The sequence below is a fragment of the Scyliorhinus canicula genome, chromosome 6, assembly GCF_902713615.1.
Source record: "Scyliorhinus canicula chromosome 6, sScyCan1.1, whole genome shotgun sequence".
Classification (NCBI taxonomy): Eukaryota; Metazoa; Chordata; class Chondrichthyes; order Carcharhiniformes; family Scyliorhinidae; genus Scyliorhinus; species Scyliorhinus canicula.
The window spans coordinates 107,294,702-107,583,059 of record NC_052151.1 but is presented as its reverse complement, the minus strand read 5'-3'; the positions used below and the strand labels follow the sequence as shown (position 1 = coordinate 107,583,059).

The window sequence follows — 288,358 nt, the reverse complement described above, 5'->3', positions numbered from 1 at the left end:
CGGCTGCTCGGCTGCAGGCTGCTCGGTGGCAGGCTGCTCGGTGGCAGGCTGCTCGGCTGCTCGGCGGCAGGCTGCTCGGTGGCAGGCTGCTCGGTGGCAGGCTGCTCGGCTGCTCGGCGGCAGGCTGCTCGGTGGCAGGCTGATCGACTGCTCGGCGGCAGGCTGCTCGGTGGCAGGCTGCTCGGTGGCAGGCTGCTCGGTGGCAGGCTGATCGACTGCTCGGTGGCTGGCTGCTCGGTGGCAGGCTGTTCGGTGGCAGGCTGCTCGGCTGCTCGGCTGCATGCTGCTCGGTGGCAGGCTGCTCGGTGGCAGGCTGATCGACTGCTCGGCGGCAGGCTGCTCGGCTGCTCGGCGGCAGGCTGCTCGGCTGCAGGCTGCTCGGCGGCCGGCTGCAGGCTGCTCGGCGGCAGGCTGCTCGGCGGCAGGTTGCTCGGCGGCAGGCTGCTCGGCGGCCGGCTGCAGGCTGCTCGGCGGTAGGCTGCTCGGCGGCCGGCTGCAGGCTGCTCGCGGCACGCTGCTCGGCGGCACGCTGCTCGGCGGCAGGTTGCTCGGCGGCAGGCTGCTCGCGGCAGGCTGCTCGGCGGCAGGCTGCTCGGCGGCAGGTGCTCGCGGCAGGCTGCTCGGCGACAGGCTGCTCGGCGGCAGGTTGCTCGGCGGCAGGTTGCTCGGCGACAGGTTGCTCGGCGGCAGGCTGCTCGGCGGCAGGTTGCTCGGCGGCACGCTGCTCGGTGGCAGGCTGCTCGGCGGCAGGCTGCTCGGCGGCAGGTTGCTCGGCGGCAGGCTGCTCGGCGGCAGGTTGCTCGGCGGCCGGCTGCTCGGCGGCAGGTTGCTCGGCGGCAGGCTGCTCGGCGGCAGGCTGCTCGGCGGCAGGCTGCTCGGCGGCAGGTTGCTCGGCGGCCGGCTGCTCGGCGGCAGGCTGATCGGCGGCAGGCTGCTCGGCGGCAGGCTGCTCGGCGGCAGGCTGCTCGGCGGCAGGCTGATCGGCGGCAGGCTGCTCGGCGGCAGGTTGCTCGGTGACAGGCTGCTCGGCTGCAGGCTGATCGGCGGCAGGCTGCTCGGTGGCAGGCTGCTCGGCTGCTCGGTGGCAGGCTGCTCGGCTGCTGGCTGCTCGGTGGCAGGCTGCTCGGCTGCTCGGTGACAGGCTGCTCGGCTGCAGGCTGATCGGCGGCAGGCTGCTCGGTGGCAGGCTGCTCGGCTGCTCGGTGGCAGACTGCTCGGCGGCAGGCTGCTCGGTGGCAGGCTGCTCGGCGGCACGCTGCTCGGCGGCAGGTTGCTCAGCGGCAGGCTGCTCGGCGGCAGGCTGCTCGGCGGCAGGCTGCTCGGCGGCAGGCTGCTCGGCGGCAGGTTGCTCGGAGGCAGGCGGTCACTGTAATGACAGAATGGCTCAGAAACCCATTCACAAATGAAGTAAAAGATGCCAAAGACTGCTGCTCGGCTGCAGGCTGCTCGGCGGCCGGCTGCAGGCTGCTCGGCGGCAGGCTGCTCGGCGGCAGGCTGCTCGGCGGCAGGTTGCTCGGCGGCCGGCTGCTCGGCGGCAGGCTGATTGGCGGCAGGCTGCTCGGCGGCAGGTTGCTCGGCTGCAGGCTGATCGGCGGCAGGCTGCTCGGTGGCAGGCTGCTCGGCTGCTCGGTGGCAGGCTGCTCGGCGGCAGGCTGCTCGGCGGCAGGCTGCTCGGTGGCAGGCTGCTCGGCGGCAGGCTGCTCGGTGGCAGGCTGCTCGGTGGCAGGCTGCTCGGCTGCTCGGCTGCAGGCTGCTCGGCGGCAGGCTGCTCGGTGGCAGGCTGCTCGGCTGCTCGGCTGCAGGCTGCTCGGTGGCAGGCTGCTCGGTGCCAGGCTGCTCGGCTGCTCGGCGGCAGGCTGCTCGGTGGCAGGCTGCTCGGTGGCAGGCTGCTCGGCTGCTCGGCGGCAGGCTGCTCGGTGGCAGGCTGATCGACTGCTCGGCGGCAGGCTGCTCGGTGGCAGGCTGCTCGGTGGCAGGCTGCTCGGTGGCAGGCTGATCGACTGCTCGGTGGCTGGCTGCTCGGTGGCAGGCTGCTCGGTGGCAGGCTGCTCGGCTGCTCGGCTGCATGCTGCTCGGTGGCAGGCTGCTCGGTGGCAGGCTGATCGACTGCTCGGCGGCAGGCTGCTCGGCTGCTCGGCGGCAGGCTGCTCGGCTGCAGGCTGCTCGGCGGCCGGCTGCAGGCTGCTCGGCGGCCGGCTGCAGGCTGCTCGGCGGCAGGCTGCTCGGCGGCAGGTTGCTCGGCGGCAGGCTGCTCGGCGGCCGGCTGCAGGCTGCTCGGCGGTAGGCTGCTCGGCGGCCGGCTGCAGGCTGCTCGGCGGCACGCTGCTCGGCGGCACGCTGCTCGGCGGCAGGTTGCTCGGCGGCAGGCTGCTCGGCGGCAGGCTGCTCGGCGGCAGGCTGCTCGGCGGCAGGTTGCTCGGCGGCAGGCTGCTCGGCGGCAGGCTGCTCGGCGGCAGGTTGCTCGGCGACAGGTTGCTCGGCGGCAGGCTGCTCGGCGGCAGGCTGCTCGGCGGCAGGCTGCTCGGCGACAGGCTGCTCGGCGGCAGGTTGCTCGGCGGCAGGCTGCTCGGCGGCAGGTTGCTCGGCGGCCGGCTGCTCGGCGGCAGGTTGCTCGGCGGCAGGCTGCTCGGCGGCAGGCTGCTCGGCGGCAGGCTGCTCGGCGGCAGGTTGCTCGGCGGCCGGCTGCTCGGCGGCAGGCTGATTGGCGGCAGGCTGCTCGGCGGCAGGTTGCTCGGCGGCCGGCTGCTCGGCGGCAGGCTGATCGGCGGCAGGCTGCTCGGCGGCAGGTTGCTCGGTGACAGGCTGCTCGGCTGCAGGCTGATCGGCGGCAGGCTGCTCGGTGGCAGGCTGCTCGGCTGCTCGGTGGCAGACTGCTCGGCGGCAGGCTGCTCGGTGGCAGGCTGCTCGGTGGCAGGCTGCTCGGCTGCTCGGCTGCAGGCTGCTCGGTGGCAGGCTGCTCGGTGGCAGGCTGCTCGGCTGCTCGGCGGCAGGCTGATCGGCGGCAGGCTGCTCGGTGGCAGGCTGCTCGACTGCTTGGTGGCAGACTGCTCGGCGGCAGGCTGCTCGGTGGCAGGCTGCTCGGTGGCAGGCTGCTCGGCTGCTCGGCTGCAGGCTGCTCGGTGGCAGGCTGCTCGGTGGCAGGCTGCTCGGCTGCTCGGCGGCAGGCTGCTCGGTGGCTGGCTGCTCGGTGGCAGGCTGCTCGGTGGCAGGCTGCTCGGCTGCAGGCTGCTCGGTGGCAGGCTGCTCGGTGGCAGGCTGCTCGGCTGCTCGGCGGCAGGCTGCTCGGTGGCTGGCTGCTCGGTGGCTGGCTGCTCGGTGGCAGGCTGCTCGGCTGCTCGGCTGCATGCTGCTCGGTGGCAGGCTGCTCGGTGGCAGGCTGATCGACTGCTCGGCGGCAGGCTGCTCGGCTGCTCGGCGGCAGGCTGCTCGGCTGCCGGCTGCAGGCTGCTCGGCTGCAGGCTGCTCGGCGGCAGGTTGCTCGGCGGCAGGCTGCTCGGCGGCCGGCTGCAGGCTGCTCGGCGGCAGGTTGCTCAGAGGCAGGCTGCTCGGCGGCAGGTTGCTCGGCGGCACGCTGCTCGGCGGCAGGTTGCTCAGCGGCAGGCTGCTCGGCGGCAGGCTGCTCGGCGGCAGGCTGCTCGGCGGCAGGCTGCTCGGCGGCAGGTTGCTCGGAGGCAGGCGGTCACTGTAATGACAGAATGGCTCAGAAATCCATTCACAAATGAAGTAAAAGATGCCAAAGACTGCTGCTCGGCTGCAGGCTGCTCGGCGGCCGGCTGCAGGCTGCTCGGCGGCAGGCTGCTCGGCGGCAGGCTGCTCGGCGGCAGGTTGCTCGGCGGCCGGCTGCTCGGCGGCAGGCTGATTGGCGGCAGGCTGCTCGGCGGCAGGTTGCTCGGTGACAGGCTGCTCGGCTGCAGGCTGATCGGCGGCAGGCTGCTCGGTGGCAGGCTGCTCGGCTGCTCGGTGGCAGGCTGCTCGGCGGCAGGCTGCTCGGCGGCAGGCTGCTCGGTGGCAGGCTGCTCGGCGGCAGGCTGCTCGGTGGCAGGCTGCTCGGTGGCAGGCTGCTCGGCTGCTCGGCTGCAGGCTGCTCGGTGGCAGGCTGCTCGGTGGCAGGCTGCTCGGCTGCTCGGCTGCAGGCTGCTCGGTGGCAGGCTGCTCGGTGGCAGGCTGCTCGGCTGCTCGGCGGCAGGCTGCTCGGTGGCAGGCTGCTCGGTGGCAGGCTGCTCGGCTGCTCGGCTGCATGCTGCTCGGTGGCAGGCTGCTCGGTGGCAGGCTGATCGACTGCTCGGCGGCAGGCTGCTCGGCTGCTCGGCGGCAGGCTGCTCGGCTGCAGGCTGCTCGGCGGCCGGCTGCAGGCTGCTCGCCTGCAGGCTGCTCGGCGGCAGGTTGCTCGGCGGCAGGCTGCTCGGCGGCCGGCTGCAGGCTGCTCGGCGGCAGGTTGCTCAGAGGCAGGCTGCTCGGCGGAACGCTGCTCGGCGGCACGCTGCTCGGCGGCAGGCTGCTCGGCGGCAGGTTGCTCGCCGGCCGGCTGCTCGGCGGCAGGCTGCTCAGCGGCAGGCTGCTCGGCGGCAGGCTGCTCGGCGGCAGGCTGCTCGGCGGCAGGTTGCTCGGAGGCAGGCGGTCACTGTAATGACAGAATGGCTCAGAAACCCATTCACAAATGAAGTAAAAGATGCCAAAGACTGTTCCATAATAGTTGATTCAACACCAGATGTGACTCATGTGGACCAATTAACATTAATTTTAAGATATGTGTCCAGTAATGGTGAAGCTCTAGGGTGATTTATTTGTTTTGTCTACCTGCAACCTCATACTTTTGAGTGTCTGGAAACAACGATTTTGGATATCATTGCAAATTTAGGGTTGGACTTCAAACATTGTCGTAGACAGGGCTTCGATAATGCCAAGTATACGGCAGGAAAATATTCTGGTCTACATGTAAGACTGAACAGTGCAAGCCCCTGTGTATGATTCATCTCATGTTCCGCTCACTCCCGCAATTTAATCTGCAATGCAGCAGCTGAATCCTGTGAGGAACCTATACAGTTTTTTGACTTTTGTTCAAACGTGTCTGCCTTTTTTTCGATTCCCACACATCGGGATGGAATATGTTGAAATCACACTTGGAGCAGTCAAACGGTAAACAATTGACGGTCAAAACAATTTCTGACAGTCGGTGGTCCGCTCGTGCAGGTGCTGTTTTGGCTTTGAAAATCAACTTTGTTGACATAAACAAAACCTTATCAGACATAGCCATGTCAAATTCAGAAAAAAACACATGTGAAAGCTGAAGCAAAATCCTTAGCTGAGAAGTTTCAAAAGTATAATATTGCTGTTTCTACCGTTTTGTGGAACTGTTGACTTCAAGGGACAAATGCTGCCAACAAATCGCTGCAAAATGTTAATACAACTTTATTGAATGCTGCACAATTATTAGCCAGTTAAAAGGTTCTGTCATGGAAGTTCGAAATGTCTATAGCTCAGTGAAGATCAGAGGAACTAACATTAGCAAATAATATAGGTCCCATTGTTGATGAGAAGTGTACAAGACGCAGGTATTTTTTCGATTAAATTAGACAATGAAATCACTAAAACGGAAATAGAAGATCAATGTTGAGACTGTGCATGTTATTTGGGACACAGTAATGGTGCAATTGCAGAGCAGAAGTGAATCTCTGTACAAAACTGTTGATCTATATGTTGATTTTCAACTGTAGGTTTGGATGAGAATGCTAAAAGCTACTGCAGTAAGAAATTAAGTGAATTCTGTCAGGAGGACATAGACACAAATCTTTTTGATTAAGTGAAACAATTCATTCAGTTCATCTATAATGATGAGCTCTGTGCTTCGAGATCACCCACTGATTAGCACAGACTTGTACGTGATGGTTTGCTGACAACCTTAGCAAATGTAGAAACCATTACGAAAATATTTTTAACAATACCTTTCACAAATGCTTCCAGTGAATGTTCTTCTTCTGTATCAAAAGAAGATTTAAATTATTTGAGAAGTATGATGAGACAGGAATATTTCACAAGTTCAGCAATATTGACGAGCAAAAGTGCACCTTTACATGATTTGACCTACAATTATGCAATTGATGTTTTTGTGAAGAATAAGTATCGAAAAATGGACCATTGCTAGTCTGATATTGTGGCTGCAGCTGGTCACATGCTGATAGTTGTAACCTGTCAAGACTGGCCAACAGAAATTATCTACAGGACAACGAATGGAACCCTGCAGACAGAACCACTGGTATTTCACTTGGACTGGACACTCCACCCACATGAATTTACAGCAGTAACGGCCGGGATTCTCCAATCCTGCAGCCAAGTTCTGACGCTGGCGTGAAAAGTAGCGCAAGCCACTCTAGTGTCAACGGGCCTCACCTGGCAGCTATCCACCCCTTCCCAGGGGGCTAGCACAGCGCCGGAGTGGTCTCTGCAGCTCCGGCTCCCAAAAGCCGGCGTGCCACGGCCGGCGCATACGCACTACGGCCAGCACGTGTTCGCACATGCGCGTGGGTTCCCGTCTCTGCGCCGGTCCCCGGACAATATGGCAGAGCCTACAGGGGCCCGGCACGGAGGAACATAGGCCCCCACGGAACGATCCTGCCCACTGATCGATAGGCTCCGATCATAGGCCAGGCCATGGTTGAGGCCCCCCCCGGGGTCGGATCCCCCCGCCCCCATCCACCAGGATATCCCCCGCAGACAGAGGTGCAGCCGGGTGGGACCATACGTAATCCTCGCTGGCAGGACTCGGCCGAACACGGCCCGGAGAGTCACCGGTGGGTGCTTGCAATGGCCCCCCGAATGGCGCGCCGGCGATCCTGCGGCTGCCTGAAAATCGGCGCCGGAGAATCGGCAAGCCGGCACCAGGGCGGCGTGGCACGATTCTCACCTCCCCCCGCCCCCGGGGATTCTCCGACCCAGCACAGAATGCAGCGCGACCCCAGTCCTGGCCTGGCCTATGATCGGAGCCTATCGATCAGTGGGCAGGATCGTTCCGTGTGGGGTCAGAGAATCCCGGCCAATCTCTTTGATTTTGTGAGAGGAAGTAAGGAAGTTAACTTTTGAAGCTGTGGGACTCTGAAATATACTAAATGGCCTGTGCTGCAGTGATGCAATCGGCTGATTTTTCTATCTTGTTGCTCATTGTTTGCTCGCTTCAAGATACACACAGCAACGTTGGCCGTCTTTCCCGTCATTCTGTCTTGGATTTCAATGCAGCGATTATTCATATAGGCATGTTTTTACAAGTTGAAAAGAACTAAAACAATGATAAATTTGAGTATTTTTGTGGCTTGTGTCTCTGCATTCTGCAGGGCGAGGGAGGGTAGGAGCACAACAACATGAGGGGAGGAGTGTGACATCATTGTGGTAGAGGAGCATGATATTATTGGGGGCCCCAGAAATGAAAGTCAGCATGGGACGCCACGAAGAGTAAATCCACCACTGAGTCAGGTTCCACTGCCTACCGTGGTGAGATTTGAACCCATGTCCCCGGGGCAAAGTCCAGACCTCTGGCTTACTAGTTCAATGACACTGCCACTATGCCACTATCTCCTCCTGTTTCAGTTGCTTGTTTTGGGCTCTTAACTTATTTAACAGCCTCCTATGTGGCACCTTGTCAAAGGCCTTCTGGAAATCTAAATTAGATCACGTCCACAGGTTCTCCTGTGTCTAACTTCCTTGCTACCTCCTCAAAGAATTCAAACATATTTGTCAGACCCTCCCTGCCTCCAATGATTCCTGAAATATCATCACCAATGCCTCCACAATTTCCTCCGCTATCACTTTAGAATCCTGGGGTGTAGTCATAGAACATAGAACATAGAACGATACAGTGCAGTACAGGCCCTTCGGCCCTCGATGTTGCACCGACATGGAAAAAAACTAAAGGCCATCTAACCTACACTATGCCCTTATCGTCCATATGCTTATCCAATAAACTTTTAAATGCCCTCAATGTTGGCGAGTTCACTACTGTTGCAGGTAGGGCATTCCACGGCCTCACCACTCTTTGCGTAAAAAACCCACCTCTGACCTCTGTCCTATATCTATTACCCCTCAATTTAAGGCTATGTCCCCTCGTGCTAGCCACCTCCATCCGCGGGAGAAGGCTCTCGCTGTCCACCCTATCTAACCCTCTGATCATTTTGTATGCCTCTATTAAGTCACCTCTTAACCTTCTTCTCTCTAACGAAAACAACCTCAAGTCCATCAGCCTTTCCTCATAAGATTTTCCCTCCATACCAGGCAACATCCTGGTAAATCTCCTCTGCACCCGTTCCAAGGCTTCCACGTCCTTCCTATAATGAGGCGACCAGAACTGTACGCAATACTCCAAATGCGGCCGTACTAGAGTTTTGTACAACTGCAACATGACCTCATGGCTCCGGAACTCAATCCCTCTACCAATAAAGGCCAACACACCATAGGCCTTCTTCACAACCCTATCAACCTGGGTGGCAACTTTCAGGGATCTATGTACATGGACACCGAGATCCCTCTGCTCATCCACACTACCAAGAATTTTACCATTAGCCAAATATTCCGCATTCCTGTTATTCTTTCCAAAGTGAATCACCTCACACTTCTCCACATTAAACTCCATTTGCCACCTCTCAGCCCAGCTCTGCAGCTTATCTATGTCACTCTGTAACCTACAACATCCTTCCGCACTGTCTACAACTCCACCGACTTTAGTGTCGTCTGCAAATTTACTCACCCATCCTTCTGCGCCCTCCTCTAGGTCATTTATAAAAATGACAAACAGCAACGGCCCCAGAACAGATCCTTGTGGTACGCCACTCGTAACTGAACTCCATTCTGAACATTTCCCATCAACTACCACTCTCTGTCTTCTTTCAACTAGCCAATTTCTGATCCACATCTCTAAATCACCCTCAATCCCCAGCCTCCGTATTTTCTGCAATAGCCGACCGTGGGGAACCTTATCAAACGCTTTACTGAAATCCATATACACCACATCAACTGCTCTACCCTCGTCTACCTGTACAGTCACCTTCTCAAAGAACTCGATAAGGTTTGTGAGGCATGACCTACCCTTCACAAAACCATGCTGACTATCCCTAATCATATTATTCCTATCTAGATGATTATAAATCGTATCTTTTATAATCCTCTCCAAGACCTTACCCACCACAGACGTTAGGCTCACCGGCCTATAGTTACCGGGGTTATCTCTACTCCCCTTCTTGAACAAAGGGACCACATTTGCTATCCTCCAGTCCTCTGGCACTATTCCTGTAGCCAATGATGACCTAAAAATCAAAGCCAAAGGCTCAGCAATCTCTTCCCTGGCTTCCCAGAGAATCCTAGGATAAATCCCATCCGGCCCCGGGGACTTATCTATTTTCACCTTGTCCAGAATTGCCAACACTTCTTCCCTACGCACCTCAATGCCATCTATTCTAATAGCCTGGGTCTCAGCATTCTCCTCCACAATATTATCTTTTTCTTGAGTGAATACTGACGAAAAGTATTCATTTAGTATCTCGCTTATCTCCTCAGCCTCCACACACAACTTCCCACCACTGTCCTTGACTGGCCCTACTCTTACCCTAGTCATTCTTTTATTCCTGACATACTTATAGAAAGCTTTTGGGTTTTCCTTGATCCTACCTGCCAAAGACTTCTCATGTCCCCTCCTTGCTCGTCTCAGCTCTCTCTTTAGGTCCTTCCTCGCTTCCTTGTAACTATCAGACGCCCCAACTGAAACTTCATGCCTCATCTTCACATAGGCCTCCTTCTTCCTCTTAACAAGAGATTCCACTTCTTTGGTAAACCACGGTTCCCTCGCTCGACCCCTTCCTCCCTGCCTGACTGGTACGTACTTATCAAGAACATGCAATAGCTGTTCCTTGAACAAGCTCCACATATCCAGTGTGCCCAACCCTTGCAGCCTACTTCTCCAACCAACACATCCTAAGTCATGTCTAATGGCATCATAATTGCCCTTCCCCCAGCTATAACTCTTGCCCTGCGGGGTCTACTTATCCCTTTCCATCACTAACGTAAAGGTCACCGAATTGTGGTCACTGTTTCCAAAGTGCTCACCTACCTTCAGATCTAACACCTGGCCTGGTTCATTACCCAAAACCAAATCCAATGTGGCCTCGCCTCTTGTTGGCCTGTCAACATATTGTGTCAGGAAACCCTCCTGCACACATTGTACAAAGAACGACCCATCTAATGTACTCGAACTATATCTTTTCCAGTCAATATTTGGAAAGTTAAAGTCTCCCATAACAACTACCCTGTTACTTTCGCTCTTTTCCAGAATCATCTTCGCCATCCTTTCCTCTACATCCCTAGAACTATTAGGTGGCCTATAGAAAACTCCCAACAGGGTGACCTCTCCTTTCCTGTTTCTAACCTCAGCCCATACTACCTCAGAAGAAGAGTCCCCATCTAGCATCCTTTCCGCCACCGTAATACTGTCCTTGACTAGCAGCGCCACACCTCCCCCTCTTTTGCCCCCTTCTCTGAGCTTACTAAAACACCTAAACCCCGGAACCTGCAACAACCATTCCTGTCCCTGCTCTATCCATGTCTCTGAAATGGCCACAACATCGAAGTCCCAGGTACCAACCCATGCTGCCAGTTCCCCAACGTTATTTCGTATACTCCTGGCATTGAAGTAGACACACTTCAAACCACCTACCTGAACACTGGCACCCTCTTGCGAAGTCAAATCTGTGCTCCTGACCTCTATACTCTCAATCTCCCGTACCCCAAAACTACAATCCAGGTTCCCATGCCCCTGCTGAATTAGTTTAAAACCCCCCCAAAGAGCACTAACAAATCTCCCCCCCAGGATATTGGTGCCCCTCAGGTTCAGATGTAGACCATCCTGTCTATAGAGGTCCCACCTTCCCCAGAAAGAGCCCCAGTTATCCAGAAATCTGAATCCCTCCCGCCTGCACCATCCCTGTAGCCACGTGTTTAATTGCTCTCTCTCCCTATTCCTCATCTCACTATCACGTGGCACGGGCAACAACCCAGAGATAACAACTCTGTTTGTTCTCGCTCTGAGCTTCCATCCTAGCTCCCTAAAGGCCTGCCTGACATCCTTGTCCCCTTTCCTACCTATGTCGTTAGTGCCAATGTGGACTACGACTTGGGGCTGCTCCCCCTCCCCCTTAATAAGTCCATCGGGTCCACGTGATTTATCCACCTTCAGATCTTTCAGTTTCCCCAGAACCTTCTCCTTAGTGATGGTCAGACTGCATACAACGATGTGGAGCAGCAAAGCTGTTCATGGAGCAGGTCGTCATCATCCTCCATCCCATTGTCCAGACGGGTGATACTGCAAACACAGTGCCCCCATCCAGTAGTGTGGCAGGTAGGAAGCACGGAGGAGGTGCAAGAGCCAGGAGGAGGGGGGTGTGCTGGGAGGGAGGGTGCACAGTAGGGGGGTGACTGAATGGGTGGATATGTGTGGGGGTGGGTCGGGACGGGCCAGTCGAGCCTCCGGTGGCCGAGTCCCCTAGTCGGTGGCTGCCGGGCCCCATGCCCTATCCATCCTGGCCCTCCTCCGTATCCTCCTCGTCGGCCAAGACCTGCCGGTCTTCCTCCTCTTCCACTACGTCGCCACTATGCTGCATATTGGCGGCACTGTAGAACAATGGTTTGCACTGTTGCTTCACAGCTTCCCAAGTTCGATTCCCGGCTTGGGTCACTGTCAGTGCGGTGTCTGCACATTCTCCCTGTGTCTGCGTGGGTTCCCTCCGGATGCTCCGGTTTCCTCCCACAAGTCCCGAAAGACGCGCTGTTACGTAATTTGGACATTCTGAATTCTCTCTCCGTGTACCCAAACAGGCGACTAGGGGCTTTTCACAGTAACTTCATTGCAGTGTTAATGTAAGCCTACTTGTGACAATAAGGAGAATTATCATTATAATGTTGTGGAGGAAGCAGCAGGCTAACACAATGTTGGAGACCCTTCTAGCGCTATACTGGATATCCCCACAAGAGCAGTCCAGGCAGGGGGCAGGGGTGAACATATTAGTGATCTGTAGTGATCAGCATATCTGTATGTACATAAGGGGTTAATGTATAGTCATAACTGCTGAGTGATCACTAGATGGCAGCACTAACAAGGGGTACAAAGACAGACTCAATCTGAGTTCCCGGCTCTTTGTGTGTACTGCGACTAGTGATCTGGGGTGAAATTCTCCGACCCCCAGCAGGGTCGGAGAATCGCCTGGGGGCGCCTAAAATCCCACCCCCGCCGTGGCAGAGATTCTCCACCACCCGGGAAGTGGCGGAGGCAGGAATCTCGCCACTCCGATCGGAGATGCCCCTGCGGTGATTCTCCGGCCCGGATGGGCCGAAGTCCCGCCGCTGGGAGGTCTCTCCCGCCGTCGAGGTTTAAACCACCTCTGGAACGGCGGGCTCAGCGGTGCGAGCAGGCCCCCGGGGTACTGGGGGGGGCGATCGAACCCCGGGGGGTGCCCCCACGGTGGCCTGGCCCGCGATCGGGACCCCCCCGCTCAGACTGCGGGCCAGTGCCCTGGGTGCACTATGTCAGCGTCAACTGGCCGCTGACGTCACTGCCGGCGCATGCGTGATATGGGGGTTCTCTTCCGCCTCCGCCATGGTGGAGGCCGTGGCGGACGCGGAAGAGAACCCCCATATCACGCATGCGCCGGCAGTGACGTCAGCGGCCAGTTGACGCTGACGTCACTGCCGGCGCATGCGCGGACCGGCGAAAGCCTTTCGGCCAGCCCCGCTGCCGGGGGCGCCGGTTCTTTGCGCAGGTCTTCTGGTGGCAACCGCTCTGGCGCGGGGCTGGCCCCCAAAGGTCAGGGCGCGACCCCTGAGTGGTTGGCGCCACTCCCCTACTCCGGGACCCTCCGTCACGCCGGGTAGGGGAGAATGCCACCCCAGAGGTGTAGAGAGTTAGCTCAGAGTGCAAGTGTAGTTAATCATAGTTTATTCAATTTTGTTTATTTAATAGCTAGTAAAAGTATTGGAGTAAACAAACTCACAAGTTAATTGTTACTCAATAAATTATTTGATTTATGGAGGACTACGAGCGTTAATCAACATTGAGTTTAAGAGCATCTTGGTATGAAGCAAATGAGTGACATATATTACAGTAAGTAATATAACAGGGGGCACTGTTGTGGGGTAGTTCAGGCACGTGGGCCGGCCAAAAGTGGGGGACTATTTTGCGGGCCGCATCCGCGAGCGGCATCCGCCATGAAACATGCTGCAGCCACTGCAGGCTGCCGCTGTGCGCATGTGCAGCCACGGTCCCGGCAATTCTCCAGGCCGTATCGGCAGCTAGTGTGGGGTGCTCTACGCTTCCTCCCCGTTAGCCCCCCAGCAAAACAAGGAATCGGTGGCCGTTTTACGCCTGTTTTCCTTCAGCCGGCGTGGGGACATAGTCTCCAAATCGGAGAATCCAGCCCAAGGATACTGGTCCAAAATGTCTTATCCGTATTATAGCCTCCGTGAATTGTATTCTCACTTACTTTCCTTTTGTTTGAAGAATGCAAATTAAACCAGATCAAATAGCAACTGGCTGAGAAACAGCTGTGGGCTAAACATATTTTTTATTTGCGGTAACAGTCAAGTAAACATTTGTATCATCAACATTATGGGTTTTAACTTATTGCAAATCCACTGTAAAATGAACAGCTACCACAAGGCAAAAAAAACATTTCAAGCCAGATTGTTTTCTAAAAGTCAATTAAATCCTTGAAACAGGATATTTCTTTTCCACAGAATCTGCTTTCCAAAATTGGACTTACGTAAGAGAATTTACAGTTCCATTTCTTATTTATCTTGAAACCGCAAGACTTATTTTTATATACAGCTGAAAGACTGCATTTTACTGAAGACTTTCTGTGGTATTCAAACGAGGATGTGGCTGAAGGTTTCAGAATATTTGCCGTTTTACCCAATTAAAGGTTTTCTATTATCATGATACTAATTTTAGTTTTGTGTTTCAGCCCATGGTTTTCACTTTGGTGTTCAGAACCCTCGAAAGGACTGAGCACCAATAACAACTTGCATTTATATCACACCTTTAACTTGGATAGTGCCCAAGATGCTTCAAAGGAACATAATAAGAAAACAAATTCACACTGGGCCAAAGACAAACTAAAAAGAGGTGTGCTTTCAGGGGTATCTTTGAAGAAGGAAAGTGAGGCAGAGATGTTATGGGAGGGAATTGCCATTTCTGCTCCTAATTCATATTTTTGTATTCATGTCCGTATAATTCCAGAACTTAGTGTGTAGGCAAATGGCTAATTCAACCAGCTTGACTTCCGGTGGGGGCTGTAAGTTGCACAACAAGTGGCTCCCATCTGGGAACTCTTTCTTGGATATTTTTGGTCCGATGAACGGGCAACAAACCCGGAAAACAACACACATATCTGACCCCCATCAATAACCCAATCGATGCACCAGGCAGGACGCAAAGGGATCAATAGTCAGAACAAAACCACAGCATCAGAGCCACTGGAACTGTAGGCAACACAAAACCAAAAATGGAGGACCTTGCAGACCCGCAACTCTAATCACAAGCCCACATTTTAGCATTTCATAGCACAGCACAAATTCATCCAGTATTGTACAAGAAAAATATGGGTTGTAAAGAAATAGAAAAACATATTGCTTGTTCAACATGCAAATCCCAATGAAAGGTTGCATTCGCTTTATGAGTGGATGCTGAATGAGCTATTAGTAATTTAAACATAGCTTAAAGATGTTGCTGCACGCATAGGCAAGCAAGATCTGGCTATAAATAAACTATCAAATTCAAACAATAATTACCACAAACATTGGGTGCGATCTACTAGCCATGTTGCACCCGAAATGCAGCGTGGACAGGTGCAATGTGGCTGGTAAATGGTGGGAGACCCCGCTTCCGTGATCCATCCAGCTCACTACTCCTCGCAAAATCTTATGCGATCTCTTAGGACGTCACGATCTGAAGCCAGCCTGTTGTGGGCAGGGTCATTTTTTGGAAAATCTGCATATTAGAGCAAGACAGCTAGTCTCACTCGAATATGCAGTTCCCTGAGGTAACCAAGGCTTTGGTATTCATCCCTTTCACCTTGGAGACCTCTGCACTCTTGGGGTCTCCCAAAGGATCAGGGGCCCCCAGGTGTTTTCCCTCTGAGCACGGTGACACCCAGAAACTGTTAGTGCCACCCAGACACCCTGGCACTGCCACCTGGGTGCCAACCTGGCACTGTTCGGAGGGGGGCCAGGGGCCGAGTCGAGAGCTTGGGAAGCCATTTAAAAATGATGTCCCGATCTCACTACACTGAGAAGTTCCATCGGGCGGCACTGCTCTGTGCAGAAAACAGGGGCTGAGTGCGCCCTGGGTGTGCGTTTCCTGCTGAGGCCCCTTATCTAACCAGCTGGATGTTAAATAGCGGGATCTTTTTCAGTTTCATGGAAAACACACGGCTAAACATACGCACTATAAAACATAGTTCCCATTTGGTTAGATCAGGTCTATTTTCACAGTGACAAGCAGCATGGTTTAATTTCACAAAATATAATTGTACAAATACTCCCTTAATTTAATCAAGTAAAGATTAAAATGTACGGTGGCACAGTGGTTAGCACTGCAACAGCACTGAGGGCCCGGGTTCAATTCCAACCCCGAGTCACTGTCCGTGTGTGATTTGCACGTTTTCCCTGTGTTTGCGTGGGTCTCACCCCCACAACACAAAAGATGTGCAGGCTAGGTGGATTGGCCACGCTAAATTGCCCCTTAATTGGAAAACAATTTAATGGATACTCTAAATTTATTTTGAAAAAGGTACCAACGCTGCAAAGGTAAGTGTAGCCCCCAGGGGAAGGACATGCCTGGGCAGTGCCAACCTGGCAGTGCCAGGGACGTGCCCTCTGGCAAGCTCCATTGGAAGGATGGGGTTCCCTTTGTCTGTGTGTGTGTGGGGGGAGGGATGGTAATGGCTGACCAGGTGCTTTTAAGGTTTTTGGGGATCTGCTTATCCATGGGGGCAGGGGACGGGGAAGTATATTTTTCAACGCTGATTGGGGCACCCTTCAAATAGGGCGTCTTGATCTCTGCTGTGGAACCACCTTCTTCCAGTAACAGTCAGATTGGATTTGTCCTGCTTTTTGTAGATGGGACATACATGAGCAATTGCCAGTTTTTGCAGCTGTGCTGGAACAGCCTGGTGAGGGATGGGGCTAATTCTGGAGCACATGTCTTCAGAGGTTTTGGTTGTGGGCTCACTCAGCTCTGTCTAGGGTACACAGTTTCCATTGTTTGGCACGCAAATAGCTCTGCTTTATAAATTCACCAGGTTGCCACCTCACTTTTAGGTATGCCTGGTGCTGTACATGACGTGCTCCTCTGCACTCATCATTAAACCGGAGTTGATACCATGGCTTGATGGTAATCATAGAGTGAAGGAAAATGCTGAGCCAAGAAGTTACAGACGGTGGTTGAATACAATTCTGCTATTGGCTGATGGCCCACTGTGCCTCATGCATGCCCAATTTTGTGTTGGTTGATTGGTTCAAAGTCAATCCCATTTAGCACAGTGAAAGTGTCAGACAACAGGATGAACTGTGTCCTCAGTGTGAAGATGAGACCACTCTTTCCAATACTGTCATGTGACAGATAAATTGGTGAAGGCAAATTTCCTTCTTGTTGGTTCCTTCACCACCTGCTGCAGGCCCAGCTTGGCAATTATGTTATTCAGGAATCGCCAGCTTGGTCAGTCATGGTGCAACCCAACCAGCCTTGGCGATGGGTTTTAAAGTCCTTCGAGAAAACTTTGTGTACCCTAGTGGGACAATTCAATGTGGGCAAAACCCAAAAGATGTTCTGCAAGCTGTTAGGATCTTGTGCTGTGAAATGCAGGTCCGTTGTCTGACCAACATCTCTCAAATTACTTTTGCAGCACTGGCTGTCAATTTGATTACTTCAGTGCTGGTGTTTGGGAGATGTGGTTCAACACAGCTAGGTAGGTACACTGGCCATTTCTTCAGGAACTCCCTGCTTCAAAGGAAGATCAGTGAGAATCCTGGAAATGTCAAAATTAAAGAGGAGACTGGGGAGCCTCAATTTCAATTCTACGTCATAGAGCCCTCCCCAGAATCAGATAAATTTGATATAGAATCATAGAATCCCTACAGTGCAGAAGGAGGCCATTTGGCCCATCGAATCTGCACCCTACCTAGGCCCACACCCCACCCTATCCCCGTAACCCAGTGACCCAACCTAACCTTTTTGGACACTAAGAGGCAATTTATCATGGCCAATCCACCTAACCTGCTCATCTTTGGATTGTGGGAGGAAACTGGAGCACCCGGAGGAAACTGCCGCAGACACGGGGAGAATGTGCAAACTCCTCATATCCAGTTGCCAAGGCTGGAATTGAACCAGGATCCCTGGGCTATGAGGCAGCAGTGCTAACTCACCGTGCTGAGTGATGCTGCCTTAATTGTCAAGCACTTTTTAAACTGTTTCTCGCTACTTGCTCTCCAGGTATCTTTGCAGCATCCTTGAGCACGGGTGAGGTCCCGGAGGACTGGAGAATTGCTAATGTTGTCCCTTTGTTTAAGAAGGGTAGCAGGGATAATCCAGGGAATTATAGACCTGTGAGCTTGACGTCAGTGGTAGGCAAACTGTTGGAGAAGATACTGAGGGATAGGATCTATTCACATCTGGAAGAAAATAGACTTATCAGTGATAGGCAGCATGGTTTTGTGCAGGGAAGGTCATGTCTTACAAACCTAATAGAATTCTTTGAGGAAGTGACAAAGTTAATTGATGAGGGAAGGGCTGTAGATGTCGTATACATGGACTTTAGTAAGGCGTTTGATAAGGTTTCCCATGGCAGGTTGATGGAAAAAGTGAAGTCGTATGGGGTTCAGGGTGTACTAGCTAGATGGATAAAGAACTGGCTGGGCAACAGGAGACAGAGAGTAGTGGTGGAAGGGAGTATCTCAAAATGGAGAAGGGTGACTAGTGGTGTTCCACAGGGATCTGTGCTCGGACCATTGATGTTTGTGATCTACATAAATGACCTGGAGGAAGGTATAGGTGGTCTGATTAGCAAGTTTGCAGATGATACTAAGATTGGTGGAGTTGCAGATAGCGAGGAGGACTGTCAGAGAATACAACAAAATATAGATAGATTGGAGAGTTGGGCAGAGAAATGGCAGATGGAGTTCAATCCAGGCAAATGCGAGGTGATGCATTTTGGAAGATCAAATTCAAGAGCGGACTATATGATCAATGGAAGGGTCTTGGGGAAAATTGATGTGCAGAGAGATCTGGGAGTTCAGGTCCATTGTACCCTGAAGGTGGCAACGCAGGTTGATAGAGTGGTCAAGAAGGCATACAGCATGCTTGCCTTCATCGGACGGAGTATTGAGTACAAGAGTTGGCAGGTCATGTTACAGTCGTATAGGACTTTGGTTCGGCCACATTTGGAATACTGCGTGCAGTTCTGGTCGCCACATTACCAGAAGGATGTGGATGCCTTGGAGAGGGTGTAGAGGAGGTTCACCAGGATGTTGCCTGGTATGGAGGGTGCTAGCTATGAAGAAAGGTTGAGTAGATTAGGATTGTTTTCGTTGGAAAGACGGAGGTTGAGGGGGGACCTGATTGAGGTCTACAAAATGATGAGAGGTATGGACAGGGTGGATAGAAACAAGCTTTTTCCAAGAGTGGGGGTGTCAGTTACAAGGGGTCACGATTTCAAGGTGAGAGGGGGAAAGTTTAAGGGAGATGTGCGAGGAAAGTGTTTTACGCAGAGGGTGGTGGGTGCCTGGAACACTTTACCAGCGGAGGTGGTAGAGGCGGGCACGATAGCATCATTTAAGAGGCATCTAGACAGGTATATGAATGGGCGGGAACAGAGGGAAGTAGACCTTGGAAAATAGGAGACAGGTTTAGATAAAGGATCTGGATCGGCGCAGGCTGGGAGGGCCGAAGGGCCTGTTCCTGTGCTGTAATTTTCCTTGTTCTTTGTTCTTATGCCTGGAAATCACATTTTGGTTCTTTTGATTCTGTCAAAGTTGTTGACTGGTCGCGCTTGATCCTGCTACTCTGCTGGTATATCTGTGCACTTGTCTAATCAAATGATACCATCGTTAACAATTTATAACTTCTGGAAAACTGGAGATATTTGCCAGTAATCAGCTTGTCTGTGTAAAGATGGTGGGCTCGATTCTCCATCCTTTTCCCAATGGCACGGAGAATTGGGTGAAAAAAAAATCGGGATTGGCGCGATCCTCCAACGCCCCCGCTGGCGGCAGGATTGAGATTCATGACCATGCACCAGCGGGAGGATGTAACTGATGTAGCCGCGCACAAGGGCAACCTGACTAAAGGAACCCCATCAGGGACATCCTGACCAGAGGTGATCAGAGGGACCCACCCCCTGCACAGACCCCCTCCCCAGAAAAGAGACGCCTCTCTTGAAGTTAGACAGCAGTGAAACAAATCACAGCTAACAAAAAAACAATGAAAAGTACAGCCCAGGAACAGGCCCTCCAAGCCCGTGCCGACCATGCTGCCCGACTAAACTAAAATCTTCTACACTTCCTGGGTCCGTATCTCTCTATTACCATCCTATTTATGTATTTGTCAAGATTCCCCTTAAATGTCACTATCGTCCCTGCTTCCACCACCTCCTCCGGCATCGAGTTCCAGGCACCCACTATTCTCTGTGTAAAAAAACTTGCCTCGTACATCTACTCTAAATCTTGCCTCTCGCACCTTAAACCTATGCCCCCTAGTAATTGACCCCTCTACCCTGGGGAAAAGCCTCTGACTATCCACTCTGTCTATGCCCCTCATAATTTTGTAGACCTCTTATCAGGTCTCCCCTCAACCTCCGTCGTTCCAGTGAGAACAAACCGAGTTTATTCAACCGCTCCTCATAGCTAATGCCCTACATACCAGGCAGCATCCTGGTAACTCTCTTCTGTACCCTCTCTAAAGCCTCCACATCCTTCTGGTAGTGTGGTGTCCAGAATTGAACACAATACTCCAAGTGTGGCCTAACTAAGGTTCTATATAGCTGCAACATGACTTGCCAATTCTTATACTCAATGCCCTGGCCAATGAAGGCAAGCATGCCGTATGCCTTCTTGACTACCTTCTCCACCTGTGTTGCCCCTTTCAGTGACCTGTGGACCTGTACACCTCGATCTCTCTGACTTTCAATACTCTTAAGGGTTCTACAATTCACTGTATATTCGGTAGACCTTCATTAGACCTTCCAAAATGCGTTACCTCACATTTCTCCGGATTAAACTCCATCTGCCATCTCACCGCCCAAGTCTCCAGACAATCTAAATCCTACTGTATCCTCTGACAGTCCTCATCGCTATCCACAATTCCACCAACCTTTGTGTCGTCTGCAAACGTACTAATCAGACCAGTTACATTTTCCTCCAAATCATTTATACACACTACAAACAGCAAAGGTCCCAGCACTGATCCCTACAGAACACCACTAGTCACAGCCCTCCAATTAGAAAAGCACCCTTCCATTCCTACTCTCTGCCTTCCATGACCTAGCCAGTTCTGAATCCACCTTGCCAGCTCACCCCTGATCCCGTGTGACTTCACCTTTTGTACCAATTTTCTGTAACAATTACCTGGAGGCTCCTCGCATCCATTTTTCAAAGAACAGCTCTGACCTGTATTTCAACCTCTCAGATCCATTAACTGCAAGCCATTAATTCGAGTTGTGGACTGTGATTGACAGCTTCCACAAACCAGCTGCAGTTTTGTTTTATTCATCCCTTCATGGATGAGTAACTCTAAGTGGTGAAAACCCAATGTTTACAAACATGAACCACATCAGAGAGGTAAGTGCACTCCAATCACTCAAGCACATGATTGCAATACACTTACCGCTCTTTGATGGTATTATGGAGGTCCGGGAACTAGTTAGTGAGTTCCTGGGAGGGGTGGATCGGGTCACCGCCGTACTTCAGGGTAGAGGGGGTCACCAAAGCAAAGCAGTGCGGAAGGGGGTCTGTTTTCCTGTGGGGGCTGAGGAATGGCTGTCTGCGGAACTTCATTATCAGCCTGAACATTCAAAATGGCGGCCCAATAACTGGATTCTATCTGGAATCCCTCGTATTCCTCGCCAGGCATAAATTTTCAAGGGATACGGAATTGCCTCCCGATTTGCATTCGCGAGGGCAAAATAAATCAGTTGCAATAAATTACTTTGGAAGTATGACACATGATCGCATAACTGATCTTAATATTTCTCCAAGATGAGACTACAGTACCCTGATAAGGATCCAATGCTGCTGCGGTTATACATACACATTATCTGGCATCTTATTTGGCTTAACCCTCCAAAGAATTGTAACACAGATTGACAAGCTCCTAACCTTTTTGTTCATTTAAATGTCACACCAGTTGCTGTAAGGCAGGCCTGGCATTTGTGAGCAACTATTGTAGCCTTGAGAAAATACCTGAAATCTACCTGAATTAGTTAGCTTTCACCAAATATACACTGATAGCTTCAAGCCCATTTCGAGGTTGAGTACATTAACCGGGTGGCATTTGAACGTGACATCGAAAGTCCTACTCTTTGCATTAATTCTTAAAATGGACCCTTGTTCCGTCTGTAACCAGTCACTGTTTGTCGATGTACCATTTGTCAATGTACTCTGTTGATTATTCTTTTTGTTTACTATGTATGTACTGTGTACGTTTCCTCGGCAGCAAAAAGATGCTTTTCACTATACTTCGGTACATGTGACAATAAATCAAATCAAATCAAAAATCAAAATCAAATCAAAATCAAGTCCACTTTTGGCTGTTCTGGTTGATATTAAACATTCCATAAACGAGCAGGGGACTGCTTTGCCATCTGGTCCAGCATTCCCCATTCAACTAACATGAAAGAAGAATTAGGCCTGTCATTTCTCTCGATGCTTTTCATAAAATGGCAGCCTCATTTTTCTACACAATTCAATTTATGTGAAGTGCTTTCAGAATATTTTTGAGAGTTGTAATAACAATAAGTTGTAACTGTATAGCAACCTCAAAATACTATTGTCCTGAGGTATGTCATAAGAGCATTCTGAAATGAAACTCGATGCTGAGCTACGTAGAGAGAATCACAGAATAATAGAATCCCTACAGTGCAGAAGGGGGCCTGTCGGCCCATCGAGACTTCACCGACCCTCAGAGAGCACCTTACCGCGGCCCAATTCCCCGCAACCCCAACTAACCTTGGGACACGAAGGGCAGTTTAGCATGGTCAATCCACCTAATCGGCACATTTTTGGACTGAGGAGGAAACCCGAGCACCTGGAGGAAACCCATGCAGACACAGGAGGACGTATAAACTCCACACAGTCACCCAAGGTCAGAATCGAACCCAAGTCCTTGGCGTTGTGAGGTCACAGTGCTAACCACTGTCCCACCCCCAGAGATATTAGGGTAGATGATGCAAAGCTTGGGGTCAAAGAGGTAGATTTTTAAAAGAGTCCAAAATGAGAAAAGAGGGACAGAGAGGTGTAGGGAACGTTTATGAGAATTTGGGACCCAGGCAACTGAAGGAAGGGTCACTAATGATGCAGCAATTTTAATTGAGTGTGTTCAAGTGGCCAGAATCAGAGAACACAGATATGAACAAGGGGATTACAGAGATAGGGACAAGTGAGGTTATGGAAGGATTTGACAAGAAGGAGGAGAATTTTTAAATAGCTTAACTGGAAGCCACGGGGCGATGTGTCACCATGGCTTGATGAAAGTTAAGACAATGGCGACAGAATTTTGGATGATCTCAAATTTACAAAAGCTCAAACATGGGGGGCAGATCTGAAGTGCATTAGAATAGTGAATATGGAAAGGAAAAGATGAGAGTTTCAACAGCACGTAAGATGAGGCAGGAAGGTTTAGTGATGGTACAAATATGTGATAAGAAGCTCATTTCAGGATCACATATAACACCACGGTTGAAAACAGTCTGAATCCACCTCACACAGTTGCCAGGATGAAGATTGGATTTGGTAGCTAGGGAATGGAGTTTGTGGAAAGGACTGAAGGCTATGGGGAAGAATTTAATGAGTGGGACAGAGGTCTAGGCTGCCAGTTGGAGGACTGATGGGAACTCCGCGTTGCTTCTCTCCGAGAGACCTGAACAGCGACAGGCCTCCCACTCAATTAAGGTCCCAGTAAGGCCAAAATCCCGCCTCCAAGAACTGCCAGCCAATCAGAGGCCTGTGGCTTTCCTGTAAAAGCAGCACCACTGCCAGTATTGCAATAAGGTCTGCAGGAGGGATCTTCCACAGATCCCTAGATAGTGATAGTGTAGGTGGAAGGGGGTCATGGGGAGTTGACAAGAAGGGTATGGGATGGCTTTCTGCAGGTCCCATCTTTGCTGGTACCAAAGAGAAAATGCTGGAAAATCTGAGCAGGTCTGGCAGTCTGGAAGGAGAGAAAAGAGCTAATGTTTCGAGCTAATGTTTTGTCAAAACTTTGACAAAGGGTCATCTGGATTTGAAACATCAGCTCTTTTCTCTCCTTACAGATGCTGCCAGACCTGCTGAGATTTTCCAGCATTTTCTATTTGGTTTCAGATTCCACGATCTGCAGTAATTTGCTTTCATCCCCATTTCCTGATGCTGGATCGATAGAACGGACACAGAATGCTCATGAATAAGAGAGACACTTGGTAGACTGCCGGCAAAACGTCAGAGCTTGCTGGGCGACCTCCTGTTTGCCATTGGTTGAATACCAGCAGCAATGAAAATACTTAACGGTCTCAATGGCCTTCAGACAGGAAGGCCCCCTGCAGGCTTTCCTGCCCCAGACTTAGTAGGAGACAGGAGGGGGGTGGGATTCCAGCGGGGTCTGCACCATATAGCATCCTGTACAATCAAATAACTCCTCCCCACTTTGTGCTTGGCGGGATGGATGGCGGTGGAACTGGATTATGCCCAATGCTTTTGGTCTTCCCAATATATAGATGAATGAAATTTCTGATCATCTAGTACTGATGTCAGGCAAATTGTCTGATGATTTTGAGACAATGTCGGGATTTAGAGGAGCTGGACGTTATCAGAATAGGTGTGGAAATTGACATGTTTTTGTATGGTGTCACCGTAGGGCAACTTATCAATGCAAATACTGGGCACAATCCTTGTACTTATCAAATTTCTTTCCTGAGCATCAATATCCCAAACTTCATTCACACATGATACAAAATTTCCCATAAATGGCAAAATAAGTTGTGTATTCATGGTGTTGAAGAGGGATACACATTTTCTAGGAAACTGAGAGATCTCTCCTGCTCTTCCTTCAATAGTGCGGGGGGATGTTTTACACACATCGCGTCTAAAATATACCGCAGCACTCCAACTGAAATGTCAGTCTGGATTATACGTTCCAGTCTATGGAGCATGGCCTCAAGTCTACAATCCTGTGAATCTAAGGCAGAAACACAACCGCTGACAAAGGCTGACTCAACTGGGATAAATGTTTGAATAATATTTGCTTTGTATTATTTACAAAACTGTCTGTAATTGTGCTTCTGCGTCCCTCTGTGTTTCATGCAGTAACCCAGGTGGCGCTAGAATCTCTCCTATTAATGAACCATAATGATAATTGGACCGTTCTGATCACACTGATCTTCTCTGATCCCTTGTAGAATGCCATTAAATCACACATTATAATGAGGCTGTCGAATGTACAGCCTACAGGAGACAGTGCAGACAGGTGCTTGAGGCAGGTCTAACTTGCCTAACTGAGGCCCTGAAAGAAGGCTCAAATAAATGTGACTGCACCATGGAAGCCTTGTTAAGCTCTCAAACAACATGCATCAACAGAAATAAAAACAAAATGCTGGAAATACTGAGCAGGTCTGGCAGCATCTGTGGAAAGAGAAACAGACATAACATTTTGAGTCAAATATGACTCTTCTTCAAACGCCTTCTCTCAACTAAACATTAACTCTGCTTCTCTCACCACAGATGCTGCCAGGCCCGAGTACTTCCAGCACTTTGTTTCTATTTGTGATTACCAATGTTTGCAGTATTTTGCTTTTATTTTACATACATAATGGGTTTGATTTCCTCAAGCAGAATCAGAATCCCTTTAACTGTCCGTCCTTCAAACAAAATTGAAGGACATATGGCCAGGACGACATCCAAGAATCAAAAATGTGAAGTAGTTTCAAAGTCTACATTGAAGCAGTTCACAACCATATATAAACCTTCCATTCACTTTGGACATCTTCTGATTAAGCAATCAAACTTTGAATTTGACTATTAGAGGGTTGAAAAGTACGGCTACATTTCCAGCCATTGATCTGACTTCTCAGTATCAAGTAACCCAACAGCAGTTCATTGGCCAAATTAAAATCGTATGTCATCAATCTGCCCTGGCATAATGAAAAAGTGGGGCATGGGCCTGGGTGGGGTGTAGACTCGATGGGCCAAATGTCCTCCTTCTGCACTGCAGGAATTCCATGATTCTATGAAAAGCAACTTTTTAAAAAAATGGCAGTCAAAAATATTCTACGACTTGCATAAACAATTCACAAGAGCAATACAAAAGCTGAGAAGATACACCTAGCAGGGAGGCTGAAAAGCTGGATCTTTCTTTCTGGAAAAGAGAAGACTGATGGGTAACTTGAGAGAGGTTTTATAATGAAAGGGTAAAGAATGTAAAGAAAACGTTTTACTTGTACAAGAATCCAAAACCAGACGTCATAAATATAAAAAAGGCATTAACAAATTTAACAGGGAATTCAGGAGAAAGTTTACCCAGAGAGTGCTTAGAGTAGCTCAATTTCACAAGTAGTAGTTGAGGTAAGTAGCATAGATGCATTTAAAAGAAAGCAAAATAAATAAATGACAAAGAAAGGAACAGAAGGGTATGGCAGTAGGGTTAGATAAAGTACGTCAGGAAGAGGCTCATGTGGAGCATGAACACCAGTGTAGACCAATTGGGCCACGTGGGCCTGTTCCTGCTGAACACTCAGTGCAGCAGGCAAGCACAGTGGTTAGCACTGCTACCTCACAGCTCCACGATCCGAGTTCGATACCGAACTTGGATGACAGTCTGTGTGGAATATGCACTTTCTCCCTGTGTCTGCATGGGTTTCCTCCGGGTGCTCCGGTTTCCTCCACTGTCCAAAGATGTGCAGGTTAGGCAGATTGGCCATGGTAAATTGCCCCTTAGGGTGGGGTTCCAGGAATAGGGCAGGGTAATTTGGGCCTGGGTAGAGTGATCTTTCAAAGCCTCAGTGCAGACTCAATGAGCTAAATGGCCTCCTTCTGCAATGTGGTAATTCTATTCTATGTAATATAAATGACAAACTGACTGCAAATAATTTGCAGAGCTCTTTTAAGTCTTCCATCTTCTGATTTCCTGAAAGGAAAGAGTAGCTAAGTCCCACACTTCCAGGCTTCCGCCAATGCTGCTTTGTAATTTATCACCAGTTGGTGCGGACAAGGAGCTGAGGCAACTTTCCTATTGATTTTCCTACCCTTTCATTGCTGACCTGCACCCATTTTGTCCCCACATCTACAATCATAGGAATTTGATCAATTACAGAAAATGTAAACCACACTCGTGGCTACTGCCCACGAAAACTGGCCACATCCCCAGACTTAATAATCACCATTGTAAGTTTTTTGTTTGCAGGAGGCTCTTAAAGTGAAACTGTTCATGTGATTTAAGCATAAAGATAATAATACGCATGCTTTACAATCTTTTAAATGTGTATCTTTTAATTTTCCAAGAAACTGGCTACGGTACAGCAATGTAACTGGTAAAGTCTCCTACGATTCCACACACTGCCCGATTGCACTGGTTCAAAGAAGATTTTAGTTTGTGATTGCAAATGAATTTGAGCAGAACAGGAAAATACTTATTAAACAAAGTGGAATTTGCAGCTGGATCACCAATTGTGCTCAAAGCAAAAACTCTTGGGCCCAGGAGTTTTACTGAATTACTTTTGGAGTGAAAGAAGCTCACATCAATTAGATAATGATCATGGGTGGGATTTTACATGCAACTGGCCCCTTAACACGAGTCGGAGGCAGCCCGCTGCCATTGGCTGGCAGCAGGAACTTCTGGTCCCACTGTTGTAAATGAGGTTTTCTGTCGAATGCTCCCCTCATTGCCGGGATATTCGCGGAAGGGGTGCGCCATCGGCGGGACCGGAAGATCCTGCCAGTATGAACGGGCAGAAACTTCCAGCCCCCATTAAAGATTGCACTTCCATACATGAAAAGAACACCTTAATATTTAAGTCTATAAGGAAAATAAAAATTTATTTGAAGAGATAATTAAGTTACAAATACAGCGCAAATCACAGGCTGGAATTTTCCGGTTCCTCCACCTGTGGGACCCTCTGGTCCCGCCGATGGGGACCACCCCCATGGCGGGTTCCTCAGCCATGGAGGGTTTGGACCGGAAGATCCTGCCTCGGGCCAATGGCAGGCTGGCTCCAATGCCAGAAAGCAGGTTGTGGGGAGGCCAGGAAATCCCGCCCATACATTCTAAAGGAAATCACAACTTTAAAAAATGAAGTCAAAAATGATCAATAATGGAAAAGTAAAATGTTTGCAACTTTTAAAGTTGAAAACATTGTAACACATACCTGCTACACGTTTACATGATCTTAGGCCAAGGCCAAGTCCAAGTCCAAGAAGTAAAATTAACAGTGATATAAGCAGCACCTATGCAGAAAGAATTAGAAGTCATAAGATTGCACATTTCCATATGCAGTCCTTAAACTGTTACAATACTTTAATATCGAACCTTTTGTTCACTGTAAGGATCATGACTCAATTACAGGGATAAGCTTCCCCATCTGAACTGCAATAGGATGCAAATGTGTCACTTCGTATAATGTGCGGGAAATTCCTCCCCAACTAGTTTACTGCCAAATAACTGACAATGAATATTTGCTTAACTTGGTGTTTTGGAGATAAAAGACCAGCAGAATTACACATATATTTTCATACTTCAAGGAGGATATACAGATTCCACTACTTGAAATGGCTGCAAGATCAATTATCTACCTGGGCAGTGGAATCGGAATGAGCAGAGACAGTAAGGAGTCAGGAGCACCTTAAATACATTGCGGAGATCAGAGTGCAGCCTTACCTACCTGGGAGTGGATGTGGAGCGGTGCAGAGACAGTCTTGAGTCAGGAATGTACTACTTCAGCTGCTGACAAAACTGAGTGAAAAAAACAACTGTGACAAGACAGGAAACTGGTAGGTTGATTGGCCAGTAGATGTAGAGACGATGGGTGGAATTCTCCATCCCGCCACACCCATTTGGGTGCGGCACGCCTACGCCAGCAGTGGGATCCTCCGTCCCAGCAGCCGGCCAAAGGGGTTTCCCATTGTAGGCAGCACGGTAGCACAGTGGTTAGCGCAGTTGCTTCACAGCTCCAGGGTCCCAGGTTCGATTCCCGGTTTGGGTCACTGTCTGTGCAGAGTCTGCACGTTCTCCCAGTGTCTGCGTGGGTTTCCTCCAGGTGCTCCGGTTTCCTCCCACAGTCCAGAGATGTGCAGGTTAGGTGCATTGGCAATGGCAAATTGCCCTTAGTGTCCAAAACGTTTAAGTGGGGTTACTGGGTTGCGGGGATAGGTGGAGGCATGGGGCTCTCTTTCCAAGTGCTGGTGCAGACTCGATGGGCCGAGTGTCCTCCTTCTGCACTATAAATTCTATGATTCTATACCCCTGTGCCATCAGGAAATCCATGGGCGTGAGTGTATTGCTGGCAAAACAGATGATCCCGCTGACGGAGAATCCAACCCGATCTGTTAATAGCTAGCTTAGGGCGCAGGGTTGCGGTAGATCTACTGAAACTTTAAAATACAATCAATAAAAAAATAAAATAATTAAAATAAATAAGGTGACACAGTGTGAATGTCACTCAGCTTGTAATCCAGAAGACCAGGCGAATGTCCTGGGTTCAAATCCCACCGCAGCAGGCGGAATCTGAATTCCGTTAATAAATCTGGAGTGAAAACTCAAATCAGTAATGATGACCATGAAACTATTGTCAATTGTTGTAAAACAAAAGCTGGTTAGAGTCAGAGAGTCATAGAGATTTACAGCATGAAAACAGACCCTTCAGCCCAACTTGTCCATGCCGCCCAGTTTTTGCCACTAAGCTAGTCCCAATTGCCCGGATTTGGTCCATAACCCTTATCTTTCCCATATAACTGTCTATAGAGTTCAGTACAGGTTCACTAATGCCCTTTAGGGAAGGAAATCTGTCATCCTTATCTGCTCGGGTCAGCATGTGACTCCAGACCCACAGCAATGTGGCTGACACTGAAATGCCCTCTGAAATAACCACGCAAGCCACTCAGTTCGCCAGCAGTCAGGGATGGATAACAAATGCTGACCTTGCCAGAGACACCCACATCCCATAAAAGCATAAAACATACCTGTGCAATCAAGAAACATACAACTTTTAGCTGTAAGTGATATAGGCATAGAAATTTGTAGTAGGAGCTATTATAAGTTAAATAAGAAAGTAATTAAAGTAGCATTGCAGAACATGTGTTATTTGTGGAGTGTTTGAGCTTTTGGACATTATAAAGTGGTCGAGGACAAAAGAATCTGCAGCTAGAGTAATTCTGGATCAGGATTATTGATCCAGAAGAGGAATCGCAAACACTGCGCAACATACAGGAGGGAGAGAAATGCTTGAACGCTTTGTCCCAGAAGGCTGTCACAGAATAGGGTCATCTGTTTAGGAAGCTGTTCCAGCAGCGGGAGCAAAAAAGAATGTAGTGGTAGTAGGGGATAATATAGGGAAGGGATTGACACTGTTCTCAACAGCAAAGAGCAAGAGTCCAGACAGCTGTGCTGACTGCACGTGCCAGGGTTCAGGACATCTGCTCAGGACTGGCGAGGAACGTACAGCAGAAGGGGGAGGATCCAGCAGTCCTGGTCCATTAAAGAATCAATGACATTGGCAGAATAGGGAAAGAGATTCTGCATAATCAATGAAAGGAGCTAGGCAACAAATTAAGAAGCAAAACTTCAACGGTAATAATCTCTGCATTATTACCTTTGCCACATAGAACATACAGTGCAGAAGGAGGCTATTCGGCCCATCAAGTCTGCACCGACCTACTTAAGCCCTCATTTCCCCCCTATCCCCATAACCCCACCTAACCTTTTTTTTGGTCACTAAGGGCAATTTAGCATGGCCAATTCACTTAACCTGCACGTGTTTGAACTGTGGGAGGAAACCAGAGCACCCAGAGGAAACCCACGCAGACACGGGGAGAACGTGCAGACTCCGCACAGACAGTGACCCAGTGGGGAATCGAACCTAGGACCCTGGCGCTGTGAAGCCACAGTGCTATCCACTTATGCTACCATGCTGCCCTTACATATCACAAATAGGATTAGAGAAATGAATGCAGGCTCAAGGACTGGTGTGGGAGAAGTGGGCTCCGGCGCGTGGGGCACATGGACGAATACTAGCTTGGACGCACTATTCTCTCTCTCAAACTGAATGTAAAATTGAATCATATTATGGTCACTGTTTCCTAACGGGTACCTTCACTATAAGGTCATTAATTAATCCTATCTGGTTGCTCAATACCAGGTCAAAGTGGGAGCTGAACCATTGGGGCTGTCTGTATCTGAACCATGCTGGGCCCAGTGTACTTGTGAGTTGCATAACTGGTGAAGTAGAATGGGTTTTAAACTAAATGGTGCAGGCAAGGGATGAAATGTGAGAAGATGTGATGATAAGAATAATCTTTATTGTCACAAGTAGGCTTACATTTACACTGCAATGAAGTTACTGTGAAAAGCCCCTCGTTGCCACATTCCGGCGCCTGTTTGGGTACAGAGGGAGAATTCAGAATGTCCAAATTACCCAACAGCATGTCTTTCGGGACTTGTGGGAGGAAACCGCAGCGCCCGGAGGACACCTATGCAGACACGGGGAGAACGTGCAGACTCCACACAGACAATGACCCAAACTGGGAATCGAACCGGAGACCCTGGCACTGTGAAACAACAGTGCTATCCATTGTGCTACCATGCCTGGCACGATACATCAAAATCACAGACAAGGGGCTGGATTCTCCCCTACCCGGCGTGACGGAGGGTGCCGGCGTAGGGGAGTGGCGCCAACCACTCAGGGGTCGCGCCTCCCCAAAGGTGGGGAATTCTCCCCACCTTTGGGGGCCAGCCCCGCGCCGGAGCAGTTTGCACCAGAAGACTGGCGCAAACACCCGGCGCAGTCGGAAGCGGGGCTGGCCGAAAGGCTTTCGGCGGTCGGCGCATGCGCCGGCAGTGACGTCAGCGGCAGCTGGCCGCTGACGTCACTGCCGGCGCATGCGCGATGCGGGGTTCTCCTCCGCGTCCGCCATGGCAGAGGCCGTGGAGGCGCGGAGGGAGAAAGAGTGCCCCCACGGCACTGCCCCGCGGAGTGAGCGGGGGGCCCCGATCGCGGGCCAGGCCTCCGTGGGGGCACCCCCCCGGGTCCGATCGCCCCCCCGCCCCCCCCAGGACCCCGGGGGCCTGCTCGCGCCGCTGAGCCCGCCGTTCCAGAGGTGGTTTAAACCTCGGCGGCGGGAGAAGGCCTCCCAGCGGCGGGACTTCGGCCCATCCGGGCCGGAGATTTGAGGTAAGTTTTAAAAAAATGAAATCCCGCCGGCGCCAGCTGTTTTCACAGGCTGCCGGCGGGATTTGCACAACGCCGGTTTATGACCGGCGGGAGAATTCAAAAACCTGCGGGAGCGGAAATAACGCCGCTTCCCGCCTATTCTCCGACCCTGCGTGGGGTCGGAGAATTTCGCCCAAGGTAAGAGAGGAAGGTATTAATATGGGAAATGATAAACAAATCGTGAAAGGAAGAGACAGAGAACAAAGAATATAATTCTAAGAGTAAATCAGTGGAATCATAGAATCACAGAATCCCTACAGTGCAGAAGCAGGCCATTCGGTCCATCGAGTCTGCACCGTAGATAGGGCTGGAGGTGACAAAAATAATCAAAGGGCAAAACCTTGGGCTTTGTATCTGAATGCATGAAGCATATGAAACAAAACCATTGCATTAATAATGCAAATAGGGTTAAATAAATACAATTGAATAGCCATTAGAGAGATATGGCTGCAGAATGATATAGGTAGGATCTGAATATTGAAGGTTATGTGACATTTAGAAAGGCTAGGAAGAAATAATGAAAGCTTGTCAGAACAGTACAACGATTATCATGGGGGATTTAAATCTACATATAGACTGGGATAACAAGATCGGCAAAGGCAGCCTAGATGAGGAATTCATACAAAGTTTTCATAGATCAGACATGGTGGAGCCAAATGGGAACCGGCCTGTACTTGACCTGGTGTTGAGAAACCAGATAGGATTAATTAATGACCTTATAGTGATGGTACCCGCTAGGAAGCAGTGATCATAATATGATTGAATTTTACATTCAGTTTGAGAGAGAGAATAGTGCGTCCAAGCTAATATTTTCAACTGAAGTACGAGCAATTATGAGGGCATGAAAGCAGAACAAGCGGAGGCAAACTGACAATATAGGTTCAGGGATAGGTAAATAGAGTTGCAGTGGCAGATATTTAACAGAATATTTCAGAAAACACGGAATAGATACATTCCAAAACAAAATAAAAAATACAGTGGGTAGACCCACCAACTGTGGTTAACCAAAAATGTTAATTGTTGTATCAAACTTAAAGAAACGGCACATAGGTGGATGGCAGGTCAGAAAATTGGACAGAATATTTTTAAAAAGCAAAGAGTCACTAAAAGATTGATCAAAATTGAGAATGAGAGATAGCTAGCTGGAAATATAACGGCAAATAGCAATGGTCTGTATAGATATACTTTTTCAAGTTAACAGAGTGGGTGTTGCTCACTTAATTAATAATGGAATGGAAAATAGAGATGGAAGATTAATTGAACAGGTATTTTGCATCAGTTTTTACCAAGGAGGATACAATTAACATACCAGAATTAGCTGTAATCAAGAATTGGAATGTATTGTATTATGTGCCTGCATGTCATTGTAATAAAAAGGTGCTCAGCAGAGCAAGGGTTAACTTGGGACTGGAGGACAAAGAACAAAGAACAATACAGCACAGGAACAGGCCTTTGGCCCTCCAGGCCTGTACTAGTCCTGATACCACCCTTGGTCAAAACCCTCAGCACTTCCTTGTGCTGTATCCCTCTATACCCATCCTATACATATATTTGTCGAGATGCCTTTTGAACGCCGTTAATGTATCTGCTTTCACAACCTCCTGTGGCAACATGTTCCAGGCACTCACCACCCTCTGTGTAAGAAAATCTGCCTTACACGCCTCCTCTAAACTTTGCCCCACGGACCTTAAACCTATGCCCCCTGGTGACTGACCCCTCCACAATGGGAAAGAGTGCCTGCCCATCCACTCTATCCATGCCCCTCATAATCTTGTAGACCTCTATCAGGTCACCCCTCAACCTCCATCGTTCTAATGAAAACAGTCCGAGTCTCTTCAGCCTCTCCGCATAGCTAAAAGCCTCCAGACCAGACAACATCCTAGTAAACCTCCTCTGCACCCTCTCCAAAGCCTCCACATTCTTCTGGTAGTGTGGAGACCAGAATTGTGCGCAATATTCCAAGTGCAACCTCACCAAGGTTCTATACAACTACAGCATGACTTGCCAGTTTTTATATTTGATGCCCCGTCCAATGAAAGCAACCATTCTGTATGCTTTCTTGACTACCTTGTCCACTTGTGTTGCCACTTTCAAAGATCTGTGGAACTGCACGCTCAGATCTCTCTGACAATGAAGAATAGAATTGCCCGCAGTATGATGCATACAGTCATGTGGTAATAGACTCTAAACACTCCCAGAAGCACCCAGCAAGGAGAACCAACACTTGGCATGCCAAACCTGGGATCTGTAAATAGTTGAAGATTAACAATAATGTAACATAGTGCTCAGTGGTGACACAATAATACAACAGAGTTGGTTGGAAATGGTGGTTGCTTCCAAAAGTATCAGCGTATGCATTAGGGCACATCATGGTGATCAGCAGTGATATGAATGGTGGCATTTTAAATGAAAAACCTAGAGCAGAATCCCAAGGTATGAAAGACTGAAAGCAGTTGAAGCCTAACTGGAGAAACATGCCTCTAAGAAGAAAAATTAAAGAAAATTTTGAAGAAGCTTTGCTGCACACGTGGAAGTTGAGGAATCCACACAGTGAGTGGAATTCCATTGCAAGACCCCTCAGTGATGTAGAGTAAAACAAAACTGGCCAGATAACAAAAACAGATGAGAAAAACCACGCAGAGTGCAAAAACATGGTTGGATCAGAAAGACGTGCGAGCAAAACTACTAAAAATACTCCTGCAGAGAGTAGGAGAACCCGGTCAGCTCGCAAGAGAGTGGGCAAAAATACAGAAACTCATGTACATTTACATTACAAAATAGGTGGCAACCCCATTGGCTCAGCAGATGGCAGAAGTGGTGGCAAAGCTGCACTGAAGTTGAAACAAGTTAAATAACAAAAGATGGGCAGAGCAGAGGACTGCAGGGGAGGGGGTGGTGAGGAAAGAAATCCTGTGCACAGGACGAAAGAAGGGAAAAAGCCCGGGAGAGAAAACCCTTTTCAGTTGGGTTGCTGTTTTTTTTGTCCACTGGAGAAAATTGCTGCAGTTAACAGCTCGCATCATCTCTTTCAAACAGTGTGTGACCGTCAAAATTCCCAAAGCATGGGGCCTTCAATAAAAGAGACCTGCAGAGTCGAAGGAAGAAGAATCACCTGGAAATTGGTACTGAAGCTCGGAGGACTGAGCTGCTGCAGTTTTAATGATTTTAACAAAAAAAGAACAATTGGACTGCTAGTGCGCCAAGTCTCCCAGAGTGCAAGACATTCAGCAAAGGCAGATAACCTACAGAGCACAGCAGAAGAAATTGCTACAGTAATTGTTTCCAAGTTTTTTTTTTAAAAGAGCTATGGTTGTGGGGATCCTGAAACAAATACATGGGAAAATCAGAGAGCAAAAAACAGACTGGCGAGTAAAAAAAAAGGTTACTGCACAAATGAGCTTAAAAGGGCAATGAGATTTAAGGCAGCAACAAGAAAGTAATACGGCCATGGACAACTAATTAGATGAGCCAGACGCAGTTTGGCTAAGGAAAGAATGAACTAAACCAGACAATAATTTACCGGAGACTTAAAGTATTAAATAGGAAGTCAGAAGTACAAGTTGATCAGTTTTTATGCCTGTTTGGTTCATTTGCTGATGAAGTACTCCACCGCCAACATATAAAGTTAAAGGTAAAGTCGCCACAGTTCCAGATGGCCATAGGTTGTTTTCCCCTTTGAGGGGGAGAGCCGACTGGTGACGATTTAACCTGAGGATCACCAAACTTCAGGCAACGGACAAGGTTGAGAAGGCTCATGAATCAGCTCAGCTGGTACATGAATTGAACCTGAGCTTTTGGCCTCGCTCTGCATCACAAACCAGCAGTTTAGCCCACTGAGCTAAACCGGCCAACATATAGATCAATACTCCCCAACATTTGGTGAGATACCAAAAGGATTTGGCAGCTATTTTAAACTCCAAATTGCAGACAGAACAAATCAGATAGCAAGTAGATGTAATGCATTTTGATTTTGTAAAGGTATTTAATAAAGTGCCAATGCACAAGAGCCATGGTATTAGAGTGACATATTAACTGAGATAGAGGACAGAGAGTGGGGATAACTGGGATATTTTCAGGCTGGTAAGCAGTAATTAGTGAAGTACCACAGGGATCGGGGCTGGGACCTCAACTATTTACAATCTACATTAATTACTTGGATGAAGGGACCGATTATTGTAGCCATATTTGTTGACAATACAGATAAGTAAGAAAGCAAGTTGGCAGGAGAACAGAAATAGATGGGTTAAGTGAATGGGCAAAGGTTTGGCAGATGGAGTCAAATGTGGGAAATACGTGATTCTCAACTTTGACAAGAATAGAAAAATCAAAATATTATTTAAAGAAAGAGAGACTGCAAAATGTGTTTCTGCAGAAGTACATGAGAGCCCTTGAACATAAATCACAAAAGTCAGCATGCAGGAACACAAAGCAACTTGGAAGGCAAATTAAAATTTGACCTTTGGTGCTTGGGGGATGGATAATAAAAATAAGGAAGTCTTGCATTTATCCATTTTATAAACCTGGTTTACTTCATATCATTTTGGCTTCCCCTTCCTATACCTCTTGGCCTCTTGTCTTTCTTTCCACCTTCATATGTTCCTTAAAACTTACTATTTTTAAACAAGCTCTTGGTCATCTACCCCAATCTCTGCTTTTGGAGCTTGGTGTCAGATTTAGCTTCCTAATGCTGTGAAATACCTTGAGGCATTTTATTATGTTACCCATTCCTAATTACCCTTGAGAAAGTGTAAGTGAGCTGCCTTCTTGAACCACTGCAGTCCATGTGATGTGGGTACACGCACAGAGCTGTTATAATAATAATCTTTATTATTGTCACAAGTAGGCTGACATTAACACTGTGATTCAGTTACTGTGAAAATCCCCTATTCACCACACTTCGGCGCCTGTTTGAGTACACTTGAGGGAGAATTCAGAATGACCAATTCACCTAACAAGCATGTCTTACGGGGCTTGTGGGAGGAAACCGGAGACCCCGGAGGAAACCCACACAGACACGGGGAGAACGTGCAGACTCTGCACAGGACAGTGACCCAGGCTGGGAATCGAACCTGGGTCCCTGGCACTGTAAGGCAGCAGTACTAACCACTATGCTATTCAAGTCCATCAGGTTTATTTGAAATCACAAGCTTTTGGAGCGCTGCTTCTTCATCAGGTGAAGTGGAGGCAGGTTCACAATCACGGCATATATTTTGCAGAAGAATGGTTGGTCTTTACAGGACAAACAGTATGAGTGGAGTTTTTCATGGAATTTACAGTGCAGAAGGAGGCCATTCGGCCCATCGAGTCTGCACCGGCTCTTGGAAAGAGCACCCTACCCAAGGTCAACACCTCCACCCTATCCCCATAACCCAGTAACCACACCCAACACTAAGGGCAATTTTGGACACTGAGGGCAATTTAGCATGGCCAATCCACCTAACCTGCACATCTTTGGACTATGGGAGGAAACCGGAGCACCCGGAGGAAACCCACGCACACACTGGGAGGATGTGCAGACTCGGCACAGACTGTGACCCAAGCCGGAATCAAACCTGGGGCCCTGGAGCTGTGAAGCAATTGTGCTATCCACAATGCTACCGTGCTGCCCCAAAAATCTAGAATTGCAAATGCTTCACCAGAGAAAACAAAATCAAGCCCTATCAGATCTCCCATTGTCTAATGATAAATTACGACAATCATTCTCCTGAAGGGATGTCAGACAGGTGTTTGGGCTGCAGAACTCAGCAGAAGATGAGACATGTGCACTGAATGTGTGCCAACTACTTCATACTTTCAATCTACCAGTTGTAAGACATCCTGAATGCTGATCACTTGCTGGGGATTGGTGCCACAGGCACATATGCTCCTAAACTGCTCATGTACCCATTGAGATTACCTATGCATTAGCATTAGCTATGAGGAGCGGTTGAATAAACTCGGTTTGTTCTCACTGGAACGACGGAGGTTGAGGGGCGACCTGATAGAGGTCTACAAAATTATGAGGGGCATAGACAGAGTGGATAGTTAGAGGCTTTTCCCCAGGGTAGAGGGGTCAATTACTAGGGGGCATAGGTTTAAGGTGCGAGGGGCAAGGTTTAGAGGAGATGTACGAAGTAAGTTTTTTTTTTACACAGAGGGTGGGTGCCTGGAACTCGCTGGCGGAGGAGGTGGTGGAAGCAGGGACGATAGTGACATTTAAGGTGCATCTTGACAAATACATGAATAGGATGGGAATAGAGGGATATGGACCCAAGAAGTGTAGAAGATTTTAGTTTAGACGGGCAGCATGGTCGGCACGGGCTTGGAGGGCCGAAGGGCCTGTTCCTGTGCTGTACTTTTCTTTGTTCTTTGAGATGATATTCAATTTCTGTCTGTCTGCAGGATGAAAATGTCCACAATAAGAGGGAGCGAGCCAAGATGGAGGTGGCAATCTGGACATTCTGGTCCTCACCTGTTTTGAGGAGCAAGCCACCAAGCTACCTGGGAAGAGTAGGAGCATGCTGGAGGTGAGATTGGACTCCTCCAGGATGCCAGTGGGTATAAATTCAGTCTGCAGTTGTCAGATGCATCCACAGAATAATTAAGGAACTGGCTTAGGCATTTACTAAATCTTTTGTTTCTCTGTCTCTGGTACCAGCAAGAATAGGGAAGGCCACCAGACACAGCCCCATCTCCAACCCCACCACTTGAGGAAGATGCCTCAGAGGATGCACCGTCAATATTCCTGCACCCTCCACCAACACAGATACACTAACTTTAGTGGATGCACATGTAAGAGTAGGCTAGAAGTCACAACCTGAAGAGCATATCACTGACAATGGTTCACAGCTGGAGGGGAAACTGATAGCTGAGGTCACAGACATTTGAAAGACTGCCAGAGACCAGACCCTTGCTCAGATTCAAGCAGTTGATTAGCCTCTGGACTTGGCTCTAGGAGACCTGATGAAGATGCAGACAGGCAGGGCAATATCAAGCAGAAATGCAAGAGGCCATGTAAAGTCTTGAGTGATGGCTGGAGGAGTCATAGAATCATTGTAGAATTTACAGTGCAGAAGGAGGACATTTGGCCCATCAAGTTTGCACCGGCCCTTGGAAAGAGAAGCCCACTTAAGCCCATGCCTCCACCCTAACCCCGTAACCCCATCTAACCTTTTTGGACACTAAGGGGCAATTTAGCATGGCCAATCCATCTAAATGTGGGTGAATACCAGTTTGGATCATGCCCAAACATCTGGCGGAAATCATCCCACCAAACCTGCTCAAAATGACAGTCATTTTTGGGGAAATTGCAACCTAATGTTTGTAAACATATTCCTTTAACCTGAATTTCTGAATGGGTCAATTGTCACTCTATTTTTTATTTCCACCAAGAGTTTTCCTATACTTTCCATAAGACCTTGCAGATTTCTGCACTTCTCCAGGAACCAAACCCAGGTGTAGAACATTACAACGCAGTACAGGCCCTTCGGCCCTCGATGTTGCGCCAACCTGTGAAACCAATCTAAAGCCCATCTACCCTTATCATCCATATATTTATCCAATGACCATTTGAATGCCCTTAGTGTTGGTGAGTCCACTACTGTTGCAGACAGGGCATTCCACGCCCTTACTACTCTCTGAGTAAAGAAACTACCTCTGACATCTGTCCTATATCTATCTCCCCTCAATTTAAAGCTATGTCCCCTCGTGCTGGCCATCACCGTTCGAGGAAAGAGGCTCTCAATGTCAACCCGATCTAATCATCTTGTATGCCTCTATTAAGTCACCTCTTAACCTTCTTCTCTCTAATGAAAACAGCCTCAAGTCCCTCAGCCTTTCCTCATAAGATCTTCCCTCCATACCAGGCAACATCCTGGTAGGTCTCTTGTGCACCCTTTCCAATGCTGCTACAGCTCTCAGAAATTAATTTTATTCTCCTCAGCATTCCTGCTATTCTCCGTACTAGAAGATTTCTTGGGGCTCTTCCACTAAGATTTGGCCAGGCGACCCACCAATTCTCTTTCAATTCTCCTGATTGTTCATATCCCATCTCACGCATGGCTTCACTGCCTTTTGCTTAGTTGTCTACAGCTCCAGTCAGCTTTCTCTCTTTCCCATTTCCAAGCTGTTCCGGTTCCATATGTAAATTGCCTGTCTCTGTGAGAAAACATAGATAAACCACAATCAAAAAATAAATCTCCCTGCAATCTATCACCATGACAAACTGGCACACCTAGGATGTCCAAGATAGAGATGCAAACTAATCATGCACAATTTTCAAACCCGCTCTTTACTTATCAGTTGCTCTCCAACATCTCTTTGATCTGGGGAATCACATGAATAATTAATATACTTAATAGGGACAGCTGCAATCTTACTGGCTTCATTCCGAAACTAAAAGACCACCTGTGGTCTATTGTTTCACATTGATAACTCTCTTAATCTCTTTAAGTAAACATGGACTATCCTTTGACTGGTCATTATCTTACGGGTGTTCCTCAGTTTCTCAAACTTAGGGCATTCCCCATCCCCATTTACCTTACATTTAAAAAGTCAATTCCCAAACTAACACAATTATACTCCTAAAACATATGAATCATGATATTAGAAATGTATGCAACATTTTGGATGTATCACCTCCTCCTCAGTCCTCCCTGTGAGGATGCAGCAATACTCCCTGCCTAAACCAGGAACTTACCACACCTCCAAAAACACTCTCAGACGCTTTACAACATTAGAGGTTCTTCAAAATCACATTGCTTGCAGGTTGGGTGACTGGCCCTTTAAATAACACTTGTGCTAAGTTCATCACACAGCTGAACACTTGATCTGTAGAGAGTGACATACAAATTTATGATATGGACCTGCAGAGTTCAAATGTGGAAAATAAGCAGGTCAGTTGGTTGAGCCCACCCCTGGTACCATGATGTGTTATGTACTCTGTGATAACACAGGCTGCAACTCGATGCAGCTTTGACCAAAAGATACTCCAGACTTTGAAGTAAGTTCAATGAGATTTATTGAACCATTAGCACAATTCTCTATGAGTTCGACTCTCCTGCTAATCTTGCTATAGTAACTCAGTCTAACTAACCAGTCTGCTCTAAGCCACGTGGTGGGTGTGATGCTTCTGATCTGCCCCTGTCCTACTCTCTAAGTGTCGCCTGTGGAAAGAGACAGAGCACGTGTGCCCTGTCCTTTTATATGGGTTGTGTAATGCCCCCTTGTGGTAGTGTCACCTCTGGGTGTTTTGACTGCTCATTGGTCGTGTCCTATTCTATGTGTTCATTAGCTGTATGTCTGCATGTCATGACGTCTCTTGTGCTCCCTCTAGTGTTTAGTTAGTTGTAGTGTATTTACATTAACCCCTTGTGTATTTACAGTGATGCATATCACCACATGACCTTATGATAAGGACAACAGCACAAGCACTTGTCATAAAGATGTGTGCTGCACGGACCAGTCTGGAAGTGACTGAAAATGTTGCATGCTCCCCAGGGAAGCAATCAGCTTCCATTACACCATCTCCAGCGATGCTACAAATCTGAATTTCTTGCTCTTTATCCCTGCAAGAGGAAAGGTGCATGAGGACAGGGAAGAGGGAAACACTGCAGAGAAAGAAGTTTAGGGATGCAACAGCAACTTGTATTTATGTAGCACCTTTAATATAGTAAAATATACCAATGGCTTTACAGGAGCATTGTCAGGCAAAACGTGACATCATGAGACCATAACACATAGGAGCAGAATTAGGCCATTCGTTACATCGTGTCTGCTCTACCATTCAATCATGGCTGATATTTTTCTCATTCCCATTCTCCTGCCTTCTCCACATAACCCCTGACCCTCTTATTTATCAAGAACCTATCTATCTCTGTCTTAAAGACAATCCGTGATTTGGCCTCCACAGCCTTCTCCACAGATTCACTACCCTCTGGCTGAACAAATTTGTCCTCATCTCAGTCTTAAAGGATTATCCCTTCAGTCTGAAGCTGTGGCCTCGGGTTCTAGTTTTTCCTACTAGTGGAAACATCCTCTCCACGTCCACTCTATCCAGGCCTCTGAGTATTCTGTAAATTCCAATAAGAACTCCCCTCATTCTTCCAAACTCCAATGAGTACAAGGGCCGCTCCTCATATGGCAAGCTCTTCATTCTAGGGATCATTCTTGTGACCCTCCTCCGGACCCTTTCCAAGGCCAGCACATCCTCCCTATATAGGGGGCCCAAAACTGCTTACAATACTCCAAATGCGGTCTGACCAGAGACTTAAACAGCCTCAAATGTACATCCCTGGTTTTGTATTCTAGCCCTCTTGACATGAATGCTAACATTGCATTTGCCTTCCTAACTGCCGACTGAACATGCACGTTAACCTTAAGAAAATCTTGAACTAGGACTCCCAAGTCAAGCCACAGGATGAGGTATTTGGGCAATGACCAAAAGGTTGATCAAAGTGGTAAGTTTTAAGGAGGAGATGAAGAAAGATTTGGGATGGCAATTCCAGAGCTTCAGGAAACAGCCATGTTTTTAGGTGCATGACAATTTAGAGCAAAATCTGCAGCTGTCACTTGCTGACTTACCTTCTATCCAATCAGGATTTGAAGGAAATTATGTCAGTTGGGTATTCTGAATACTCACGGCACAAATATATTTATGACTGTTCAAATTTGGCATCAATCTGTCCTGTTTTGTGCAGCAAACATGGCATGAGAGTGGTGAGGTCAAAGGCCTCATTCACCAGGATTGAAATTTAACAACCCATTGTACCAAAATTAATTCAAAGTAAACTAACAATCGCTCTTCTTTGTGTTAATTCTAGTTGTGGATTTCATTTTCACATAATGGGTGGGATTCCGCTCACCCCCATGGCATGTTTTGCGGTGGCGGAAGGCAGCATGCCACTGGCTGACAGTGGGATCAGTGGGTCCCAGCTCTATCAATGGGATTTCCTGAGTTCGCACCCTCTACCGCCAGGGAACCCAGGGTGGGAGATTGTCATTAGCGGGACCGGAAGCTCCCACCAGCAGGAATGGCTAGAACATAAAGCTGCAGCGTTTTATCTTGTAGAAACTATTCTCAGATTACAGACTGGCGGCAGTTTATAGGAACACCTGACAAAGACTTAAGCACAACATCTAGGCAGATACTCTCAATGCAGAATTGAGAGAATCAAATTGTATATCCTACTCCCTTTTGAAAAAGTTACTATTGTCATGACAAAGGATCATAGACTCGAATCATTGAACTTTTAAGTAAGCTCCGAATCATGAACTTTTAAGTAAGCTATGTCTTTTTTTTGAAAAAGGACAAAAAATAAAAAAATGTCTGAGACTGCAAAGTAACAGCTTGCTGGAAAATCACTTCTGGATTACACCTGACCAACTAGTCCAGAGAGAACAGAATGTCACACCATTTCAGACAGAAACATGTCAAAGGAAGAGATGCAATGTAAAAACTGAACTATAGGGTGGGAATTCTCTAGCCATATTCGCCCATAGACCGGAGAATCCCACTTGAGGTCAATGGATTTTTCCATTGTCGGCGTCTCGCCCGTGGCATTCTTGCAGCGGGCGGAGTGGAAGAATCCAGACCATAATCTGAGGAAATAATAGAGGCTGATTGCCATCTCAGCAGAAATCATCTCCTGTGAGTTATATCCAAGACTGTGGACGTGGTCTGAGTTGAAAGAAAGCAATTCTGGAGAAAATAAACATTTGTGTTTTTCCCCTTCCAGTTAAAACCAACTGCAGCCCCAGTCTCTGTCTGCTCGTCTAGTGTTCTAATTCTACTGTGCTAGTGTGCTGTGAAGGTCAGAGCTGTACAACATCCATTAGGCATCCCTATGCTTGTAGGTAAAAAAGTCTCTCTCTTGCGGGAAGCAAGTCACAAGTCAGCAAAGTCACAGTCGAAAAGGAAGCACAACAACACTTTTCAGATAAACTGCAGAATCAAAAATCTCCAACCCAACAGCTTAAAGTGCCAAAGTTAGCGCCACCGGAATCACCCAACTTACCCCCCCCCCCCAGCATTTCACCATCAAGCCAAAGACCAATCAATATATCTTTTTAACTTTACTTTTGGACTCACTTCTCATTTCAAATCTGTGTACATGCGTACATGTGTACATGCAATGTGTTGCATTTTTTTCTGTGTTCTTAGTCACCAATAAACTCACTCTTTAACTCAAGAAAGCGTGGTTGAATTGGCTCCTTTTAAAACATAAATAAATACATTTAGACTGGGAAAATGTATCAATGACAGAAGCGATGATTTTAAATTAACTTTGTTGTGACCAAATAAAGTTGGATAAAGAAGGTTCATCCCTTCTCATTCGGGAGCATAACCATTTTGGGTATCTTGTCCAGAATCATAACAAATTGAGAGACATCGGGCAGAAACCAGTTGAAAGACAATGAATCTGCAAATATATAAAAAGGAAGAAATGAAAATGAAAAAATGAAAATCACTTATTGTCACAAGTAGGCTTCAATTAAGTTACTGTGAAAAGCCCCTAGTCGCCACAGTCCGGAACCTGTTTGGGGAGGCTGGTACGGGAATTGAACTGTGCTGCTGGCCTGCCTTGGTCTGCTTTAAAAACCAGCGATTTAGCCCAGTGTGCTAAACGAGAGAGAGAGGTCAAAGTAAACATAGGCCTCTTAGGAAATTAATCCGGGGACAAGTTATGGGGAACAAGGAAATGGCAGAGGAGTTAAACATATTTTGCATCAGTCTTTACCGTAGAGGATACTTCGTACATCACATAAACTCTAAAAAAATATGAGGGAGGAATTAAATACCATCACCATCATTGGAGAAGTAGCATTAGACAAAGATCACTGGAGAAGTAGTATTAAGTTAAAGGCAGATAAGCCCCCTGACATTGATGCTTGCATCCTAAGTTCCTAAAAGTAACGACAGAAATAGTGTACGCATTGGTTGAAATTTTCCAAAAATCCTTGGATTCCACAGAAGTACTGGAGGTTTGGAAAACTGCCAATGTGACACCCCCATTCAAAAAGGGAGGGAGGCAGAAAGCGGCTAACTATTGACTGATTCGTCGAACATAAAATTCTGGAAAAATCTAATCATAATCTAATCAAGCAGAGTCAGTATGGCTTCATGAAAGGGAAATCGTGTCTGATTCATTCATTAGGGTTTTTCGAGAAAGTCTCAACCTGAGTGGATAGAGGGGAACTAGTAAGTGTATTGTATTTGGACTTCCAGAAGGTGTTTGACATGGTGCTCACAAAAGATTAAGGTATAAGAAAAGAGACCATGGCATTGGAGGTAGGATGTTGGCATAGGTAGAGAATTGGCTAATGGATAGGAAACAGCAAGTAGGGATACGGGGTTCATTTTCAGTTTGGCGACCTGTAATCAGTGGGGTTCCACAGAGATCAGTGCTGGGACCACAACTATTTAAAATATATATGAATGACTTGGAGGAAGGAAGAAAATGTATTGTAGCCAAATTTGCAGACAACACAAAGTGTTTGAAAAGGGATATTGATAGGTTAAGTGGGCAAAAGGTTGGCAAATGGAGTATAATGTAGGGAAATATGAAGTTGTTCATATTGGAAGGGAGGACAAGAGAACAGAGTATTATTTAAATAGAGAAAAACTGCAAAACGCTGCAACACAAAGGGACTTGGGGGTACTTGTGCACGAAACACAGAAAGCTAGCACACAGTTGCAACAGGTAATCAGGAAGGCTAATGGAATGTTGGCTCTCATTGCAAGGGGGTTGGAGTATAAGAGTAGGGACATCTTGCTGTAACAGTACAAGATACTGGTGAGACTGCATCTGGAATACTGTGAGCAGTTTTGGTCCCCTTATTTAAGGAAGATATTATTTCATCGAAGGCGGTTCAGAGTAGGATCATTGGGATGATCCCTGGTATGGAGAGGTGATCTCATTGAAACATGTAGGATTCTTAAGGTTCTTGACACGATAAATGCTAAGAGAATGTTTCCCCTCATGGGAGAGTCTAGGACCAGAGGACATAGTCTCAGAGTAAAGGGTTGTGAGTCGTTAGAACGCCTTACCATAGAGCTGTGGGGGCAGCCCTTGTGCATATTTAAGGTTGAATTGGATAGGTTCTTGATTAGTAAGGGAATCAAGGGTTACAGGGAAAGAGCAGGAAAGTGGACATGAGGAATGTCAGATCAGCCATGATCCTACTGAATGATGGCACAGGTTTGAGGGGCTGAACGACCTACTCCTGTTCCTATTCCCTCTGGTCTTATGGTCTCAACCAACGCCTTTCAAGCAGTACATTCCATCGTAACAACTTGTATGAAAAAATTCTCGTCAACTTTCCTTGCTTCTTTGCCAATTAACTCAAATCTATGTCCCTTGAATATTCCCCTTCTGGCAATGGTTTCTCATTATTTATTCTGATCAAAACAGTTAATCATTTTGAACACATCTACTAAATCTGTCCTTAACCTTCTCTGGCCCAAGTAAAACAGTCTCAGCTCCACTATCCTCTGAAACCAAATGTTCCTCCACAGTACAATTATTTTTTTAATAAAAAGGTGAAAGAATTCACAATGTCGCGAGTTATTTCAAGTCACAAGCTTCTGACTGAATTTGCTGATATGGTTAGAATCAATAAGGTGTGCTTCTGATGCATGACAATGATTCCACAAAAATGTTATTGATTTAAGAACTAAGTAAAACCATTGGAAGAAAGATAGACTTGCATTCATATAGCATTCCTATAATCTCAGGACATCCCAAAACATTATAGCCAAAGATAGCCAACAACATAGTCACTGTCCTATGTGGGAAACCGCAGCCAATTTTCACACAGCAAACACGCACAAATGGTTATGTAATAAACATCAAATAATCTGTTTTAATGATAATGATTTAGGGATAAATATTGCTCAGGCCACTGGGGAGAACTCTACTACTCTTCTTCAAACTAGCACAATAGAATTGTTTAAATGTTTAAGTTGCAGTGGTCTAAATGTGGTTGAACAAGTGCTCATTTTTATATAATATTGTGGACACTGGTTTGTATCTTTTAAGCCAGACAAGTCCTGGAACAGGCTAATTCTTCGAGCTACAGAGGCAGAGGCAATGGAGAAAGTGCAAAAAAGATTTACAAGGTGGGCAATATGTACACTGTTCCCAATTGTCAGGAACAGAGAGACTTGGGAGTGTATGTAAACAAATATTTTGAAGGGGGTGGCTAAGCTGAGAAAGTTTTTTTTTAAAAAGTACTTTGGATCTTTGGCTTTATTAAGAGAAGCATGGAATGAAAGTTCTTTGGCCTCAACTGGAGTAATGTGTTCAATTCTGGGCATCAGATTTTAGGAAAAATGTCAAGGCCTTCGAGAAAGTACAAAGACGATTCGCTAGAATGGTGCCAAAAATGAGAAATAACATACTGTAATCTGTGGAGTGTAGGTAAAATGAGATTACTCTCCTTGGAAAAGAGAAGGCCAAGGGGGATTTGACACAGCTTTTTTAAATTATGAGCAGTTTCGACAAGAGTACATAAGGATAAAGTATTTCCAGTGGCAGAAGGGTCAGTTATCAGACGGGCACAAGGTGCGTAAAACAATGTAGGGGCAACGCACGGGAAATGTGTTCACAGACAGCTGTCGTGATGTGGAATGCATGGCTTGAAATGATAGTAGAAAATGATTTGATAATAACATTCAAAATGAAATTAATTAAATTTTGAAGAGAAAGCATTTGCAGGGATATGGAGAAGGAGCAGGGTAGATCTTTATTTGTATTATTTAATGATTTTAGAACAATCTGAGAAGATAAAGGGTTAATGGTCGCAGCTTTTTGTTTTACAAGTTCGGGGGGGGTTTATTCATTTATTTTATTCATTTTTTTTTTACAAGTTCGGGGGAGGGTTTATTCATTTATTTTATTCATTTTATTTATTTTTTTACAAGTTCGGGGGGGGGGGGGGGTTATTTGATAAAATTTTACAGGAAAAAGTGCAGAACTTTGGACAGATGGAGACTCCATACTTTCTGACACCAGAAAGCTTCACCTTCATCCAACAGGTTCCATTGGAGGAGCGTGTACGAGGGCCAAAGGGACCCAAAACCATTTCCTCCATTTTTGTCAACAGCAAACAAGGTAAGAGAAAATGGTGGGTCATGCAGGTCAGCTGGCGTAGGCCTCAAAGGTCGGCTGGCGTGGGTCGCGAAGGTCGGCCGGCGTGGGTCGCGTAGGTTGGCCGGATTGTGTCCCGAAGGTTGGCCGGGTTGGTAAAAGCGGCTCCCCAGAAAAAAAGTTTGAAAAACACTGCAATAAGTAATTCAGGAGAAACTTCCCCATCCAGATAGCAGGAAATTAGACACAGTGATATGTATCTAAAGGAGCTAGATAATCAAACTTGGGAGAAAGGAGGAGATGAAGACAAGGAGGAGATGAAGACAAGGAGGAGGAGGCTATTTTTGTTCAACAATTCGATGTAAACATTTCTGTTCATCCCATACTGGATGCCAGACAAGCAACATGACAAATCAGAGACAGTGCAGAGAGGCAGTGGTGATGTGGAGCTTGGAGTAGTCAGTGTGCCTGTGCAAATAACACTGTGGGGTCAATAGAGGGAACCCAAAATGTTAACAATTCTTTATATAGTGCGCAACTTAGAACTTACACCTGAAATCATGCCCAGAGCCCCACCCTTTTAGTCAACACAAGAACAGAAAATGCTGGAAAAACTCAGCATCTGTGGAGAGAGAAACTAGAGTTAACATTTTGAGTCCGTACAACTCTACTTACATAGGACATAGAACATAGAACAGTACAGCACAGAACAGGCCCTTCGGCCCTCGATGTTGTGCCGAGCCATGATCACCCTACTCAAACCCATGTATCCACCCTATACCCGTAACCCAACAACCCCCTACCCCTTAACCTTACTTTTTTTTAGGACACTACGGGCAATTTAGCATGGCCAATCCACCTAACCCGCACATCTTTGGACTGTGGGAGGAAACCGGAGCACCCGGAGGAAACCCACGCACACACGGGGAGGATGTGCAGACTCCGCACAGACAGTGACCCAGCCGGGAATCGAACCTGGGACCCTGGAGCTGTGAAGCATTTATGCTAACCACCATGCTACCGTGCTGCCCCCTTCAGAGCCTTTTAGTCAAAGTCAAGTTAAGCCCAAATATCTTACCAATCTCATCAGAATACATACATCCTTATTTCAAATGAGGATAAATCAGTGCAAGCAATCAGCTCTCAAAAAAACATTGAATGCATTCCGAATATTTCTTTAACATTCAAAGTTTAAATTTCAACTGATTTAACCATGTTTAAGAGCCTGTAATCAGAAAATTGCTTTAAATGTGACAACTTAAAACATATAAATGTACTAACATAAAACAGAAATTATAGAGCAGGTACTAATAAAAATAACTTTTACAAAAATGTTGAAAATATTACGACTAGAAAGAGAACTTGGTTTTCCTACTGCGCCTGATAATCTGGTCGTAAGATTGAGATCGACAAAGAACACGCACATGGACGATACCTGTCTCTGGACTGGGGACCATGGTCACTTATGAGAATGTACATTCATTCAACCAGAGGATTTAATGTACGAATGTAAAGGATCCAGAATTGGGTGTGTTGCAGCCATGAGCCTAATTCACTTTCACTCATAAATCAGCAATTATTTAAAGCACAATCCATTTGCTACAATCTGTTTGTTTCTTGCTACAAACACGTTGAAAACTACAGACATGTGTATCGGCCAGGCACACAGTACTAGAATTAAAATAATAACTACAAAGAAAAATTAATATCAACTAATTTGAAGTAATTGCATTGGTTACGAACCGAAGCACAAGTTTGTTGGGAACTACACTGTAGCTGTACAACACCTGCCAACTCCTGTCGGCAGTTGGATGCAGGTTTCCTGTGAACTCAAAAACAATTCTCTCTCTCTCTCTATGTTGAGTGACCTTCACCCCCACAGAGACCCACTGTTTCTCTCTATGCTGAGTGACCTTCGCCCCACACATTGATCCAATGTCTCTCTTTCTCTCTCTCTATACTGAGTGACCTTCAGCCCCACAGTGATCCACTGTTTCTCTCTTTGCTGAATGATCTTCACCCCCAGTGGCCCAGGGGCTGGTTTAGCACACTGGGCTAAATAGCTGGCTATTAAAGCAGACCAAGGCAGCCCAGCAGCACGGTTCAGTTCCCGTACCAGCCTCCCTGAACAGGTGCCAGAATGTGGCGACTAGGGGATTTTCACAGTAACTTCACTTGAAGCTGACTTGTGGCATTAAGCGATTTTCATTTCACTGTTTCTCTCTATGCTGAGTGACCTTCGCCCCCACAGTGATCCACTGTCTTTTTATGCTGGGTGACACTCAGCCCCAGTGAGCCACTGTTTCTATCTCTCTCTGCTGGATGGCCTTCACCCCCAGTGATCCACTGTCTATCCATGCTGGGTGACACAGCCCCAGTGATCCACTGTCTATATATGCTGGATGGCCTTCACCCCCAGTGATCCACTGTCTATCCATGCTGGGTGACACAGCCCCAGTGATCCACTGTCTATATATGCTGGATGGCCTTCACCCCCAGTGATCCACTGTCTATCCATGCTGGGTGACACAGCCCCAGTGATCCACTGTCTATATATGCTGGATGGCCTTCACCCCCAGTGATCCACTGTCTATCCATGCTGGGTGACACAGCCCCAGTGATCCACTGTCTATATATGCTGGATGGCCTTCACCCCCAGTGATCTACTGTCTATCTATGCTGGGTGACACAGCCCCAGTGATCCACTGTCTATATATGCTGGATGGCCTTCACCCCCAGTGATCCACTGTCTATCTATGCTGGGTGACACAGCCCCAGTGATCCACTGTCCCTCTCTTCTCTCTCTCTCTATTCTGGGTGGCCCTCAGTCCCAGTAATCCACTGTTTCTATCTCTCCCTGCTGGGTGACAATCACACCGCCCCCACCCCACCCCCCGCCCGGTGATCCACTGTCTCTCTCTCTATGCTGGATGGCACTCAGCCCCAGTGATCCTCTCTCTCCACGCTGGGTGACCCTTTAGCGCTCCCTTGCGCCGCTCAGTCGCTGCACTCACCGCAATGATCACTCGGTACTTGGAGCCGTGCTGGTGTGTTCGGATCTTCACTGGCGGCTCCGAGACTGGGGTTAGCATGGACGCCCGCTGCTCCTCGTTGGAGTAACGCGCTTCGTACCCCTGCCGACCTTTCTCCAGATCCATCGTGTTCGCCTTTACCTACTTTGATAGCACAAAACGCAACGGCTGCACACAATGTGAGAAGAATATAAGAGGCAGGAGGCTAGGGGAAAGGTGCCGTCAGCACGCCCCCTCCCCTGCTGGGAATGAACCAATCCCTCAGAAGTGTTGCTGCAGGCGGGGCGAGGAGCGGACAGGCTGGGGACTGGTGTCCAGGCTGGGGCAGCACGCGGCTGTCTGAGACTGCTCCGGACTCCAATACAGATACAGCGCACAGGCCGAAGATAAGCTGCTGCAAACGCGCGTTTGCGACAGTTTACTTTTGTTGGCCATTTTTGTTCACAAAAGGAGTTTAAACGGTTATGAAAAGCGACTTTAAAACCTGTAGCCAAGCTCAGCCTTCCTAGAGATCTAAAATTATGTCGCGTTGATCGTCTTTTTTTCGAATCACACCCAGTAAGAGTCATTTTAGTCGCTTGCAGTACATGTTCAGAAAATTCAAATAATAACTGCAATAACATTTCCATAAAACAACAAAAAATGCTATAAACACGCAGCAGGTCAGGCAGCACGCGTGGAGAGAACCAGAGCTCACGTTTCAGGTCGAGGTGACCTTTCAGAAGAACTGAAGAAAGAAATGTACGATAGAAATTTTAAGCTAGTGGAAGGGGCAAAGGGCAGGAAGCACCAAAGTTGTGTCTAAATGAGGCATGAATGTCTAAAAAAATCTGAATGCAGGATAAAGGAAAAGATCGAACGAGATGGAAGCAGAGGTTACAAGTGTTGAACTCAATGTTGAGTCCAGATGGCTGTAGAATTAAAGCTGCTCCCAAGATGCTGAACATGCAGGTGGCCAAAGTTAGTCAACAGGACATTCATTGTTTCCAGGATGTCAGTGCACGAAGCAACGTTGCTGGTTTTAACTTTTGCCATGAGACACTTCATTGGCTGGAACGGTAACGGGGACAACCGATTCTGGCCCCCACTGGGGGCCAGCACGGCGCTGGAGCGGTTCTCACCGGTGCCAAATGGGCGCCGCGCCAAACTATTAAGTCCACAAAGTTAATTCTCAAAAATATATTTTCCAGCAATGAAGTCTGTCCACAATTCCACTTATATGGCCTGGGTTGCTGTCGTTATATCAGTTCTTTCAGAGTTCTTGAAGAAGAAGAGTTTCCATCTTCTAATTACAGTCACAAACAGGAATTTATCATAGAGGGCAAATAAATGGCTGACTAACTGATGCACGATCTATTGGATGAAAGACTCAGATTGGTACAACTGTGGCTTTATTACAGCTCGATGCGTGGCCTCCTGCTGCAGCTGGCGAAATGGCTGATCAGGAGAAGGACACGCATATTTATATGGCTCCTTGTGGGCGGAGCTAGCCGGCAGGGGCTACCGGTGAACCTGTAGTGCAGGTCCTACCTTACATCCCCTAATACAGGTGCACAGTGGTTCACCACATTCACCTCTTGTTAAAAATGAGTCCGGCGGGAGTGGTATGGAACTATATACAGATTTACAAATAATTTACAGTGGGGAGGTGGAAAAAAAATGTCCATTTTGGTAGTCCGGTGCCTGTCCGAGGTTAAGTCGGTCCGGTGGTTTGACGGTTCGGTAGAGCGACGTAACGGTGGCGGCGATGTTGGTGCTGGCGTCGCCGATATCGGTGCTGGCGGTGTTGGTGCTGGCCAGTAGTCGGGTGACTCCGGGAGCATGTTGAAATCTTCCTCGTCCTCTAGTGTGGGCAGGGGAAGGAGGGATGGACATGGTGGGGCTAATATTGGGAGCGCCGGGGGAGGGGAGGGTGGCGCATGGGTGGGGAAGTGTGTGGGAGTGGAACCTGAGGGAGCCAGGTCCCTGAGTGAGACCATATCCTCACGGCCGTCGGGGAACTCCACATAGGCATACTGGAGGTTGGCGTGGAGCAAGTGTACCCTGGCCACCAAGGGGTCCGCCTTGTGGAGTCGGACATGCCTACGTAGAAGGACCGGTCCTGGAGCTGTGGGCCAAGTCGGGAGTGACACCCCAGATGTGGACATCTTGGGGAAGGTAAAAACACGTTCATGGGGTGTGTTATTTGTGGCGGTGCACAGTAGAGACCGTATGGAGAGTAGTGCATCAGGGAGGACCTCCTGCCAGCGAAAGGCTGGGAGGTTTCTGGGCCGTAGGGCCAGCTGGACGGCCCTCCAAACCGTCCCGTTCTACCTCTCTACCTGCCCGTTTCCCCAGGGAGGCGATACCCCTGCTGAGCAGGAACTGACGCAGCTCATCGCTCATGAATGAGGATCCCTGTCACTGTGGATGTAGTCGGGGAAACCGATCAGAGCGAAGGTGGTGTTGAGGGCCTTGATGACGGTGGCAGACGTCATATCGGGGCATGGGATGGCGAAGGGGAACCTGCAGAATCCATCGACCACACTGAGAATATATGTGTTGCGTGGAGGGGAGGGGCCCTTTGAAATCCATGCTGAGGCGTTCAAAGGGGCGGGACACTTTCACCAGGCGTGCGCGGTCCGGCCGGTAGAGGTGCGGGCTTGCACTCCGCACAGACCTGGCAGTCTCTGGTGACTGCCCGTACGTCCTCGATGGAGTTGGGCAGATTGCGGGCTTTGACGAGGTGGTACAATCGTGTGACCCCTGGGGTGACAAAGGCTGTCGTGCAGGGCCCGGAGTTGGTCTACTTGTGCGCTGGCACGTACCTTGGGAGAGGGCGTCTGGGGGCTCGTTGAGCTTGCCAGGGCGATACAAAATCTCGTAATTATAGGTGGAGAGCTCGATTCTCCACCTCAAGATTTTATCATTTTTGATCTTGCCCCGCCGCGTGTTGTTGAACATGAAAGCTACCAACCGTTGGTCAGTGAGGAGAGTGAATCTCCTGCCGGCCAGGTAATGCCTCCAATGCCGAATAGCTTCAACGATTGCCTGGGCCTCTTTGATGAGCACCGTCGTTGAAGCGGTAGCCAGGTGTGGGGACGGGATTGGTCGAGCGTCATGGAGGCGAGTAGCGGGCGATCATCCGAAGAGTCCGATGAGTAACGGCAGCGATATTTGAGTTGGTGAATGGTTCATCAAGGAAGTGGACTGTTTTATCATTTTTTAAAAAATATTTTTATTCTCCTTTCTCACATTTTCTCCCAAATTTGCACCCACCAACAATAAACAATAATCAGTAACGAATATAATGTCAATCCCCATATCATAACAATGATCCCATCCTCCCACCAAACCCCAAACATTAGCCCGCATGTTCACATAAACAAATAACAAAAAGGAATCAGGAATCGCCCATAGTCACCATTAACACACACAGTCTCCCTCCCCGCAACCCTGCCAACCAACCCTCCCCCCCAACTAATGTTCGATGTTATCCAGTTCTTGCAAGTGCATAATGAATAATGCCCATGAATTGTAGAACCCCTCCGTCCTTCCCCTCAGTTCGAACTTAACCTTCTCAAGAGTCAAGAATTCCAAAAGGTCCCCCCGACACGCCAGGGCACAGGATGGAGAGGTTGCTCTCCATCCCATCAGGATCTGCCTTTGGGCGATTAACGAGGCGAAGGCTACAACATCTGCCTCTGCACCTGTTTCCAAACCCGGCTGACCCGACACCCCGAATATGGCCTCTCGAGGGCCTGGGTCCAGTTCCACATGCACCATTTTACAGATTGCCCTAAAAAACCCCTTCCAGTAATCCTCCAGCTTTGGACAGGACAAAAACATATGAACATGATTTGCGCACCCCCCCCCCCCCCCCCCATCCCCTTGATGCGACCGTCAATTCACTTGGAGACTCGAGTCGAAGTAAACAGTGGTTTTAATCAGCTTACAACTTTGCCTGCCTGTGACTGGTACATTATTGAAGGCGGTCCTGCAGGTCAGCTGCTCTTATACTTCCTATAAGGGGCTAAGCCATGGGCGGAGCCCATACATGCTCCACATCTCCCCCTGTGGGTGAAGCCACACAGTGGCCCATTGTGGTGATCCACCACTGTATATATATATGTGTGTGCCTGTATTAGGGGATGTACAGCAGTACCTACTATTACAGGTTTGTTGGAAGCCCCTGCCGGCTAGCTCCGCCCACAGGGAGCAGTATAAATATTCATTAGTGCTCCTGAGCTGCCATTCTACAGCTGCAGTCGAAGAAATAACATCTCACGGTAATAAAGCCTCTCTTGTACCGATTCCTGTCTTTGTGTGCAATTGTTAGCGCATCAATTTATTACCGTGAGATTTTCCGCATCATGGACATCAGAATTAAACCCGACTGCCTGCAGCTGGATCCGCAATCGCCTAACGCCAGAAAAGACTTTAACCACTGGCTGGCTGTCTTCGAGGCCTACATCACCTCAGCGGACACTACACCATCGGAAGCTCAGAAAATTCAACTCCTCTACTCAAGGTTGAGCTCCAGCGTGTTCCCGCTGATACAGGACGCGCCGAACTACGCCCGCGCCATGGAACTTCTCAAAGAAAATTATGCCCAGTCGACAAACACTCTGTTTGCGAGGCATGTACTCGCCACTCGCGTCCAGCAACCGGGTGAGTCGATTGAGGACTTCTGGCGGGCCCTTATCCCTCCAGTACGGGACTGCGAGTGCCAGGCCGTCACGGCCACGGAACATTCCAATCTCCTCATGCGAGATGCCTTTGTGACGATATTGCATCGGACCCCATCCGCCAACGACTGCTGGAAGGGGCCACACTCGATCTTGCGGCGACAAAGACTTTAGCGCTCTCTATGACGGTCGCTTCCCGTAACGTACAATCCTACCCCGCCCGCCGCGCAGCCCACCCATCCTACCCCTCGTGGACCCCGCAACCGACCCCCCTGCCTGGGGCCGCTCCCGCGCAGTATGCCTGCGCTGCTAGCCACACCGCGCACCCTGGGGGTCCCTGCTGCAACTTCTGCGGCCAGCAGAAGCACCCCCGCCAGCGCTGCCCGGCCCGCGCCGCGACCTGTAAATCCTGTGGCAAGAAAGGCCACTTTGCAGCGGTGTGTCAGGCCCGCGCAGTTGCCGCTATCGCGCCCGACCTCTGCCCCCTTCCTCAGCCGATCGCGCAATGGGCCCCGCCATCCGCTGCTCCCGGGACCACGTGCGACCAGTGGGCGCCGCCATCTCCTCCCCCCAGGTCCACGTGCGTTCAGTAGGTGCCGCCATCTTTCGCCGACCCCGCAATGTACGCACCATGGGCGCCGCCATCTTCCTCCCCGATCAGTGGGCACCACCATCTTGCCCCGCCCCCGCAACGTGCGCTCCATGGTCGCCGCCATCTTCTTCCCCGCAGGTACTCCGGACGCCGCCATTTTGTCCTCCCCTCAGGACTGGACCACGGGACCCGGGTCGCTGCCGTTACTCATCGGACTCTTCGGTCGATCGCCCGCTACTCGCCTCCATGACGCTCGCCCAATCCCGTCCCCACAACCTGGCTACCGCTTCAACGACGGTGCTCATCAACGGCCACGCGACCTACTGCCTACTAGACTCCGGGAGCACTGATAGTTTCATCCATCCGGACACGGTAAGGCGCTGCTCCCTCACGGTCCATCCCGCCAACCAGCGGATCTCCCTGGCCTCCAGATCCCACTCTGTCCCGATCCAGGGTTTCTGTCTGGCCAACCTCACCGTACAAGGCGTTGAATTCAGCCGTTTCCGCATGTACGTTCTCCCCAACCTCTGTGCGACACTTTTACTGGGCCTGGACTTCCAATGTAACCTCCAGAGCCACACCCTCAAATTCGGTGGACCCCTACCCCCACTCACCGTTTGCGGCCTCACGACCCTCAAGGTTGACCCTCCCTCCCTCTTTGCCAATCTGACTGCAGATTGCAAGCCCGTCGCCACCAGGAGCAGACGGTACAGCACCCAGGACAAGGCCTTCATCAGGTCCGAAGCGGCTGCTTCAGGAAGGTATTATCGAGGAGAGCAACAGTCCCTGGAGAGCCCAAGTGGTGGTGGTTAAAACTGGGGAGAAGCACAGGATGGTCGTGGACTACAGCCAGACCATCAACCGGTACACGCAGCTCGACGCGTACCCCCTGCCACGCATATCTGATATGGTCAATCAGATTGCACAGTACCGGGTCTTCTCAACAATTGACCTGAAATCCGCCTACCACCAGCTCCCCATCCGTAAATCGGACCGTCCCTACACTGCCTTCGAGGCGGACGGTCGACTGTATCAATTTCTTAGGGTTCCCTTCGGTGTCACTAATGGGTCTCAGTATTTCAGCGAGAAATGGACCGAATGGTTGACCGGTACGGACTGCAGGCCACGTTTCCGTACTTAGACAATGTCACCATCTGCGGCCATGACCAGCAGGACCATGACACCAACCATTCTAAATTCCTCCACACCGCATCTCTCCTTAATCTCACGTATAACACGGGGAAATGCGTTTTCCCCACGACCGGGCTAGCCATTCTCGGCTATGTCGTGGAAAAAAGAAACCTGGGCCCCGACCCGGACCGTATGCGCCCCCTCATGGAGCTTCCCCTCCCCCACTGCCCCAAGGCTCTCAAACGATGCCTGGGGTTCTTTTCTTACTATGCCCAGTGAGTCCCACAATACGCGGACAAGGCCCGCCCACTGATCCAGTCCACGCAATTTCCCCTCACGGCCGAGGCACAACAGGCCTTCGCCTGTATTCGCTCAGACATAACCAAGGCCAGGATGCATGCAGTAGATGAGACACTGCCCTTCCAAATAGAGATACGCTTCAGATGTCACCCTTGCCGCCACTCTAAACCAGGCAGGTAGATCCGTGGCATTCTTTTCCCGCACCCTACATGCCTCCGAAATTCGACATTCCTTTGTTGAAAAGGAGGCCCAGGCTATTGTTAAGGCGGTGCGACACTGGAGGCATTACCTGGCCGGCAGGAGGTTCACCCTCCTCACTGACAACGGTCGGTAGCCTTCATGTTCAACAACACGCAGCGGGGCAAGATCAAAAACGACAAAATCATGCGGTGGAGAATCGAGCTCTCCACCTATAATCACGAGATCTTGTATCGCCCCGGCAAGCCCAACGAGCCCCAGACGCCCTCTCCCGAGATACATGTGCCAGCGCACAAGTGAACCAGCTCCGTGCCCTGCACGAGAGCCTTTGCCATCCGGGGGACACTCGGCGGTTGTACCACCTAGTCAAAGCCCGCAGCCTGCCCTACTCCATCGAGGAAGTACGGTCAGTCACCAGAGACTGCCAGGCCTGTGCGGAGTGCAAGCCGCACTTCTACCGGCCAGACCGCGCGTGCCTGGTGAAAGCGTCCCGCCCCTTTGAACGCCTCAGCGTGGATTTTAAAGGGCCCCTCCCCTCCACCGACCGCAACACCTACATCCTTAGTGTGGTCGATGAATTCTCTAGGTTCCCCTTCGCCATCCAACGGATGATGTCGACGACGCTGCCAGGTAGGCCTTGAAACACGGAAGCCAATGTGAAAAAATTTCTTTCCCCTCATCGAGTTCCAGTCTGTCAGGTTTGAGGGCTGACTCCATCGTAGTTCTCTAAGCTGATTAAATTGATGCGACCATCAATTCTTAGAGACTCGAGTCGAAGTAAACAGCTGTTTTTATCAGCTTACAACTTTGCCTGTCTGCGACTGGTACATTACTGAAGGCGGTCCCGCAGGTCAGCTGCTCTTATACTTCCTATAAGAGTCGGAGCCATGGGCGGAGCCCGTACATGCTCCACATCTCCCCCTGTGGGTGAAGCCACACAGTGGCCCTTGGATGGAGTCCACAGGGTTAATGGCATGGCATAATGCAACACAGTATACTGGTGAATTACTAGTGCTTATACATTCACCACACCCACAACGTTCACACACATCTTCTACACCTTCAAAGAATCAGCTCATCGCCGCCCTTGTAAGGTGTGCTCTATATACCACCTTCAGCTGCATCAGCCCAACCTCCCGCACGAGGTGGAAGCGTCACTCTCCGGTGCACCTCACACCAGAACCCCTCCTCCATACCCTCTCCCAACTCTTCCTCCCACTTTGCTTTGATCCTTTCCAGCGGTGCCTTCTCCGCTTCCAAAATAGCTCCGTAAACCGCCGAAACGACCCCCTTCTCCAGTCCTCCTGTCGTCAGCACCTCCTCCTGCAATGTGGAGGCCAGTTCCTCCGGGAAGCTCGTTATCTCCTTTCTGGCAAAATCTCGAACCTGCATATCTAAACATTTCCCCCTGCTCCAGTCCATACTTCGCTTCCAACTCCTTCAATCCTGCAAACCGACCCCCAAGAAACAAATCTTTTAGTCTCTTAATCCCCTTCTCCTCCCATTTCCGAAAACTTCCATCCCACGTCCCTGGCTCAAATCTGTGGTTCCCCCAAATTGGTATTTCCCTTGAGCCTGCCCCAACTCGAATTGTTGGCAAAACTGCCTCCAAATTCTAAATGAAGCAATTATTGCCGGACTCCCTGAGTATTTCCCCGGGGCCATTGGGAGCAGCGCTGTTGTGGGCGCCTTCAATCCCGACCCCCTGCACAAACTCTCCTCCATTCTCACCCACTGGGAATCAACCCCTCTGACCCAGCTCCGCACCTTCTCCACATTCGCCGCCCAGTAGTAGTACATCAGGTTCGGGAGACCCAAACCCCCTGCCTGCCTTCCCCTCTGTCGCAGCACCTTTCTAACTCTGGCCACCTTCCCTCCCCTTATGAACGAGGTAATCATTCCTTCAATCTCTCTGAAAAATGCTTTTGGCAGGAAGATCGGTAGGTATTGAAAAATAAACAGAAATCGCGTCAACACATTCATTTTCACCACCTGTACCCGACCCGACTGTTTTATCGTTTTGAGCTTCTTGAATTTTTCTGAAGTAGCCTCTGTCAGACAAGTGGAGGATATTCCATTGTAGTCCTCACTTGTGCCAGGATTGTTCTCATGACTCTTACCTCACTGCGCGTACCAGGCCTTGAATATCAGCACAAAAAGAACCCTTTATTATAAATCTGATTTTGCTTCCTTTATTGTGAAATGTGGAGAGAATTGTGTGTTGTTCTATTGTAGACTTCTGTGATCAGTTCAGCACACTGGCAGTCTCCCAAGTCACAACAATGTTCATGTTGTGAGCTTTCCCTGTGTTCCTGTGTCTTTTTTAAATTTCGAGTACCCAATTAATTTTTTTCCAATTTAAGGGGCAATTTAGCGTGGCCAATCCACCTAACCTGCACATCTTTGGGTTGTGGGAGTGAAATCCATGCAGACCCGGGTCCTCTGCGCCACAGTCCCAGTGCTAACCACTGTGCCACATGCCGCCCAGTGTTCCTGTGTTAATATTATTTTGTTCGGAGTCACTTTGTGATTATGTATTGTTGGATCTCTTATTTTCCTTCCAAAAATAAGGTACTCAGTCCAGTTGATGGAGGTGTCCAAAACACACTTTATTACTAATAATTTATTTAATACACTTGCATGAGAACTGAATCAAAACGCAGGTCAAAATAATACATAAACCTGTCAGAATACAGCAAAAAATCATTAAAGCATTAACATAAGAAAAAGGATAAAGAAAATACTTTAAAATTAAAAGTAATTTCGACAGATGCTTCAAGAATTCCGGAAGGCTAGAATTTTTCTGAGAAATTAATCGTATGTTCCTATTCTTAAGGAAATCCTTATCTCGAGTTTAGTCCCTTACTCATTTTTCATTGGCTTTTGCTCTCAGCTGAGAACCCCTGATTCGTTCAGAAAGGTGTCGATCATTCAACAGGTGAATAATTAATTAGTCATTAGTCACTTACTCAAGATAATTAATATTTCCCTAACACAGTATAGTTTACCACGTGCTTTCTCACAGTCAAAACATTTGCATCATGACTAGTCTCTAGCCTTACTGTGTTAGTAGAATTTTGCAATTCTTCTGAATGTGCCTTCATATTGTTCCTTAAAGGTTCAATACTTCACTCATTTTTTATAAGTTGATTATACTTTTGCAAACTCAATATTTCTAAGTATCATTTTATTTTCCAATATGTGTTTAGTGGATTTCTTAAAGGACCCCAAATAATTAGTAAATCCAACATGTATGTAGCAATGCCCCAAGATGCAGGGGTACAAGTAGCATTCCTTTTCAGATGTGTACATGTGCTGCCTTGTTGCAATATTGGACCGCAGCAGTCTGTGTGGTGAAAGTGCTTCCACAGTGCTGTTAGGTAAATTAAGTAGAAATTTGTCTTGGCGACACTGAGAGAAGAGCAATAAATGTCCAACCCAGGATGTAATGTGACTTTAAAATGATCATTCAATGCTCTTGATGTCCTTGTCTTTTTTGGTGGCGGAGGTTATGGATTTGAGAGAGAATTCCAAAGAGGTTTGATGAGTTACTGCAGTACTTTCCTCGAGATGGTGTATACTAAGGCATTATACATCAATGGAGGAAGTGGATATATACTTAAGATTGTGGAAAGAATGCTGATCAAATGGATTGATAATCAAGTTCAATACCCTGATCCTGCCTTCCCCACATATCCCTTGATGCCTTTAGCCCCAAGAGCTATTTTGAATTCCTTCTTGAAATTACACAATGTTTTGGCCTCAACTACTTTCTGTGATAGAGAATTCCACAGATTCACCACTCTCTGGGTGAAGAAATGTCTACTTGCCTCAGTCCTAAAAGATTTACCCCTTATCCTCAAACCATAACCCCTAGTTCTGGAGCCTTTAGCATGCTTGTTTCTCCTGCCTCCACATTAAAGTAAGTTAAAATTCAGAAACATATTTTTCCATTGGTGGCCTCCAGTAATTTCTTAATTCAGAAGATTTCAAAGCAGTGTTTCAGGCTCTTGTCTAGGGTGTCTATATGTTGTCTGAACCAGGTGGTGTCACATTTAGTTCAAATTTTGTTCAGACACAAAACATGGCCTCATGGAACTGGTCCCATTTCAGTATGCACCTGCAAAATTGGTGCAAAAGGATCCAATTTCACCCCACAAACCTGGAAACCAACAGCCAGAAATAATGGTTTTATGGTTTGGCAAACTCAAATTGCATTCTGCAGTGTTACGTTTGAAGTCAGAGGGTGGGGAATACTGGATCTCATTTATAGGTGCCTCCCCAAAATGATTTACCCATCTCAGCCATCTTAGGGAAACACTGTTAGGAAGATCAGGAGACTAAGGCCAGGGTTTTCTGGACCCTCACCCCCAACAGCGGGTTTTCCACAACAAGCCGTTGGCTGTTGGTGAGATCCTCCTGTCCCACTAAAGTCAATGGGCTTTCACGTGGCTCATCCACCCACCCAACCACCGGGGAACCTGCCATGAGGGGTTCACTTTGGCATGACTGGAAGATCCCACCGGTGGGAGCGGCAGGAAAATTCTGCCCCAAATCTACGAATAGTCACCATGAAGAGAAAAATGCATCCTGAACAGCCGGGTATTTAGTGACATTGTCAGCAAGCTGTGATAGCCTGACTCAGGTAGTTCCCAAGCAGGTGAGGGGAAAATAATAACACCCTAAAAAACAAACAGGTTATTATTTTTTGCAAAATTTGTTCCCATGCTGGAATTCTCAATCCATAGGGAGCAAGAGATCAATTTGTCATTAGAAATATATAACATTGCTCAAGATCAGTTTCAAAGGCATACATTAAAGGGTCCAAAGGAGCAAAATGTTTCTTAAGATTAATAATTAAACACTAGGTACAAATTCAGGTAAAAATGTTTTCAGCTGTAAAATCTCAGTAGCTGACTGCTTTCTGTCCTGATAAAAGTCAAGTCCTGTGATCAGCTCCACATCCCTCACTCGTGCTGTGTGAGCCCAGATCCGCTCTTCAACCCACTGGGATTCCTCTTTGCCATTCTGCCAATGAACAAGAGATTTATTATCTACTGAGTGATAAGTTTGTCTTTGTCCTATTTAAGATTATTAACATTCTTACCAAATACCTTCCATGTTGTTAGATAACATTGAGAAACTTCTTTTAACAGTTCAAATGGTTCACATTGTTTTAATACATACTTGTCCTTAATGAGTGGAAGTGGTGTGTTAGATTTCACTCGCTGTCCACGTTCGAGTCACTGTGACAAAGTGCAGTTTCATGTGATTGTTGTAGTCTGGAGCTATGGAGATAGTAATGGTGGAGATGCCAACGTTGTTTCCATCAGTGTGGCTGACTAGCACCACCAGAAGTGGTGGTCGCTTCTGGTATTGCACTGGGGCCTACACAGAGGACTGGCAATGAAGCATCTGGCAACAGTTGGATGGAATAGGGTTCTAAGGAAGGGGCCTCTCTCGTCCTGATGTCAATTCCATCAATCAGGCACTGAGTTCTTTTGAATTAACACCTCCCAGAAAGCCGCAGGCAATGAGAGGTCTCCTCAGGTGGCGGATCCGCTATCTGCCGTACCAATGGTATTGGGATCAGGTAATGGGTTTTGCCACCCGCAAGCTCACACACACACAACCCCAGCTCCCCCTCTCCCCATAACCCCATATCCCCTTATTGATCTCTGTCTTAAAGATATTGAGTGATTTGGCCTTTACAGCCTTCTGCAGCAAAATGTTCCACAGATTCACCACCCTCTGGCTGAAAACATTCCTTCTCATCTCTGTTTTAAAGGATTGTCCCTTTAGTCTGAGATTATTTAACAGTCTCCTATGTGGCACCTTGTCAAAGACCTTCTGGAAATCTAAATAAATCACGTCCGCTGGTTCTCCTTTGTCTAACTTCCTTGTTACCCCATCAAAGAACTCTAACATATTTGATATGGAGATGCCAGCGCTGGACTGGGGTGAGCACAGTAAGAAGTCTTACAACACCAGGTTGAAGTCCAACAGGTTTATTTCGAATCACTAGCTTTCGGAGCACTGCTCCTTCCTCAGGTGAACGAGGGAGGAGCAGTGTTCTGAAAGCTAGTGAATCGAAACAGACCTGTTGAACTTTAACCTGGTGTTGTAAGACTTTTAACAGATTTGCCAGACATGAGAGAGACACCTGCCATCAAAGACAGTTAAGTCCTTTCTGCAGAGAAAAAGAGGAAGTCAGAGCACTTAACTGTCTTTGATGTGGTGGTCCAAGAGCTGTTAATAAATATTGTAGTTAGTTTCACAGCTGACCACTTGAAATCCACTCAAACCTGAAGGGAAATGAAATTAAACAATCCAGACAGCTGGGTTTGTGTGGAAGTTGTCAATCACAGCCTAGTAAAATCAATGTCACATAGTTATGAATGAAAACCTTGCAAACCCAGCTGATGTAATTTTCTCTTTCCACGAATTGACAGGTGCTGCTTCCTCTGCCTGAGCCAGCAGCTGTATTGCTCAGGTGAGTATTAAAGCATAATCCTTTTCACTGCCCTGGACTGCTCCTTAGCTTCCAGACATGGTTCTCTGTAATGGAATGCTTGCCGACACGGATCTTTCTTATGGGGGGGGGGGGGGGGGGGGGGGGGGGGGAGGGGGGGTAGTAGTCTCTGTAATGGGGGCCTTCCAGACAGGGGTCTCTGTAATGGAGTGCTTGCAGACACGGATATTTCTTATGGGGAACTTCCAGGCAGTAGTCTCTCTTATGGGGGGGCTTCCAGGGACTAATGTGGGGGTGGGTTCTGGTGAGGGTCTCTCTTATGAAACAATTTCTGGTGGGGGTGTCTCTCTTATGGGGATGTTTCTGTAATGGGGGGTCTCTGGTGGGGGTCTGTCTTATGGGGGTGGCTCTGGTGGTGGTGGTGGTGATGGGGGGCGGGGGGGGGGGGGGGGGGGGGGGGGTTCCGGTGGGGATGGGGTGGGCAGGATTTGCATTGTGGAGAGGAGGGTGGCTATCCAATGGACTTTGGGGGCAACTCCCTTCAAGAGTTACCCCCTTGGCCCATCGCAAGGTCCACCATGTCAGGGCCACACTGGGAAATACCTGCACCAATTGTTATCCACGTGACTCATGGCCCAGAAGACTGGCGATCCTTGTGGCTTTGGAGAATCCGGTTAATTGGCGCGGAGTGTGAACCTCAATGCCGTTGCCAGCGGGGGACTGAAGTATCAGAATAGGCGCTGACCACATTTTTTTGGCCAACGCAAGATTCTTCACCGCATTGGAAACTCTTGCCACCGGCAGCGGAGACACCATATCATTAATGGAAATCTCTGATATCTCTGCAATCTCCTGAATGAATGCTGGTTTACTTTTGAATTTGAAAAACAAAGTTTCATTGTTTTTTCCAATCAAACAATTCTCTGTATTAAAAAGTTAAAGAAACACTCTCTTCATAGAAGCACAGTGCCGAGTCTGCACCAACCCTGTCGAAGGAACACCCCATCCAGGCCACACCTCAGCCCTATCCCCATAACCCCACCTAACCTTTTTTTTCTTGGGTACAAAGGGGCAATTTAAGCTTGGCTAATCCATCTAACCTGCACATCGTTAGACTGTGGGAGGAAACCCACGAAGATGCAGGGAGACCGTACAAACTCCACACAGACAGTCACCCAAGGTGGAATTGAATCACCAGACGGGGTTTGTAAAGGGAAGGCAGTTGAATACCAACATACGAAGGCTTCTGAATGTCATTATGATGCCAGCTGTGAAAGGGGAGGCGGAGATAGTGGTGGCATTAGACGCGGAGAAGGCCTTTGATAGGGTTGAGTAGGGGTATCTGTGGGAGGTGTTGGAAAGGTTTGGGTTTGGGGAGGGGTTTGTCCATTGGGTGAGGCTGCTTTATGAGGCCCGATGGCGAGTGTAGCCACGAATAGGGGGAGGTCGGATTACTTTCGGCTGCACCGGGGGACGAGACAGGGGTGTCCCCTGTCCCCCTTGCTCTTTGCGTTAGCAATTGAACCCCTGGCTATGGCGTTGAAGGAGTCGGGGAACTGGAGGGGCCTGGTGCGGGGTGGGGAGGAGTATCGAGTGTCGCTTTATGCGGACGACCTGTTGCTGTATGTGGCGGACCCGGTGGGGGAATGCCGGAGGTGATGAGGATTCTCAGCGAATTTGGGGGCTTTTCTGGGTATAAGCTCAACCTGGGTAAGAGCGAGCTGTTCATGTGCACCCAGGGGAACAGGAGGAGGGGATTGGTTGGCTCCCACTGAAGCAGGCAGGGAGGAGCTTTAGGTATCTGGGAGTCCAGGTGGCGAGGAGCTGGGGGGCCCTGCATAAGCTTAACCTCACAAGATTGGTGGAGCAAATGGAGGAGGAGTTTAAAAGGTGGGATACGTTACCGCTGTCGCTGGCGGGTAGGGTGCAGTCTGTCAAGATGATGGTGCTCCCGAGGTTTTTGTTCCTGTTCCAGTGCCTTCCCATCCTTATCTCGAAGGCCTTTTTTTAGGAGAGTTAACAGGAGTATTACGGGATTTGTATGGGCGCATGGGACTCCGAGGGTGAGAAGGGTGCTTTTGGAGCGGGTCAGGGATGGGGGGGGCTAGCGCTGCCCAACCTCTGTACTATTGGGCTGCCAACGCAGCGATGGTGCGTAAGTGGGTAATGGACGGGAAGGGGCAGCATGGAAGAGGATGGAGATGGCGTCCTGTGTGGACACGAGCCTGGAGGCGCTGGTAACGGCGCCGTTGCCGCTCCCTCCAACGAGGTATACCACAAGCCCGGTGGTGGCGGCTACCCTCAAAATTTGGGGGCAATGGAGATGGCATAGGGGGGAGGTGGGGGGTTGATGGAGTCCCCGATACGGGGGAACCACCGGTTTGTTCCAGGGAGCATCGATGGCGGATTTCTGGTCTGGCACAGGGTAGGCATTAGGAGGTTGAGGGACCTGTTTGTGGATGGGAGGTTCGCAAGCCTGGGTGAGTTAGAGGGGAAGTTTGGGCTCCCCCCCGGGAACATGTTTAGGTACATGCAGGTTAGGGCGTTTGCCAGGCGGCAGGCGGAGGGGTTCCCTCTGTTGCCCCCACGTGGGGTACGGGACAGGGTGCTCTCGGGGGTGCAGGTTGGAGGAGGGAGGATTTTGGACGTATACCGCGTAATGCAGGAGGTAGACGAGGTCTCGGTGGAGGAGCTGAAGGGTAAATGGGAAGAGGAGCTGGGTGAGGAGATTGAGGAGGGGATGTGGGCGGATGCCCCGGAAAGGGTAAATTCCTCCTCTTCCTGTGCGAGGCTTAGCCTCATACAGTTCAATGTGCTGCGCAGGGCCCACATGACTGGGACGAGGATGAGTAGGTTTTTCGGGGGCGAAGACAGGTGTGCTAGGTGCTCGGGGAGCCCAGCGAACCACACCCATATGTTTTGGGCATGCCCAGCGCTGGGGGAGTTTTGGATGGGGGTAGCAAGGACGGTGTCGAGGGTGGTAGGATCCAGGGTCAAGCCAGGCTTGGGACTCGCAATTTTTGGGGTTGCAGTGGAGCCAGGGGTGCAGGAGGCAAAAGAGGCCGGTGTTCTGGCCTTTGCGTCCCTAGTAGCCCGGCGGAGGATCTTGCTTCAATGGAAGGATGCGAGGATCCCAAGTGTGGAGGCCTGGATCAATGATATGGCGGGGTTCATCAAATTGGAGAAGGTGAAATTTGCCCTGAGGGGATCAGTACAGGCGTTATTTAGGCGGTGGCAGCCTTTCCTGGACTTCCTGGTGGAACGGTAGGGAAATAGGCCGGCAGCAGCAGCAACCCGGGGGGGGGGGTTTGGTTCGGTGGGAGGGAGAATTGTGTACATGGGTTTGTTGGATGTGGCGGGTGTTATCTCTTTCCTTTTTGTTGTTTGCTTTTTTTGTTTTAGTAGTTGCTTTTGCAGTTGGGTGGTTGTTCTTGGGTTTTTACCATGGTTGTTTTGTTAATATTGTTTTGTTGTTTATATTTTGTGAAAATCTTAATAAAAATTATTATTTTTTAAAAAGGTAGAATTGAATCAGGGTCCTTGATGCTGTGAGGGAGCAGTGCAAACCGCTGTGCCACTGTGCTACCCCGACAAGGTGTCTGAGAAAACACTTTTGAAATAATGTAGATTGTACTTGTGCTTGTTACGTGAATTGGACATTCTGAATTCTCCCTCTTTGTACCCAAACAGGCGCCGGGGTGTGGTGGCTTGGGGATTTTCACAGTAACGTCATTGCAGTGTGAATGTAAACCTACTTGTGACACTAATAAAGATTATTATTATTAATGAAGAGCAATATTTTCGGATAAGAATGCTGGTTGAGAATCTGGAGCAGAATATATCTCAAGTTGTCTTTCCACCTCATTTAAACTACTGATCACAATCAGGAGAGGGGCTCTTTCCCTGCCTGCTGATACTGCCCCACCCCAAATCCCCCACTCTTGCAGCAGTTTTTGGAGAGGTTGCGGTGGGGGAGTACATTTTTTGGGATATTCTAGACAACCTCAGGGATCCTCAGAATAGTCTTCTACAGGCCCAAAACAAGATCAAGAATAATTTGGGGGAGGGGCTGTAGTCAGGGAACAAGCAAGTTGCAGTGTCCACACTGTGTGGTGTTTGCACATTCTCCATGTGTCTGCGTGGGCTTCCTCCGGGCGCTCTAGTTTCCTCCCACAGTCCAAAGATGTGCAGGTTAGGTGGCGTTACAAGGATAGGATGGGGGAGTGGGCCTAGGTAGGGTGCTCTTTCAGAAGGTCAGTGCAGACTCGATGGGCTGAATGGCCTCCTTCTGCAGTGTAGGAATTTTATGATTTAATAAAATTGGGATGGTTCAAGGTCCACATGCTTTGATAAGACTGATTTTTTTGTAAATATAGAATAGGGTAAAATCGCTGCTGATTATTCCTGAATATTCTGCAAAAATCTACAACAATAATATGTCCCAGATTGTTTAGCCTCCCCAAGGCAAGGGGCACTGCTGTGTGGTATCTGGCATCACCCGGCAGGTTCAAGTCTCGGGGTGGGATCCAGCAGGGGTCTGGCAAACCGGGGTGTGTGGAGGGGTGGTTTGGGAAGCCCAGTGGGGGGTGTCTGGCAGGCTCCAGGGGAGGGTGTCATGTGGGCCCAAGGCAGGGAAGAGGTTCATCAGACCCAGGGGAGGGATTCCAACAAGCCTAAAAGGATGGAGTCCAGCAAGCCCAGGGAAGGCAGCCCAGCACACATGGGGTAGGTGTCCAGCAGGCCCAAGTGGGGGGGGGGGGGATCCTGTGGCTAGGGGAGGGTCTAGCAGGCCCAGGTGGTGTGTGTCCAGCAGCCCTGGGGTAGTCTGGGAAGTTGTGAGGTTCTGGAAAGTTAATTGGGGGGGCTGGAGCAAGAGGGTTTGCTGATTGAAAGGAGGAGGGGCTTTGGGAAAAGGCTTTCTGAATGAGTTGAGGATGCTTGGGGAGAGGGGCTCAGGGTGAGCAGCGAAGTTGATTGATATGAAAGGCTGTGGAGTTAGCAGAGGGAAGTGGGGGGGGGGGGGGGGGGGGCTGCGGAGAGGGCCAGAGATGTGCGTTTTTATGTGGGGAACAATTTGGAGATTTGAGACAGCAGCATGCACCAAGAATATGGTTTAGAGAAGGCAGATGGTAAGTAAAGTATTTTGTATGTGGAATGTTGCAAAGGCATAGTTTTATTTTTGGGCAGCTCTTTCGGGCTTCCCCAACCATGACAAAGTTGTGCATGCTGTTCCCCCCCCCCACTTTAAAAATTAATTCCATGAATGCTGGCCTAGCTAGCATCACCCACACCTGTCGGAGTGTCCCTTTCTTCCCACAGAGTTGATAACCCTGACTGCGTTCCACTCACTACAAGGAAAAGTTTTTCCTCACGTGGCAATACGTCCGACAAAGAAAATATTCTAGAGATAAATGAATACATGTAATGATAGATTTCATGCGTTAGAGACAAAGTCAATATCTGTGCACTTGCCAGACTTCTGTTTTACTTACTGGGCAGCTCTCACTGTTATCTTGCCTGTGTGGTAGAATGAAGGACCTTGCATGCAGTGAGCCTTCACAATCCTGAGGAGTCTGTATGCCATTATTACAGCTGGTAAGGACTATATAGTAGTGAGTGGGGATGGGAATCTTTGTGCCGTTGACATACCTCGAGAAATAACATGCAAAGTTACTCGAAAAATTTCAACATTAATCATAAAGAATACAAAACAATTCTAGGTTATGGAAGAACAGAATTGCAGCATTTCTCCAAAATATACAATAATTCAATATTTTGTAACAATATTCTAAGTTTGGCCCAATTTATAGCATTTGTTAACAGTCCACCAGACCACCAATGAGCAAGACCCACCTTGGAAGACAAAATATTTTTCCTGACCCTGTATACTCCAGAGATAAGGGTTAGATGCCACCAGCAAGCCACATTTATCAAGATGGATGGACTGTGGATTTTCAGGCTCATAGAATGTCCTCCTGATTTGAAATGATACTGTTTTTGGTCACTGTGGCATAAACTAAGAAATCATTTTTGCTGCTGCCAGAGACGTGAATAATGTGCTTGGAAATATCTACTTACTTTATCTATAATTACTGGTTTAAACCTGAGTTTTGTTCCAGGCCTTTTATGGAGGGAGCTTTATTTTAATGTGATTGATGGCCAATAACATTCCAAAACTGAATGAAAGCAGAAATCATCTATATGAAGACTGTGCATGAAAGAGGGTTCCTTAAATTACTTCCAAAGGATATTTCAGCAATTTAAGATCCTCCCAAAAACTATTTTACAATCTCTAGAAGCCTGTAAATCTCTTTCAAAAAATAAAAGGATGAGAGCTCGATGAACTTTGAAGCAAGTTACCAGATCAAGCAAGATGTGTGAATTTGCTGCTAGCATTCAGAAAGGTGCTGGATAAGGTCCTGGTTGTGGTGGAAATCAGTGTCAAAAGGTAAATGTGATATTGGGTTACTTGTTTTATAATCGCTTTGGTCTCCTCTGGACCTTGTTATGATTACATTTGAGGGTCAGAATGAAACCCCAGCTTTTCTCCTGAATGTTGATCTTTATTGCTCTTCTGGAGATAGCTACTGGTGAATGGGGACATTGGTGAGCATGATGCTCCGGGCACTATGATTGTGTGAGACAATCTCAGTGGACCAGCTAGTCTTTTTTTTGGTCATCGTTGAGTGTGATTCACAAGACTTAACTTCTTTACTAAGGCAGGAGAACATAAAAGAGATCTATGCCGGTGGGCACTAAGATGAAACCAAGCAGCCAATATTTTCATTTTGTCAATTTTTACTTTTCTGCCGTCTTTGTAATTTGTCTTTTGATTCGGTTTGGTAGGTTCATTAGAAAGGAGAACCGCAGGGTATGAATTGAATATCTGAACCATGTTTTCTGACATTGAAGTCTTACGTATCGAACCTACTGTCAGAATGGTTTCTATTTTTAATTATCTATTAGAGCAGCTTTTGCTTCCCTACGGAACAAGCAAAGTTTTCTTTAAAAAAATAAATGTGCATCAAAAGTAGAATTAGGTCATGATTAATTGCTTAGGCAGCTGTGTAATGCCGGAGCACAGTAAAATTGTTGGTAAACACATGGAAATTCAATTTAAATCTTTTAAACAGAAAAAAATAAAGACTTATATTTATAAAATGCCTTTCGCAATGTCCAAAGCACTTAACAGCCATTGAAGTACTTTTGAAGTCACTATTGTAGTTAAGGAAACAGAAACAAATTTGTGAGGTCCCACAAACAGCAATGTGACAATGATGTGATAATCTGTTTTTGGAATGTTGATTGCGTGATAGATGTTGGCCGAAACACAGAGGATAAATCCCCCTGTTTTTCTTATCAACACTGTCACTCAGTCTTTTACCTCCACCTGAGAGAGCTGGTGAAGCTTCCGTTGAAGATTTTTTCCAAAAGGCAGCAACCCTCAGCACTGACTTGTTAGTTTTTAACTAAATCTCTGGAACCCACAACATCTGACTCAGATGAGGTGAGCCTTGGCTCATACTTTCCATGTTTCACTGTGGAAACCTTGTAGTCACTGAAGTGACTAATAGTTATTCTAGACTGAACTGCACTTAGTTACACAAAATAAAGATTGAAAAATACATCATAGCAGCTAACTTTATCTCATTCCTGCACTGTTAAATAAATGGGAGATAATGTTATCTTTTAATCTTTTGCGATGCGGACATTGCTGCCTTGCCCATCCATGATCACAGAATTGTTACGGCGCTGAAGGAGGCCCTTTGACCTATTGTGTCTTCATCAGCTTGCCAATGAGCATTACGGCTGAGTGCCACTCCCTGCCTTTTTCCATAACCCTTCATATTGTTCCTACATTAATGATCTGGAAGAAGGTACTGAAGGCACTGTTGCTAAGTTTGCAGATGATACAAAGATCTGTAGATGGGCAAGTAGTATTGAGGAAGCAAGGGGGCTGCAGAAGGACTTGGACAAGTTAGGGGAGTGGGCAATGAAGTGGCAAATGAAATACAATGTGGAAAAGTGTGAGGTTATGCACTTTGGAAGGAGGAATTTAGGCATAGACTATTTTCTAAATGGGGAAATGCTTCGGAAAGCAGAAGCACAAAGGGACTTGGGAGTCCTTGTTCACGATTCTCTTAAGGTTAATGTGCAGGTTCAGTCGGCAGTTAAGAAGGCAAATGCAATGTTAGCATTCATGACAAGAGGGCTAGAATACAAGACCAGGGATGTACTTCTGAGTCTGTATAAGGCTCTGGTCAGACCTCATTTGGAGTATTGTGAGAGGTTTTGGGCCCCGTATCTAAGGAAGGATGCGCTGGCCTTGGAAAGGGTCCAGAGGAGGTTCACAAGAATGATCACTGGAATGAAGAACTTGTCATATGAGGAACGTTTGAGGACTCTGGGTCTGTACTCGTTGGAGTTTAGAAGGATGAGGGGGGATCTTATTGAAACGTACAAGATACTGCGAGGACTGGATAGAGTGGACATGGAGAGGATGTTTCCACTTGTAAGAAAAACTAGAACCAGAGGACACCATCTCAGCCTAAAGGGATGATCCTTTAAAACAGAGATGAGGAGAAATTTCTTCAGCTAGAGGGTGGTGAATCTGTGGAACTCTTGGCCACAGAAGACTGTGGAGGCCAATTCACTGAGTGTCTTTAAGACAGAGATAGATAGGTTCTTGATTAATAAGAGCATCAGGGGTTATGGGGAGAAGGCAGGAGAATGGGGACGAGAAAAATATCAGCCATGATTGAATGGCGGAGCAGACTCGATGAGCCAAGTGGTCTAATTCTGCTCCTATGTCTTATGGTCTTATTCAAATAATCATCCAATGGCCTCGTGAATGCCTCATTTGAACTTGCCTCCACCACACTTCCAGACAGTGCATTCCAGACCTGAACCACACATTGTGTGAAAAAGTTTTTCCCTCACAAATACCCCTGAGAAAGTGGTGGTGAGCCACCTTCTTGAACAATTGCAGTATGTGTGGTGTAGGCACACCCACAGTGCTGTTAAGAAGGGTGTTGCAGACAGGGACATTGAAGGAAGAGATGGCGATATAGTTTCAAGTCAGATGGTTTGTGGATTGGAGGGAAACTAGCAGGTGGTGGTGTTCCCATGTATCTGCTGCCCTTATCTTTCTAAATGGGAGAGTTTGCAGGTTTGGCAGGTGCTGTTGAAGGAGCATTAGTGAGGTGCTGCAGTGTATCGTGTAAATGGTACATACTGCTGCCATTGTGCGTCAACGGTTGAGGGACTGAATATTTAAGGTGACAGATGGAGTGCCAGTCAAGTGGGCTGCTTTGTCCTGGACAACAGTGCTATCAAGTGGCGCTCACTCAGCAAAATTTGCTTATGGTTGCTCAATTTAGGTTTTGCCAGGATCACTCTGCTCCTGACCTCGTTACAGCCTTGGTTCAAAAATATACAAAAGAGCTGAATGCCAGAGGTGAGGTGAGAATGACTGCCCTTGACATCAAGGCAGCATTTGACCGAGTATGGCATCAAGGAGCCCTAGATAAACTGGAGTCAGTGGGAATCGGGGAAAACTCTCAGCTGGTACAAACAAAGATGGTGGTTGGAGGTCAATCATATGAGCTCCAGGACATCACTGCAGGATGTGTCAGGGTAGTGTCCTAGGCCCAATCATCTTCAGCTGCTTCATCAGTGACCTCCCTTCCATCATAAGATCAGAAGTGGGGATGTTTGCAGATGTTCAGCACCATTTGTGACTCCTCAGATAATGACGCTGCCTGTGTGCTAATGCAGCAAGACCTGGACAATTTCCAGGCCTGGGCTGACAAGTGGCAAGTTACATTGATAACCAGATGGTCATTGCCAGGCAATGACCATCTCCTACAAGAGAGGATCTAACCACCGCCCCTTGAAATTCAATGGCATTATCATTGCTGAATCCCCCACAATCACCATTCTGGGGGGGTTACCATTGATCAGAAACTGAACTGGACTAGCCACATTAATACTGTGGCTACCAGGGAAGGTCAAAGGCTAGGAATCCTATGGTGAATAACCCACCTCCTGACCCTCCCAAAGGTGTTGTCTAAGGAACCTTGGTAAGTTACTGCAGTGCATCTTGTAGGTGATACACGCAGCTGCCACTGTTAATCGGTGGTGGAGGGTTTGAATGTTTGTGGAAGGAGGAGCAATTAAACGAGCTGCTTTGCCCTGGTTGTCGAGCTTCTTGAGTGTTGTTGGAGCTGCACTCATCTAGGCAAGTGGAGAGTATTCCATTACATTCCTGACTTGTGCCTTGTAGATGGTGGATAAGCTTTGGGAGGAGTCAGGAGGTGTGTTACTCACCTCAGAATTCCCAGCCTCTGGCCTGCACTTATAGCCACTGTATTTAGATGGCTAGTCCAGTTCAGTTTCTGGTCAATGGTAAGCCCAGGATGTTGATAGTTTGGACTCAGCAATGATAATGCCATTGAATGTCAAATCGCAAGGGTTAGATTCTCCCTTGTTGGAAATGTTCCTTTGCACCACACAAGCTCCAGGCAACGTTACTTGCCACTTATCAGCCCAAGTCTGCATATTGTCCTTGTCTTTCTGTCTATGGACGCAGACTGTTTCAGTATCTGAGGAGTGGCAAATGGTGCTGCACATTATACAATTATCAGCAAACATCCGCACTTCTGACCTCACGATGGAAGGAAGTTACTTGATGGAATAGTTGAAAATGGTTGTGCCTCGGACAATACACTGAGGAATTCCTGCAGTGATGACTTGCACTGAGATGATTGACTTCCAAAAAACACAATCAGCTTTCTTTCTGCTAGGTATGATTCCAACTAGGGGAGACTATTTGGCCTAACTGCCATTGACTGAGGTTTGCTGGGGCTTATTAATTTCACACTCCGTCAAGTACTATCTTGATGTAAAGGGCAGTTACTTCACCTTGAGTCCGGCTCTTTTGTCCATCTTTGGACCAAGGCTGTAATGAGGTCAAAAGCTGAGCAACATGGGCAAAAACCCAAACTGAGCACCAGTGAGCAGATTTTTGAGGAGCAAATCCCATTCCATCACTTTGACGATGATCGAGAGTAGACTGGTGGAGTGGAAATTGGCCAGATTCAATTAATTCTGCTTTTTATGAACAGGTTATAACGGACAACTTTCCACTTAGCTGGATGGATGCCAGTGTTGTAGCTGGAACAGCTTGGCTGGGGCATGCTAATCCTGGAGCATAGGCCTTCAGTACTATTGCCAGATTGTTGCTAGTGTCCATCGCCTTTACAGCATTCAGTGCCTTCAGCCATTTCTTGATTTCACATGAAGTATACTGAATTGGCTGGAGCTTAATATCGAGGTGATGGGGATCTCAGGAGGAGCCAAGATGGATCTTCCACTCAGCACTTTGGTCTGAATATGGTTCCAAATGCCACAGCCTTTTTTTGTACTGATGTGCTGGTCTCCCCTCAGGAAAAGGTGCTGGGGAAGCTGAAATGTCTGAAGGTGGATAAATAACCTGGACCAGATGGACTACACCCTAGGGCTCTAAAAGAGATAGCTCAGGAGATTGTGGAGGCATTGGTGGTGATCGTTCATGAATTGCTGGAGCCAGGGAGGGTCCCAGAGAACTGGAAAATGACAAATGTAACACCCATGAATATGATGGGAGGGAAGCAGAAAACAAGAAATTATAGGCTGATTAGCCTGACTTCAGTCTTTGGTAAGATTTTAGAATCCATTATTAAGGATGAGATTGCAGTGTACTTGTAAGTGCATGATAAAATAGGACTGAGTCAGCACAGTTTCATCAAGGGAGGTCAGGCCTGACAAATCTGTTAGAGTTCTTTGATGAGGTAACAAGGAAGTTAGGCAAAGGAGAACCAGTGGACGTGATCTATTTGGATTTCCAGAAGGCCTCTGACAAGATGCCGTAGAACATAGAACACTACAGCGCAGTACAGGCCCTTCGGCCCTCGATGTTGTGCCGACCTGTGAAACCCCTCTAAAGCCCATCTACACTATTCCCTTATTGTCCATATGCCTATCCAATGACCATTTGAATGCGTTTAGTGTTGGCAAGTCCACTACTGTTGCAGGCAGAGCATTCCACGCCCTTACTACTCACTGAGTAAAGAATCTACCTCTGACATCTGTCATATATCTATCTCCCCTCAATTTAAAACTATGTCCCCTCGTGCTAGACATCACCATCCGAGGGAAAAGGCTCTCACTGTCCACCCTATCTAATCCTCTGATCATCTTGTATGCCTCAATTAAGTCACCTCTCAACCTTCTTCTCTCTAATGAAAACAGCCTCAAGTCCCTCAGCCTTTCCTCATAAGATCTTCCCTCCATACCAGGCAACATCCTGGTAAATCTCCTCTGCACCCTTTCCAATGCTTCCACATCCTTCCTATAATGTGGCGACCAGAATTGCATGCAATACTCCAAATGCGGCCGCTCCAGAGTTATGTACAACTGCAACATGACCTCATGGCTCCGAAACTCAATTCCTCTACCAATAAAAGCTAACACACCGTACGCCTTCTTAACAACCCTCTCAACCTGGGTGGCAACTTTCAGGGATCTATGTACATGGACACCGAAATCTCTCTGCTCATCCACACTACCAAGAATCTTACCATTAGCCCAGTACTCTGTCTTCATATTATTCCTTCCAAAATGAATCACCTTACTTTTCTGCATTAAACTCCATTTTCCACCAGTCAGCCCAGCTCTGCAGCTTATCTATGTCCCTCTGTAACTTGTAACATCCTTCTGCACTGTCCACAACTCCACCGACTTTAGTGTCATCTGCAAATTTACTCACCCATCCTTCTACTCCCTCCTCCAGGTCATTTATAAAAATGACAAAAAGCAGTGGCCCCAAAACAGATCCTTGTGGTACACCACTAGTAACTGGACACCAGTCTGAACATTTCCCATCAACCACCACCCTTTGTCTTCTTTCAGCTAGCCAATTTCTGATCCAAACTGCTAAATCGCCCTGAATCCCATGCCTCCGTATTTTCTGCAATACCCTACCGTGGGGAACCTTATCAAACGCTTTACTGAAATCCATATACACCACATCAACTGTTTTACCCTCATCCACCTGTTTGGTCACCTTCTCAAATAACTCAATAAGGTTTGTGAGGCACGACCTACCCTTCACAAAACCATGTTGACTATCTCTAATCAAATAATTCCTTTCCAGATGATTATAAATCCTATCTCTTGTAAACCTTTCCAAGACTTTGCCCACAACAGAAGTAAGGCTCACTGGTCTATAGTTACCGGGGTTGGTCTCTACTCCCCTTCTTGAACAAGGGGGCAACCTTTGTTATCCTAGACAAGGCTGATAAATAAGATAAGAGCCCATGGTGTTAGGGGCAAGGCAGTGGCATGGATAGAGGATTGGCTGACTGGCAGAAGGCAGAGAGTGGGGATAAAGGGGTCTTTTTCAGGATGTCAGTTGGTGATAAGTAGTGTACTGCAGGGGCCAGTGTCGGGTTGGGATCACAACTATTTAAAATATACATTAATGATCTGGAAGAAGGAACTTAGGGCATTGTTGCTAAGGTTGCAGATGATACAAAGATATGTAATGTTGAGGAAGCGGGGAAGCTGCAGAAGGATTTGGACAGGCTAGAAGAGTGGGCAGATAAGTGGGAGATGGAATACAATGTGGAAAAGTGTGAGGTTATGCACGTTGGTAGGAAGAATAGAGGTATAGAATATTTTCTAAATGGGGAAAGGCTTCGGGAAACTGAAGCACAAAAGGACTTGAGTCCTAGTTCAGGATTCTTTTAAGGTTAACATGCAGGTTCAGTTCAGAAGGCAAATACACACCCTCAGAATGTTGGGACGTTCCTTTAAAACTGAGATAAGGAGGAATTTCTTCAGACAGGTGAATCTGTGGAAGTCATTGTGGTAGAAGATGTGGACGTCACGTCACTGAGTGTCTTTAAGACAGAGATAGATAGGTTGAAATGAAAACGAAAAGCTTCTTGCTTAATAAGGGGATCAGGGGTTATAGGAGAAGGCAGGAGAATGGGGATGAGAAACATATCAGCCATGAACGAATGATGGAGCAGGCTCAGTGAGCCAAATGGTTTAATTCTGCTCCTATACCTTATGATCTTACCATTGAGGATGGAGTTATTTGTGGAGTCTGTTCCTCCAGTTGGTTGTTTTATTGTCTGCCACCATTGATGACTGGATGTAGCAGGACTGCAGAACTTTGTTCCGATCTGTTGTTTCTCAGACCTCTTATCTCTATTGCATGTTGCCTCCGCTGTTTGTCATGAAAATAGTGTGGCGCTAACAATTGCACACAAAGACTCGAATCGGTACAAGAGAGGCTTTATTACAGTGAGATGCTATTCCTTCGGCTGCAGCTGTAGAATGGCATCTCAGGGAAACTTATGAATATTTATACTGCTCCCTGTTGGCGGAGATAGCCGGCAGGGGCTTACCGGAAAACCTGTAATACAGGTACTGTTGTACATCCCCTAATGCAAGCACACACATATATACAGTGGTAGATCACCACATTCACCCCCTGTAAAAAATGAGTCCGGCGGGGGTGACGTGAAACTATAATACATAAAAGTGATCTATTTACAGAGGGGGGGGGGGGGGGGGGAAAGAACCAAGTGTCCATCGGGCAACCCGGTGCCTGTCACAGGTTGAGTCGGACCGGCGGTCGGGCGTTCCGTTGTGAGCGACGCAGCAGTGGTGGTGACATCTGCACAGGCGGTGTCGGCATCGACGGCGTAGGTGCTGGCGGTGTTGGTGCTGGCCAGTGGCTGAATGACTCCGGGAGCGAGCCAAAATCTTCCATGTCCTCGAGTGTGGGCAGGAGAACGAGGGATGGACCTGGTGGGGCTGAAGTCAGGGGCACCGGGGAAAAGGAGGGTGGTGCATGGGTAGGGAGGAGTGTCGGCATGAGATCGGCACCAGAGGGAGCCAGGTCCCTGAGCGAGACTGTATCCTGGCGGCTGTCAGGGAACTCCAAGTAGGCATATTGGGGGTTCGCGGGGAGCAGGCGTACCTTGTCCACCAGAGGGTCTGCCTTGTGGAGTCTGACATGCCTACGAAGAAGGACCGGCCCTGGATCTGCGAGCCAAGTAGGGAGCAACACCCCGGATGTAGACTTCCTAGGGAAGGTAAAAACACGTTCATGGGGTGTGTTGTTAGTTGCGGTGCGCAGCAGTGACTGAATAGAATGGAGCGCGTCAGGGAGGACCTGCTGCCAGCGAGCGGCTGGGAGGTTCCTGGACCGTAGGGCCAGCTGGACGGCCCTCCATACCGTCCCGTTCTCCCTCTCTACCTGCCCGTTTCCCCGGGGGTTGTAGCTGGTCGTCCTGCTGGAGGCGATACCCCTGCTGAGCAGGAACTGACGCAGCTCATCACTCATGAACGAGGATCCCCTGTCACTGTGGATATAGTCGGGGAAACCGAACACAGCGAATATGGAATCGAGGGCCTTGATGACGGAGGCAGACATCATATCCGGGCATGGGATGGCGAAGGGGAACCTAGAGAATTCATCGACCACACTAAGGATGTAGGTGTTGCGGTCGGTGGAGAGGAGGGGCCCTTTGAAATCCACGCTGAGGCGTTCAAAGGGGCGGAACCCTTTCACCAGGCGCACGCAGTCTGGCCAGTAGAAGTGCGGCTTGCACTCCGCACAGACCTGACAGTCTCTGGTGACTTTCCGTACTTCCTGGACGGAGTAGGGCAGATTGCGGGCTTTGACCAAATGGTACAACCGAGTGACCCCCGGATGGCAAAGGCTCTCGTGCAAGGCACGGAGCTGGTTCACTTGTGCATTAGCACATGTACATCGGGAGATGGCGTCTGGGGGCTCGTAGAGCTTGCCGGGGTGATACAAGATCTCGTAATTATAGTTGGAGAGCTCTATTCTCCACAGAAAGATTTTGCCGCTTTTGATCTTGCCCCGCTGCGTGTTGTTAAACATGAAGGCTACCGACCGTTGGTCAGTGAGGAGAGTGAATCTCCTGCCGGCCAGGTAATGCCTCCAGTGCCGCACCGCTTCAACGATTGCCTGGGCCTCCTTTCCAACAGAGGAATGTCGGATTTCAGAGGCATGGAGGGTGCGGGAAAAGAATGCCACGGGTCTGCCTGCCTGGTTTAGAGTGGCGGCAAGGGCGACATCTGAAGCGTCGCTCTCTACTTGGAAGGGCAGTGTCTCGTCTACTGCATGCATCCCGGCCTTGGCTATGTCTGAGCGAATACGAGCAAAGGCCTGTTGTGCCTCGGCCGTGAGGGGAAATTGTGCGGACTGGATCAGTGGGCGGGCCTTGTCCGCGTATTGTGGGACCCACTGGGCGTAGTAAGAAAAGAACCCCAGGCATCGGTTGAGAGCCTTGGGGCAGTGGGGGAGGGGGAGCTCCATGAGGGGGCGCATGCGGTCGGGATTGGGCCCCAGTAGTCCGTTTTGGACTACGTAGCCAAGGATGGCTAAGCGGTCTGTGCGGAACACGCACTTCTCCTTGTTATAAGTGAGGTTGAGGAGAGATGCGGTGTGGAGAAATTTGGCAAGGTTGGCGGCATGGTCCTGCTAGTTGTGGCCGCAGATGGTGACATTGTCTAAGTACAGAAACGTGGCCAGCAGTCCGTACCGGTCAGCCATTCGGTCCATTTCTCGCTGAAATACCGAGACCCCGTTAGTGACACCGAAGGGAACCCTAAGAAATTGGTACAGACGACCGTCTGCCTCGAAGGCAGTGTAGGGACGGTCCGATTTACGGATGGGGAGCTGGTGGTAGGCGGATTTCAGGTCAATCGTCGAGGAGACCCGGTACTGTGCAATCTGATTGACCATATCAGATATGCGTGGGAGGGGGTGCGCGTCGAGCTGCATGTACCGGTTGATGGTCTGGCTGTAGTCAACGACCATCCTGTGTTTCTCCCCAGTTTTAACCACCACCACCTGGGCTCTCCAAGGGCTGTTGCTGGCCTCGATAATACCCTCCCGAAGCAGCCGCTGGACTTCAGACCTGATGAAGGTCTTGTCCTGGGTGCTGTACCGTCTGCTCCTGGTGGCGACGGGCTTGCAATCTGCAGTCAGATTGGCAAAGAGGGAGGGAGGGTCAACCTTGAGGGTCGTGAGGCCGCAAACGGTGAGTGGGGGTAGGGGTCCGCCGAATTTGAGGGTGAGGCTCTGGAGGTTACATTGGAAATCCAGGCTCAGTAAAAGTGTCACACAGAGGTTGGGGAGAACGTACAGGCGGAAACGGCTGAATTCAACGCCTTGTACGGTGAGTTTGACCAGACAGAAACCCTGGATCGGGACAGAGTGGGATCCGGAGGCCAGGGAGATCCGCTGGTTGGCGGGATGGACCGAGAGGGAGCAGCGTCTTACCGTGTCCGGATGGATGAAACTGGCCGTGCTCCCAGAGTCGATGAGGCAGGAGGTCGCGTGGCCGTTGATAAGCACCGTCGTAGAAGCGGTGGCCAGGTTGCAAGGATGGGGTTGGTCGAGCATCATTGAGGCGAATAGCGGGTGATCGACCGAAGAGTCCGACGAGCCCGATGAGTAGCGGCAGCGACCCGGGTCCCGTGGTCCAGTTCCGAGGGGAGGACAAAATGGCAGTGTCTGGAGTACCTGCAGGGATGAAGATGGCGGCGCCCATTCAGCGCACGTTGCGGGGGCGGGGCAAGACGGAGGCGACCATGGAGCGCACGTTGTGGGGGAGGGGAAGATGGCGGCGCCCATGGTGCGCACATGGCGGGGACGGTGAAAGATGGCGGTGCCCACTGATCGCACGTGGAGTTGGGGAAGGAAGATGGCAGCGCTCACTGATCGCACGTGGCCCCAGGAGCAGCGGACGGCAGGGCCCATTGCGCGATCGGCTGAGGCGAGGGGGAGAGTTCGGGCGCGATAACGGCAACTGCGCGGGCCTGACACACTGGTGCAAAGTGGCCTTTCTTGCCACAGGATTTGCAGGTCGCGGTGTGGGCCGGGCAGCACTGGCGGGGGTGCTTCTGCTGACCGCAGAAGTTGCAGCGGGGACCCCAGGATGCGTGGTGCGGCGAGCTGCGCAGGCATACTGCACGGGAGCGGCCCCAGTCGGGGGGGTTAGTTTGCACATTACGGGAAGCGGCCATCATTGAGAGCGCTAAAGTCTTTGTTGCCACAAGGTCGAGAGCAGCCCCTTCCAGCAGTTGCCGGATGGGGTCCGATGCAATACCCGTCACAAAGGCATCCTGCATGAGGAGATTCGAATGTTCCGTGGCCGAGATGGCCTGGCAGTTGCAGTCCCGTACTAGAGGGATAAGGGCGCGCCAGAAGTCCTCAATCGACTCACCCGGTTGCTGAATGCGAGTGGCGAGTACATGTCTCGCAAACAGAGTGTTCGTCGACTGGGCGTAATTCTCTTTGAGCAGTTCCATGGCCCAGGCGTAGGTAGGCGCGTCCTGAATCAGCGGGAATACACTGTAGCTCAAACTTGAGTATAGGAGTTGTACCTTCTGAGCCTCCGATGGTGTAGGGTCCGCTGAGGTGATGTAGGCCTCGAAAACAGCCAGCCAGTGGTTAAAGTATTTCTTGGTGTACGGCGACTGCGGATCCAGCTGCAGGCAATCGGGCTTAATTCTGATGTCCATGATGTTGGAAAATCTCACTGTAATAAATTGTGGCGCTAACAATTGCACACAAAGACTCGAATCAGTACAAGAGAGGCTTTATTACAGTGAGATGTAATATAGGTACTGTCGTACATCCCCTAATGCAAGCACACACATATATACAGTGGTAGAGCACTACAAATAGTATTGTGTTCTAACCTCTCCAGTTTGCCACTTCCTTTTTAGCTATGCCTGGTGCTGTTCCTGGTGTGCCCTGCAGCACCCTGCATCGAACCAGGGTTGATCCCCCGGCTTAATGATAATGGTAGAGTGGGGGTTATGGCAGGCTATGAAATGATATTTTGTGCTTGAATGCAATTCTACATTGCAATGGTAATGCTGAGCAAGAATATGCGGTACCAGGACTCACATTCAGCATGTTAAATGTCACTATAAATTGTCTTTCTCCATCATATTTTAAGTTTGCTCTTTTCTTAGCCAAAGCAGATCAAAGCAGAGTTTAGTTTTCCAGCAAACTGATACAAAATAAAAGGAATCTTGCTTACTTTTTAATTTGCTCAAGAGTATCATAATGTCCATCGTAATTGTAGTCGAACACTGGTCCACTCATTACATTGATGCCATTTGCCTTTGCGGCATCCCTCAGCAGCATAACGTTGTGCAAATAATGCCATATCTCTGTGAAGCAACCAGTCACATAATCCTTGGTCATTTTGAAATGTAGTGAACAACAGGAGCTGTTAAAAATTTAATTTCCATCAATGTCCATTACATTTTTATTGCATCCCATGACTAAAATGCTAATCGTTTTCTAAACCCTAATGCTCTTTCTTTTTATTATTTCATGGGATGCGGCATCACTGGCTGGGCCAGCATTTATTACCCATCCCTAATTGCCCTTAAGGGGGCAGTTAAGTGTCAACCACATTGCTGTGGGTCTGAAGTCACATGTAGGCCAGACCAGGTAAGGACAGCAGAATTCCTTCCCTGAAGGACATTCGTGAACTTGATGGGCTTTTATGACAATCGATTCACAGTCATTACCAGAATTTTAGTTCCGGATGTTTTATTGAATTTAAATTCCACCATGGTGGGATTCAAACCTAGTTTTCCACTCAGGGTCTCCCGCCTCAGATTCACACGGTCGATACCGGCTTTCAGCGGGTCTGCATCCTCGGCTATGTCCTCCTGAGTCTCCCTCCTCTGCTGACTGAACTTTTCTTTCTGAAAGACCACCAGCTGCTCCGTCGACCATTGGGCTGGTAGGGCCGACCCCTTGCTCTCCCCCATCTTTTCCTATGTCAGACGAAGAATTTCTTGCTCTTGCAGCTCCTTTCTCCTCGACCTACTCCTGGTCCGCGAATCCATCCACTGACCTCACCAGTGGAGTATAACTTTCCTCCACGATTTCTGCAGCCTTTTTCTCCAAAGCACCCACTCAGCAACTGGGTAAAAGGACCGAAAAAACCGCCTCGAGCAGGACCTGCCAAATGTGAGGCCTCTCACTCCTTGGCCGCCACCAGAAGTCGACTAGGGGCTTTTCACAGTAACTTCATTGCAGTGTTAATGTAAGCCTCCTTGTGACACTAATAAAGATGTTTTTAAAAATCACCTCGAGTGTCAAAGGGTGAAGCAGGCGGAGGCCAAGCGTAAACAGCAGAAGGAGAGCACAGAATCCAGAGCATCCCACCCACCTGTGGTGATCCTCGCCTGAGTCACCAGGGGGCAGCGCGGGGACACCCATAAAAGGAACGCCGAAGGCCCGCCTCCGCCACTTGAAACCGGAGGGGTTGGAGTGGCAAGAGGTGCAAGTAACTGAAGGGTGCTAGTCTGTTTGGGGCCTAGTTGCAGAACATCGAAGAGCAGCCTTTTCTCAAGTGTAATCTGTAATTTATTGTGGGACACAATAAATCATCCTTAACCTAAAGACGACTTCGAGCATTCTTTCAAGAAGCATAACATGGTACAGGAGTGGCTTCTCTGAACAGAGGGAACCAGCGCTACCAGCAAGACAAAGAAAGAAAAAGACAGCAGACAAAGAAGAAGCACCAGCAACAGGCAGGCCACCAGACTTTGCAGCCTCTCAACTTCAGACGACTTTCTGCAACAATGGAACACACGCTACTTCCAGCGCCAATGAGAGCTACAGGTAATTTAAATTATAATTGGAAAATGTTCAAACAACAATTTGAAATGTACTTGTTAGCTCAGGACTTGCATACAGCCACCGATGGAAAGAAAATTGCACTTTTAATCACATCGTGTGGCCAGCAACTGGTAGACACATATAACTCTTTCACATATGCGGATACTGAAGACAAAACTAAGTTTCAAGTGATAATGGCAAAATTGGATGAACACTGTAAGTCTCAATCCAATGAGATCATTGAAAGATTCACCCTCCGTCACAGACTCCAAAAACAAGGGGAGACTATCACCCACTTGGTCACAGAGTTACGCTTGCTGGCACAAGGCTGCAACTTTGGTGATTTAACAAACTCACTCATCAGAGATCAGCTAATCTATGGTCTTGCTGACAAAAAACTAAGAGACTCACTATTACTTCAAAACGATTTAACACTAAAAACTACCATAGAAAAATGCTTGTTACAGGAGCAGAAAATGCAGCAGGTACAGGAGCTATTTGAAAAACATTCCTTACAAAACACCCACCACGAGGACGGTATAAAGATGGTGAATTCCCCTCACAGGTCGTCTCTTCCGTTTTCCAGGCCGCGCGGGGACACCCATAAAAGGAACGCCGAAGGCCCGCCTCCGCCACTTGAAACCGGAGGGGTTGGAGTGGCAAGAGGTGCAAGTAACTGAAGGGTGCTAGTCTGTTTGGGGCCTAGTTGCAGAACATCGAAGAGCAGCAGCCGTCATCAAGGCCTGCAAAGAAACTTTCTCCAGGCATGGCATCCCACGGACGGTCATGTCCGACAATGGTCCTTGTTTTGCCAGCTGGGAGTGGACGGACTTCGCCAAGATTTACAATTTCCAGCACATAACGTCGAGTCCCCACTTTCCGCAATCGAATGGCAGGGTGGAGAAAGGTGTCCACATAGTTAAGCAACTCATCAGCAAGGCTGCGGACTCAAAATCTGACGTACACTTGGCCCTCCTGTCGTACCGTTCGTCACCTTTGAGCTCGGGACTATCACCAGCTCAGATGCTTTTCAACAGGGATGTGCGGACAACTTTACCAGCGCTACACTTCACCAATCCTGATCACTCGCCTGTCCTGGATCAAATGCGTCAACAGCGGCAAGCGCAAAAGCAGCACTATGACAAGCAGGCCAAGGTACTGCCACCGTTGGCCATCGGCGACACAGTGAGGCTGCGAAACCCAGCTGGGGGTTGGTCCAAAATGGCGGTGGTCCTCCGCCTAACATCGCCACGGTCCTACGTCGTGCAGTCGGATGATGGAACAATGGTTCGACGAAATCGGCGAGACCTTCTGAAGGTCACACCTCGTCCACGGGTCCTTCCGACACTCGATCTGCAGGACACACTGGATCCACAGGACACGGTCATACATCTTCCTGACACCCCAGCAGCAGATGTCCGCACGGACACAAACGACCCTGGATCTCCAAGCCCACTCAGGAGGTCTACACGGATCAGACGTGCACCTGACCGTCTGAACCTGTGAACATGGACTGACAAATGCATCGCCCTGCCCTGTTCTGTGTATATATATATATATAAACCTAACTCTTTACCTTTGTGTTTTACTACAGCTCTGCAACTACGAAAAAAAAAAAAAAAAGTGAAGAAGGGGGATGTGGTGATCCTCGCCTGAGTCACCAGGGGGCAGCGCGGGGACACCCATAAAAGGAACGCCGAAGGCCCGCCTCCGCCACTTGAAACCGGAGGGGTTGGAGTGGCAAGAGGTGCAAGTAACTGAAGGGTGCTAGTCTGTTTGGGGCCTAGTTGCAGAACATCGAAGAGCAGCCTTTTCTCAAGTGTAATCTGTAATTTATTGTGGGACACAATAAATCATCCTTAACCTAAAGACGACTTCGAGCATTCTTTCAAGAAGCATAACACCACCCACCTCATCAAACACCACCTGCCAAACCTGTGGCAGAGCCTGCAGATCCAGGATCGGACTAATCAGCCACCGCAGAACCCACCTCCCCGGGACTGGAAACAGGTCATCCTTGAGGCAGAGGGACTGCCCAAGTAGATTATAAACGCTTATTTTTTTTTGTGAAACGCATATTTAGCTGTGATATAAATGCACCAGCCTACCATTCTTAAATATATTTTATGCAATATAAAAACATATAAACAATTACATTTTATTACTCTACTTGATTATGCTGCCGCATGGAAGGTATTTTGTTTGTAATTATGCAAGTGATTGAGCGGAAACCTTACCGCGAGTTTCACCTCAGAAAAACAGAGCCATTTTCAGCCAGATTGCACCCAAATTGGTAACTTGATCAGAACAGGTGCATGCTTAATATGTGTGTACTTATACATTAAAGTGTGAATACCTGGGGCGGGATTCTCCGGTCTCCGATGCCGAAATCATGATTGGGAAGAGAATCCACATGGTGCCGAAATCTGGGGCGGTGCCACTTTTGTGATGCTCTGCCCCCTCCAAAACGGTGTACTCTAGGAGTATGCTGCACGCTGTATGAATGGCCTCAGGAAGTTACCTGAGGCCCTCACCCGATGCTCTGCCCCCGATGGGCCGAGTTTCCGACGGCGTGGGTCTCTCTTGCTATTTTTGTCGGGAACTCAGCGTGGCGGCTGCGGACTGAGTCCAGTGCCGCCACAGTCGGGGGAGAGCCGATCCGCGGGCAGCGGGGGGCTTTGGCAGGGGCTGGAGGCACTGGTGGTGGGTTGTCTGGATTGGCAAGCATGGCCAAAAGGGGACACTATTTTGGCAAGCTGGGTCCACGCGTGGCTGGCACCATGTTGCACGAGGCGGCTGCCTCAGGCCGTCACCATGCGCATGCACGGCCACGGATCCGGCAATTCTCCGGTCGTATCGGCTGCTAGAGCTGGGTGCTCGACGCTGCATGTCTGCTAACCCCCCATTAGACAGGGGATCGGTGGCCATTTTGCACTGTTTTTCGGTCATAAAAGAACACCGTTTCCACGCCAGCATCAGCACTTCATCTCAGAATCGGCGAATCCAGCCCACTGTTCTTAAATCAGTTACTTATTTCAAACTATCCAATAATTCACTTTTAGCGTTAAATTTCTACTTTGTTCAATTACCTACATTGCTTGATTAAAATTATGGCACAATTAAATTTTTATGAGTGCAGAAATCAACAGCAGACATTTTATACTTGAAGCATTTATTCATTTAATTCAGATACAAATTATACATTAAATAATTACTTATGTATTAATCACACTTACTTTTGAAATCCTGATACATAGGCACAATGTTGCTTGTAATTAATGCATCATATTGTTCAGTTCCTGTTTTATTCAGATCTGGAAAAAGACCATTATTAAATATTAATAAGAAAGAAACTTGTATCATGAATATGAATCCTTTCCAGACAAAACAATCAAAGCATGTGGCAAAAAAAAAAATAGGTTTTGTATTTCAAGATTTGGACAATGCAACTGGAGGTTTCATCTCCGGCCAGCAAACATTGAGCAAACTGAAGTTTGGCATCAGTTCTGACTGTTGATCACTATACTCAGTCTATGTTTAGCACAAATATGGCTCAAGTAGGAGACTGGATTTCAATTCCCAATTCCAGCTGTCATTTTAAATTGGACTGCTCTGAGTGGGTGGGTTTTCCAAAGAGTTACAATTCGATAACAAGTCGACCCACTTTGAATGTAATGTGATGATAGAAGTAATCAATCTGGTTTAACAGATTATTTTGCATTCCAATGCTCAGTTTCCTCTACCAAATTAAAGATGCACTTACTCGGAGGATAAAGAAAATCATAGTTGATGTTTAACTTTGTTTTATAGTTTGAACACATCTGGCTGATGTTTGCTGAAATTCGAGGATCGGCACGCAGGCAGTCTGAAATATCTGGTGGTAGTGAAGCAAACTTTGCCTAATGGTGAAATACAAGAAAGAGTTGTTAAAAAATTGATTTAAAGAGGCATTTTGCTGGACTGAGCTCAGCTCTTAGAACATCTAGGAATGAACAGGTCTTCAGAATGTCAGCATCAAGTGGACTGACAAGAGGGGCTGGTTTAGCTCACTCAGCTAAATCGCTGGCTTTTAAAGCAGACCAAGCAGGCCAGCAGCACGGTTCGATTCCCGTACCAGCCTCCCCGGACAGGCGCCGGAATGTGGCGACTAGGGGCTTTTCACAGTAACTTCATTGAAGCCTACTCGTGACAATAAGCGATTTTCATTTCATTTTTCATATTCCAGTGCAGTTTAATGACCTGAAACGCCCTGAAACAGGGCTGGGGAGTCATCTGAGGTCAAAATTACTCATCCCAACTGACCCAAAATTCGGTCTCATAGAGGGTTTTAGCATAAACTGCCAGTGCCTTTTGGCTTTCATCACCATTTCTACTTCTTGAGCTCTTTGTCCGAAAGCAGGTTCTTGCTAATTCTCATCTAAGGCTACCCGCACCACAGCTAAGTGCTGTGATTTTATTTAGTATGGGTGGGGCAATGAGGTAGACCCTGAATCTACCTCAGCCGTAGTTGAAATCAAACATTATGCTATTAGCATTAATCTGATGTACACATTAGGTATCTCGCCAACTGAGTTAATTGATCTCCATTAGACTATTGACCCTCACCAGGAATAGACCAAAGTAATATCCTGGATATCCCGGGGCAGGGAGCAAGCAATGAAGGAAATGGGGACTGAAGGGGGAACAAGATCATAGCAGTTATGGAGGGGGGTGGGGGTTGGGTGGGGGGAGGAGTCCTCCTGGTTCTGGATCCATGGCCAATTGTTTTATTTTAAAAGAAAATTATATCAAAAATCTGCCTTTGAGGGCTACTGCTCTTCATCTGAATTCAAATATTTGTAAAAAGGTAGATAAACAAGTGGCACAAATAAAAATAAATGGTTGAATCTTATTGCCATTTGTAGACACGTGGACCTGCATGTTATTGTCATCCACTGGTGCATTTGAAGGCAGACTGGCACATGGAATGTAGTGGATGGTCTGCCTGTTGACCACCCTGACCTGTCTTCCTCTATTCATGGCCACTTTGGGGCCTCATCCAGTCCACACTGCTATTTTTCTCACAGTGGGGGAGATCTAGGCTAAGTAGGTAGCCAGATCTGTTTGCACTTTCCTTTTTTACAAGATACATCCATCTATTTCATCATCTGTCAATTTTGAATTTCTTAAACTTTGACATGTCTACCTTTTTCTAGTTCAATGAAAGATCATTGACCAGAAACGTTTTTCTCGCTTCACAGATGTTACCAGACCTGCTAAGTATTTCCAGCATTCATTGATCTATTTTTTGAAATTCTTAATATCTTTAAGTCACTTGAATTTAAATGACTAGCTTTCAGTACAAAGGAGAACCAATTTGAAGTTAATTTGCCTTGTGTAATTTTGCTATCCAAATGAATAATCTGTCCTCTTAAAATACTGGATAAAGAAACCCATTAACCCATTAATATGCTAATGAATAAAAAAATGGAACCAGCATGTACTTAGTTATGGGTTTAACCCCCAATCTAGGGGCAGGATTCTCCTGTACCCGGCGGGGTGGGGAGGGGGGTCCCGGAGGGACGGAGTGGCGTGAACCACTCCGGTGTCGGGCCGCCCCAAAGGTGCAGAATCCTCCGCTCCTTCAGGGGCTAGGCCGGCGGCGGAGTGGTTTGCGCCCCGCCGGCTGGCGTGGAAGGCCTTTGGCGCTGCGCCAACTGGGGCCGAAGGGACTCCGCCAGCCAGTGTGGGTCCGTGCATGCGCGGGAGCGTCAGCAGCTGCTGCTGTCATCCCCGCGCATGTGCGGGGGGGGGGGGGAGGTTCACCTTTGCGTCGGCCATCGCGGAGGCCTACACGGCCGGCGCGTAGGAATACAGTGCCCCACAGCACAGGCCCGTCCGCGGATTGGTGGGCCCCGATCGCGGGCCAGGCCACCATGGGGGCACCCTCCGGGGCCAGATCGCTCCGCGCCCCCCCGAGGACCCCGGACCCGCCCGCGTCGCCAGGTCCTGCCGGTAAGGGACCTACTCCAATTTACGCCGGCGGGACTTGCATAGAATGGGCGGGACTTCGGCCCATCACGGGCCGGAGAATCACTGGGGGGGGGGGTCACTGCCAGCGGCCCTGACCGGCGCGGCACGATTCCCGCCCCCGCCAATTCTCCGGCGCCGGAGAATTCGGCAGCCGGAGGGGGCGGCATTCACGCCACCCCCCAGCGATTCTCCGACCCGGCGGGGGAGTCAGAGAATCCCGCCCTATGTCTTGAACATTGACTGTAGGATGGCACATTAATGTAATTCTGAAGGAGTGCAATGTTGTCAGAAGTGCCATCTTGATAGACCATCAGACAAAGAAGCGGAATTAGGCCACTCAGCCCACCCAGTCTGCTCCACCATCCAATCATGGCTGATATTTTCCTCATCCCCATTCTCCTGCCTTCTCCCCATTAATCAAGATTATGAGATACCAAAGGAGGTCTCACCTGCCTTTTTGCTGGACATGAAATCTCAGTGTTGTTACAGAGAAGGGAATTTCCCCACCAACCTAACTAAAGATCATAGGATCACAGAATCCCTGTAGTATAGAAGGAGGCCATTCAGCCCATCAGATCTGCACCAACCCTTGGAAAGAGCACCATACCTCGGCCCATACCCCCACCCTATCCCCTAACCCAGTACCCCCACCTAATCTTTTGCACACTAAGGGGCAATTTAGCATGGCCAATCCACCTAACCTGCACATCTTTGGACTGTGGGAGCAGCCGCAGGAAACCCAGACAGACGTGGGGGGGAAAGTGCAAACTCCACACAGTCAGCCAAGGCCGGAATTGAACGCAGGTCCCTAGTGCTGTGAGACAGCAGTGCTAACCACTGTGCCAACATGCTGACCAAAGAAAATGATCAAGTTATTCATCATTCTTGTTGTTCATGGAATATTTCATAAGATTGCTATCATATTTGCATATTTAACAACAGTGATTGAAGTTCAAAAGTCACTTATTAGATGTGTCATGTAACAAGCTTACCGATTTGGGAACAGTGTAAGCACTCCATAGGGGCATCAAAATGTCAGCACTATATCCATTCACATAAAATGTATGAAACAAGAGACAATATGTGTTGCCCTTCTGCAAAACTCTGGGCCTTCCGTAAGGCATATTAAGAGCTTCTGATTCTTTAACTGAAAGTACACAAGGTTACAATCATTATTCTGTTCCAAATGTAATTAAGGCTGTTAGTCCATAAAAATATTTTTTTCAATCCTTGCTCATTTGTTTCGGAACTTACCTACTTTAGCAAAGTGTGGTACGATGCAATTGCGTCTCATGAGGTGAGGTTACATTTATAGATGTTGCATTATGAAGATTTCTGATATGAGGAATGTGCATTTCCTTAGAGGAATTGAATGTTATCCTGAATTGACCTTGTTCATTTACTCGTGACACCCATAAATTAACATTGGCAAAGATTGGATACAGGATTCACAACTATCTTTGTCCGACAGCGCATATAAAAGAATATCAACTGGAAGGAAAAGTTGCCCTAAGGTGGTCTGGAACTAAGCGTGCGAACTAAGCAAAAACTATATTCTAACCATGGAAGCATCACTTCAAATGAATGTTCATTTTTTTTAACTGCCAATGAATAGAAAGCCTACCCAAGTTATTTCTTGCCAAATCTCCAGCACATTCTTTAAGATTCATTGTTATTCAGATAGAAACACCATTTGTTTGAGCTGGTTTTTAAGAGGTCACTGGAACCTTTGGCTGAATTTTTATCCTTGTGATAGGTAGGGGAGGTTGGCCTGCCCACTTCAGGAGAAAGTGCCCACAAAGATGGGATCTTCATTGCTGAAGATGCGGGCTGAAGTCAGGCCAACTGTCTGGGCAAGAAGCGTGGAGGCAGACACAGCTGTTTAAAAGGACCACCTTGGTGCTTTGGGATTTTATTCCAGTGCAAATAAGACCCTCCAGCCCCCACCCCTTCACTCTCCCAGAGTTGGTGACACTATTGTGTAGATCATTTTAAGGTGCCATAAAATTTGGTGACAACTCCCTTGGGACGTCAAGTGATACAGGTCTCTGCATGCAATGCAAGTGATATGATGGGTGCTTACAGGAAAAAGGATGAAACTTCACAAGGACTCACCTCCTCTCCCTCCCCAGCCCCCTTTTATTTCATTAACAAGTCCAAAGATGTGCGGGTTAGGTGGATTGGCCATGCTAAATTGCCCGTAGTGTAAGGTTAATGGGGGGATTGTTGGGTTACGGGTATACGGGTTACGTGGGTTTAAGTAGGGTGATCATTGCTCGGCACAACATCGAGGGCCGAAGGGCCTGTTCTGTGCTGTACTGTTCTATGTTCTATGTTCTAAGAGCAAAGTGAAAACCAGGACATTTGAATTATTTTTAGGAAATTGTCAGGACACTGTGATATTTAATGAAAAACGGGAGCTGTCGGTAAAGCCAGGGGGCAGGATTCTCCAATAATGGGGCCATGACGGGGGTGGATTAGCACAGTGGGCTAAAAAGCTGGCTTGTAATGCAGAACAAGACCAGCAGCGCGGGTTCAATTCCTGTATCGGCCTCCCTGAACAGGCGCCGGAATGTGGCGACTAGGGGCTTTTCACAGTAACTTCATTGAAGCCTACTTTTGACAATAAGCAATTATTATAATTATTATTATTATGTCACTTTTACACTGGCGCATCACTCTGGGCTTTCGTGAAGAAAGTCCTGAGTGATTCTCCTACCTGCAGGGGGCTTGCAGGGCCCCAGAGTGCTTTTCGCAGCTCTGGCCAGTGGATACGGGGCCGTGCACTTCCGGTCAGGAGTCTGCGCACTTCCGGTCGGGAGTCTGCGCACTTCCGGTCGGGAGTCTGCGCACTTCCGGTCGGGAGGCTGTGCATGCGCACTGCGGCGGCCGCGCCGTGCGACATAGCGGACTCAGCCCGCGGAGCGGCACCAGGAATGTAGGCCCTCCTGAGATCACACGCGCCCATGGGTCCGTGATGCCTGATCACCCCCTGGCCATCCATGAGGCCCCCTCCCGGTGTTCGATCCCCTGCACCCTGACTGAGTCCGCAGCCGCCACCGGCCATTCCCAATGGCCGATAGGTGGTTACAACCACGCTGTCAGGAACTTGGCCAGTTTTCTTTGGAGAATCGCGGTGGGGGACGGGGGATGGGGGGGGGTTGAGACGGGGACTCTTTCAATGGCATGCGCGCGATTCACGACCAATTCTCCGGGGAAATCGTGGGTATGGCGTTGGACCGGATTTCGGTGTAAACGCCCATTTTCTGCCCCGCGCCGATTGCGATTTTGGTGCAGAGGCTCGGAGAATCTAGGCCAGGATGTCTGGTCACCCGAACATAGATCCTGTCACACCATTCTTTAAGTTTTGGTGTTGTCTTGGCTGCTCCATTAAAATTGACACAAATACGTCAACATTGAGAACTTTGTTAATTGAAGCTTAGGGGAGGAGATAAAGCTACTTGAATACGTTTCAGTGTGACAACAAGTGAAGATAAGTTAATTATTTATTTTTACGGCAGCAGGTAGAATTCAAATTCAATAAAAAGAAGAAATCTGGAATTGAGAAGCTGGTCTGAGTAATGGTGATCATAAAACTATCATCGAATACATCCGATTCAGATTAATGTTCTTTAGGGAAGGGAATTTGCTGTCCTTAGCTGGCCTGGCCTACAAGTGAGCCCAGACCCACAGCAATGTGGCTGACTTTTAAATGCCCTTTGAAATGGTCCAGCAAGCCATTCAGTTCCAAGGTTCACTCAGTTCATTAGCAGTGGGCAACAGATGCTGGCCTTGTTGGTGTGGCCACCACAGATATGCAGTAGGGAAAGGTCACTGTCTAAGGCCTTTCAGCCAAAGTACACCAAGGGACTAGAAATGCTATGGAACAATTCGGGCTGTAAGACCAACAGTCAATGTATATGGTAAACATTCCATGTATCACAACCTTATTGAGGCACTTCAAGAGTGCAACACAATCTATGCAGAAAATTTGAATGTCTGGCAGTGTATTTGAAAATTAGCATTTTCTGTAAAGACTGTTTTGAAATGTTTTGTAATGTTCTTTTAGATACTTTATGAACAAAGTATATTTTTGCAAATAAACAAATTCTGTCCTTGTCGTCAGCAACACCAACATCACATCAAAGAAGAAAGGAAAAAAATTGTTTTAACTATAATACCACATGTTAGCTTCTAAGCTACATTATTAGACTTTATAGGTTATAATTGTGCTTTGATTTTTAGAGTCTTTCTGCACATATGCCAAGCCAGTGGCTTTTCAATCTGCTTTAATGGCTCTTGGTCTTATAAAATAGACATCACATGATTTTCATGTAGCTGGCACACAGCCAGTGTGAGGTCTGTTCCTTCTATTGTAAAAAGAACATCTGAAACCATGTTACAGAAAGCTCTTTTGCTGCAATTCAATACCAGGGGCAGGATTCGCCGTCCCGCTGCACCCATTATCTGGTGCGGCACAGCCCCGCCAGCAGTGGGATCCTCTGTCCTGGCAGCCGGCCAATGGGGTTTCCCATTGTGGGCATCGTCACGCCGTTGGGAAATCCACTAGCGTGAGTGTGCTGCCGGCAAAATGGAGGATCCCGCTGGCAGAGAATCCAGCCCCTGGTCTTTGAAGCTTTGTCCTCCTTGCGTTAAATTTAATGTGGATTCAGGCTTCTAAAAGACCGAGTGGTCCAAATCAGTTCAGAGCACAATAGGAACTGGAGGAATTGTAGTTCAGAAAGCAGCAGTTGGTCAGATGTGAAGTCTTAAGAGACATTTAAGAATAAAGAGATGTTGGCACTTTGGATGGTTGGCTTCGGTTTCCCGTTCTTTGTGGTGGAAATGTACCTCAACCATATGCAAAACATCTCCTTAAGCCCTTTGCTCCATGACAGTTTTGCATTCCAGTCTTTGATTCCCTTTTACCTGGGCCGGATCTATTCTCATCGTCTGAAATCGATCCTCCTCTAATTCAGTTTTTTCACTTTAGATTGCTCCATGTCCTTTTCCACAGCTAACCTGAATCTTATATCATAATTGCTGCGATGATATGGGTTGTTATTTGTTTCAAAATATAATTTCCTTTTTGAACTGTACAGTCTTTTATACTTCGTATTGCAATGGCCAATTTGTTCTCACTGGCCACCAATGATATGAGCATAATATGGCCATGTCAATGTAGGAAGGACCGGGTGACGCCAATCTGAACCTGAACTTCCTCCCAAATCTCCTGTGTCTAATGAAAATGTATTTAAGTTGAGAAGGCAGGTATTTGGGGTTACCATTCTCAAAAATGGATAGATCTTTTCCTGCACCTAACTCTATTCTTTTAAAAAACCTCAGTTTGGATGGTTAAAGGGAAGAGCATTTGATAACTGTCATCACTGGAGCTGGTTTGATACTTGTGGTGAATTATAAACCTAGTAATTCACACTGTGTTCTATTATATGTATTGTGTCCTTGTGGGCTCTGTATACAAACCTTTGCGCGGCTATGCCCATAGGGGGAGATGAGGAGTTTGTACCTTGGCTCCGCCCATGGCTCCACCCATGGCTCCTCCCACTAACCAGAAGTATAAATCTCTGCAGTCGTGAGCCTGCTGCCAGTTCATCTCATCGCAGGCAGGCTCTGTTGTAAGATTATTAAAACTACTGTTCACTTCCAATCACGTGTCTTGTGAATTGATGGTCACATCAATTTAATAACCTTAGGAAACTTGAAGAAAACTACTATGGAATCAGCCCTCAAACCTGATCAACTAGAACTCGACCTTCAGGCTGCAGAGGTGAAAGAAATCTTTCTACACTGGCTCAGATGTATCAAGGCCTACCTGGCTGAATCAAGCACTTCAGAAAGTACGGAGGAGCAGAAACTCAGCCTACTGCACGCAAGGGTGAGCCACCGTATCTCTACTCAACTTAACAGTACTACCTCGTATACGGAGGCCCAGGCCATGCTCGATCGAATGTACACGAGGCCCATCAACGAGGTCTACGCGTGCCACATTTTTACGACCCGCCGCCAGCGGAGTCGCTGGAAGAATTTCTGCACGATTTAAAAGCTTTAGCTCGGGACTGAAATTATCAAGCTGTATCAGCCGCCCAACATATGGAGCTCGCTGTCCGAGATGTATATGTGGCCGGGCTCAGGTCCAACTATGTGCGCCGCACGGCCACTCAGCCACTACGCAACTCCAGTGTGCCATTTTTGTGGGCAGCCCCAACACACACGGCAGCACTGCCCGGCCCGCAACGCGACCTGCAGCAGCTGCGGTCGCAAAGGACATTATGCCCGGGTCTGCCTGGCGAAGAAAACCCCTGCTCCAAACTCTCCCGCAGCCCAGAGCACTCGCTTCCCAAACTCGCAGGCCCACAGGCCCCGAAATGCTGCAGCCAGTATGTCGACTCCGTCCCCACCTGGCACGTGCGACTCATGGGGGCCGCTATCTTGGCAATCCTCCTCCACGTGGCCGGCCACGTGCGACTCATGGGAGCCACCATCTTGGACGCCTTCTTCCTTGCCGTCCGCCACGTGCGATCCACGGGGGCGGCCATCTTGGGATCCATCCTCTTCAACCTCTGAAACGCACCTCGAAGACTACGACCTCAGCGGACAGTCATTACGGGGCCACTCCAGCACAGCTGATCGAGCCACCGACTACCCGCAACTCAGCACAGTCACGTTGGACCAGTCGCATCCGAAACACTTCCGCAATTCGATGATGCCCGTTAAAATCAATGGGTACAGTATACCATGCCTCTTCGACTCCGGGAGCACCGAGAGCTTTGTACACCCAGATCTGGTAAGACGCTGTTCGCTCCCTATTTTCCCTGCACGGCAGACTATCTCCCTCGCTTCGGGCTCGCACTCCGTCCACCTCCAAGGGAGCACCGTCGCGACCCTAACGATTCAGGGCGCCAGCTACTCGAACTTCTAGCTATACGTACTCCACGAACTCTGCGCCCCACTCTTACTGGGACTCGACTTCCACTGTAACCTCAAAAGCCTCACACTCAGCTTCGGCGGGCCCCTACCTCCACTCACTATCTGCAGTCTAGCGACGCTAAAAATCGACCCCCCCCTCCACTCTTTGCTAACCTCACTCTGGACTGCAAACCCGTAGCCACTCGCAGCAGGCGGTACAGCCTGCAGGACAGGGTGTTTATCAGAACCGAGGTCCATAGGCTCTTACAACTCCCTCTCCCTCATTGTCCCAGGGCCCTCAAAAGGTGCCTGGGATTCTTCTCGTATTATGCCCAGTGGGTCCCTCAGTATGCGGACAAAGCACGCCCACTATTTAAGGCCACACTCTTTCCTCTGTCAGATGAGGCTCGCCAGGCCTTCACCTGCATCAAGGAGGACATTGCCAAAGTGGCCATGCGGGCGGTGGATGAATCTGACCCTTTCAGGTAGAGAGCGATGCCTCAGAGGTAGCTCTCGCAGCCAATCTAAATCAGGCAGGGAGACCAGTCGCCTTTTTCTCCCAAACCCTCTCCGCTTCGGAACTTCGACACTCCTCAGTCGAAAAGGAAGCACAAGCCATCGTGGAAGCTATACGACACTGGAGGAACTACCTTGCAGGTAGGAGGTTCACCCTCATCACCGACCAAAGATCGGTTGCCTTCACGTTTGACAACTCACAAAGGGGTAAAATTAAAAATGATAAAATCCTGCGGTGGAGGATCGAACTCTCCACCTACAAGTACGATATTATGTATCAACCGGGGAAGCTCAACGACCCCCCCAAATGGCCTGTCCCGCGGCACGTGCGCCAGCGCGCAAGACGACCGCCTGAAAGCTATCCACAATTACCTCTGCCACCCGGGGGTCACCCGGCTCGCCCACTACATCAAAGCCCGAAATCTGCCTTTCTCCACCGAGGAGGTAAAAGCCATCACCAGGGATTGCCCGATCTGCGCGGAGTGCAAACCGCACTTCTATGGACCAGACAGGGCCCACCTGGTAAAGGCATCCTGGCCCTTTGAACGCCTGAGCATCGATTTCAAAGGGCCCCTCCCCTCGACCAATCGGAATGTGTACTTCCTGAACGTCATTGACGAGTTCTCCCGCTTCCCCTTTGCTATCCCGTGCCCCGATATGACCTCCCACACAGTCATCAGAGCCCTGCACAATGTCTTCACCCTGTTCGGTTTCCCCAGCTACGTACACAGCGACAGGGGTTCGTCCTTTATGAGCGGCGAGCTGCGTCAGTACCTGCTCGACAAGGGCATCGCCTCGAGCAGGACTATCAGCTACAACCCCAGGGGGAACGGGCAGATGGAGAGGGAGAACGCGGCGGTCTGGAAGACCGTCCTACTGACCCTCCGGTCCAGGAATCTCCCGACCTCCCATTGGCAGGAGGTCCTCCCCGACGCGCTCCATGCTATTAGGTCCCTCCTATGCACCGCCACCAACCAGACCCCTCACGAACGGCTATTTATTTTTTCTAGGGGCACTACCACGGGGATTTCGCTCCCAGCATAGTTGAAGACACCAGGCCCGGTTCTCCTCTGGAAGCACGTCCGGGCACACAAAACTGACCCACTCGGAGAAAGAGTGCTCCTACTCCACTCCAACCCCCAATACGCTTTCATCGAATACCCTGACGGCCGTCAGGACACTGTTTCCCTCCGGGACCTGGCGCCTGCAGGATCCACTCCACCACCACGGCTGCCGATGTACCCCTCACACTACACCCCACACAACCCTCCGCGCCCTGCGCCCCCGCACCTACAGGTTCACGGCCCGTGCTCCGCGCCCCCGCACCTATTGGTTTCCTGCGCTCCCCGTCGCCTGTCGAACCAGTCGGGCATTAGTTAGCACTAATACCAATCAAAAATACATTAACTTGTCTTTTGGAAGATCAACATTTTTTTAACAACTTGGTCGTCTGATATTTGGAAAGTATCCAAGAGCTTTTTCTGATTTATTTCTGAATATAAATAGCTCAATATGACAAAACAAATTACATTCAACTGTATATAACTGCTAAAGCACCTGTGGTCACCATAATTGAATAAGAAACGTTTTACAAGCAAAACATGAATTGTACAAATATCTGTGACGAATGTAGAAATAGTTGTACATTATATTTTACATTTGTGGCAGCAATGTTTTTAAAACCCTGGTTTAAAATACACACAGGCAGTGTGTCGACTAATTAAGCAGTCATAAAAGGTGAGGTAATCATTAATTCCAACCACTTACTTGGTTACAGATAAAGAGCTAATGGAATCATGTTTTAATTGCTGGTGATTCCCTGGAGATAATTTCTGAGGGACTGTATTTAGTCCGAGCTAAGCAGGTCATGGAACTTAGAATTTTACAGATGATGTAATTAATGGGAGGAGCCCAGTTTGACTGTAGTTTTGCAGTCCACTGTAGGATTTTAAGGTCAACAGCAATTTTTTCAAATGTTGTTAGGTTGAGCAGAAGTGTATGGATCTGCTCTTGAAAGAAACTCCCTCCAAAAGTTTCTCAGCAAGTAACCTGTTTTGTTAACTCAATTTATAAGTGGCATTTGAACTGTATTGGGTTGCTTGATTGGAATGAGTGGCAAGTGTAGATAGTACGTTCAAGCTTTTGCTTTTATTTAAGAACTGTTTAACTTTTAATTGTAAAGCTATTTCTTAGATGTTAACATGGTTAATTCTGTGTTATAATTAAAGTTTGTTTTAACATAAAAGATACCTATTAGTCAGAGTCATCACTCCTGGGGTGAAGTATCCTTTCCTCTCAGTTTTACAAATATAAAATATGTTTGGAGTTCTTGTTGAGTATCTTAACAAAAGTTGGGGTCTGGTCCAGCATCCTGACATATCACTATGAAAACACTGCACCACATAATCAGTCTGTAATGTCACAAAGCAGCATTTCCAGATGAGAAAAAAATAGATTTGGAACAAATGAGGATATTCCTGTACATTGACAGCCAACAAAACTGTTGAAATAGCTGCATAATTTGAACTGGTGATGATTGGTTTGTAAGGTGAGAACTCTCATCCTTGATCTGTTGGATCCTGTGACTCTTGAAAAATTAAATTAATGGTGGTTCGACCAATTAATCTTCTTTCTTCCATGTCTTGTGGTACATGTAGCAACTAATTTATTCCACTGTCTCAACATCCAGCAGATAGTGCTCTGGGTCACTTCCATTCTCAACATCCAGCAGATAGTGCTCTGGGTCACTTCCATTCTCAACATCCAGCAGATAGTGCTCTTGGTCACTTCCATTCTCAACATCCAGCAGATAGTGCTCTGGGTCACTTCCATTCTCAACATCCAGCAGATAGTGCTCTGGGTCACTTCCATTCTCAACATCCAGCAGATAGTGCTCTGAGTCACTTCCATTCTCAACATCCAGCAGATAGTGCTCTGGGTCACTTCCATTCTCAACATCCAGCAGATAGTGCTCTGGGTCACTTCCATTCTCAACATCCAGCAGATAGTGCTCTGGGTCACTTCCATTCTCAACATCCAGCAGATAGTGCTCTGGGTCACTTCCATTCTCAACATCCAGCAGATAGTGCTCTGGGTCACTTCCATTCTCAACATCCAGCAGATAGTGCTCTGAGTCACTTCCATTCTCAACATCCAGCAGATAGTGCTCTGGGTCACTTCCATTCTCAACATCCAGCAGATAGTGCTCTTGGTCACTTCCATTCTCAACATCCAGCAGATAGTGCTCTGGGTCACTTCCATTCTCAACATCCAGCAGATAGTGCTCTGGGTCACTTCCATTCTCAACATCCAGCAGATAGTGCTCTGGGTCACTTCCATTCTCAACATCCAGCAGATAGTGCTCTGGGTCACTTCCATTCTCAACATCCAGCAGATAGTGCTCTGGGTCACTTCCATTCTCAACATCCAGCAGATAGTGCTCTGGGTCACTTCCATTCTCAACATCCAGCAGATAGTGCTCTGGGTCACTTCCATATGAAGACTCCTTTTTACATGGAGCTGTCATTAGCCTGACTAAATTACAACTCACTACTAGATGCAATGGGGATAACAACAATCCACTGAAAGTATCCCACTCGATGTCAACCTAGTAATATATAGACAGAGCTTCCACTTCCGGGTGCAGGTAGTAGAGTATCCAGGACTTTAACCTTAAAGGTCTACTTTATTACTACATATTAATTTAGATGACTCTCGGCTTCTCTATAGTAATCAAGGCTACAGATTGCAAATCAAAAAAATGGCAGAATAATAGAGAAGAAGGAAAACTACAGATGCGACCAATGGCGCCATGATGTCCACCAATGGTGGGGCAAGGAGGCCCACCCAAGCCAAAACGGGGATCAAACGTCATTCTGATGTCTCAAATCTGATCCACACTAGTCATCTAGCCAACTGAGTCAACTAGCACCCCAAGGAGTTCAAGTTGCTGTGGCAATGCACACTTTTACATGCATTTGTAGCCTGGAGCTAGGGTAGTGATGATAGAGGCTCCAATTTCTTTCCATCGCATAGCTGACCAGAACGTGCCCTTTCATTTCACCCATTCTTACTGCCTGCCACTGGCGTATGATGAAAGGATTTATTAGTTGATCGTCAAGCTTTCAGCCACGTTATGAACATACCTTCCTTGGGCATCAGGTTTTGGAGTGAGATTTAAACCTAGAGTTTCTAGCTCAGAGGCATGAACATTACCCACTGCACCACAAGACCTCCTCCAAAAGAAAACTGCAAGATGTCTTTTCACAACAATGCAAACAGGAGCTTCACCGTTGAAAAGGCTTGGAATTTAAGTCTTTAGTATGATTACAACTACAAATCTTACAATCTCACAACTTGGATTAAGCCAATGTTGACTTCTCTAGTATTCATGCATTACATTAAACCAAATTACCATTGTGTATATGTACACATATATGTGTGGATCAGATAGGGCTACTGTCAACATTGCACATTCCTGAAAGCACCAGAGAGTGCATTAATCTAACACCCTACTGTACACACAGTAGTGAAAACATTTATATCTATTGCAGGATTATTGCTTTTATGAGAACATTTTTTTTAGAAAATTAGCTATTCTTACAACACTGGTTTCACCCACATTGAATTATCTATCCTTTATACCAATGTTGGATATTCAGGGACAGAGCTTCATTGTGGACAAAAGAATATTCTCAAGAATAACCAGTACTTCCAAGAGAAATCTTGTGGATTAATTACCTCAAGTTAGGAATTTATTCTGTAATAATTTGGCAGTCAATTTTCCAATCAATAATTTTACACTGTTAAAATTTAATCACAGAGTACATAGGTTGCATCACTCACATTTGCAGAATTGACTTTTGATATGACAAAAGTATGAAAGCAATATATTATCTTACCTTCTGGAAGAGTAAGGTTAATTCCTTTATTCATTTCTTCTATAGTTGGGGTCTGAAAGACATATACATTCTGTTGATATTAAAGTTTACTTGCCTCTTAAAGTAACCTTGTACAATCCAATGTGAAATATACAGCCAGTCCCGCAGTACTTACCGAGACATTACATGAGCAACCCAGGTTGTCATTTGGAGTCAATGTGGAGAGTGGGCAAGCAGATGGAGCAGATACCTCTACAGGGCATGCAGGCTGGTAGAAAGGATTTTTCAGCAGATGGTTTAGACTGCCATGGGATCCATTATTAGGTGCAGGCGTAATCCGTAACAAATCTAACAAGGGCAGAAAAGAGCAATCCTGTTACAAAAACACATTTGGGCCTGTTCTTTTTTGGAATCGCCTTTCTAACAGTACGTATTGAAATGGCAGGCTTAAAGAAAAGAATATTTACTCGCGACTAATTAGACATTAGGTATGAGACAAATGATCAGCATGCATTAAATTACAAACCAATAAAGCAAGTTTTACTCAATGTAGGTAACTGATTATTTTGTTTTGTTTTTCCAAAGTTACAGATTTACAGTCATGTAAATCATATTAGCTTCAACAGTCAATTCACAATAGAATAATTTTGCCAATTTAAGGATAAATCTCAGACCCATCCCTCTTACACCTACATCAGCATACCCCACTCACACCGGATAATACCAGCATCAGACCCTTGACAACACTGCTATTGCAAAAGGAAAATGCCATTGTAGTCAATGCATTCATAGACACTCTAGGCTGAATTTTAAGTAGGTGGCAAGGATCCTATCTCCGGGGCCAAAAGTGGTGGGTTACCCTGCATCAGGAGGCAGAGGGACTTGTGTCTGCCAACGGGAGCCAAATAAATGGCGGACGCCATAGTTGTCATGCTAAGTTTAGTGGCCTGCCCACCCAAGAGCTGCCAGTCCAATCAGTGGGCCAACAGCTCAGGAGCCTCAACAGCACCACCAGTGGCCACGTCTGAGGCTGCACCGTTAGGATGATGGCACATGAAAATGAAAACCGCTTAATGTCACAAGTAGGCTTCAAATGAAGTTACTGTGAAAAGCCCCTAGTCGCCACATTCCGGCACCTGTTTGGGAGGCTGGTACAGGAATTGAACCGTGCTGCTGGCCTGCCTTGGTCTGCTTTAAAAGCCAGCTCTTTAGTCCTGTGCTAAACCAGCAATGGCTGAGCATCTCCAAGGTCGGGTAAGTGGGATCTAGGTTTGCTGAGTTCAGTTACACAGGCACTGTGAAGAAGGTTGCTGAGGCCAAGGGCAGCCATTGCCACGGGGTGGGGATCACTCAGTGGGCCAAAAAGTATCTGGAAAAGCAGTCCCTCTGCAGAGACTGCTGGAAGACCGCCAGGATTTACCTGGCAGTCTCCCCACTCAACAGCAACCAACCTAGTAGTTGGCAAAATACCACCGGAGGTGGGAAAAAGTCCTTAATTGGCAATTTAAGTGGCTCAATTAGGCTATGGACAAGCAGGCCTGCTACCACCTTTCCCACTGGCAAAACTGCATGGGAGGATGATTAGGACACCACCCGCTGCCTTCCTGTGCCAATTTGCCAGTCTTCCTGCTTCCCACCTCATTCCCAAAAGTCTGGTAAAATTCAGCTGTGCAATCTCACCAGGCCTGAGTGTCGGTGATGCAATTCAGTGAGTCACTTGGAAGTACAATATTCATTCACACAAGGAAATGAGATCACAATCACACATCCCGACAATAAGACAGACTTCTCCATTCTTTCACAACTTGGAACAAACTGTTCAATATGTAAATTTTGTGGCAAGAAGCAAAACGTAAATGTCATTGGACCTGAAACTTGTTTACTTTGGGTTTAGCCCATTGGTTTTTTTTGTGCACAATTCAACTCTGTGGTATGGGACTAGAAATTACAAAATATGTTTTCATGATCTTCAGAACATGTTGAGGAAAAACTGTCTCAGATTTGGCCCTACTTTCGAAGTAGCAGATCATAATAAAGTTTTCAAAATTAAGTTTGATGGCCCAGAAATCACTGGAATGGGGCGCCTTGGCATGTTTTTTATCACCCCCTCAGGTCATATTATTTTGGTCCTGCAACCTTACGGAAATGGAAATTGGTAATGGAACAGTGATGTTAGTGAGGCACTTGGACCTGAACGTAGAGACCAATGATCCATCTCCTGAAATTTAAGGATAGAGTAGGAAGTAGTGACAAGGAAAAGGAATGAATTAGAACAAATTAGATTCACAAAAAGAAATAAGGGAGATAAAGTTTGGATTAAAAGAGAGCAAAAGACAAATGAAATACGCCTTTTTTCAACACATTTTAATTTTAAAAATCCCCAAGATCAATTTTACCATGTCTGCGGTGAGATTCATTCATATTTGGGGAGCAAATCCAGCAATTTTCTGATACTCTTTAACCTCACCTTGTGAGGGTAATGGAGAGCAAGAACCATCCATCCTGTAATTTGTGGTTTTTCACAACATACCTCTTCCTCCCCACAAATTGTTTTCTCTAATGCATTGATAATGGCACGTGCAGTGAGTTTGTGATTACATTGTAATCTCTGGGCTATACATCACTCAAATGCTACATTCGCTCCTGGCTAGATGTCACTCAAATGTTACATTCGCTCCTGGCTAGATGTCACTCAAATGCTACATTTGCTCCTGGCTAGATGTCGCCGATATTTTGCTTCAACTCTTTGGGCAGGATTTTTCACGTCGCAGGGTTTCTTGCACCGCCGCGGTTAAATTCGGCAGTGAACGTATCCCTGGCCCTACTCCCAGGTGTTTCCCAGCAACCACTTAACACTCCAAGGAGCATTAATTGGCTGGAGGCGGGGCTTCTATGTCACCTGGGGTGGTAGTCCTGCCTCAGAGAGATGATATCCATCTGATTGACTGAGAGCTCTCTAATCCCAACACCGCTAGCGGAAATGGTGAGAGCTGCTGGGACAGTGTCACAGAACAAAGAACTGCAAGACCAGGCTAGGGGTAAGTCCAGAGATCTCTGTTTGTGGGGGGGTTGGGGTGGTGGGGGGGGGGGGGGGGGGTGATAAGTGGCCACTTAGGGGCCTTAATTGGGGAGAGGGTGACCAGGCAACCTCCCATAAAATCGCTGACAGGTAGACCCTTGGGAAGGAAACCCCCCTCCCCCCCACACCTAGAATTTAATAGGCTCCCGGCATGCAAACCCAGCAGCAGAATCATGAGTCATAATTATTTGTCCCCATAATTTCCGATATGCATTATTTATTAAGAATCCGCCAGCATGTTCTATTATTAATGCTGAGTGAACCACGGGTGTGGCCAACAATGCCTTCGTTGTGCCTCCTCAGGTAAAGCTCTCCCACAATCGCCGGGAGAGGACCCAGACTTGCGGTGGGGTGCCTGACATCAGAATCCTCACCATCTTCGAGGTGACCAGGCCCTGGAGGTGACTGGTGTGGCCGAGGACAGAGCGGACACCAACGCGGAGGCTGGTGGATGCCGCAGAGGTGAGGAACCAGTGGCTATACCCGGGGGCCTGTCAAATGTGAGTTGTTATTGCCTTACTGACTGACTGACCCATCCCTCCCACTGACCACATGTCCATTCTCCTGCAGGTCCTCCAGGCCCATCCTAGGTGGCCCACTCTCCAGCCTCCCAGGAGACCACCTTGGAGGAGAGCTCCGAGGATGCCACCATAATAATCACGTCACAGTTGTCATCCCCACACTCCACCAGCGCAGATGCACACTTCTCGGTGGGAAATGTTAGCGGTCAGGCTTCTGGGGCACAATCTGATGAACACCACACTGCTGCTGATGTACATCAGGTGGAGGCAGGAACCCCCAGGCGAGACAGCAGTTGGAGGTCTGATGGATCCCAGACCCAGCTTGGTTGCATCCTGATGCTGAACCTCTGGCACAGAGTTACCTGGAGCTGATGGAGACGTTAGGGTGCGGCTGGGACATTCAGAAGGAGATGTCAGTGACACTCCAACAGATCCCTAGCCACTTGAAGGAATCCGATAGGCTGTTGGCACAGGAGATGGTACCAGCAATACGTAGCACCAAGGCCAAAACTGCTAGGGTAACGACGGCAATGGAGAGCCTGGTACACAACGTCGGAACTATTAGTGAAGATGTCCAAGGCGTCGCGCAGTCAGTGACGGCCATGGCTGAGGGTCTCGATAGAATGCCCACCTCACTGGAGGATGTAACCCAGTACCAGGCTGACCTTGATGAGGTTCTGCGGGACATTTCCCGTTCTCAGATGGAAATGGCCAATGCACTGCGGAGCTTCCCTGTCACAGGTAGGCATTGCTGAGGCACTGCAGAGCATGGCCCAGTCACTGAGAAGCATCACTGAGGGTGTTGACACGTTGATGCAGACCACGGGGAACCGCCAGGGTTGGCAGAGCTAGATGATGCAGGGGCAACCGGGGCTCGAACCAGCTGCCCATCCAACCCAAGGTGAACGCCAGGGCCCTATGGGCACTGATTAGGAGGAGGGGGCGCTGGGTGGCAAGCCAGACCCGTCCCATGGAGTTGTGACAGTGGCCATCAGCTCCCCCGATTTCCACCCCTCTGATAAGGCCATGTCTTGCAGCCAGCACACAGGACAGAGAGGCATGGCTATGTATGTGCCGTCGACAAGAGAGTGGGGCAGTCCCCAGAGGACGCCTGCCAGGGGCATCGACGGCCATGGGACGAGGTAAGCAGCTGGCGGCCTCCACCTCTGATGTGCATCCTTGGGAGACACCTAAACGGAGCAGTCAAGCTCGGAAGGCCAAGCACATCGAGGGTCACTGTGGGCACCGGGGAGGGAGGGATAGGGGGTGGTTGGGGGGGGGGGGGGGGGTAGGTAGGGGTGAGAGTGGTTGGGGGAGTGGGGAATTGTATTACACATAAAACACCCTTGTTCGCAACCAGTATGATGGCTCTGTCACTTTCCTCCGCAATGCAGGATGGCCTCCGAACCTCTGGCCTATCTCTCTAGGCATCCCCCTCTCCCGGGCACACCGCGTGCAGGTGATGGGTGTTAGCGAGCACTCAGCAGACAGGCAGGGGTCAGATTATGACATAGATTGGAGAGCACTGGCGCTTGGCCCTCTGCGGGTTACCATTTTTAAAAAATAAATTTAGATTACCCAATTATTCTTTCCAATTAAGGGGCAATTTTAGCGTGGCCAATCCACCTACTCTGCACATTTTTGGGTTGTGGGGGTGAAACCCACACAGACACGGGGAGAATGTGCAAACTCCACACGGACAGTGACCCAGAGCCGGGATCGAACCTGGGACCTCAGCGCCGTGAGGCGGTTGTGCTAACCACTAGGCCACCGTGCTGCCCTCTCTGCGGGTTATCATAACCGCCCGGCCATCGACAGTGACACACTGACAGCGCTGACACAGTCCCAGCACCCGGGGATGATGTAGCACATACCCTGGAGGGTGGAAAATGGGAGTGGGGGGGTGACGGACCAAGCCACGTCCTAAGTGAATCAAGTGAGTATGAGGGCCTCCCAGGCCCTCCGGGCTTGCCAAACCCTCGCCGCCTGTCCCACAGCCTCCAGCTGGTCCCCTGGTTCCTCCCCGGCCTCGGCCTCCAGCCCTTGCTGCTCCGGCACCACCTCATCAGCCTCCTCCTCCTCAGAGCTGGGCACGTTCCTCATCACCGATCGCCAGCCTGTCACCACACTACTGTGCGAGGTTGTGGAGGACACAGAAGACCAACACAAAGCGGGCGACCCTCGGGGGGTGTACTGGAGTGCGGTGTGCTGGAGTGCACCAGCAGAATAGTCGAGGCATCAGAACCGTACCTTGAGGAATCCAATGCACCACAGTCACAGCCTGGGTGGCACTTGGGCCTCATTGTACCGGGCCTCCATTTCAGCCTCCAGCCTCCGTACTGCCGTCATTATCAAGGTCTTCAGCGGGTACCCGTTGTGGTGAATATAATATATATATGTATATATGATTATTCACACTGTCTTTGTAAGCACAGTAGCGCTATCCTACCACTAGGGGGAGTGGCGCTAGGAGTACTCAGGAACTTGTACTGGGCTCCACCCTTGGCTCCGCCCTGGGCTCCTCCCTCTAGTGCAGCTGTATAAATACCCTTGTCCAGAGTCAGCATGAGTTCACTAAGAGTTCATCAACGGGTAACAGGCTGGCTCTGAAGTAAGGCGATTAAAGCCTAGATTCATATCGGAAACTCGTGTCCGGTGAATTGATGGTTCCATCAATTTAATCGACTTAAGAACAGTAAAGATCGATTATGGAATCGGCCCTCAAGCCTGGACGCCTGGAACTTGACCCGCAGGATGCAGAGGCTAAAGAAATCTTCTCCCACTGGATCCGGTGCTTCAAGGCCTACCTGGCAGAAGCGAGCACAGCCGAAACGACAGAGGATCAGAAGCTAAGTCTACTGCACGCGAGGGTGAGCCACAGAATCTCTACGCAATTAAACTCAGCCAGTTCATATGCTGTGGCGCTAGCAGTTCTCGATATAATTTATGTAAGGCCTATTAATGAAGTTTACTCTCACCATGTGTTCACGACTCGCCGCTAGTGGCCCACAGAATCACTCGCCGAATTTCTAAGGGAACTGAATAATTTGTCCAATGACTGTAATTACCAAGCGGTTACCGCGGCTGAACACAGGAAACTGGCGGTACGCGATGTTTCTGTAGCGGGCCTCAGGTCAAACTATGTGCGCCAATGACTGCTGGAAAAGGGGGCCCAGGACTTAGAAACGACTGTGGAAGCTGCTACCACGATGGAGGTCTCCTTCCGCAGCCTTAACTCATTCCCCGCGGACCCCGTGACCCAATCATGGGCCCCCGACCAGCGACTCCCCCAGGCCTGTGCTACGCGGCTGCCCAGGCACCATGCTGCCCCAGCCAGCCACTATGCTGCTCCAGCCAGCCACTATGCTGCTCCAGCCAGCCACTATGCTGCTCCAGCCTGCCATTTCTGCGGCCAGAACCAGCACCCGTGGCAGCACTGCCTGGCCCGCAACGCGACCTGCAGCAGCTGTGGGCGAAAAGGCCATTACGCAAGAGTGTGCCTCGCTAAAAGGGCCCCAGCTTCCAACTCCCCAGCGACTCGAAGTAATCGCTCCCCTCACTCACAGGCCCGCAGGGCCCGAAACGCTGCGGCCTATGCCCCGACTCTGCCCCCTCCAGCCACGTGCGATCCATGGGGGCCGCCATCTTGGAAAACCTCCACCACGCGGCCGGCCACGTGCGACTCATGGGGGCTGCCATCGTGGATGCCATCTTCCTCGCCGCCCGCCACGTGTGATCCACGGGCCCGATCGGCATCTCCGCACTCGGGCAACTCTGCAGAAGAATTCGAATTCGACTATGAACTCAGAGGGCAGTCATCACGGGGCCACTCCAGCACAGCTGATCGAGCCGCCAACTACCCGCAACTCAGCGCGGTCACCCTGGACCAATCACGACTAAAGAATCTACGAAACCCGATAGCAGAGGTCCATATCAACGGGTACAAAACGCCATGCCTCTTCGACTCCGGGAGCACGGAGAGGTTCATACATCCAGACCTGGTAAGACGCTGTTCGCTCCCCGTTTTCCCCGTGCAGCAAACTATCTCGCTCGCTTCAGGCTCCCATTCGGTCCAGATCCAGGAACGCACCGCCGCGACACTCACAATCCGAGGCGCTAGCTACTCGAAATTCAAACTCTACGCTTTGCCCGAACTCTGCGCGCCACTCTTATTAGGCCTAGACCTTTAATGTAACCTCAAGAGCCTCACCCTCAGCTTCGGCGGGCCCCTGCCCCCACTCACTATCTGCAGCCTCGCTACGCTGCGAATTCCCCCCCCCTCCTCTCTTCGCCAATCTCACAAAGGATTGTAAACCCATAGCCACTCGTAGTAGGCGGTATAGCCTGCAGGATAGGGTATTTGTCAGAGCAGAGGTCCGAAGGCTACTCAGTGAGGGGGTTATAGAGGCCAGCAATAGTCCCTGGAGAGCTCAGGTGGTGGTCGTTAAGACCGGGGGGAAATTCCGTATGGTGGTCGACTACAGTCAGACCATAAATAGATTTACGCTCCTCGACGCGTATCCCCTCCCCAGGATTGCAGACATGATAAATCAGATCGCCCAGTACCGGCTCTTTTCCATGGTGAATCTGAAGTCTGCATACCACCAGCTCCTAATCCGCCCGGAGGACCGCCACTACACGGCATTCGAGGCCAATGGCCTCCTCTTCCATTTCCTCCGGGTCCCTTTCGGCGTCACTAATGGGATCTCGGTGTTCCAACGAGCAATGGACCGAATGGTGGACCAGTACGGGCTGCGGGCCACATTTCCGTACTTGGACAATGTCACCATCTGCGGCTATGACCAGCAGGATCACGATGCCAACCTCCACCGTTTTCTCCAGACGGCACAGAAACTGAATCTCACGTACAACAAGGAGAAATGCATTTTCCGCACAACCAGACTAGCCATCCTCGGCTATGTCGTGGAAAACTGAGTCCTGGGCATTGACCCGGACCATATGTCTTAGAACTCCCCCTCCCCCATTGTCCCAAGGCCCTCAAACGGTGCTTGGGCTTTTTCTCCTACTACGCCCAGTGGGTCCCTCAATATGCGGACAAAGCCCGCCCATCCTTTAGGACCACACGATTCCCCCTGTCAGCCGAGGCACGCCAGGCCTTCGACGGCATCAAGGAGGACATCGTCAAAGCGGCCATGCGGGCAGTGGATGAATCCACCCCATTTCAGGTAGAGGGCGACGCCTCAGAGGTAGATCTTGCAGCCACGTTAAATCAGGCAGGGAGACCAGTTGCATTTTTCTCCCGTACCCTCTCCGCTTCAGAACTCCGACACTCTTCAGTCGAGAAAGAAGCACAAGCCATTGTGGAGGCTATCCGTCACTGGAGACACTACCTCGCAGGTAGGAGGTTCACCCTCATCACCGACCAAAGATCGGTTGCCTTCATGTTCGACAACTCGCAAAAGGGCAAAATTAAAAACGACAAAATTCTGAGGTGGAGGATCGAACTCTCCACCTACAATTACGATATCAAATATCGACCCGGGAAGCTCAACGAGCCTCCGGATGCCCTATCCCGTGGGACGTGCGCCAGCGCGCAGATCGACCGATTAAAAGTCATCCACAATGACCTCTGCCACCCGGGGGTCACCCGGCTCGCCCACTACATCAGGGCCCGAAACCTGCCTTTCTCCAACGAGGAGGTAAAAGCGGTCACCAGGGACTGCCCGATCTGTGCGGAGTGCAAACCGCACTTCTATAGACCAGACAGGGCCCACCTGGTCAAGGCTTCTAGGCCCTTTGAACGCCTCGCGATTGATTTCAAAGGGCCACTCCCCTCAAGTAACAAGAACGTTTACTTTTTAAACGTCGTAGACGAGTTCTCCCGTTTCCCATTCGCTATCCCGTGCCCCGACATGACCTCCCACACTGTCATTAGGGCCCTGCATAGCATCTTCACCCTGTTTGGTTTCCCCAGCTACGTACACAGCGACCGAGGTTCGCCCTTCATGAGCGACGAGTTGCGTCAGTACCTGCTCAACAAGGGTATTGCCTCGAGCAGGACTACCAGCTACAACCCCAGGGGGAACGGGCAGGTGGAAAGGGAGAACGCAACGGTCTGGATGACCGTCCTACTGACCCTCCGGTCTAGAAAGCTCCAAGTCTCCCAGTGGCAGGAAGTCCTCCCAGATGCGCTCCACGCTATTAGGTCCCTTTTGTGCACGGCGACCAACCAGACCCCTCACGAGAGGCTCTTCATTTTTTCCAGGGGCACTACCACGGGGGGTCTCACTTCCGGCATGGCTGAGGACGCTGGGCCCCGTACTTCTGAGTAAACACGTCAGGGCACACAAAACCGACCCCCTTGTTGGAAAGGTGCGCCTGCTCCACTCCAACCCCCAGTACGCATTCGTCGAGTTCCCTGACGGCCGTATCCCTCCGGGATCTGGCACCCACCGGATCCAGCGCCCCCTCTACCCCCACAGAAGGACCTCTCACCCTACACCCCATGCTGCCGCCCCCTCGCGCTCCCGAGCCCACGAGCTCGCTCCACCAGTTCCGCGCCCCCGCGCCGGCCAGCCCCCAGCGCCCCCAGTCCCCGGTCGAACCAGGAGAGTATGAAGCTCGGATACAACCCTCCCTGGAGTCCGCCATCGTACCCCAGCACACACACCCATCCAGCCACCGCATGAGGCTGCAACCCCGGTGCTCCGCAGATCACAGCGGACAGTTCGACCACCGGACAGACTGATGTTGTAGGCCACCACCCCCGCCGGACTTGATTTTTGTGCAGGGGTGAATGTGGTGAATGTAATATATATGTGTGTATATGATAATTCACACTGTCTTTGTAAGCGCAGTAGTGCTATCCTACCACTAGGGGGAGTAGCGCTGGGAGTACTCAGGAACTTGTACTGGGCTCCACCCTTGGCTCTGCCAACGGCTCCTCCTCCTAGTGCAGCAGTATAAATACCCTTGTCCAGAGTCAGCCTGAGTTCACTAAGAGTTCATCAACGAGTAACAGGCTGGCTCTGAAGTAAGTCGATTAAAGCCTAGATTCATATCGGAAACTCGTGTCTGGTGAATTGATGGTTCCATCACCCGTTATCCCCCAAAAGCCAGCCGCCCATCCAGGGGTGCTCCTCGAAGAGGCCAGGGATGACCAAGGATGTAGCTGTCATGGACACTGCGGGAAGCGTGCACATATGTGCATTGTCTTCATCTGGTGGCCGCACACGAGCTGTATATTGAGGGAGTGGAATCCCTTTTGGTTAACATAGGGCACTCCCAGATGGCTCGATGAGTGCAGGGCGGCATGCGTGGCATTTATTACCACAGACCTGGGGCATCCAAGTGATGGCAGAGCAACCTAGAGCCTGGCCATCTTGTTGGGCTTGGTCCATGTCAAAGATGACGTCGTTTTCCGTCCGGGCATACAGGGCATCCGTGACCTGCCGGATGCAGATTTGGATTGGATTGGATTTGTTTATTGTCACGTGTACCAGGTACAGTGAAATGTATTTTTCTGCGAGCAGCTCAACAGATCATTAAGTACATGAAAAGAAAATAGGGAAACACAGGGTACACAATGTAACTAGATAACACCGGCATTGGGTGAAGCATACAGGGGTGTATGCTTACCTGCGGACTGTGGCCTGTGAGATACCACATAGGTGCCCGCTCAAGCCCTGGAATGATCCTGAGGCATAAGAGTTCAGGGCTGCAGTGACCTTGACGGCCACCAGGAGCGGGTGTCCTCCTCCTCCACCTGATGCCAAGTCCGTGAGGACATGGCACAGGTGTCGCACCATCTCCTTGTTGAGATGGAGCTTCCTGCGGCACACATCTGTCATTTGTTCGAATGACCATCAATGCTTGTACACCCTGGGCTGTTGCGGGACTTCCCTTCTGGGCCCCTCGCTGGCCTGTTGGGCGGCCGGATTCTCAGGGTGTGGGGCGGGGTCTGACAAGTGGGCCGCTGCCTCGAACATCTGCAAATAATACTGCTGTCACCGTCTCCGGCATCTGGCTGCCCGGCCTAGCAGCAGCACTTTGAGGACAAATTCTGCGTTCAATATCCTTGCCATAGCGTTCAATACTTGTAAGGAATTGGGAGGTGGTGTTAGACAGGCAAACAGCAGCGGCCCCCATCCGGGACCCTCCAATCCCCCATTGATTCCCTACCCCCAACCTGGAACACCCTCCCCATGCACTTCTGGCTGCAGTGAGCCACCCTCACCAGACCCCAGACCCTGTACCCCGGACACCAGTTCATACCATCTCCTGAACCAGGTGCTGGTTCCCTCCCCATTGCACTCACTCACCCTCCGGCTGTAGACATGTTCCGAAGCTGTGTTCCATTCCTGGGGTGTTCGGGTGTTGGCTGCTGCGTGTATGGTGTTGCCTCTCACACTGTTCAGGCACAGTGTCCAAGCATCGCAATCTGATTGGAATGCTAGGTAATGATTCCCACATGCTACATGGCCCGCCCACCCACGGGAATCCACTTAAGTTGTGTGAAGTACTCACTTAGCTACGATTGTCAATTCCCTATTAACAATAGCCTTCAGCCGCACAGCCAGAGGCCTCAGCGGTCGATGGGGAGTTATGGCTGGTCAGTGGGGCAAACGGGCAGGGACAACAGTTGCCCCCGGAACGGATACACACGATCTAGGGGTTGTCATGGTGGTGCCCTGAATGGTTGCCTGCCTGGTTGCCCCCCCCCACCCACCTCCCCCATTCCCATGGAGGCCCAACCCTGCAAAGGGTCCCCCACCCCACACCAAGCACTGGGGATGCTTGCCCAGTTCCTCCAGGCTCTTTGCCTGTGAGCAAAGATGGTTACGCATCTCCTTGGCTCCCTTCCGCCAGGTTCAATTTTTCCAAAAGGAGTATTAATCAGCGCCAGTGTGAAAACTGAACGACGGGAGGCTGTAAGATAAGGAGTGGCTCCCGTTAATTGTATGGAAATAGGGATTAAGTGGTGATAATTGGTTTCTCGCCACGCTACGGTGAGATCCCGATTTCGCCTATGGGAGCCGGTTGCATCGCAAACTGTTTGGTGCCTGGCGCGGTTCTCGTTTTTTGCCTCTCTCGCTATTCACCAGCCTTGTTCGGCTTGAGGGAGTGCGGAGGCCGGAGAATCACACCCTTTGGTTTTTGTCTCTGTTGCTGTGCATACTAGGAGCTGAGTGAGTGGCAAAGGTAAGTCCTCTAACTCAGTAAGAGGAATTGTTAGCTTGCCGGTGATAACCATATTCTGAGAATGCATTAAAGCAGTGTTCTTCAAAGCCGGGGGCGCGACCCGCGGGTGGGTCGCGGGCGGGTGGCGGGAGGGTCGCGGGCCGCTATTTTTAAAAACTGTTGCAGCTTTTTGTTTTACAAGTTCTGTCGTGGTTTTTATTCATTTATTCATTTATTTTATTCATTTAATTTTTTTTTTCATTTATTCATTTTATTTTTTTTACAAGTTCGGTGGGGGGGGGGGGTTATTTGATAAAATTTTACAGGAAAAAAATTCAGAACTTTGGACAGATGGAGACTCCATACTCTCCGACACCGGAAGGCTTCACCTTCATCCGATAGGTTCCATTGGAGGAGCGTGTACGAGGGCCAAAGGGACCCATAACCATTTCCTCCATTTTTGTCAGCAGCAAACAAGGTAAGAGAAAATGGTGGGTCGCGAAGGTCGGCCTGCATGGGTCGGGAATGTCGGCTGGCGTGGATCGCGAAGGTCGGCCGGGTTGAGTCCCGAAGGTTGGCCAGTTGGTAAAAATTGGTCCCCGGAAAAAAAGTTTGAAGAACACTGCATTAAAGGAGCAAATCCTGGTAAGCAAACTAAATACCATGGGAGGGGCCATGGCCCCTGCCATGGGAGGGGCCATGGGAGGGGATTCATGTGAGGGAGCTAAAACGTATCTCTGACATGATAAAAATATTTTGGGTCCTCCGATGCTCTTGGGAGGTCACTAGCGGTCCAAGGCTGGAAAAGATTTGGAATCTATTTTGGAGGGTGTTGGTTACAGTTTGGTAGATCAGGAAAAGTCTTTGAAGTCATACACAGATCCACTAGACTTTATTGACTCTCAGAACTACTTACAAATAGTCAGCTTAGGGTACAAGCCAGGAGTTGTTTCCTTGCTTGCTGACACACACGGCTCTGTCTGGGTACAGGTCATGTGTCTCTTACATCATTATGTGGGCTGTCTCACATTAGCACTATATGTGCAAGACCTTTATACTACACATAATGATTTGTACCTTGCTTGGATTGAATGGAAAGATTGATGGAAAGCAACATTTTTCTTTGGACCATTAAATAAATGCAGAGCCCATGATAGAGAAGATTATACATTGTCTGAGAAATAATTGGATTTGATAGATGAAAGACTTGCGCTTTTATTGCACCTTCAACAACCAAACCTCAGGAATTTCCAAAATACAGCCAATGTACTTGAAGTATAGTCGTTGATGTAATAATGTTGGTCAAAAAGACTTTAGTCATGATTCAGGAGTTTATTGTCAGTTTTGGCGGCAACACTGGCCAATAGGAAATATTTGTTTTTTTAATTTGTAATTAGCCAGAAAGAAGTCTTTGTGGCACACTGGGTATAGCCTACCTGCACCTGAGCCAGAAGCTTTTGGACACTAAGGGCAATTTTATCATGGCTAATCCACCTAACCCGCACATCTTTGGACTGTGGGAGGAAACCGGAGCACCCGGAGTAAACCCACGCACACACGGGGAGGATGTGCAGACTCCGCACAGACAGTGACCCAAGCCGGAAATCGAACCTGGGACCCTGGAGCTGTGAAGCGATTGTGCTATCCACAATGCTACCGTGCTGCCCATATAGCTTAGGCTTGGAACAAGGGAAGGGAATGTGCCACCATGAATTAGCACTGCCAGTACAAGGGTTGAACACCACCTGTTGGTATCATCTGCATAACAATCTAGCCTCAGTATAGATAATTATATTTCACCTTCTTGTTTGTCTTATGCAAGCAGAGTGGACTAGTTTATTCTGTCATTCGAGGCGGAGATTGCTGGCAAGGCCAGCATTTATTACCCATCCCTAGTTTCCCTGAACTGAGTGGCTTGCTAAGCTATTTCAGAGGGCAGTTAGAAGTCAACATATTTCCCTGGGTCTGGAGGTATAAGTAGGCCGGACCAGGTAAGGATGGCAGTTTTCCATCCCTAAAGGGCATTAATGAACCAGATGGGTTTTCGCAACAATCGATGATGGTTGTCATGTTTATCATTACTCACACTAGCTTTATATTCCACCAGCTGCTGCACTGGGATTTGAACCCAGGTTCCCTGAGCATTAGCCTGGGCCTCTGGATTACTAGTCCAGTAACAACCATAACACCACCACCTCCCCAAGAGATGGTTGAGGAGGGGAAAATATGTGAGTGAGACAATTACAAAATTGAGTAGAGTACCCTACAATTAAATCACACCAACTTGCAAGAGTTACCCAGACCATCACATTCAGCCAGAAGCCAATTTTACATGTATTTTTTAACATCTGTACTGGGGAGTGTTGGTGTCACTGCACGGGAATATTCTTTTTTAAAATAAATTTAGTGTGCCCAATTCTTTATTTTCCAACTAAGGGGCATTTTAGCGTGGCCAAACTACCTACACATCTTTGGGTTTGTGGAAGTGAGACCCACGCAGACAAAGGGAGAATGTGCAAACTCCACACGGACAGTGACCCGGGGCCGGGATCGAACCCAGGTCCTCAGCGCCATGAGGCAACAGTGCTAACCATTTTGCCACTGTGCCGCCCCTAAGAATATTAAACCCAATATGATTTTGCCACCTTTTTCATTCCTCATTGCTAAGGTAGGATTTCTTCAGGATACTTTGAGTAGTCACTAACTTCATCATCTTTACTGCAGATATTCTGCATTACTTTCAGTGCAATAACATCAAAGACTTTGAATTTGATTTGATTTGATTTATTGTACCAAAGTCCAGTGAAAAGTATTTTTCTGCGGCCGAGGGAATGTACACAGTACGTACATAGTAGAAAAAGAGAATAATCAACAGAGAACATTGACAAATGGTACATTGACAGTGATTGGTTACAGTGTGGAACAAGGGGCCAAACAAAGAAAACAAAGCAAATACATGAGCAAGAGCAGCATAGGGCGTTGTGAATAGTGTTCTTACAGGGAACAGATCAGTCCAAGGAGGAGTCGTTGAGGAGTCTTGTAGCTGTGGGGAAGAATCTGTTCCTATGTCTGGATGTGCGAGTCTTCTGAACCTTCTGCCTGACAGAAGGGTCTGGAAGAAGGCAATGCCTGAGTGGGAGGGGTCTCTGATAATGCTGTCTGCCTTCCTGAGGCAGCGGGAGGTGTATACAGAATCAATGTGGGGGTTCATTATGGGAGTATCCGTGGCATATAAAATCAGATACAAGATATATTGTATTTGCAGGAACATCAGTGGTAATCAACTGTAATTTGAAGCTGAAATGAAACCATTCACTTTCATAAACATAGTTATAATATGGCAACACTTACCACACATCAGGTTGTAGAGTTCAATATTGTCAAATGGATTAACCTCCGTTTTATATCTGAAGCCTGGCCCATTACCGATGAAGATGGCCTGGAATTAACCAAGGGAAAACATAGTTAATACAAGGAGGAAAACCAAACTCAATTTTGTTTGATAAATAGGGAAAGAGTGTATTAATAGGGAATTATTCCCCTCAGACCCTACAAAAGAAAATGTCCCATGTACCCAATGATGATGGAAAATTATAATGGGTTTGAATTACCAATAATTTCAAAATCCCAAATTTGCAGCAAATGAGAAACAACAATTTCTGGTGCTTATGGCAGATACCTTGTCAATTTTGGTACCAATGAGTCAACACTCCTGTTGGTTCCTTATTGTTGAAAGTGCATGCAGCAAATTCAGGTGCACATTGTGCACAATTATCTCATGGTGGTCAGATGCTTGTGGGTCTTGTAATCTAAACTTTATGATTATGCATACACAGAGATTGAAGTCCCACTGGAAAATCGATTAATAAAGTTACCTCCTCTCAGTGTCAACATCAGCCACTCAGGTCAAGTGAACTATTATGAGATGCAAAGTTTTGACCCTACCATTCTGCTTGAAGAATGTGCTGAGGCTCACTTCCAATGGCACCATTGTGAGTCCATCCACTGCCACATTAGCCATCCTTCGGATAGGGGCTGGTTTAGCTCACTGGGCTAAATCGCTGGCTTTTAAAGCAGACCAAGCAGGCCAGCAGCACGGTTCGATTCCTGTACCAGCCTCCCCAGACAGGTGCCGGAATGTGGCAACTAGGGGCTTTTCACAGAAGCCTACTCGTGACAATAAGCGATTTTCATTTCATTTTTCATTTCAGATGGCTAAGTGAGACTGTAAGGTAGTAACACATTTCTGTGGTACAGCAATTTCAATGATGGACAATCGTGCCCTGAATTTCTGCACTTTTCCAATATGTGCTCATGGTGGCTGACATTTCATGCCAAGAATACAGAAATAGGAAATTACCCCAACCATGCCAGCTGGATAGTGGAAGGTTATCGAGAGCAAAATCATGCCATGTATCATACAAAGAATGCGTTCAAACTTCATCCAGGACAGAGGATATTATCCCTCAAAATGGCAATTTTGAGCTGTACATTATTATACAGATCGAATTACTTACTTGCATGCTTTTGTATTCATTATCATAACCATGATTTCCACCACCACAGAAGTGGAATGTCTGTGGATCTCTGAAAATAATTTTGAAAACAGAAACATTATAAGAGAACAGTAATATGAATAGTACAGAATGGAAAAGATACAGGAATATTAAATTACCTGAAAATAATAATAGCCTCCGAGATGGTCCAACAGGAGAATGCAAGGTCAACAGAAGAATGCCTGATCTACACAGAGCCAACATATGCTGCCAGAAGCTCCATCATGTGCCTGCTGTCCATTTCCTGGTGAGTATGCCCCCCCCCCCGCCGCTTCGTGGGTCCATATGCACAGTTCTGTGATATGACACACAGCGCAGCATTTGAAACGCCATGTATCATATGGGATGGGAAAGCAAGAATTCCTAGTGTATGAGGTTCCATCCCAAATGCTTATGGGTCACTGGCCTTCTGCCGGGTGGGCAGCGACTCTGCCTCTTACGAGGTCAAGTCAGAAACCCCAGTTTAGGTTGGAACTTGGTGTAAATAGATCATACCATATTTCATAACCATGGTCGAATTCCACCAGAAAAGCTGAGGAACATCAACTTCTAAGTACTTAGCATAGAAACTAATGTTTTATCTGAGTGGCAATATAGCAGCCCAATATTTGTTTCAATCTTCTCATTAATGTCAGCTTTATGTGTTATTACTCAATTAACACTTTTCATTTATTCCTATTTTTTAACTTGCTGAACTGAGGTCATCTGTCCTAGATTTTTAATGTTGATCACACAAAATGCTGTCAATACTTGTTAAATGTTAGACAGAAATAGCAGAAATTTTAAAACAAGATCCCTTAAGGCAAATGCAACATTTTACAAAGCGTTCTATTGTTGTTGAATTAAACACTAAAATAGCAGCAAAGTACTATTGGAATTGTTGGAGGCTGGAAATCTGAAATAAAAACAGAAAATGCTGGTCTGGCAGCATCCTTGGAGAGAAGAAAACAGTGTTATCATTTCAGGTTTGCCTGACTCTTTTTCAGAGCTCTTTGTGCCTTTGCCTGTGCTAGTGCTCCTGCACAATGCTACTTCTGGGGCTGCATCATGGCTGGTGGAAGGCTGCTGACTGCAGATGGCTTTGCCGGATGACTCTGACTAGCTCTGGGCCCAGGTATCCCAGCTTCCAATCTGCACCACCTCAGCATGATGTCATAGATTTGCCGAGTAACAGCCGTGACACAAATCATATATAGTAGAAACAGCTTACCTAGACGATTGGGAGAACAATGATGAATACACATGCTAATTTCCAGAGTCAAGGAATTTGACAGTCAACTGCACAGATTGCAGAATCAAAGGTGAGAAATTGTATATTTGTCAGCACCCTCAGAAGCAGGAAGGCCAGTTTTACATCTAACCGCCTCTAAGTCTTCGAGCCAACGTAGTGTGGAAACCTTCATAAAGGGAGTTTAAATATCTTGGCTGAACAAGAACAAGAAATTCCCCAGACTTCAGTATCATCCCTGTATTGTGTTGTAACTAGAAGCTGGGTTTGACTTATGGGTCGACTTGATATGGATGTTGTTTGGATAAAGGGGAAGTTTCAAGGAGTTCAGGGATCATAGATATATTTTGGAACAAGGATATGTTATACATAAACTGTGTATGTATTTATCAATTCATACACTTGTCTTAGCGTAGTATAGACCTGTTCATGTGTGTTCCAGTGAACATCCTTCAGCAGTATAAATTCAGTTCAACAGGGGATGCCCCAGGAGAATCCATTGCAATTTTTATGGCCAGCTTGATGACGTTGGCAGAATTTTGTGATTTTGGTACCTCCCTGAATGACATGTTACACGACAGGTTGGTGTGTGGGGTGAATAATGAAGCTATTAAGAAGGAGCTGCTCGCGGAATCGGAGCTGGACTTAAAAAGGACGAGAGAAATAGTCTTATCCATGGAGGGGGCCAGGAAAGGTACCCAGGAATTGAAAAGTGTTCCTGGGGGAGAGACCCGCTATTGGAGCAAGGGGCCAAAATTAGTAGTACCAGGAACAAAGCTTATGACAGATAAGGGAAGGTTTACCCATGGAGCCACTACCTCGATCGGACGGCAAGTTTCAACGGGTGTTTAAATTGCGGTGAAGCCATGCCCCAGACAGGTGCAGGTCCCGAGATGCCGAGTGTTTCTAATGCCATAAAATAGGTCACATGTGGAACAGATGTAGAGGTAATCAGAGCCTGTCCAGCCCAGTAAGGGGAAAAGACCTGGCACCTGCTTAACGTATCTAGGGGAATACCAGTCAACTGAGCAAAACATGTTGACGCTGGACCACGTTGACGTAGGTAGAGTGGCTCCAATAACCATAGTACAACTTGTCAATGGACACCTTTTAAAGAAGTAGACACCTGGGCTTCGGTGACTGTTATAGGAGAACAAGTTTATTATTACATATAAGATGGGGTCCAGCTGTTGAGTTTGAAGAACCCTGCGGCCTAGTTACCCACTTATACAGGAGAGATGCTAAAAATCAAGGGGACCATGGTGATCTCGGTAGCTGATGGATGACAGTCGGCCAAGCTTGTAGTCGTAAGTGGGCAGGGTCCAAGTTTAATGAGGCGTGACTGGCTCCAACAATTAAAATTGAACTGAGTGAGTGACGGCACAATTGTGCAGTGGTTAGCAGTGCTGCCTCATGGTGCGAGGACCCAGGTTCAATCCCGACCCCGGGTCACTGTCAGTGTGGAGAGTGCACATTCTCCCCATGTCTGTGTGAGTCTCACCCCCACAACCTAAAGATGTGGAAGGTAGGTGGATTGGCCATGCTAAAGTGCCCCTTAATTTTAAAAAAATTGAACTGGGTGGAAATATTCAAACTGGGCGAAGGGAAGCTGTATGAAGTTATCTGAAGTTATTCTAAGGTCTACAGGGATGAACTGAAAAGATAAAGGGGTTCCAAGCCAAAATATATGCAGACCCTGAGGCCACATCAAGACTTTATAGGGCGAGACGGTCCCTTATTTCATGTTACAAAAAGTGGAAGCAGAGCTTCAGCGCCGTAAAGACCTAGCCATCATTAGACTGGTACAGTTCACAGAGTGGGCCACACCCATTGTACCTGTCCTCAACCCAGACAAAATGGTCCAATTTTGTGGGGATTATAAACTAACAGTCAATCAAGTGGCCAAATTAGACATGTACCCCATACCTAAGATTAAGGACCTATACACTAAACTAGCTGGGGGGCTGACACCAAGCCGGACATGAGCCATGCTTATTTGCACCTGGAGTTAGATGATGCATCCTCAGAGTAAGTTACCATCAACATGAAGAAAGGCTTGTATGAATATACTCGGTTACCATTTGAGGTATCATCAGCATGTACAATCTTCCAATGGTAAAGTTTTTCATGTTGACCAGGCAAAATAGGAAAAGATATTCAAATTCTACTAGGTACAGGTGCAAGTCAATCCGTAATGTTGGAAGATAAAGATATTTGTTGTCCAGTATTGAGTTAGAGTAGATGAGAACAAGCCTAAGGTCTTGTTAGTACTAAGGCAGGAGGAAGGGTCAAATTCTGACAGTGACTTCCCTATAATTCACTTGGACAATGAGGAAGTAATGGAAAATTTAAACCAGTAGTTAAGTCAATTCTCAGATAAGAACTGGAGTAAACTGACAGAATTACTGCAGTCTTATAAATGTATTTGCAGGAATAAACTATGTAGTATTAGTTAGCGATGTATGAAATAGATGTGGAAGCCGCCATTCCAATTAAACAACATCCAGATAGGTTAAGTCCAGCAAAGTTATTGTGGGCACAGAAGGAAATTGAGTACATGCTCAAGGATGACATATACATATAAAATATAATCGTTATTAGTGTCACAAGTAGGCTTACATTAACACTGCAATGAAGTTACTGTGAAAATCCTCTAGTCGCTACATTCCGGCGCCTGTTCGGGTTCAGAGAGGGAAAATTCAGAATGTCCAATTCATCAAACCAGCACGTCTTTCGGGACTTGTGGGAGGAAACCGAAGCACCCAGAGGAAACCCACGCAGACACGGGTTGAGTACTATCCTCAAAGATATTCTTAGTGCTGTGTAAGAGGAGAACTAACATAGAACATAGAACATAGAACAGTACAGCACAGAACAGGCCCTTCGGCCCTCGATGTTGTGCCGAGCAATGATCACCCTACTCAAACCCACGTATCCACCCTATACCCGTAACCCAACAACCTTAACCTTACTTTTATTAGGACACTACGGGCAATTTAGCATGGCCAATCCACCTAACCCGCACATCTTTGGACTGTGGGAGGAAACCGGAGCACCCGGAGGAAACCCACGCACACAGGGGGAGGACGTGCAGACTCCACACAGACAGTGACCCAGCCGGGAATCGAACCTGGGACCCTGGAGCTGTGAAGCATTTATGCTAACCACCATGCTACCCTGCTACCCCGTATAAACGTATAAGGTTTAATTACAATGATTTATTAGGAGTGTTATAACCTGTACGAGACCTATGGGGTTGGAGCAATCAGTCTCCCCGTGAATCTTACTGAATGCAAGCCCCCCTGTTAAGGGCAGGGAGCCCGAGGACATTCATGATTGAGATCTGTATAAATTCGGCCACATTTAGAACCAATAGGACAGACCCGGCTGGGAACTGATGTATATTGTAAATATAATTGCATTGCATTAAACCAAGTTTTCTTTTGATCATCTTGGTTCAGACTCGTTTGTGGCCGACTAAACTGGCAACAAGGATAAAACCGGATTACCGTTGACACTGCCACTTCCCTTTCACCGCTGGACTACGGTTGGAATTGTTTTTTTTACAAATATGCCTTTGTTCTGGAAATTGGATGTGTTTGACACCAGCGTAGAGGATTGCACACAGTACACAGAACGTGTTATTTTTTCCGGGCGAAAAATATCACAGATGTTGATTGACAGACAGTAATATTGCTGACTGCCTGTGGAGCTAATACTTATGGAGTGATAAAAAAACCCCTTACATATCGTGTAGTTCCGGACACCAAAATCTTCAACCAATTAGTGACCCTAATGGTGCAAGACTTCAACCCTAACCATCCGTTATAGTATAGAGGTACTGTTTAAATGTGGCAGAAGATCCCTAGCGAGTCAGTAATCAAGTTTTTGACAAGACTATGAAAACTAGCTGAATTTGTGAGTACAGAACTGCCCTTTCTGAAATGCTGTGTGTCCATTTGGTCTGCGGCATAAATAACATGACTACTAAAAGGAAGTTACCAACTGAACCATTCCTAGACCGTCAGCAAATTTCACTTACCAACGGAAGCGCTGTGAGTTAAAGAGATTCAGGGGATGGTGGTAAACATCCTAAAATGTGGCCCCTCCAGGCGATCCCCCCAACCAAGACAGAAAACCTACCCTGGACCGAGTACCAAAGGGGCCAGGTCCGTTGGTCAAGGACCGAAGCGACCAATACGTCCCCAGAGTCTATAGAGGGAGAGCCAGGTGTTGTGAGGCATGTAGATGTAGGAGCCAGAGGTAGGTGCCAACCGACGGCTCACATCTTCCTCCTGAGCCAGCCAGAGGAGGAGGAGTTTATGCAGTTGAATGTATTGAAGCACCTGAGTGGCCCCTATCAAGATAACCGTGCAAGTTAATGGGCATCCATTAGACATGGAACACAACATGGGAGCTGCGGTTTCAGTTATTTCAAAGTAGACCTTCGCTAGGATAAAGATAGGAGTACAACAGTTAGATCTGCGAGTCTCGTTGAATTCAAGATCCCCCGTTCAGTGAGTGGGGAGCCTGAGGACATTCATGATTGAGATCTGTATAAAATCGGCCTGGTCAGACTCGACTGGGATCTGATGCGTATTGTAAATATAATTGCATTGCAATAAACCATTTTCTTTTGACCATCTCTGTTCAGACTCAATTGTGGCCTAATAAATTATAATCTATTAAGGAGCCTTGGGTTTTTAAAAACTTATATACTGCATTATATGGCATATTAGAACAGTGGAGGAAAATTCCACAGTCAGGATAAAGATACCAGCCAACAACATGCTGATGTGATCAAAGACACAACATGCTAACTGAATGCCTGTATAGCAATAAAAGATACCTGCAAGACCCTCAATAACATGTTTTCAGACTAACTGGATTTGAGCGACCTTAACAAACTTGTTTTCCAAAGCCATCTGCGACACCTCATTATCATGTTTTTCAGTGTAACTTGGTTTTCTAAGACGTAAAGATGCAGACACAACCAACAGTGTCAAAAAACAAGAGAAGAGATTAAGGAAAGAGACATAGATAGATAAGGGTAGAAAATACTCACTCTGCCTAGGTGAACACCTGTAATTTGTTTAATTTAAAGTTTGAACCAGACAATGTTCAGATGTAAATAATGCCTTTGCCTACGGGACCTACAATGTACAGCTCAATTGGCTGGACAGCTGGTTTGTGATGCAGAGAAAGGCCAACAGCATTGGTTCAATACACTGGCTGAGGTTATTCATGAAGTTCCTGCCTTCTCAACCTTGCCCCTTGCCTAAGGTCTGGTTAACCTCAGGTTAAATCACCACTAGTCAGATCTCCCCGTCAAAGGGAAAGCAGCTATGGTCGTCTGGGACTATGGAAACTTTACTTTTTACTTCTATAAATATTTCTCAGTTCGGTAGAGTCAGCTCCATAAACCATTCTCTGAGGTTATGCTCTCCCAACGAGTTGGCTAATAAACGATCACTCTGTCTACTGCAATATTTCTTCTAATAGTCTAGCAAAACAACAGTTGCTGAAGTGATGGTGCTTCCTAATCAGAAGTCGGGTGAAGCTGTCACCCTTCCCAACAAGGCTGTACTTGGTGTCTGAAAGTAGAAATGCAAAAGGGAAAACTGGGATTGAGGAAATTGCTTTGGGTGGCAGACAGCCGGATGAGGGTGAAGTGGGATTTGGGAAGGTGCGCAAGGTCGGAATGTCCTGCAATGTCTCCCGTCACAGCGGGCCCCAAGCTGGGGAGAACCTTTTCTCCAGAAGGCTCAGGTGATGCAGCCTTGCCTGTTTCCCACCAATTCTGCTCTGCTCCCTCCTGTTATCAATCACTTTGTCCCACCAAGAGAAGGAAGAATTTCAGTGGTTATATTGCAATGCATTTGTGACTAGTTGGATGTATATCCAAGCAGAGAGAGGTGGATGTGAGGCTGGCATCATTGATCGTTGAGTGAAGATGATGTGAAGTATCTAAAAGTTAGGGCTGAGTACGGATTACTAAAATTGTTGCTGAATGAGTGATAGCGCTGTGGTGTATTGAGCAATGTGGCAGTTTGGTGGTATGATGTGTGGGACATATGAGGTCATTGGATTTGGGGTGTTAGTTCGTGTTCTGGAGACCGGGCAAGAGACACATAGGTAGGGTACAATCTTGTAGGGTGGGGGTGTGACAGATGGACACAGGGGTACGCCCTAGTGAGCTGGCTTCCATTCCACCTTCCCCAGCTGCATGTATTATTGCAACACAGGCAGAATGAGGCCCATAAATCACCATTAATAGCTCGGGGGTGAACGAGTAGGCTGAGGGTTAGCACCTGTTTTATTTTTCCTGGGCCCCCCACCTGCAAATACACATGTAGGGGTGGATGGAATGGTAAAATTCCAACTAATGTGTCTTTCCTCCTTTTTATGTCCTAGCTTATGTCTCCACTTCCAAATCAGAAAACCTCGGAGGCCTTGTTGCTCCATTTTCTCTCCTTTTGCTTCTCTATAAGTCTTCCACAGTCAATCCACAGCAGTTCTATAGAACTATAATGCTGCTTTGCTTTAAGAAGGGCAGACCAGGTGAAACATGTGCTGGACACATATACTGCTGGACAACCCTGCTGAGTGTGCAGCTAATCAGCAGCTCACTTTATGTTTGGTTGTACACTAAAATCAGTAAGACAGCAAACATTTGCATGCTGTCTGATTGCACATCACAACACTTGTACCCAAATATTGTGTGGTTGGAGTTTATCCTCAATGGGAATTAAAGCTTGAGATGCTGGAGTAGATTTTTTTACCCTTGTGTGAAGTGAGTATGAGGAGTTTCTTTCTTGTGAGGGTTTGATGTGCTGGTTGGTGGGAATTCACGTTATCAAAGTCTTAAGGATTTGAGGCATTGCGTGATCACTGTTTGTAGTGGTAAAGTAATACAGTGCTTTGGTGGATTTATAAACATGGTAACAGAATCACAGAGAGAAATTAAATGCATCTTTTTGGTTCCATTTTATATAAAGTCTACATTGTGTGTCATTTAATGTATTAGAAACTAATGTTCGCAGGCATGGAATGTAGGGATCAAAAGGTAAAATTAGTCTAAGTGTTTGGAGGGAACTGTTGGTTACTGTTATCAGGCTGGATTGGTTAAGCGTGATACCCAAATTCAGTAGTGAAATGTAAACTTAATGGCAAAGAATCTGTGGTGATTGTCTATTTAAGGGCAACACAGCAGAGTAAGGATCATCTGGTCTGGGTGACCAATCAGGACTCATTAGCACAGGGCTAAATAGCTGGCTTTTAAAACAGACCTAGGCAGGCCAGCAGCACGGTTCAATTCCCGTACCAGCCTCCCCGAACAGGCGCTGGAATGTGGCGATTAGGGGCTTTTCACAGTAACTTCATTTGGAGCCTACTTGTGACAATAAGTGATTTTCATTTCATTTAATTTCATCAGAGTGTGGAATCACCCCATGGTGAGAGAGGCTCCTAGGCAGAGATATTTTGGGGAGCTGGGTACAGCCATGAGGTTGCTGAACAATTCTTATTAATAAATACTTTTGTGTTCACTAATGAAGTCTACGAAGGTGCATCACAGAATCATATACATGGAATCATGCTGTATCATTTGATAGACTTATAGAATAGAATTTACAGTGCAGAAGCAGGCCATTCGGCCCATCGAGTCTATACCAGCCCTTCGAAAGAGAATCCTACTCAAGCCCATGCCTCCACCCTAATTCCATAAACCAATAACCCCACTTAACCTTTTTGAACAATCAGGGAAATTTAGCATGGCCAATCCACCTAACCCGCACATCTTTGGACTGTGGGAGGAAACCGGAGCACCCGGAGGAAATCCACGCAGATACGGGGAGAACGTGCAGACTCCACACAGACAGTGACCCAAGCCGGGAATTGAACCTGGGACCCTGGAGCTGAGAAGCAACTGTGATAACCACTGTGCTACCGTGCTGCTTGATTGAGCACTAATGCTGGATTAGATAACATGAGCTTGTTGAAGACAAAGGACTGTTTCTGTGGTTATTCTAACCAGTGTTTGTGTTTAAATGATGAAATAAATTAGAACAAAAGATCAGTCCAACAGGTGGAGGGCAATGTTACTGAGGTATTCTATTGCAGTACTGGAATGCGTTGCATTGCATGGATTGCATTAAGACATAATCCATCCATATGAATTGATTGAGGATATAGGAGGGATAATTGTATAATTCTTTGTTTGTATAGTATATAAATGAACAGTGGAGATCAGATAGAGGTGGAGATATGCCGACAGTTCAGAGTAATATGTAAAAGCAACAAAGAGAGTTTATTAGAAGTCAGAAAAATGTTTTTAAAAGTTGAGTCACCTACCGTGCAGCCAGCCACTGTTTGTCCAAGTACAGGTGGACCTCTTTGTCTATTCTAATGTTGTTGGCAAAGTGGAAACGCTTTGGCAAATTGTAGGCCATATAAGGTATGAAATGTTGGTTATGAAACCTACACTAAAATGGAAATAAATGCAAAATATAAGAAAGGTGGCAAATATAAATTTACCTTTCAAAAATTTAATTCTAATAACAAAATCTGTTTTCTATGTAGATATGAAATAAAAACGGTCTCACAGAATTACTCTACATAAGAACATAAGAACTAGGAGCAGGAGTAGGCCATCTGGCCCCTCGAGCCTGCTCCATTCAATTAGATCATGGCTGATCTTTTGTGGACTCAGCTCCACTTTCCGGCCCGAACACCATAACCCTTAATCCCTTTATTCTTCAAAAAACTATCTATCTTTACCTTAAAAATATGAAGGAGCCTCAACTGCTTCACTGGGCAAGGAATTCCATAGATTCACAACCCTTTGGGTGAAGAAGTTCCTCCTAAACTCAGTCCTAAATCTACTTCCCCTTATTTTGAGGCTATGCCCCCTAGTTCTGCTGTCACCCGCCAGTGGAAACAACCTGCCCGCATCTATCCTATCTATTCCCTTCATAATTTTAAATGTTTCTATAAGATCCCCCCTCATCCTTCTAAATTCCAACGAGTACAGTCCCAGTCTACTCAACCTCTCCTCATAATCCAACCCCTTCAGCTCTGGGATTAACCTAGTGAATCTCCTCTGCACACCCTCCAGTGCCAGTACGTCCTTTCTCAAGTAAGGAGACCAAAACTGAACACAATACTCCAGGTGTGGCCGCACTAACACCTTATACAATTGCAACATAACCTCCCTAGTCTTAAACTCCATCCCTCTAGCAATGAAGGACAAAATTCCATTTGCCTTCTTAATCACCTGTTGCACTTGTAAACCAACCTTCTGTGACTCATGCACTAGCACACCCAAGTCTCTCTGAACAGCGGCATGCTTTAATATTTTATCGTTTAAATAATAATCCCGTTTGCTGTTATTCCTACCAAAATGGATAACCTCACATTTGTCAACATTGTATTCCATCTGCCAGACCCGAGCCCATTCACTTAACCTATCCAAATCCCTCTGCAGACTTCCAGTATCCTCTGCACTTTTCGCTTTACCACTCATCTTAGTGTCATCTGCAAACTTGGACACATTGCCCTTGGTCCCCAACTCCAAATCATCAATGTAAATTGTGAACAATTGTGGGCCCAACACGGATCCCTGAGGGACACCACTACCTACTGATTGCCAACCAGAGAAACGCCCATTTATCCCAACTCTTTGCTTTCTATTAATTAACCAATCCTCTATCCATGCTACTACTTTACCCTTAATGCCATGCATCTTTATCTTATGCAGCAACCTTTTGTGTGGCACCTTGTCAAAGGCTTTCTGGAAATCCAGATATACCACATCCATCGGCTCCCCGTTATCTACTGCACTGGTAATGTCCTCAAAAAATTCCACTAAATTAGTTAGGCATGACCTGCCTTTAACGAACCCATGCTGCGTCTGCCCAATGGGACAATTTCTATCCAGATGCCTCGCAATTTCTTCCTTGATGATAGATTCCAGCATCTTCCCTATTACCAAAGTTAAACTCACTGGCCTATAATTTCCTGCTTTCTGCCTACCTCCTTTTTAAACAGTGGCGTCACGTTTGCTAATTTCCAATCCACCGGGACCACCCCAGAGTCTAGTGAATTTCGGTAAATTATCACTAGTGCATCTGCAATTTCCCTAGCCATCTCTTTTAGCACTCTGGGATGCATTCCATCAGGGCCAGGAGACTTGTCTACCTTTAGCCCCATTAGCTTGCCCATCACTCCCTCCTTAGTGATAACAATCCTCTCAAGGTCCTCACCTGTCATAGCCTCATTTCTATCAGTCGCTGGCATGTTATTTGTGTCTTCCACTGTGAAGACCGACCCAAAAAACCTGTTCAGTTCCTCAGCCATTTCCTCATTTCCCATTATTAAATCTCCCTTCTCATCCTCTAAATGACCAATATTTACCTTAGCCACTCTTTTTTGTCTTATATATTTGTAAAAACTTTTACTGTCTGTTTTTATATTCTGAGCAAGTTTACTCTCATACTCTATCTTACTCTTCTTTATAGCTTTTTTAGTAGCTTTCTGTTGCCCCCTAAAGATTTCCCAGTCCTCTAATCTCCCAGCAATCTTTGCCACTTTATATGCTTTTTCCTTCAATTTGATACTCTCCCTTATTTCCTTAGATATCCACGGTCGATTTTCCCTCTTTCTTCCGTCCTTCCTTTTTGTTGGTATAAACCTCTCCACTGTTCCTCAACTGTTCCACCATAAAGTCTTAGCTCCCAGTCTACCTTAGCTAGTTCTTCTCTCATCCCATTGTAATCTCCTTTGTTTAAACACAAAGCACTAGTATTTGATTTTACTTTCTCACCCTCCATCTGTATTTTAAATTCCACCATATTGTGATCGCTCCTTCCGAGAGGATCCCTAACTATGAGATCATGAATCAATCCTGTCTCATTACACAGGACAAGATCTAGGACCGCTTGTTCCCTCGTAGGTTCCATTACATACTGTTCTAGGAAACTATCGCGGATACATTCTATAAACTCCTCCTCACGGTTGCCTTGACCGACCTGGTTAAACCAATCGACATGTAGATTAAAATCCCCCATGATAACTGCTGTACCATTTCTACATGCATCAGTTATTTCTTTGTTTATTGCCTGCCCCACCATCTCGTTACTATTTGGTGGCCGATAGACTACTCCTATCAGTGACTTTTTTGCCTTACTATTCCTCATTTCCACCCAAATGGATTCAACCTTATCCTCCATAGCACCGATGTCATCCCTTACTATTGCCCGGATGTCATCCTTAAATAACAGAGCAACACCACCTCCCTTACCATCCACTCTGTCCTTCCGAATAGTTTGATACCCTCGGATATTTAACTCCCAGTCGTGACCATCCTTTAACCATGTTTCAGTAATGGCCACTAAATCATAGTCATTTACGATGATTTGTGCCACCAACTCATTTACTTTATTCCGAATACTACGAGCATTCAGGTAAAGTACACTTATGTTGGTTTTTTTACCTCTGTTTTGAATCTTAACATCTCCAGTTTTATTCCTTTTGTTATTACTGGGCCTATTCACTGTGCTCCCCTCAGTCACTGTACCTTGTACTGTCGCCCTTATGGATTTCTGACTATGTCTTCTCTGCCTTGCACTTTTCCCCTTACTTCCTTTTGTTTCTGTCCCTGTTTTACTACCTTCCAACTTCCAGCATTGGTTCCCATCCCCCTGCCACATTAGTTTAAACCCTCCCCAACAGCTCTAGAAAACACCCCCCCTAGGACATCGGTTCCAGTCCTGCCCAAGTGCAGACCGTCCGGTTTGTACTGGTCCCACCTCCCCCAGAACCGATCCCAATGCCCCAGGAATTTGAATCCCTCCCTCTTGCACCATCTCTCGAGCCACGCATTCATCCTATCTATCCTGACATTCCTACTCTGACTACCTCGTGGCACTGGTAGCAATCCTGAGATTACTACCTTTGAGGTCCTACTTTTTAGTTTAACTCCTAACTCCCTGAATTCCGCTTGTAGGACCTCATCCCGTTTTTTACCTATATCGTTGGTGCCTATGTGCACCACGACAGCTGGCTGTTCACCCTCCCCCCCCAGAATGTCCTGCAGCCGCTCCGAGACATCCTTGACCCTTGCACCAGGGAGGCAACATACCATCCTGGAGTCTCGATTGCGTCCACAGAACCGCCTGTCTATTCCCCTTACGATCGAGTCCCCTATCACTATAGCCCTGCCATTTTTCTTTCTGCCCTGCTGTGCAGCAGAGCCAACCACGGTGCCATGAACCTGGCTGCTGCTGCCTTCCCCTGGTGAGCCATCTCCCTCAACAGTATCCAAAGCGGTATATCTGTTTTGCAGGGAGATGACCGCAGGGGACACCTGCACTGCCTTCCTACTCTTGCTCTTTCTTTTGGTCTCCCATTTTCTATCTCCCTCAGTAACGTTCACCTGCGGTGTGACCAACTCGCTAAACGTGCTATCCACGACCTCCTCAGCATCGCGGATGCTCCAAAGTGAGTCCATCCGCAGCTCCAGAGCCGTCAAGCGGTCTAACAAGAGCTGCAACTGAACACACTTCTTGCACGTGAAGGAGCCAGGGACAGTGGACGTGTCCCTGAGCTCCCACATCGCACACGAGGAGCATGACACGGGTCTGGGATCTCCTGCCATGTCTTAAACCCTTGGTAAACTTAAACAACTAGAATTTCAAAATAAAAATAAATAAATTAGACAATGAAAAGAAAAAGAGAGAGTACTTACCAGTCACTTACCAGGGTTAAAAAGCACCTCCTCACACTCTGCACCGAATTACCTCACTGCACCAAATTACCAAGTTTAAATCTCTCACTCTGTATGAGTCTCACTCCGGATGTGTCTCCTGGAAAAGGGCTCGCTTACTGTGTGCGCTCTCTGTCTGTCTTTTATACAGACCTCAGCTAACCGATGACTCAAAAAAAACCTTACCTTCAAAGAGAATAATACAATGTGCCCCTAAACAGGCCTCAACAGGCCTCAGGTGATTGACAGATAACTGCCTCTCAGCAATTAGGGTGGGGGCAGCTTCAACCAATCAGACACTAAGCTCCACACTGCACTTTTAACTGAAAAACAGCAGAATTAGATTTTCCACTTACCTTTGCTGATTTACCTCACTGCACCAAATTACCAAGTTTAAATCTCTCACTCTGTATGAGTCTCACTCCGGATGTGTCTCCTGGAAAAGTGCTCGCTTACTGTGTGCGCTCTCTGTCTGTCTTTTATCTGTTACATGTAGTTCCGAGTTATTATTATGTAACAAGTTGCTTATATTGTGTTATTTCATATCTGGAAATTTCATCACTCACCATCACTCTGCATTCCAAATGAAGACAACTAATAAATTGCCATGATGTTTTCCCTGTTACAATATCAAATGTGAACAATTTTTTCTTTTCAATGCTACAAATGGACCAGATTTTCACCAAGTCATGATGGTTGGGACCTGATTCCAGCATAATGGCACTCCCGATCCTTGCCAGCTTCACTGGGGGGTCGGCAGTTCAAATCTCCCCAGAATTTTGGAGGAGTTGAGCTCCTTCTCTCAGAGAGAGTGGTTCATCGCCTCTCAGAAAAATTGTGACCATGAGGGAACTCTAGTCCTGAGTCATTCGCCAAAACAATCAGCCATTTAACATTCTATTGAACGACATTGTCTGCCTTACGTTTTCATATAGCTGTCAATCACAGTGACTCAGTATCAATCCCAGAAGCTTTTATCTACTTCAGACCTCTTAATCTTGTATAAATAAGCCCACAGGCAGTTAAAAACTGTTTTGAAAAAAATTATAAAGATGTAAATCAAGGGTGGCATGGTGGCACAGTGATTTGCACTGCTGCCTCATCGCACCGAGAACCCGGGTTTGATCGTGGCCCCGGGTCACTGTGTGGAGTTTGCACATTTTCTAAGCCTGCATGAATCTCACCCCCACAACCCAAAGATGTGTAGGGTAGATGGATTAGCCAAATTGCCCCTTAACTGGAAACATTTAAAAAAATTAAATTTTAAAAAAGATCTAAATTAAAAAGTTTTTCTCTTCCCTCTTCAATTGCATAAACATCTGAGATCTAGCCATTGTTGGAATTCAGCCAGACATTCATAAAGAGGCCATCTGGCAATTGTATCAACAAAATCTGGTTTAGCTCACTTGGCTAAATCGCTGGCTTCTAAAGCAGACCAAGCAGGCCAGCAGCACGGTTCAATTCCCGTACCAGCCTCCCCGGACAGGCGCCGGAATGTGGTTTTTCACAGTAACTTCATTGAAGCCTACTCGTGACAATAAGCGATTTTCATTTCATTTCAAAATCAGGTCGAACAGATAGCCTCATTATGAATGCCAAGCTTGAGCTTCATAAACGACTAATCCACTCAGATCTCAGCATGAAATATTTATAGTTGCAGAGGGAAAGAAATGCTGATTGGTCAACATCGCTATTACCTTGTAATAACATACTTTTTAAAAGGATTTTCACTGCTTGCGTGCTTATTTTCACAATATTATGAGATGTAAAAGTTTCTGACATTGATATTATAAATGGCTTCAGTTGATTGTGACACTTTAAAAGGTTGTAAGGTGAGTTTTTAATTTTTAAACAATCTTTTCAAAGTGTCTGCTTATTGCGTTACTTTCAGGATCATTTCAAAAACCTGCCAGATTTGCCAATGGCTCATTGGTTCTGTGCATGGTGGATACTGGGTGAGTGGATATAGAGGATGTAGGGGGCATGGAAGGGGCACTGGAGTTTTGGGAGAATGAAGCATGCATGGGAGCTATGAAGGAGCATGAATGGGCATTGGCATATGGGGGCATGGAAGGGGATTGGAATGAGGGGCATGTGAGGTGGGTGTGAGGATGAGGTGGTGTGGTTTGAGGATTTAAGGCCCTGACATCAGTTCAATTTGGCTGATGTCCCAGTAAATGAGGCAGGCATTGTAGCCTGCCAGCCTTTCCATACTGCCGCCTCCATTGCTGCCTTGGGCCTGTCTCCAAAAGCGGAAGACCTAATTCCATCGCTTGCTCACCTTCCCCAGAATGAAGAGAGGTTTGAAGTGTCTGCCTTTCTGACTCCTGAAACCTGTCTCTATCAAATCAATTCCAAAATAGCCCAGGAACCCCTGTACTTGATGCCATAAAAGTTACAACACATACAAAGGCTATTTGTCTCATCAAGCTTATGTTGGTGCTACACCCTTAACTGGAGGAATTTACTCCTAATCTCACTGCCACAAAGGTCCTCTATATCCATTTATACTTTGCCTTCAAAAATGTGTGCCTTATTATCATTGAAGTGATTTTATCAAAACTACTTTCGGAATCATTTGTTACAAAGCACTTAACGTTCTAACAAAGCTGCGTGAAAAAAATTGTTCTTCTGTCAATAATTTTCCTTTGTCAATGAGTTGGAAATAATGGTGAAGTGGGAGGGTATGGAGAAACATGGCATCAGAGTGGAAATGACAGGATAGGCGGCTGTGGAGTGGGAAAATGATTGGCAGGAAGCCACGGCTGGGATGTTTGGAGATGGTCCTTGGAGGGGTTGGGGAGAAACGAGGCAGAAAGTGGCAAGTGGGAAGGTGGAAACTACAATTAATGCTTGCTGATCAGAAAGGAGCGACAATCAGCAGGATGGGGGTTGTGGATAAAGGCTGCTTTTTAAAGTCACCAATTGTGTCAAGGGAAAGAATGTGTTTGGGGAAGGGGGAGCAGTGTTAGTGGTGAGGGTTAGGGATAAAGGTTTATTTTGATGGCCCAGGCAGAACAATCTCCCTCCTCTCAGTCCACAAGCAGTGTTGTAAAAAGGACTTACCTTCTGGAGCCAACAACCCCACCTTTAATTTATCACCGAGTTTCCCAAGCCTTGGGAAATCGGTCCTGCAGTGGTAACATTTAAATTAGGCTCCCAATCGCACTGCTAAAGCCAGATTTAAATATGTTAATGAAGTGATGAACAGGACAGTTACATAGCACATTATCCAAAATCAGAAAAACAGCAACGGCGGTGTTGCCATTGAACAAATAATCCATACCCAAACCCTGCCCATTGTGAAGAAGTTAATATTGAGGCCATTGTTTTGCAGTTTAGCTTCTCAAAAGCTTTCATCACTTTTAATCCTTTCGACCTTCTCAATTCCAGTGAAAAAATCCAAAATTCTGGAATATCAAAGGACCATTTCCAGAGAAGGATACTGCAGTTAACTTGTAGCATTAAAGTGCAATACACAGTTGGAAGCCACCAATTCTGTCAAGAAAATAGAAATTATTATCTATTACTTACAGAAAGGTTTTTAACAACTCCTTCTGAATCAACTGAAAAAGAAACAAAGAACTGTAGTTAGTCTATAAAATTTTGGTACCGAATTCAGATGTACTGTATATTCCTTTGTAACACTCCTTTTCTTCCACCTCTTGCACTGGATTTAATGCCGTCTGTCATAGCAGAAACATGGCAGCTTGGACTCACTTAGTCATAGGCAAGGCCCTGAGCCAGTCTCTGACATTGGGGGAACCTTCCCCGATTAAATGGGAGAGCAAAAGGGGCTGACGTGGGATTCCCAGCTGCTGCCGACAGGACGTCAATAAGGCTTGTTAATGAGCCTGTTGACACTCATTATGCCTGCAGCTATCACAATTTAGTGGTGCCTCAGGGATTTAACAAGAACTGCACAGCTTTCCCATGCCCTCGGAAGGCCAACCTGCAAGTGGCTCCTGGAGAAGTGGTTCTCGATATCAGGAACCCTGTGTTTGATTGGAAGACCCAGCATCAGGAGAGAGTGGGTGGGGTGTGTGGGGGAGGATGGGGTGTGTGGGGGAGGGTGGGGTTGCTGAACACCGCTCTCCTGGCTTTGCCTCCAACACCCCTGTAGAATTTATAATGCAGAAGGAGGCCATTCAGCCCATCAAGTCTGCACTGGCCCTTAGAAAGAGCACCCTACTTAAGCCCATGCCTCCACCCTATCACAATAAACTAGTAACCCCACCTAATCTTTTGAACACAAGGGAAATTTATCATGGCCAATTTACCTAACCGCAACATCTTTGGACTGGGAGGAAACCGGAGCACTCGGAGGATTCTGCACATGCGCAGAGCGGCCAGCATATTTCGGAGCATGCACGGGGGGGGGGGGGGGGGTTCTCTCCTCCACACAGGCCATGGCAGAGCCCTACAGGGGCCGGCATGGAAGAAAGAAGTGCCCGCACGGAACAAGCCCGCCCGCAGATCGGTGGGCCCCAATCGCGGGCCAGGCCACAGTGGGGGCCTCCCCGGGGTCGGATCCCCCTGCGCCCCCCCCCCCCCCCCCCCCCCCGGAGGACCGCCCACGCATACTCACTTGCCAGGTCCCGCCGGTGTGACTGCTGAGTAATTCACGCAGGCGGGACTGGCCAAAAATGGATGGCCGCTCGGCCCATCAGGGCCCGGAAAATCGCTGGCAAGGCCGCTTCCAACAGCCCCCGACCAGCGTGGTGGAAACACCGCCCCGCCTGAAAAACAGGACCGGAGAAAACGGCAGCCGGCGTCGGGGCGGCATTCGCGCCGCCATCCCGGGGATTCTCCAACCCAGTCGAAATGACGAATAGTAATTTTAAAATTTATTATAATTCTTTTGGCTACCGGTAGCAGGAATTAGCAGCGGCTGGTATTGCCATGGAAAGGTAATGATCAATGGCAAATTATTTCCCAATTCCAGTTCTTTCAATGTCAGTTTCATTGCTGTGGATGGACCCCAATTCGAGACTAGGGGCTGGATTCTCCCATTTTGATGCTATATCCAGAGGAAGTGTCTGGTTTTACGGCAAAAACATCATCGAGATTCCAATACCGATCCTCCAAATGGTGAGGGGCTAGCAGCCACCTCAAGTAAAATGCACGACCTTCCCAATATAAACGCCTGAAGAATTGCTGGGTCCGTGACCACGCATGCGCACAGCGACGACCTGCAGCAGTCGCCCAGTACAACATTGCGCCGGCTGTGCACAGCCCGACCTGCCAGATAGTGCCCCCCCTGGACACCCCCTTACCACCCCGGGGGGCATTCCCACCAGTCCCTCCAGCCCTCACCGAAGCCTGTCCGCCAGCAGCACGGCTCCCCCCTACCCCCTTGACTGTGGCGGCGCTGGACAGTCCGCAGCCGCCCACACCGGGTTCACGAAAACTGAGAGCACACGTGTCCCACGCTGTCGTGAACTCGGCCCATGGGAGGTGGAGCATCGGGGAGGGCCTTCAGGTAACGCCCTGAAGCCATCCCAACTGCATGTGGCGGATTCCTCGATGATGTGATTTTGGATGGGTTGCTCCTGATTCGGTCATAAACAGGGATTCTCCATCCGATTGCTGATTATGATATCGCCGTCGGGCAGCAGAGAATCCCGCCCTCTATATTTCTACAAGAGGGAACCATCAAAATCATCCTCAAGGACTGTCCTTGCACCTATTATAATGAGCATGTAAGAGGAATATTTATGAGATCTAGGAAAAAGGAACACATCCCTTCAGTTGACAGGTGGTACCTGGCATAGTGATGGATGAACAATGAATGGAATGGAGAACTCTCAAAAATATCACAGAGAAGATAATGTGAAAAAAGAAGGGACTAAGAGAATTCTAGTGACGGTTTTGAAGTGAGCAGTCGCACAGTGTTGGCTCCCACCTGGGGATTTTCTTTCTTTGACCCTTTCTGCCCGGATAACGGGTGATGTTTGGGAAGAATTGGTGCAGTATGATAGAATAAGATCCCTTCTTGCGAGTGATGGTGGATACAATCACTCTGAAGTTGTGCAAGGGTTCTTCATTGTATTCAGAAGGTCCCTGAGCCTCAGGAGAGAAAATGGCAAAGGTCTCTGTGGTGTCATTGCACCCTCAGTGAACCAAGAAGTTGGTGGGCTTCTTAACAAGTGAATTTAAGAAGCAGCGACACGTACCTGCACCAGCCTCCCCGAACATGCGCCGGGATGTGGCGACTAGGAGCTTTTCACAGTAACTTCATTGAAGCCTACTCGTGACAATAAGCGATTTTCATTTCATTTTCATTTCATTTCATTTTCAAGTGGTTGCTGAGCACCTGGTGAAGGCGATTGAGGAGGCTGTGGCACCGATTCGGGTGTCTTTGAACAGGACGGATCAGTGGTAGAGATTCAGAGGGAAACAATCAAGAAAGTGGACCATAGAGATTGGAATGTCTCTCTCGAGGCAGAGATAGGGTTGCTGGCAGAGGAATGGAGGGCATCAAAGGCGAAGGTCAATGATCTGGGGAATCGCTCCAGATGGCAGAATGAAAGAATTGTTGGGCTGCCCGGCCTGGAAGGTACAAACGTCACAGATTAAATCTCTAAGATGTTTGGAAAGTTGATGAGGGAGGGTATCTTGCTGATCCTTCCTGAGTTGGGGCAGAGCATCGATCGTTGATACAGAAGCCCAGATAGGTGGGCGGAGCCACCACGGGCTGTCATAGTCAGTTTTCATAGCTACCTGGACAATTTTCAAAGCTACCTGGGTCCTGAGATGGGCAAAGGACCACCAAAATAGTAGATAGGAGAACCATGTCATCAGAATATACCAAGACGTTGGGGCAGAACTGGCAAGAAAGCGTGCAGCATTTAATAAAGCCAAGGCTACATTCTATAAGAGCAATGTACAATTTGGAATCATGTACCCGACTTGTTGTCAGGTTATATTTAAAGACAGAGATTATCATTTCAATGTGCCGGAGAGAGCAAATGACTTTGTTAAGAGATAAGAATGGGGGGGAAACTAAAGGGCGCGATTCTCTGCTCCCCACGCCGGGTGGGAGAATCGCGGGAGGGCCGGGCGACTCACGACACGCCGCCTTGGCACTCCCCGCGATTCTCCCACTCGCCGCTCTGATGAATCACCGCTCGCCGTTTTTCACGTCACTTAGGCACCGCCATCGCGTCATTCCAGCGCGCCGCCTTGACGCAAGCGTCAAGGTCCGGTGGCCGAGATTTACGGAGCCTAGCTCCTAGCCCCCTACGGGGGGGGGTGAATAGGGTGCGAGGAGCGTGCTCCGAGGCCGTCGTGAAACTCGGCCGAGTTCACGACGGCCTTCCCGATGCCGCGTGGGAGAGGAGAATTCCGCCCAAAGTGTTTGAGGACTATGGTCTTTGCTGTCTGTTCATTATTAAGTTCTTCTGTGTCTGTATTTTTGTGTGGGGTGATTGTAAAGTGGGGGAGGGCGCAGTGTAGTGATGGGGCTTGTTGGAGGGGGGCTGTTTATTGTATTGCTGGAGCTGATTGAGGGAGGGGATTTGGCTGTGTTCTCTTTTTCCTTTTCTTCCTGTAATGCTTGGTATTAAAGTTGGGTACGGGTAGGGGGCTGATTGTTGATTAAATGTTTGAAAGACTATCAGCGGGATTCTCCGTTTGAGAAACTAAGTGTTGACGCTGTGACTGAATCAGTGGACTTCTTGGCATATTTTGATCACATGGCCCTCCCATCTACAATCTTGCTGATCCTTCGCCCATCACAACTAAATTAGTGCTGGTCGTGGAGCAATTCAGGATCCATTAATAGGCAAGCAGCGGGGCCACGTGGAACACAAACGATTCCAATAAAAACAGGGGCACCATACGGCCGGTTTCACTTGCACAACCATGGGATCCCACGGATTGTGGGTTGAGGCTATGTTGTTGGCTCAGGTGATTTTCATCTACTTTCACTATTTCTGTCCAGTTTCTACTGATTTCTTGTCAAAGGTACGGGAAGGGAGGTGGAGAAAAAAAAAGAGAGAAAAAAATGCCAGAAGGGTTGTGGCGCTAACAATTGCACGCAAAGACTCGAATGCGGTACAAGAGAGGCATTATTACAGTGAGATGCTATTCCTTCGGCTGTGCTGTACAATGGCATCTCAGGGAAACTTATGAATATTTATACTTCTCCCTGTGGGCGGAGCTAGTCGGCAGGGGTTTACCGGAATACCTATAATACAGGTACTGTCTTACATCCCCTAATGCAAGCACACACATATATATACAGTGGTAGATCACCACAAGGGTGCCAAAGCAGAGGGAGAAGGGGCACCAAATGCAGACGGGGCAGTGTGCGAGCCAGATCAGACGAGCTAATCAGTGCACGAAGCGGCGGATCGGAAGGTTCGCCGCAACAAAAAGTACTGGGCAGACAGGAGCATTGTTCCCTTGGGCCAGGGGGAACTGGAAGGCAGCCTTTGCTGAGGCGCTGAGGGAACATCAGCAGGAAAACAAGGCAGACGCCAGAGCGGACATAGAGGCCGCAGTGCAGGCAGCAATGGACAAGGCCCTGGCGGAGGTGCAGCTTGCCCTGGGCAGAGCAGAGGAGAAACTGGAAGCCCAAGAGGGGAAACTGGAAGCCCAAGAGGCTACAATTAAGGAGCTGGAGAAAGCAGCGACTGACATGAGTGACCGGATCACGGCCCTGGAGAAGGAAGTGGCGAGACTGGGCATAACACGGGAAGCCTGAAGGGCAGAGTGGACAATCAGGAAAACCGCTCGAGAAGGCAAAATGTCAGGATAGTGGGCCTACCAGAGGGGATCGAGGGTAGAAACCCCACGGCCTACGTGGCCGAGATGCTGGTCAACTTAGTGGGGAGGAAAACTTTCCCCAACCCAATAGAAATGGACAGAGCACACCGGTTGCTGTGCCAGAAGCTCAAGGCAGGGGAACACCCAAGAGCAGTGGGTACCAAGACAGGGAAACAATCCTGCACTGGGCCAGGAAAAACAGAACCTGCAAATGGAAAGGACACTTCATTAGAATTTACGAGGACATTGGGGCAGACCGAGGACATTTTACGAGGACATTGAGGCAGACCGAGCCAGGAGACGGGCCGTATTCAATTGCGCAAAAGCAGCTCTTCACAAGAGCAACGTGCGTTTTGGTATGCTGTACCCAGCGAAACTCTGGGTCACATACCAAGAAAGAGAATACTTCTTCATAGCCCCCACCGAAGCAAACAAGTTTGTCGAGGAAAATGGGCTGGAAAACCAGCAGCTAGGGTAGAAATAAGGGGCCCCTGGCAAGGGGCAACAATACGCCGACAGGGAGGGGGGTGGTGAGGGAACGCCAGGCCTCCCCGCCCCCACCACAGCAAGAGCACCCTTAACAAAACAAGCCACTGCCCGCGGGACCACTTCAGGCAGGAGACCAGGCCCTAGCACGAGGGAACGAGAGTAGCGGTGAAGGGATAGCAAGCAAGAGGAGTGCAGGGTAGGATGGGGGAAGAGCGGGCAGAAAACCGCAGAGGCCGAGCAAGGGAGAAGTGAGACAGTAACTCCTGAGAGGGAGGACACCGCAATAGTAGGAAAGCTAGCGCCGGGGGCATGCAACAAAACAGGGCCGCAGCGCACCCCCAACAGTGGGTGGGGGGACCACTTAACAGAGGCGGGAGAGCAAACGGGGATAGAAACAGGGGAAAGAGGGACAAAGGAGAGGTATACGGGGGAGGGGGGAAAAGGGAGGGCAAGGGAGAGACCGGGGGGGGGGGGAGGGGGAGACACAGGGAGGAACAGACCGGGGTGTGGGGACACAGGGAAGGAGGGACAACCAAGGCTAGAAAAGGAATAGCAATAGGGCTACAAAGTGCCACAACCAAGGGCTCGAAACAAGGAATCGCTGGAAGCACCCACCCAGTACGGTCTCTGGGCGAAGGGAGACCCCAGAGTGCAGGGGATTACCTGCGTGGCGGACACACAGTCGGCGGCCATGTCGGGTGCCCCGTGGACAAAGAGAAACCCCGGAGCGCAGGGACCCGACCGCATGGAGAGAGCAGTGACAGCGGCCATCCTGGACGGCCCCCTAACAAAGGGAAACCCCGGAGGGCAGGGGCACGTCCACCATGGTTAATCCCACAGGAGCGAGGGGGCAGAAGCCTCCCACCAGGATAGTTACCTGGAACGTAAGGGGACTCAACGGCCCAGTGAAAAGATCTAGAGTCCTCACCCACCTCAGAAATATGAAGGCCGACATAGTCTTCCTCCAAGAAACACACCTGAGAGAGCAGGACCGACTGCGGGTAAGAAAGGGCTGGGTGGGACAAACCATTCCTGCTATGGGACAAGGGCCAGGGGGGTGGCAATACTGATCAGCAAATGGATGATGTTTAGGGCGACAAAGACGGTTATGGACCCAGGGGGACGGTGCGTCATGGTCAGTGGGGCCCTGGATGGGGCACCGGTAGTACTAGTTAACGTGTATAAACCCAACTGGGACGACACGAGCTTCATCAAGAAGACCATGGCAGAAATCCCTGACATAGCGACGCACCGACTAATCATGGAGGGGGGACTTCAACTGTGTACAGGATCCAAAGACAGACAGATCACCCCCAAAACGAGGAAAACCTCAAGCATGGCAAGGGAACTCGGTCACTTTATGGAACAGATGGGAGCGGTGGACACCTGGAGGTTCACCCACCCTGAGGAGAAGGAGTTCTCCTTCTTCTCCCCAGTACACAACGTATACACCAGAATTGACTTCTTTGTGGTGGAGAAAACTGTGCTTCCGGTGATAGACAAAGTGGAATACTCCGCAATGTTGATATCAGACCACGCTCCACATTACAGGGACGTGAGGCTGGAGACGGGCAGGGCCCAATGCCCCACATTGAGGTTGGACATTGCCCTACTAGCTGACAAGGCCTTCAACGAAAAGATAGCAGAGTACACGGAGAACAACCAGAAAAGGGAGGTCTCACCCTCTACATTCTGGGAAGCGCTAAAGGCCGTACTACGAGGGGAAATCATCGCTTTCAAAGCGCCAAGAGATAGGGAGGAAAGGGCGGCTAGGCAGCAGCTGGTCAACTCCATACTGGAGGTAGACCGTAAATACTCCGAGGCCCCGACCGTAGAGCTTCTGGTGGAGAGGAAAGAGCTACAAAGGAACTTTGATCTGCTCGCCACCAGAAAAGCAGTGCACCAACTCCGCCAGGCACATGGGACCCTATACAAACACGGAGACAAAGCCAGCCGCCTGCTGGCACACCAGCTGAGAAAGCAGGCAGCCACCAGAGAAATTACACAGATCAGGGATACCAGAGGCACATTAGAAACAGAACCAGAAAAGATCAACAAAACCTTCAAGGCCTTCTACCAAGGGCTATACACTTCAGAGCACCCAATGGGGGAGTCCGGGATGAAATGGTTCTTTGATGGACTGGACATTCCAGTCATGGGGGAGGGCAGAAAATGGGGCCTGGAAGCACCACTAACACTGGGAGAGATCATGGACAGCATTAGTTCCATGCAGGCGGGGAAGGCGCCAGGACCAGACGGGTTCCCGGCGGACTTCTCCAAAAAATTTGCGACAGCGCTGGCCCCGCACCTGCGGGAGATGTTCACAGACTCGTTAGCTAGGGGCACACTGCCACCCATGCTAGCACAGGCCTCAATCTCGCTGATACCTAAGAAAGACAAAGACCCAACGAAATGTAAGTCATACAGACCCATCTCACTGCTGAACGCAGATGCCAAAATACTGGCCAAAATCCTAGCCAAAAGGCGAGAAGACTGTGTACCGGAGGTGGTCGCAGAGGACCAAACTGGCTTTGTCAAAGATAGACAGCTTACCTGGAACATCAGGCGCCTGCTGAACGTGATAATGACCCCATTCGGGGAGAGAACACCAGAGGTGATCGTCGACCTAGACGCAGAAAAGGCCTTCGAAAGAGTCGAATGGAAATACCTCATAGAGGTACTGGAGTGGTTCGGGCTTGGAACAGGGTTCACCTCCTTGGTAAAACTCCTCCTGAAGAATGCTAGGATCCCAAAGAAGGTCCTACAAAAAACAAAATCCGAGGGGGGGGGCGTGGCTAGCCCTTCCAAACCTACAATTCTACCACTGGGTGGCGACGGCCAAGCGACTAAGGGGATGGATCAAGGAGCCAGAAGCCGAGTGGATGCGCACGGAAGAGGCCTCCTGCATGGGGACCTCACTCCGGGCCCTCGCCACGGCAACTCTCCCATCCCCACCCAAAAAACACTCCAGCAGCCCAGTGGTGATAGCCACCCTCCAATCCTGGAACCAACTACGGCAGCAATTTGGCCTGACCAAAATGTCGGACAAAGCTCCCATCTGCAACAACCATAGGTTCCTTACCATAGGTTGACGCCACCTTCAAAAGGTGGGGCAGGACGGAGGGATACTGACAGTCAGGGACCTATACTCGGACGGCAGGATCGCAACACTGGATGAACTGACAGAGAAATACCAGCTAGCCAGGGGGAATGAGCTAAGGTATCTACACCTCAAAACCTTCCTACGAAAGGAGACAAGGATGTACCCACAACCGCCACGACAGACATTACTGGAAGAGTTACTGGACGCAAGCATACTAGATAAAGGAAACTGTAGCGACATGTATGACCGACTGGTAGAGAGGGCCAACACCATACTGGACGCAACAAGAAAGAAATGGGAGAGGGAATTGAAATAGAGTGGGGTCTTTTTTATTATTTCTTTTTTTTCTGGTATGTTTGGATGTGCCCTTCTCTTCTATATATGTATATATATATATTTATTTTGTGTACATAACGGTAAATATACTTTGTACAAAAACGCAATAAAAACATTTATTGAAAAAAAGGTACTTGCATGTCAAATAGTCCTTTGGAACATTTTTAGCTCGAATGCGAGCAGCTGGGCCGTTATACACGTATAAATTCTTAACTGTTTCAAAGTATTCAGTCATAAATTCAATTTGATCACAGTAAGTTTTATCCATTCCTGAAAGACAAAGGGAAACAATGTCATATTGTTAAAGTTTGGAAAATGCGTGAGCCACTTCAAGTCCTGCATTTTCAAGTTACTGTGAAAAGCCCCGAGTCGCCACATTCCGGCGCCTGTTTGGGGAGGCTGGTACGGGAATTGAACCGTGCTGCTGTCTTGCCTTGGTCTGCTTTAAAAGCCAGTGATTTAGCCCAGTGTGCTAAACCAGCCCCTAAATCTGATAGGGTTTCTCTGACAGACCCAGCTTTAAGGTTGATGGATTTATTGCAACAAAATAAGCAGATGTTCAAAAGACCATCAGGATTAGACAGGTAAATCTGGAGTTCTCAGAGAATAGCTGAAGACATTAGTGAATATTCACAATCATAATATGTAGTCATGCCTGAGGTTATTCATGAAGTCTCTGCCTTTTCAACCTTGCCCCTCACCCTTGATGTGGTGATCCTCAGGTTAAATCACCATCGCTCAGCTCTCCCCCTCAAAGGGGAAAGCATGGTCATCTGGGACCATGGCGACTTTAATATAGTCAGAATATCAACTGAGCACCTAAGATTCTGTTTTATTGTCTGAAATGTTTTATTCTTTTAGCAGTTATTTATTTCAATGGGTTTAATTGTATTTATTTTGGTAGAATAAAAATGACTGGATTGGCTCATATATTTGCAGTAGCGATGTGCCTTTGAGAATAGTACATATTCCTGCATGATAAGAATTTCGGGACACCCACCTTGAAGACTTACCCACTTGGTCCACTGCGAGGTCCAGCACAGCAGTGTCACGCTGACAAATACCTGTCCCAATTCACGGCCACATGAATCCCAGCCCAATTTATGGCATTAGCACTATATTAATTTATTTTCAAACTTGTGATTCTTTGTTCCAATACAAACTTATGTTCTGAGTGTATCTTTTGCATTGACGACAAGCAATATTGAAAAGACATACCATGATCAGCTACAATGATGAGGTTAACACAATTGTGTAAGTTTTTTTGTTTGAGTCCATTCATCAACATTCCTACAACCTGATCAATTGACTGTAATGCTTCAACCACCTGCAAAATAATGAGAGATACTTCAATAACTTTCAATCAAGACGCGCGCAATTAATTATTCAAACAACAGGTTTTGCTTTAAATTCAATTCATCAATTTTCAGAAGACCTTCTTATTTCAGACTTTTAATATCCAGTTATCCAGAAACAAGTGGCAGTGTATTTGGAAATTGACTTGCAGTATTCTTGGGCTCAACATGTGTTTACTTCAGTGAAGAAGGAATATCCTTGGAAAGTCAAGACAGTATAGAAAATTACTTGAGCGCTTTTAGATTCAAATTTTTAAAATATGACTGCCCTAAAAATGGGAGTTTGCTGTTTTCAGAAGTTCTCGCTGCTGATACAAAACTGGAAATCAACACTTCAGTTTGGGACGTGTGATAACCCTGTGGCGTGAAACATCTGACAGCACTAATACTAAATGTGCACTATAGTGGGAGTGTTACACATTTTGAGGATCTCCCTGTAACTGTTTAGAAGTCAGGAAAGCACATTGGACGCTGAGAAGGCATTTGAAAGGGTAGAATGGGGGTACTTGATGGCAGTTCTGGAACGGTTTGGGATTGGACCAAGGTTTGTGAACTGGGTAAAGCTACTATATAAGGAGCCGAGGGCGAGTGTCCGCACAAACAACATCAGCTCGAGATACTTTTCTCTCCACCGTGGGACTAGGCAGGGATATCATTTGTCCCCCCCTGCTGTTTGCATTCGCGATTGAGCCATTGGCCATCGTATTAAGAAGTTCGGGGGTATGGAAAGGAATATTGCGGGAGGGGATAGAGCATAGGGTGTCCTTATATGCCGATGACTTGCTTATACGTGTCGGAACCGAGTGTGCCGATAGGGGGAATATTGGAGCTGCTTCGAGTGTTTGGGTCTTTCTCGTGGTACAGACTAAATCTAGACAAGAGTGAGTATTTTGTGGTGTCTCGGCCGGGGGTGAGGGCAGGGGTGGGAGGGGGAGCTGACATTCCGTAGGGCAGGGACTCAGTTTAGGTACCTGGCGTTGCAGGTTGTCCGGGAGTGGGGGGGGGACTCCGCAGGTACAACATCACTAGTTTGGTGGGGAGAGTGAAAGCTGATATGGCAAGGTGGGATGGTCTCCCTCTGTCACTGGCGGGTGGGGTACAGGCGGTTAAAATAAACATGTTGCGGCGATTTCTGGGTTTTTTCAATGCCTGCCGATGTTCCTGCCAAAGGCTTTTTTCAGAGAGGTTGAGGGAAGAATTACTTCTTTCATATGGTGAGGGAAGGTGGCCGGAGTGCGCAAGGTGCTGCTACAGAGGGGAAGGCAGGCAGGGGGTCTGGGTCTCCCGAACCTGATGTACTACGACTGTGCGGCGAATGTGGAGAAGGTGCGGAGCTGGGTCCGAGGGGTTGATTCCCAGTGGGTCAGAATGGAGGAGAGTTTGTGCAGGGGGTCTGGATTGAAAGCACGAGTGACAGCGCCGCTCCTGATGACCCCGGGGAAATGCTCAGGGAGTCCGGTAATAATAGCTTCATTGAGAATTTGGAGGCAGTTTCGCCAACAGTTCAGGTTGGGAAATGTCGATTCGGGGGAACCACAGATTTGAGCCAGGGAAGTGAGATGGAATTTTCGGAAATGGGAGGAGAAGAGGATTAAGACACGAAAAGATTTGTTTCTTTAGGGGTCGGTTTGCAGGATTGAAGGAGCTAGGAGCGAAGCATGGGCTGGAGCAGGGAGAAATGTTTAGATACATGCAGGTTCGAGACTTTGCCAGGAAGGAGATACAGAGCTTCCCGGTGGAGCCGGCCTCCACATTGCTGGAGGAGGTGCTGCTGACAATGGGACTGGAGAAGGGGGTAGTGTCAGCGGTTTACGAGGCTATTTTGGAAGAGGAGAAGGCACCACTGGAAAGGATCAAAGCAAAGTGGGAGAAAGAGTTGGGAGAGGGTATGGAGGAGGGGTTCTGGTGTGAGGTGCTCCGGAAAGTGAACACCTCCACCTCATGTGCGCGGTTGGGGCTGATACAGCTGAAGGTGGTGTACAGAACACACCTCACGAGGGTGAGGATGAGCCGATTCTTTGAAGGAGTAGAATATGTGTGTGAACATTACGGGGCGTGCCCCGCTAATCACGTTCATATGTTTTGGTCCTGTCCAAAGCTAGAGGATTACTGGAAGGAGGTTTTTAGGGTAATTTCTCAAATGGTGCACGTTAAACTGGACCCAGGCCCCCGGGAGGCCATATTCGGGGTGCTGGACCAACCGGGGTTGGAAATGGGTGCAGAGGCAGATGTTGTAGTCATCGCCTCGTTGAGCGCTGTGGCGCTAACAATTATACTCAAAGACGAGAGACATGTACAATCGAGGCTTTATTACTGTGTGATGCTATTCCTCCGGCTGCAACTGTAGAATAGGATCTGAGTGACTCACATGCATATTTATACACAAGCTCCCTGAGGGCGGAGCTAGCCGGCAGGGGCTTACCGGAGGAACCTGTATTACAGGTACAGCCATACATCCCCCTACTGCAAGTACGCATATCTACAGTGGTTATCACCACAAGCGCCTGAAGGCGGATCCTGATGGATTGGAGAGCAGTCTCTCCATCCTGTGCCCTGGCGTGGTGGGGGGACTTGTTGGAATTCTTGACTCTTGAGAAGGTTAAGTTTGAACTGAGGGGAAGGACAGAGGGGTTCTACAATTCATGGGCATTAAAATGCACTTTCAAGAACTGGATAACATCGAACATTAGTTGGGGGGCTGGGTGGGAGGGTTGGAGGGAGGGGGCTGTGTGTGCTAATGGTGACTATGGGCGATTCCTTTTTGTCAGTTGTTTGTGTGAACATGTGGGCTGATGTTTGGGGTTTGGTGGGAGGATGGGATCGTTCTTATTGATATGGGGGTTGACATATTTGTTGCTGCTTATTGTTTATTGTTGGGTGGTGTAAATCTGGGAGAAAATGTGAAAGAGGAGGAGAATAAAAAATATTTTTTAAAACGTTAGTAAAGCAATATCACAGCAAGGTGGGCAGACAGAGTTACTAAAGAATAAAGAAACTAAATATCAAAGGAAACAGTCAAAATTGATATTTGATAAATATATCTGAATTCCAAGATCATCGAAATAAGATCGTCTGGATTCTCTCTTCCTCAGACGAGGTGGTGATGCCGACGCAGGATTTGCGGAGTTCCACAACAGCAAAACTGGGGCCGCACCTGGACCGATTCAATGCCCATTGAGGGGCTGGCACCGGTGCCAGGTGGAACACAATCGATTCCACTGAGAAACGGTGCCGGATTCACCGGATTCACAATTGACACTCAGGAGGCTGACAAGCTGCAGCCGCACATACACACTTCACTCCCCACACACACCATCCCAGCCAACAAGATGGCAGTGAGGAGAGCGGCACCCCGTTTCACCAATGCTGAGCTTGTGACCCTCCTGGGTGCTGTAGAGGAGAGGAGGGTGTCCCTGTACCCCGGCCTTGGAAGGAGGCTGCCAGCCACTGACGTTCGCCATGTCTGGTGACAGAGGTGGTCAGCATCACCAGCAACACCATCCGAGGAAAGGGCAGTCACCGCGGTGGAGATGGGCTTCGGGTGAGGAAGTGACAACCTGCTGAGTTGCAGTTCCTCATGCAATGTGTGTCAACACCGCTCCCCCACAACACCACCCTGACACCATGCTCACCCCCCAGCCTTACCCCTGCAACACCCTTGGCCCCACATTCACCCCCACACCACCCTCACCCCCATATCACCCTCACCCTCACACCAAACACCACAAAACTCTGACCCCCATCCCCCACAAGTCCCCCCCCCTCCCCCCGGCTTGTGGTCTAATCATGCGTGTTTTGGGTATTGAATGAGCTGCTGGTGATGGGACTGGCGCTTCCCGCCCACAGCCACAGCCAGAACCCCAGGTGCCGAGCAGCGGCAACGACACCAACAAAGAATTGGCCCAGCCATGCATGCCATTCAGGCTAACAACACATGGGTAGCATCCGTGTTGGAGGCATTTGGGGCGCGGGTTCCTGCTTTGCATCAGCATGTCGAAGACCTGGGGCATTCTGTGCAGGTGGTGGCTGAGGCTCAGGACAGGGCTGCCCTCTCACAGGCCAGAGCCACCTGGACATTGCAGCTCCTCAGTATGGCCCAGTCACAGCGCGCCATGGCTGAGAGTGACAGCGGCATTGCCCAGGCACTGGACCACGTGGCACAGATATAGAGGATTGTGGTCCAGTCCCAGAGGGTGGTGGCGCATTCACTGGCTGATGTGGCGCAGTCCCAGATGGAGGTGGTCCACTCTGTGTACTTCATGGCCTCATGCATGCAGACTCTGGCCTAGACGGGAGTGGGCCTCCAGGACTGGCAGCCCCAGGTGGTGGTTGAGCCTCAGAGGATAGCTGCACTTGCACCCCCATCCCATGGAGTAACCGGGCCACCGGGTACCCCAAGGAGGAGGTGATGGGGCCTGTGCTGGTGACTCCCGCAGGGAAGGTGACAGAACATCACGGCACCTCGGACACCCCCCCTCCCCCACCCCACCTCCTGTCCACGGCACATCTGGTGGTCGGCAGGCAGAACGGGGTGGCATCACGCCACCTGGGACACCCATGCAGCAGCCAGGCCCATATAGGCCTTGTCGCCCCAAAAGGTGCCCGCCAAAGAGTACCCAGATTGCAAGGCGGGAATCACAGCAGGCCCCCTCCCGTCCTGATATACCATCTGGGGATCCACCTAGGCATTAGGGCCGGGTCTTGGCGGGGGTTGCAGGCGGGGGGTGGATAGTAGGCCGGAGGGGCGGGGGAGGGGGTCGTGGGAGGGATGGGGTGTCCGTGCCCCTGACCAGCCTCGCCCTCTAGTCGGTGAACCTGAAGGCAGTCAGAGCGTCCCGTGTGTGTTGGATCTGGCACACACGTTGTGCGGTCTCCCTTGCCTGCCCAGACCACATGTCCTACCCATCCTCACCCCCCCCCCCCCCCCCCCCCCCCCCCCCCCCCCCATACCCTCCTCGTCGGAGTGGACATGCTGTTCATTCTCCTCCTCCAGCACCTCGCCCCTCTGCTGCACGATGTTGTGGAGGACACAGCAGGCCTCCACGATTCGGGCGCATTTCAAGGCATCATACTGGAAGGCCCCTCCAGAGTGATCCAGGCACCTAAACTGCATCTTCAGGAGGCCGAAGCACCGTTCATGGCCATGGTTGCTGAATGGGCTTCATTGTAGCGGGCTCTGCATCGGTCTGTGGCCTTTGGATAGGTGTCATCTCGATGACCGCAGCAGATAGACCATGTCGCCCAGGATCTAAACCCCCAGCTGGGGGTGCGCCTCCAAGAGGCTGAGAATCATTGAGTGTGCCAGGATGAAGGTGTCCTGCACACTGCCTGGGTATCAGGCGCAGATGTGCATAATACACATCTGATGGTCACACACCAGCTGCAGGTTCAACGAGTGGATCCCCTTCTGGTTGGTGTGGAGTGGCCTGTCATCTGCAGGGCCTCATATGGCAGCATCCATCCCATCAATAACTCTCTGGACGCGGGGCATGCTGGCGCTGGCGATGAACCCTGCTGCCCGGGCATCTCAGTAGGCTCAGTCCACATTGAACCACCTGGGCGTCTAGGGCCTCCAGGATGGCGTAGATGCACCTGTACACCGAGCCCAGAGAGATCCCGGACGTCCACACACGGTGCCTGGAAGGACCCCGTGGCATAAACGTTCAGGTCAATCGTCACCTTGACGGCCACCGGGAGCGGGAGTCCTCCTCTATACACCCATGGTGCCAGGTGCACCATAATCTGGCAGGTGTGCAATGTCTCCCTGCTCAGCCGGAGTTTTTAATGGCATGCCCGGTCCGTCAGGTCCTCGAATGACACGCGCCGACGTTACACGCGGGGCCCCATGAAGCGCCTCCTTTGAACCACTTCCTGCTCCTTGGTCTGTTGGGAAGCCGGCTCTACATCCTCAGCGGCTGCCTCCTGTTCCTTTGGGGCAAGGTCCGCAGATGTACACTCCATTGCTGCAGCTTCCTTCTCCTCGAGGAGCACCAGCTCGTACAGCCGCAGGGCATCCGCTCGGGCTCCGGTGACTAGGAGGAAGGCCACTATTGCTGGTTGAATTCCAATCTCCATTGTCTGCAGAATCCTATGGGCTACACGTTGGCACTGTGGACTGTGACCCCTGAATGTTCCCACCCCCCCACTCCACATCCTTGGCCCTGTTGGTGCCTGGCACCATGGGGAGCCTCTGGCCCTGGCACCTGTTCCTGCTGCCAGGGGTACCATTTGCTGGAGCTGTCCTTGACTGACAGTAGTACGTTCAGCAGCCTGTGTCCAGCACCCCCTTGAGGGGCTACTGTAGGCGCTGCCCTTGGGTGGGGGGTGGGCTGTGTGATGGCCCGCCAGTGGGTACCGGCCAGATAGCGGGGGGGGGGGGGGGGGGGGGGTTACAGCAGAGAGTGGATTTTGAGTGGAGGGTATGGGCTGGTGTGCTGGTGTGGAGGGTGGGGGTTAGGCTGTGTGGTGGTGGCACCCAAACAACCAGTGTCACTCTGCAGAACCAGGGGACAAGGTCGGAGGTCAGTGGGGTGCACAGCAAGATAGTTGCCTGTCCGTGCCTGGGCACCGCTCCAGTGCCATGGGGTCACACCGGCCCCACAGCCCTTCCCCCCATCACACCCCCAATGGAACCTCACCGTCGGCAATTTTCCATGGTAGAGATGGAGAATCGCAGAGGCGCCAGAGAATATAGGGCCAGGCCCGCTAATGCTATGTCAAGGGTGTTTATTATACGTGCGGAGTGGAACACATTGACGCCACGCTTTGGCATGAAACCGGCGCCCACCACGATTTTGGCATCAAAACTGATTCTCCGAACAATCGCGTTTCCCAATTGAAGAGAGAGCAGCAGCTGTAAATTCCTGGAAAGCAAAGACCCCGGCCGGGATTCTCCGAAATCCCGGCATCAACGGGCCTCCTGGCCCAGTAATTCAGCGGTCTTAAGGGGGCTATCACGGCGTCAGAGTGCTGTGCGCTGCTCCGGTGCCGGAAGGCGGCCTTGCATGGCCAGCACCGGGTCCGTGCCCGTGCTTGGTTGCAACATGTCGACGGCGCCGAGCAACATGTCGGACACCTACAGCGGGCCCGCATGGAAGGAGGTAGGCCCCGACCAGATCGGGCCACCTGGACCCCGTGGAGGCCCCTCCCGGAGTCAGATCTCCCTGCCCACCACCAGGACATCCACCGTGGCCGCGGGTCTGAGCTCCCGTCGGGTGGTACCAGGTTGGAACGACGCCGGCGGAACTCGGCAGGAGTTCGGCCGCTCGCCAGCAGAGAATCACCACGACGGCCTATTTCAGTGGCCCCCGACTGGCGCCGTGGCGACCGCGTGCGACTGGCAGGTCCGCGGAGAATCGCGGAAGCACGTCGCGCGGATTTCCAGCATGAACGCCTATTCTCCGCCGCGGAGGGTCGAAGAATCCACATCTCTAGGATTTATATCCCCTCAGATCTTTGATCTGCAAGGCTTTCATTGAAACCAATGAGAAATTACATGTACTGGAGATCTTTGTTCAAAGATGTGCAGGATAGGTCGATTGGCTAATGCTAAATTGCCCCTTAGTGACAGTTAAGTTAGGTCAGGTTACAGGGATAGGGCAGGAGTGCAGGCCAAGGTAGAGTGCTCTTTTAGAGGGTCAGTGCAGACTCTATGAGCTGAATGGCCCTCTTTTGCTCTTTAGGGTTCTATGACTTTTTGACTAGGCTATGATTGACAGTTTCCACCCAGCCAGCTGTCTGGATTGTTTCATTTCATTTCCTTCACGCTTGAATGGATCTTATGTATCCTGCTGTGGTGGTTAGCATTGCTGCCTACGGCACTGAGGACCAGGAGTCAATCCCGGACCCGGGTCACTGTTTGCGTGGAGTTTGCACATTCTCCCCGTGTCTGTGTGGGTTTCATCCCACAACCCAACCCAAAGATGTGCAGGTTAGATGGATTGGCCACGCCAAATTGCCCCTTAATTGGAAACAGAAAAGGAAAGAATTGGGTACTCTAAATTTAAAAAAGAGTACATTGCTGGGAAATTAACCACAATGTTTAGAAATATTTAGGGCGTGATTCAACAGCCCTGCTGCATCCAACAAGCAGCCCGCTGTGGCACAGCAGGGCCATTGAAAGCCAGGAGACCCCGCTCCCGGGATCTACCCGCCCCGTCGCGTCTCGTGAGATCCAATGCAATCTCGCGAGACGTTGCAATGTAAATCCCACCTGCAATGGGCGGGATCTTGGCAAATCTCCATATTAGAGCAAGGCAGTAAGCCTCACTTTAATGTGTAGATTCCCGAGGTACCTGAGGCTTTGGGACTCTCCTCAGAGACCTCGGGCGAGCGCTGTTCAACACAGGTCCCCACAAACAGGGGCCAGATGAAATGGCACTCGTGGGGATCTCCCAGAGGATCGGAGGCCCCCAACTATGGCATAGTACCTTTCAGTAGGTGGGTGCCCTGGCACTGCCAACGTGACAAGCTGGCATTTTCTTATGCGCGTGCGATCGGGCCAGGGTTGCCTGGCATGGGTGTTACGGGAGATGCGTTCGTGCTGGAGGGGAGGTGGGTATTTTTTTGGGGGACTTGGAGATCGCACCGCCATTTAAATGGCATCCCGATCCCTCGCTGCAACGGGGAGTTCCAGCGAGCTATGGTCCCTCTTGTGCGGAACGGGACTATGTATGGCTTCGGCTGCACATTCCCTGTTCAGACCCCTTATTCAATTCGAATCATTTGTTTCTCAGCACTTCGAACTCCGGGAAACACATGGCTGAAGGCGCTCACTCAGTGACTTTGTTCCATTTTGAGAGAATCGTGCCCCTAGTTATGATTGACAGTACTTGACCACATCCAAAGCAGTTAAGTTCCTCACTTCTTTTTTTTCTCTGCAGAAAGCATGGAATTCTTTGCAATCCCCTCCATGCATTGCAAGGGATAGTGAATCGTCTCTGGGCGATACTCCAGGACGAGCGCAAATCAGAGGCAGTTGATCTGCAGTGGGAGAACATAGGGCAGAATTATCTGGTTGCCAACGACCAAATCGGGGGCGGTGCCGCTTTCGCGATGCACTGCCCCCTTCCAAAGCGGCGTACTCTGCGACTACACCGCGCACCGTTTCGACGGCCTCACCACACCCCGATGCTCAGCCCCTGACTGGCCAAGTTCCCAATGGCATCGGTCGCGTGTGGTATCATCCGTCGGGACCTTGGCATGGAGGCTGTGCACCCAGTCCAGTGCTGCCACAGTCGGGGGAGGGCCAATCCACGGGCAGGGGGACTTTGTCAGGGGCTGGGGAATTGTTGGGGGGGGGGGTGGTCACTATTTTGCAGGATGCGTCCGCGAGCAGCTGGCGCCATATTGCATGGCCGCTGCAGGCCGCCGCCGTGCGCATGTGCGGCCACGGATCCGGCAATTCTCCGGGCTGTATCAGCAGCTGGAGCGGGGTGTTCCAAGCTGCCTTGCTGCTCGCCCCCAGCCAAACGGAGGATCGGTGGCCATTTTACGCCATTTTTTTTCTGTTGTAAAAAGCCACCGCCCCGCGCCTGCATGGGGACAGAGCCTCAAAATCGGGAATCCAGCCCATAGTCTCCAAGTGGAGAATCCAGACCATGATTTTAAAATAGCAAATATCAAAGACATAATGAAATAACATTATGGGTAAATTTTAATGAAGGATAATAATTTTGGAAAATGGACTACTTTAAAAGAATAATGTTGTGTACGAGGTCCATTCAGAAAAATAAGTGTAAATTATAAATTATAAATGGATGGTCATTACTATTTCAAAGACTTAATTAAAGATATAAACTCTTCACTTACTCCACCACTAACAGGTCCAAATGAGTGTCCAGCACTATCCGGTTCTTCAAAGTACAAGGTGTAAAAGTTTGGCCTGATTTGACAAAATCAAACATTTAGTATAGCAATGGAATGATATTCAGAAAACCTGAATTTAAATGGTTGTTTTGGTAAAACAGTTTGATCTCTGCTGGTATTGAAATGAAAATCGCTTATTGTCACGAGTAGGCTTCAATGAAGTTACTGTGAAAAGCCCCTAGTCGCCACATTCCGGCGCCTGTCCGGGGAGGCTGGTACGGGAATCGATCCATGCTGCTGGCCTGCTTGGTCTGCTTTAAAAGCCAGCGATTTAGCTTTGTGAGCTAAACCAGCCTTGTGAGCTATTGACCACAAGAACAAAAATTGTGTGTCTTTCTTCCCACGACTATTCTGTGGATTGTCTACTCTCTAATACTTTCTGTCCTCTATCTCTGTTTGTGTGGGCCTCTCTCATTCTCTGTACAGCACTTTCCTCTCATCGTTATCTGCCCCTTTCTTGTACATGTCTCCCATTTTTCCTAGATTTCTTTCACACGTTTATTTCTTTCCAAGTCATTTCCGTATGCCTCCCATATATTTCCTTACTTTCTCTCTTTGTTTCTCACCTTCACTCTTTATCTATTTCTTTCTTCTGGTATGTCAGTCCTATTCTACTTTTCCTTTCATCTCCTCCATGATGCTAAGCAAAATGTGGAGCAGAAATTAACTGGTTCCTTGATGATGCAGATGTAAATAGCGGGTTAAGATCTGAGGACTCTGAGTCTATACTCATTGGAGTTTAGAAGGATGAGGGGGGATCTTATTGAAACTTACATGATACTGCGAGGCCTGGACAGTGTGGACGTGGAGAGGATGGTTCCACTTGTAGGAAAAACTAGAACCAGAGGACACCATCTCAGACTAAAGGGATGATCCTTTAAAACAGAGATGAGGAGGAATTTCTTCAGCCAGATGGTGGTGAATCTGCGGAACTCTTTGCCGCAGAAGGCTGTGGAGGCCAAATCACTGAGTGTCTTTAAGACAGAGATAGATAGGTTCTTGATTAATAAGGGGATCAGGGATTGTGGGATGAGAAAAATATCAGCCATGATTGAATGGCGGAGCAGACCTGAAGGGCCGAGTGGCCTAATTCTGCTCCTATGTCTTGTGGTCTTATGAAGTTGGATCCTGGAAAGGTATGCAAAGCCTGGAACCTTAGACCAAGAAAGATTGGGAAAGCCAATGTCTGAGGTTGGAAGATAAGGGGTGGGGGGTTGGAATGTAGCACGGCTGGGAGGGAAAGTTGTCACAGTGGAAGATACAAGGGTTAAGAAACACTGCAAAAACCATGAGGTGGGATACAAAGGTCAACAGCAAGGCACTGAAGCAGAGGAGCACTTTTGGAGGACAAACAATGAACCTTATTGACTGGAGAATATGGATGTAGATGCCAAGCAATAGAGCACAGAAAATGGTTCAAAGAATGTGAAGCACACATGTCTGCTCAATGACACAGTTCATAATTGGCAGGCATGAGATGGACAGACACATTTTTTAAAAATATGCATACAGACTGATTGCTAATGAGCAATTATAAGACGATAACCAAAAATGATTACCTCTCTGAATCAGGCAAGCTTAGCCACTGCAGGATAGTGAATACTCTTTCTTCAAATGTGATCGACCTGAAATACATAAGCAGTTGCAAGAAAAAGTGAGAGGCAGCAAAGAGACTAAAGCTGAATATTTGGTTATAGTGTTAATATTTTGATGCATTGAGCACTATTGTCAGCTAACTCCTTTCAAGCTTTCAGAAAAGGCTGTATGAAAAATGCGACATACGTCTTTAAATTTGCAGCCCTGGTATGACAATGTAATTCAATTCAAAACACATTATTGCACCATGAAACTATTTCACTCTTCACATGTCCTGTCATTTTATCAACTCATTTACAGCTTACAGTTTATTTTGATCAAAAGTCTGATATTAGTTCATTTTTAAATGAAATTCCATGGTCCACTATTCTAATCAAAATACAGTGGCACAGTGGTTAGCACTGCTGCCTCACAGGGCCAGAGACCCGGGTTCAATTCCCACCTAGGGTCACTGTCTGTGTAGAGTTTGCACATTCTCCCTGTGTTGTGTGGGTTTCCTCTGGGTGCTCAGGTTTCCTTCCACAGTCCAATGATGCGCAGGTTAGGTAGATTGGCCATGAGAAGTTGCCCCCTAGTGTCACAATGAAGTGCAGGTTACGTGGGGTTACAGGGATAGGGCAGGAGTCCTAGGTAGGTTGCTTTTTTGGAGGGTCAGTGCAGACTCAATGGGCCGAATGCACTGTAAGGATTCAGGTTACTTCGAGTAGTTTTGTTAAAATAACAGACAAAATAATTTCATACAATTATGTCCGTTTCTGACATATCAGAGCGCAGTTTTCACTGTAATATCATTTTGAGGTTTACTGGTGAATTGAATTTACTGGAATTTGTTTACCAGAGCAACTAGAAATCTTACAACTATCTCAAGAAATCACTTTTCAAATGTGCTCTATATATATATGAATTTGAACAGGCTCCGTAGTGTGGAGACTAGGAGATTTTCACAGTAACTTCATTACGGTGTTAATGTAGCCATGATGTGGAGATGCCGGCGTTGGACTGGGGTGAGCACAGTAAGAAGTCTTACAACACCAGGTTAAAGTCCAACAGGTTTGTTTCAAACACGAGCTTTCGGAGCACGGCTCCTTCTTCAGGTGAATGGAAAGGCTTGTTCCAGAAATGTTTATATAGACACAGTCAGAGATGCCCGGAATGCGAGCACCTGCAGGCAATCAAATCATCAAAGATGCAGAGAGAGAGGTAACTCCAGGTTAAAGAGGTGTGAATTGTCCCAAGCCAGTTCAGTCGGTAGGCCTCTGCAAGTCCAGGCTTGTTGGTGGGGGCCGAATGTAATGCGACATGAATCCCAGATCCCGGTTGAGTCCGCATTCATGCGTGCGGAACTTAGCTATAAGTTTTTGCTCAGCAATTTTGCGTTGTCGCGTCTCCTGAAGGCCTCCTTGTAGAATGCTGACCCGGAGATCAGAGGCTGAATGTCCTTGACTGCTGAAGTGTTCCCCAACTGGAAGGGAACAGTCCTGCCTGTTGATAGTCGCACGATGCCCGTTTATTCGTTGTCGCAGTGTCTGCATGGTCTCGCCAATGTACCACGCTTCGGGACATCCTTTCCTGCAGCGTATGAGGTAGACTACATTGGTCGAGTCGCACGAGTATGCGCCGCGTACCTGGTGGGTGGTGTTTCCACGTGTAATGGTGGTGTCCATGTCGATGATCTGGCATGTCTTGCAGAGATTACAACCAGGAACACTACAGGCAGTTACCCGCAGATCCAACCAAGGAACACATCCGCCAACTCAGCAGACTGATCAAGACCTTAGATCCAGACCTTCAGAACACCCTACGTGCTCTCATCCCACGTAATCCCCGCATTGGAGATCTCTACTGCCTCCCGAAAATACACAAGGCCAACACACCAGGCCGTCCTATCGTTTCAGGCAATGGGACCCTGTGTGAGAACCTCTCTGGCCACATCGAGGGCATCTTGAAACCCATCGTACAAGGTACACCCAGCTTCTGTCGCGACACGACGAACTTCCTACAGAAACTCAGCACCCATGGACCAGTTGAACCAGGAACATTCCTCGTCACAATGGATGTCTCGGCACTCTACACCAGCATCCCCCATGACGACGGCATTGCTGCAACAGCCTCAGTCCTCAACACCGACAACTGCCAATCTCCAGACGCAATTCTGCAACTCATCCGTTTCATTCTAGACCACAACGTCTTCACCTTCGACAACAAATTCTTCATCCAGACGCACGGAACAGCCATGGGGACTAAATTTGCACCTCAGTATGCCAACATCTTCATGCACAAGTTTGAACAGGACTTCCTCACCACACAGGACTTTCAACCGATGCTATACACCAGATACATCGATGACATTTTTTTCCTTTGGACCCACGGCGAGACATCACTGAAACGACTACACGATGACATCAATAAGTTCCATCCCACCATCAAACTCACCATGGACTATTCTCCAAATTCAGTTCCATTCTTGGACACACTCGTCTCCATCAAGGACGGTCACCTCAGCACCTCGCTTTACCGCAAGCCCACAGATAATCTCACGATGCTCCACTTCTCCAGCTTTCACCCGAAACACATTAAAGAAGCCATCCCCTATGGACAAGCCCTCCGTATACACAGGATCTGCTCAGACAAGGAGGAGCGCAACAGACACCTACAGATGCTGAAAGATGCCCTCGTACGAACGGGATATGGCGCTCGACTCATTGATCGACAGTTCCACCGCGCCACAGCAAAAAACCGCACCGACCTCCTCAGAAGACAAACACGGGACACCACTGACAGAGTACCCTTCGTCGTCCAGTACTTTCCTGGGGCGGAGAAACTACGACATCTTCTTCGCAGCCTCCAACACATCATCAGCGAGGATGGACATCTTGCCAAGGTCATCCCCACACCCCCACTACTGGCCTTCAAACAACCGCGCAACCTCAAACAAACCATTGTTTGCAGCAAATTACCCAGCCTTCAGAACAGCAACCACAACACCACAAAACCCTGCCAGGGTAATCTCTGCAAGACATGCCAGATCATCGACATGGACACCACCATTACACGTGGAAACACCACCCACCAGGTACGCGGCGCATACTCGTGCGACTCGACCAATGTAGTCTACCTCATACGCTGCAGGAAAGGATGTCCCGAAGCGTGGTACATTGGCGAGACCATGCAGACACTGCGACAACGAATAAACGGGCATCGTGCGACTATCAACAGGCAGGACTGTTCCCTTCCAGTTGGGGAACACTTCAGCAGTCAAGGACATTCAGCCTCTGATCTCCGGGTCAGCATTCTACAAGGAGGCCTTCAGGAGACGCGACAACGCAAAATTGCTGAGCAAAAACTTATAGCTAAGTTCCGCACGCATGAATGCGGACTCAACCGGGATCTGGGATTCATGTTGCATTACATTCGGCCCCCACCAACAAGCCTGGACTTGCAGAGGCCTACCGACTGAACTGGCTTGGGACAATTCACACCTCTTTAACCTGGAGTTACCTCTCTCTCTGCATCTTTGATGATTTGATTGCCTGCAGGTGCTCGCATTCCGGGCATCTCTGACTGTGTCTATATAAACATTTCTGGAACAAGCCTTTCCATTCACCTGAAGAAGGAGCCGTGCTCCGAAAGCTCGTGTTTGAAACAAACCTGTTGGACTTTAACCTGGTGTTGTAAGACTTCTTACGGTGTTAATGTAAGCCGACTTGTGACAATAATAAGATTGTTATTGTTATTATTTCTATGTACATATAGTGAGTATGTGGAAGTAGGGGCTTCCGCTTGCGGCCTTGGAGTGAAGGGTCGCACATTTGGTGGCTCCTGCTCAAGGAGGAATTTTCTGGTCCTTCCTCACAAGAGGCATCAGCATGACCGCAAGAAGAGTCAAAGTGTGGCACAGTAAAGGGTGGCGGAAAGCGCTGGGGCATTGTTGCCCACCCAGAGCAGCTCGTGAACCTTTTGAACAACAAGTTCGAACAGCAGAGGAAGGAGGCCTCAGAGGACTTGGTTGAGGTGGTAGAGCTGCTTAGGGCATATATCGAGAGATTGGAGTAGAGGCTGGCGGTGTAGGCCCCGGCATTCCAGAAGGTGGAGGAGTCGATGGGGGAGCATGGGGACCGGCTAGCCTCACTGGAGAGTATGTTGGAGAAGTGATGGAGGAGGGGGGGTCACAGGGTGCTGAAGAGGACGCCAAAGGCTGGGGAGCTACTGAGGGCAATGGTGGTGAGGCTGTATCATTTTCTCGACAACGAGAAAATCATGAGATGGACAATTTAGACAAAGAAGTGCACCTGGAAGGGAGTGAGCTGAGAATATACCAGGGCCTGGGTGTGGAGTTGGTCAAGTGGCGGGCTGACTATAACTGCATCAAGGCTGCCGCCTACAAGCGTTGGTGAGGTTTAGGGTCCTGTATCCTGCTCATCTGTCAGTCACGCAGCAGAATCAGTTTTATTTTAATAAGCGACAGGAGGTGAGGGGGTTTATGGGAGACCATGGAGTGGGAGGAATGTGGGGACACTGAATTGTGGAGATGTTCAATATGGAGAATGTGGGCTCACAGGATGGTAGGATTGGAGAATTTAATGAGGTTGGGATCTGAGAGGGTGAGTTCTTTTATGTTTGAGTCTGGGGTGTGGGAGATGAAGGGCAGGTTAGGGGAAGGGGGGTGACGGAGGCCCCGGGCAGGTTCCGCCATGCTAGTTGGCTAGTTAATGGGAGTGAAGTAGGGGGTCGATAGGAGGAGGGAGCAGGGGAGAGGGGGATGGGTTGCTTTTTTGTTTAGGTATGGGGGAGGGGCAGGGAGGAATGCAGACTTGGGAAATGCTCGTTTTCCACAGTTGGTCAAGGAGGGGTTGGGGGGGGGGGGGGGGGGGGGGGGGGATAGAGGGGTGCGGGGCATAGACCGGGGAGAGCTGGGTAAAGAAAGGATATGGCTGACCGGCAAAGGAAGAATGTGCAGGGGCTGAACGGGCTGGTTAACAGTCGCATATATTCGAACACTTAAGATTTTGAAGGAGGACATTGTGTTTCTTCAGGAGATGCACCTGAAGCTGGGGATCAGACGAGGCTGAGGAAGGGGTGGGTGGGGCAGGTGTTTCACTTGGGGTTGGCTATGAAGGCGAGGGGGCAGCAGTGCTGGTCAACAAGAGGGTGGCCTTTGAGGTCAGCCGAATTGTATCCAACGCTGGGGGCAGGGATGTGATGGTTAGCGGGAATTTGGAAAGGAAGCCTGAATGTTTATGCCACAAACTGGGATGACGTGGATTTTGTGAGGTGGGTTTTAGGGAAGATTCAGGTCTTGGACACACATCGGCTGATTATGGGTGGAGTTTTCAATATGGCTCTGGAACCTCGTTTGGACCGGCCGTGTCCTAGGTCCCTGAAGGTTTCGGCGAGGGACTTAATGGGGTTCATGGAATGTATGAGAGGTGCTGACCTGTGGCAGTTTGGGAGGCCGAGGGCAAAGGAGTTTTCAAACTTTTCACGTGCGCACCACCGGGTGTACTCCTGGATAGATGATTTTGTTCTGGATAAGATACTGTTGGTGGGGTGGATGGTTCGGAGTATTCAGCGATCATGGCTTCTGACCAGGCGCCGCACTGGATGGATCTGCCGGTGATGCAGGGGGAGGCTCAGCTCCCGCAGTGGAGGCTGGATGTGGGATTGAGGCTCAGCTCCCGCAGTGGAGGCTGGATGTGGGATTGAGGCTCAGCTCCCGCAGTGGAGGCTGGATGTGGGATTGAGGCTCAGCTCCCGCAGTGGAGGCTGGATGTGGGATTGAGGCTCAGCTCCTGCAGTGGAGGCTGGATGTGGGATTGAGGCTCAGCTCCCGCAGTGGAGGCTGGATGTGGGATTGAGGCTCAGCTCCTGCAGTGGAGGCTGGATGTGGGATTGAGGCTCAGCTCCCGCAGTGGAGGCTGGATGTGGGATTGAGGCTCAGCTCCCGCAGTGGAGGCTGGATGTGGGATTGAGGCTCAGCTCCCGCAGTGGAGGCTGGTTGTGGGATTGAGGCTCAGCTCCCGCAGTGGAGGCTGGATGTGGGATTGAGGCTCAGCTCCCGCAGTGGAGGCTGGGTGTGGGATTGAGGCTCAGCTCCTGCAGTGGAGGCTGGATGTGGGATTGCTGGCGGACAAGGGGGTATGTGAGAGGGTGAGGGTGCCATTCAAAATTATGTGGAACTGAATAATACTGGGGAGATCACGGCCTCCACGCTGTGGGAGGCATTGAAGGCTGTAGGAAGGAGGGAATGTATTTCCATTCGGGCTCATGGGGCGAGAGAGTAGAATGGGAGGTGAGGCTGTTAGTTGAGAACATTCTGAGGGTGGGCTGGAGGTATTCATTGCCACCAGAGGATGCTTTGCTAAAGGAGAGACAGAAGCTCCAGATGGAGTTTGGGCTATGTATCCGCAGGAAAGGTGGAAGAGTACCTGCGGAGGGCCAGAGGGGTGGTTTATGTACAGGGGAAAAGCAAGCAGGATGTTCATGCACCAGTTGAGGAAGCAGGTGGCAGCGAGAGAAATTGGAAGGGTGAGGGATGAGAGAAAACAGTGGTGTTGGAGCCAGAGGGGGTGATTGGGGTCTTTGAGACCTATCAGAGGCTGTATGAATTGGAACCTCCGACCTGGGTGGAGGATATGAGGCAGTTCTTGGACGGGCTGGAGTTCCCAAGAGTGGAGGAGGAGAAGGTGCAGGGATTGTGGGCCCCAGTTGGGCTGTGGGGGGTGATGTACTACGTGGGTTTGATGCAGGCGGTGAAGGCATTCGGTCCAGATGGGTTTCCAGCCGAGTTTAATAAGAAGTTTGGATCGGAGCTGGGCTACTGCTGGCTGGGATGGCAAGGGGGACTCCTCTCCATGTTGTCGCAGGCATCCATATCACTGGTGTTAAAGAAGGACAAAGACCGGGAGCAGTGTGGGTCATACCATCCAATTTCACTGCTAAATGTGGATGCGGACGAGGGAGAGACTTTTGCTGAGGGACAGGGAGGAGGTCGGGGCGGAGGCTGCCTGGGGGCGGGCAGGTGGAAGCATGGGGCTTGGGCTGGCGACTGGCCCCAGAGAGGGGATGGCTGCTCGGCAAAGAGAGGGCGCGATGAGCCCCCCAACTAGACTGATCACCTGGAATGTAAGAGGGCTCAGTGGGCCGGTCAAGAGGGCATGCGTGTTCGTGCACCTGAGAGGACTGAAGGCAGACGCAGGAGACGCACCTTAGATGCGTCTGACCAGATTAGATTAAGGAAAAGTTGGGTCAGACAGGTTTTTCACTCGGGATTGGACTCGAAAACTAGAGGGATCGCGATCCTGATCAATAAGCGAGTGGTGTTTGAGGCGGGAAGAATAGTTTTGGACGTGGGAGGCCAGTACATTATGGTCAGAGGGAAATTAGAGGTGGTGCAGGTGGTACCAGTAAATGCATATGCGCCAAATTGGAACGATGTGGAGTTTATAAAGAGGATGTTGGGAAAGATATCGGACCTGGATTCACATAAGCTGGTCATGGGAGGGGACTTCAACACAGTTATTGACCCTGGTCTAGACCGGTCAAGCTCAAAATCGGGCAGGGCGCCAGATTGATTTCATTATTCTGAGCAGGGCTCTACTGGCGGGGTACTCGGCAATCACAATCTCAGACCATGCCCCGCATTGGGTTTATCCACAAGTTAGTAAAGACAGTAACCAGCGCCCGCACTGGAGGTTTGACGTGGGACTTTTAGCTGACGAAGACGTGTGCGGACGGCTAAGGAAATGTATTCATTTTTTTTAAAATTAAAATGTACCCAATGGATGTTTTTGAATTAAGGGGCAATTTAGCGTGTTCAATCCACCTACGTTGCACGTCTTTGGATTGTGGGGGCTGTAGTACCCTCAATAATGACACGAGAGTGTGGAATGGTAAATGAAGGCTTTAATAAGCAGAGGACTAGCCAGCTGCAGAGACGTGTGCTCACTGAGTGCTGCCTACAGGGCATCACCTTATATACGGTTCCCTGGTGGGTGGAGCTGGAGGCGGAGTCCCCCAGGGTTCCAAAAGCCGGTCTTAAAGGGGCATCACCTACATGTGTTAAGGGTACAGTAACCATTCATCACAGAGGCAAAACCCAGGCAAACACGGGGAGAATGTGCAAACTCCACACGGACAGTGACCCAGAGCCGGATCGAACCTGGGATCTCGGCACCAAGAGACTACAGTGCTACCACTGAGCCACCGTGCTGCCCTGAGGAAAAGTATTCAGAACTATCTGGAGGTCAATGACACGTGGGAAATTTCGGCAGCGGTGGTCTGGGAGGCATTGAAGGCGGTGGTTAGAGGGGAGCTGATCTCGATACGCACCCACAGGGAGAAGGTGGACAGGGCAGAGACGGACCGACTGGTAAAGGAGATACTACAGGTCGATAGGAGGTATGCCGAGACCCCAGAGGCAGGGCTTTTAAGGGAATGGCGGAGGCTACAGGCGGAGTTCGGCTTGTTAACCACAGGAAGGGCGGTGGAGCAGCTGAGAAAGGCGAGGAGGGCGATCTATGAGCATGGAGAGAAGGCCAGCAGAATGCTTGCACAGCAGCTTAGAAAGAGGAAGGCAGCCAGGGAGATAGGGAAAGTAAAGGATGGAGCCGGGAACCTGGTGGGAGACTCAGCAGCGGTGAGTAAGGTGTTTAAGGAGTTTTATAGTAGGTCTTAACCCCCACCTGGGCCAGACGGGATGAGGCACTTCCTAGGGGGCCTGAATTTCCCGAAGGTGGATGGGGAGCTGGTAGAAGGGTTGGGGGCCTCGATCGGGATCGAAGAGATAGCGGAGGGGCTGAAGGCCATGCAGTCGGTTAAAGCCCCGGGGCTGGATGGGTACCCAGTGGAGTTCGATAAAAAGTTCTCTGGGATATTGGGGCCGCTGTTGAGGACATTCAATGAAGCAAGGGAGAGAGGGGTGATTACCCCGACGATGTCACAGGCCATGATCATGCTGATCCTGAAGCGGGACAAGGATCCAGAGCTGTGTGGGTCCTACAGGCCGATATCTCTACTGAATGTGAACGGCAAACTGCTGGCCAAAATTTTGTCCTCTAGGGGAGGACGAGACGGGGTTTGTTAACGAAAGGCAGTTGGTGGCCAATGTAAGAAGGCTTCTAAATGCGATCATGATGCCCCCAAAAGGTAGGGAGGTGGAGGTAGTGGTCACAATGGACGCAGAGAAGAATGGTCGAGTAGAATGGGAATATCTGTGGGAGGTACTAGGACGATTCGGATTTGGGCGGGGCTTTATTGACTGGGTCAGGCTGCTGTATCAGGCTCCTGTGGCGAGCGTACGGACGAACAGGACAACATCGGACTATTTTAGGCTACATCGGGGGACGAGACAGGGATGCCCCCTCTCCCCACTGTTGTTTGCGTTAGCTATAGAGCCGTTGGCAATTGCACTAAGAGCCTCTAGGGTCTGGAAAGGGCTGGTCCGGGGGGGGGGGGGGGGGGGGGGGGGGGGGGGGGGGGGGGGGGGGGGGGGGGGGGGGGGGGGAGTAGAACACAGAGTGTTGCTTTATGCAGACAACCTGCTCCTGTATGTATATGATCCAGTAGAGGGGATGGAAGAAATCATGAGATTCTGGGGGAATTTGGCTGGTTTTCAGGGTACAAACTAAATATGGGGAAAAGCGAGATGTTTGCAATCCAGGCAAGGGGACAGGAGAGACGACTGGGAACTGCCATTTAGAGTGGTAGGGGGAAGCTTTAGGTATCTCGGCATCCAAGTGGCGCAGGAATGGGAACAGGGGTTTCGGAGATGGCAGACAGCAGGGAGGATGGGGGAAATGTTCATAGAGGGGAGCTTTCCTTGCTTGAGGGAGCTGGAGAAGAAATTTGGATTGGCGAGGGGAAACAAATTCAAGTACCTGCAGGTGTGGGACTTCCTATGTAGGCAGGTCTCAACCTTCCCGCTCCTACCACCAAGAGGGATACAGGATAGGGTAGTTTCCAGAGTGTGGGTGGGAGAAGGGAAGGACTCTCACATCTATAAGGAACTCATGGGGTCAGAGGATACGCAGACTGAGGAGCTGAAGCACAAGTGGGAAGAGGAGTTAGGAGGAGAGATAGAGGATGGTCTCTGGGCAGATGCGTTGAGTAGAGTCAACGCGTCCACAACATGTGCCAGGCTCAGCCTGATACAGTTTAAGGTGACAGTGGCCCGGTTGAGCAGGTTCTTTGGGGTAGAAGATAGATGCCCAAGGTGTGCAGGAGGGCGAGCGAACCATGTCCACATGTTTTGGACATGCCCAAAGCTTAGGGGATTCTGGCAGGGCTTTGCAGATGTTATGTCCACGGTGTTAAAAACAAGGCTAGCACCGAGTCCGGAGGTGGCGATTTTCGGGGTGTCGGATGATCCGGGAATCCAGCAGGAGAAAGAGGCAGACGTTCTGTCCTTTGCTTCCCTGGTAGCCCGAAGATGGATATTATTAGCTTGGAGGGACTCAAAGCCCCCGAAGTTGGAGATCTGGCTATTGGACATGGCTAGCTTTCTCTGTTTGGGGAAAATCAAGTTCGCCATGAGAGGGTCACTGTTAGGGTTCACCCGGAGGTGGCAACCGTTCGTCGACATCGTTGCAGAAAATTAATCGCTGCAGAAAGGGGGGGTTAGTTTAGCTTGGAGTAGGGGGTTAATAAAGGTGGGGAGGAAGCAGGCTTTTTGCACTATGTTTATATTTTCATGGACATTGTTTATTTTGTCGTTGTAAACCAAAAAAACCTCAATAAAATTGTTTACTACAAAAACAATGTGGTGCAAAGTTGACAAAGGTGTTGGTGTTGCGGAGAGAGAGTTGTGTGCTGGATGTGATAGGAGAGGATGGGGTTCGTGACAGGGGTGACAGCTGTCAGCGAATGTACGCAGCTTGCTCAACAATATTATGCTGCAGGGATTGGAAGTGGCGGTGACAATGGATGCAGAGTAGGCATTTGACCGGGTTGAGTAGGCATATTTCATAGATCATTATAGATTATTATAGAATTTACAGTGCAGAAGGAGGCTATTCGGCCCATCGAATCTGCACCACCCTTGGAAAGAGTACCCCACCCAAGCCCACACGTCCACCCTATCTCCGTAACCCAGTAGCCCAACCTAACCTTTTTGGGCACTAAGGACAATTTAGCATGGCCAATCCACCTAACCTGCACATCTTAGGACTGTGGGAGGAAACCAGAGCACCCAGAGGAAACCCACACAGACACGAGTAGAACATACAGACTCCTTACAGACAGTGACCCAAGCCGGGAATCGAACCTGGGACGCTGGAGCTGTGAAGCAACTGTGCTAAACACTGTGCTACCGTGCTGCCCACGGGAACCTAGGTGGCACTGCCAAGTGACACCAGTAGTGCAAGAGGGGGGGGAGGCACCACCCTGCCCAAAAGGCATGCAGCTAGGGTCTTCCAATCCTCTTGGAGACCCCCACGAGAGTCGTTTCATCTGGTCCCTATTTGTGGGGACCAGTACTAAATGGCGCTCGTCCGAGGTCCCCAAGGCGAAGAGATTGAATCCCAAAGCCTCTGGTACCTCGGGAATCTGCACATTAGAGTAAGGCTTACTGCCTTCCTGTAATATGAGATTTGCTAAAACGCGAGCAACGTCTCGCAACATTGCGTTGAATCTTTCACCGGCCACGCTGTGACGAGCTGCTTTACGGGCGCAGCACAGCAGAAAGAGGCCGTTTGGCTCTTTGCACCTAACAAAATAGCTGCGCGACATAATCATACATTCCAGATATTGATCTGTAATTAACAGTATCTAATTTGTATGCCCAAGTACTTCTGAAATGTGATGAAGGTTTCTGCCTCTACCAGCATTTCAAACAGTGAGTTCCAGACCCCCACAATTTTCTGGGTGAAAAAATGTCCTCGCCCATTCTCTCTGGTCCTTCTACCAACAACATTCAGTGATATTTTAAACTCAACGAACCTCACAATTGATTTGCCTGAAATTTGAGCAAAATGTATTCAAGAAAATCAGAAAGTCTAATTATAACAATTTCATTAAATTTTGTCAAAATATCCGAAATTCTATCATTACTTTTTTAAAGAAGATTTAATAAGGTAAAGTGGATTTAAGAAGTGTAGAAAATTTAGTCGCAGAACCAACACGCAGGTTAGTATTCATTTTTCCCAATAAATTTAGAGTACCAAATTAATTTTTTCCAATTAAGGGGCAATTTAGCGTGGCGAGTCCACCTACCTGCACATCTTTGCATTGTGGGAGTGAAACCCACGCAGACATGGGGAGAATGTGCAAACTCCACACGGACAGTGACCCAGGGCCGGGATCGAACCTGGAACCTCGGCGTTGTGAGGCAGCAGTGCTACCCACTGTGCCACAATGCTGCCCACACAGGTTAGTATTCATATTTATTTACACAAAAGTTTAATGTTTTTAATGTTTATTTGAGATTTGACAAAATTCCTAGCCATGAGAAATGTAGGCATGGTCCTTTGATCGAACTACCCATCCACCCCGCAATGCAGCTGTCAAGGATGGGAATGCTGCGTGTTGGTAGGCTTCCTGCACTGGCAAGCTGGAGGTGGGAATGCTAAAACTGGGTCCCAGCTGCTATGTTTAAAGAGCTCTGGATCAGCCAACTCAGTGAATATCTGGGCTTAAAACTCTATCCATTGCCTTTGTATAGAAAATAGATTTCTGGGTTTCAAATAATTAATTCCTGTTATCATTACACAACCATCTTCATTCACAATTTTACAAGCAAATTGCTTCAGGATTGTCCACGTTATTTGCATATGCTGTAATATTGTACTTACTTATTGAATTTCACGTATTTGTTTGGGTATGTTCCATTTATTTTCACTTCAGATCCAGGCCAGAAGAAGGTACCTGCTTTCAGACCCTGATACATAGCTGTCAGCCACAACTATTCAAAAAACAGAAGTATATTTAAAACATGTTTATGTGATCAGTCATTTGTTGTGTTAGGCTGCTTCGGATAACACAGGCTGCTACTTGATGCAGTCTTAACTAAAGGATGCTCCAGACAGTTCTCAAATGAGTTTGACTCTCTGCTAATCTAACTGTAGTAACTCAGTCTAACTGTACCAGCTTACTTTAAGCCATGTGCTGGGGTGTGATGCTGCTGATCAACCCTGTCTAACTCTCTAGATGTCTGTCTGTGGAAAGAGGCAGGGTGTGAGTGCCTCATCCCTTTTATAGTGTTTATGTCATGCCGCCTTGTGGTGATGCCACCTCTGAGTGTCCTGACTGCCCATTGGTTGTGTCCTATTCTGAGTGTTCATTGGTTGCATGTTTGCACATCATGACATCTCCCCTTTTTTTGTGTGTTTTTTTAGATGTATATACATGTGAATATGTCTGTCTAATGTGACTGACTGAGGAATACAGAACAGAACAAACCAAACAAATGCTCATAAGTCCAGCCTCTGAGGCTTGCGTCTGATCCTCGTTGACTGCTGGAGAGGTGTTGGAGGGGATGATGATGTCTTGACAGGTGATTGGGAGGCACGACTGGTGGCCTCGTGGTTCGAGGTGTCTGTAGGTGGCAAATCGACATGTGGAAATGGAGGGGAAAGTGGTTGTGGGCAAGCAACTTTTCGCAGTGTCCTTCGATTCTTTCGCACAATGGAGCCTTCAGCCATACCTATGACATAGGATCTGGGCGCGGCCTGTCAAACATCGACAGCCGGAGTAGACCACCCACCATCCGGTATTTTGATCCTGACCGTGTCTGCCAGGGATAGCACGTCCAGATCGGTGGCATGCGAGTCATCGCCCTGCTTCTGGCTGTCGCGAAGCTGCTGCATCTTCTGCAGTACTGGGAGGTGATCAAGGTTGGGCAGGTGTAGAACATAGAACATAGAACATAGAACGATACAGCGCAGTACAGGCCCTTCGGCCCACGATGTTGCACCGACATGGGAAGTCAAAAACTAAAGGCCATCTAACCTACACTATGCCATTATCATCCATATGCTTATCCAATAAACTTATAAATGCCCTCAATGTTGGCGAGTTCACTACTGTTGCAGGTAGGGCATTCCACGGCCTCACCACTCTTTGTGTAAAAAACCCACCTCTGACCTCTGTCCTATATCTATTACCCCTCAATTTAAGGCTATGTCCCCTCATGCTAGCCACCTCCATCCGCGGGAGAAGGCTCTCACTGTCCACCCTATCTAACCCTCTGATCATTTTGTATGCCTCTATTAAGTCACCTCTTAACCTTCTTCTCTCTAACGAAAACAACCTCAAGTCCATCAGCCTTTCCTCATAAGATTTTCCCTTCAAACCAGGCAACATTCTGGTAAATCTCCTCTGCACACGTTCCAAAGCTTCCACGTCCTTCCTATAATGAGGCAACCAGAACTGTACGCAATACTCCAAATGCGGCCGTACCAGAGTTTTGTACAGCTGCAACATGACCTCATGGCTCCGGAACTCAATCCCTCTACCAATAAAGGCCAACACACCATAGGCCTTCTTCACAACCCTATCAACCTGGGTGGCAACTTTCAGGGATCTATGTACATGGACACCGAGATCCCTCTGCTCATCCACACTACCAAGAATTTTACCATTAGCCAAATATTCCGCATTCCTGTTATTCTTTCCAAAGTGAATCACCTCACACTTCTCTACATTAAACTCCATTTGCCACCTCTCAGCCCAGCTCTGCAGCTTATCTATGTCCCTCTGCAACCTGCAACATCCTTCCACACTGTCTACAACTCCACCGACTTTAGTGTCGTCTGAAAATTTACTCACCCAACCTTCTGTGCCCTCCTCTAGGTCATTTATAAAAATGACAAACAGCAACGGCCCCAGAACAGATCCTTGTGGTACGCCACTCGTAATTGAACTCCATTCTGAACATTTGCCATCAACCACCACCCTCTGTCTTCTTTCAACTAGCCAATTTCTGATCCACATCTCTAAATCACCCTCAATCCCCAGCCTCCGTATTTTCTGCAATAGCCGACCGTGGGGAACCTTATCAAACGCTTTACTGAAATCCATATGCACCACATCAACTGCTCTACCCTCGTCTACCTGTTCAGTCACCTTCTCAAAGAACTCGATAAGGTTTGTGAGGCATGACCTACCCTTCACAAAACCATGCTGACTATCCCTAATCATATTATTCCTATCTAGATGATTATAAATCGTATCTCTTATAATCCTCTCCAAGACTTTACCCACAACAGACGTGAGGCTCACCGGCCTATAGTTACCGGGGTTATCTCTACTCCCCTTCTTGAACAAAGAGACCACATTTGCTATCCTCCAGTCCTCTGGCACTATTCCTGTAGCCAATGATGACCTAAAAATCAAAGCCAAAGGCTCAGCAATCTCTTCCCTGGCTTCCCAGAGAATCCTAGGATGAATCCCATCAGGCCCCGGGGACTTATCTATTTTCACCTTGTCCAGAATTGCCAACACTTCTTCCCTACGCACCTCAATGCCATCTATTCTAATAGCCTGGGTCTCAGCATTCTCCTCCACACCATTATCTTTTTCCTGAGTGAATACTGACGAAAAGTATTAATTTAGTATCTCGCTTATCTCCTGAGCATGTATGGCTAGAAGCGTCGTCCGCAGGTCCCTGTTCATCAGCAGCTGAGCTGGTGACATGCCAGTGGACAAGGAAGTCGCCCGGTACGCAAGTAGTGCAAGTGTATGTCGGAAGCGGATGAGCTGCTTAACAATGTGCACCCCTTTTTCGACTTTGCCATTGGACTGTGGATAGTGCGGACTGTAGGTCACATGCCTGAAATTGTAGCTCTTGGCAAACATGGACCATTCCCGACTGTGGAAGCGTGGGCCATTGTCACTCATGACTGTGTTTGGGATGCCATGCCATGAGAATGTCTCTTTACACGCTTTGATGACGGTCTATGAGGTGAAGCCTGGCAGCTTCAGCACCTCAGGATCTTTCGAAAAGTAATCGATGATTAAGATATAGTCACGACCATCGCGTGGAATAGGTCAATGCCAACCTTGGACCACGGAGAGGTCTCTAGGTCATGTGGTTGGAGCGTCTCCTTGCTCTGCGCTGGTTGCAACCTCTGACATGTTTTGCAATTCAGGACTATGTCCGTGATGACCTGGGCGATACCGGGCCAGTAGACAGCTTGCCGGGCTCTGCGTCTGCACTTTTCTACGCCCAGGTGTCCCTCATGAATCTGCCGCAGCACCATGCTCTGGAGACATAGCGGGATGACTATCCTGTCCAGCTTGAGCAGGATGCCGTTGATCAGCGTCAGGTCATCCTTGATGTTGTAGAATTGAGGGCATTGCCCTGTCTGCCAGCCATTACTGAGGTTGTGGATGACTCGCTGCAACAGGGGGTCTTTGGCCGTCTCTTCTCGGATGAGAACGATCTTCTCATCTGTTGCCGGGAGAGTGCTTGCACACAGTTGTACCTGCAATTCAATATGCTGGATGATCTCCAGTGGTTCACTGGGTGAGTTGACGGAACCGGACAATGCATCGGCGATGATGAGCTCCTTGCCAGGTGTGTACACAAAATTGAAATCATACCTCCGGAGTTTGAGCAGAAACGAGGTGTCATGTCGTTCAGGTCCTTTTGAATGATGTGGCCCAGAGGCCTATGATCTGTCTCAACAGTAAATGTTGGCAAGCCATAGACATAATCATGAAACTCGAGGTTGCCGGTGAGAAGACCTAAACATTCCTTCTCAATCTGCGCATATCTGGTCTCAGTGGGTGTCATTGCCCATGACGCGTACGCTACTGGTACCCAGGATGACGCATCATCTCTTTGAAGCAACACCGCCCCAATGCCATCCTGACACGCATCTGTGGATATCTTGGTCTCTCGATCTGGGTCAAAGAATGCAAGGATGGGTGCAGTGGTGAGCTTGGCTTTCAACTCCAGCCACTCTGTTTGGTGCTCCGCCTTCCACTCAAGGCGGTTGATTTTTTTCACCAGGTTGCGTAGGGCCAAATTTGGGATGAACTTGCCAAGGAAATTGACCATTCCCAGGAAGCAGTACTCCTCCTTGTCCTCGGGGACTTTCATTGTCTCGATGGGTTTAATTTTGTCTGTGTCAGGGCGCACACAGTGTTGCAAAATCTGATTGCCCAGGAACTTCAGCGTGGGTGTCCCAAATCAGCACTTGGACCTGTTTAACTTGAGGCCATGTTCATGTATGCGTCGGAATACTTTCTTGAATCGCGACACATGTTCCTTTGGGGTTGTGGACCCAATTATGATATCACTGATGCCAAGATGATGCCAAATGGCATTTGGTTGTAGCAGAATCTGCCAAAGGCATGTTGAAGGTGCAGAGCCTTCTGGTGGATTTTTCAAGTTGGATTTGCCAAAATCCTTGGGATGCGTCCAATTTTGTGAAGAAGTGCGCATGTGCCATCTCACTCGTGATTTCTTCCCTCTTCGGGAGGGGTAATGTTCCCACATAATGTTTTGTTTAGATCCTTGGGGTCAATGCAATGCGTAGATCCCGCGAAGGCTTCTTTACGCACACCATCGAGCTGACCCAGTCGGTTGGTTCAGTGACCTTGGAGATGATGCCTTTTTGTTGTAGACTTATGAGCTCTGCCTCCAGACGCTCTCTCAGTGGAGCAGGGACACGTTGTGGTGCGTGGACCACTGGCTTGGCATCAAGCCACAGTAGAATCTTGTACTGGTACGGCAGCGTGCCCATCCCGCTAAATACATCTAGGTACTGGGTTAGGATGTCGTCGATGCTGGCCGGAAGATCCAAATGGGATGGCGTTGTGGTGTAGACCCCTTGAATGAGGTTCAGTTGCTTGCAGGTGTGTGCACCTATCAGGGACGTCCTGTCTGGTTTAACAATCTTGAAGCGTAAGCTTGCTTGTGTGTGTCGGCTGGACACCTGCAGATGGCAGGACCCCAGTGCCTTGATTGCGTTCCCATTCTAGTCCAGGAGTTTGCAGGCAGCTGGAAGGATTGTGGGGGGCTTGTTGATTCTCTTGAAGTCCACCTGTGAAATCAGGTTGACGGAGGCACCTGTGTCCAGTTTGAACTGGATGGGGCAGTGGATGACCTTCATCACTGCATGCCATTCGTCCTCGGAATCCACGGCCAGGATTGATTGGATTTACGATGTGTCCGGTGTGGCGTATTCGCACTTGGTAATGATGCCCACTTGGTAAGTGTTGTCCAGATATTCATCATCTGGATCCATCGCACTGCCTGGATCAGAGTCATGCATTCGGTATTGCACACTTCTGATGCGCCGCTGTCGGAATTGGGAGTGCTGGCTCCTGACTGGTGGTGCAGATCTGCACAGGGGTGTATAGTGGTTTGGTTTCCCACAGTTTAAACAGCGTTTGCCTCTTGCAGGGCAGTTTTATTTTAAATGAGTTGTGCCACAGTTCGCACACGTCATGACGTCGCCGCCATGACGCTCAGTGTGTTGTTGCGCATGTGCGGTGCGGTTCTCGGACGTCTGTACCTGCGCAGTGCAGGTTTCGGCCGCTTCGTGTTCCCGATCGCATTCCGCATGTGCGGGCCCCAGGAAGAGCGCGCAAAATGGCCGCTTTCGTCAAAGTGGAGGCGCTGCATCCGGGAGATGGCCTGAACACTCTCCACCTCGTCGGAGGCTTGTTTTTCACTTTCTGCCGTTTTGTACCGTGAATAGCGACTTCTAGAGAGCTCATGCACAGTACACGTTTCAATCGCGACTGGCAGAGTCATGTGCTTGATCCTCAACAATTGCTGTCGCAGTAGACCAGAATGGACTCCAAAAATGATTTGGTCTCTGCTCATGGAGTCAGTGATATCACCGAAGTTGCAGGATTGCGTTAGCAGTCTAAGGTTAGTTAGATAGGAGTTGAAGGACTCGTCTTTACCTTGCATGCTCTGCTTGAAGATGTCGCACTTGAAGATTTTGTTGGTGTCCACCTTGCAGTGGCTGTCGAATTTGTCCAGGATGGTTTGGTACTTTGTTTTATCCTGCCCTTTGGAAAAGTGAAAGGAGTTGAAGATCTCTATCGCATGGTCACCCGCAGTGGTGAGTAGAACAGCTATCTTCCGAGCATCGGTCGTGCCATTGAGGTCGGATGCTTCCGCTTATAGTTGTAATTTCTGCTTGAATGATCGTCAGTTGGCACTAAGATTGCCAGTGATCCTGAGCTGATGAGAAGCCTGAATCTTGTCCATTGTGCCTGCATTCAGTAGCTGGTTGTCACGGATCTTGCTGAGTTGAACTAAATAGATTGAACAGTCACTCATGGTATCATGTTGCGTTACGCTGCTTCAGATAACACAGGCTGCTATTTGATGCAGTCTTAACTAAAGGATGCTGCAGACTCTGAAATGAGTTCAACATGTTTATTGAACTATTAACAGTTCTCAAATGAGTTTGACTCTCTGCTAATCTAACTGTAGTAACTCAGTCTAACTGTACCAGCTTGCTCTAAGCCATGTGCTGGGGTGTGATGCTGCTGATCAACCCTGTCTGACTCTCTAGATGTCTGTCTGTGGAAAGAGGCTGGGTGTGAGTGCCTCATCCCTTTTATAGTGTTTATTTCATGCCCCCTTGTGGTGATGCCAGCTCTGTCCTGACTGCCCATTGGTTGTGTCCTATTCTGAGTGTTCATTGGCTGCATGTCTGCATATCATGACATAATTCACATGAATTAGGACAGGAAAACTCAGTGAGGCAGTTCATGGAATTTTGCGCACTCCCCCCTGCATTTTCTGCTGTCTTTGTCTGACAGTGTCAGCTTCAACTACTCCTCAAGTCAGACATAGCATATCAAAAACAAAGAAAAGCTCTTCTTAATCTGTCCCAACAATGGTTCGATTATTGTCTATTGATATAAGCCAGCTCTAAATGATTAAGAACGGATACTCAACTTGCCGAATGGCATTTTGTTGACAACTTTAATATTTTCTGGACATGGTCTTTGGTATTATTATTTAAGGATTCAGTAGAGTTGGTGGAGGAACTGCACTAGTGGTAGAAGCAAGAAGTTGTATATAAGTGAAATTTATAGAATGGGACAAATAATAGGGCGGCAAAAATGTTGAAAAGCTTTAGAAAGGTTGAAAAGTCATCTGAACCCATGCCCAGTCTTTGTCAAGGGTGGGGGGTAAGGCAAAAATGAAGGAACAGAAAGCCCAACCGCAAACAAGGGACGGAGCAGTCCTGTATCTGACTCCGCCCCCCCCCCCCCCCCCCCCCCCCCCCGCCTTTGAGGCAGCTGTGTCGGAAGACGTAAGCTGGTTGTGCACTAGGACAATCTATTTAAAAATATATACATTTTGTTGAGGACACTGGAACAATCTAACATCGACTCCAGAGTCCCCATTGCAACATGCTTGGCTGGAGTTGCAGACAGGTTTGAGGTTGCAACTGACTGGCAATATCACAGACCACACCCGCCCCTCTGGTCTATGTTAGCAGCATTGGTACAACTATTCTGCTGTAGTTCTTTGCTGATCCAGACTCTGTGAAAACAGAGACATAGATTATAAACTGTGGCCAATTGACTGCCATCCAGAAGCTGTTCTGTTGGGCTTATAATTTCATGAATTTTGTATTTATCAAAGAAAGGGATGTTCAATTGGTAAATTGGCACCATTTGAGCACCCTGCAGTAAACCTAAACTAAATGTGAACCTTTCTGTCAGGCACACTAATGCTGAAAACCTACCTCTCCGTATATGAGGTCTGCTGTTTTTCATAACAAGTATTTGGCAACAACATGTAAAAAAAAAATTGAAGTTTGTGGATTGTCACGTGAAGTGCAAGAATGGTAGCTCTGTGGTTAGCACTGTTGCTTCACAACTCCAGGGCCAGGGTTCGAATCCTGGCTTGGGTCACTGCCTGTGCGGAGTCTGCATGTTCTCCCCGTGTCTGCGTGGGTTTCCTACAGGTCTGGTTTCCTTCCACAAGTCCTGAAAGGCGTGCTGTTAGGTAATTTGGACATTCTGAATTCTCCCTCTGTGTACCCAAACAGGTGCCGGAATGTGGCGACTAGGGGCTTTTCACAGTAACTTCATTGTAGTGTTAATATAAGCCTACTTGCAACAATAAAGAGTATTATTATTTAAAAAAGTGAAATGTAAGCTAAATCGTGATGCCTGCAAAATGCAGAGCTGAGGACAGATGTACCCTGTTATAAGTGAACTAGTGGGAAATGAAGTCATGCGAGGTAGGAAGATGTTAGATAAAGTTAGCATGCATTAATTTACTGATAATTGTTTTATCTGTTGACTGATTATTGTCAGGAAAGGACGTTCTGGTTGATAATGAAATAATCTGCTCAAATGTTGGAGGCGCAGTGACGCAAGTATTTTTAAAATGCCGTAATTTGAGTAATTCTAAAATATAAACTGCCTATTTGAACAGACCTCTGTCTAAAGCAGAATGGTGGGTCTCAGGGAAGTGCTTTTGATCAATGAGGAACTGAAACTTGTGAACCATATCAGCAAATGTTATTGTTTGTGAAAGATCGATGAACTAAATCTAATAAATTAAATCGAATACGGGATACCTCTCCAAGGTGATACTTTGTGGTGTAGAGAGAGGATATTAACAAAACTATAAGCTTGTCTGAGTGGGTGTTCCTGTGCTGTACTTTTCTTTGTTCATTCAAATACATGAATAGGATGGGAATAGAGGGATACGGACCCTGGAAGTGTTGAAGATTTTAGTTTAGACAGGCAGCATGGTCGGCGCAGGCGTGGAGGGCCGAAGGGCCTGTTCCTGTACTGTACTTTTCTTTGTTCTTTGTTATTTCAGATCCAAGGTTGGCAGGAGCCTAACATCTATTTAGCTAAAGAAGCTGAACAAGAAATAGACAATGCGAGTTCCTCTGTTCAGTTACCTAACAAGTGGCAGGTGATCTGTTCGTATTTGTAAATTACTGCCTCCTGTCTAGGAGTGTCTACTGTAATGTGTTGATTTTCACTGCATGTGAATAAAAGGTTTGCTGTAACCAAATTCATATCAAGTTTGAATCCCTTAGAATCTGACAAACACCCCAGATTAGAGGCACGACTTAATGGCCTCGTCGCTCCTGACTTGGTGACGCAATGAGGCAGTTTAATCTCGCGAGAGGCCTCTTGCGAGATTTGCAACGCTCAGAATGTCTCGTAAGATTTCACGGAATCTCGTGAGATATTGCGATTAACACTTTTCAGTGAGCCACTAGGCTCATTTAAATATGTCTGCGACATGTGATAGTGAGTGGCGGGTTTTAGTGAACATATATGCCCCGAATTGGGACAGTGCAGACTTTATCAAGAAGGTGTTGGTGGCCATTCCAGAGCTAGATTCGCACCAATTGATCATGGGGGGAGATTTCAATTGTATATTGGACCCAAGGATGGATAGGTTGAGTTCCAAATCTTTTACAACTTCGGAGATGGCAAAGGAGTTGGTTGTGTTCCTGGAGCAGATGGGGAGGGTGGATCTGTGGAGGTTTAGATACCCGAGGGAAAGGGAATTTTCCTTCTTCTCGTACGTGTCTACTTCCAAATAGATTTATTTGAAGGTGGGGAAATCATTACTCCCGGGGGTGGTGGGGGCTGGGGGATTGTAATATTTGACCACTCCCCACATTGTGTGGATATTCAACTGGAGACTGGTGAGCCGAGTGCTCCCTATGGAGGATGGACACGATTCTCCTCGCAGCAAAGGAGTTTGTGAGAAGGTGGTTTTGGCCATCGGGAACTATGTGTTTTTTAATAAGAATGGAGAGGCCTCACCTCCATGTTCTGGGAAGCATTGAAGACGGTGGTCAGGGGGGAGATAATTTTGTATGAGGCCCACAGGGATAAGATTGGAAGGGAGGAAAGGCAGAGTTTAGCTGACTCCATTCTGAAGGTGGACTGGCAATACGCCACAGCTCCGACAGCAGAGTTGTTAGCAGAGAGGAAGAAGCTATCGATGGAGTTCAAGCTTGAATCGACGGGGAAGGTGGTGAGTCAGCTTTGCCGTTCACATGGGCAGTTCTATGAGTACGGTGATGTTATAACCTATTGGCTGGGGACAATTGGTTATCCCATGACTCTTTGGGAAGATGAGCTCCCACAATGAGGATCAGGGGGTGGGGGGACAGGGCAATCACCAGCAGTTGAAGCTGTATAAATAGAGTTGGCCAGTGTGGTACCGGCTAGAGAAGGATGTAGCGGTGAACTACTGATGCTGTGTACATATTGTTGTAAATAAACTTACTTTCTGTTTGACTCTACAAACTCATGCTGGATTCTTCATGGCCCTCACAGGTGAGAAGGCCAGCCGTTTACTGGCTCGCCATTTGAGGTGGCAGGCGGCCGCACGGGAGATAGCCCAGGCTAAGGACAAGAGAAGAGCGCTGGTTACTGCTCCAGATAAGATTAATGGGGCTTTTGTGGCTTTCTACGGTGCTGCAGAAGTCTGCCACCGGAGGATTATGTGGGGATGGAGCAGTTGTTGGATGGGTTGGATTTCCAGGTAGTGGAGGGGGAGAAGAGGCATGGGTTGGAGACATCGCTAGGGTTGAAGGAAAGTATGAACTGAATTGATTCCATGCAGTTGGGGAAGACAGTGGGGCCGGATGGTTTCCTGGTGGAATTTTATAAACAGTTTGCGGCCTAGTTGGCACAAAAGTATTTTCGGGATGTTTAATGACTCTCTGTCTCGGGAGGTCCTGTCAACCACATTGGTGCAGGCGTTGATCTCTTTGATCCCAAAGAAGGACAAAGATCCTGTGGAGTGTGGGTCTCACAGGCCTATTTCACTGTTGAATGTCAACGTGAAGGTGTTAGCTAAGGTGCTGGTGATACATCTGGAAGGGGTGCCGGGGTGAACACTGAGGACCAGACAGGGTATGTCAAGGACCAACAGTTGACAGCCAATACCAGGAGACATTGCAAGGGCATGTGGTCCTCTCCCACTCCTTGGGGAATGTTCTAGAGGTAATCATCTCCATGGACAAGCAGAAGGCATTTGATCGGGTGGAGTGGAGATTTCTCTTCAAACCTTTGAGGCGATTTGGGTTTGGGCGAAAGTTTATTTCCTCGGTGAGACTGCTGTACAGTGTCCATGGCTCGTGTACATACCAACACGGTGAGCTCTGCGTACTTCTGGTTGTACAGGGGTGTGGTGAACGTATTATGGTAATCATTCACCACTGTACTACATTGTACCATGCTGTTGCCCATGTGGGCTCCACCTATGGACCATTGTACTGTACTACACTGATTGTATCATGTTGGTGCCCTTGTGGGCTCCGCCCATGGCTTCACCCCCTTGAGGGAAGGTATAAAGAGCAGCTGCCCTGTAGGCGGCTCTCATTGCAGAGCAGTCGCAAGCAGGCACTGTTCTAGTTGATTAAAGGCACTGTTCACTTCAACTCTCTGTCTCGTGTAAATTGATGGCCGCATCAAGGGGCACATAGCAGGGATGCCCGCTGTCCCCGTTATTGTTTGCTCTGGCGATTGAGCCAATGGTCATCATGCTTAGATCATCAGGTGGGTGGAGGGATATATAGAGAGGGGGCATGGAGCATAAGTTATATAGGTGACCTGTTGCTATATGTTTCAGATCCACTCTCGAGCGTGGGGAGGATAAGCAGCTGTTAAAGAAGTTTGGGTCCTTCTCAGGGTACAAACTGAATGTGAGTAAGAGCAAGTTCTTCCCAGTGAATCCCCTGGGGAGGGAAGCGGATTTGGTGAGGCTGCCGTTTAGGCTGACCAAGACGAGGTTTAGGTATTTAGGGATTTGGGTGGCTCATGACTGGGCCTTGCTGCATAAACTGAACCTGGTCAGTCTGATGGAGGGGGTGAAGGGAGACTTGAAGAGCTGGAATGCCCTTCCGTTGTCCCTGGCAGGGAGAATGCTGAGGGTCAAAATGAACATTTTACTGATTTGTGTACTAGTGTCTCCCAATCTTCCTCCCTAAATTTTTTTTTGTATTCGGGTTGATACGTTAATCGGTCTTTGGGTGGGTAAAACTCCCAGGATTCAAAGTGCTTTCCTGCAGAGAGAGCGGCAATCTGGTGGCCTGCGCGACCGAATCTGATGTTCTATTACTGGGCGTTGAACATCGAGAAAATTTGAGGGTGGATTAAGGAGCCGATGCCGAGGTGGGGGAGATGGAGGCGGCTTCCTGTGTAGGTTTATGTCTAAGGGAGTTAGTTATGGCCCCTTTTCCGTTCTCCCTGGTCAGGTTCTCAATGAGCCCGGTAGTGGTGCATCTCTAAGAATTTCGAACCAGCATTTTAAATTGGGAGCAATGTCTTTGCTGTCACCAATCTGTGAGAACCATGGATTTAGAGTTATTCTTATTCTTTAAAAAAATAACAAATTGTTTAAATTTTATTATTTTGTAGTTGGAAAATGTTTTGGGGAAAAAATATGTTTAAAATAATTTCTATCGTTGTGCGTGGCCCATTTATTTCACTGCACAGTCTCTAAGATTACCATGTGACTGCACATGCATGCATTTTAAAAGCAGTCTTTTTGTCCTCTTTGTGGCACATTGACAATTTCTGCATGACCATGTACCCACACAGCTTAGAAGGAGCATTGATTCAGACAGAATCATCTTCATTCCATTCCTCCAACTTATATTTTCAGATATCCAGAACTGATGTGATTACCACTAAGTTCTGATTGTACAAAATAGAAATATTATTTACTATACTCACTGGTTGTCCTCCCCACCAAATTGGATTGTTTTTCTCATCACCATGCAGGGAGAAAGACATGTTCAAGTTAATATCGTACATGTTGTTGTCAACTATGCCATGTGTTTCTGAGTATAGTCCCTGTATAAATAAAAGTACAGTATTTAACGCCAGCTTAACTGAATACATCACTTAGGTAACATCAGTTCGATAAATCAGCTAGGGCTGAGAATTTACTTCATTGTTGAAGTTAGCCAAATCCAAGACTAAAATTACAGGTGGGTTCAAACACAATTTGAGCTGAGTGGAGCCAATGTTTTTGGGAGGTGCCTAACTCAGGGGAACTTGTAAACATCCTTAAGCAGTGAGAAAGATATCAGGCATGATTTAACCATCGCATTGTGCCCAACGCCGTACCGGATGCGCTGGGTGAATAGCGGGAAAGGGTAAAATCGAGATTAGTGCCAGTCACAACCATTTTGCAATTCATCAAGCCCACACCAGATGGCGAGTTCCAGATCAAGCTTAAAATGGCGAGAATATCAATAACCCTCATTTGTATTCATTTCAATTTCATTAACAAGATTGAAGTCGAATGCGGTGGCCTCCCGGGAATTAACCGACTCACCAGCGGGAAGTCACGTGGGTGTTGTTTAGTACTCCTGGCATGATGGCTACTGAGGGGAAGTGAGGAGGTGTGTAGCCATTTCCATTTTCCAGCATGCAGCTCAAGTACATCAGAGCTGCTGCCCCAGTGCTGGGGGGGATTGGGCTTGGTCAAGGGGGGGGGGGGGGGGGGGGGGGCTGGAGTATTTCAGGTCAGGGGTCACCCTGGGCTGCCAAGGCGTGAGGGGCTTTGCGTCTGTGAGGCCTACAAGCCATCTTTAAATATTGTGGAAACTCATAACAGGGACAACTACAGCTCCAGCCTGTCTGTCCTGTAAAACCCTCCCAGACAGAGCCCTGCTGCAGCTTCTCTCCTGAAAATCAATTTCACCCCTTTTATCTGTGAGTAGCTTCTAGCTTCACAGCTGAAAGCTATTTCAAATAAGGATTGGTCTTGTTAGCTGTGAGAGCACTTCATAGCTGCAGGTTGTGTTTGCTGTTTGCTCCTGCTGGTGGCTGCAGATGCCTGGAGGCTGCTGTTGCTCTTTATCTTCCTTTTCTGTAGCCGGAAAGAAGGGCAATTCTTTCTAAGGTACCTACGTCCTGGAACACCGGGCTCAGGGGAACAAATAAATCCATAAGGCAATCTGGTTCGCAGCAAGAAGATGCTGTGGGACCTGGTGCACAATATTGATTCAAACTCTATTGAAGAAATGCTTTTGCCGATTGTTGATGCTTTTGTGGCTGGTGTGGTGAGTGCTGCGTGTAACTGGCACATCACCGCAGGTTAAACACGCTAGAAGTCCAGGATATTTAACTGCACCTTGAGCGCCAGTGGAATATGTGGATGCCAGGATTTGGTTCCGGTGAGATTGGGCCATGTGGGAGGGCCGGCACAGGTGCAGTTCCAGCATCGAGATTGGCACTGATACATGGAACAAGTAACACATTGATGGATAGATAATGTCTGCAACAAAGCTCTGGACATGATAACACATACCGTGTGTTTGGATTTGAAAATGAGCTGTTATAGCTTTGTATTTGTACGAATATGTAACGGTGACATTTTCTTGTTGTTTAATGGTTAGTGTAATATTTGAATGTTACGTCATTAATTTTCACATCTTTGATATTGTTGGCCGTTCAATAAACAAAATATTCTCAACTCTCGTGCCACCTCAAGGGCACACGTCTCTCAGAGGACGATTAGTTCCTTGCATGTCCAGCAACCTTTGATGCCTGTACAATGTGTTTAAACTCTGGGAGCATCAGCACCTTAGAGGCAGCTGCCAACAATCAAACACTAAAGAGCAGGGCTTCTGTAATGAGGATCTCCTAGCGACAAAACGGTAAATGTGTGGATGAGCGGAGGGCAGATGAACACCTCCTCCCTAATGTTTCCGCAGAGGCCTGGCACCTGGGGTCTACGGGCTCCTGATGTGACAGGGGGCAGAGTGTGCAGAGCAGGGTTTGCCAGCAGAACTGGCTCACTGGATGGCACTTTGAGAGAAGGCGGGGCACGTAAGGTTGGGGAAGGCTTGGGGAATGTGAGGGTCCTGGGGTGGAATCCCAAACGGATTGTCGATCTCTCTCCTTCTCCAAATCCTTACAGATATAACAATTTTTGTTGATGTGGATCCTGCAGAGGCTGCCCTTGCATTGCTTGTGGCAGCTGAGGCGGGCTGACAACGGAAATGGCAGCAAGTCCAACACAGGCTGGAGGTGGCATGCTATTTTCTGAGGGTCACCTCACACCCTGAACACCCTGCGACCCAACACGCTGACGAGGGACCCAGAAGGGTAGGCCAGTGATGGCCCAAGTTGTAACAGGCGTTGTTAGTCATTCAATGAACTGATGGACACTATGTGCCACAGAAGACTGCGTCTCAGCAGAGAGACAGTGCGGCACCTGTGCCACCTCCTCGCAGACCTGGCACCCCATGGAGGAGGAGGACACCCGCTCCCGACGGCCGTGAGGGTCACTGCAGCTCTGAACCTTTGGACGTTTGGATGTTTTTGATGCTGCGCTGGAAAGTTGGAACCAGTACGCACAACGGATGAGTTACTATTTCCAGGCAAGCAACATCACTGAAAACGCCAGATGGTCATTTTGCTCACCGCCTGCGGCTTGCATACGTTTGGGGTGATTAGGAGCCTTACGTACCCAGCTGCGCTGGACACCAATGCGTTTGTGAACTTAGTGGGGCAACATTATAACCCAACGCCGTCCATGATAGTCCAGCGTTATTGGTTTAATACCACTGAGAGGACCCCAGGAGAATCCCTTGCAGAGTTTCTATCCAGGCTATGCAGCATTGCAGAGTACTGTGACTATGGTGAGACCTTGTCAGAAATGTTATGCGACTGTTTGGTTTGCGGTATTAACAATGAGGCCACCCAGAGAAAGTTGTTAGCTGAGCCAATATTGACTTTTCAACAGGCCATTCAAATAGTATTGTCCCGAGAGAGTGCAGAACGGGGAGTGCAGGAGTTACAGGGAATGGAGGTGCATGCCTTGGGGCGCAACCCCTTCCGTCCAAAAGAGTCCCCCTGCACCCCTGCGGTACCTTGGGCGAGGCGACGTCCGGATCAATGCCAGTGGCGGTCGGACATTCCTCCCCGAAGGGAGCCTTCTCCAGAACCAATGGATGAGGAGCCATGTCCGTGTCGGACTTGTGGGCGCTGACCCCGTCGCGGACGCTGGTCCTGGGGGCGCCAGAGGCGCCGATGTTCCGACAGAAACTGGGGCCAGCCCAGGGCCTGTACCTATAATTTGGATGAACCTGCGGCGACTACTCCCGAGGACATGGAGACGGAGGATGACTGCCTGCAGCTGCTTGTGTGGCAGCGCCCCATGTGGCCCCCATTAAGGTGACAACACGGGTCAATGGTCATCTGCTTGAGATGGAGTTGGACACTGGTGCAGCGGTCTCTGTGATCGCCCAGAGGACATTCGACCGCATCAAGCAGGGTATACAGACCCTTACATTAACCGACACACAGGCCAGGTTGGCCACCTACACGGGGGAACCATTGGACATTGCAGGAACTACAATGACCCCTGTTGTTTATGGACGCCAGGTGAGCAGATTTCCACTTATCGTGGTGCGCGGCCATGGACCCAGCCTGTTGAGTCGGGACTGGTTGCTCCATTTGCGGCTGCAGTGGCAGCACATCCTCCAAACAGGTTCTGGAGGGTTCGCTGAGGTGCTAGGAAGGTACCCAGATGTATTCCAGCCCAATTTGGGGAAGATAAAAGGGGCCGTAGCTCATATCCAGGTCGAACCAGGAGCCACGCCGCGCTATTTCCGGGCACGCCCGGTGCCTTACGCCTTGCTCGAGAAGGTAGAAGGGGAGCTCACTCGGGTATTATCAGGCCCCTCCATTTCGCTGATTGGGTAGCACCAATTGTACCTGTCATGAAGCCAGATGCCACAGTTCACTTGTGCGGCGACTATAAACTTACAGTAAATACGGCTTCCCGGCTTGACCGATATCCAATGCCTTGCATAGAGGATCTCTACGCGAAGCTTGCAGGCGGACTCTCGTTCACAAAACTAGGTATGAGTCACGCCTACCTACAGTTGGAGCTGGATCCTGCCTCCCGACCACATGTAACTATCAATACACACCGGGGCCTGTGTGAATATACACGTTTGCCCTTTGGGGTATCCTCTTCCTGCGCTATTTTTCAACGCATCACGGAGGGCATCTTGAGACGTTTACCGCGTGTCGCTGTCTACTTAGATGACGTTTTGATTACTGGGACATCGAAGCAGGCACATCTGGAAAATTTGGAGGCTGTCCTTAGATGCTTTAGAGAGGCTGGAGCCTGTTTACGTCGCACAAAGTGCATCTTTCAGGCGAAGGAAATAGTCTACCTGGGTTATCGGGTGGACCATGAAGGTTTGCATCCCGTCGCAGAGAAGGTGCGGACAATTCAACAGGCCCCCACCCCGACTGACACCTCGCATTTTTGTTCTTTTGTCGTCTTCATAAACTATTATGGGAAGTTCCTCCCCAATCTGGCAACTACGCTGGCCCCGTTACACCTTCTGCTAAAGAAGAATCACACCTGGGGTCAGCCGCAAGAAACCGCTTTCCGGCGGGTAAAACAACAATTGCCGTTGAAAATGAAATGAAATGAAAATCGCTTATTGTAACGAGTAGGCTTCAATGAAGTTACTGTTAAAAGCCCCCAGACGCCATATTCCAGCGCCTGTTCTGGGAGGCTGGTACGGGAATTGAACCCGTGCTGCTGGCACTGTTCCGCATTACAAGCCAGCTGTTTAGGCCACTGTGCTAAACCTCTACTGTTGTCTGGGTTACTAACCCACTATGATCCTGGAAAGTCTTTGCTCATCACGTGTGATGCACCCCCGTATTGTCCCACAAGATGGAGAATGGGGCCAAGCGGCCGATAGCTTTCGCCTCCCGCACATTGACTGCAGCGCAAAAGAAGTACGCGCAGATCGCGAAGGGGGGCCTGGCGGTGGTCTTTGCGGTGAAACGCTTCCACCACTATGTGTATGGCTGCCAATTCACTAGCGTGACTGATCATAAGCCTCTGCTGGGACTTTTCCGAGAGGATAAGCCAATACCGCCCACTGCTTCCGCACGGATCCAGCGCTGGGCTTTGTTGCTCGCTGCCTACAAATATTCTCTGGAGCACAAACCAGGAACCCAGATAGCAAATGCCGACGCACTGAGCAGATTGCCTTTATCGACCGGCCCCATGTCGACCCCCACGCCTGGTGAGGTTGTTGCAACCCTATATTTTATGGACACCTTGCCTGTCATGGCATCACAGGTCCGTGAGTGGACCCAGATGAAGCCAGACCTGTCAAAGGTTCGGCACATAGTCCTGTATGGTGGGCAGTATAGACAGCTCCCTGGCGAGTTGCGGGCATTTTCCTCCAAGCTTTCAGAATTTAGCGTGGAAGATGGCATCCTTTTGTGGGGGACGCGTGTGATTGTCCCGGAAAAAGGACAGGACCTGATACAAAGGGACTTGCACAGTGGGCATCCGGGTGTGACCAAAATGAAAATGTTGGCCCAGAGACATGTCTGGTGGCCAGGCCTCGACACAGACATTGAGAAGGTGGCCCAAAACCGCTCCATTTGCCAGGAGCATCAGAAGATTCCGCCGGCCAGGCCCTACATCACTGGGAATGGCCAGGGCAGCCTTGGGCATGCTTGCATGCAGATTTCGCCAGCCCTTTTCAAGGATCCTTCTATTAATCGATGTCCAGTCTAAATGGTTAGAGGTGGATAAGATGGTAGGCACAACGTCCTGCGCAACAATCAAGAAGATGCGTTTGTCTTTCAGTACGCATGGCCTCCCCGAGGTGCTGGTCACAGACAACGGCACTCCGTTCACAATTGAGGAGTTTGCAAGGTTCATGAAGATGAACAGCATACGCCATATCCGCACCGCTCCATACTGCCCGGCTTCCAATGAGTTGGCGGAGCGCGCAGTGCAGACATTCAAGCAAGGCCTAAAGAAGCAGTCTTCCAGATCTATGGACACGAGACTGGCTCGTTTTTTGTTTTCATATAGGACCTCTCCACTGGGGTAGCTCCCGCGGATCTCCTAATGGGCTGGAGACGTTGCACCCGCCTTAGCATGGTTTTCCCGGACATTGGCGCAAAAGTACTGATACGACCATCAATTCACATGAGACGATTAGTAGAAATGAACAGTGGCTTTAATAAGCTAGATCTGTGCCTGCGACTGCTCTGTACGGAGTACCGCCTACAGGCTGCAGATCTATATACCTCCCCCGAGGGGGCAGAGCCACAGGCGGAGCCCACAAGGACATCAACATAATACAATACAATACAGTGGTGGACTGTAATAGCATACGTTCACCACAAGTACGCCGTACTCAAGAATGGCAGAGACATAGTTTTTCTCGGCACCAGCCGATTCAGCAGTTTGCGGCCGGTGACCCAGTGTTCATTCGAAATTTTGCTGGTGGTGCCCAGTGGGTCCCTGCCGTTATCTTTCGCCAAACGGGGCCTATCTCTTACCAGGTGCAAGCCTAGGGTCGTTTCCAGCGCAAACATGTAGACCATGTTCGGTCCAGAAGACCATCTCTTCCAAAGATTCCCCGCCCCTGGAGCTCACTTCTACAGCCACAAAGACCAGGCACAGTGGAGAGTATTCCTCACAATCTTCCTCTGGTGCCGCACTCAAAGCCTGCGCAGGTCGTTGCAGAACCACATGGCGATAGAGACGCCGAGATGACGGAGGCAGCGGACTCCAACTGCGAGATGGAGACACAGGGGGAGAGGGTGAGTCCTCAGACCCACAGGCTGTGGATGTATAACTGTTACGCCATTCATCACAGAAGCACCATTCTCCATCTCGTTACACACCGCCCGATCCAACGCCTCGTGCAAATGGTGTCCGGCCTGCGGCAAAACGTGTCCGACGCCCTCCTTCTCCAGGGACTAAGGTGGATTCCTTGGATTTTGATGGGGGGGGGGGGGGGATGTTATAACCTGCCTGCTTATCACTGGCTGGGGACTAATGGCAATCCCACATTCCTTCGGGAGTATGAGCTTCCCCAGTGAGGGGGCAAAGAAATCATTAGCAGATTCCCTGCATAAATAAAGCTGGCCAGTTTGGAACCAGCTAGAGAGGAGTGAGCAGCTAGGAAGTTGCTGCTGTTGTGTATGTGTATATAAATATATATAATATATATATATGTTACTGTAAATAAATCTTATTTCTTTCTATCCTTCAACTCGTGCTGGATTCTTCGTGGCATTCACAAAATTCACCAAATAAAATCCTGATGTGGAAGGAGCAACATCAAAGTGCAAATCATAAAACTGGTTATAATGAGTGAAATATTTGCTGAATCTTTTCAAATCTGAGGAGTTTTCTGTTAAATGCTGAGGAAAACAAGCAGCCATTTTGCCCATTGCAAAGAGTATTTTTAGTAATGTGCCATGTGGAAATCGATCTGAATTTGGATGCAAAACAGGTTAATTTCTAGCATTACTTCTTATTGATGTCGATCAATCTCTATAAAGTATATTTAAAAAATAAAAGTAAGTCAGCAATTTCCTGCTGCCTTTCCGCTCTTGTGATGGTAAATCTTCCGGAGTCATTGGGTGAATGGATAAAAACAATAAAGCTTGGAAATGAGGGATTAGAGTAAAACGTGTCAGAGCTGACCTTGAATACTTCAAAAATGGAACTCTGGTATTGCTGGTGCCCAGATTGCTGATTTTTACTGAAGTTTGACAATTTTGAACATCTGGGAAGACTGCCCAGTCATCAAACCGTGTTCTTGCACAATGCAATGTCTGTATGTAATTTTTACCATTCAAGCCAATCTGAACCAGCTGAGAACTCTAATTGAACATTTTAGGGAAAACGCCAAAGCGTATAAGCTGGAAAGAGATAAATCCAAGGAAAATGTTTGACTAAAGAGGGACATATTTAAAACAAATGGGAACAGTTTTTTCTCCTTATTGTTCATTGATTTCAGTCTTTGATGGCAACAGACAGTAGAGTCCACAGGCTAACTGGTATGATAACCTGCCTTTATGATCTTGCTTGCCCTTTCATTTGTACAGCACAATCTACAGAACATAGCAGCATGGTAGTACAGTGGTTAGCACTGTTGCTTCACAGCTCCAGGGTCCCAGGTCCGATTCCGGCTTGGGTCACTGTCTGTGCGTAGTCTGCACGTTCTCTCTGTGTCTGCGTGCGTTTCCTCCGGGTGCTCCGGTTTCCGTGGATTGGCCATGTTAAATTGCCCTTCGTGTCCAAAAAGATTAGGTGGAGTTACTGAGTTACAGGGATAAGGACTTAAGTCTTTCCAAGGGCAGGTGCAGACTCGATGGGCTGAATGGCCTCCTTCTGCACTGTAAATTCTATGACTCTAATTCTATGAAAGTCACTGGAGCTTAAAAACATAACTTACCGTGACAATGGTGTAGTGATTAGGAAACGTTTTCGTCGGGTACATGGCTCTCAAGTACTTGGAATGTGTTCCACAGGTCTCTGGAATAATCACAGCATGTTTAATTCTATTTCTAAAAGGTCAAATAAAATTTTATTTCACTTCGGTTGTCTTCTCTCAAAGTAATCTCAGTTTATTTTGCTTCACATGGTAAAACATCAATTTGTTGAGTTAGAATGTGCAGCAACATGATAAATAAAGGCACTGAAATCATGGTTAACCACAAATGCAGCCTAAAGCAGCATGTTGGGACTAATCTGACACCAAAGCAAAGCGAAGTGAGACTCCCTGAGATCAAAAAATTATTTTGTACTGACACTAAACTAAGTGAGAATGCGCAAAATGGATATGCTGTAGAAACACTGCAGTTTGCAAAATGAGATTCATTTAAGTCAATCTCAACCAGCTGTGAAATGCAAAATAAAATGTTGGAATTCCTTTAAACATTACGGTGAAATCTTGGGATTTAGTGCTCAGCTTTGCTGCTATCAACATAATACTCAGTACTAATTATAGATTAATTCTGAGACAATGCAAGTAATAAATAAAGTTGTTATTTCCACATTTTGGGGGAAAATGTGTTTTGCAGGTGAGTGAAGTGATATATCTAGACTACTGGGGAAGTCAAAGTCATGAATAATAATAATTGCTTATTGTCACAAGTAGGCTTCAATGAAGTTACTGTGAAAAGCCCACAGTCGCCACATTCCGGCGCCAGTTCGGGGAGACCGATACGGGAATTGAACCCGCGCTGCTGGCCTTGTTCTGCATTACAGGCCAGCTGTTTAGCCCACTGTGCTAAACCAGCCCCTAGAGAAGCTCCAATCCCAAGAAATGCCACAAAATTGAATGTCATGATCCAATGGCCACACTGCGCCCAAACAGCAGCTCGCTGTGGTGCAGCGTAGCCGACAGAAGCCGGGAAACAATGTTCCCAGGATCTACCCGCTCACAACGCATCACGAGATCTAACGTGGGTGACCCCACGAGTGCCATGGTCCCTATTTGTGCTGAATGGTGCTTGCCCGAGGTCTCCGAAAGCGAATGGGATAGATCCCAATGCCTCGGGAACCTCGGGAATCTGCATATTAAAGTGACTAGCTGTCTTGTTCTAACATGCAGATTTGCTAAAATGTGATCCCGCCCACAATTGGTGGGATTTACATCGCAATGTTTCGCAAGATCACGTTAGATCATGGTGAGCGCTGGGAAAATTGCAGCTAAACGCGCTCACCATGGGACTTTGTTCCCATTTAGTTTAATCGTGCCTGAGATCTTTCCTGAGACTGGTCAATTATTGTGGGAAGTTAATCCTGAACTTGGTTTCCTTGCTGTCACCATTACATCTGCTATTGAAGAAATAATAGAAATGGTCTTGGAAGGTGCCAGAAGAAGAGGCCTTTGAAAGAATAAAATATTATAATTTAATGCATTGGCTCATTACGATCCCAAGAAGGAGACATTCGATGTCTCTCCTTATGGAGTCAGGACGGTATGTCTCACATGTCTCGCATCATTGAAAGGATGGAAAAGGAAGACCTATTGCAATGCATCCACTCTTTTGGGTGCAGAGTGGAGCTACTCGCAAATTGACCAGACTTGGCGGTCATATTTGATGTCATCAGTACATATATGGCAGGTATTTTGTGATAGCGACAGACCATAAGTCTTCATTGAGCCTTTTTAAAGATGATAGGATAATCTCTCCTATTGCCTCCGACCGGATACAGCATTGGACCTTGTTATTGCTAGCCAATGAATATTCCTTCGAGAGTCACCTTGGATCGCGATTAGTCAATGCTGATGCCTTGAGTCGTCTCCCCTGCCCACAAGCCTGGTTCCTTTTCCTGCATTAGAAGAGGTCATGATAACCTTGAATTTCTTAGAAATCCTACCGGTATTGACAAAGAGAATCGAGGCTTGGAGACAGCAGGTTCCAACGTTATCAAAACTGAAACACAGGATTCTGAGGGGGGGAACCCGAGGACAACTCTCTGATGACCTGAAGCTGTATCTTGCTAAATGATAAGAACATACTGTTGAGGAGGGTATTATCCTGTGGGGATTCTGGTACTTGTTCCCTGCCCAGAGCAGCGCCAAATTTTAATGTAGCTACATAACGGCTACACTGGGAGTTCTATAATGCAGGTGCTCAGCAGGAGCTACGTTTGATGGCCCAGGCTCGACACGGAGAGCCAGAAACTCCCCCCTTTGGCCTTCCTACACCCATGTGGCCAGGCCGGCCATGGGTGTGGACACATGTAGAATTCACCGGGTCTTTATGGGTTCTATGTTCCAGAGCTTGGTGGATGCATATTCCAAGTGGATGGAGGTACACAATTGAGAAACTTCAACAGAGCTTGTGCAGATATGGCATGTTGGAAGTCTTAGTCTCTGACACAGCCTTCACTAGTGGGGAGTTCCAGGCCTTCATGATATTAAATGGCATCAAGCACTTTAAGACAGCACCATATCATCGTCCAATGGTTTTGCAGAATGAGCAGTGCAGATCTTCAAAATGGTATGAAGAAGCAGCCAGTCGAATGTATAAAAACTAGGTTGACACAATTCTTATTTGGTTACACAGTACCACTCCCCATACCATGGCAGAAATCACCTCAGCGGAAATATTGATGGACCGATGGCTTTGCTTGTTATTTCTGAATTTTGGTGGGGAGTCCCAACAGGAAAATCAAAAAAGAAATCACAATGCCATAAGTTTTGAGGGAGTGTTTAAGACCAGCAGCACAGTCTACATATAGCATTTTGGAGATGTCTTCAGTTGGATCCCAGGAGTCATATTAGAAAAAGTGGGGCCTGTGTCCGACAAGGTAAAGGTTAAAGATTAAAGTTCTGAGGTGGTACGTGAACCACCTCAGAAGTAGGGGGCCCTCCCCCATTGTGACCTCATCCGTCTCTGGTGCATGGTTACGCCCATTGAGGACCCTATATCTGCCCATAGAGGACCCTATGCCCTCCCATGGAGAACCCTCTCTCCCAATTGTGAGGACTCAGTTTCAGATATGGAAGCCGAGGAATTGGGGGTTCCACGGCAGCCAATCCTGAAGAAGAACTGAAGTCAGTGACCTTTAGGTGCTCCCTGTGGAAGTGAAGATCACCTATCTGCTTCACACCAGCCGATCTGACTCCGTCTGCCACAGATCCGCGGCCGAGTGTAAAGAGGTGGAGGAGACCTCCTTGCAATAGAAGCATCAGGGGTGAAATGGTCTTGGGGGTGGAGATGTTATGACGACCACAGAGGCCACAGGGGATCGTTAATAGAGTTCCCCTATTGAGTGGGCAGAGGCTCGCCCAATAGGAACTATTCAACAAGAGTTTAAAACCTGCAGCCCGGACCGGGACCGGCATTTAATAATAATAATCATCATCTTTATTGTCACAAGTAGGCTTACATTAACACTGCAATGAAGTTACTGTGAAAAGTCCCTAGTCGCCACATTCCGGCACCTGTTCAGGTACACTGAGGGAGAATTCAGAATGTCCAAATTACCTAACAGCATGTCTTGCGGGACTTACGGGTGGAAACCAGAGCACCCGGAGGAAATCCACACAGACACGGGGAGAACGTGTAGATTCCGCACAGGCGGCAATCGAACCTGGGACTCTGGCACTGTGAAGCAACAGTGCTACATGTTGCCCATTTTCCGATGGTCCCTGGGTTGGGATGCGAACATTGTATGCTGCGACTATTTTTGTTGTCCAAATAAACTAGAATTTTTATGACACCTGGCTTTGGCGCTGTTATTACATTATTAATTGCTTTCAATTATATAACCATGCTTTTACTTCTTTCATGTTAATGAATGTTAGTTGTGATGGAGTCCTGTGAGAAAAGTTTCATATTGCTGAAGAGCAACATTTAAAAATAAAGACGGCTTCAACTATACAGACACACCCACACACAGGCATGTCAGGGCAGGACCCTGAGGTGGTGGTTTACCACAGACACTTTTTGGGTGGAATTTTCCAAAGAAATGGTAACGTTCTTTTTTATTCATTCGTGGGACGTGGGCACCGCAGGCTGTGCCAGCATTTATTGTCCATCCCTAATTGTTAACAGTTAGGGTCAACTACATTCTTTTGGGTCTGGAGTTACATATAGGCCAGACCAGGTAAGGGTGGCAGATTTCCTTCCCTAAAGGACATTAGTGAAGTTTTTACGACAATTGGCAATGGTTTCGTGATCATCACTAGACTTTTAATTCCAGATATGTTTTTTTATTGAATTCAAATTTCACCATCTGGCGTGGCAGGATTTGAACCTGGGACCCCAGAGTACTCTGAGTCGTGGATTACTAGTTCAGTGACAATTCAGTTACAATACCACTAAGCCATTGCCTCCGCTTTGATTGCTGCTGACACAGAAACATAACACTTGGGACAAGGCAGCCGATGATATACTGCTGCGGTGACTGCATTAACTCAGCCACTTGTGGTACACTCCCCAAAATGACAGTGACATTCGGCAGTTAAAATTAGGGATCCTGAGCTGCATTTATCCTAACCCTACTATGGAGGCGGACGCTTGGCTGCCTGATATCGAGATGCCCCCTTTTATACACAAGCAGTTTGACTTCACGAGCAGCTCTGGTCCTACCAAAGTTCAACATGATCAGGGAACACAAATCCCTCAAGGGAGCCATTGCTCATGAGAACATAGTAAACTATGCCAGAACTGGGCTTTCTTTAAGCAACAGTTTGAAGTTTTTATTTCTGCCTCTAAGCTTGAAAATGCATCAGACGAATGTAAAATAGCACTCCTACTAAATTTGGCTGGACCGCAAGCATTGGAGCTCATTGATTCATTTGAATTCAGTGCAGAGGAGGATGAAAATAAATATAGCATGGTGCTGCAGAGATTACAAATCTTGAAAAAAATTCTATGAGCGTTACATATTTAAAAAACGGCTGCAGTTCAGAGGAGAGTCTGTAGATTCATTCATCACAGCTCGAAAGCTGCAAGCGCAGTCTGATATGTTTCCACAGCCTCCGAGTCTGTGGTGTGAGATAAAGTTGTGTCAGAATAAACAATGAAAAGTTGTGCGAGAAAAAGTTAAGACCGGTTTTGTCGACTGAAGACGCTATGAATATGTACACGGCCAGCGAACAGGCATTGAGCGAACATGCCGAATTCATGGCTAAGGAAAAGAGCGCGAAATCAGGAAACGTGGCGGACGGCATTAATGCTGTGTTGCAGAAGAGAAAACTGCATACAATGGCCGGTGGCCATTTTGAAAGTGACATCATGAGCGTGATGACATACACATGCTGTGAACACGCCCACAGTCAAAACAATTGTCTAACGAAAGTTAAACACGCGCACAATTAAAACAATTGTCCAGCGAGGGAAACGATGTTCCAATTGTGGCAGACTGAACCACTTTGCAGCAGTGTTGTTTCTCAGCAACTGTTCCACTAACCAAATTTGAACGGTCTTATAGTGATTGCAGACAGATCCAAAGTGTAAAGCCTCTGATAAAGCAGTCCGCTTGTAGGCTCACAAATTACAATGGTAACATGATAGCCACAAAGGGGTCATGCTGTCTCATTGTGAAGAATGGGAAAACTCAGATACACATCACCTTTGAGGTGGTAGAGGGTGAGAAATCGTCATTGATTTGTGTTGATGATTGTGAAAGATTGCAGCTAATTGAGAGGATTCACTCAACCAGTACTTCAGATGACCAAAATTAAGAGTGCAGGGAAGACTTGGGTATTGTGCATGACCTCTCCAAAGCTCCACTGATGCTGACACATCAGAAAACAGGGCAATTCACGGCGCTGAGGTCCCAGGTTCGATCCCAGCTCTGGGTCACTGTCCGTGAGGAGTTTGCATATTCTCCCCGTGTCTGCGTGGGTTTCGCCCCCACAACCCAAAAATGTGCAGAGTAGGTGGATTGGCCACGCTAAATTGCCCGTTAATTGGAAAAAAATAATTGGGTAATCTAAATTTATAAAAAAAAAGAAAACAGGGCAATTACTGATGCTGAAACATCAGAACCCGAGTTAGTCCAAAGAGTGGAACCTCAAGCTTGTTTAATTTCCGATACTAGCAGTATCTGACCGCAAACTACAGACCATAAAAGCCGAAACTGTAAAGGACTTGACGCTCCAGAAGGTGAAACAATATCTAAGAGAAGGATGGCCTGCTGGATACAAATCACCCTTTTGAGATATAAGAGATGATCTTGCTACAATAGATGGTGTCCTGCTCAAGGGAGACAGGATAGTGATACCTGCCAGTTTACGTTAAGGGATTCTGCAGCAAATTCAGGAGGGTCATCAAGGCATTAGAAAGTGTCGTAGGCGAGCCAGACAATCGGTGTATTGGCCGGGAATAAACAGAGATATCGACCAGTATGTTCAAGCATGTGCAATTTGTCAGATGCATCAGCCTGCATAGAGCAAAGAAACCATGCAACAGATGGAAATCGTGACTAGTCCATGGAAAAAAGTGGGCATGGGGTTTATTCTATTTCCAGGGTCATGACTACTTGATAGTCAGAGACTATTACTCCAACTTTCCAGAGGTGATGATGCTGAAAGATTAGACTGCCAGATCAGCGATAAAGGCAACAAAATCGATTTTTGCACGCTATGGGATACCTCTTAACGTTATCTCTGACAATAGTCCGTGTTTCTCGAGTTGGGAGTGGACACAGTTTGCAGAGCAATATAATTTCAACCATGTATCGTCTAGCCCATGTTTTCCTCAGTCTAATGGGAAAGCAGAGAAAGGAGTAGGGATAATTAAGAAGTTATTCCACAAAGAAAGTGAAGATGGTCACGACGTGTCGTTAACGTTGTTAGCATACCGAGCAACGTCGTTATCAATGGGTCTCTCACCTGCTCAAATGTTAATGGGGAGAAGACTAAGAACCATTTTACCAGAGATCATCAGTCAAGAAACTGATAAAAAGATATGTGAAAGAATCACAACAACAAAAAAGAATCAACAAGAGGTCGACATTAGACATACTGACATTAGACATACCAAACCTCTGCTGAACTTCATGAAGGTGACTTTGTGAGAATTCAGAATCCAGAAGAGGCTGGCAAAATGTTGCAAAGGGTCTGAAACAGGTAGCACCAAGGTCCTACTTAGTACAAACAGAGCAGGGATCACTGTTCAGGAGAAACAGACAAGCATTGTTGTGTGTCAAGCATAAGGGTTCAACCTCAATTTGCAAATATTGTTCCACGTGATGACATATTCAAGGGCATTGCCTTTTCTGATCTGTACTTAGTGCAGACACAGCTAGAAGATGTGGCAGAGCAATCCAACACCTTGAACATTCCATTGAGACTGTCTACGAGAAGAAGACGACCACCAGAGGAACATTCCACTGAGACTGTCTACGAGAAGTAGACAACCGCCAGAGGAACATTCCATTGAGACTGTCTACGAGAAGTAGACAACCGCCAGAGGAACATTCCATTGAGACTGTCTACGAGAAGTAGATGACCGCCAGAGGGACTAATGATTGTGTAATGAACCTATACTCATCTAAGTGATGTAACAGTCATTATGAATTACTGTATTTTATGAAAATAAGTTAGTGACAGTTACTAGCTATTAATCAGATTTACACCTGTGAGGTCAGGGTTAAAGAAAATATCACAACCAATGTTATAACAATTTTTTTTTACAAAGAAGGGGGGATGTGGTCTTATTATAACTATCAGCAGTACAAGGGTTAATGAAGTGTTGAGACTAGCCAACAGAGGGAGCTATATAAGGCATTGATGCTAGACCTTAGGGGAGGTGTGGATGCAGGAGATAGCTAGTGAAGGTCATAAGAGAAGATAGTGTGAATAAGGTCAGATTATAGTTTATAACAGTAGTGCGATTAGAAGTAGATGAGTGTAGTTAAATGTTATTGATCAGTTGTGTATTCTTAAGGACTAACTGTCAAATCCCAGTTTAGTAGTATAAAGAAAACCATAGCTTTGTTTAAGATAAAAGTAATTCCCTTTGGCAATTTCTCGGGGTACAAATTAAGCAAGAAGAAAAGCGAGATGTTTGTGATCCAAGCTAAGGGGCAGGAAAAGAGGCTGGGAGAGCTTCCGCTTAAGATAGTCGAGAAGGGCTTTCGATACCGAGGCATACAGGTGGCCCAAAAGTGGGATGCCTTCCTCAAGCTTAATTTATCTCGACTGGTAGAGCAGATGGAGGGGGACTTCAAAAGGTGAGACATGCTCCCACTATCTTTAGCGAGGAGGGTGCAGACCGTTAAGATGAGGGTCCTCCCCAGATTCCTGTTCATCTTCCAGTGCCTTCCCATCTTAAGAAACATAAGAACTAGGAGCAGGAGTAGGCCATCTAGCTCCTCGAACCTGCTCTGCCACTCAATGAGATCATGAGATTGTGGACTAAGCTCCATTTTCCGGCCCGAAGACCATAACCCTTAATCCCTTTATTCTTCAAAAAACTATCTATCTTTATCTTAAAAACATTTAATGAAGGAGCCTCAACTGCTTCACTGGGCAAGGAATTCCATAGATTCACAACCCTTTGGGTGAAGAAGTTCCTCCTGAATTCAGTCCTAAATTTACTTCCCCATGTTCTGCTATGCCCCCTAGTTCTGCTTTCACCCGCCAGTGGAAACAACCTGCCCGCATCTATCCTATCTATTCCCTTCATAATTTTATATGTTTCTATAAGATCCCCCCTCATCTTTCTAAATTCCAATGAGTACAGTTCTAGTCTACTCAACCTCTCCTCGTAATCCAACCACATCAGCTCTGGGATTAACCTAGTGAATCTCCTCTGCACACCCTCCAGTGCCAGTACGTCCTTTCTCAGGTAAGGTGACCAAAACTGAATACAGTACTCCAGGTGGGACCTCACTAACACCTTATACAATTGCAGCACAACCTCCCTAGTCTTAAACTCCATCCCTCTAGCAATGAAGAACAAAATTCCATTTGCCTTCTTAATCACCTGTTGCACCTGTAAACCAACTTTCTGTGACTCATGCACTAGCACACCCAGGTCTCTCTGCACAGCAATATGTTTTAATATTTTATCATTTAAATAATAATCCGTTTTGCTGTTATTCCTACCAAAATGGATAACCTTGCATTTGTCAACATTGTATTCCATCTGCCAGACCCTAGCCCATTCACTTATCCTATCCAAATCCCTCTGCAGACGTCCGGTATCCTCTGCACTTTTTGCTTTACCACTCATCTTAGTCCCCAACCCCAAATCATCTATGTAAATTGTGAACAATTGCGGGTCCAATACTGATCCCTGAGGGACACCACTAGCTACTGATTGCCAACCAGAGAAACGCCTATTAATCCCCACTCTCTGTTTTCTATTAATTAACCAATCCTCTATCCATGCTACTACTTTACCCTTAATGCCATGCATCTTTATCTTATGCAGCAACCTTTTGTGTGGCACCTTGTCAAAGGCTTTCTGGAAATCTAGATATACCACATCCATTGGCTCCCCGTTATCTACCGCACTCGTAATTTCCTCAAAGAGTTCCACTAAATTAGTTAGGCACGACCTTTATGAACCCATGCTGCGTCTGCCCAATGGGCCAATTTCCATCCAGATGCCTCTCTATTTCTTCCTTGATGACAGATTCCAGCATCTTCCCTACTACCGAAGTTAAGCTCACTGGCCTATAATTACCCGCTTTCTGCCTACCTCCTTTTTTAAGCAGTGGTGTCACGTTTGCTAATTTCCAATCTGCCGGGACCACCCCAGAGTCTAGTGAATTTTGGTAAATTATCACTCGTGCATTTGCAATTTCCCTAGCCATCTCTTTTAGCACTCTGGGATGCATTCCATCACGGCCAAGAGACTTGTCTACCTTTAGCCCCATTAGCTTGCCCATCACTACCTCCTTAGTGATAACAATCATCTCAAGGTCCTCACCTGTCATAGCCTCATTTCTATCAGTCACTGGCATGTTATTTGTGTCTTCCAATGTGAAGACCGACCCAAAAAACCTGTTCAGTCCCTCAGCCATTTCCTCATCTCCCATTATTAAATCTCCCTTCTCATCCTCTAAAGGACCAATATTTACCTTAGCCACTCTTTTTTGTTTTATATATTTGTAGAAACTTTTACTATCTGTTTTTATATTCTGAGCAAGTTTACACTCATAATCTATCTTACTCTTTATAACTTTTTTAGTAGCTTTCTGTTGCCACCTAAAGATTTCCCAGTCCTCTAGTCTCCCACTAATCTTTGCCACTTTGTATGCTTTTTCCTTCAATTTGATACTCTCCCTTATTTCCTTAGATATCCACGGTCGATGTTTCCTCTCACTGCCGTCCTTCCTTTTAGTTGGTATAAACCTTTGCTGAGCACTGTGAAAAACCATTTGGAAGGCTCTCCACTGTTCCTCAACTGTTTCACCATAAAGTCTTTGCTCCCAGTCTACCTTAGCTAGTTCTTCTCTCATCCCATTGTAATCTCCTTTGTTTAAGCACAAAACACTAGTGTTTGATTTTACCTTCTCACCCTCCATCTGTATTTTAAATTCCACCATATTGTGATTGCTCCTTCCGAGAGGATCCCTAACTATGAGATCTTTAATCAATCCTGTCTCATTACACAGGACCAGATCTAGGACCGCTTGTTCCCTCATAGGTTCCATTACGTACTGTTCTAGGAAACTATCGCGGATACATTCTATAAAGGATGCCTTGAAAGACCTGGTTAAACCAATCGACATGTAGATTAAAATCCCCCATGATAACTGCTGTACCATTTCTACATGCATCAGTTATTTCTTTGTTTATTGCTTGCGCCACCATAATGTTACTATTTGGTGGCCTATAGACTACTCCTATCAGTGACTTTTGCGCCTTACTATTCCTGATTTCCACCCAAATGGATTCAACCTTATCCTCCATAGCACCGATGTCATCCCATACTATTGCCCGGATGTCATCCTTAAATAACAGAGCTACACCATACCTAACCCTAACCCTTGCCATCCACTCTGTCCTTCCGAATAGTTTGATACCCTCGGATATTTAACTCCCAGTCTTGACCATCCTTTAACCATGTTTCAGTAATGCCCACTAAATCATAATCATTCATGATGATTTGCGCCATCAACTCATTTACCTTATTCCGAATACTACGAGCATTCAGGGAAAGTATACTTATGTTGGCTTTTATACCTCTGCTTTGAATCTTAACACCTCGATCAGTAACCTCTCCCAAGTTATATTTCTTCTTAACTTTGCTCCTAATTTTCCTTGTCGTTGAACCCATATCTTCATGTAACAACCTGCCGCGTCGCTTACCATTTATGTTTTTACTTCCCGTTTTATTTCTTTTAGTATTAGTGGGCCTATTCACTGAGCTCCCCTCAGTCACTGTGTCTTGTACTGTCGCCCTTTTTGATTTTTGACTATGGCTTCTCTGCCTTACACTTTCCCCCTTACTGCCTTTTGTTTCTGTCTCTGTTTTACTACATTCCGACTTATCATAGAGGTTACAGTGCAGACTTCCTCCATTGGTTCCCATCCCCCTGCCACATTAGTTTAAACCCTCCCTAACAGCTCTAGCAAACACCCCCCCCCCCCCCTCCTCCCAACCCCAGGACATCAGTACCAGCATAGGGGCATTTGTAACTGCACCTCTGCCGTTCTCGCCAGCCCGCTACTCCTCGCGTCCGGTGGTGGTGACGGCATTAAAGATCTGGAGTCAGTGGAGAAAACACAGGGGGGTGGAGGGAGCCTCAGTTGGGACCCCGATACGCAACGATCACAGATTTGTCCCGGGCAAGATTGACGGAGAGTTCCAAAGCTGGCATAGGGCAGGGGTTAAAAGGACGGACCTGTTCGTGGACGGGACCTTTCCCAGCCTGAAAGCACTTGAGGAGAAATTCAGTTTTCCCCCTGGAAACGCTTTCAGATACTTTCAGTTACGCACCTTCCTCAAAAAACAGATGGTGACATTTCCGTTGCTACCCCATGCAGGATAAAGGATAGGGTGGGCTCCGGCACCTGGGTAGGGGAGGGGAAGGTATCGGGCATTCACTGGGAACTTCAGGAGGCGGAGGAAGCCCCAGTGGAGGAGCTTCAGGGCAAAGAGGAGGAGGAGTTAGGTGGGGAGCTGGATGCGGGCCTGTGGGCGGACGCCCGAAACAGGGTCAATTCCTCTTCATCATGTGCCAGGCTTAGCTTAATCCAGTTTAAGGTGGTCCACCAGGCACACATGACGGCAACCAGGATGAGCAGGCTCTTCGGGGTTGAGGATAAGTGTATGAGGTGTGCGGGAAGCCCTGCAGATCATGTCCATATGTTCTGGGAATGCCCGGCTCTTTAAGGGATTCTGGCAGGGATTTGCTGAGGCAATGTCCAAGATCTTGGACATGCAGGTGGTGCCAAGTTCAGAGATAGCGATCTTTGGTGTGTCAGACGATCCGGGAGTTCAGGAAGCGAAAGAGGTCGACGTATTGGCCTTTGCCTCCCTGGTAGCCTGGAGACAGATCTTTTTAATGTGGAGGGACTCAAAGCCCCTGAGTGTGGAGGCCTGGATTGGTGACATGGCTGGGTTTCTCAGTCTCGAGAAAATAAAGTTTTCCTCGAGAGGGACTGTGGCGGGGTTCTCTCGGAGGTGGCAGCCATTCCTCGACTTTCTGGGAGAGCAGTAAAGGTCAGCAGCAGCAGCAACCAGGGAGGGGTCCATGGGGTGGGGGATTGTTACCTAGTATTGTTCCTTTCTCTGTATATATGGTTAACATTTATTTTGTTATGTTAAATGTTGTTAGTAGTTATGCAAAAAATTATGTTTTGATAAAAACTTGAATAAAAATAATTTTTTTTAAAGCAATTCTGTGGTCTTTGTGAACACTACGCCAACCATCCTAAAATAAACAACATAAAAAACGCCACACTCCCTATCCCATTGCTCCCCTCAACATTGTCTAAAGCAACGATGTGCAATTCTGGACCATGCTTAAAGGCTGTTTTAGCCTCCAGAAATCACCATTTGGAAGTCGCATCAGTCACCTCTTGGAGTGTCAAAGCGATGGGACATACATCACTGTCTACCAACTTCATGGCAAGACATTTTCCCCCACAATAGTCACAACTACAAGTTAAGAAACGTGTAAGGTTGGGTGCTTCAGCACTTCCACACAAATGTGCCATCGCTTGAGGTGGCGAGCTTGTCCCGAGCTTTGCTGAGCTGAGTAGATTGACACTGGGAATGTTGAAACCCTGTTTGTCTGAGGGCAGATGGTGTTGGACAGTACATGAACTTTCTCAATGCATTATTTTGTCTTCACCTTTCGAGGATGCAGCTGAGATCGTTCAGAGCCAACAGTGCATATGACTGGACCCTACAAGGCATGGGAACGTGGTTCATTCTACAAGCACAGTTAAAACAAAGGTGCAGGCATTACTGATATAGAAAATTATGCTAAAACTGGACAATCACTGTGTTGAGATGGTGGCACACTGCACAGAAGAGAGGCCCAGGAAAGAGACCATTGCCATAAGTGGGTGCAGAAACCAACGCATCTCATATGATTGACAGTAATACAAGTTATCATCAGAAGGTGGCATAGGCAAGAGGAGGTATGAAATGATTGCTAGTCTAATTACATTTGTGAACATTACATACATGTGGTTAGCACCATGCCAAAGTTGTACAACTACACCTTGCTCACTTTCTTTAACCTGCCATTGCGCCAACATCCACAGTAGAGATGGAGATAGCCTGCTGGCTGCTACACCTTGTTGTATATGATAAGCTTGGCAGGCGTCCGCTGGAGGGCTGGGACCTGGAGGGCCCCGGCCTACTTTGGGTGCCCTGTTGTGTTGGAGGTACACCCTTCTCTGCCTCTGGAGCTGATGGGGTCACAAGAAGAGGGGGTTTGGATTGGCTGGTTACTCCCAGAGCCACCTGGGTAGGTGGCCCCGAGGAGTCCAGCTGCTGGTCCTCCATCCTAAGGGCCCCTGGCTGACTCCTTGAGGAAAAGGGCAGCTGGACTGAGATGAAGGAACCCCGCAGCCCTCTCACATTGACATTGCTACAGCAATGGAGTGTAACTCCTGCACAAGTGCAGGACCGATGGTTCCCATGGCAGCTTCCAACTTGCCAGTGTTGACCTTAGTGTGGCGGCTTGCCAGCGCTAATACCTCAGACTGAAAGCAGATGGACTCCTCTGACACACATTGCAATCTGAGAAGTGCAGCTGATATCTCTTCCCAGCAGCTCTAATAATAACTGTATTAGGCTTGAATCCACTCATCACCAGACTGGGGCTCAGCAGAATGATGGCTTTCAGTAGTCCTCCAAGTGCTGGCGACCTCCGATGTCCCTGCCTCCGTCTGCTGTGGTCCAGATGGTGTGCTCACTGGATTGTGATCCCGAGATTGCCTCTAAAATTAGGTCCCACTGAGGTATTGGCCTCTGGAGTGTGAGGGTGACTGCTGGCACCTGGGCATTTCTTCCTCCGAGGCGCCTGCCAGTCCATGACCTGAGGGCCTTCTTCCGCCCTCACGCTCAAGGGCATCCATCTAAAATGAGCTCTGGATGAGCAGCTTGGCCACCCCACCACCAATTACTCTGCGCTCAGTGGCATTATGTCCTCTCTTCTATAAATACGAAGGTTCAATCATTACTCCATCCTCCACCATACACCATACCAAGCTGTCACCATCACACTCTCACCCCTACCCATGAGAACCATGTTGAAGCCCCCTCGTCTTTGCACACCTAATTTTGATCTGGACCTAGGTCTTCTGGTCTCATATCCAGCCTTACCATACACATAGGAGTATGTGGCTTCTGATACCTTGATTTCTACACCCCTGAGTTACACAGTCACCCTTCCAGACCTCTCCACAGTGAACCTTGCCAACTTACCATGCTGACTGCAAAAGATATATGCTAGGACCCCAGCTGTTCACAATATATATTCATGATTTAGATGAGGGAACTAAATGTAATATCCTCAAATTTGCAGATGACACAAAGCTGGATGGGAGATTGAGCTGTGATGAGGATACAGAGATGCTTCAGTGTGATTTGGACAAGTTGAGTGAGTGGGCATATACATGGCAGATGCAGTATAAAGTGGATAAAAATGAGGTTATCCACTTTGGTTGCAAAAACTGGAAGGCAGATTATTATCTGAATGGCTATAGATTGAGAGAGGCAAATGTACAATGTCCTCGTACACGAATTACTGAAGTTAAGCATGGTACAGCAGGCGGTAAAGAAGGCAAATGGTTTTCCGACCTTCATTGCGAGAGGATTCAAGTACAGGAGCAGGGATGTCTTGCCACAATTATACAGGGCCTTGGTGAGGCCACAGCTGGAATATTGTGTGCAGCTTTAGTCTCTTCATCTGATGGTCTTGCTGTAGAGGGAATGCAGCAAAGGTTTACCAGACTTATTCCTGGGATGGCAGAAATAACATATGAGGAGAGATTGAGTGAGTGTGGATTATGCTCGCCGGTGTTCAGAAGAATGAGGGGGGATCTGATAGAAGCCTATAAAATTCTAATGGGACTAGACAGGGTTGTTGCAGGAAGGATTTTCCCAATGGTGGGGGTATCCAGAACCATGGGTCACAGTGTAAGGATACGGGTTAAACCATTTCAGACTGAGATGAGGAAAATGTCTTCACCCAGAGAGTTGTGAGCCTGTGGCATTCTCCACCACAGGAAGTAGTTGAGGCCAAAACATTCTATTCTATGTTTTTTTTAAAATTTAGATTACCCAATTATTTTTTCCAATTAAGGGGCAATTTAGCGTGGCCAATCCACCTACTCTGCACATTTTTGGGTTGTGGGGGCGAAACCCACGCAGACACGGGGAGAATGTGCAAACTCCACACAGACAGTGACCCAGAGCCGGGATCGAACCTGGGACCTCAGCGCCATGAGGTGGTTGTGCTAACCACTTGGCCACCGTGCTGCCCTTATTCTATGTTTTCAAAACTCTTTGGGCTAAAGTGCTCAAAGGATATGGGGGAAAAGCGGGAACAGGTTAATGTGTTGGATGATCAGCCATAACCATAATGAATGCCAGAGCAGGCTTGAAGGGCCAAATGACCTCCTCCTGCTCCTATTGCTTTATGTTTCGATAATTAAACCATTTTTGGCATTGTATCCAAATGCGAGGCATCACAGCGTGCTCGCTGACCTGGGCTGCCATCTCTGTCCCGGGCCCTCTTTGTTTGGTGGGGTGGCCTCCTCTTGCCATCCCATGACGTCAGGATGTCCTGCCTGGCACTCACTGCCTCCATGAAAGCGCACATCTAAGAAGCAGGGGGCAGACCTGAATTGCCCTCCCATCTGGCATGTCAACCGGGTGCTGCTGCCATTATTCCTCTTATTAGTCACCTCTTTGTGCCTCCTCTGTAACTCTGGCTGTCTCCTGCGTGCTGACACAGCTGTGTTTAAACCTCCTGCCAGGTCCCCATTGGACATGGCACCTGCCACACTCCCATCCCTGCTGGCAACTCTTCCCCAATGGCCAACCTGAATTAGCCAGCCAGTGTAAAATTGCGTCTTTTGGACTGTTGCAGGCAGATGCGGTCAACACAACACTCCTGGTCCCACCAAGCATGCGTGAATAATGAGCACAAAATTTAGGACTTGGAGTTTATAGAAGGGTAGAAGATTGCAAATGATGTGCACTTTGGGGACATCTACTGGTAGGAACTTGAATTGATGCAAAGTAATCATCTCAAAACTATTAATTGCAAATGTGAGGATCTGTGCACAACAGAATACTAGCACATGAATTGCTTTAGTTTTGTGGACCCACACATTATTCTGCTGTGGCACACTGTACCGCCACCTGACAGCCCCTACATGGCGCATGTGGCATGCCTCTTGAGAAGTGACCCTTGTAGATGGCTGTGCTGGAAGCCTACAGAGGAGCACTGCCCTGATGTCACACAGCCTCAGCAGAATATATGACCATGAAGGCAAAGGCAGTGTATTCATAGAACATAGAACAGTACAGCACAGAACAGGCCCTTCGGCCCTCGATGTTGTGCCGAGCAATGATCACCCCACTCAAACCCACGTATCCACCCTATACCCGTAACCCAACAACCCCCCCCCCCCCAACCTTACTTTTTAGGACACTACGGGCAATTTAGCATGGCCAATCCACCTAACCCGCACATCTTTGGACTGTGGGAGGAAACCGGAGCACCCGGAGGAAACCCACGCACACACGGGGAGGACGTGCAGACTCCGCACAGACAGTGACCCAGCCGGGAATCGAACCTGGGACCCTGGAGCTGTGAAGCATCTATGCTAACCACCATGCTACCGTGCTGCCCCACGGGATTCGATTGTGACTCTGTAGGCAATGATAGCTGGCCTGTAAGATTGGCTCTGTATTGGCATTACTTCAAAAGCCAGGCACCCAGATTGCATATAAGACAATATTTAGGAACTTCTATTATGACAAAATGCATGAAAGTACTCTGGAGTGTTTTTGGAGGTGTTAGGGTGAGTTCCGGGTTTTGGTAAGGAGTACTGCTGCTCATTGGGAAGGCAGAACATTTGGTGGCCTGTCCATAGAAAGACTCCAACAAGTTTGGGGGCAGCCGTGATGGTGCCTGCAGATTTGCAGCACAACAGGGAGGTGGAGCAGAGGCTATACTCTGGTATACTCTGTGCAATGTCCTCTGCCAACTTGAAGCTGGACACTTTCTTGCCCCGAATCAGTGACAGGAGACTGTCTGAAAGCCAATATACCCATTAACTCGGTGTATATGCTCATCGACCTTCTCTCAAATGGGTCTCATCAGCAGTGAAACTCATCCATGCTTTATCCTTGGCCTGGCTGTAGCCTCCTCATCGAAACATAGAAAATAGGAGCAGGAGAAGGCCATTCGGCCTATGAACCTGCTGCACCATTCATTATGATCATGGCTGACCATCCAACTGAACAGCCACGATCCCGTCTTCCCTCCCATATCCTTCGATCCCCTTTGCCCCAACTGTTATATCTAACAATGCTTTGGTAGTAACGAACTCATGCCCAGATGATTCACCATGTGCTGATCTCAATCCTATACCTGCCTCTGAAGTAAATGAATTCTCTGAGCTGCTGGCTGTAAGTGTCAAGAGACAGTCCTTCTTTATCGGTGCTGCTTGCATTCCTCCTCCTGGCACTCCTGTCCTGGGCGGGTTCTTGGGTGTCTGAAAACCAGGAACTCAGAAGAGGAAAGTGGGTACGAGGAAGAAAGTTGAGGTGGGAAGCAGGAGGTCCATGGTCACACATCTGCAGTTTGCTCTTCATTGCAGCTAGCAGGATAAGGATGAGCTGTTATTTGAGAAGGTCATAAGGACGAAAAATGCCTTCATTCTCAATGCTCTCTGTGATGTTGAAATGAAATGAAAATCACTTATTGTCACAAGTAGGCTTCAAATGAAGTTACTGTGAAAAGCCCCTAGTCGCCAGATTCCGGCGCCTGTTCGGGGAGGCTGGTTCAGGAATTGAACGGTGCTGCTGGCCTGCCTTGGTCTGCTTTAAATGCCAGCGATTTAGCCCTGTGCTAAACCAGCCCCTGTGCTAAACCAGCCCCTGTTGGATGTCACAGTCCGATCACAGCTGGCACCATGGAGCTGGGAACCATACCATCTATAAGGTACTGGAGATGTGGGTGGCCTTGTCCTTTGCCTGCTCCTTCCCTGCTGTTTCACCTTGCACTGCAAGAGAGAGGGCAGATTGTCAGTGGTCATGCAACATTGTGTTTATGTGCCTGCCCTGACTAATAACTGGAGGTATGTGTAGGCAGCGAGACGTGGGTGTGAGGCTAGGGTGAGGAGGAGTCTCTGAATGTTAGACATGAATTCTGAGAGCCAGTGAGCGCTGCTGGGGTGTTGGGGTGTGTTGCATTGAGCAGCATGAAAAGCTGGTGTCTGGGGGAGTAGGAGATTTCCTACGAAGGTGCGTGCCTAGACATTGACCACCCAAGTAAGATCAATATTAGACTTTTGTAGCACAGCTGTTGGGTCCTTGGTTTCAGACTCCAAAAGTTGACTCTCCAAGTCATTTGCTCCCATTCACTAAGAGTAGTCTTTCCTGTCCCGCCCCCCGCCCCAGTCCAATGAATCCATAGTGTTTCTCCTGCTGTCTACCTCCAACCCTGTTGCACCGCGCTGACACTCTGGAACCTTCCTTTTGCATTGGTGATCCATTTTCCATCCTTTAATTTAGAACAGAATGGAATTCCTACAGGGCAGAAGGAGGCCATTTGGCCCATCGACTCGGCACCGACCCTCTGAAAGAGAACCTGTAAGGTCATCTAACTTGCATATTTTCGGAAACTAGAGGGCAATTTAACATAGCCAATCCACCTAACCTGCATCTATCTGGACTGTGGGAGGAAACCGGAGCACCCGGAGGAAACCCTTGCAGACACGGGGAGAAAGTGCAAACGCCACAGAGACTGTCACCCAAGGCCATAATTGAAACTGGGTCCCTGGCACTGTGAGACAACAGTGCTAACCACTGTGCTACCCTGCCACCCCAGGCAGCAAGCTTATTCATTGCATCTTTCCTTCAAGAGCGACCTTCTGCCTTTAGAGTGCTTCTTGTTTCACATAGTTGAAGTACAAGATTCTCTGCCTCCCTACTGAATGCAGAGGCAGCCATCAGTAAGGAACCCACTCAGCCTCATAATCAGAGTACAGAAGTAGGAGCACCAAATTTATGTGCTCCCCATCTCTAACAGAATGGGCAGGTCGTGAATCACAGAATTAACACTTAGTACCTTGTGTCTGGTTTGAATCTCTATTCCATAATGTTTTTTTAAAAAGTTATCATTTATGTCTTAAAATCAGGGAAGTGGTCAGAATTTCAATCTGCATTTTTAAAATGAGCATTTCATCGCGATTATTTTTAAAAAAAACATATCTTAAGGATGTTTTCAGGATTTTGAAAAATAACATTTGAGTGCATTTTCCGGATAATTATGACACAGATTTGGAAAAGTTAAATTATGGGAAAAAAACAATTGGATTGAAACTGTGCTATATGTTATCGATAACGAAACATTTGTACAGATTTTTTTTAAATAAAGACGTTAATCCATTTATTATTGCTTTTGCTAAAATAGCCAGCAGGAGAGGTCCTTATGAATTTGTTAGTACTTTGGTTATCAACCGAAAAGAATGTTTACTCTAACAGTGTATGATTTTGAGGATTAGCATATATTCCAGCCAGTTGGAGGCTTTCAATTTGTTTCTGTTTCCAGTTACTTACTGAGTTTCTCAATAGTTGGCAGCAAGCTGTACCATGTCTTTAAATACTCGGCTCTGAAACCATCTAATGAAACCAATATCAAAGGTGGGCGAGAAAACCTGAAGATCAAAGATCACATGTTATATTATCTCTATATAATTTGCAACAGAGTAATAAAGAATACATCACACATTTTTCTCACACTAAATTCAACAGCAAACCTAAAATGCTGGTCATACTGTTCAAGGTCAACTAGTGAAAAGAGTGCATAACAAAAAACTGCACATAGGCATATGGCTTGCTGTATCTGCAAAGCTACAGAATAAAGCCCCCAAAATGTATTAACATTTCTTCCATATTCCTAGCCTTAAATTACTGATAGCGCAGTGAAATTAGTTCAGCCAGCCTTCCCTTTGCATTTTCAGGGTTGCTTGTTTATGGTAGAGCTTCATTTTTCACAAGGTATGGGGTGGAATTTAATGCCTACCCCGTGGTGAATTTGGTGGCATGGGCATTCAATTCGGTGAGAGAGTGGTGGGTGGGACCGCTGCCGCCTCCTCACCTCAGCCTCAATTAAATCCATGGAGGGAAGGCCGGAGGACAGCTTTCCTGCATTGCTGACCATTGAGGCACACAAGCGGGCAATCAACGCCCACTTAAGGTCCTCATCCCATGTCTGCTGGTATTCACCCAGGGTGGACGGGGGCTCTTATCCGGCATTCTACCAAGGTGGGGTAGGGTGGGTGGGCGGGAGGGGGTGGTCTCTCGTTCAAAGACACTTTTGAGGAACTAAGCATCGGGGAAGGGGAGGCCAAGGGACACCACTGAAAGTCACTTCCTGCCTCTGCTGCTGACCCCCTCCTCCATGACCCCACCTGTAATACCCCGTCTGTCATCAATCACCTCTGGCCTTTGGACCCTCATTGATCCTGGGCCTTGGGTTGGTGCATTACCAGCAGCAGACATTACCTCCCTTATAAATGTTTTTTTATTGGGTTTTTGAACAAAGTATATTTACCGTTATGTACACAGAATAAGATATATAGGAAAGAAAGGCGAACCACAGGAGGGGGCAGAAGCGGGGGGGAGGGAAGAGACAGGGAACAAGAGAGGAGAACCAGGAAGGGGGGGGGGGGGCAGGGAAATGATAGCCGGAAGGAGGGCACAGGAAACGATAGCAAACTTGGCATCTACAGGAACAGAGAACAAGGAGAATACAGGCGAAAGACGGGAGGTACGGCTAAAGCGGAGGTGAGGGCGAGACGACAATGGCAGCGAGATCCGTCCGGGAGGAGCAAGTGACAACACCAACATCAAACCCATTCGAGTATTGCCCACTGTAATTGTTTCTCCGGCACCCAAATGTATATTTATCACCCCAGTCTCCCCCCCCCCCCCCCCCCCCCCCCCCCCCCCACACACAAACAGTTGCCTGCTTATGGGTTGTAAATAATTTTGCCAGGTGTATAATACCCTACCGGTTATTTTATTTTATTTTTTATTTTATTTTTTATTATTTTATTTTTTCTTTTGGTATGTTTGTGTGCCCTTCTCTTCTATAGATATATATAGCCTTCCGGCTATCATTTCCCTGCCCCCCCCGTCCCCCCCCACCTTCCTGGTTCTCCTCTCTTGTTCCCTGTCTCTTCCCTCCCCCCCGCTTCTGCCCCCTCCTGTGGTTCGCCTTTCTTTCCTCTGAGGTTTAGCTGTCGTCGTCCCCCCCCCCGGTCTATCTCTCCCTCTCATGCTTTGGCTACTTTCCCCTGATTCTTGGGCCATTAACTTCCTGCCTGCAACAACAGCTGCCAGCTTCTAATTGGCCGGCAGCTCTCCACAAGAGGGATTCCTGCCCCCGTGTCCTTTATCCTGGGATAGGTTCATAGGTGCCCATTTAAATGCCTGAGAGGCAATTCACATGGCAGGCTTTTCTGAAAAGAAGTAATGTGGGCAGATGAGAACCCCCCCACTTCCCCGCCAATTGCCTCCATTAAATATTATCCGTAATCTCCGACAACACAAATTATGACTTCAGAGAAAGAAATTCCCAGTTTAGCAACTTCCTTGGCCCCAACCAGAATATTGTCTGATAGGAATGTAAAATCAAACATAATAGGAGAAGTAGTCGAATACAGGGACCTTCAAACCTGCTCCACCATTCAATACGAACACGGCTGGACCTCTCAATTAGCACCCTGTTTCTGCTTATTGCCATAACCCTGTGTGCCTAACAATCTATCAAACGCAATCTTGTATAGGCTCAATAACTGACTCATCGTAGTCCTCCGAGTTAGGAAATGCCGAAAATTTACAATTCTCTGAATAAAGAAATTTCTCCACAACTTTGTCTTAAACAATTGACCTCTTACCTAAGACTATGTCAGGGAAACAGCATGTCAGCATCTCTCTTGTTAACCCCTCTACGAATTGTATATGTTTGAATGTGATCACCTCTCATTCTTCTAAACTCAGGAGAATATAGGTCCAATTTACTCAATCTCTCCTCATAGGGTAGCATCATCATCCCAGGTACCAAACTTCTATTACACACCACCCCAGGACAAGTACATGCTTCCTTTGGTAAAGAAACCAAAACTCTACACAATGCTCCAGGGATAGGATTTTCAGATCCCATCCTACCACCGAAAAGATTGTCAGATAACATGTCAGCAGCTCTGCAGCTTTTTTTTTTACGCTCCATGGAGCCTGAATTCCTGACTCTCCTATTCCAACCATTTGCACTAAAGGCTGGTATACCATTTGTCAATTGCTCACATTGTATTTGCATGTTCACTTTCTGTGGTTCAGGTACAAGGATATTCAAATCTGTCTACATACCAATATTTACTCATCTCTCGTCTTTGAAAATTATTCTGCTTTTCCATTTTTCAAACTGAAGTAGATAATTTTCGCACTTTCCAATATCATTCCCAATTTGGTATCCTCTTGCCCAACCACTTAACCTGTCTATATCCCTGACAACCTCTTTGCATCCTCCTCACCACTTACTTTCCCACTTACTTTTGTATCGTCAGCAAACTTGGATACGCTCCGTCCCATCATCCAAATCATTGATAGAGATGATAAACACATGGGGCCTGACACTGACCCTTTCTGCAATCCACTAGTCATTCCAAAATGAAGTGCCAACCTGGTGAAGCTACTACACAGGACTAAATGTGCGCCAAACGACATAAGCAACAAGTGATAGACAGACTTAAGCAATCCTACAACCAATCGGTCAGATCTAAGCTGTGCAGTTCTGCCACATCCAGTTATGAATGGTGGTTGACTGTTAAACAACTCACTGGAGGAGGAGGCTTCACAAATATCCCCATCCTCAATGATGGAAGAGTCCAGCATATTAGACAAAGCTGAGGCATTTGCAATAATCTTCTGCCAGAAGTGCTGGGTGGTGTCATAATATACACACAAGTATATGATGGTGCACATCAGACATTGATTGACACACAGGATGACCAATGAACACACAGAACACAGCAGCCAATCACCAGACAGGACACGGCCACTATAAAGCCAGAAGGCACTAGTTTTCCTGCTCTCTTGGGATCCAGCCTCTGAGACAGTCAGAGCCTGTGAGCAACAACTAGAACATACACCATGTGGTAGTAAGATAGTCTGGTCAGGTTAGCCTCAGGTCTCCAGTCAACTCAGCATAGTGTCAACCCACAGTTAATGTATGTTTAATAGTTAAGAGTTCAATAAAATAGAGTTGCATTTCTTCAAGTATTGGAAGCCTGTCTCTCTCACTGCTATGGTAAACGCAGTCCTCGCAGACCCAGCATACCCAACACATCAGGTGGATGATCCATCCCGGTCTCCTCCAGATGTCCCCAGCATCACAGATGCCAGTCTTCAGCCAATTCACCCTACGTGATATCAAGAAACGGCTGAAGGCACTGGATACTGCAAAGGCTATGGGCCCTGACAATATTCCAGCGATAGTACTGAAAAGACTTGTGCTCCAGAACTTGCCGCACCTCTGGCCGAGCTGTTCCAGTACAGTTACAACATGGGCATCTACCTAGTAATGTAGAAAATTGCCCAGGTATGTCCTCTACACAAAAAACAGGACAAATCCAACCCGGCAAATTACCGCCCTATCAGTCTACTCTCAATCATCAGAAAACTGACAGAAAAGGTCATCAGCAGTGCTGTCAAGCGGTAATTGCTTAGCAATAACCTGCTCACTGACGCTCAGTTTGGGTTCCGCCAGGGTCACCCAGCTCCTGACCTCATTACAACCTTGGTTCAACATGGACAAAAGAGCTGAACCCCAGAGGGGACAGCGACTGCACTTGACATCAAGGCAGCATTTGATTGAGTATGGCATTAAGGAACCCTAACAAAACTGGATTCAATGAGAATCAGAGGGAAAACCCACCACTCATTGGAGTCATACCTAGCACAAAGGGCGACAGTTATGGTGGTTGGAGGTCAGTCATCTCAGCTCCAGGGCATCACTGCAGAGGTTCCTCAGGGTAGCATCCCAGGCCCAACCATCTTCATCTGCTTCATTAATGACCTTCCTTCCAATATAAGGTCAGATGTGGGGATGTTCGCTGATGATTGCACAATGTTCATCACCATTTGGGACTCCTCAGATACCAAAGCAGTCTACATGCAAATGCAACATGACCTGGAAACACACCACTCCAACAAGAGAGGATCTAACCATTGCCGCTTGACATTCAATGGCATTAGCATCAGTGAATGCTCGGCTATCAACATCCTAGAGTTACCATTGACCAGAAACTGAACTGGACTAGACATGTAAATAATGTGGCTACAAGAACAGAGGCTAAGAATCCTGTGGCAAGTAATTCACATCCTAGCTCCCCAAAGCCTACAAAGCACAAGTTAGGAGTGTAATTGAATTCTCTCCACTTGTCTGAATAAGTGCAGCTCCAACAACATTCAAGAAGCCCGACACAATTCTGGACAAATCAGCCCCCTTCCGTAAACATTCACTCCCTCCACCACTGACGCACAGTAGCAGCAGTGTGTACCATTTACAAGATGCACTGCAGTAACTCACCAAGTTTCAAAGAACAAATACAGCACAGGATCAGGCCCTTCGGCCCTCCAAGCCTGCGCTCACCATGGTACCTGCCTAAACTAAAACCATCTACACTTACGGAGTCCATCTCCTTCCATTCTCACCCTATTCATATATATTGTCCAGATGTCCCTTAAGTGCCACTATCGTACCTGCTCCCACCACCACCCCAGGCACGTTCCATATATTTACCACTCTCTGTATAAAAAACTTGCCTCACACTCTGTTGTAAACTTTAAACCTATGTCCCCCTAGTACTTGAGTCTCCTAACCTAGGAAATAGCATCTGACTATCCACTTTGTCCACGCGACTCATAATCTTGTAGACCTCTATCAGGTGGCCTCTCAACCTCCGTCGTTCCAGTGAGAACAGACCAAGTTTATCTAACCTCTCCTCATAGCTAATGCCCTCCATACCAGGCAACATCCTAGTAAACGTTTCTGTTTCCTCTCCAAAGCATCCACATCCTTCTAGTAGTGAGTGTGGTGACCAGAATTATACAAAATATTCCAAATGAGGCCTAACTAAGGTCCTGTACAGCTGTAACATGACTTGCCAATTTTTTATTTCAATGCCCTGACCGATGAAGACCAGCATGCCGTATGCCTTCTTGACCACTTTATCCACATGCGTTGCCACTTTCAGTGATCAGTGAATATGTCTGCCCAGATCTCTCTGTCTGCCAATACTCGCAAATAATTCCTATATGCATTGGACCTTCCAAAATGCATTATCTCACACTTGTCCGGATAAAACTCCATCTGCAATTTATCCGCCCAAGATTCCAACCAGTTTATATCAGCAGATTCGGGCTGTTTAGCACAGGACTAAATCGCTGGCTTTGAAAGCAGAACAAGGCAGGCCTGCAGCACGGTTCGATTCCTGCATCAGCCTCCCCAAACAGGCGCCGGAATTTGGCGACTAGGGGCTTTTCACAGTAACTTCATTTGAAGCCTACCTGTCACAATAAGTGATTTTCATTTCATTTCATTTCATATCCTGCTGTATCCCCTGACAATCCTCCTCACTATCCGCAACTCCACCAATGGAACAAAGGTACCATGAGGAACCTTGTCAATGGCTTTACTGAAGTTCATGTATGCAACACCTACTGCCTTTCCCTCATCTATGATCTTTGTCACTTCCTCGGAAAACTTGATCAGATTAATGAGGCATGACCTCCCCTTCACAAAACCACACTGTCCTTCATTAATAAGTCCATTTGTTTCCAAATGTGAGTAAATCCTATCTCTATGAATCTTTTCCAGTAGTTTCCCTACCACTGACGTAACGCTTACCTATCATTTCATGGATTATCCCTCCTTCAGCAACACCTTCCAAATGCACGACCACTATCATCTAGACGGACAAGGGCAGCAGATACCTGGGAACCCCACAACCTGGAGGTTCCCCTCCAAGACGCTCTCCACCCTGACTTGAAAATATATCACCGTTCGTTCACTATCGTCGGGTCAGAAACCTGAAACCCCCTCCCGAGTAGCACAGTGGGTGTACCTACACCACATGGACTGCAGTGGTTCAGGAAGGCAGCTCACCACCACCTTCTCACGGGCAACTAGGGATGGGCAAAAAATGCTGGCCTTGTCTGCGAAGGCCACATCGCGTAAAAATTAATTTTTTATTTTGTCCTCTGTGAAGTCCTTGTGTTCAAACCTCTCATTGCATTCATCTCTCTTGTTCCAAATTCTTTGTGCATTCAGATATAGGCCAGGATTCTCAGAGCCTCCGCGCCGAAATGGCGCTCATTGCAGGGCAGAGAATGGGGCTCAAACCCGCAATCGAGTACGATGCCGGGGCGCAATTCTCCGGCGACCGGAGAATCTGCGCCAGTCGCGCGCACGCGGTTGACACGGTGCTGGTTGGGGGCCGTTGACAAAGCCCCCGCGGCGATTCTCCGCGGTTGACTGGCTGAGTTCCCGCTGGCGTGGTTCACGTATGATTCCACCCGGCGGGAGCTCGGCTTCGCGGCTGCGGTGGCCGTCCTGGCTGGGGGGGGGGGGATCAGTCTCCAGGGGAGGCCTTCACGATGGCCAGGCCCGTGATTGGGGGCCACCGATTGGTGGGCACACGCAATCTGGGGGGGGGGGGGGGTACCTTCTTCTGCGCCGGCCCGCTGTGTGGCACGGAAGCGGCCAGTGCGTACATGCGTGGACCCGTGACTGGCTGCCGCGCGCATGCACGGATCCGCGGCAAGCAGTGCAGGACCACATACGGCAGCTGGAGCAGTGGGGAGCACTCCGGCACCGTGCTGTGGGCTACAGAATCGCTGGGCCATGAGGCCTGTTGACGCCGGCGTGAAACATTCCAGGGTTACCGCCGGCGTCAACACTTGGCCGCGTTTTTAGAGAATCCCGGCCATAGTATCTTTAGTTTTTATCCTTACTATTTTTCTCTAATGTGAACTTGTTGTCTTTAACATTGTTAAATTCTGTCCCTTCCTGACACAGTCTGTTGATTTTACCCAAATGGCTACTCTGCTGTTTTCTCTTCAGACTCACTGATTTTTTTTTCTTACATGAACCTTATTGAAACCTAATCTGCTGGTAATGCTGGAGAAAATATATGTACTTATCTCCAATCAGCTATATGCACAGCTCACCTGAGAGCTCATGCTTGGGTCATGTCCTGGATTCTGCTTGCCTTCCAGGTTAGTTCCTTAACACTTGCCTTTCCTGCAAAGCATGTTGCATAAAGAAACACTTGCATTTTTATAATACTTTCCATGATTTCCAGCTGTTCCAAAGTGCTTTACAGACAATACAGTTCTTCTGAAGTGCAGTCACTGTTATATGTAGGAAATTTGGCAGCCATTTTTTCACATTGCAATGTCCCACAAATATTCATGTGAAAATGACGAGATAATCTATTTTAGCAATGTTGGCTAGGCAGGAAACTGCTCTTCTACAAAATACTATCACTGGATCTTTAACATCCACCTGGGAGACCAGATAAGACCTCAGTTTAACCTTTCATCTGTAAAATGGCACCTCTGACAATCCACCATTCCCTCAGTCAACCTTCTAACTTAGAGGTGAGTGTGCTACCATAGTGAGGTCTGTGAATTTCAGGACATTTAAGGCATTTGCTTAACTGAGCAAATGTATAATGACTGTTAGAAAATTGATTATATACATAAAACAAAATGTACACTCTGCTAGTAAATCAAATAATGATTTCCTTTGATGTAATCTGTCCATTTTTATCATTCTAAATCTGACTACCTTTTCTTTTTCCCTCTACCACACAACCATTGAGCTGATAGGTTCTTCAAATTCCAGCATCTCTTACCCTGCTGGACATTGAGGAGCACGGATTTCTTCACACTCATCTTCCACCCAGGATGTTTCCCCTACACAAGAAACAAAATCACTGAAATTAGCTTTTGCAATTTGGAAGTGGCTCTCACACAGAGTATTTTCATTAAATTAAGTGTACCTATTGTTGTATTCATCACCTAGAACCAAATCTACAACTTGCAGGAATCCTATTGTCTCAAGTGCTTGACACAAACAAATGAGACCTTAATTTCTGTTTTAACTCAAATTACACTACAGGACCAACCAAATTCAATTGATGAGATATATTGCTGAAAGGAGAGAGACATGCTGTTATAACTTCTCATCTTGCACTCATTAGGGCAGTTTGCAAGAGTATTAATAGCTCAGGGAACCATTTATACTGCATGAGAACAGTGATGATTGGTTGGTAAGGAGATGCTGCTTGGTAGAGACATTGTCATGGAAATGCACCAGGGAGCAGCTAACTGCCAAGCTTTTGTTCAAATTCAAACACACAGGTTGACTCTGATTGGTCAGGGCATTGTCGTCGGGAAGTAACAAGGGAATAGCTATCCATCAATCTTTTGTTTAGTTGAAAAAGATGCAATGTGTGGACATGCTCCTTCTGTCTATAAAGGATAGAGCATTGTGTGTGAACATATGTAGCTTCTAGCATGCATAAAACATGCCACACTCTAGATTAAGGAAAGATTACATTTGAATCTACATGTGATGAGGAAATAAGTTCACATCTCACAGATTTTTGATATAGTCTCCTTCCTGTCTATTTCCTTTGTTCCCATTTCTTTTATTTTATTGTTTTGGTCCGTGGATCAATAATTGGGATTGCCTTCAAGTAGAAAGAAGAAAGCAGAAGACTCAAAGTTTAAAACAGCCTGCTTGTTAAAACAAGGATATTGTTTCTCAGGCTTTGTGTTTGGGAGAAGGAGAAGTCAGACTCTTCGCCACTAAGTAGATGAGAAGAACTCCTTTTGAAGGGAATCAGTTTGATTGGTTAACTGGCAACTAATGAATTGGCTAGGGACAGTTTTCTGCCTGACAAAAATCAGTGATTGGTTCCTGCTGGGTGATGTTTTTGAGAGAAACTTCCAGAAGTCATCAGACCTCAGAAAGGAAGGGAGCTGTTTTCTCCCACTGCTGCCTGCTGTCTGTAAGTAGAAGCTGAAGATCTTTTAAATGTATCAAAACCAGAAGCTTATTGCTCTGCGGGGGTTGAACTAAAATAACTCATCTATTGTTTTGAAAGCAGTGACTGTCGAGCATATCATTTGCTGTGAACCTGAAACGACACTGAGTCTGCAGGGAAGGTAGACTACATTGCCTGAGAAGACCATATCAAGCCTGGAAGCACCAAACCAGAAGCCTAAACTTCAGAAAGTCATCCCTGTGAATCAAAGATCCTTATTCTTTTATTTTATTAATATTTTATTTCCCTTTCCACCATCCTTTTCCCTCTATGTGGTTTGTGTGTGTGTGCGTGTGAAGAGCGGGGTGAGTTAGAAAAGGTGTGAAGGAGGAGGGTGGGTGCGGATTGGGAAATGAGTAGTAGTAGTAGCCAGCTACATTTTCTGTCTGTTTAATTAAAGATACTGTTCATAATAGGTTACTCGTGTTTTATCGATACAAATCTGGTGACTGTGGTTTATTGGACTCAACCAAAGATCTTGGATATTTAAATAAGTCTATTAAATAGAACCATAGAATTTGCAGTGCAGAAGGAGGCCATTCGGCCCATCGGGTCTGCACCGGCCTTTGGAAAGAGCACCCTATTTAAGTCCACGCCTTCACCCTATCCCGTAACCCAGTAGCTCCACCTAATGTTTCTGGACACTAAGGATAATTTATCATGGTCAATCCACCTAACCTGCACATCTTTGAACTGTGGGAAGAAACCGGAGCACCCGGAGGAAACCCACGCAGACACTGGAAGAATGTGCAGACACCACACAGACAGTGACCCAAGCCAGGAATCGAACCTGGGACCCTGGAGCTGTGAAGCAACTGTGCTAACCACTGTGCTACTGTGGTGCCCGTGTTGTGAAGTGGTGTTGGAATTGACCGCGTATTAGCCCAGGGTATCATAACAGTAGGTAATGCACACCGATGATCGGGCACGCATGCGCAGTGCGGCCACATCTGTTTTTATATGGTCGCAGCCTTTGTTTTCCAAGTTCGGGAGACAAAGGGACCATTGGGGCCAAAGGGACCCAAAACCATTTCCTCCATTTTTGGCCGCAACGAACAAGGTAAGAGAAAATGGTGGGTCACACAGGTCGCCCGGTGTGGGTCGCGAAGGTCGGCCGGTGTGGGTCGCGAAGGTCGGCCGGCGTGGGTCGCGAAGGTCAGCCAGGTTGGGTCCCCCAGGTTGGCTGGTTGGTAAAAATGGGTCCCTGGAAAATAAGTTTGAAAAACACTGATGTAGAGTATGGCTATTTCTAAAACATGAGCAGTTGAAACTCTTTACCTTTGCAAACAGTCTTGTAATCAGTGCAGCAATCGCCTTTTCCCAAACAATCATCAGAACATGAACAATGGCTCATGGGTAAACGTATCTCACCACAGCGAAACTTAGTGCATGTCCAGAGCTCAGCTAAATTACAAAAATATCTAGTTAATCTGGCTTCCTCAGAAGAAAATGGCAACAGTTAGAATGGCAACCAGTGATTAACATGTACCTGTCATTTTGAATTTAAATGAAAGAGCATTGTTTTATACCTGGCAAATACGTTAAGCTGTTTAACATACAATAAATCATTATGTATGCAGTGACTTGGTTTATAGTCAAACCCTTTACAAATAGTGAGGTCATATTAGCAACAATAATATGAACAACTAGTTAATCTGTTTTAATTTGAGAAAGTGTTATTGGTCAGGTGCCTACAGACATAAATAGTGAAACTGAGGGCACGAGTTACCGGTCGCATCCTGCTGAAATTAGGATGGGTCACAGCCGGTAGATCCCAGGAGAGACCTCCACCGAGACTCCTGATGGCCATTATGTCACGCGAGATCTAATTGGCACTTGCGGGTGACTCCCAGGCAATTGGAGGCTGCCGGGTGGTCAGCCTCTGGCCAGCCTCATACACAGGCACAGCTGGTGCCATCTGGATGCCTCAGCACTGCCATCATGGCACCCTGGGTTACAGCCTGGCACTGTCAGAGTTCCCAAGTGGCACTGCCAGCCTAGCAGTGAGAAGGTGTCAAGCTGGTATTTTGCCCACGCTGAGGATGAGGCTCGGAGAGCTCTGCCGGTATATCGCAGGGTGTAGGTGAGGCGTTGGAGGTGTCCAGGTGTTGAGTCGGGTGTTGAGAGATCGGGCACCATTTGAAAATGGCATTTCGATCTCTTCATGCACTGAGGGGTTCCGTTCGTTGGAGCTTCTCAATGCAGGGCATACAGCTAAGTGCGGCCTTGTCGTGACATTCGATGCTGGGCGCCAAAAACAAAGAGTACTGTTCAATAGCAGGGTCATTCCTGGCGCTACAGACGCCCTGAGACTTTGGCCGGAGTTTTTCAGCACCCCCGTAGTTGGTTCTCCCACGGCGAAGGGGGCTCGCCATTGGTCACCAGCAGGAACTACTGGTCCCCCTGAAGTTGATGGCAATTTGCATGGATTACCCATGACATCAGGGAACCCTCGGCATGGGTCAACTCTGGCAGGACTGGACTATCCCACTGGCAGGAAGGTCCAGAAAATCCCAGAAAATCCCACCCTTTAACTTTGTCTGATCCACTGGACCTGGCAACAGAGGCTCAGCTTAATATCTTCCTTTATGACAGTTGCATTTTTGGTTTTCAACACTTTAAAGCAAACAAACACTCGCTCCTTTCTACAATCTGGATTGTACTTCTATTGAGGTAATTATGGTTGGTTCAGGGATCCTAAAGAATACAAGCCTTTGCACATCGCTTTACTGCATACACCAAGTAATTTTCTTGACTTTGCTAGACGGAGGAATGGAGGCTGTTCTAACCCATAGTTTAAACCCAATTTAATTAAATAGCGTTAATGAAAGGTTCCCAAAGTTATGAAATATTTTAAGAGTAAACATCAAAGGCTATTTCCATTGTTTGATGCATTGCTGCCAATGAGGAATAAATTGAGAATCGTTGCTTGAACAATGAAGGGAAATGAGATTTTCACCGCAGAAGTTTATCAAAACATGTATTTTGTCAGAAAGGTCTTTTGAGGGAGAGCCTATAAAGTCAGTATTTATTTTTTAAATGTTGAACGATATGGCTAAGGGTAGGAAAATTGAACCAGATCGACAAATCTAGATGAAGTGATAGCACAGGAATTGCCCCCTTGGTCGTTTAATTCCTAATTATAGAGCCTGGATTTGAGCCCAAAGCAAGGTCTGTTCAGAAGGCCTGTTATGAGGTCAGGAAACTCAGAAGAGCGGGATCCCAAAAGTCCTGCAGTTTTTATTTCTTTTTATAAATTTACAGTGCCCAATTATTTTTTTCCAATCAAGGGGTAATTTTAGCGTGGTCAATCCACCTACCCTGCATATCTTTGGGTTGTGGGGGCAAAACCCACACAAACATGGGGAGAATATGCAAACTCTGTCCAGATAGTGACCCAGAGCCAGGATCGAACCTGGGACCTCGGCGCCGTGAGGCAGCAGTGCTAACCACTGCGCCACCGTGCTGCCCACAATATCCTGCAGTTTTAATCTTCAGATCACCTTTAAAACTGCCTGCCAGTTTCTTGTCCACAAGCAGCCTGATTGACAGACCGGGAGTCCTTTGGGCAGGAAGCCTGCTTCACAAGGCCTCAGTCAAGGAGGACGGGTAGGTCTAGTCGTGGAGTCCGAATTACTGAAGTTCTGCTATCCCAATCACAGGGTGGGGTACGGTAATGATATTTGGAGCAGCAGATGTTGGGCAGAGGGCTGTTGGGTACGGTGGGATTGGATGTCCAACTGTGGTTAGGGGGAACAGATGGTAGTTAGGAGAGAGGAGCAGAGAGATCATGGTCAAAGGAGGGTGGTATTACAGGGTAGCTTGGCTGGCCTAGCAGAAGCATTCCTGCTCTTCCTGTTCCACAAGGTGCTCTGTAAGCGGTACTTACCACATAGATCCAGGTCCTCCCACCTTCGTTCAGCTGCTAAGTTTTTCTGGGCCTGGAAAATCCAGCCAGCGTGAGTTAATTAATGTTAAAAGGAATGACTGACCCATTTTCCATGAGCTAATTACCTACCTGCCCCTCATCCCACTCCGTTAAAATGCGAAGTGGGTGGGTTTCAGGTAGGTTGGGTTCCTGTGTCAATTTTTTAAAATTTTAACTCTGGCCCAACAACAACATTTTTGGGAGTTACGAATCAGCCCTATAGTTCTAAATCATCATTGGGTTACTTCCTAAAATAATTTTCCTTCAACAAATCAAAATATATCTCAAACTATTGTTCAGAAATATTTACATGAAAGAGCAGAAACTTCAAAACATGTTTCCCACCTCCCAAAATCCAAATTGTTTCAATAGGAGTAATGATTGAGGAAAATGGAGGAAGGAGAAAGCAGGTTTGGAAAAATGATATCTGAAGTATTTGTAGAATTTATTTTTCTGATGCGTACCTGGTTGAAGACAGACTTCCGTAAAATCCATGCAACAGCTGGCGGTTTGATTACAGAGGGCGTCACAACGACAATTCCTGACTTCCTCAGAAAGGGGTGCATAGCATCGGTTTCTGCAGCTTGCTGGAAATATTAATTGGTCATTATCTGAGATAATAATAGATGGCACTATAGTGTGTCACATCCACTCTATTTGTCAAGAAGCAAGTTAATTTTCAACTGAGTTTGAGCTTGTCAGACCGACATTTACGTAAAGGCTGAAAAAGTGAACCACTAATTGTTCAGTTGGTAAGTGTACGGTTCATCTTATGTTGGTCCAGAAACGTTACAGAAATCCTTCTTCCCCACTGCTGTTTGCTTCAATGATCCTTTCTGGAATGTGAAAATGTAGGGCTGGATTCTCCGTTATTGGGACTATGTCCCCACGCCAGTGTCAGAACTGTGGACTTTCAAGCTAGAAAAACTGGCGTGCAACGGCCACATATTCCTAGCCCTGCAGGGGGCTAGCAGGGACCCGGCATAGATCCAGCAGCTTTTGCAGCAGATACGGGCCCCCGCACTTCCGGGTTGGAGGCCGCGCATGCGCCGTGCTCCATGGCGGTCTCGGACTGCGAAGCTTGATCCTGAAAATAAACCCCCCCGATCGGCCACGCGCCCGCCCAAACATTGCCCGGCCACATATAAGCACCCTGCTCTCCGATCAACCCACCCCCGACCAGGGCGCCACGGACTGAGTCGGCAGCTGCATCGCTAGTTTCCCGACCAGATGGACCACATTAGGTCCATGTCCAGGGCAGAGAATAGCGGAGCGGGCTTCCAGCAATAGACTCAGGTAGGTTCTAGGCAACGCGGTGTACTAGGAGAGTGCACCGCATTTCGGGGCCCGCAGAATCGGGGAACTTGCGCAGGTCCTGATTCAATGCAGGGAAATAGATTCTGTGCCCCGGAGCCGGCCACGATTTCGGCGGCGGGTTGCGGAGATTCCAGCCCGTGGTTTTGGACCAGTTCAGGGCTGGAGTTCTGATGTTTACATGTTCAGCCCAGTGGTGAGGTGAGACTGACTGCCCTTGACATCAAGGCAGTATTGGCCGATTATGGCATCATGGAGCCCTGGCAAAATTGAAGTCAATGGGAATCAGAGAGAAAAATCTCCACCTGGTTGGACTCACACTGAGCACAAAGGAAGATGGATGTGGTTGTTGGAGTTCCTCAGGGGAGTGTCCTTGAGAAAGTCAAGGGTTAGGGATTTTGCGGTGAGTAACTCATACCCTGACTCCCCAAAACCTGTTCACCATCTACAAAAATGTGATGAAATACTCGCCACTTCTCTGGGTGAGTGCAGCTCCAACAACACTCAAGAAGCTTGACACCATCCAGGACAAAGCAGCCTGCTTGATTTGTACCTCATCCACAAACATTCACTTCCTCCACCACAGTGGCAGCCATGTGTACCTTCTATAAGATCCACTGCTGGAACTCACCATGGCTCCTTAGAGAGCTCCTTCCAAACCTACAACTACTACCATCTAGAAGGACAAGGGCAGCAGATACCTGGGTACACCCCCACCTGAACTTCCCCTCCAGCCCACTTACCATCCTGATAGGAATATATCGCCGTTCTTCTACTGTTGCTGGGTCAAAAATCTATAACTCCCTCCCAAACAGCACTATGGGTGTACCTACACCTCAGGAACTGCAGCGGTTCAAGTAGGCACCTCACCAACACATTTTCAAGGGCAATTAGGGGTGGACAATAAATCCTGGGCTAGCCAATGACACCCACAAATGATTAATTAGTTGTTTCAAACTCCCACTGCCACTTATCACCCACTTGAGTGTTCATTCATATTGGGTGGGACTACTATCTGTCCTTGGAAGGAAGTCAATCCTTGAGAGCTGTCGGCCAATCTGGCTGGCCAGGCACAGCGCTGAAGTGACCAGGAGTGATACTACAAGTGCTCTGCCTGAGACAATGTCCCGGGACCTTTGAAAAGTTAAGTCCCGGGGGTGGGAGAGTAGGCGCCACCCGGCAGGAGGTCATAAGGAGGGCAATTGCGGTGTTGGGAGTTGGCCAGGCTGGGGGGAGGGGGTCAATAGAGCTCCAATGTCCCAGCGGGAGGGGGAATAGGCCACAATTCGCAGCGGCCTTCTGAGTAAGACCCCCCCCTTCCCGCCAAAATGACGAAAAGGTTTAATGTCACTTTGCCACCCGACCCACACCCACTCCTGCCAGCCTAAGAGTAAGACTGGGTGGGATGAAGCCTTTAACTGGCCATTAAGAAGTCAATTAAGTGTCTTAATAGATGAATGGGTGAGTTTGCTGGCTGAAGCTGCATGCCCAGTCGTGAAATTACGTCGGGATTTAGGCTGGCAGGTTCCCAGGGGAGTTCCATTCAATGTTACACTCCCCCTCCCACCCCTTGCTGCCAGAGGATCCATTGGGGGTGGGAGGATGGGGAGGAGGATGGTCCATGATGAACGCGATGTAAGGGGCCACTGGCAGCAATAGTCACCCCATGCCAAAGTCACTGCCGCTGGAATAATACCCTCTCGCTCACCATTAACCAGGAAGCTGAGCCTCCAGCCCTCTGATTGTGCTGTTAATTCTGGGGAAGGCGGGGGTGGGTGCGTGCTGCTGTTGGCAAAGTGCCACCCCAGGAACCCGCTGCTTGCCAATTGTTTGACTCGTGGGAAAAAGGTACAGGTAAGAGATAATAATAAAAAATGGTAAAAATGATACTAAATCAAACAAATTTAACTCACCAGTCAATTCAATGATATGTTGTGAAATACAGATCAAGAAATCCCAATCTCAGATAGGGTGACAGTGAGGGTGCAGTAACTGGCTTAATTACCCTGTGGTACATATGTGTGTTCTTCTCTCAGATGTAAATGTACCAATCACATGACAAGGATTGGTGAAACAACAACGGGCCCATCTTTAGTTGCAGATAAGCTTACATACAAATACTGTATATTGGTCTGACTCCTACCATCTACTGCTATAGACTGAGTTCAGGTTCTGGGGATAATACATCAAATACTGCTGAGGTGACAGTGATTGACAGGAATTTAAGATACAAATTCTTAAAGGGCCGTACATCATATTACAACAGGTTACATATGGGGACATTGGTCAAGATTCTTGCTCCTGACTGCTATCCAGTTATTTCTGGACAAAGGCATTCTCTTTCGATCCAGTTATTACTGTTGGAAGTGTGGATATTGGATACGATGCTTGGCCTGTTTACAACCAGAGGGTTGGCCATTATTGGCAATTATTGTCGATGATAATAAATAAATATGGCCTTACAGGCAAGGTACCAAAGGACATGAGTAATTGTACTCCGCTCCCAGGAATCTGCAGCGTTAACTCCCTTGCATATGTTAATAAGAGGTCTAATGTCCATTTTAGCTTTCTTTGCAGTAATTGAGTGCCATAACTGCTTCATTTGAGAAGTTTTGAGCAATTGCGGTTGCATAAGCAGAGACCCCACCAAAAAGATTTAATGAGTTGTGTAAAGAACTAGTAAACTAAACTCACATGTCTTTTCAACAGGAGATGGTTGAGGTTTCAGGCCCAGTCCAAGTCCAAGTCCAAGAGATATGACAATTAAACAAATAAGCAGCACCTGCCAAGAAAATGTCACCACATTAGCTCAACAAGATAACACAAGGTAATAATGATGAAGTATCATAATTAAGCCATAACACTTCTGAATTCAGCACACTGAAATCCTAGGTTCAAAGATGAAATTGTCTCATGTCATTGAAGATACCCTTGCCAGAAATATTGTAAAATGAATGTTCTGAAGTAGGTGTGGTACAAGTACAGTCCTCTTCTGAAATCAGTACGTAATGTAAATTAATTTGTTTTGCCTGAGGGTGCGATTGAATGGCCTCGTCGTGCCCGACCCGGTGACGTAACGAGGCCGTTAAATCCCCCGCGTGATTTGGGACAGTCGGAAAAATGGGCAGCACGGTAGCAAAGTGGTTAGCACAGTTGCTTCACAGCACCAGGGTGCCAGCTCGATTCCTGGCTTGGGTCACTGTCTGTGCATTGTCTGCACGTTCTCTCCATGCCTGCGTGGGCTTCCTCTGGGTGCTCTGTTTTTCTCTCACAGTCCAAAGATGTTAAATTTTTGCATGCTAAATTTCCTTAGTGTCCAAAAATACTGGGTTACGGGGATAGGGTGGAGGTGTGGGCTTAAGTGGGGTTTCTTTCCACGGGCCAGTGCAGACTTGATGGGCCGAATGGCCTACTTCTACACTGTACATTCTATGATGACCTTGTGAGCTCTAATGAGATCTCGAGAGATGTTGCAAACAAATCTTGTACTCGCTGGGTCATTTAACTATGTCAGCACCCGATTCTCCCGAGGCCTGGGAACGAACGCCCATGCCTGTGAGATGTTGTCATGATGACGTTTAACATGGGTCCACACAAATTTGGACCAGGCATAACGGCACCTAGAAGGGGGTCTCCCAGGCCATTGGAGACCCTTGGAGGGTCAAGGACAGGGCAGGGTAGCACCTTGGCTCTCCTTGGCAGTGCCACATGGGGACCTAGGCACTATCACCTGGCCCTTCCAAGGTGCCCGGGTGCCATGGCAGGCTGGCAAGAGCAGTGCCAGGGTGAGGGGGTCCCCTTGGGAGGAAATCATAGGGGGGGAGGGTAGGCCACCATGGTGCAGGAGGGTCACCTCTGGGCTGGGGGGGATTTCTCAGCGCCCAAAGGTCTGCCGTGCCACCCCTTGGATCGTGTGTACCCACAATGGGGGCAACCCCAGCCCCTACCTGTCTGATCCACTGACCACCCATAACTCCCACTGACTGGAGGCCTCTGGCCTCATGGCTGAAGGCTATTGCTAGTAGAAAATTGGCAATTGTAGTTAAGTGAGCACTTCACACCTCGCAAGTGGATGCCCGTGGGTAGGCGGACCATGTAGCATGTGGGAGTTATTGCCTAGCTTCCCAGTCAGATCAGGGTGCCTGGAGATTGTGCCTGAACACTGCGGGAGGCAACACCACGGATGTAGTAGCCAACATCTGAACACCCAGTGGCTGTGCCCCAGCATCGGGTACATTTCCGTGACCAATGGGTGGGTGCGTAAGCCGAGGAGGCGACTAGCGCCTGGTCCAGGTAACATTACCTGCCGGTGTCTGGGGTACAGGGTCTGGAGTCAAGTGACCAGGGGCCACAGCATGGAGGTACATGGGAAGGGCATGTCAGATGGAATGGGATTTGGGAGGGGTGGGGGGGGGGGGGGGGGGGGGGGCAATGGGGGAATGGAGGGTCCCAGGGTGGAAGACACAGCTGGTCGCCAGTCTCTCGCCTTCTCCAATTCCTTACAGATATTACACGGGATGGATGATATCTTCAACCCCACGGAGTGTGCCTTCACGGTGCTGCTGGCAGGGCCGACAGTCCAGGCGGCCAGACGCTGGAAAAGACAGTGGCAGCAGCATGGAAAGTGACTCAAAGTGATGGCTCCTGTGCAAAGCCCCGCCCCATACCTTGGGGACTAGCCCCAATCAGGCCATGGAGGACCTAGAGAGGGTGGCCAGCGACGGCCCAAGATGTACAAGCATCGCTGGTCTTTCGAACAGATGACGGACAGCATGTGTGTCGCAGGAGGCTCCGCTTCAACAAGGTGATGTTGCGGCACCTATGCCATGTCCCTGCAGACTTGGCACCATGTTGAGGAGGAAGTTACCTGCTCGCAGTGGCCATCAATGTCACCATAGCTCTGAACTTCAACTCCTCAGGATCATTCCAGGGCTCGAGGGGGGACTTGTACGGCATCTCACAAGCTGCAGATCATAACCGCATTCGTGAGGTCACTGATTCCCTGTAAACTTTGACATGGACCAAGCCCATCAGGATGGCCAGGCAACTGGTTTCTCCGTCATTGACGGAATGCCCCACGTCCAGGGGTAACAGATGGCACACATGTCACCTTGCACTCACCGGTCCATCTGGGAGTACCCTGCATCAACAGGAAGGGGTTCCACTCCCTGAACATCCAGCTTGTGTGTGACCACCACAAGACGATCAGGCACAACTCCCAGGGAGTGGACATGACAGCTACATCCTGGGGCAGTCGGACATCCACGGCCTCTTCGAGAACCACCCCAGAATGGCCGGTTGGCTCTTTGGGGTTAAGGGGTACACGCTGATGACCTTGGTAATGACGTCAGCACGGAGGACGAAATCCAGGACCACCACACCCGAGGGGCTGGGGTAGGGAATTGGTTGCTGGCCCGTGTTGCGGACGAAAGTGCCAGAGGCATCATATACCCTGGGTACAATGTTTTTTAATGCAGTACATATGTGTCCCCAACAGCCCCTAGCCCCTAATGGTGTTGCCCCATCACCCCTGACCCAACCCCCACCCACCCACATTTCCCCCTCAATCACCTCCACCCCCCCTTCGAATCCCCCCTCCCCCGCGAAATTGCCCTCTCAGTGATCCTCGACCTGCTTAGCCTTCCGTGCTCTATCGTTGCATCTAGATGTGTCCCCAGGATGCACATCGGAGGTGGAGGCAGCCTGCTGCTTACGAAGGCCCGTGGCTTTTGATGCCCCTGGCGGTTGTCCTCTTTGGACCCTGGCCCACTTGCTGGCGGCACATGCCTTGCCATGCCACCTTGTTTCGGAGGCTGACTCCAAGAGGTGCTGTTGTCAGGGGGGTGGAACCCGGGGAAGCTGATGGCCACCGTCATCACTCTGTAGGGTGGCTCCGGGTTGGGGGTTGGAGCCCTAGGGGTCACCTTGGGATGGAGGGGAAGCTGGATTAAGCCCCGGCTACCCCCGAGTCATCTGGCGTTGCCAGCCCTGGTAGCAATGTCCCCAATGTCTGCAGCACAGTGTTGACATCCTCGGCAATGCTCCTCATTAACTGGCACATTCTCTGGAGCGCCCCAGCAATGCCCACCTATGACAGGACCATGCTCTGCAGCACCTCAGAGAGGTCCAGCTGGGTCTGTGGTGCACCACCAGCAAGTCGGACATACTGTCGAGACGCTCAGCCATGGTTGTCACTGACTGAGCTGCACCCTGGACACCTTCACTCATGCTGCTGATGTTGCGTCTCCTGTGTGTTGGCCTCGGTGCCACGTGTTGCCAGCACTATCTTCTGCACCCGCAGTCTCTGGGGCTCCTCCAATCGGCTATGGACCTGCTGAAGTCTCACTGACCTCCCCTTGTGACTCACGGCCACATCCTATGGACTGCATCAGCTCCGGGTAAACCTGGTCCAGAGGCTCCACATCTGGCTGGAACCCAGCTGGGTCCTGGCATCCAGCAGATCTCCAACTGCTGTCTTCCCTGGGATTTCCTGCTTCCACCTGATGCACATCAGCAACTGTGAAGTGCCCCAGAAGCCTGACCACTACTGTCACCTATTGAGGTGTATGTCTCTGTGCTGGTGGAGGGTGAGGATGACAGCCGTGCCACTAATCCGGCGGTCACCTCGGTGCTTCCCTCCAAGGTGGTGTCATGAGAGGTTGGGGGGAGGACCACCCCAGCTGGGCTGGCACCATTGGATGGAGATCCAGCCGGATAATAGATATGTGGTTGGCGGGAAGGATGGCTCATTTCATATGGCACTAACAACTCATGTATGACAGTTCATCAGGGTGGCGGCCAGTGGATCCTCAGTTCCGCGCAATACACCAACCTCTACACTGGTGACTAATCTGCCCGCAACCTCCAAGGCTAATTCCTTATCGGGTGTGAGTACTTTGATGTCCGGCACCCCACTGCCCTTCTGGGCCTCCTCTTGTCTGTTGTGAGGCAACTTCTCCTGCGGGGTCACAGAGGGGGCATCGTGAGCCACCTGCTTTGTTCACCATGGAAGGGGGGGGGGGGGGGGGGGATGGGCATTATGGGGGTTTGGCTTGGGCAGCACTGCTGGACATGGATGGATGGGTGCGGTATGGTGCTGGCCGGGGGGTGGTGCCATGCGCATGTCTCTCCGGCGGGGGGGGGGGGGGGGGGGGGGGGGGGGGAGGTGGCTTGTGGGGCCGGTGCCAACCCACCCTTGCAGCCCAGAAGAGGTCTTTGACCTTCTTACGGCCCTGGTGATGGGCCGAGTTGGCAGCGCTGTCCCTTCCTCCCAGGCGACACTGGGTGCCCTCTGGCTGGCCCTCTGAGCCCCTCGGGAGAATAGGGCAATCCATCTGGTCTCGGCCTCATCCAACAATCTGGCCAGGTCGGCATTCCTAAATTGTGGGGAGGTGCAGGGTAGGATGACTGAATGGCTGCCAGCCTGACACTGCTAAGGTGCCAAGCTGGTATTTTGTGTGCGCTAGCGATCAGGCCGAAGGTGCCACCCTAGCAGTGTTAGCCTCGGTGCCCAGTTTATCCATGCATCTGTGAAGGAAAACCATAGGCTATAACTGGTTATCATCAAAGATTTTTGATTTCATCAAGGCATCTTGACACATTCCAAACTCAAATGCTAGGTGGATGCTTTATTTATTTTTCTTCTACATTTAGCCACGTCTAGCATATTGGAATATTTCTTTATGTTAAAAGTGTCTTATAAATAATAAATGTTCTTATAAAATTTGATTGCACATTATCTAATAGATGAAGATATTAGATTGATGTGTATTTGTAGATTGTATTATTTTTAAACACAGCCTAAAGATTTAATGCTTCAAACCACAACCGCAATGTCAAGATGTTGGGCGGGATTCTCCGTCCCAGTTACTGGTGCGGGGCGTACCGCCGGCAGCAGGATCCTCCGTCCCAGCAACCAGCTAATAGGGTTTCCCATAGTGGCCATCCCCACACCATCGGGAAATCCACAAGGCGTCAGTGCTGCCGGCAAAGCGGAAGATCCCACCAGTGGACATTCAAGCCGGTCGTCTTTTAGTTACAAAGCTAGGCACTTGAATATGTTGATCCAGCAAACATGACAAGGTTGACTACTCCTGCTCCTAGTTCTTATGTTCTAAGAAAGAACTATTCTGCCTGATCCGCTTGCCAGCTCTTATCCTGTAGGTACCTCAACCACAAATCTGGTGTTCTTGATTAAAAGGGGATCCGGGGTTATGGGAGAAGGCAGGAGAATGGGATATTAGCCATGATCGAATGGTAGAGCAAACCTGATGGGCTGAATGGCCTAATTCTGCTCCTATATCTTATGGTCTTATAGTGCTTTGGGGCTTGGGGATCGCTTCAGGCATCCAGCGATGGGGATGCCATTTAAAAATGGTGTCCTGATCTCTCGCCACACTGAGCAGTTCCAGCGAGTGGAGCTCCTCAGTGCACAAAACGGGCCTTGGCCGTTCATTCCCCGCTTGGGCCCCCTATCTAACCCGGGTGCCATTTCATAGCGTTGTGTTTCTCTGAACTGTGAATATCAGGAAACACGCAGCTAAACACGCTCGCTATGGGACTTTGTTTCCATCTAATTAATCCTGCCCAATGTGTGGCCCCACAGTTCAGCGAAGCCTCCCAGCAAGTTCTCCTCCAGGTTGTCTAGGAAAGGCGGGAGGTGCTGTTGCTCGGAGAACATAGAACATAGAACACGTGGTAGTGCGACTAGTGGTATTACGCTACCTGGGAGTGTGAGCTGCCATTGGTGCAGAGGACTCGCTGCCCATTGGCACAGGTATGTCATGTGCCTCTCAGCCGATTGGCTGAGAGGTAGGTAGCTCCGCCTACGAGGCAGGGTATAAGAACCCGTGTTTCCCCGGCAGTCTGCCATTCTTCTGTTCTGCTGCCGGGTCCACTTCTTGCGTATTAAAGCCTATCGTTCGGACTTCATCTACGTTTCGTGTCCATTGATTGTGCATCAATTTAATACGCAAGATTTTAAAGGATGGAGCTTCGCATCAAGCCAGAGTGTCTTCGACTCAGCCCACACGCAGCAAATGCAACAGCAGCATTTAAGCACTGGCTGGCTTGCTTCAATAGCTACCTGAGTACAGCCGAAAACGTCCCGATGAGGGAACAGAAATTGCACATCCTCCACTCGTGCGTCGGCACCGCCGTGTACACGCTCATAGAGGACACGACAGACTACGACGCGGCCATGGACTTACTTAAAGGACATTTCATACGGCCGGTGAACCAAGTTTACGCTCGGCACTTACTGGCCACGAAGCAGCAACTACCTGGTGAGTCTCTGGACGAATTTTACCGGGCCCTCCTCGTGTTGGGGAGGAATTGCGGCTGCCCACAGGTTTCTGCTGCTGAGCATACCGAACTTCTGATCAGAGACGCCTTCGTTGCAGGTATGCAGTCCTCGCAGATCCGCCAAAGACTGTTAGAGAGAGAGACTTTAAGCCTCACGGTGGCACGGGCCCTCACCTCCTCCCTAGATGTTGTAAATCGGAACGCTCGCGCGTACGCCCCCGACCGCGCGGCGGCCCCCTGGGCAGCGTGGAACACGACCTCCCTCACCCCCACTGACTCGGAACCCCCCCCCCAGGCCTGTGCTGCAGGGAGCCCCGATAAACCCACGGGGCCCCGCTGCTATTTCTGCGGTCAGGCAAAGCACCCCCGTCAGCGCTGCCCGGCCCGCTCCACAACCTGCAAGGGCTGCGCCAAGAAGGGCCACTTTGTGGCCGTCTGTCAATCCTCAGGGGCCCCGTGCGGCCCGCGGACCTCACTGCCCCCACCGCCACATGTGATCCCCGGGCGCCGCCATTTTGGGCCCCCGACGCCACGTGCGATCCCCGGGCGCCGCCATTTTGGACCCCCGACTCCACGTGCGATCACCGGGCGCCGCCGTTTTGTCCACCCCCCACCATGTGCGGCTGACAGGCGCCGCCATCTTGGATCGGCACCGAGGACCCCGCAGGTGACTACTCTCTGTCGGATGACGACTCGGAGCTTCTGCCACGAGTTGCCTCAGTCACATTAGACCAGTCGCGGCCTCGCAATCTATCCACAGCGACCACGAAGATCCTCCTCAACGGCCACGAGACAAGCTGCCTGCTGGACTCCAGGAGCACAGAGAGTTTTGTCCACCCCACCACGGTAAGACGCTGCGCTCTTCCTGTTTACCAGTCAAACAAAAAATCGCTCTGGCCTCCAATTCGCACTCGGTACAGATCACGGGGTGCTGCATAGCGGACCTCACGGTCCAGGGGAGGGAGTTTAAAAACTACAAGCTATTCCTCCTCCCTCACCTCTGCGCAGCAGCACTCCTGGGGTTAGACTTCCAGTGTAACCTCCAGAGCTTAACATTCAAATTCGGCGGCCCTATGCCCCCCCTTACTGTCGGCAGCCTCGCGTCCCTCAAGGTCGATCCCCCAACCTTGTTTGCAAACCTCACCCCGGATTGCAAACCCATCGCCACCAGAAGCAGACGGTACAATGCCCAGGACCGGACCTTCATCAGGTCCAAAGTCCAACGGCTTCTGAAGGAAGGGGTCATCGAAGCTAGCAACAGCCCCTGGCGAGCACAAGTGCTGGTGGTAAAGACCGGGGAGAAAAATAGGATGGTCATAGACTACAGTCAGACCATCAACAGGTTTACGCAGCTGGACGCGTACCCTCTCCCACGTATCTCCGACCTGGTCAACAGGATCGCACAGTACAAGGTCTTCTCCACAGTGGACCTCAAGTCCGCCTACCATCAGCTCCCCATCCGCGCAAGTGACCGAAAGTACACTGCGTTCGAAGCGGATGGGTGACTCTACCACTTTTTAAGGGTTCCCTTAGGTGTCACAAACGGGGTCTCGGTCTTCCAACGGGAGATGGACCGAATGGTCGACCAATACGGTTTACGGGTAACCTTCCTGTATCTTGATAATGTCACCATCTGCGACCACGATCAGCAGGACCACGACACCAACCTCCGAAAATTCCTCCGAACCGCAAAACTCCTGAATCTGACCTACAACAAGGACAAATGCGTGTTTAGCACCGACCGTCTAGCCATCCTCGGCTACGTAGTGCGTAACGGAGTGATAGGCCCCGACCCGGAACGCATGCGCCCCCTGATGAAGCTTCCCCTCCCCCACTCCCTCAAAGCCCTCAAGCGCTGTTTGGGCTTCTTTTCATATTATGCCCAGTGAGTACCCAATTACGCCGACAAAGCCTGTCCCCTCATCCAATCAGCCACATTTCCCCTGTCAATGGAGGCCCACAAGGCCTTTAGCCGCATCAAAGCAGACATCGCAAAGGCCACGATGCGAGCTATCGACGAGTCCCTCCCCTTCCAAGTCGAGAGCGATGCGTCCGATGTAGCTCTGGCAGCCACCCTCAACCAAGCGGGCAGACCCGTGGCCTTCTTCTCCCGTACCCTCCACACTTCCGAAATCTGCCACTCTTCGGTCGAGAAGGAAGCACAGGCCATAGTTGAAGCTGTGCGACATTGGAGACACTATCTGGCCGGCAGGAGGTTCACCCTCCTCACTGACCAACGGTCAGTGGCCTTCATGTTTGACAATGCACAGAGGGGCAAGATAAAGAACGACAAGATCTTGCGGTGGAGGATCGAACTGTCCACCTACAACTATGACATCTTGTATCGTCCTGGGAAGCTAAACGAGCCTCCTGATGCCCTGTCCCGCGGCACCTGTGCCAATGCACAAGTGGACCGCCTCCGAACCCTCCACGCGGACCTCTGCCACCCGGGGGTTACCCGCTTTTTCCACTTTATAAAGACCCGCAACCTGCCCTACTCCATCGAGGGGATCAAGACAGTGACTAGGGAATGCCACTTCTTCGCGGAGTGAAAGCCGCACATCTACCGCCCCGAACAAGCGCATCTGATAAAGGCTTCCCGCCCCTTTGAACGTCTCAGCATGGACTTCAAAGGTCCCCTCCCCTCCAACAACCGCAACACGTACTTCCTCAACGTGATTGACGAGTACTCCCGCTTCCCATTCGCCATCCCCTGCCCCGACATGACCACAACCACCATCATTAAAGCCCTAAACACCATTTTCTCTCTGTTCGGTTTCCCCGCTTACATTCATAGCGATAGGGGGTCCTCCTTTATGCGCGACGAGCTGTGTCAATTCCTGCTCAGCAGGGGCATCGCCTCCAGCAGGACGACCAGTTACAACCCCAGGGGTAACGGACAGGTCGAGAGGGAGAACAGTACGGTCTGGAAGAACGTCCTGCTGGCCCTACGGTCCAGAAATCTCCCAGTCTCCCACTGGCAAGAGGCCCTCCCAGACGCCCTCCATTCTATCCGGTCACTCCTCTGTACCTCCACTAACCAAACGCCTCACAAACGCCTTCTTGTTTTTCCCAGGAAGTCTTCCTCAGGGACCCCGCTCCCGACCTGGCTGGCTGCCCCCGGGCCCATCCTGCTCCAGAAGCACGTGCGGGTGCACAAGTCAGACCCGTTGGTCGAAAGAGTCCAGCTACTCCACGCGAACCCGCAGTACGCGTATGTGGAGTATCCTGACGGCCGACAGGAAACGGTCTCCCTCTGGGACCTGGCACCCGCCGGATCCCGGCCATCCCCCCCGGCGCCAGCACCCCCACCCCCCCAACCCAAACTGCCCCCGGTAGGCCCCTCCCCCCCCCCGGCCCCACCGACACACACGCTGCCTACTGGACAGGACGACCCTCCCCCGGCCTGGCCCCCGATAGCTCCGACTAGGAGTACGGACGCAAGAACAGGATCATCGCTCCCAGAGCCACGGACGACCACCACTCCAACGTCGCCGGCACAGCTCCGCAGGTCGCACAGGACATCCAAGGCACCCGATTGGCTGATCGAATCCATGTAACCTGCTGATGGACTCTTGTTTTTGCTTGTTCTTTATTTCTTTTTCTCCCCATTTCCAAAACTGTACCTAGTTACTGTGTTCTGTATTTTGTAAATAGTTGCGGGCCAGCGGGCAGCCATCAATGAAATGGTACGATCTAACATCTCTAGTCATACTACCAGTCTCTCACATACTCACGGGACACGCCCACCCCTCCCTCCAGGTCCGCGTTCCTCGTACGCCCCCCCCCCCCCCCGGTTCCTTTCTCAACAGGGGGTGAATGTGGTAGTATGACTAGGGATATTACGGTACCTGGGAGTGTGAGCTGCCATTGGTGCAGAGGACTCACTGCCCATTGGCCCAGGTATGTCATGTTCCTCTCAGCCGATTGGCTGAGAGGAAGATAGCTCCGCCTATGAGGCAAATATAAGAACGTATAAGAACCCGTGTTCTCCGGCAGTCAGCCATTCTTCTGTACGTCTGCTGCCGGTCCACTTCTTGCGTAGTAAAGCCTATCGTTCGGACTTCATCTACGTTTCGTGTCCATTGATTGTGCATCAGAACATTACAGCGCAGTACAGGCCCTTTGGCCCTCGATGTTGCGCCGACCTGTGAAACCACTCTAAAGCCCATCTACACTATTCCCTTATCATCCATATGTTTATCCAATGACCATTTAAATGCCCTTAATGTTGGCGAGGTCATTACTGTTGCAGGCAGGGATTTTGAACAGGATTTGCCTGAATCAGTAAGTTGGGGAATTAAACAGGGTATTAAAATATTCTTTCTGACTTGTTCTATGTTGCAGGATGACTGACACCATTGCTCCAAACTAACTTCACTATCAACACATCCTCAGAGCATGAGCACACACACTGCAGTCTTATTACAATCTTCCTTTGCATGTGCTACTTTGACCTTCAACCCCCAGGTCAGGTGACCCCATGAATTACAGAGTGTACCCACCGTATTGTATCTAAACTGGAGTCCACACCACAATCACCCTATTAACATGACATAAAAAACAAAAACATTTCAGACTAGTTTCTGTTAGAACAATGTAGGTTGTGAGTACAGCATACTCAAGTACACAAAGTCTCTTCTCTATTCTCCCGTACTTTCTTTCCACAGAAAGCAGCAGGAGACACTGGTGTCTGAACATGGCAGCTTGGATGGAGGTTGCATTGGATGTTAGCATCCATGGGGCCCACAGGAGATCCATAATGCCCAGTAGTGCATTAAACAGGATGAACTATACCAGGGTAAGTGGCACAGTTTACCCACTGCAAAGACACACTCATAAGCCCATCTGAATGGCTGATCATGCTCTTATATCTCTATCTTCCTCTCAGGCTGTGTAAGTGTACAAGTGCACAGGGATGTCAGACAGGCGTTTAGATTGCAGGACACAGCAGCAGATGGGACATGTGTATTGAATGTGTAGCAGCCACTTCATGTTCCCAATGTTTCATCAGCTGTAGGACATCCTGCTTGTTAATTACTTACTGGAGAGGGCTCAGGAGCTGCCAAAGGCATGCATGCTCCTAAACTCCTCATACAGCCATTGAGATGACAATAAAAGCTCCTGTCTTGCTACAGGACATGCTCAACAGGAGGGTTGGGGCAAGTTTACTCCCCAGACTCCATTAGGGTAGGCCTAAAATAGGGACTCTAATTTATTTATAAAAGGGTCTAAAACCTGTGGCCTTCAGGGATGCTTGAAAAATGGCTCAACCCAATATTGGGTCAAACATCCTTAGGGCGCGATCTTCCGGTCTCTTTACACTCGCGCTCAAGCGTAACGAGGCCGGTGAATAGCGGGAGGGGCTAAAAACGGGAACCGCGCCAGGGCCAAACAGTTTGCGATACAACCGGCCCGCTCCCGTAGGCGAAATAGGAATCTCGCTGTAGCGTGGCGAGAAACCAATTATCACCATTTAAGCCCTATTTCCATCCAATTAACGAGAGTCACCCCATATCCACCGGCCTCCTGTCATTCAGCGGCCTCCCTAGCAAGTGCTCACGCTGGCACCGATTAGTACTCCTAACGGAAGGGCTTCTGTGGGGAGCCGAGGAGGTGAGTAGCCATCTTTTCACGCAGGCAAAGAACCCGGGGATGTTGGACTTGCTGCCCCTGTGCTCGGTGGGGGACCCTCAGCTGGGGTGGGGGGTCCCTCCCCAGGGGTGGGCCACCATGGGAGGGTGGGGTGGGGGGGGGGGGAGCTGGGGGTGGGGCAACCGGTGGGAACCACTCGCTGCACCTCCATGCCAATCCTTGGATCATGTGTACCCATTCCGGGAGCAACATTTGTTCTTGCCCGTCTGCCTCCGGACCATCTATAACCCACCACCAGCTGCTAAGGCCTCTGGCCATGCAGTTGGAGACTATTGTCAATAGGGAATTGCCAATAGGGAATTGGCAATCGTGGTGAGTGAGCACTTCACACAACCCAAGTGTATTCCCATGGGTTTACAGGCCATGTAGCATGTGGGAGTCATTGTCTGCCAAACAGACTGTGATGCCTGGACAGTATACCTGAACACTGTGAGAGGCAACACACACAGCAGCCAACGTCCGAACACCCAGGGGATGGGGCACAGCTCCAGCGACATGTCCACGGCCAGAGGGTGGGTGAGTGCCACGGGGAGGGGGCCAGCACCCGGTCCCAGTGATTTTGTGAGTGGGTGCCCAGGGTACAAGGTCTGGGGCCTGGTGAGGAGGGCTACCATCTGGAGTAGGTGGTGAGGGCGTTCCGGGTAGGGTGGTGGGGGGAATCAATGCGGATTTTCCGCCAGCCGGCCAATGGGGTTTCCTTTTGTGTGCACCCCCATGCCTTTGGGAAATCCTTGGGCGAGAGTGCGTTGTCTGTGAAGCAGAGGATCCTGCCGATGGATAATCCAGCTGCATAGTCTTTGAGCTTGTAACACACTTGTTTCAAGCCAATTTTAACCGAGAACGTACACCTAATCAGGAACACAGCCACTTGCAATTACCTTGGATAACACGTAGCAACTTATTTATCATAATGTAGCTTGTGTTCTCAATTACCCGTCAAATTAATTGGCTGTGAATTATGATGAACCTGAAATTGCAAAAAATTGCTCCAGGACATCATTTTAATCAGACTAATGTAGCACAGGGAGAGAAATGTGGAACAGTTCACGGTCTAGTTGTGCATTTAGAGCAAAATTTATGCGCAAAGAGAATGATAATCTTTATTACAGTCACAAGTAAGCTTACATTAACACTGCAATGAAGTTACTGTGAAAATCCCCTAGTCACCTTCACTGCGGCGCCTGTTCGAGTACACTGAGGGAGAATTCAGAATGTCCAATTCACCTAACTGCGCGTCTTTCAGAATTGTGGAGGAAGCCGGAGCACCCAGAGGAAACCCACACAGACACGGGGAGAAAATGCAGGCTCCGCACAGACAGTGACCCAACCGAGAATCAAACCTGGGACCCTGGCGCTGTGAAGCAACAGTACTAACCACTTGATCAGTTTAAAATCTGGAGTGGAAGCTGCGGCACATTTTCAAAATCTACAGTACCATACATGATCCACTCTGGGTTGAATGCATGGTTCAAGTTCTATCTATGGAAGAATTACTTCTCCCTGTTGCTCAGCTTAACCAGAAAATGAGATGATCCGACTGCTCAATTGGTGGAAAAGGAGTTTAGAAAACAGCCTATTTAGAACTGGAGTGAACAAAATAAACTGTTGGCAAAAAAAAAGATTTAAGTTCAATGATTTCAGGCAGCACGGTGACGCAGTGGGTTAGCACTGCTGCCTCATGGCACCGAGGTCCCAGGTTCCATCCCGCCTCTGGGTCACTGTCCATTGGAGTTTGCACATTCTCCCTGTGTTTGCGTGGGTTTCACCCCACAACGCAAAGATGTGCAGGCTAGGTGGATTGACCATGCTAAATTGCCCCTTAATTGGAAAACATGAATTGGATACTCTAAATTTATTTTTTAAAAAACAAAAAAAAAGTTCAATGATTTCATATTGATTCAAAACATTCAAATAATCCAATTTCTCCATTTCAGTCTTGTGATATTAGGATGACTGAACCTACAGGGGATGAATTCCTGCTCGGATTCTTGTACTGCATTTTTGGTCAGAGCCAAGGGAAAATAGTTTCAAGACACTCTTGCTGTTTTTAGATTTTTGTGGCTCTCTTGCCAAAATTACAGTGAGCAAGTGAAAAGATTCTCTTCAATATTTATCCCAAAGCTTTTCTATGCACATTAATACGCATGTTGTCCTTGTTATTGTGCTATGTTATGCGATACAATGGGCTCGATTCAATTAATTGGTAACAAAGTTCCATAGTGAGCGGGTTTAGCCGTGTATTTCCCAGTGCTTGCAGCGCCGAGACATGCATGGCTATGAAACACCACTCACATTAAATAAGGGGCCTCAGCAGGGAATGCATGGCTGAAGCTGCACATAGCCCCATTTTCTCCACCCACCATGGAGCTCCACTCGCTGGAACTCCTCCGTATAGTGAGAGATTGGGACACCAGATCTCCGAGGCCCCCAACGTGACCCCCGACCCCCCCAACCCAACCCACTATGGGAGGGGCCTCAGCATCGCCAGCCTGATCAGCAGCCCACAAAAAAATGTCAGTGTGGTGAATCACAGTCCGTGTAATTCAGACTGTTATTATATATGATGTACTGTGTCTATGTAAGCTCGGTATACGAGCAGTTGCGCGGCTCTGCCCATAGGGGGAGATGAGGAATTAGTACTGGGCTCCACTCTTGGCTCTGCCCATGGCTCCGCCCATGGCTCCTCCTACTAACCAGAAGTATAAAGCTTGGCAGTCGTGAGCCTGCCTGCCAGTTCATCTCTTCGCAGGCAGGCTCTGTTGTAAGACTATTAAAACCACAGTTCACTTCCAACCGCGTGTCGTGCGAATTGATGGTCACATCAATTTAATAGTCTTAGGAAACAAGAAGAAATCGAAGAAACAACTATGGAATCAGCCCTCAAACCTGACCAACTAGAACTCGACCCGCAGGCTGCAGAGGCAAGAGAAATCTTTCAGCACTGGCTCAGATGTTTCAAGGCCTACCTGGCTGAATCAAGTACTGCTGAAACTACAGAGGAGCAGAAACTCAGTCTACTGCATGCAAGGGTGAGCCACCGTATATCTTCTCAACTCAATAGTACCAACTCGTATATGGGGGCCCTAGCCATGCTAGATGGAATGTACGTGAGGCCCATCAACGAGGTCTACATGCGCCATATTCTTACGACCCGCCACCAGTGCCCCGTGGAGTAGTTGGAAGAATTCCTGCGGGAGTTAAAGATTTTAGCTCAGGACAGCAGGGTAGCATGGAGGGCAGCAGGGTAGCATGGAGGGCAGCAGGGTAGCATGGTGGTTAGCATAAATGCTTCACAGCTCCAGGGTCCCAGGTTCGATTCCCGGCTGGGTCACTGTCTGTGTGGAGTCTGCACGTCCTCCCCGTGTGTGCGTGGGTTTCCTCTGGGTGCTCCGGTTTCCTCCCACAGTCCAAAGATGTGCGGGTTAGGTGGATTGGCCATGCTAAATTGCCCGTAGTGTCCTAATAAAAGTAAGGTTAGGGGGGGGTTGTTGGGTTACGGGTATAGGGTGGATACGTGGGTTTGAGTAGGGTGATCATGGCTCGGCACAACATTGAGGGCCGAAGGGCCTGTTCTGTGCTGTACTGTTCTATGTTCTATGACTGTAATTACCAGGCTGTATCAGCCGAACAGTTGTTAGAGATGTGTACGTGGCAGGTCTCAGATCGAATTGTGCGCGCCAGCGGTTGCAAGAAAAAGGGGCCCAGATCTTAGAGGACACAGTTGAACTAGCTACCACTATGGAGGTCTCATTCCGCAGCCTCACCTCGTTCCCCATGGGTCAAGTGACCCCATACTGGGCCCCCGACCAGCAATTGCCCCAGGCCTGCGCCGCACGGCCACCCAGCCACCACGCAGCCCCAGTGTGCCGTTTTTGAGGGCACCCATGGCAGCACTGCCCGGCCCGTAACGTGGCCTGCAGCAGCTGCGGTCACAAAGGACACTATGCCCGGGTCTGCCTGGCAAAGCAGGTCTCCTCTCCTAACTCCCCCGCAGCCCTGAGCACTTGTTTCCAGAATCGACAGGCCCACAGGCCCCGAAATGCTGTGGCCTGTACTCCGACTCCGCCCCCAAATGACACGTGCGACTCATGGCGCCGCCATCTTGGCAACCCCCCTCCACACGGCCGGCCACGTGTGACTCATGAGGGCCGCCATCTTGGGCGCCATCTTCCTCGCCGCCCGACACGTGCGATCCACGGGGGCAACCATCTTCTTCCAACTCAGAAATTTGTCTAGAAGAATACGAATTCAGAGGGCAGTCATCACAGGGCCACTCCAGCACAGCTGATCGAGCCGACGACTACCCGCAACTCAGCGCAGTGACACTGGACCAGTCGCGTCCAAAACACCTCCGAAATTCTATGATGACCTTTCAGATCAACGGCTACAGTACACCGTGCCTCTTCGACTCCGGTAGCACTGAGAGCTTCGTACACCCAGAACTGGGAAGACGCTGTTCGCTCCCTATTTTCCCTGCACGGCAAACTATCTCCCTCGCTTCGGTCTCCCACTCTGGTCACCTCCAAGGGCGCACCGTCGCGACCCTAACGATCCAGGGCACCAGCTACTCAAACCTCCAGCTGTACGTGTTCCCTGAACTCTGCGCCCCACTCCTACTGGGACTCGATTTCCAGTGCAACCTGAAAAGCCTCACACTCAGCTTCGGCGGGCCCTTGCCCCCACTCACTATTTGCAGCCTCGCCACACTAAACATCGACCCCCCTCCACTCTTTGCCAATCTCACACCGGACTACAAACCCATAGCCACTCGCAGCAGGCGGTATAGTCTGCAGGACAGGGTATTTATCAGAACCAAGGTCTACAGGCTTCTACGTGAGGGGATCATAGAGGCCAGTAACAGTCCCTGGAGAGCTCAGGTGGTGGTCGTCAAGACCGGGGAAAAATGCTGAATGGTAGTGGACTATAGCCAGACCATTAATCGGTTCACGCTCCTCAATGCGTATCCCCTCCCCAGAATTGCAGACATGGTGAATCAGATCGCCCATTATAAAGTCTTTTCCACGGTGGATCTGAAGTCTGAATACCACCAGCACCCAATCCGCCCGGAAGACTGCCGCCTCTTCCACTTCCACCGGGTTCCCTTTGGCGTCACTAATGGGGTCTCGGTGTTCCAACGAGCAATGGACCGAATGGTGGACCAGTACGGGCTGCGGGCCACGTTTCTGTACCTGGATAACGTCACCATCTGCGGCCATGACCAGCAGGACCACGACGTTAACCTCGATCGATTACTCCAGACGGCCCAGAAGCTCAACATTACGTATAACACGGAAAAATGCGTTTTCCGCATGACCAGGCTACCCATCCTCGGCTATGTCATGGAGAACGGAGTCCTGGGCCCCGACCCGGACCGTATGCGCCCCCTCTTAGAACTCCCTCTCCCTCATTGTCCCAGGGCCCTCAAAAGGTGCCTGGGATTCTTCTATTACACCCAGTGGGTCCCCCAGTATGCGGACAAAGCCCGTCCACTATTTAAGGCCACACTCTTCCCTCTATCGGATGAGGCTCGTCAGGCCTTCACTCGTATCAAGGAGGGCATCGCCAAAGCGGCCATGCGGGCGGTGGATGAATCCATCCCCTTTCAGGTAGAGAGCGATGCCTCAGAGGTCGCCCTCGCAGCCAATCTAAACCAGGCAGGGAGACCAGTCGCCTTCTTCTCCCGAACCCTCTCTGCTTCGGAACTTCGACACTCCTCAGTCGAAAAGGAAGCAGAAGCCATCGTGGAAGCTATACGTCACTGGAGGCACTACCTCGCAGGTAGGAGGTTCACCCTCATCACCGACCAAAGATCGGTTGCCTTTATGTTCGACAACTCTCAAAGGGGCAAAATCAAAAATGATAAGATCCTACAGTGGAGGATCGACCTCTCCACCTACAAGTACGACATTATGTACCGACCGGAGAAGCTCAACGAGCCCCCAGATGCCCTGTCCCGCGGCACGTGCGCCAGCGTGCAAGACAACCGCCTGAAGGCTATCCACAATGACCTCTGCCACCCGGGGGTCACCCGGCTCGCCCACTACGTCAAAGCCCGAAATCTGCCTTTCTCGACCGAGGAGGTAAAGGCCATCACCAGGGACTGCCCGATCTGCGCAGAGTGCAAACCGCACTTCTATAGACCAGACAGGGCCCACCTGGTCAAGGCCTCCCGGCCCTTTGAATGCCTCGCTATCGATTTCCAAGGGCCACTTCCCTCGACCAATAGGAATGTGTACTTCCTGAACGTCATCGACGAGTTCTCTCGCTTTCCCTTTGCTATCCCGTCCCGCGACATGACCTCCCACACAGTCATTAGGGCCCTGCATAGCATCTTCACCCTGTTTGGTTTCCCCAGCTATGTACACAGCGACAGGAGTTCGTCCGTTATGAGCAACGAGCTGTGTCAGTACCTGCTCGACAAGGGTATTGCCTCGAGCAGGACTACCAGCTACAACCCCAGGGGGAACGGGCAGGTGGAGAGGGAGAACGCGACGGTCTGGAAGACCGTCCTACTGACCCTCCGGCCCAGGAAGCTCCCGACCTCCCATTGGCAGGAAGTCCTCCCCGACGCGCTCCACGCTATTAGGTCCCTCCTATGTACGGCCACCAACCAGACCCCTCACGAGCGGCTATTTGTTTTTTCCAAGGGCACTACCACGGGGGTTTCGTTCCCAGCATGGTTGAAGACACCGGGCCCAGTTCTCCTCCAGAAGCACGTCCGGATTCACAAATCTGACCCACTCGTAGAGAGAGTGCTCCTGCTCCATTCGAACCCACACTACACATTTATAGAGTACCCTGACGGCCGTCAGGACACTGTTTCTCTCCGGGACCTGGCACCTGCAGGATTCAACTCCGACACCACCGCTGCTGAGATACTCTCGCACTATACCCCTCCCAACCCCCTGCGCCCGGCGCCCCCACGCCTGCAGTTTCGCTGTCCGTGCTCCACACTCCCGCCCCCTTGGGGTTCCGGCGCTCCCCGTCACCAGTCGAACCAGTCGGATATGAAGCTCTGACTGAATCACCCCCGGAGTCCGCCATGGTCCCCTTGCCAACCGCCACCGCCCAGCCACCAGAAGAGGCTGCAACCCCAGTGCTTCGTCGATCCCAGAGGACGACTCAGCCGCCGGATCGACTTAATTTGTGATTTATAACCTGTAAATTGTAACTCGTAATTTGGATTTTGTAGACACATCACCCCCGCTGGACTCAATTTTTTTTACAGGGGGTGAATGTGGTGAATCACAGTCCGTGTAATTCAGACTGTTATATATGATGTACTGTGTCTATGTAAGCTCGGTATACGAGCAGTTGCGCGGCTCTGCCCATAGGGGGAGATGAGGAGTTTGTACTGGGCTCTGGGTTTGTACTAACCGGAAGTATAAAGCTTGGCAGTCGTGAGCCTACCTGCCAGTTCATCTCATCGCAGGCAGTGTCTGTTGTAAGATTATTAAAACCACTGTTCACTTCAAACCGTGTGTCGTGTGAATTGATGGTCACATCAGCCAGCTTTGCACCTTGGCATTGCCCCTGCCAGCTGGCAGTGCCACATGCTGGCAAGCAGTGTCAGGGTGCCCATGTGGCATCAGCAGTGTCAGGGTACCACTCTGCCCAAAGGGTGCCACTCTATCCGGCTACATTTGTGGAGACCATTACTGATAGGGAACAGATCCCAAAGCCTCTGGGGACCTAGAGAAACTGCATATTAGTGAGACTAGCTGCCTCGCTCTAATATGCGGATTTGCTAAAAAGTGATCCTGCCCACAATGGGCGGGATTTACATCGCAACATCTTGCGAGATCACGTTAGATCTCGTGAGGCATCGTGAGCCGGGTAGATCCCGGGAGCGAGGTTTCCTGACTTGTACCGGCCATGCTGCACAATGGCGCACCCAATCACTTTGCTCTGCACATTGAATACTTCTTTGATTCTCAGCTTTTATTCTCCCACATTCTAGCTTCACTTTGCCATGAGAAAACATTCCCAGGCACTGTTCAGCTTTGTCACTCCACAAGAGCCATATTTTGATTTGGGGTGTTGTACTCATCCCTGTTACTTCGTCACTTTTGTCTCTTCCTAGTACCAGTCGCAAAGTATACCATATTTTATTGAATACAGATTTTAAAATGTGACACAATATAGTCTCTTCCAAATGACCTGAAGAACACTGGTACATGATTCAGAACTTTACAAGTTGGGGGCAATAGTTCAGTTGTTTAATTACATCCTTAAATAGAAGATTATCTATAATAACATAAATGCTTGTTGAGTGACATCATTATGAGTTAATTCACTTCAACTCAGTTTGATTAAATTGCCAGCAGTTATCTCTGGTGTGTTAATTGTGTAACAGTTGCTACTCCCTTTTATAGAGCTATCGAGATAGTGCTCAAATATAAGTGCCAATGATAGGGATAGGAATAGCGGAGAACTGAAACCTTTGCTCAATTTTGCTTACTGTATCTAATCAGTGTGATTTTTCTTGGAAAGGAAGACGTGTGTCACTCTTTACCCCTGAATGTAACGGCCAATTTGAGTCAACTCTTTTCGTGGGCTTAAATAAACATTATTTATTCACACATTCACTCCAAAAGTTTTAATGCTACATCTCTCAAACACACAAACACACGCGCAAACACAAAATAGTCATTGTGGGCCTGTTGAAGCAGACAGTTCACTCCTAGAAAGTAGTCTCGATGATTTCAATAGCTGAAGTTGTACACTAGAGTTGTTGCAGGATTACCTCGAAGAGGTGGCTATTTCAACAATCAAAACATTGGGCACTTGTGCTTTTCTTACCAGGAGGTCAATTTTCTGTACATGGAGACCATAGGGAGACATTTAAAATGTAGACGTCTCCAGGGTTTAAAAACACCGGGCTAAAGCTGTGCTCCAAAAGGTAGTGATTCGAAATAAACCTGTTGGACTTTAACCTGGTGTTGTAAGGCTTCTTACTCTGCTCACCCAGTCCAACACCAGCATCTCCACATCAGGTTTTAAAAAGGTATAGGTGTTACTGCCTGGGCCCTCAGTTTGTATTCTGCAATGGGTCTCCTTTGCAGGCTGACTAGTTTCTCCCTGGTTTGTGGGGTAATAAAATGATCTGAATACAGTTTTGGTCACATGATCATAACTGCTATTATACAACTAGAATGGTTTCGAAGCCCAAACCCATTTCGACACAATGGCAGATAGGTGATGGCCATTCACACCTATTAGCAGTCAACTGGTTTCCTGCAGCTCTCTTTTGTTAAATTTCAAACTTGGAGACATGGGCCGGTAGGGTGGAGGGGTGGGGGCATACATATGGCCGGTGTCACACTGCAGAACCAAGGTGGGTGGTCAGTGTGAGCCCAGCAAGATGGCCACCCAATTGGCTGTCCATGCCTGGACACTGCCCCAGTCCCGTGGCGTGGGGGGGAGGTCATCCCAGCAACTCAGCCTTTTCTCGCCATCTCCCCCTCCTCCCCTGGCCCTGGCAGGACCTTGCCCACTCGAACTAGCACGGCTAGTGTGCGGCCCAGCAGCCCAACAGTCGCTCCTCTCCAGGTACTACCTCCTCTCTCTCTCTCTCAGCAGCTATCACACTGGTTTCATGATTTTTAAAAGCACAAGTGAACCACGGCGTGGGGAACTCGGCCCATCAGAGGAGGAGAATCGTGGAGACCCCAGAGAATGCTGGGTTGGGCCTGTTAATGACATGCAAACGGTGTCTACGTGCGTTCCGGTGCGCATTGACGCCGCTGTCGAGGTGACGGAGAATCGTAATTTGACGTCAAATCAGTGCATCTCCGCCCAAACGCCTTTCTCAATTTTGCCGTTGACCAATGGAGAATCCCGCCCAACATCATTGAAAGATCATTATAATATCCTCTGGCAGGCTTTAAACCAAGTAGTTGGGGGAGGGGCACGGTGAAGTTTCACGTGCGGGGAGATTTTCAAGTTATTGACGAAATAATAAAGTGTTAGTTCAAGGTTGAAATAAGAGTGAAATGGCAACAGAAAATGCTGGAAAAACTCAGCAGGTCTGGCAGCATCTGTGTAGAGAGAAATACAGTTAATGGAATTTATCCATCCGGGTTGAAGTTCTATGGTGGGTCAGGGGTGTGTGTGTGTTTTCTGCTGTGAAGGTCGACAGAAATCCATGCCATGTCTTCTGACCCCGGTGTGATTACTTATACATTTGCGGGTTTTGCAGCATCTCCCATCGTGGGACAGGCTTGCTGGCAGACATCACACCCTCATATCCAGGTTTCACATTTAAAACTGCTCGATATCACAATATCTATGACACATCATCTCCAACTCCAGAGGCTGCCCTAAGCCTTCTTAAGATAAATCCCAGCTTTCGCACTGATGTGCCAACAATTAATCACGAGACAAGAACGAAACTGAGGCTTTAATAAGCTAAACAGAAAGCTTCCTGGCCTCTGATCCCGAACTGAGGCAGGGCCGGAGGTCAGCTACCTTTATACTGAGCCCGAGGGGAGGCGGAGCCATCAGGCAGTGATTTATCACAATACATGTAGTACAGTAGCAGTGGTTTACCACACGCACACCACATTGTCCAGACATGTTCTGGACCGGCATGTTTCTGCCAGTGTTAGTCGCAGAGAATGGGGTGTTGCAGTTGGGTGGGGTGGGGGTGGGGTGGTGAGGGGGGTGGGGGGTAAATTCTGCTCGGGACTCCATTTACATCCCATTAGCGGGTTGAAAATTGGTTAAATGCTGACCTCCAATGGGATTCTCGATCTGACATGAGCGGAGGCATCGGAAGATCCCACTGTAATTTCACGCCAGTGTGAAACTGAATTTTGGGCCTCTTGTCAAATTCGTCCCCCTCCTGCCTTTGGGTCCGCCAGTGAGGGCATGGGAGAATTCCAACCAATGTCTCAAATCCATGAAGTCATACAGACTGAAAATGGCAACTGTTTCTCTCTCCACAACTGCCGCCTGATCTGCTGAGGTTTTACAGCAATTCCAATTCTGTATTTCAGATTTTCAGTAGCTGTTGTTTTTTATTTTCATTTGTTAGAAGATGGATGAATTGACAGCAAAAACAGAAATAAATGAGTATGACAACGATAGCCATTACAGGGATGGTTACAAAGTGACCAAGGCTGGGACCTGAATATTCAAGGACTTCTGACATTTTGGAAGATGTGTCAGAATCAGCATGGGACATACGGTGAGGAGTTGATTGTTTCCCCATGTTCCTCGGGGAGTACGAGCTCCCCTGCTGGGGGTGGGGTAGCTTACCCGTACCAGTATAAAAGGTCAGCCAGTGTGGAATCGACCGACAAGAGAGAGTACCCATTGAGGTTGGCCGGGCCTCATGAATGAACTGTTGTAAAATAAATGTCTTTATTTTAATCTCCCTGTGGACTCCCAACCCTTATTAAAAACAGGAAGAAAGAAAAAAGTAAGTGATGTAGCTCTGTTAAAAGATGAGATCAGCACAGTAATGAAAAATGATCATGGTTCAGAAGATCAAGATCAGTTTAGGCACAAATAAGAAATAGGAAGGGAAAGATGTCATTGAAGAGAGTAGTTAACTGATCCTCTAAGAGCAGCTACACTGTAGGAGAGTTTAAATCAAGAAATAAAGACTTGTAAGAAAGGTGTTGCAATAATTGTGGGTTATTTTAATCTTCATACAAATTGGGCAAAACAATTGTCAAAGGTAAGCTGAAGGATAGTCATAGTGTTTTTACAGCTCAGAATGAGACCCTTCAGCCCATTATACCCACCCTGGCCATTGACCACCTATCTACTCTAATCCCATTTACCAGCATTTGGCCTGCAGCCTTGCATGCAACGGCATTTCAAGTGCTCATCTAAATATTTCTTAAACATTGCGAGGGTTCCCGCCTCTACCACCCTTTCAGGCAATGAGTTCCAGATTCCCACCTGGGTGAAAATGTCTTTCCTCACATCCCCTCTAAACCCTGCCCTTTACTTTAAATCTATCCCCCCCTGGTTATTGACCACTCCACTAAGGGGAAAAGTTCCTTATCACCCCTAATTTTATACACCTCACCAAGTTCCCTCCTCAGTCATCTCTGCTTCATGGAAACAACCCCAGCCTATCTAGTCTCTCCTGATAGCTGAAACACTCCAGCCCAGGCAACATCTGGTGAATCTCATCTGCACTCACTTTAGTGCAGTCACTTCTTTCCTATACAGTGGTGATCAGAAATGAACACAGTACTCCAGCTGTGCCTTACCAACATTTCATACATCTCCATTATAACCTCTTTGCTCTTATATTCTATGTCTTGGTTAATAAAGGCAAGAATCCCATTCGACTTCTTAATCACCTTATCTACCTGTCTTCAGGATTCTGTGGACATGCACACCAAGTCTGGTCCTCTTTACTTCCTAGGGTCCATATCCCCTTGCCTTTTTCATCTTCCCAAAATGCATTACCTCACAATTTTCAGGATTAAGTTCCATTTGCTAGTATTCTGCCCATCTAACGAGCTTGTCTGTGTCATTCTGGAATCTAAGGCTTTCCTCCTCACGATTTATCACACCAGCAATTTTTGTGTCATTTGAGAATTTACTTATCCTAACTTCCACATTCACTACCAGATCATTAATGTATACTACAAATGCCAAGGGACCCAGCACCAATCAATGTGGAGCACCACTGGGCACAGGTTTCTAATCACAGAATCAACCTTTGACCATCACACTCATCTCCGGCCATTGAGCCAATTTTGGATCCAATTTGCCAAATTGCCCTGGATCCTGTGGACACTTGCCTTCCTGACCAGTCTCCCACGCGACACTTTGTCAGGAGCCTTACTAAAGTAGATTTGGACGACATCAACTGCACTACCTTCATCTGCACAACTAGACACCTCCTTGAAAAAGTCAATCAAAATTGTAAGATATGATCTCCCTTTGACAAAGGTTGGTTAATCCTTGCCTCCCCAAATGGAGATTAATTCTGTCCCTCAGGATATTTTCCAATAATTTCCCTTTTGTAAAATTTCATTTATGGGATGTGGGCATTGCTGGTTAGGCCAGCATTTATTGCCCACCCCTAGTTGCCTTCTTGAATCACTGCAGTCCCTGAGATGTAGGTGCATCCACCGTACTGTTAGCGAGGGAGTGCCAGGATTTTAATCCAGCGACAGTGAAGGAACAAGTCAACACCCCGTCAAGGGGAGGCGGTGGCGTAGTGGTATTGTCAATGGACTAGTTAACCAAAGACCCAAAGTAATACTCTGGGGTCCCAGGTGTAGCCATCTAAGATGGCTACCTGCAAAAGACCATGGGAATTATAGCCAACCCAGGACTCAGACAGATACACAGCCGATGTGTATCTAAAACACAGGTAGCCAGACCTGACCGAAACCCCCGCCCATTTACATTTTAATGGCCCATTTTCCCAGGACAATAGAACACCAATCAAGCAACCGATACAGCCACAGACTGATCTACGCCACTGCCCTTATTCAGAAAATAAAACAGCCAAGGTCAATGACTGCTAAGGACCCACCCAGCTACCAAGGCACCCGCCCCTTTATTGGCATAAATCGAAGAGAGTGATCAGAGCCCGATCAAACTATTGGGTTCAAGGTTAAGGACCGCCCCAAAGAGCGCGATTGTGAGCCGGAAAATAGCTTCAGCCATTTTGAACCCACTGATCAAATCGCTGCCTTCTTCCTCTGTCCCAAAGTAAAAGTAGAGAAAGTGATAAGAGCAGTAAAAGCTACTAAGGCAATGGAAATATTGATGAATCCACAGGAACCCGCAGCGACCAACAGAGCAGAGCAATGCCCCATATGGGAGAAAGAGTTAAGGAAATACTTAGAGGGGAAAGGATGGTTCCTTTGGTCGAATTTATGAGCTAATGATGAGTCAGGTCCAGGAAAGACAGACTTGCTGGGAGAACCTAAGCGAGGTCCACAAGAAAAATGTAGGGAAAGTCAGAAAGCCGATGGCAATAGTGTCCTGTTTGGCACTGTTGCGAGGCACAGAGGTGCTCGTGAAGACGCTCCGTAGGCAGTTAATTGAGAAGGAAGAATAGAAAGAGGGAAACAGTAACGAAAGCGAGAACATAATTGAGCAACTCTGGGAACAGTTAGCAGCTAAGGATAAAGAAATGGCCAATGTAAAATGCGCACATCAATCTTGTCTAGTTCACCTTAGTAGCTTCCAGACCCAGTATGATAAAGCCTACCAAGATACACAGCGCGCAGTCCTGGTAAGAGAGGAAACAGAACAACAGGTTAGCCAGCTAACTAGCAAATGCCCAGATTTAAAAGCAGCTTTGAGAGCGCTCCACAACTCCACTACGGAACAGAGACAGGGTACCGTTGACCATGCTAAATTCCGACAGAAGATAGAAAAGTTACAGTCATTACTCTCAGTACAGAATGGCTTCAGGTACATTTTCGGGCAGGATTTAGATGAGGAAGTTGCTCCTGATTGGCAAGAGTTAAACGAAAGCGCCCAAAAATACGTAGAGGACACGGGAAATCAAAATCAAACCCCCACGCCCCAAAAAGGAAATAAACCGTAGCACCGACTGCACAGGCAGCACACATCCCCACTCACAATTCGACCCCCATGAATCCGGTTACCACACAACGCAGGTCATTGGATTAGGAGGAGCCTGATATCGTTTACACCACCCCACTATCCATAATCCATCGGTTATAACAAAGGAGATCCAGGCGAGGGTTTAAATCATTGCAGGCAAAAGAAGGGAGAACACCTGACCGCGTTTTGCTGGTCGCCTATGGATTCATTTCATGGCAGTCTATGGACAATTGAACCGCGCACACCTAAATGAGGAGGAACCACTAAATGGTCCCGCACCTTAGTCTCGCATGGTTTGACTCAGGTCAAAAGGCTTGTGTAAACTACAACCCCGCAGACCACACACACAATGAGGTTTGGGTACTTAAACGACTTTCTCAAGCATGGGAACAAACCCTACACTGACGGACATGTCAGGGCGATATAGAAGCAAACATGCACCCAGTTAGGACAGCCAGGACATAGCTAAATGAGGGTAGACACGAGGAACAGCACCCTAGAGCACAGGCACCACGAGGTTGGTACAATTGTGGTCAGGTTGGACATTACGCCTGTGATTGCCGACAAAACCCCCCAAACCATCAACGATACTAAACCCCCCACCTAGGAACAATGTTAGGCCCATGCATAATGTTAGCTCAGATGACTTAGCGTTTAACTCCCTAGATTGATGGTGTTCGGACTCTCCAATTTGGGTCTGTGACACACGCTGGGACAAATCAGGCAGACCAGTAGTTACAGGCACAGTCCGGGGACATACAGTCGATTTTCTTTGGGACACAGGAGGATCCCACACCACTTTAAACTCCTCCACCATGTTTTAACAGGACAAATGGCCCACCACAGACACCATCACCCTGAGTGGATTCACGGACCACAGACAACAAGGATATATCACAGCTCCCGTACCCATCCAGATAGGGAACATTAGCGCCAAACACCCTGTTGTTTTAGTTAACTTACCCCAAACCACCGAACACATCTGAGGCATTGACTTTATGAGCTCCCATGACCTTTCGTTTGACCCAGTAAATAAATGTGTCTGGCGATTGGCTAAAACAGCTAGCACTCCTGCTACGCTCACAGTAGGGGATTATGAAAACAGGATTTGCTCAGTAGGGGACTATTAGTTTAATGCACAAACAATTAGTGTAGATCAGACAATTAGAGAGCTCCTTATAAAACACAAAGCTTTGTTCGCACAACACAAACACGATTGTGGGAAGATCCCAGGTACAGTGAAGATTTTAGATCCCGATCCAAAGCCGCAAAAGCAATACGGTTTCCCACAGCAAGTCGAGGGTGAGATTTCAAAGGTTATTAACAGTTTGTTAGACCAAGGAGTTATTCCACCCGTAGCTTCCACAAATAATGACCCAATTTGGCCCGTAAAAAGCCCGATGGTTCATGGCGACTAACCATCGACTACCGAGAACTTAATAAGGTAACCCCTTTAGCAGCCCCCACTGTTGCCACGAGTCCCACGGCCATGCTCAAACAGGGTGTACAGGCAAAGTATTTCACAGTGCTGGACATCAGCAATGGCTTTTGGTCCATCCCGTTAGACAGGGCCTGCCAGTATGAATTTGCATTTCTGTTTCAAGGGCAGCACTACACGTGGACATGCCTCCCACAAGGATTCCATAACTCTCCCTCCATTTTCCACCGACAATTGGCCAACGGACTTTTCTGCACCAAAACCCACACATTTCTGGCCGATAATCTCCAAATGCACATGACCCCACATGAGTGCCAGATCATAGCAGCCCAACACCACACAGGACCCTTTATCCCAAAGTCACTACACCCACGAGCAGGCAGGAAGACACAGGATTCCCAAACCACAGGGGATACTTTCAAAATGTATGTAGACGGTTCTTCCACAATCGAAAATGGAGTTAGAATTACTGATTGTGGAATTTACGTGGCAGACGCGCAGGGATGCCCGCTAGAAGAGAGCTCTTTAAAATTGCCCGGCCACCTAGGTTCACAAGCAGCAGAACTCGCAGCCATAGCCGATGTAATTCAGCACCCCGACTCTTTTCCAACTCCCGCAGACATACACTCCGATGCCTGTATGTGTGCAACAGTTTGACAGAATTCCTGCCCCTGTGGGAATCTCTCGAGGTTTTGTTTCAGCCGATGGAAAACCCCTACCCTCTGCCCCGTTGTTAAAGCACATTCTCAAGACAGCCTCAGATCGCACATACGGTATTAGTTAAAGAAGAAGCTATCATCACTCCTCCCCAACCGGTAATGTAAAGGCAGAAGCCTTGGCTAAAGCAGGATCACGTCATGGTCACTTCTGGCAGCCACCTGAAAACAAACCAATAGACTCAGTCCAGGTTTCCCAGACCAATGTTGAGGACCTATCTCAAGCCCAAAAAGCAGATGACACCCTCAAACATGTTTTAGACGGCACCTTCCAAGCCCCCTATGATAAATGGAAAGATGCACTGACTGTACAGGATGGCATAGTTTTAAATAATGGAATTTATGTGGTCCCCACCCAGGACAAAAAAACAACTCATTTGCCAATTTAATGACGGACACGGACATCAGGGGATAGACAATATTTAAAACCTTTGTGTTGGTGGCCCAATTTAAAAAGTGATGTAACTCATTATCTGTGCTCAGAACAATCCCGAACGTTACTCACAGAAAGGACAATTAAGTCACATCCGACCTGTGAATGGCCCTTGGACAAATGTGTAAATCGATTATATTGGCCCCCTTCCCCCTTGCAGAAATGGTTTCAAGTACGTGCTGGTTGTAATCGACACCTTTACTAAATGGGTAGAAGCATTCCCCTCACGAACAAACACAGCAAAGGCCACAGCTAAGATTTTGACCCAACAGATATTCACACGCTGGGGTCCCCCCGCACCATTGAGTCAGACCAAGGTTCCCACTTCACCGGCAGAGTCATGCAAAATGCTTTAACAATTTTTGGGATCAGGCAGAAATTCCATATAGCATATCACCTCCAATCCAGTGGCATTGTTGAGAGAATGAATTGAACTTTAAAAGCGACTATTAGGAAGATGGTGCAACAGAACAATACCACGTGGGACACAGTCCTCCCATTTGCTCTCATGTTTATTAGGATCACCGTTTCCAGTTCCACAGGTTTCATCCCCCACACTCCCATGACCGGACGGCCAATGAAGGGCATTGAATATTTATTAGGCCTCAATCTGGCAAGACCTACAGTAACCACCCTCACCCATGAAAAATCAGTCCAACAGGTTACAGATAATTTTAAAGCGGCACAACTCGCTGCAACTGTCCGATTAGACGTTAGAAGGAAGCAGAGTAAAGCCTGCTTTGACAAAACCATCCAGCCCGTAGAGTACACAGTCGGTCAGCAAGTAATGGTTTCATTTTACAACCCCAGTTCTTTCCTCAACCAACTCAAAGTCTACGGATCACAATGTAGCCACTCCCACCACATCTCTATGGCAATAGGAGACGATTACGTCCCGCCCATCGACAACCTAGTCCAACCCCTACACCAACCCTTCCCCAGCCATGCCGGCATTTATCCTTTGTCTACGCCCACAGAGCCAAAATTGTCTCTGCCCACAGGTACAGACTTTCACCTTGAACTTGACTCCGACGACAGCGAGAGCCTAACGGATTTGATTACTATCCCTGAACACTGGTGTGATGTCTTTGCCACCAGTCACCCCAGTCCCCGGAACCACGATTTAGATATCTTTGATCCACTATATGCCCTCCCCCAGCCACCGCCACATCCACCACCCGACCACAGTAACTTTCCCTCCACTCCCAGTGCCCCTACGCCTCACGACAAACAAGCCCCTCTTTGGCACCGCGACAACTCTTGCAGACTGGTAAGGCATGACGATTCAGACCATCGGACGGCCCATGCGGCCAAGGCACAGAAATGGCAGACACGAGTCTGGCAACCGTGAGATGGTGATGATTCAGATACTGAGTCTCGTTTCAGTAAAGCTTTTACAACAACCCTGAGGTGTCCAGATGATGAGAAAGAGACACCGCCTAAGTATTAAGGTGTCCAAAGTTCTGATGGAGCCTGCCAGCCTTTTTCCTTCTTCTTCTACCACATGGTTTTAATTCATGTTGCCCGTCACAAATTACTCTTTTTAAAAAAATATTGTTATTCAAAGTTTTCAACAATTTTCAACCCAACACTCCAAACAGAAAAAGAAGTAAAGCATAAAACAAGCAATGATTATACTTAGGAATTCCAACAAAATACAATAGCCCCAGTTAACAAATAAACACGCCAGTAAGGAAAATGCCCCAATCTAATCTAAACCAAAAAAGAAAAAAACAACCGCAGAAATTCTCCGCCATCTGGGAATTGGTGGGGGCGGGAATCGGGCCACGTCGAGCGGCGAGCCCCCTGCGGCGATTCTCCAGCCCGAAGTCCCGCCGCTGGGAGGCCATTCCCGCAGCCGAGGTTTGAACCACCTCTGTCGCGGCGGATTCGGGCCCCCGAGGGGTGCCCCTCCGATGGCCAGACCTGCGATCGGGGCTCACTGATCGGTGGGCGGGCCAGTGCTGTGGGGGCACTCTTTCTCTTCCGCCGCCGCCACGGCCTTCACCATGGCAGAGGCAGAAGAGAATCCCCAGCGCGCATGCGCCGGTGGTGACGTCAGCGGCAGCTGCTGCTGACGTCACCACCGACGCATGCGCGAACCGGTGAAGGCCTTTCGGCCAGCCCCGGCGCCGGGCGGCGGGCCTGAAAGGCCGCTGGTGCCAGTTTTCGCGCCAGTCGACGTGGTGCCAACCGCTCCGGCACGGGCCTAGCCCCTCAATGCGAGGGCTTGGCCCCCAAAGGTGCGGAATTCTCCGCACCTTTGGGGGCCAAGCCCTCACATTGAGGGGCAAGGCCCGCGCCGGAGCGGTTGGCACCACGCCCCTACGCCGGGACCCCCCGCCCCGCCGGGTAGGGGAGAATGCCACCCCTGATTTGAGGGTAGGATGCCCAATGACAGTTAAAGGCACACATTTGTTGAGAAACAAATCACTGTTCTCCCAGTCTTTATGACAGGTTTCCACATGACTACAAACTCTTCCTGTTCACCCAGGTCATCCAGGTAGGGAATCACGGCACTGATCCCCGCCCTACCTGAGGACCCCAAATTCATCTGGTAAGTTAAGCTCGGGTAGTGGAGTAACGGCACTATCCCCTGCCCTACCCGGGGATTCCACCCATTCTTCTCCCGCAGCGGCCCACACGCACTTCATGTTCCCTTCACTTCATATGCTCTGGAATGGTTCTCTACACTCTGCATTGCCTTTGGCAGGCCTTAGTTTCATCTTCTCTACTCTCTCTTTGGTTGTGGTATAAAGAATGTATTTTGCCACGTTCTATACGCTCACCCCTTCTTTCCTTTACCTCCCGCGACCCCTTGGTCATTCCCACATGCTATTTACACATATGACACAATTGGTTGCTGCTCACTGCTGCTATATACAAGCTACATCTGAGCCCTGGGGCGAAAATCTATAAAACTGGCCGCCCTTGAATTTGACTGGTTAAGATAAGCCTCAACCACCACTGGTTGCAAGTAAAGAAAAGACTGGTCGAAGAAATTGTCCGACCACTCCCCGCATCGACCACAAGCTGCGAGAGTCTCTGTACTTTAAAAATTTGCATTTCTTGTCTCTCCAAAATGGTATTTCAAAAAAGAAATGTGGGAATCATACATGGTGGCAATCATAATGGGTAATTTGAGTAAGCAGGGAAAGACTAATAAAATGAGATATTAACTAAAGATAATAACAGATGCTATGCTTGCATCCCCAGGATTAGACGGTAAACAGACAACACAGGCTGAAGCAAGGACTGCTGACATGCGTTTGGATCATCGCTAGACTTCTGCAACTGCGCGCGCAATGGATTTTTGTTACAAACCCCACACCAGCCAACTGACCACCACCAGCCCGGACACTACACCACACATAAAGACAGACATCAAAACCCCCACCTGGTGCAAAAACATTGCCAATGGAGCCCCCTTTCATACATAGTATAGGCCCTTCTAGTAATTGCAATAATCTACAGTGTCATTCAAATACTCCGACTCCCCTTCCGCTCCCCAATATAGAGTCCGCGGCTCCTTCTTTGGAATTCAACTAAATGAACTCATGTAACAATCGTTGCTAAAATTAAACCATGTAGCGCTTTAACTTTATTAGGATTAAGTAGAAATATGATGCTGCTGTTTTAAATATTGTACTGAATATAAGTTCTTTGATATTCACCAGCAGCATGAGAGTAGCTTAGATAACGTTAGCTAGAGATCAACTGTGCGGATAAATTAAATGTTATAGTGACCTAAATTATAGTAACTGTTAGAGATGAATTAATTTATGAATGTATTAATGGAATATTAGGTAAATGTTCCAAACTATAAGATAGAGTAGAGTAGAACCTTGCCTTGACCAAGGGTGACCGGTCCACCAAGGATGAACAGGGATCGATAGTGTAATCCATCATGTGTTGCGTTCAGGGTCAAAAGGACGAAATGTAGCCATCTAAGATGGCCACCTGCAAAGGACCATGGGAATTATGGCCAACCCAGGACTCAGATCGATACACAGTCTATGTGTATCTAAAACACAGGTAACCAGATCTGACCGAAATCCCCATCCGTTTACATTTCAATGGCCCATTTTCCCAGGACAATAGAACTCCAATCAAGCAACCGGTACAGCCACAGACTGATCTATGCCACTCCCCTTACTCAGAAAGCATAACTGCCAAGGTCAATAACCGCTAAGGACCTGCCCCATTATTGGCCGAAATTGAAATTGAAGAGAGTGATCATAGCACTATCAAACAATTGGGTCCAAGGTTAAGGACTGAAGTGAGCGCAGCCATGTGTTCTGTCTCTCTTGGATCCGGTCTGTGCCACCCAATTACAGCAGGAACAGCCAGTTAAGTTCAAGATCAACGATCGCTACCTGACGGATGAGCCCAGCAGAGACAAAGCCACTTTCTCCAAGTGAAATCCAGATAAAGGCCTTATCCATTTGCACAGTGCTGGTCGCCCCGAAGTTAAGTATAGGTTATTGTAGCTGATAGGTGTAGTTTAACTCGTAGTAGATATTGTGTTTGCATGTTGAGATAACTCTTGTGTATGTAAAGAAACCATCTTTTGAACTAACTAACTGGTTATGTGGTAATTTGATCAATATAAGGGAAAGGCTTGTGGTTCACCGAGATAACTAAATAGAGCAACATTATCAAAACCCGCCACTACAGATGGTGAAATTGGAATTCAATAAAAGTCTAATAATGACCATGAAATAATTGTCGATTGTCGTAAAAGACCATCTGGTTCACTAATGCCCTTTAGGGCAGGAAATCTGCCATCCTTACCTGGTCTGGCCGACGTGTGACTCCAGACCCACAGCAATGTGGTTGACTCTTAACTGTCTCCACAAGGGCAATTGGGGATGGACAATAAATGCTGGCACAGACTGCGACACCCACATCCCATGAACTAATAAAAAAAACTCAGGGTGGTGAGTGACTTGCAGGGGAAGCTCCAGGTGGTGAGGTTCCCAGATATCTGATTCTCTAATCCTTCTAGATGATAGTGGTTGTGGGTTTGGACGGTGCTGACTAAGGAAGTTAGACTCACAAGCCTGCAATTTCCTAGTTTATCCCTAACAACTGTCTTGAATAATGGTAGCACATTAGCTGTCCTCCAGTCCTCTGGCATCTCTCTTGTGGCTAGAGAACATTTAACAATGTCAAAGCCTCTGAAATATCTTTCTTTGCCTCCCATAGGAGCCTGGGATACGTCTCATCTGGGCCTGGAGATTTATCCACTTCTAAGCCCGTTGAAACTGTTAATATTTCCTCCCTCTCAGTATTAATTTGTTCAAGTATATCACAATCCACTTCCCTTATTTCTATACCTACATTGGCTTTCTCCATAGTGAACACAGATGTGAAGGACTTTCTGTTCCACACACAGATTGCCATATTGGTTCCTAATGGGCCCTAACTCTTTCCCTGGTCATCCTCTTGTCCTTAATATACTTATATAACACTTTTGGATTTATCTTTGTTTTAGCGGCCAGCTTTATTTCATGCCTCCTCTTCGCTCTCCTAATTTATTTTTTAAGTAACCCCTTGAACTCTCTATGCTTTCCTAAGGATTTTACTGTTTTGAGCAACTGAGAATTCCCTGGACTTGTTGCCCTCGCCCTTCACATTTATTTCTCTATTTATCCCTGAATCAATCCCAGTGCTCTGCTGTAGATTTTCCAACAGGCAGCTGCTCCCAGTCAACTTTGGCCAGATCCTGTCTTATCATATTAAAATTGGCCTTCACCCAATTCAGAACCTTTTTTTCCAGATGAGTTCATAGAGTGTATTCAAGACACTTTTTTTTAGAGCAATACATTTGGAACCAACCAGAAAAAAAACAATTTTATACCAGGTAATGTGTAATCAAATAGAATTAATCATTTACCTCTTAGTAAATAATCTCAAGGTAAGAGTTTAAAAAAAAATTCATTTCAGGGATGTGGGCGTCGCTGGTTAGTCCTTGCTGCAGTTCTTGAGGTGCAGGTACACCCACTGTGCTGTTAGGGAGGAAGTTCCAGGATGTTGCCCCAGCGCCAGTGAAGGAATGGCAATGTTTCCACAGTAAGAAGTCTTACAACACCAGGTTAAAGTCCAAGAGGTTTGTTTCAAACACTAGCTTTCTGAGCACTGCTCCTTCCTCACCTACGAAGGAGCAGTGCTCCAAAAGCTAGTGTTTGAAACAAACCTGTTGGACTTTAACCTGGTGTTGTAAGACTTCTTACTGTGCTCACTCCAGTCCAATGCCGGTATCTTCACAATATGTTTCCAAGTCGGGGTGGAGTGACTTGGAGGGGAACCTCTAGTTGGTGGGGTTCCCAGATATCTGCTGCTCTTGTCCTTCTAGATCAAGTGGTCATGGGTTTGGAAGGTGTTGTCTAAGGAACCTTGGTGAGTTACTTCAGTGCATCTTGTAGATGGTACACATGGCTGCCACTGTTCGTCCATGGTGGAGGGTTTAAATGTTTCTCCTGGATAGTGTCAAGCTTATTGAGTGTTGTTGGAGCTGCACCCATCCAGGTAAGTGGAGAGTATTCCATTACACTCCTGATTTGTGCCTTGTAGATGGTGGACAGGCTTTGGAGGGGGGTGGAGGGGTCAGGAGGTGAGTTACTCACTGTCGGATTAAGTCTTTGATCTGCCCTGGTAGCCTCAGTATTAATGTGGCTAGTGCAGTTCAGTTTCTGATCAATGGTAACCTCCAGGATGTTGATTGTGAGGGATTAAGCGATGATGAGAGTGACTGCCCTTGACATCAAAGCAGCATTAAACAGTATGGCATCAAGGAGCCCTAGCTAAACTGGAGTCAATGGGAAGCGGGGGAAATTTCTCCATTGGTTGGAGTTATACCTGGCATAAAGGAAGGAGGTTGTGGTGGTTGTAGATTAATCATCTCAGCTCCAGGACATCACTACAGGAGTTCCTCAGAGTACTGCCCGAGGCCCAACCATCTTCAGCTGCTTCATCAATGACCTCCCTTCCATTATAAGGTCAGAAGTGGGGATGTTTACGGATGATGGCACAATGTTGATTGTGGGGGATTCAGTGATGGTCATGCCATTGAATGTCAAGGGATCGTGATTAGATCCTCTCTTATAGGAGATGGCCATTGCCTGGCACTTGTGTGACGTGAATGTAACTTGCCACTTGTCGGCCGAAGCTTGGATATTGTCCAGGTCTTTCTGCATTTGGACATGGATTGCTTCATTATCTGAGAAGTCACAAATGATGCTGAATATTGTGCAGTCATCCGCAAACATCCTCACTTCTGACCTTATGGAAGGGAGGTCATTGATGAAGCAGCTGAAGAGTGATCAAAACAGGATAGAATTTCACATTTAAGGGTGAGAAATGTGGCTCTAAACCCAGCACCTTAAATTTAAATAAAACCATTACAATGGTCTGAAGGCATTAACCTAAAAGGTAAGATGTTGAGAAACATTGACAGACAGTTAAGAAGGCATTGCACAACTCTCAACCAAGATATATTCCAATGAGAAAGAATGACTCTATAAGAAAGATGCACAAACCTTGACTGACTAAGGAACTTTAAGCTTGTATCAAATTGAAAGTAAAGGTGTGCAATGCTGCAAAGATTAGTGGTGGGCCAGAAGATTGCAAAAATGTTTAGACACCAGCAAAGGATGACTAAGCAAATGATAGAGGGAGAAATTAGAGGATGAGAGAGAACTAGCAAAAAATTGAAGCGACAGTAATAATTTCTGTAAGTATATAAAAAGGGAAAGAGTTGCTAAAGTGAGTATTGGTCCCTTAGAGACTGGAAATGAATAATGAGAAACAAGGAAATGGCAGAAATGTTGACAAGTAATTTGGATATGTCTTCGGAATAGAAGGCACTAAAAACATCCCAAGAATCAAGAGGCAAAATGGAGAGAGGAACTTAAAACAATGACTATCATCAGGGAGAAAGTACTGAGAAAACCAATGGGACTAAAGGGTGACAAGCCCCCTGAACCTGATGGCCTGCATTCTAGCATTTTAAAATAAGTGACAACACATAGGGTATGTGCAAGAGTGATTAGTTAGTTTTTCTGTGCAATATAGCATGATTTAACTTACAAACTGGGTTGTAATGTTTATTTTAAGTCGGCCTTTATTTTTGTATTGAGGCCAAGTGGTGTAAAAGTCAGTGATTGAGGGAACATAAGGGCCTAGAGATATCAGTTCAAATCCCACCATGGAAGCTAGAGAAATAAAAAGGCAATAAATAAATTTGCAATAGAAGTCTATAAAATTAACATGAAAGCACTAGATTATTGCAAAGGAATGTCCTTCAGAGGAGGAACTATGCTGCTCTTAATCAGTCTGGCCTATATGTAACTCGCGACTCACACCAATTCGTAATTGTGTCTTGAAATCGTAACAAGCCACTCAGTTGCAGGCAACACACCACTACCTGCTCAAGGATAATAAATGCTGGCTTTGCAAGTAGTGGTAACACCCCAAGAGCATTTTTTTTAAATTGCAGATTTGAATGAGGATGTCTTTACAGAAGCACAGATGTCTGACACCTGGGGCAGGATTCTCCGAGCCCGCGCCAGGTCAGAGAATCACCGGGGGGGAACGCGAATCCCGTCACTCCGCTCTGATGCCGGGCCGCCGATTCTCCGGTGACCGGAGAATCGGCGGCAATTGCACCGGTGCCATCGCCGCGGCGCCAGTCAGGGGCCGTTGAAAGTGGCTCACGCGCCAATTCTCCGCACTCAACGGGCTGAGTGCCCGGCAAGTCCCACCAGTGTCATTCGCATCTGGTCTTACCTGGTGGGGCCTCGGCATTCTGGTTGCGGGGTCCGTTCTGGTGAGGGGAGCCGACACCGGGGGGGTCCTCCACAGTGGCCAGGCCCGCGATCCGGGGCAACCGATCGGCAAGCGCACTCATTCCGGGGGGGGGGGGGGGGGGGGGGGGGGGCTATGTTCCTCCATGCCGGGCCCCTGTAGGGCTCCGCCATGTTGCCTGAAAGCTGGCGCGGAGACAGCCGTGGCGTGCATGTGCGGACCAGCACCAGTTGTGTAGGGCAGGCTTTTGGCGCCAGAGCAGCGCACAGCACTCCGGCGCCATGCTAGCCCCCGAGGAAGGGGAGAATGACTGTGCCTGGAGGCCCGTTGACGCCGGCATCGCTCGTTTCGGAGAATCCAGGCCCTTATTCCTCACCACACCTGTGCTCACCTTGGACAGTTATATTCCTTGGGAGAATCCTTCCCTCCTCCCTCTATAATAAATTGTCTTGCACTACATGTTTTCTGTTCATTCTCCATGGCATGCTGTATTCCAAGGGGAATGACCACCAGTGCACCCATGTCTGGGAGCAAGTGTTTTTTTGCAGAGGCCCTGTAGTCAGACAAAAGGTGCTTCAATGCTTGCTACAACTCTCCACTTGCCTTAATTATAGGTTTCAAATATGTGCAAAATTGCAGCAACAGCCAGATGGAATCGCCAGAATTAAGTAGCTCATGATCCTAATTTCTCTATCTACAGATTTTGTTTGTTCTTATTATGGAAATTATCTGAATGAGGCGATACAAATATATTTGTGATTGTGGGGGTTTGCAATCGATATTGTTACTGAAGCTGTTCCACCATCAAATGAACAGACATTCAGCAAAATATGTAAATCAAGTCAATTTAATACTGTTATTATTTTTAATCAAGTTACTGCAGGTGCTTCGCGTTAATTAAAATGTTATGATTGACAATTTGAAATAACATAGAAGAAATGATCAAGTTCAATCACAAAACAATGCAAGTACATTCTTTCAGTTCATTCTTTTGAGATTGTGATATTTGTACTCAGAAATGAATATATCGGTGTGAAAACTCATTTCAGAATCGACTAATCTCTTTATAGCTTAGTGATTGTTCTGTACTGGTAGATTCAAATGTAGTAAATCGATTAAAATCATTTAAACCCCAAAAAGAGAAATCATCTATTTGTTACTTCAGACAATCATTACACTTACCACACATAGTATTTTGTATATTTGTAGTTCCCTGTTCTTCTTTGTTGAAGTCTCCACTTCAAAAGTCACCATTGGATCCTGCGATGAACTCATTTTTTGAGAATAATCCTGAGCCAGACATACAAGTTCTCAAAGCTTGTTGAAAAGCAGCTGACACACGGTTCTCACACATGCATCCACTCTGATACTTCCTTCTACTAATTCCTTACCCAAGCATAGCATGTAAGTCTCACATGACTTTATACAATTGAGATTAGTATCTCAAAGGTTATTACATTTAGCAATAAATTATTATACATAGCAATAAATTACATATAGCAATAAATTCTAACAATGGGTTAAAAGCAAAGACAAATAAAATGCTGCAATGTAATTATTGAAGAATTAGACAAAGTAGTTGGGTATTTATTATATTTAAAAAAGCAGTACACAACATAGTTGGGTATTTACTCCAAAAAAGCAGTTGTTTAAAAATAATATTTATAGCTGCCTGCTGAGCAGAATATCTGCCTGATTTCATGATTCATTTTCAATTGCAGCACGGGTACCTCCCATTTTCAAATCCTTCTTCATGCCCTTTGACATATATAAGTTTGGGAGTTCCTGCATTATTACAAGCTGATACAATGATTAAACATGTGCATGTCAGCAACCAACATTATCACTTCATGGCATACCAATAATCACAAAGATTATTACAGCTCATGTCAACAGGTTGGCTCCTTACTCAGAGAAAACACTTGAAGTGCACTTCTAAGGGGTTGAAAATTGGATTAAATTCAGCTCTCGCCAAATTGGAGAATTATTTACTTTCCGTTCTTGAAAAATTGGTTACTTTATATTTCTGAAATCATTATGTTGTGTTATGCTTCTTCATGTAGCATAAGCTGCTTCCTTGATGTATGCTCTGATAAAGGAAGGTTCAGACTTGGAGATAGGTTTAACACATTTATTGAACAGTTAACAATTCTCCTACTTGAATTCGACTCTCCTGCTAATCTTGCTATCGTAACTCAATCTAACGAACCAGTCTCCTCTAAGCGATGCGGTGGATGTGATGCTTTCGATCTGCCCCTGTCCTTCTCTCTGAGTGTCGTCTATTGAAAGAGAAAGAGCATATGTGCCCTGTCCTGTTATATGGGTTGCCCCCTTATGGTAGTGTCACCTCTGGGTGTCTTGACTGCCCATTGGTCGTGTCCTATTCTATGTGTTCCTTAGCTGTCTGTCTGCATGTCATGATGTCTCTGGTGCTCCCTCTAGTGTTTACTTAGTTGTAGTGTATTTACATTAACCCCTTGTGCATTTAGAGTGATGCATATCACCACACATTATACATTTTCTTTTAGTCCATTCTCAAAAATATTTTTATTAAAGGCATTTTGCAAATATACACAGAAATATCAGAAAACCAAACAACCAGATACAAAAACACAGGCCTATCGCAAACCCTGACTCCGAGCCCACAACCCTCCCCACCTTAGTTTTTCCTCACTTACCTCCCCCCACAACACTAAGAAAAATCAGAAAAAAAACCTAAGCCCACTACCTCCCGCTGATGCTTTAATTCACTTTAAAGAAATCGATAAACAGCTTCGACCTCTGGGTGAACCCTTCCTCTGCTACCCGTAAGGCGAACTTAACCTTTTCCAAGTGCAAGAATTCTGCCAAGTCGCTCACCCACACCCTTGCCTTTCGTGGCTCCGGATCCCGCCAGCTCAATAACAGTTTCTGGAATATCAGGGAGACAAAGGCCGGGGCATCGGCCTTTCTCCTCACCTGAACTGACCTTCCGACACTCCGAATATTGCCACCCCTGGACTCGGGGTCACTGTACACTCATAATCTCAGACGTAACATCCGAGAACCTCTGCCAGAACCCCCTCAACTTTGGACATGCCCAGAACATGTGGACAAGATTCACGAACCCCCCCTCCCCACCCCCGTCCCGCACCGCCCACACCTATCGTCCACCCCTGCAAAGAAGCAAACCATCCTCGTAAATGTCATGTCAGCCCTGTGCACCACCTTAAATTGGTTGAGGCTTAACTTCGCACAAGACAAGGATGCATTCACCCTCCTCTGCAATTGGGTCTTCCCTGCCCACATGAATCCCGAAATTATCACATGTACCTTCCTAAAAATGGACTTGGGAGCAAAGATGGCAAAGTTCTGGAACACAAACAGGAACTTGGATAGCACCATCATTTTAATCATCTGCACGGAACCAGCCAGTGTCAAAGGCAACACATCCCACCTCTTAAAGTCCGACTTCATACCCTCCACCAGTCGCGCCAAATTCAATTTATGCAGCTGGGACCGTCTCCGCCCCACTATTCAGAAAGGCAACTCACCTAGCCTCCTCTCCTGCATTAATCAGGAACACATCACTTTTTCCCATGGTCAATTTGTTACCCGAGAAACAGCCAACTTCCCTCAGGATCTCCATATTCCTATCAAAACTCCCTACCGGGTCCAAGACGTGTAGCAGAAGATCATCTGCGTACAACGAGACTCTGTGCTTGACCCTGTAATGATAAATATATATAGCCACATTAGTGAAGGGTTAATAATTACATCTCTGTGTAAATCAAACACTAGAGGGTGTTAATACTTCTCTGTATTTAAGACAGCCTCTCAGGGAATTCTGGGAGAAGCATGGTGAAACGCACAAGGTGAAGCTTAGAGCAGAGTGAATGTTAATTAGAGATAGCATGAAGTTAGATCATAGTGTAGTTAGTGACTAGATAGAACATTGAATACTGTAAGACAGATTCAATATCATTCATTATCATCTGTAGCTCAGTAGAGTGTAGGAACTTCATTTAATTAGTAGCGTAATAATAAATTAGTTTTGTTTCAATCTTTTGATATATGCTTTGTCAATATTATATCGGGTCATTCTGGAAGAAAAGACAAAGAATCCAGCATATTACCAATCGTGGTAATATAACAGACTCCTCCCCGCTAAATCCCTCTCCAACCCCTCGACGCCCTGAGCACTGTTGCCAATGGCTCTATCGCCAGAGCAAAAAGCAACGGGGAGAACGGGCACCTCTGCCTCATCCCCCAATTCAACCCAAAGTACCCCAAACTCATCCTGGTCATCCGTCCGGACACGAGCCATCAGCGCCTTATACAGCAACCGAACCCAATCCATGAAGCCCTGGCCAAACCTGAACCGACCCCGCATCTCCAAAAAATACGCCCACTCAACCTGATCAAAAGGCTTCTGTGCATTCATTTTTTTAAAAATAATTTTTATTGAAATTTTTACAAAATATAAACATCTTAACTCTATTAACAAACAACCGCAGTAACACCCCAAGAACAATACCCCCCTCCCCCCCCAACTTCAAGAGCAACTTCAAACAAAAGGAAAAAGGAAAAGAAAACAAAAAAGCACCCAAACAACAAAAGGGAAAGAGATAGCACCCGCCACATCCCACAGACCCATGTACACATTTCTTCCTCCCCCCATTCCAGACCCCCCCCCCTCCCCCTGCCACCTCTTCCCCCCCCCCCCACCCCCCCCCCCAACCGGGTTGCTACTGCTGTCGGCCTATTTCCCTACCGTTCCGCCAGGAAGTCCAGGAAAGGCTGCCACTGCCTGAAAACCCCTTGGACTGATCCCCTCAGGGCAAATTTCACCCTCTCCAATTTAATGAACCCCGCCATATCCGAGATCCAGGCCTCCATGCTTGGGGGCCTCGCATCCTTCCACTGGAGTAAGATCCTCCGCTGGGTTACTAGGGACGCAAAGGCCAGAACCCCGGCCTCTATCGCCTCCTGCACTCCCGGCTCCACTGCAACCCCAAAAATTGCGAGTCCCCAGCCTGGCGCGACCCTGGATCCCACCACCCTCGGTACCGTCCTTGCTACCCCCTTCCAAAACTCCCCCAACGCTGGGCACGCCCAAAACATATGGGCGTGGTTCGCTGGACTCCCCGAGCACCTAGCACACCTGTCCTCGCTCCCGAAAAACCTACTCATCCCCGACCCAGTCATGTGGGCCCTATGCAGCACCTTGAACTGTATGAGGCTAAGCCTCGCACAGGAAGAGGAGGAATTTACTCTCTCCAGGGCATCCGCCCACGTCCCCTCCTCAATCTCCTCACCCAGCCCCTCTTCCTATTTACCCTTCAGTTCCTCCACCGCGGCCTCGTCTGCCTCCTGCATTACCTGGTATATGTCCGAAATCTTTCCTCCTCCAACCCACACCCCCGAGAGCACCCTGTCCCGTACCCCACGTGGGGGCAACAAGGGGAACCCCTCCATCTGCCGTCTGGCAAACGCCCTAACCTGCATGTACCGAAACATGTTCCCCGGGGGAGCCCAAACTTCCCCTCTAACTCCCCCAAGCTCGCGAACCTCCCCTCCACAAACACGTCCCTCAACCTCCTAACCCCTGCCCTGTGCCAGCCCAGAAATCCGCCATCAATGCTCCCTGGAACAAACCGATGGTTCCCCCGTATCGGGGCCTCCATCGAGCCCCCCATTTCTCCCCTGTGCCGTCTCCACTGCCCCCAAATTTTGAGGATAGCCGCCACCACCGGGCTCGTGGTATACCTCGTTGGAGGGAGCGGCAAAGGCGCCATCGCTAGCGCCTCCAAGCTCGTGCCCACACAAGACGCCGCCTCCATCCTCTTTCATGCTGTCCCCTCCTCGTCTATTACCCACTTACGCACCATCGCTGCGTTGGCAGCCCAGTAGTACCCACAGAGGTTGGGCAACGCCAGCCACCCCCGCTATCCCTGCCTCGTTCCAGGAACACTCTTCTAACCCTCGGAGTCCCATGTGCCCACACAAATCCCGTGATACTCCTGTTGACCCTGCTAAAAAAAGGCCTTCGGGATAAGGATGGGAAGGCACTGGAACAGGAACAAAAACCTCGGGAGCACCGTCATCTTAACGGACTGCACCCTCCCCGCCAGTGACAGCGGTAACATATCCCATCTCTTAAACTCCTCCTCCATCTGCTCCACCAACCTTGTGAGGTTGAGCTTGTGCAGGGCCCCCCAACTCCCCGCCACCTGGACCCCTAGGTACCTGAAGCTCTTCCCTGCCTGCTTCAATGGGAGCCTACCAATCCCCTCCTCTTGATCCCCCAGATGCACCACAAACACCTCACTCTTGCCCAGATTCAACTTGTACCCCGAGAAACCCCCAAATTCACTAAGAATCTTCATCACCTCCGGCATCCCCCCACCCGGTCCGCCACATACAGCAACAGGTCGTCCGTGTACAACGACACTCGATGCTCCTCCCCACCCCGCACCAGGCCCCTCCAGTTCCCTGACTCCCTCAGTGCCATGGCCAGGGGCTCAATTGCCAGCGCGAAGAGCAAGGGGGACGGGGGCACCCCTGTCTCGTTCCCGGTACAGCCGAAAGTACTTCGACCTCCTCCTATTGTGGCTACACTCGCCATTGGGGCCTCGTAGAGCAGTCTCACCCACTGGATAAACCCCTCCCTAAACCCAAACCTCTCCAACACCTCCCACAAATACTCCCACTCAACCCTATCGAAGGCCTTCTCCGCATCTAATGCCACCACTATCTCCACCTCCCCTTCCACAGCCGGCATCATAATGACATTGAGGAGCCTTCGTACGTTTGTGTTCAGCTGCCTTCCCTTCACAAACCCCGTCTGGTCCTCATGAATGACCCCGGGCACACAATCCTCTATTCTAGTGGCCAGGATCTTTGCCAGCAGTTTAGCATCGGCGTTCAGCAGCAAAATCGGCCTATATGATCCGCACTGCAGAGGGTCCTTGTCCCGCTTCAGGATCAAGGAAATCAGCGCCCGTGACATAGTTGGGGGCAAAGCCTCGTTAAAGGTCCGGACCAACAGGGGGCCCAACAGGTCCACATACCTTTTGTAGAATTCCGCCGGAAACCCGTCCGGCCCCGGCGCCTTCCCCGACTGCATGCTCCCTATCCCCTTGACCACCTCCTCCAGCTCGATCGGCGCCCCTAGTCCCTCTTCCTGCTCCTCCTCCACCCTCGGGAATCGCAGCTTGTCCAAGAAGCGCCCCATTCCACCCCCATCCACCGGGGGTTCAGACCGGTACAGTTCCCCATAGAAGTCCCTGAAGACCCCATTAACATCTACCCCCTTCCGCACCACCTTCCCAGCTCCATCCATCACTCCCCCAATCTCCCTGGCCGCATCACGCTTCCGGAGCTGGTGCGCCAGCACCCTGCTCGCCTTCTCCCCGTATTCATACACTGCCCCCTGTGCTTTCCTCCACTGAGCTTCCGCCTTTCTGGTCGTCAATAGGTCAAATCTGGCCTGAAGGCTACGCCTCTCCCCCAGCAATCCCTCCTCTGGGGCCTCCGCATATCTCCTATCCACCTGCACCATTTCCCCTATCAGTCTCTCCCTTTCCCTCTGCTCCCCCCTCTCCCTATGGGTTCGGATGGAGATCAATTCCCCCCTCATCACTGCCTTCAATGCCTCCCAGACCGTCCCCACTCGGACCTCCCCGTTATCATTGGCCTCAAGGTACCTCTCGATACACCCCCGAACCCTCCCGGCCACCTCCTCATCTGCCAACAGCCCCACCTCCAAGCGCCAGAGCGGACGTTGGTCCCTCTCTTCCCCCAGCCCGAGGTCCACCCAGTGCGGGGCATGATCTGAAATGGCAATGGCGGAGTATTCCACTTCTTCCACCCTCGCCACCAACCCCCTGCTCAGGACAAAAAAATAGATCCTCGAGTAGGCCTTATGTATGTGGGAGAAAAACGAGTATTCCCTGGCCCTTGGCCTCGCAAACCTCCAGGGATCCACCCCCCCCCCCCATCTGGCCCATGAATCCCCTCAGCACCTTGGCCGCCGCCGGCCTCCTACCCGGGACTTGGATCGATCCAATGGGGGATCCAGTACTGTGTTGAAGTCCCCCGCCATGATCAGGCCCCCCACCTCCAGGTCCGGAATGCGGCCCAACATACGCCGCATAAACCCCGCATCGTCCCAATTTTGGGCATAAACATTCACCAACACCACCCGCTCCCCCTGCAGCTTGCCACTCACCATCACATATCTCCCGCCACTGTCAGCCACCACATTTAACGCATCAAACGACACCTTCTTCCCCACCAGGATCGCCACCCCCTTACTCTTCTCATCCAGCCCTGAGTGGAATACTTGGCCCACCCATCCCTTCCTCAGCCGAACCTGGTCCACCACTCTCAGGTGTGTCTCCTGGAGCATGGCCACATCCGCCTTCAGTCCCTTCAGGTGCGCAAATACCCGGGCCCGTTTGACCGGCCCATTCAGCCCCCTCACATTCCAGGTTATCAGCCGGATCCGAGGGCTCCCTGCCCCCCTCCCCTGCTGATTAGCCATACCCCATCCCTTGCCCACCCCCGGCCAGCGTCCCCCGCTCTGCCAGTTTCCCACGGCGGCAACTCCCCCCCTCCAGCACCCCCTGCGACCTCCAGCTCCTTCCTGACCGTTTCAGCAGCAACCCGGTACCCCCCCCCCCCCCCCCCCCCCCCCCCAGGCTAGGACCCCTCCTAGCCGCGCCCCTCCCTCCACAGCACTCCCGTGAGCCAGCTAACTTCTGCTGACCCCGGCGACTCCCGCCCTACCTTCGGCTCCTCCCAACGCGGGACTGCCCCGCCTCCATTGTGCCCGTCAACGGGTCCACCCTCCCCCCCCCCGCTCTTGCGCAGGAAAAGAAAACAACCAGCAACGACCCGCACTTCTCAGCCCCGGCCCCGCCCCCACCATCTCACAGCGCGGGAAGCCCGCAGAAAGCCCGCGCTTTCGCCCTGCCGGGCCCCGCCTCCTCCAGGGCCACTCCCATTGTCAGTCCCCCCCACCAGCTCCCCGAACTCCCCGTTTACCCCTCTGCCCGAACCCGTGCACCCGGCCCCTGTTTAATAACCCCTATAGAAAAAACAGTACGACATTCTTACACTAAACCAAGCAAATGCAAATACAATATTATACAATATCCCCCATCCCAGACCCTCAGTTTGAGTCCAATTTCTCGGCTTGCACAAAGGCCCACGCCTCCTCCAGGGACTCAAAATAGTGGTGCCGATCCTTATAGGTGACCCATAGACGCGCCGGCTGCAACATGCCGAACTTCACACTCCGTCTGTGGAGCACCGCCTTCGTCCGGTTAAACCCGGCCCTCCGCCTCGCCACCTCCGCACTCCAGTCCTGGAAGATCCGCACCTCCGTGTTCTCCCACTTGCTGCTCCTCTCCTTCTTGGCCCACCGGAGCACACACTCACGATCCACGAACCGATGAAACCTCACCAGCACCGCCCGCGGCGGCTCGTTCGGCTTGGGCCTCCTGGCCAGAATTCTGTGGGCCCCCTCTAGCTCCAGGGGCCCCTGGAAGGACCCAGCCCCCATCAGCGAGTTTAACATGATCACCACGTAGGCCGCTAGGTCCGACCTCTCCAGCCCCTCCGTGAGGCCCAGGATCCGCAAATTCTTCCTTCTCGACCGGTTGTCCAGCTCCTCGAACCGCTCCTGCCATCTTTTATGGAGCGCCTCGTGCATCTCCACCTTCCCCGCCACGGCCACGACCTCATCCTCCCTTTCGGAGGCCTGCTGCTGCAGCTCCCGGATTGCAGCCCCCTGGGCTGTCTGGGTCTCCATCAGTTCCCTGTTGGTTACCTTCAGGGACTCCAGCAGCTCCAACTTCAGCTCCTGGAAGCAGCGCAGCAGAATCGTCTGCTGCTCCTGGACCCACTTCCTCAGCTCCTCGAGGCCTTCGCCGGCCGCCATTTTTTCTTCCTGCCCCCGTTTTTACAGAGGCACTTTCCTTGGTTTTTTTCCTGCCCCGCTCCTGGTCCTGACCATGGGACCGTTGGGGTCGCCTCCTGTCTTCTTCCCCCGTTGGGAATCGCCGCTGCAGCTCCGTTGGGGGCCCTGAAAAGAGCCCCAAAGTCCGTTCACCGCGGGAGCCGCCGAACGTGCGGCTTAGCTAAACATTGCCGCCAGCGGAAGTCGCTTCTGTGCATTCATTGCCACCAACAACTATACCTCCTGCCCCTTCAAGGCCATCATAATGACATTGAGAAACCTGCACACATTTGTTGACAGCTGTCGCCCCTTCACAAACCCAGCCTGGTCCTCTCCTATCACCCCGTGCACACAGTACTCTATACGCAATACTAGCTCCTAGCATCCACATTTAACAGTGAAATCGGGCAGTACTACCCACACTGCTCAGGGTCCTTATCCTTCTTTAAAATCAACAAAATGGATGTCTGTGATAATGTGGTGGTGGTAATCATCTTCCCTCGACTCCCCCTGTACCACATGAAAATCCACCCCGTGCGGTGCGTGGTCAGAGACCACGATTGCTGAATACCCCGAATTGGCCATCCTGCCAACAGCATCCTATCCATTACAAAAGGTCAATCCGGGAGTACAGCCGATGCAAATGCGAAAAATACGAGAACACCTTTGGCCATGGCCTCCAAAACCTCTGTGACCCGCCCCCACCAATATGGTTCATGAACTCCCTCGCCACCATCGAGACCTTCAAGGACCTGGGACACGGCCGGTCCAACCTTGCATCCAGAACCATGTTAAAATTGTCCCCATTATCAGCCAGAGCATGTTCAGATCCGGGATGTTCAAGAAGGGGAGTAGAGACAACCCTGGTAATTATAGACCTGTGAGCCTTACTTCGGTTGTGGGTAAAATGTTGGAAAAGGTTATAAGAGATAGGGTTTATAATCATCTTGAAAAGAACAAGTTGATTAGCGATAGTCAACACGGTTTTGTGAAGGGTAGGTCGTGCCTCACAAACCTTATTGAGTTTTTTGAGAAGGTGACCAAACAGGTGGATCAGGGTAAAGCTGTTGATGTGGTGTATATGGATTTCAGTAAGGCGTTTGATAAGGTTCCCCACGGTAGGCTATTGCAGAAAATAAGGAAGTATGGAATTGAAGGTGATTTAGCGGTTTGGATCAGTAATTGGCTAGCTGAAAGAAGACAGAGGGTGGTGGTTGATGGCAAATGTTCATCCTGGAGTTCAGTTACTAGTGGTGTACCGCAAGGATCTGTTTTAGGGCCACTGCTGTTTGTCATTTTTATAAATGACCTGGAAGAGGGTGTAGAAGAATGGGTTAGTAAATTTGCAGATGACACGAAGGTCGGTGGAGTTGTGGATAGTGCTGAAGGATGTTATAGGATACAGAGGGACATAGATAAGCTGCAGAGCTGGGCTGAGAGGGGGCAGATGGAGTTTAATGCGGAAAAGTGTGAGGTGGTTCACTTTGGAAGGAGTAACAGGAATGCAGAGTACTGGGCTAAATGGCAAGATTCTTGGTAGTGTAGATGAACAGAGAGATCTCGGCATCCAGGTACATAAATCCCTGAAAGTTGCCACCCAGGTTAATAGGGCTGTTAAGAAGGCATATGGTGTGCTAGCCTTTATAAGCAGGGGGATTGAGTTTCGGAACCACAAGGTCATGCTGCAGCTGTACATAACTCTGGTGCTGCCGCACCTGGAGTACTGCGTGCAGTTCTGGTCACCACATTATAGGAAGGATGTGGAAGCTTTGGAAAGGGTTCAGAGGAGATTTACTAGGATGTTGCCTGGTATGGAGGGAAGGTCTTACGAGGAAAGGCTTAGAGAGGAGAAGGCTGAGAGGTGACTTAATAGAGACATATAAGATAATCAGAGGGTTAGATAGGTTGGACAGTGAGAGTCTTTTTCCTCGGATGGTGATGACCAACACGAGGGGACATAGCTTTAAATTGAGGGGTGATAGATATAGGACAGATATCAGAGGCAGTTTCTTTACTCAGAGAGTAGTAGGGGTGTGGAACGCCCTGCCTGCAACAGTAGTAGACTCGCCAACTTTAAGGGCATTTAAGTGGTCACTGGATAGACATATGGATGAAAATAGAATAGTGTAGGTCAGATAGGCTTCAAATGGTTTCACAGGTCGGCGCAACATCGAGGGCCGAAGGGCCCGTACTGCGCTGTAGTGTTCTATGTTCTATGTTCTATCTTCCCCAATAACATACACATAGACATAGAATTTACAGTACAGAAGGAGGCCATTCGGCCCTTCAAGTGTGCACCGGCTCTTGGAAAGAGCACCCTACCCAAGCCCACACCTCCACCCTATCCCCAGAACCCAGTAACCCCACCCAACACTCAATGCAAGAAGCATCAGGAATAAGGTTGGTGAACTTAAGGCATGGGTCGGTACTTGGGACTACGATGTGGTGGCCATCACGGAAACTTGGATAGAGGAGGGGCAGAAATGGTTGTTGGAGGTCCTTGGCTATAGATGTTTCAACAAGAGTAGGGAGGATGGTAAAAGAGGTGGGGGGGGGGGGGTGGCATTGTTAATTAGAGATAGTATAACAGCTGCAGAAAGGCAGTTCGAGGGGATCTGCCTACTGAGGTAAGATGGGTTGAAGTCAGAAATAGGAAAGGAGCGGTCACCTTGTTGGGAGTTTTCTATAGGCCCCCCAATAGCAGCAGAGATGTGGAGGAACAGATTGGGAAACAGATTTTGGAAAGGTGCAGAAGTCACAGGGTAGTAGTCATGGGTGACTTCAACATCTCAAACATTGAGTGGAAACTCTTTAGATCAAATAGTTTGGATGGGGTAGTGTTTGTACAGTGTGTCCAGGAAGCTTTTCGAACACAGTATGTAGATTGTCTGACCAGAGGGGAGGCCATATTGGATTTGGTACTTGGTAATGAACCAGGGCAGGTGATAGATTTGTTAGTGGGGGAGCATTTTGGAGGTAGTGACCACAATTCTGTGACTTTCAATTTAGTAATGGAGAGGGATAGGTGCGTGCAACAGGGCAAGGTTTACAATTGGGAGAAGGGTAAATACAATGCTGTCAGACAAGAATTGAAGTGCATAAGTTGGGAACATAAGCTGTCAGGGAAGGACACAAGTGAAATGTGGAACTTGTTCAAGGAACAGGTACTGCGTGTCTTTGATATGTATGTCCCTGTCAGGCAGGGAAGAGATGGTCGAGTGAGGGAACCATGGTTGACAAGAGCGGTTGAATGTCTTGTTAAGAGGAAGAAGGAGACTTATGTAAGGCTGAGGAAACAAGGTTCAGTCAGGGCACTGGAGGGATACAAGATAGCCAGGAGGGAACTGAAGAAAGGGATTTGGAGAGCTAAGAGAGGGCATGAAAAATCTTTGGCGGGTAGGATCAAGGAAAACCCCAAGGCCTTTTACACATATGTGAGAAATATGAGAATGACTAGAGCGAGGGTAGGTCCGATCAAGGACAGTAGCGGGAGATTGTGTATTGAGCCTGAAGAGATAGGAGAGGTCTTGAACAAGTATTTTTCTTCAGTATTTACAAACGAGAAGGGCCATATTGTTGGAGAGGACAGTGTGAAACAGACTGGTAAGCTCGAGGAGATACTTGTTCGGAAGGAAGATGTGTTGGGCATTTTGAAAAACTTGAGGATAGACAAATCCCCCGGGCCTGACGGGATATATCCAAGGATTCTATGGGAGGCAAGAAATTAAATTGCAGAGCCGTTGGCAATGGTCTTTTCATCCTCGCTGTCAACAGGGGTGGTACCAGAGGATTGGAGAGTGACAAATGTCGTGCCCCTGTTCAAAAAAGAGAATAGGGATAACCCTGGGAATTACAGGGCAGTTAGTCTTACTTCGGTGGTAGGCAAAGTAATGGAAAGGGTACTGAGGGATAGTATTTCTGAGCATCTGGAAATACACTGCTTGATTAGGGATAGTCAGCACGGATTTGTGAGGGGTAGGTCTTGCCTTACAAGTCTTATTGACTTCTTTGAGGAGGTGACCAAGCATGTGGATGAATGTAAAGCAGTGGATGTGGTGTACATGGATTTTAGTAAGGCATTTGATCAGGTTCCCCATGGTAGGCTTATGCAGAAAGTAAGGAGGCATGGGATAGTGGGACATTTGGCCAGTTGGATAACGAACTGGCTAACCAATAGAAGTCAGAGAGTGGTGGTGGATGGCAAATATTCAGCCTGGAGCGCAGTTACCAGTGGCGTACCGCAGGGATCAGTTCTGTGTCCTCTGCTGTTTGTGATTTTCATGAATGACTTGGATGAGGGAGTTGAAGGGTGGGTCAGTAAATTTGCAGATGATACGAAGATTGGTGGAGTTGTGGATAGTGAGGAGGGCTGTTGTCGGCTTCAAAGAGACATAGATAGGATGCAGAGCTGGGCTGAGAAGTGGCAGATGGAGTTTAACCCTGACAAGTGTGAGGTTGTCCATTTTGGAAGGACAAATATGAATGCGGAATACAGGGTTAACGGTAGGGTTCTTGGCAATGTGGAGGAGCAGAGAGATCTTGGGGTCTATGTTCATAGATCTTTGAAAGTTTCCACTCAAGTGGATAGAGCTGTGAAGAAGGCATATGGTGTGCTAGCGTTCATTAGCAGACGGATTGAATTTAAGAGCTGTGAGGTGATGATGCAGCTGTAAAAACCTTGGTCAAGCCACATTTGGAGTACTGTGTGCAGTTCTGGTCACCTCATTTTAGGAAGGATGTGGAAGCTTTGGAAAAGGTGCAAAGGAGATTTACCAGGATGTTGCCTGGAATGGAGGGTAGGTCTTACGAGGAAAGGTTGAGGGTGCTAGGCCTTTTCTCACTAGAACGGAGAAGGATGAGGGGCGACTTGATAGAAGTTTATAAGATGATCAGGGGAATAGATAGAGTAGACAGTCAGAGACTTTTTCCCTGGGTGGAACAAACCATTACAAGGGGACATAAATTTAAGGTGAATGGTGGAAGATATAGGGGGATGTCAGAGGTAGGTTCTTTACCCAGAGAGTAGTGGGGGCATGGAATGCACTTCCTGTGGAAGTAGTTGAGTCGGAAATGCTAGGGACCTTCAAGCGGCTATTGGATAGGTACATGGATTATGGTAGAGTAATGGAGTGTAGATTAATTTGTTCTTAAGGGCAGCACGGTAGCATTGTGGATAGCACAACTGCTTCACAGCTCCAGGAAGCTCCGCCTCATGAAGTCGACCCTGTCCCAATTTGGGACATGAACCTTCACCACCACAGGCGTCCCATCCCGCTTCCCACTAACAATCGCATATCTGCCCCGGGGGTCAGAAACTGCCAACCTCGAAGGCCACTTTCTTGTTGACCAGCACAGCCACTCCCCTCTTCTTCATGTCCAACCCTGAATGGAACAACTGCCCACCCATCCCTTCCTCAGTCTTGCCTGATCACCCAGCTTCAGGTGTGTCTCCTGAAGGAACACAGCGTAGCATAACGACTGCCTTCAAACTCCTCAAATGTGTTCAATCGGTCCATTTAACTCCCACACGCTCCCTGACCACCATTCCCTGTTGATCAGTCATAACCCTCCCTCCGACCCACGTCTCACACATTTCCGGGCCCACCCCAAGATGTCCGCCACCATCCCTCCTCAACCACCAGCGCCACACCCATGTCAGCATCCCTCCCCCCACCACCCCTCCGCATAACCAAACAAAGAACCGACCCATTCTCCCTCCACCACTCCCTCCTCCTGAAACCGCCCCCCCCCACCCACTCCCGTTACATTTTGTTTTATTCTTTCATGGAACGTGGGCTTTGCTGATTCGGCCAGCATTTATTGCCCATTCCTAATTGCCCTGGAGAAGATGCATTTTGAACCACTGCAGTCCACATGGTGCAGGGACACCCACAGTGCTGTTATCGCAAGGGTGTTCTATATAAAAATAGGTTCAAGTGCAAAAATATTTTATGAAGTCACTGTACAATTTTGAAAGAACTAAGAAAATTACAGCACAGGAACAGGCACTTCGGCCCTCCAAGCCTGCGCCAATCCAGATCCTTTATCTAAACCTGTCGCCTATTTTCCAAGGATCTACTTCCCTCTGTTCCCCGCCCGTTCATATATCTGTCTAGATGCATCTTAAATGATGCTATCGTGCCCGCCTCTACCACCTCCGCTGGCAAAGCATTCCAGGCACCCACCACCCTCTGCGTAAAACACTTTCCACGCACATCTCACTTAAACTTTCCCCCTCTCACCTTGAAATCGTGACCCCTTGTAATTGACACCCCCACTCTTGGAAAAAGCTTGTTGCTATCCACCCTGTCCATACCTCTCATAATTTTGTAGACCTCAATCAGGTCCCCCCTCAACCTCTGTCTTTCCAACGAAAACAATCCTAATCTACTCAACCTTTCTTCATAACTAGCACCCTCCATACCAGGCAGCATCCTGGTGAACCTCCTCTGCACCCTCTCTGAAGCATCCACATCCTTCTGGTAATGTGGTGACCAGAACTGCATGCAGTATTCCAAATGTGGCCTAACCAAAGTCCTATACAACTGTAACATGACCTGCTGACTCTTGTACTCAATACCCCGTCTGATGAAGGCAAGCATGCTGTATGCCTTCTTGACCACTCTATCGACCTGCGTTGCCACCTTCAGGGTACAATGGACCTTAACTCCCAGATCTCTTTGTACGTCAATTTTCCCCAGGACTCTTCCATTGACCGTATCGTCCGCTCTTGAATTGGACCTTTGAAAATGCATTACCTCGCATTTGCTTGGATTGAACTCCATCTGCCATTTCTCTGCCCAACTCTCCAATCTATCTATAGTTTACTGTATTCTCTGACAGTCCCCCTCGCTCTCTGCAACTCCACCAATCTTAGTATCATCTGCAAACTTGCTAATCAGACCACTTATACCTTCGTCCAGATCATTTATGTATATCACAAACAACAGTGGTCCGAGCACGGATCCCTGTGGAACACCACTAGTCACCCTTCTCCATTTTGAGACACTCCCTTCCACCACTACTCTCTGTCTCCTGTTGCCCAGCCAGTTCTTTATCTATCTAGCTAGTACACCCTGAACCCCATGCGACTTCACTTTTTCCATCAACCTGCCATGGGAAACTTTATCAAACGCCTTACTGAAGTCCATATATATGACATCTACAGCCCTTCCCTCATCAATTAACTTTGTCGCTTCCTCAAAGAATTCTATTAGGTTTGTAAGACATTACCTTCCCTGCACAAAACCATGCTGCCTATCACTAATAAGTCTATTTTCTTCCAAATGTGAATAGACCCTATTCCTCAGTATCTTCTCCAACAGTTTGCCTACCACTGACGTCAAGGTCACAGGTCTATAATTCCCTGGATTATCCCTGCTTCCCTTCTTAAACAAAGGGACAGCATTAGCAATTCTCCAGTCCTCCGGGACCTCACCCGTGCTCAAGGATGCTGCAAGGATATCTGTTAAGGCCCCAGCTATTTTGTTCCTCGCTTCCCTCAGTAACCTGGGATCGATCCCATCGGACCAGGGGACTTGTCCACCTTAATGCATTTTAGAATACCCAAAACTTCCCCCTTCCTTATGCCGACTTGACCTAGAGTATTTAAACATCTATCCCTAGCCTCAACATCCGTCATGTCCCTCTCCTTGGTGAATACCGATGCAAAGTACTCATTAAGAAACTCACCCATTTCCTCTGACTCCACGCATTAATTCCCTCTTTTGTCTTTGAGTGGGCCAATGCTTTCTCTAGTTACCCTCTTGTTCCTTATATACGAATAAAAGGCTTTGGGATTTTCCTTAACCCTGTTAACCAAAGATATTTCATGACCCCTTTTAGCCCCCTTTATTGCGCGTTTGAGATTTGTCCTACTTTCCCGATATTCCTCCAAAGCTTCATCAGCTTTAAGCCATGTATGCTTCCTTTTTCATCTTGGCTAGTCTCACAATTCCACCCGTCATCCATGGTTCCCTAATCTTGCCATTTCTATCCCTCATTTTCACAGGGACATGTCTGTCCTGCACTCTAATCAACCTTTCCTTAAAAGACTCCCACATTTCAAATGTGGATTTACCCTTAACCAGCTGCTCCCAATCCACATTCCCTAGCTCCTGCTGAATTTTGTTATACTTGGCCTTTCCCCAATTTAGCACTCTTTCTTTAGGGCCACTCTCGTCTTTGTCCACAAGTATTCTAAAA

The 288,358-nt window shown here is 48.5% G+C and overlaps 2 protein-coding genes across 6 annotated transcripts in view; both read right to left on the bottom strand.

The window, feature by feature from the left end:
- LOC119967378 (venom phosphodiesterase 2-like) overlaps positions 1–51,093 on the bottom strand; it is a 192,065-nt gene extending 140,972 nt beyond the window's left edge. For 3 of the 5 annotated variants that reach the window (XM_038799870.1, XM_038799869.1, XM_038799871.1), the window contains exons 1-3: positions 50,764–51,093; positions 27,627–27,705; positions 5,943–5,975 (exon numbers count right to left, since the gene is read on the bottom strand). In XM_038799870.1, the coding sequence (XP_038655798.1) occupies positions 5,943–5,975; positions 27,627–27,705; positions 50,764–50,907 (256 nt within the window). In that variant the 5' untranslated portion in view covers positions 50,908–51,093. The remainder of the gene's footprint in view (positions 1–5,942; positions 5,976–27,626; positions 27,706–50,763) is intronic. The other 2 variants (XM_038799867.1, XM_038799868.1) reach the window with 2 other exon arrangements.
- A 9,164-nt stretch (positions 51,094–60,257) lies between these two features.
- LOC119967374 (ectonucleotide pyrophosphatase/phosphodiesterase family member 3-like) lies at positions 60,258–271,582 on the bottom strand. The gene is made up of 25 exons (XM_038799862.1): positions 271,390–271,582; positions 231,990–232,077; positions 228,446–228,568; positions 225,332–225,457; positions 222,857–222,917; positions 214,491–214,588; positions 194,201–194,280; positions 185,673–185,792; positions 172,811–172,920; positions 159,989–160,054; positions 158,373–158,445; positions 148,426–148,534; positions 147,346–147,477; positions 138,042–138,073; positions 130,097–130,227; positions 120,478–120,547; positions 119,312–119,399; positions 103,395–103,567; positions 103,241–103,292; positions 91,889–92,043; positions 88,648–88,783; positions 88,121–88,198; positions 83,284–83,416; positions 69,634–69,790; positions 60,258–62,697 (listed from the first exon to the last, which is right to left on the bottom strand). The coding sequence occupies exons 1-25, from the start codon at positions 271,480–271,482 to the stop codon at positions 62,527–62,529; spliced, it is 2,655 nt and encodes an 884-aa protein (XP_038655790.1). The 5' UTR covers positions 271,483–271,582; the 3' UTR covers positions 60,258–62,526.
- Positions 271,583–288,358: the final 16,776 nt, after the last annotated feature.

What these genes read in the sequence shown, in the direction of transcription:
- LOC119967374 (XM_038799862.1), bottom strand. Translation starts at nt 271,482, where the DNA reads ATGAGTTCATCGCAGGATCCAATGGTGACTTTTGAAGTGGAGACTTCA. An exon ending in ATGAATACAAAAGCATGCAA is followed by an intron (nt 119,400 to 120,477) that starts GTAAGTAATTCG and finishes GGTTAATTCCAG; the next exon opens with GCCATCTTCATCGGTAATGG. An exon ending in CTTACACTGTTCCCAAATCG is followed by an intron (nt 88,784 to 91,888) that starts GTAAGCTTGTTA and finishes TTTCACCATTAG; the next exon opens with GCAAAGTTTGCTTCACTACC.